This window comes from Dromiciops gliroides, chromosome 4 (genome assembly GCF_019393635.1).
Source record: "Dromiciops gliroides isolate mDroGli1 chromosome 4, mDroGli1.pri, whole genome shotgun sequence".
In the NCBI taxonomy this organism is placed as follows: domain Eukaryota; kingdom Metazoa; phylum Chordata; class Mammalia; order Microbiotheria; family Microbiotheriidae; genus Dromiciops; species Dromiciops gliroides.
The window spans coordinates 461,688,002-461,974,796 of record NC_057864.1 but is presented as its reverse complement, the minus strand read 5'-3'; the positions used below and the strand labels follow the sequence as shown (position 1 = coordinate 461,974,796).

Below are 286,795 nucleotides of genomic sequence, written 5' to 3'. Positions count from 1 at the left end.
ACTACACGACCTTAGCTGCCCCTGTTCATGTTTTTTGACCATTTATTCAAGATCAACTTCTAAGTATAAAGTGCTACTGCTCTCATGATTTTAACTGCTTCTAGTCATTTCTATTTTTCTGTAATCTTCTGCCCAGGCTATATAAATGGTCAAAGTATACGGATATCAGGTCCAAGCTTTTGGCTTACAATATCTTGCCATTACTTTAAATTAACTAGAATTAGTTCTAGCTAATGCTTACATTCCATACCAGTGTTATGTTTCCCATTCTTAGTGACACCAAAAACTTTTGTAGGAAACTTCAAGGTTACTTTGTTGCATCCTGTAAACATGTACTTTGTCACTGAGCTATCCAAGTCCTATTCCTTTCATAATCATGTCAGTTAGCATTTATTAAGTGCCTACTATGTGACAGGTACTGTGCTAAATTCTGTAAAAGTATTTGTCAGGGGCAACTAGGTGGAGCAGTGGATAGAGCACCAGCCCTGGAGTCAGGAGTACCTCAATTCAAATATGGCCTCAGACACTGGATTCAGGAGGACCTGAGTTCAAATTTGGCCTCAAACACTAGCTGTGTGACCCTAGCCAAGTCACTTAACCCTCATTGCCCTGCAAAAAAGAGAGAGAGAGAGAGAGAGAGAGAGAGAGAGAGAGAGAGAGAGAGAGAGAGAGAGAGAGAGAGAGAGAGAGGTCATTAAATTTTATTTTTAAAAAAGTCATTGTCTGAGGGGAAGCTAGGTGGCGCAGTGGATAGAGCACCAGCCCTGGAGTCAGGAGGACCTGAATTCAAATATGGCCTCAAACACTTGATACTTACTAGCTATGTGACCCCTGGACAAGTTACTTAACCCTCATTGCCCCTCAAAAACAAACAAACAAACAAAAAGTAATTGTCTCAAATATAGCATAAAATAATAAAAATATTAAAATCACTTGGACTCTATTATCCAGTCCAGCAGTTAATGTCACATTCTTAATTTTCACCATCACTTCTGTATGGGGAATAGATAGGTTAGAGTAATAAGTAACTGAAGGTTCACTGTTTTTTGGGTATGAGCTGGCCTCTATTCCCACCCCCATCTTGATTTCCCTATGAAGCTAGTAGTGCGGTAGATAAACTACTGGGCCTAGAGTCATGAAGTACCGAGTTCAAATTTGGTTTCAGTTACATACTGGCTAGGCAAGTTGTTTAATGGCTGTTTGCCTTAGTTTCCCCAACTAAAAAATGGAGATCACAATAGCACCTACCTCTCAGGGTTGTTTTGAGGATCAGATGTTTTAAAAAGTGTTTAGCAGGGGCAGCTAGGTGGTGCAGTGAATAGAGCACCAGCCCTAGAGTCAGGAGGACCTGAGTTCAAATCTGCCCTGAGACACTTGACACTTACTAGCTGTGTGACCTTAGGCAAGTCACTTAAACCCAATTGCCTCACCAAAAAAAGAAAGAAAGAAAGAAAGAAAGAAAGAAAGAAAGAAAGAAAGAAAGAAAGAAAGAAAGAAAGAAAGAAAGAATGACAGGTTGATGATAATGTGATTGGCACTTGCAGGGAAGCACCATGCCACCATCATCAGTGTGTATCTTCCCATTATGATGAACCCTGATGAGGTCAAACAAAAATTTTATGAAGACTTGAAGACCCTGATCATCGATGTACCAAAAGAAGACAAGATTATAATTGAAGGTGACTTTAATGCAAGAGTAGGCACAGACTACGAGACATGGCAAAACTGAGGTATTAGACTGACTACCAAATTGAAGGTCTACAGGGCCGTTGTGCTAACTTTATTGTTCTATGTTTGTGAAACCTGGACAGTCTACCAGCACTATGCAAGGAAACTGAATCACTTCCATTTGAATTGTCTTAGGAAGATTCTGAAGATCACCTGGCAAGATAAGGTACCAGGTACTGAGGTCCTTTCTCAAGTTGAACTGCCAAGCATTCAAAATCTACTACAGAGAGCACACTCCGATGGGCTGGCCACGTTGCTCAAGTGCCAATGTATGTTTGTCTAGAAGACCATACTCTGGACAAGTGCTCACGTGGAGGTCAGAAGTAATACAAGGACATTCTTTAGATCTCTCTAAAGAGACTTTTCTAAAGAACTTTGGAATTGATTGTGTGACATGGGAGACACTGGCAAAGGACTGTGCCACATGACATGCCCACATCAAGGCAACATATCTGCTGTGCTCTATGAGCAAAGCTGAGCTGCAGCAGCTCACAAGAAATGTGAGACATGCAAATTTAGAGACATCTCCCCAGGAAGACATCTCTATTCCATATGTTCACATGGATTACTCGTGCCCAACCTGTGCTAGAGCTTTGTGAGCACATATTGCTCTGATGAGCCATAGTTAAATACACCGTACCTTGACTCCAACATAATAATGTCATTTTGGCCCTCATCAAGAATGAAGGACAACAGGAACAGCCAGGTGGTGCAGTAGATAGAGCACTGGCCCTGTATTCAGGAGGACCTGAGTTCAAATCCAGCCTCAGACCCTTGACACTTACTAGCTGTGTGACCCTGTGCAAGTCACTTAATCCCAATTGCCTCACCAAAAAAAAAAAAAAAAAGAAAAAGAAAGAAAGAATGAAGTACAACAACCAGCCATCTGCTCACGAAACCTTCCAGTTTTTAAATTAACTCCTCCTCCTCCTCAGATGGTGGTTTAGAGATCTAGCAGGTACTATCATCAACTATTACTTTATCAAGAATTTTTGAATGATTAACTGGGTTTTGTGATTGCTTTGGTAATTTTTCCTAGTTTTATGCTGCTAAATATTAACTTGAATTTCTCTCTTACTCAGTTCTTTTTATAGAAGGACCATGTGTCATTAATTACACCGATTAACCCAAGATTTAAAAATAATATATATTTCTTACAATTTTATTGCATTTTCCCCAACTGTACCAATGTACTTTAAGTACAAGCAGTTATTTTAATTTTTACTTGGAAATAAATATTTTCATTCTATCATTTCTAATATGTGCAAACACATTGTGTGAATTGATAAATCTTGGTTCTTTTAGTTATTCTTAAATTGCAGTCCTCAACATGATTTTACAATGTTTTATACTCAGAATTTACGCTTAAGATCAAAAACCCTATTTTATGCTCATTAATTCACAGTACTTATTAAACATGTCAGACTCCATTTTTTTTTTTTGGCAGGGTAATGAGGGTTAAGTGACTCGCCCAGGGTCACACAGCTAGTAAGTGTCAAGTATCTGGGGTCAAATCTGAACTCAAGTCCTCCTGACTCCAGGGCCAGTGCTCTATCTACTGCACCACCTAGCTGCCGCCTTATATCTTTCTAACAGTAGATGGTCCATTACATTAACAGCAGTCAAATCTAATTAGTTAACAGCAGTCAAATCTAATTGGTCTTGGGATATGTGAGAATATTATTACCAGGGGCTCCCTGCTGAGAGAGCATGGGTTGACCTTTCCAAGGTTCAGTGTCCCAAAGTTATCTCACATCAACATGCAACCACTCTCAACAATCAGCTTGAAGCAGTGTGGAAGACTGTTCATTTTCGCAGTTGGTGGTTGGAACCTCTGGAGAAGTGGAGCTCTGATCACTCCTGGAGGGGTAGTTAGGTTTTCCTATTCTTTCAGAAACACTTGTTCTCTCTTTGTTAACCTCTAATATATTTTAATAAATGTTTAATACCTAAATTGTTAAACTGTTGTCCTAGTTAGCTTTCTCCACACTGGGGACAGGTGACCACACACATTTAGTTTTACATGACCTAGGTCATGCAAGTCATGGTCAAAAAGACAAGAGAAAGAATGTAAACCCCACCCAAGCTGATGGGAGAACAATAGTTTTTCCACCTAGGTGTGATCTAGTGCAAGAAAGTTATTCCAAATCTTCTCAGTAAAGTCCTTCTGAAAAAAACCTGAAGGACTTAGAAAGAAGGCAGGGAGGGAGTGCTTCCCAAAATGTTGATTATTAATCATTATTTCTCACATTACTAAAGCACATCACTCTCCTGCTTAAGATTTGGTGACTCAGGGGCAGCTAGATGGTGCAGTGGATAAAGCACTGGCCTTGGATTCAGGAGGACCTGAGTTCAAATCCAGCCTCAGACACTTGACACTTAACTAGCTGTGTGACTCTGGGCAAGTCACTTAACCCTCATTGTCCTGCAGAAAAAAAAAAACAACCATTAAAAAAAAAAGTTGGGGGATGGGGGACATGGTCAGATCCAGGCTTAAGGAGGATCACTAGCAATGGAATGTAGGAGAACTGGAGTGCAGAGAGCCCAGCCAGCAGACTATTTGACAGTCCAGGTGTGAGAAGGATGTATCAAAGGAGAGAAGGGGACATAGCACAGTGCCTGGTAGGAGCTTAATAAATGTTTATTGATTGAAATGTTTATTATTAATATATGAGAGGTGTTGTGGAGGTGAAAAAGACAGGAACTGAAACTGGTTAGTGAAGAATTAAGCATGAACCCAGGTTTTGACACGGTGGTACCTTGATAGTAACAGAGGAGTTAGGAAGAAGAGAGTTTAGGGAGGAAGAAAATGGATTCAGTTGTGGATGTGTTGCACTGAAGATGTCTACAAGATATCCTACTCAAGATGTCTCTGCAAATAATCTCTCTTCTCTGGGGCCAAGCTGGGATATTATGATTTCACTGGATTCAGTTAGATTGTTTTGCCTTATTGTTATTCTTTCCATTTATGTTATCACAGTTATCATGTACATTGTTTTCTTGGTTCTGCTGACTTCACTTTGTATCACTTCATGCAAATTTTCCCATGCTTCTCTACTGTAGCCTTCATAGTCATCATTTCTTATGGTACAATAATACTCTATTACATTCATGTAGTAACATTTTTTTAGCCATTCCCTAACTAAGGGCCTGCCTAATGGTATCTTGAAGAGTAGGTGCTTAATATTTGTTGAACTGCATTGAAGAGACGCACCCAGGGTTGTCTCCATATTCACTAGCAAAGGCAGGCCTAGAACCCCATTTCCAGCCTCCTGAGCCATGACTAATGTCAGGATGCCTCAATGAACTGCCTACCTCAGAGTGTTGTTGGGAGGAGAATACTTGGTAAGCTTTGAGCAGGTTATATAAATATAATTAATATGATAAGCCTGGACGACGGAAGCTCAGATTCTCCTGTGGTCATGTTATTATTCTACCTTGTTTACTGACATCTTTTAAGATCAGATAACCATAGAATGTTCATTGATTATAGGGACTTAGGTCATCCAGTCTGACCTCTTCATTTTAGGGCAGAGGGAGCCATGGCTCAGATAAGGGAAGCAAATTGTTCAAGTCACACATTACAGTCAGTGGTAGAGCCAGGAAGACCCTACCCCCCCACCCCCCCTTTCACTTAAGTACCTATTCTAGTACTTCAATGTTATACACACATGTATATATGCATGTATACACACATATACCTATATATACACATATATACATACATACATACATACATATATATATATATAAATCTCATTTGATTCTCACAACACTGCTAGTATCATCCCCATTTTAGAGAGGAAGAAACTAAGGCAAAGGGAGTCTGACATGCCCAGAGTAACATAGTTGTCTAATAGAAGATTTTTAACTCGGGCAGCTAGGTGGCACAGTGGATAGAGTGCCAGGCCTGAAGTCAGGAAGACTCATCTTCCTGAGTATAAATCTGGCTTCAGATACTTAATAGCTGAATGACTCTGGCTAAATCACTTCACCCTGCTTGCCTCTGGGTAAGTCACTTCACTCTGCTTGCCTCAGTTTCCTCATCTGTCAAATGGAGAAGGAAGCTGCAAACCACTCCAGTATCTTTGCCAAGAAAATCCCAAATGGGATCACAGAGCATCAGACACAACTGAACAACAACCTCCTGGCTTAGGGTCTACTAGTAGGCTCTGATAGATCTTACCCAGAATCCCCCCATTTCCTGTAGCTTTGACATCTCTATGCTTTTTAGATGCCTCGGTGGTTATAAGATCATAGTTCTAGAGCTTTGAAGGGATCTGAGAAGTTAGTTAATCGGACTCCTTCCTTTAATAGGTGAGGAAATTGAGGCCCAGAGAAGTTAAGTGATTTGCCATAGGTCCTAGAGGTAGTAATCACCAAGGCCAATATTTGAAACCAAGGCCTTAGATTCCAGTCAGTTTGTACTTTTCAAGGCAGAAGCCTGCTTCCTTAGTCTCTAATGCCTCTTTAAGTTCAAAATCCTATGGGGGGAGTTGAAAGTGCTGGGGTTAGGGAAACTTCCCCCACGCCCACCCCCCCAAAAAAGAAAAATAATGAGAAGAGAATATAAGACAGGCTAGAAGGAATCACTGGCAGCTTTATCCTTTAAAAAACAATCTGTAGTTTCATGTACAATTCTCACCTCCTGTTGTGCAAATGTTAACTTTATAGGGGATTTTTAAGTTCGGAGTTTAAAAACATTTTTTTAAAGGACCTGGGAGATCATAGATTCATAGATACTGCTTCCTTTTGCAAATAAGGAAACAGGCCCAGAGAGGGACAGTGACCTTAAGGTCACATAGGCAATAAGGGGGCTGAGTCAGAATTCGCATCTGGGTCCTGGGCTTCCTATGACTCTTTCCATTATTCTTCACCGCGGGCATGCAAACCCGCTTAACTTCCCTGGACCTCGGCTTATTATCTGCGAAATGGAAAAAATAATACGGTGGTTTAAAAAAAAACAAAACCCTCCTGCCGGCGGTGCAATGGAGGCAGGGGTCCAGAGGCCCCGCCCCCGGAGACATGCGCACAGCCGCGCCGGCCCGGGGCTTTAAGCGTAGGGGAGGGGACAGAGCGCAGCTGGACGCGCGGCTCACTTCTCGGACCGAGCATTTGAGCGTGCGCGCAAGAAGTCATCCGCGGTCGGGGAGCAGGAGCGCGGGCGCGCGAGCACCATGGACGCGCCGAGCCTCGGGAAGCCCGGGCGCGCGCGGCATCCGCAGAGGCCCCCAAAGGGCCGGCTGGAAGATGGGCCCTAGCCTGGCGGGGCTGGGGGCCGGTCGAGCTGGTCGTCTTCTTGGCCAACTTCTCGCTGGCGTTGCAGCGGGCCGCTCACCCACCAGTACCTGTGGCAACCGCCTGGGCGCAGAGGTGGGCTACAAACGGCACCAGTCGGGGAGGCGGCTGCAACCACACCTTGACCCCAAACAGCAGGTAGGGGCCTGAGTCCGCTGGGTTGGAAGTGGGGAGCCAGGAGGCTTGGGGGCGGGGCCTGGGAAGGAGTGGGGCGGGGCCCAGGCTGGGAGAATTACCGAAAGGGGCGGGAGCCTGAGCTGGAAAGTGACGGAGGGACCGAGCCCAGCAAAATAAGTGAGGCGGTGAAGAGGGGAGAGCTATTCGGTGAAGCTGGATCGAAGCCTGGACAGTGACTGAGGGGCAGGACCTGAGCGGAGAAGGTGACGAAGAGGCGGGTTCTGAGCTTAAGTAGTGAGCGGTGGAGAGGGGAGAGCTATCCAGGGGACGGAGCTGGGAAAGTGATGGAGGGGCGGGGTCTGAGCAGAGTAAAGTAAGGAGGAAAGCTGTGTAGGGGTGTAAGAATTGAAGTCAGGAGATCTACCAAGGGAATGGGATTGATCTAGCAGTCACTCAATTAATAAACATTTATTAAGGGCCTATTAAGTCATTGGGGATGAAAATAAGGCCAAAGACAGTCCCTGCCCTCGAGGAGCTCACAGTCTAATTGTAAAACAACATGCACATTGACTATGACCAACAAGCCTTGGAAAGGATACATAGGAAACAACAGAGGGAAGGGCACTAGAATTAAGAGGGGATGGAAAGCTTACTGTAGAAGACTGGGCTTTAGTTGGGGATTTGGGGGAAACCAGGAGGCCAAGATAAGGAGGGAGAGCACTCCAGGCATGGGAGGACCGCCAGAGAAAGTGCCCAGAGCCAAGAGATGGAGTGCCTTGTGCTAGCAACAGCATGGCCAGTGCCACTGGATGGAAGAGTAGGGGTACGGTGTAAGAAGAGCCAACGCCATCCCCATCTTATTAGTCTTCTTGCACCAGGGTAGGAGAGTATTTGATCAGAGGAGGGGGCCTAGGACTGAACTGTGGAGAATGGTTCAGAGTGGGCGGGGCCTGGAGAAATCATTGAAGAGGTGGGGCTAAAGTGAACTGTGGGCATGGTCTTATGAGGGGCAGGGCTTGGGCTAGGAGACTGAGCTTCCCTGAGTTTTCATTGAGGTGAGGAGCCTTGAACTGAGTTTTGTAGGGTGTCATTAGGGACTGAATCTGAGGGAAGGGAATGACTAAGTGGGTGTGGTTATAAGGAAGGGGTCAGGGCTTGGATCTGGAGAACCACTGAGCTTCCTGTTGCTGGATCGAAATGGAAAAAGAAGGACTCCTAAGGTCAAAGTCAGAACTAGAAGGTTCCTTAAGGTCATCTAGTCTAACCATCTCATTTTACAGTTAAAGAAACCGAGGCAGGGGGAGGGGAGGAGGAGAGGACAGCTAGGTGGCGCAGTGGATAAAGCACCAGCCCTGGATTCAGGAGGGCCTGAGTTCAAATCCAGCCTCAGAAAAAACTGAGGCAGAGAGACAGAGAGAGGTAAGGTGACTTACCTTCAGTAAGATAGTAAGTAAATGTCTCAGCCAGTCTTTGAACCCCTATCGTCTGATGCCCAACCCATAGTGCTTTCTATTGTAGTAAGCGGTTTCATTTGGACTCACAAGATCTGGATTCTAATCCTGCCTCTGACACTCACTAGTTCTATGACCATGGGCAAGTGACTTCATCTCTCTGGATCTATTTCCTCTTCATCATTTGTAAAATGAGGTTGATAGTACCAAGAGGCATCATTGGCCTGGTGGAAAGAAGGCCTGCTTTGAATCCCTGCCTGAGTGATCTTGAATAAGTTTCTTTTGGGGATTGTAGTTTCACAATCACAAAATTTGAGAGTTGGAAGGGACCCACCTCAGCAGTCTTCTAGTCCATTCCATATATAGAAAGAAATCTTCCCTATCATATACACAACAAATGGTGCTCTCATCTCTGCTATAATTAATAATAATGTTCTTTTAACCATTCTTTATGCCTAGAGGACTTAAGACCCTCCTCCGACTTGTTGGGGTCATTTTAAATTTAATTTAATTTAATTTTTTGTGTGGGGGGCAATGAGGGTCAAGTGACTTGCCCAAGGTCACACAGTAAGTGTCAAGTGTCTGAGGCTGGATTTGAATTCAGGTCCTGCATCCAGGGCCAGTGCTTTATCCACTGCGCCACCTAGCTGTCCCTGTTGGGATCATTTTTAAGCTGAGGCCCCTGGGACTGAGCACATTACTCCACATCTGGTGGGATCAGGGTGGGGTTCAGAGGGACAGTCACCTCCTTACTTCTGTAAGTTCTGCCAGTGAAAAATGGCATATTGGAGAAGCTGAGGGGTGGAGTCACAGTTCCTTCCTGGGTGACCCTTGACCTTGTGACTACCTGTGGCCCTTGTTTACCTCCTCTGTAAAATGACTGTGCTGGACTTAATAACCTCAAAAATGCCTTTCAGTTCTTAGGTCAGGAAACTTAGGATCTTAATGTAACCCAAGATCAAATTCCTTTTTTTTAGCTGCCACATCACACTGTCCACTCATATTTAGATTGTGGTCCACTATAACCCCCAGATTTCTTTTTCCTCAGACAAACTCCTGTTTATCTGTACTTCTATGGGACGTGGTCAGGAGTGGTGCCTGGGCTGAGGGAACTGATGAAGGGGAATGTCCATTAGAACAACCCTTGAGGGTCCTGGCCCTGGGGGATGGGTGGGAGTATCCACAGAGGGTCAGGGTTGGGACTTGTACTAATAGAGAATTATTGAGTCATATGGCCAGGGGTGGGCCCTAGGAAGAAAGAGGGCTAAGAGACAGAGCCATGGTGGGAGAAGCCTTGGAGTTGATGTTTGAAGGGAGTGTGTCATACAAATTAGGGAGATGGGGAACAGCTAAAAGGAATGTAGGGAAGAGATTGGGAAGGGAACATTCCTTGGGATCTACCTGCATGACCTCAGGTAAGTCCCTTTTCCTAGTCTGGCCTCACTTTCTTCTGTGAAAAGGGGGGAGTGGGCTGGGCGATGCATGAAGCCCCTTGCCACCCTCTAGCTGATCATTCCCTCCCTCCCTGTGCCCCAATGAGGGACACCTTGTCTGAGCTGGGCTCTGCAACCTTGGAATCCTGTGTGTGTGCGTGCGTGCATGCATGTGTGTGTGCATGTATTTGGGGGTGGGAGGGACGAGGTTACTGGACTGAGGGGGGCTGTGTCTATGCAGGAAGTGGAGACCCTGACCTCCCACTGGAATCTCTACATCGAGCTGAGCGGCTTCTTCGTGGGGCTCTTCTCGGCTACCCTCCTGGGCCCATGGAGCGACCGCGTCGGGCGGCGCCCGCTGCTGGTGCTGGCCTCCTTCGGCCTGGTCCTTCAGGTCATTGTGTCCATCCTCGTTGTATCCCTGGAGCTTCACGTTGGCTTCCTTGTGCTGGGCCGCCTGCTCTGCGCCTTCTTAGGGGACTACAACACCCTGCTGGGTACCGCCTTTGCCTCCGTGGCTGATGTCAGCACCCCTCGCTCCCGCACCCTGCGCATGGCTCTGCTGGAGGCCTGCCTGGGGATCTCCGGCATGTTGGCTAGTATCACAGGGGGGCACTGGATCAAGGCCCAGGGCTACATCAACCCTTTCTGGCTGGCTTTGGCCATGCTGATCACCACCACGCTCTACTCGGCCTTTGTGTTCCGAGAGTCGGTGCCCGCTCCGCAGACTGCCTCTCTGTTCACGCTCCGGCATTACCGCTTGGTATTCCAGCTTTTTGCAACCCCCGCCCCGGGGAAGTCCAGGAAGCATTTGGCTCTCTACCTGCTGGCCCTCTTCCTGGTGCTCACCATTCATTATGGAACCTGGGACATCGTCGTCCTCTACGAGCTGAGCTGGCCCCTGTGCTGGGGCTCTGATCTGATTGGCTACGGCTCGGCCGCCCAGCATCTTTCCTACATCGTTGGCCTGGTGCAGCTGTGGGCCTTCCAGCTGTGCCTAAGGGACAGCTGGGTGGCGGAGGTCAGCCTTGCCTTCAACATTGTGGGAATGGTGGTGTTTTCTTTGGCCAAAACCACGGCGTTGATGTTTACAGGTGAGCCTACTTGGGGGGGGGGGGGATCGTCACTACCAAGTCCCTGGGGCCTAGTGGGTCCTTTCAGAATCCTGCTGTAGGGGCCAAATTTTAATTGGGCAGCTCACTGTAATATTGGTGTTCAGAAAATAATGAGCAACCTCTAGGTCCGAAGTTTCCTACCTTCCAAGCTGCCTTTTTTAGTTATTTCTCCCAGACTAATAGGAAAGGAGATCAACAGCCTCTATTCCACAAACAAACCAGGTTTTATTAGTGGGAACACAATTTACAACACAGGTGAAGTTAATAATGCCAGGGACAATGAGGAAAGGAATAGGGGAAGAGAAAACAAATAAGCTCCCTGTCTCTAGCAAAGACTGACTCAAACCCCAAACTTGCTTGCTGTTCAGCTAGTTCAAAGAGCTGGCCTCGCTTCCACTCACCACCACCTGGGGTCTGTAGTTTTTCAATGAGAGTCAGCTGTGCAGTCTCTCTCTGGTTTGCTATGAAGCTCTCTCATGCCAGAATGAATCTCTCTTCCCTTCTCCTTCCCAGAAAACCCCCCTCCCAATCCGGAAACCGGGCAGTCCACACTCGGCCCCAAGCTAATTGGCTAGCAGCCCTGATTGAAAGAATTAACTGGGGGTGGCTAGGTGGCACAGTGGATAGAGCACTGGCCCTGGAGTCAGGAGTACCTGAGTTCAAATCCAGCCTCAGACACTTGACACTTATTACCTGTGTGACATTGGGCAAGTCACTTAACCCCAATTACCTCACTAAAAAAAAAAAAAAAGAATTAACTGGTGGCTGTTGAACTGCCAGCCTTCCCAACTTCCAGATGCTGAAGGTCACCTGACTACCCATACCAGGCTTCTAGTCCTGGTAATTTGGCCAGGCCCATGTAGGTGTCGTCACATGGTGATGACGTGAGCTGCAGCACCATGTCAACAGCCACAGCCAGTGGGTGGAGCACCATGCTGGCACAGAGGCAGAGGCGTCTGAGGCCAGCCAGGGCACACACTGGGGGCCTCTAATTTTAGCCAAAGATGGGGCCATAGAAACCTTAAATCACAATTAATTCTTTACACTGCCCTCAACCAAGAGGGCTAATGTACTTTTCTCTCTCTCTCTCTCTCTCTCTCTCTCTCTCTCTCTCTCTCTCTCTCTCTCTCTCTCTTATTTTTTTAGTGAGGCAATTGGGGTTAAGTGACTTGCCCAGGGTCACACAGCTAGTAAGTGTTAAGTGTCTGAGGTCAGATTTGAACTCAGGTCCTTCTGAATCCAGGGCCAGTGCTCTATCCACTGTGCCACCTAGCCGCCCCCAAGGACTAATGTCCTTTTATTGGATGGCATATGGCCCCTGTAGTAGAAACCTTGGATTGATGAGAAAGCCCCCAGGAATGAGGAGGAGGACATTTAGGCTAGGGAAGTTCTGAGTGAGGAAACTCCTACCAATGCAGGTAGAAGCACCTTAATTGGCAACTCACAGTCTTCAAGAGTCACCAAGAGCACAGAGAGGTGCATAGAGTGATCAGGGACACACAGCCAGAATGGATCAGAGGCAGGATCCGAACCTGGGTCTTCCTGGCATCCAGGCTACTTCACCTGCCTGTCAGTATTCTGCTTTACCTCTCACCTCAGTCCTCGTGTTGGATGTCTGGAAGCCAGGCTACCATTCTCTGATGCACCCTGGGCTGATGTGTTTGATGTTCATCTCCCCACAGGGTATGGGATCCTCTCGTTCTCCTTGGTAGTCACGCCAGTGATCCGAGCCAAGCTCTCTAAGCTGGTGGATGTCACAGACCAGGGTAAGTAGTCTGGAGTCATCCTGGATCCTGTTTATAGACCTCCTCTTGTCCTGTGAGCTCAGCAGGGGGCCTGTAGCTCTCCTCTTACAGCAATAGGAAATAATAACCCAGAGTTGTTGTTGTTATTGTTCAGTCATTTTGAGCGACCCCATTTGGGGTTTTCTTGGCAAAGACACTGTACTGGCTCACCATTTCCTTCTCCCAATCATTTAACAGGTGAGGAAACTGAGGCAGACAGTTAAGTGACTTGCCCAGGGTCACACAGGTCAGACACGTACTACCTGAGCTGCCCCAGTTTTCCCTCTTACTTTTTTTTAATTTAAAAAAAGTTATCAGCCATTCACAAAAGCAAGTAACCAAATAAACACAACAATAAGGAATACATTTTTACATACAGCCATAGAACATAATCCAGTGGAAGCAAACAAATCAATAGACATGAAACAAAAATACGTGTGTGTTTTGTGTCTCCAAGTCTTTTTTTGTATAGTTGTGTATGTCAGTGAATGTGTATGTGCGAGTGATGTATGTGGTTTAAATTTTGCTCACCTCTCTTTCCATCGCTTAGTCCTGGGTATCCCTAAAGTCTTTGCTTAAGCTTGATAGCTTCAAACTGAACTAAGACTTTTGGAACACCCTGGATAGAAGTTTCCATAGTCCCTTGTCTTCATATTTTCATATTTATCTTGTGTGTGTGTGTGTGTGTGTGTGCGCGCGTGCGTGCAAACTGCTACAGAAAGAATTCCTGCCTTGAGCCTCCACCTCCAATATTCTCAGGCGCTGTCATTCTCTGATTCTTCTTCCTCCCCACCCCAGGTGCTCTCTTCTCGTCCATTGCCTGTGTCAGTGGGATCTCCATGATGTCGGCCACAGGAATCTTCAACTCCCTCTATCCAGCCACCCTGAACTTCATGAAGGGCTTCCCCTTTCTCCTGGGAGCTTTTGTTCTTCTCATCCCAGCCGTCGTGATTGGGTAAGGCAGTTTTCCCAATAGTGTACCCATTTTATGGATTTAACTGGTGTGATGAGTGGTGTCATTTGGGTCTTATTGCCCTAACTCCGTCACCTTCAGCTGGAATGGGAAATCTGCTCAGCATTAATTCACCAAACCAGTGTCCCTCTGCCCTCTCTGAGGCCCCAGACAACTGGACTTTGAGTGAGGAAGACCCGAGTTCAAATCCCACCTCACACAGTTACCAGTTGTGTAACCCGAGGCAAGTCACTTTCCCTCTCTGGGCCTCAACTTCCTTAATTGTTTTTTTTTTTTTGTTGTTGTTGTTGTTTTTTTTTTGCGGGGCAATGGGGGTTAAGTGACTTGCCCAGGGTCACACAGCTAGTAAGTGTCAAGTGTCCGAGGCCAGATTTGAACTCAGGTACTCCTGAATCCAAGGCTGGTGCTTTACAACTTCCTTAATTGTAAAATGATCTGCCTCAGTGGCCTCAAAGGGCCCTTCCCACTCTGCATGTTTGATCCTGTGATCTAGCATTCCCTACTATTTGGGCACCTTTGTCCTTGAGAGAAGGGCACCCGTGCCTCTTCCCTGGCCAGCAAAGATTGGGCACCTCTGGAGGCCTCTTGTGTCCCTTGGGGGGCAATGTCCCCTCACAGGCCTGGAGCGAAGGCCGATGACTCCATACCTCATGGTGGTGTGGAGATGGCCCTGGGTTCTCAAAATCCTTATCAGGAGACCACAAGGTGTCGCACATCTTCTTGTGCTGAAAAGGCTTTGCAGTACAAACTCAGCCATGAACTATGTGTCTGTTGCCTGAGTGGCCAGAAGAACTAATCCTGTCCTTCTCATAAGTTGTAAGAGGGGTTGTGATCAGCTTTAGTGAAGGGGCTTCCCATACCAGTGAAATAATGGGTCCTTTAAGTAGGGAAGAACTAAACTTGTCTTAACTGATTCTTCATGTTTTGGTTGCTTCTCTCCCTCCCCTGCCTTATTTACTCCCCTTTGACAAGCCACAGAGATGGGATCTCAGGTGGAATTCCAGGAGTTCAGATCCCTGAAACTCTTGATTTTTGCTAACCTTCTTGATTTTGAGCAGACACCCCTCATTAACTGCCTTCTCTGCCTGGAAGCTGTTCCCCTTTGTCCACAGGGCTGGGCCTTAGGGCAGCCCTAGGGTTGTGTAACTTCTCCCAGAGGGTAATTCGGGTTGTCCAGATCAGGCCTGAACCACTTCATTCTGTCCTCACAGGCTGCTGGAAATCTCTGACCCACGACCTGAATACCAGCAAACACTTCACTGAAGCCCCCTGACCCACCCTCTGAGACCCAGCAGGAGAAGAGGTGGAGCTTCTGATCACTGCTTCAGCAAATGAGAGCAGAAGGCCAGAGGGTGCTTGGCAGCTGGAGAAGTGTGGACTTCTACCCCAGAGGGATTTACCCCAAGGCCTTTCTGTCCTCTGAATAGTCAGCTTAGTTGGTTAGGTACAGCCAGACTGACCCTGGGCAAAATCATGGGGAAAAATACCTCCTTTTTAGCAAAACTGGAAATATTAAGAAATAACATTTCTCTGACCTAAAAATCTTCTGCAAACTTGTCTCTTTAGGGGAGTGGGTAGAATGAAAACCTTTCTGAGGAAAATGATCAAGATCCAGGACTCTTGTTGTTGGGTCTGATTCTCCATGACCCCATTTGGGGTTTTCTTGGCAAAGCTACTGGAGTGGTTTGCCATTTCCTTCTCCAACTCATTTGACAGATGAAGAAACTGAGGCAAACGGGGCAAAGTGACTTGTCCAGGGTCACACAGCTAGTAAGTGTCTGAGGCTGTATTTGAACTCAGGTCTTCCTGACTCCAGAGCTGCTTCTCTGTCGCACTGGACATCTAGCTGCCTCAGGGTTATAACCAAACTTAACTCTGATCCATGATCATTGTCTTCCCTTATCCCATAAAGGATAAGACCCACCCTAGGGAAGTGCCTTGAATTCCATGGAAAGAATCTCATTCTGCTAAGATTCTCTTTGTGAGTTTCTGAGAAGACACCCATGGATTCCTTGAAGGGAGTTGGCCAAGGAGGCAATGAGACTTGGGTTTTGACTCGCTTATCCAACTATTCTGGAATTTTTACTCAAACTATATTTTTACGTATTGTGATTTTCTACTTCAAGATTCTTGTAAATGTTACCTGAAATCATTTTGGGACAGAGCCACCAGGGCAGAGCACAAAGGAGACTGCCAGTCTGTACATTTCTTTCCAAGCTAAAAATGCTCAGGTGTGAGATTCATGTTTGATTAAATAAAATGTTTCTAGCAGAGCTGATCCTGAAACACAAGAGTGTAATCATAGTATCGATATTTTTTCTTCGACAAGGAGCACTTCCTCCCTCTCCCCAACCTCTCCTATCAGACAATCAGAGAGAGACTGAGAGCTGGAAGGTCCATTATTAGAAGCTAACTGGTTTATCCCCCTCTATTTTATAGTGTTCTCTTCCTTCTATTCGAGGACCCCTTTTAATAATAATGTTATCTAATATTTATATAGTGACACGAAGATTTTTTGGAAGCTAGGCAAATTTATTTATTTATTTATTTTTAAGATTTTATTTTGTTATTTTTCAGTTACATATTATATATAAGGATAGTTTTCAACATTTGTTTTCACTGGATTTTTAGTTCCAAATTTTTCTTTTCTCCCCCCTTCCCTTCCCTCCCTCTTCCCCAAGACAGAAAGCAATCTGATATAGGTTGTATATGTACAACTACATCAAACATATTTCTACATTAGTCATCTTGTGAAAGAAGAATCAGAGCACAAAGGAAAAACCACAAACAAGAAGGAAAAAAAATACAACAGTCTAAAAGTAGAAACAGTATGATTCAATCTGCATTCATAATTCACAGTTCTTTTTTTCTGGATGTTGAGAACATTTTCTATCGAGTTCTTTGAAATGGTTTTGGATCATTGCACTGCTGAGAAGAGCCAAGTCCATCCCCATTATTCATCACACAATGTTGCTGTTACTGTGTACAATGTTCTCCTGGTTCTGCTCCTCTCAGTCAGTATCAGTTTATGTAAGTCCTTCCAGGTTTCTCTGAACTCTTCTTGCTTATCATTTTTTTACAGCACAATAGTATTCCATTACATTCATCTACCACAACTTGTTTAGCCATTCCCCTATTGATGGGCATTCCCTTGATTTCCAATTCTTTGCCACCACAAAGAGAACTGCTATAAATATTTTTGTACATATGGGTCCTTTTTCCCTTTTCTATGGTCTCTTTGGGATACATACCCAGCAGTGGTACCACTGGGTCAAAGGGTATGAACAGTCCCATAGCCCTTTGGACATAGTTCCAAATTGCTCTCCAGAATGGTTGAATCAGTTCACAGCTCCACCAACAATGCATTAACACTAAGATGTGAAAAGCACTTTACATGTCTCATTTATTTCTCACAAGCCTGTGTGTTATCTCTCCTCTCCCCCAGGTTCCCAATGCCTTTGGGTTACCATATGTCCCCAATTTGTTGTTCAGTCATTTTTCAGTTGTGTCCCACTCTCCATGACACCATTTGGGGTTCTCTTGGCAAAGATACTGGAGCCGTTTACCATTTCCTTCTCCAGCTTATTTTCTAAATGAAGAAACTGAGGCAAACAGGGGGTAGGTGACTTGGTCAGGGACACACAGCTAGTAAGTGTCTGAGACTGGATTTGAACTCAAGAAGATCAGTCTTCCTGGCTCCAGGCCTGGTACTCTATTCACTATGGCTCCCCCTAGTGTCCATGTCTCTAATAGCAGTTTCCTATCAGCCTTCCCAGTTCTCCAAGAAAACTATCTTAATCTTTACTACTTGTTCTTGCTTCCTCCCCTCTCCTCATCATATTTTCGTTTTAACAGTAGACAAGAGAGAACATTGGGCAGTGAGCTTCTGAATATTAATATCTAATTGAGGCCTAGAACAGGGAGATAGATTCCACAGTTTTTTGCTTCTGTCACATACACAGAAACCTGCTTTATTTTGCAAACATTGGTATGATGCCAGAAAACTTCTGACCAGGAATCATGGGACTCTCCAGTCTTATAATAGCCAGACTTGCACGTAAACCAAAAGGCAATGGTGAGACAAGTTGGGGGTGGGGGTGGGGAATGAGTAGACCACAACAGTTCACTAACTGATGAATCAATCAACACTATTTATTAGCAATGATTTGGGGGCAGGGACTTGCATAACAGCTATCATCCATGAAATGTGTGGCTGGGACAGAAGGTGGCAAGAGTGAGAGATGACAGGACAGGCCCAGAGACTATGGATAGCCCTAGTGCAAGGCCTCCAACTTGTTGGTAGATCCTCTGTGGAGGAGGACCGATGGAAGAACATGGGCAAGTCATGGAGGATCAATGTGGATGGGCTGCTATTTGCATCACCAGGGGGTGCATTCACATAGTTGAGATCAGAGGTCTGTGGAAAGCTGAGAGAGGTTGGGGGCCAGTGTGGTGTAGTGGAAAGACCCCTGGATTGAGGGGACAGGAGCCTCAGGTTCTAATCCCCAGCCCTGCCCCTTGGCTCTGTACCCCAGTGCTTGGCACATTGGGGCTTAATAGATGTTTTTTGTTCATGCAACACAGCGGGTCATTAGAGGGGATATTTGGGGTTAACCTGTGAGGGGGTGCTTTGAATTATACTCTTTAGAATAGCTAGAAGTGTCCTTTGATACTTTGATGGCTCTTTGATATTTTGCTAAACCTTTCTGGGATCCATGGCCCCAGAGCAGGCAAAGGAAAGGAATCTGAACCTGGAGAATCTTCAGAAGCTCCAGGGCTGGCTGCCTCCTTGGAATTCAGAAATTTCTCTTTATGTCACTAGTTCCCTTGACATCAGGCAGAGACCATGTCTAACCAGAGCCCCGTCTAGCCCATAATGTGCCCAGTCCCGGACCATGTACTCTGCGGGTATTCAGTCACTGTTTAATACTGAGGAGGATAACCGGTTGGACAGGGACCTGGGGAGGGCAGTGACTTTGGATGGAGAACGAAGCTGTCTGAATCGATACCTCATTCTTAGATGTGCCCTGTGGGTTCTCGGGGCTTTGCACGGGACCAGCCAATCGATTAATTACTGATTTATTACTATTTACTCGGTTTGAGATCTCTCCAGTGACCAGCACTGAGTGTACTATTGCCAACCCAAAGTGGGACCCCCACTGATGGGTGCCCAGGCACCAAGATAAAGGGCTCTTCAGAGATCAGAGGGTAGTAGCTGATGGAGAAAGTGTAAGCCCATGTGCTCAGGTTAAGGGGAGTGAAGCCGATCCTCCCTTTCCTACCCCGTCCCTTCCCTGTTTGTCTCTGGGACATCTTGGGGCTACTGTTGAGGCTCTTCTTCATCTGATCCCTATGTGAACAGCAGTCTCCTCTACGACACCCAAACCCTGTTCCAAGACTTGTCCAATGAAGGGAGGCCACCTTTTGGTACAGAAAGGACAGTCATTTCACTCTTGTATCCCTGGGCTATCACTCTCTGGGATTACTGAAGGGATCCAGGCCCTTGAATGATGGACCATGGAGGGGCATCTGTCTACTCAGAGTCACTTTAAAAAGAGACACCCAGCCTTCTACCCCTTCTTTTCTCCAAGGCTGCTGGCGGCCCCAGGTTAGTAGTGGGCTAAGTATGACTGGGAGGCATATAGGATCATAATTTTAGAGCTGAAAATGACCTCAGAGCTTGTCAGACTCCATTTTATAGATGAGAAAACTGAGCTCCAGAGAGTTGAAGTGACTTGTTCAGGGTCACACAACTGGTGTCAGAGGAAGGATTTGAACCCAAGTCTTCAGGTCCGACACCTTGTCTTCTACATTGTGCGTCCCCTCAATTTCTCAAGGGAGAGGCAAGAGCCTGAGTTACCTTGCTTTCTCTGACATATGATTTGTCCCTCTTAGAAAGGGACCTTCAGGGGCAGCTAGGTGGCGCAGTGGATAAAGCACCGGCCCTGGATTCAGGAGTACCTGAGTTCAAATCCAGCCTCAGACACTTGACACTTACTAGCTGTGTGTGACCCTGGGCAAGTCACTTAACCCCCATTGCCCCGCAAAAACCAAAAACCAAAAAAAAAAAAAAAAAAAAAAAAGAAAGGGACCTTCATGGATTGTGGAAGACCTATCCAAGAATGAACTTAAAAGAACCCGCTGATATAACATGGCTAAGAGCCAGGCAATATAACAACCCCATCCTCCAAATGCAAAGGGCTCCCATCTTCAGCAGGCATACCCATGACAACACGGAGGGAGGCAACAGGACTTCATGGCCTCCTGCTGGGTGGGAAGCATCCTCACAGATAGGAGGTTTCTGCTGCTATTTTTCTAACGATGGGTGTCCATGCAACACCCCTCCCCCCATTCTTTAGTCTCCACTTAATCAGTCTAGTCTCGATAAGGTCCAAGACATGGGCTCTCTTCCCCCTGCTCCGTGCCCCTTCTACTCCGGCCCTTCATTCCTGCAATCCCAGAGCTCTAACAATCTCAGAGAACATGTCATCATGAGCTAGGCAAAGGCAAGGGCCAAGGACCTCTGCTTTGGGGATAACTAGAGAAAGGACGGGCAAGCAGACACGGATCCTTCTGGGTGGGACCTCACTGGACTCTCCATTGTATCCCTTTAGTTCCCTCTTTTTTTTTTTTGAAAAGCAATGGGAGTTAAGTGACTTGCCCAGGGTCACACAACTAGTAAGTATTAAGTGTCTGAGGCTGGCTTTGAACTCGGGTCCTCCTGAATCCAGGGCCAGTGCTCTATCCACTGCGCCACCTAGCTGTCCCACCTTCAGTTCCCTCTTAATCTCCAAGGGATGCTGACTCATAGTCTGGAGCAGGCATTGCCATGATGATCCCGGGCCCTCACTAAGGTGATCTCAGCAGGGGCCTGACGCCCAAATCTCTGCAGATGCCCAAGGCTTGTGAAGAGCATGAAGAACAGCTCCTGAGCCCTGCCTCTCAGGCTCGGAGGCCTCCCCAAGCTGGTCCCTGTTCCAAAGGTGAGCAGAGCAAAGTTCCCCTTCCCCTGCCTACAGCAGCAGTGGCCCAGATCAGCAGCTTACCCCCCAGCAGGGGTTCAGGTCAGATGGGAAGGACCAGTTCACTGGCTGCACCCCTTGCCCATGGATCCAGAAAGGTCCAGCTTGTGGACTTGAGCCCCATCTCTTATTCTTTGCAGCCTCACTGACATATTGCCTCTCCAGCCACAGAAATTCACCTTGCCCTCAGTGGACTAGCTAACTTTACCCTGACCCTGATTTTCCAGGGAAAGAGCTTGGGGTGAGTGGGGGAAAAGAGGCTCAGGAAAGAGAGGGGAATCTGCACAGTGACCAAAGTGAATACTGCAGGGGCTACAGACAGGAACAACAGTGTTGTCTGGAGGAGATGAGAAGAACTTCTTTTTTTGAATAGTTTTTCATTAGTGGGAAGGGGCTACAAAGTGTGGGCATGCTTGCAACTCTGCAGGCTGCTTTCATTGGCATCTCTATGGGCAGAGGGAATCCTCCCCCAGGATTCCTTTTGAGGCCCCAAATTACTGGTGCAGCTTATGCAAGCAGGCCCAACAGACTAGAAAACAAGGATCGGAGAGTCCCTGAAGTTAGCTAGGTGGCACAGTAGATAGACTGCTGTCCTGAAGTGAGGAAGACTCATCTTCCTGAGTTCAAATTTGGGCTCAAACATTTACTGTGTTTGTGACAGTAAGCTGTGTCACCCTGGGCAAGTCACTTAACCCTGCTTGCCTCAGTTTCCTCTTCTGTAAAATGAGTTAGAGAAGGAAATGGCAAACCACTCTAGTATCTCTGCCAAGAAAACCCCAAATGGGGTCACAAAGAGTTGGACGTGACGAAAACAACTCAACAACAACAACAATCAACAACAGGATCACACCGGTCTCCAGTTGATCTTGACATAACTAAAACCCAAAATGTTGATCCTAATACTCTTGGGCCAGGCCAGAGGCTGACAATGCTCTTGACCAGACAAGGAATGTGACAGTGCTTTCAGGGAAGGGCTCGGCTTAAGTTTTTACCCATGGACTCCTACTTGTGTGAGCACATACCACCTCTTGTCACCGCCCTGTTAGGCCTATGTCACTAGAACTTTTATGGGGACCTATAGAACAGCCACCTCCAAACTCAAAATGCTGTCCATATCTTATTTCCTGCTTAAGTAAATCAGGTTTTCCCATTTTCTTCAGTTGTTTAAAAAAAAATTGAGGGTGGAGGAGAGGAGACTGAGGATCTCAATTGCCTAGTTGGCAAGTGGTTATTTGTAATTGGTAAAGCAAGGGTCATGGCGAACTGGGTAATATCTCTCAGGAGTCAGAACTGTTAAAATTGAGTATTAACACATGATAACCACCTGTCTCTTGCTGAGCCTGAGAAATCCTAGCCCACTCCACCAGAGACCTGTCTCATACATACTCAGTCCCTGCTTTAGGGCCCTGCTCTTGACCAAGAGTGAGTCACTGGCTCTTCCCAGCATCAGCTGGAGGTTCAAGGCTGCTGGGAAGATTTCCCTCCCTTTCCTGGTACAGATGGCCAGATCTGGGTGCAGAGAGATATGGCTTGAAGGGACAAAGTAAAAGGGGGTGGGGAAGGAGAGGAGGCTCAAAGTAGACTGTGTTAGCAGACAAAACATAGAGAAGCAACGTTGACTGGGGTCATGGCTGTCAAGAGTACAGATGTCCGAAGTTGGCAGACACAGATCAGGTCAGTGGAAAGAGCCCAGGATTTCGGGTCAGCCAGTCAACAGGCATTTATTAAGTGCTTACTGTGTTCTAGGCATTGTGCCAAGCCCTGAGGATACCAAAAAAAAAGGCAAAAACAAGTCCAGCCTTCCAGGTTCAGCTACTTGCTAACTGTGTGATCTTATACCCCTCTTTAGGGTTCAGTTTCCTTAGCTATAAAATGAAGAGAATTTGGGAATTTCTTTCACTTGACTATGCATATTTTTTTTGACTATGTATATTTGTTACAAGGATTTGGTGTTGGGTGGTTTTTTTTTCCCATGGGGGGGGCAGTATAGGATGAAAAAAAAGTGCTTGTTAATGAAAAATTAATTAATTAAATTCATTTAAAAAATAAATTTAAGGGGCTGGACTAGATCTTTCAGGATTCTTCTATCCCAATCATGCTATGACCCATTATGGGGAGGAGGCAGTGAGACATCTCCAAGCTTCTTGAAATAGGGGGTGTTTCGTTTTTTGTCTCTGTAGCCACAATAGTACCAGGCACACAGTAGGCACTAGATAAATGCTTGCTGATTGATTGGCTTAGAGCTGGCCCTTCTAGGCAAAGAGATCCTACTGAGCAGAGTAGCCCCTGTCTTTAGCTCCTCTGCCCCCTTGGAGGGCACTATCTTTTGCTGTGCCATCCTATCCAGTGCCCAACTGGGGCACTGGCAGCTCCTGAGCCTACTCTGCCCCTAGTGGTGCTGGGGTTTCCTTCTCAAACCCCCCTTCCTGAGAACTGGGAATTAAGGCCAAGTCAGGGAGTGGCCTCGTGGACCCCAGCCCGGTGCTCTGTAATTAGAAATTGGGCTACATCTCCCCGCACTATCCAGCAGAGAGTGTCCTGGGGCCCGGAAGGGAAGGAGGGGGAACATTAAGAGCACAGAGTGGTTATAAAGGAAGGCCACAGGGGAGCGAGGTGAGGTGCCCATCACAGTACCGGAAGAAGGGGAAGGGGAAGGGAGCATCAGAAGCAGTTTGGGCCTAAGTGGGTGAAGAGAAGTTATTGAGCCCCATTCAAGGGCCTTCTTTCAGGCTTTGCTTAAGCGTGGTTGATTCCCAGCTTTTCCACTTACGAGTTGAGTGAGTGGAGGGCAAGTCACCAAAGTTCTTGGAATTGCACTTTCTTCTTTTGAGAAAAGGTGCCCTACCTATCTTCTTTGGAAGGCAACCTTAAAGAGCCATGTAAATTAGTGCAAGCCGGGAGGCATAGCTGCCATTTCTCAGCCTCCCATTAGAGGGCACCAGAGCCCACCTGGTGAGATTCCCATGGGTACCCAGAGCTTGGTGCCCTTGAAGATGCCCTGAGTCAGGGTGGGGTGATGGCTTCAGTTAATGCCCCATGCTCCTAAGGGTGTCCTGAGCCGAGCTGAGCCTTTTGGGCCCCAAGAACAAAAGGCTCACCTGGGAGCCTCTAAAGTCCTTCCAGCCTTTTTCCTCAGGGTGTGATGGTCCATTACCAGCAGCTAATGGAGCCTGAGGGAGAGCCCACATGTCTCTCCCACCTCTTCACCGAGCTCTATTCCCTCATTTGTGAAAGGGAGAGGAATCCGACCTCATCTTCCCTATTGCCTTTCTTCTTGGCTTGTCCCCATCCTGAGGTCATTGCTATAGAGGGCACCATGGCGGGGGTGGGGTGGGGTGGGGGTGGGAAGAGTAGGCCGTCAGTCCCCCTCCCCAAGATGTGGCTCCATCACTGGGGCCTCCCGTGCTCACCTCAAGAGTCGAGGTGGGTCTGTCTTTGTCAGCTCTTTCAAATGGGGGAGGGGTCGGGAGAACCAGGGACTAGTGGAGAGCAGGGATAATGGGACAAGGCCAGGGGGAAGAGGGAATCTAGGTCTGGCTCAAGGGGGTGGCACACTCTAGGCTGTTGTCAGAGCCAGCAGAGGAATCCCGGGATGAGCGGCCCTGCAGGAAGCGGATGATTTTCTCAATGGTGGCCTCTTGGTATTCATGGGACCACCTGCAGACAGAGCAAAGTCCCGGGTCAGGGCTGTCCTCAGAGCTTCCCCCCGGGGCACCAAGCAACCCAGGCTGCAGAGACCAGTCGAGTTCAGAGGGGCCCGAGGTTCCCATCCCCTGGGTGTGGGGTGGAGCTCAGGCTACTTGGAGTTCTCTTGGCACATGATAGGCCTAATGAGTGGAGGTCAGTGACAAAGGTAGCTCTTCCCAAGATGCCCCCTTCCCCCATCCCTTTACTCACTTGATGCCATTGAACTTGAGTATGGCCTGCATATCTTCAGGCAGCGACTGAGGCTCGGGCCACACAAAACCGTCTATCACAGGCACTATGTTCTTCCCACAGTTCAGCGCAGTCACAATTTCCTGGAGGCCAGATGGGCATGTGGAGAGAGGAGGGAGTGTGAACCCCACTGGAGGTACCCATCCTCTGGTCCCCTCCCAGGAGAGAGAGACATCATGGAATCACAGGACATCAGGTTGAGAAGGCCCTTGTAGCCCAATGCCTCCTTTTACAGTAGGGGAAACTGAGGCTCAGAGAGGTTATCAGGGCTGAAGGAGACCCCAGGGGGCACCTAGTTCAACCTCATTTTACAGAGGGGGAAACTGAGGCCCGGAGAAATTATGTGAATGGTTCAAAGTCACAAAGGAAGTAAAGAGCAGAGCTAGAGTTCAAACCCAGGTTCTAGGCTTCCTTCCACGTTGCCTGTTCATCCTGGGTTCGAGGCAGAACCAATTCAACCAGTCACCTAGAATTTCCTAAGCACCTTTAATATGCCAGGCAAAGAGAAGGCAACAGAAAAAATTCCCCCAGAGCTTTGTCCAGAGATCTCTGCCTTAGGGAAGCCACTGTATTGACTTAGATCCAAATTTCTTCATCCATAAAATGGGCTGGACTCCTTGGCCTCTCAGGTCTCCTCAGCACTCCTCACCTTGGATCATGCATATCTAGGTGGTACAGGGGCTAGAGTGCTGGAATCAGGAAGACCTGCCCCTTGTTGGCTGGGTGACCCTGGGGCGAGTGACTTAATCTTTCTGTGCTTCAGTTTCCTCATCTGTACAATGGGGTGATGATAAAGCTCTGCAAAGTTTCTGTGAGGGTCCAATGAAATCACTTACGTAAAACGGTAGCAATTGACATCTGTGTATGTATTATAGGTCCCTGAACTGTTGCCCCCAAGGATGTAAACTCCCTAGTGGGCAGTGACTATTTTTTATCTTGGAGTCCCCACGGCTTAGCACGAGTTCCTTGCACATAGTGGGCACTTCATAAATGTTTGCTAAACAGAACTGAATTGAAAGACAGACACAGTTGCAGTTGTTTTTTACAGGCTGACGCAACCCAGGGCAGGGTGGTAATCTGGGGGTGTTTTTAAGTGCAGTTCATCTGTCCTCTTCTTGGATTGAGAGCATGCTCATTTGTGGTTTTAACTGAAGCACTTTTAAACATCAAAGCCCAATTAAAGACAAACCAGAACAGCCCCAAATGGCTCTAGCAGCATTGGGGGGAGGACTGCCTTTGGGGGAGCCAGATCTGCCCTAAGCACCATGGTTAACTGCTTTGTCACCAACCCAATAAGATTTTCTGTGTCTGCTAGATACCAAGGCCCTGTGGTAGATGCTGAAGAATGAAAGACAAAACCAAAAATGGCAGTAGGGTGGGGTGGGGAAGAGACTGAGAGAGACAGAGACAAGGAAAGGGACAGACAGAGAGACATAGAGGGGCAGAGAGACAGGGTAAGAGAGACACAGAGAGAGACAAAGACAAAGAGAGTAAGAGAGAGACACAGAGAGAGAGAGAGACAGAGGAACAGAGATAGAGACAGAGAGACAGACAGAGAAATACAGAGACAGAAATGGAGAGAGGGACAGAGAAACTTGAGAGAGATAGAGACAGAGATGGAAAGAGGGATAAAGAGATACCTAGACACCTAGAGATAAGGAGCCAGCAATGAAATCCACTGCTAATGTTCTCCTGGCATGAATAAATATTTATTAAGCACCTACTATGTGCCAGGTACTGTGTTAAGAGCCTGAAATACAAATACAAAAAAAAAAATGAATGAGTTGCCCAGAGTCACCCAAACAGTATGTGTTGAGACATGGCTAGGACGCCCCTCTTCCTGACTCCAAGACATTGTTCTCTATACACTAAGTCAATGCAGCCTCTTAACTTGCATCCCCTTGGAATAAATAATTGCTAAATCGCATTGAGTAACTGAGTTTGTAAGTATCACTCGAAATGCAGGGTAGCACAATAGATTGAGAACCAGCCTCCGAGTCAGGAAGACCCAGGTTCAAGTCTTATACTGGCTGTGGGACTCTGGGGAACTCCTTTAGGATCTCAGGTACCTCTTTAAGACTCAGGTTGCAGACCTGACCTACATTGGTAGAGGGGGTTTCCTCACTGGGAGATGACCATATCAATGAAATGCCAGGTTAACAATAAAAACCCTACAGTATCCTCTAGAGTATAATGTTCAGAACACAATGGGTACTCAAAGTGTTCGGGATAATTGGTCAATAAATTACCTCTTGCATTTGTATAGTGTTTAGACACTCATTACTTTTGTATTTTCTAAGATGGCTTAATTTCCATGAAAGGTAGAGAGGCAAGACAGGGAAAACACTGAGGTTGCCATTTTATGGTTGAGGAAACTCATGGAAATAAAGTGACTTGCCCAAGCTCAAAGAACTTCAGAGATGAATTAGGACATTGGGGGTTGTCTGATTTGATGGGTACCTGAACAGAAATTGGGAATCATCTCTATGTCATCACTTATAAGTGTTCATTCAACCTTGACCTGAAGACCTCCAGTGATGAGAGACTCATTACCTCCTAAGGAAGCCCATTGAATTTTTGAGCTTTTTTGATTGCTCACACAATGAACATCGTAGCCTAGAATCCAGGTTGCTAAACTCTCAGTCCAGAGCTCTCTGTCCATGCTGCTACGTCAAAGGAGGGAACAAGAATTTGTTAAATGCCTACTATGTGCCAGGCACTGTGCTAAACACTTTACAAACATCTCATTTGATGCTCACAATAACCTGGGAGGCAGGTTCTATTAGTATCCTTATTTTGCAGATAGGGAAACTGAGGCAGATGGTAGTCAAATGACTTGCCCAGGGTCACGCAGCTAGTAAATGTCTGAGGCTGGATTTGAACTCAGGACTACCTGACTATTCCACCAGAGTTTAGCACACACTGTGCCTGGCACATAGTAGACTTGTTGATTTGACTTGACCATTAGGACTTGAGATAAGAAAGCTCAACCTGGGTCCTTAGAAACATAAGACCTTGCTAATGATGAACAATTGTGTCCACAGGCTCATTAGGGACTGGGAGGGGGACGGTACTTACCTTATGCACCCAGTCCTTGCAGTCATGATCCTGCATACACTTGTCCAGTGCCCCAGACGACAGTACAAGCACAAAGTTCCGAGCTCCCATGACACTCTGGATTAGCTTGTCCTCAAACTTGCCAGCCTCCAGCTTTTCCACATCAATGAAGACACTGAAGCCGTGTAGCTGCAGGTGTACCTTCAGAAGACTGGGGAGAGGGGACCCTCATCTACACCTGCTCAACCCTCCCCACCGACAGGCTTGGGCTGAACCAAGTTGAATCCTTCTGGGGTCTTTAGGACAAGGTTCCTGCCACTCTGCCCCCAGCTCCTCACCTGGCAAGCTGGGAGCCTGAGTTCCGGCGGTAGCTGATAAACACATCAGGGTTCTCACAGCTGGACTTGCAGCCACTGCAAGGCAGGGGTGAATGCAGCATCTCTGACAGGGCATGAGGGGAAGGAAGGAGGGGCCGGGGAAGACAGACATTGAAGGCAGGCTCATTCCTCTCCCCTGCTTCCCCTCCAACCCACACTAACAGACTGCTTCTGCACTCTCCTGTCCCTCCTGTCATTTCCCTTCTGTGGAATTGCCAAAACACTGGGACAATGATGGGACAATGCTGCAAGGAAGTTGGCATGGGTGCTGAGCTTCTTCTCTCCCAAGCCATTGGAATAAAGATGACCTCTGTGCTAATATCCGTGTGTATGAGCACATACACACCTATATACAACTGGCTGGGGAAAACCAAGAGTGACACAGAGACAGAGGTGTGCTGGAGCTAGCTCAAACCAGATTGGGAGAGTGATTGTTAAATGCTCAGCGTGAGCATTTCTACCTAGGACGTTGGCAAGCACTACAAATCCTGGCTTGATTTGTTGTTTTGTTGATTGTCCAGGATTAGGAAAGTGATGGAGAAGATTATAAAGATGCAGATTAAATTTAAAAGGGTGTTTGTAAATTCATTCCCACCCCCACCCCCAGGAAGCCAGTTGTTATTTACCAGCACAGCCCTGCACAGAGAGCTAGGTGCATAATGTTGGCATGAGTGCCTGAGCTTTTTTCGCAGACCACTGGAAAAAGAATGACCTCAGTGCCAGCATCCCTATGCAGGAGTATAAGCGTGCGCGCGTGTGTGCGCGCCTGCGCACACACACACACACCTGTCTGGGAAAACCAAGAGTGACACAGAAAGCCATGATCATAGTGCTTCAGACCTGGCAGGGACCTTAGAGATCAACTCATCTAACCCCTTCATGTGAAGCTGGGGAAGCCTTATCCTAGAGAGGGGAAGTGACTTGCCCTAGGTCACTTAGCAAGTTAGAGACAGAACCAAGACTAGAACTCAGATTTCCTGGCTCACCAAATCAGGTTCTTTATACCAAAAAATCACATTGGACTCAACCAAGTCCAAAGAAACCTGGGCTGAAATCCCAACTCCAGGACTTAGGAGCTGTGTGGTGGCACCTCGGGGAGACCCCTCTGAACTGGTTCCCTCATCTGAAAAGCGGGGGGGGGGGGAGGGAATCATACCTGAAGTATTGAATTCACCCAATTATTGTGAGGATCAAATGAGGTTAAGTATGTACAAGGTTTTGCAAATTGACAAATGTCAGCTATTACCCTCTGTTATGACTGTTATCATTAGCTAGCCTTTACGCAGCACGTGTGTAACTTGTGTAGCTGCACAACAGCTCTGTGAGGTAAGTGCTAGTATCGTCCCCATTTCACAAATGAGGAAGCTAAGGCTCAGAAAGGACAAGTGATTTGTCCAGGGTCACACAGCTAAAAATCATCCGAGGCAAGATTTGTTCTCAGATCTGCCTGACTCATTCAGTACTCCACACATTGGAACACCTAGCAGTCATTCCTCCTGCCTTTGGGAAGGTGGGAGCTGTTAACAAATAAATGTTTGCTAAACAAATCAACGTGGTAGGAGGTTCAACTGTAAAAATAAACCCTGGGGGCAGCTAGGTGGCGCAGTGGATAAAGCAGTGGCCTTGGATTCAGGAGGTCCTGAGTTCAGATCCAGCCTCGGACACTTGACACTAGCTGTGTGACCCTGGGCAAGTCACTTAACCCTCATTGCCCTGCAAAAAATAAATAAAATAAAATAAAACAAAATAAACTCTGGCAGGGGGTGGGGGTGGGACGGGGAGAAAGAGGGGTGTCCACCCAGACCTAGGAGGTAGAGGATAAAGAAAGAACCTTGGAGCATAGAATGTTAAGACCAAAATACCTTAGAGTTCATGTAATCTCACCCTCTCGCTTGATAGATGGTAAAACTGAGAGCCAGAGAGGGAAAATGACTTGCCCAAAGTCATAAGGAAATCCAGTGGCTGAACTGGGACTAGTGCCTGTGCTTCCTCAGTCCTAGCCCTGTGCTCTGTCTGCCATAGGCTGCCTCTGTAGGTAATGAGCTCCCCATCACTAGAGGTATTCAAGCAGAGTCCAGATGACCATTTGCAGAGGGGTTACAGGTTAGACTAGCTGCCATCTGAGGTCCCTACCCACAGAGCAGAATAGGGACATCTCACCACGGGCAGCAGTGAGGATTCGAACCCGATGGAAACCGATGTGGATGCCACAGTCCTCCTGGAGCTGCTGCTCAGAGACCCGGTGCAGCAGTGTGCGGTCCACACCACAGCTCACCAGTCCATAGGTATACTGGCGGAATCGGGGGTCCAGGCTCCCCAGCCAGTCTGCAAGGTTGCTGCGATCACACGTTGCGTAGTTCGCGAAGGTCTTCAGTTCTGTGAGCTCCCGAGAGAACCTGCGGCTCCCAGGGGGAGGCACAGGGTCAAAGTTGGGTGGGGCAAGTGGACACTAGGGTCAGGAGTAGTATTAAAATAGACCAGGAATGGAGGTGGAGGGTTTTCGGGCAGGCTGTGTAATTAGCATGTACAGGAAGGGGCTCAGCACGGATGGAAAGGTCACACCTACCATGAGGCAGAGTGGGCATCAAAGGGGGCAGTTAGACAGGCAGGAGAGAAGTGGCGCCCACCCTGTACCCTCCACACCTCTTTCGGGTGATGGCAGATTCCATCCCTAGGTCATCTCGCAGTTCTTCCTCGGTCAGACGCAGCAGCAGATCACCATCTATTTGTTTCTCCTGGAGGAAGAGGGGCAAGAGGGAAGGGAGCAAAGTTGGAAGGTGTGTATACGTCAGTTGGGAGGGGGGAGAAACTCACAAGCTGTTCTCCTCCCTTGGGGCTGGCCTCTCCACTTCCCTAAGTAACCTCCTCTCTCAGCCCACCCCAGTCAACCTGAGGCACCAAAGCTGTGAGGGAGAATGCAAGCTTCCCAGGATGTGTGTTGAGGTGTTTGGGGAAGTCCCTTCAGAAGGTGAATGGAGTGGGGTGGAGATGACCTTTCAGAAGGGTAAAGTATCATAACTTTGATCCCAAAGCCACCCTCTGCCCACCCTCCAGATGCCTGAATTCCCACCATTAGAGTCACTACATTGGATTAAGGCATCATGTTTCCAGAAGGTCCCTCTTTACATGCACAGATGTTGCCTGAGAAGGGAAGCACATTGAACCCGTCAAGTCCTCCTACTATCCCTCCGTGAAGAATTAGGCCAGAAAGGACGAGAAATGGGATTTATGTGTTTTGAAGGGGTTAGAAAAAAGTCCCTGAGGCCAGTCTGATGGTCCCCAGAAGGCACTGCCTCATTGTGGGGCCCCAGGTGGGCTGGCAGAGGAGCCATATGAGGGTAGGAAGTATCTGGAGGATGTGAAGGGGCCCCGTGTATTTGTGAAGGTTGGGTGGAGGCAGGGAGGTCCTTACCCAGAAGCGCTCACAGTACTTGGAGAAGCCAATCTGCTGTAGCCAGGTCTGTACCTCAGCCTCCTTCCAACTGGGCACGCATGGCAGGATACGCCGGGGTACCTCCTCACCCACCAGGCGCAGTGCCCGCTTGGCCAATGCTGATGTGGTACCATTGGTGGAATAGGAAACCAGACGCTTCAGGCTCTGCGTGGCTCCAATCTCACTAAACACCTGGAGGATGGACACCAGAAGATGATACTGTCCAGGGAGGTGGTAGAGGAAGGCATAGCCCTGAAAGGACTGCCACTTTAGGTCCCTGGCACTGAAGCAGCCCAGTATGCCCTAAATTCTTTTTTTTTTTTTTTTGGCCATGCAATGAGGGTTAAGTGACTTTCCCAGGGTCACACTAGTAAGCTAGTAAGTGTGAAGTGTCTGAGGCAAGATTTGAACTCAGATCCTCCTGAATCCAGGACCAGTGCTTTATCCACTGCCACCTAGCTGCCCACCCTCTAGCCCTTGTTATCCCCTATTTATTCCCCAAATCTCTGTTAACCTTTTCCACAATCCCATCATTCCTCTCTTTCCTCATTATCCCCCATCACCTCCTTTGTCTCTCCTCCCTCCCCCCCCTTTTCACTTTCCATTCCACTATCATTCTTGGTCTCTATCCCCTATGATTCTCCTCTCCTCTCCATCCTTCATTATTCATCATCCCCTCCTCTATCCTCCCATTATTCCCCTCTTCATCCTCCATTGAATTATCATTTCTTTCCTCCATCCCCTATCATTCCTCTATTTCCTTCCCATTCCCTTTCATTTTTCTCCTTACCCATCCGCTATACACGACACAAGGTGAGCACTTAATAAATTCTATCCATCCATCCACCCGTCCGCCCGTCCATCCATCCACCCATCCATCTTCCCTCTCTCTGTGTTCCCAACATCCTTTCCTCATCCACTACAACCTGCTCCTGCCCCTCCTCCCTTTCTTTTTCTTTCCTCTCCTGGGATCCTGCTGTCTCCTCTAGTCTGATCCCTTCACCAGCAGCAGCAGCACCACCACCCCTACACACCTTACTCTTGCCCTGTAGACTCTTTATGGCCGCCTCGGCGCAGAGGTAGAAGGCCCCTATGCACTGCGCCTCCAGGCGCGAGGAGTCCAGCAGGGGCACTAGGCGCTGCAGGTCATCTGCCGCCCGCCCCTGGCGCGTGTCGCTGGCGTCCACCAGGCAGCGGGCGAAGCGCCCCGGGTCCAGGGAAGCCACGAGGGGCTCCACCAGGGCCAAGGTGCCGGAGCGCTCCACTTCGCGCTCGATCTCCTTGTTGGTGGCCAGCACGGCCACAGCCAGGCAAGCGTGAAGCCGGAGCAGCTCGTCCTCCTTAGAGAAGGCCAACGGGAAGAGCCACTCGGCTGCGCGCTTTTCCACCATGCGCCTCTGGGCAGCCTGGCCACCGTGCAGGGCGCAGTTGGCCAGCGCCAGGGCGCAGTGACGCAGCAGCGCCGAGTCTGTGCGGCGGCACCAGAAGAGCACTGCGTCCAGGCCACCCGCCGCGATCAACCGCTGGCACGTCTCCTCCGAGTGCTTGAACATGTGTTCCAAGATGCCGGCGGTGCTGCGCTCCAGCTCCAGTGGTTCCCGCTCCTTGGCCAGGTTCAGGATGACACCCAGCCCGATGCGGGCCACGCGGTCCCTGAAGGGAGATGGGGAGAAGGGCGGTTAGAGGAGGGTGGCGGGGCATAGGAAGCAGGCTGAGGACCCTCGGAGCCTCAGCCACTCACTCAAGGGATGAGACCTCGACTAGCCTACGGGGGACATGACTGGAGGCGGTATCGGAAGATTTGAGGAGGTTCCAATTTCCGTTCAGACATGTTAGCTGTGCTCCCTTATATTTTTTTTCTGGGCAATGAGGCTTAAGTGACTTGCCCAAGATCACACAACTAGTAAGTGACAAGTGTCTGAGACGGAATTTGAACTCAGGTCCTCCTGAATCCCGGGCCGGTGCTTTATCCACTGCGCCACCTAGCTGCCTCTAGCTGCGCTCCCTTAAACACGTTCTTCATCTGTAAAAGCAGAAACTTGATAACTAACTGCCTGGTTCAGAGATCTGAAGTTGGAAAGAACCTAAAGGCCATAGAGCCCGACTCTCTCATTTTACACATGAAGAAACTGAGGCCTAGAGAGGTGACAGGAATTGTCTAAGATCACAGATCGAAGGCGCAGAGCTTACTCTGCACTAAGGTCTCACTCCATCCATTCAGATGGTCAAAGCTGGGGGGTGGGGGGAAGATGGCAACACTATGCTGGAGGGACTGTGGGAAGTCAGGCACAGTTGATGCACCGTAATTAGAGCTGTAAAGTGGTCCAACCATTCAGCATAATTATGCAGGAAAAATAAGTAAGTAGTCTGCCTACACCCTTTGACCACTGATACCACTACTGGGCATGGAGCCCAAGGAAATCAAAGACAAAAAAGATGGTCTAATATAATTTTTTAAAATTCCTCTCAGCACTTTTTGTGGTACCAATAAACTGGAAATAAAGTGGGTACCCATAAATTGCGGAATGGCTAAATAAATCCCTATGGTACACGAATACTATTTTTCAAGAAGAAATGATGAATAAGAGTAATTCAGGGAAACACAGATTTGTATGGATTGATGTAGATGAAATAAGCAGAATGGAGAGAACTATAGATTTACAATACCTACAACAATATAAGTAAAAAGATCACTAAGTTAAATTGTGAGTAGTAGGGAAATCAATGACGATCCCAGAGAAAAGGTATGAAAACATATTTCAACCCACCTTCCTTATATTGATCGAACAGAATACTGTGTTAATCGGGCAGACAGTTTCGGGGGCTGGGGGGTGTCGGGGAACACATTTTTGCTTCATTGCTCAAAGCTAGGTGGTGAAATGGATAGAGCTCTGGGCCTGGAGTTAGATAGGAGTTCAAATCTGTTCTCAGACACTTACCAGCTGTGTGACCCTGGGCAAGTCACTTAACCCTGTTTGCCCCAGATCCTCATCTCTAAAAGGAGCTGGGGAAGGAAATGGCTAAAACCACTTCAGTAACTTTGCCAAGAAAACCCCAAATGGGATCACAAAGAGTCAGATATGACTGCACAACAATCTTTCCCTCTAAATTTGCTACTCTATCTAATTCTGTTCAAATATTTTTAAAGTATCTACTATGTGCCAGGCACTGGGTTAGGTGCTAAGAATACAAAGACAAAAAAAAATTGAATAGTCCCTGATCTCAAAGAGCTTATATTCTTCCAGGAGAGACAGCATGTGTACATATAAGTAGCCAGCCTAATACAGTGGAAAGAACTCTGGATTAGGGGTCAGAGGGGACTGGGTTCAGATTCTACTTTTTCTACTTGCTCCCCGTGTGGGTCTGGGTCAAGAGACAACCCCTCGGGGCAGCTAGGTGGCGCAGTAGATAGAGCACCGGCCCTGGAGTCAGGAGTACCTGAGTTCAAATCCGGCCTCAGACACTTGACACTTACTAGCTGTGTGACCCTGGGCAAGTCACTTAACCCCAATTGCCTCACCAAAAAAAAAAAAAAAGAGACAACCCCTCTGGGGTTCAGTTTTCTCCATTGTACAATAAGGGGATTGGATTAGATCATCTCAAAGGTCTCTTCTATGACTAAATCCATAATCTTATAGTCCTAAATTTAAGTAGGTACAAAATACATACAAGGTACCAACATAGATCAGTGATGCATGTGTCAGAAGCAGAATCTGAACTCAGGTCTTCTTAATTCCAAGGCTATCCCTTTATCCATTATCTCATATTCCCTGATCCCAGTAACAGATTTATTGTGTATTATTTTGAAATACTGAGATCTGAGTGTGTGTCATGTCCTCCCAAGAGACTGGAAGCTCTATGAGAATAGAGGTCATTTCTTAGCCAGACTCTGTATCTCACTTAGCACATTGCTCTGCACATAGTAGGTACTTAATACAAATTTTTTTGTTTTATTTTGTTTTTTTGTGAGGCAATTGGGGTTAAGTGACTTGCCCAGGGTCACACAGCTAGTAAGTGTCAAGTGTCTGAGGCCGGATTTGAACTCAGGTCCTCCTGACTCCAGGGCTGGTGCTTTATCCACTGCGCCATCTAGCTGCCCCCTTAATACAAAATTTTAAGACCTGGTTTAATTGTCATGAAGTAACCCACTTAAGAGTCAGAAAATTATAGATAAAAAGCTAGAAGGCCACTCACATTATTTAGCCCAATCCCCTCATTTTACAGATGATGAAACTGAGGCCCAGAGAGGTTAAATTATTTGCGGAGGGTCATCCAGGTAGTAAGTGGCAGAGTCAGGATTTGAACCCAGTTGTTTTGACTCTGAATCTAGCACTCTTCATGATACCACAGACTATGGAGTTTGGGATCTTGAAAATCAGTCCTGGAGGATGCTATATCCTGGTCTGGGACCCCTGGACCTGAGCAGCCTACAGCGTGGGTAGGGAGGGAGCAGGGAATACCATTGCCTGTGGAAGATTACTATAATATAAAGAGGGAGGTAGGACCAAGGAGTGGAAGATGAGGCAATATTGCATGACCTTGGACCCCAGATCTCCAGGCCAGCTAACCTGTGACCTCTTCATCCCAAGTTCTGAAGGCAAACCTGGGGGACAAAAACAGACAAGTCTCCAACCTGGGAAGACACTCCTCTGACTGCCCCCCTTATATGACTTTGCCTCGGGCTCTCCCTGGCCCCCCTCCCATCCTGTTCAGAATCTTCCATCCCCAGCACCAAGAGACAGGATGAGATCATATCTATATAGGGATTGGAGCTCTGAGAAGGAGCCAGGAGAGTGAGGGTACTTAAGAGGAGGGGAAGGAAGGAAAACCTTCCCCAGGGCACAGCTGGTGCTAGGGCTGGGACTCAAAGTATCCTCTGGGACCTGTTCCTGCCCACCTTGTCTTGGGATCCAGAGACAACCAGGTTCCCATGGTGATGTCAGGACACCCCCCCTTCCCATCCCCCTTACTCCTGAGCCCCAAGGTCTCAATACCAGGGCATTGATGGATGAGTGGGAAAGATGATAGGGCCATCTGGGGGAGGAGCTTGAGAAGGGAAGGCTGTTTTAAGGGGGGGAAGAGGTTGGGTTAATGTCATCTCTGTGTTATATATGGCTACCCATTTGATGAAAAGACTGGTGTCTTTTCCCAGGCAGCTAGCCTCTGACCCCACCCCCATCACCTTTTCTCTGCTCCCTTGCCTCTCTTCCTAGTCACCAGGGGGCCCCAGGCCTTTCTCCTTCCATTCAGAGGCCTGGATCTGACTCTAGAACCCCAACTCTGGCTGATGGAAATGACCACAAGAGCTGGAACTGGACCCAGCTGTTTATGAGGTTATGATACATAAAAATAGCAGGATGTGCGTTCCTGAAGGCATTTCTTCTCCCCCCTGCCTCCCTCCCACATACAAACACAGCTCCTCTGGGTACACAGGAATGAGAGAGTAAGGGATAATTCTGGCACATTTCTACAACTAAGGGAAGGTAAGAAGGAATTTGCCCCTGCTTTTCCTAGCATCTTTCACTATCATAGTACTATAGAATTCAGAGCTGGACCTAGGAAATTATGCTATGCTACTAAATTTAATGCAGGTCCCCCATTTTACAGAGAAAGTGAGACCTAGAGCCTTCTTAGGAACTGTGCCACCCTCAGTTCCTGTGCTGCTATGGAAGGGACAACAAAACTTTTAACTCTGGAATATTTTCCATAATGTTTTTCTAGTTCTGTAGCCCTGTCGATAATCTATGAGGATGTGTTTGCCATTTAGAATTTCTGCAATTGTAAATGCCACCTTTCTTTCTTGGATGCAAAGGAGTTGATAATACTTGCTGGAAAAGCTTTGCATGCATAGATAATTGGTAAACTGAGGCTGGATCCACCTTAGTGATAGAATCCTTGATTCATATGTAGAATCCAAGAGGTGAGGGATGGAGAACTGTTAACACCTTAAAGCAAAAGAGCTATTGCTCTCCCTTGAAATGAAAGCCAAACGCCTCCCTTTACAACCGGGGAAACTGAGGCTGAGACTTTCCAATGACTCTCTGGACTCTGTCCAATAGCTGTCAATCTCAGTTCCGATGTACCATTCCCCTTAGAAATTTCAAGCTCCTCCTCCCAGTCTCGGGTCACACCCCCCCCCTAGCCCCAGGGGTCTCTGGTCTCTGTGCCCCCTTACCTATTTTCAGCCACCAGGATCTGCTCCAGCAGCTGCGCCGCCAGCACTCGGGTGTCCAGCTCCGATGCCTGCAGCAGCTGTAGCAGGAGGTCGAGGCCACCCTCCAGGCGGATGGCCTCACACAGCCCCTTGGCCACCTCGCGTCCCACAGTGGGGAGGACCCACGCCTCCTCCACCAGCTGGAACACTTCGGACAGGCCAGCGCCCACCGCCTCAGGGTTGCCCGCCTGCTTGAGCCCCGACAGAGCCAGCTGCAGCTCGGGCAGCACCCGCTCCAAGGCTCCCTGCACCTCTACGTTGGCCCCCGGCGATACCTCCCGGGCTATCCCACCACCTACTGCCCACCAACTACCTCCGGTGCTCCTGGGAACCGGCACTGATAGCCGCTCCGGGCCCGACATGGTGAAGAAGCGGCAGAGTTTGTAGGCGGAGAAGAGCAGCGTCAAGACCATAGAGGCCAAGTGGTCAGCGCAACATCCCCGGGGGACGGGGCATGGGCTCGGATGGACAACAGAGGTCCCGGAGAGGTGCTCTTCCCGGAGCGGAGGATGGAGTCGGAAATGGAACGGGGTGGGGGGTGGGGGCGGGACTGATGGAAGAAGTTGGAGGGAGGGGGTATGAAAGAGGGATGGGGAGGGAGAGCAGGACAGAAGGAGGTGAGGGGCTGGTCGGGGACTAGGGGAGGAGATGGGGGGAGCGCGATGGGGGCAGCTGTTGTGGGTGGGAAGCTATGCTGGGAATGGAGCGGAAAGGGGGCGGGGAGAGGTTTGCAGAAGCAAAGGTGATGGAAGTGCCAGTGTTGGGATAAAGGGCTTTGGGAGCAGGGATGGAGGATGCGGAGATGGAGACCGGGCGGGGGAGGGGACAAGGAGAAGGAGGTGCCGAAGGAGGGGGCGCAGTGCTTCCAGGCTGCGGATGGAGCTGGTGGCTGCCTTTGATTGGGATGTTCGGTTGGGCTTGGCTCTGACCGCGATGCTCACTGGTCCAAGGCAGGGTTCGGACCGGGCCGAACAAAGGGACTTCGCCGAAAGGCTCAGAAGTGCTTACAAAGACCTTGCCTCAGCCACCAGGGACAGAGAGAGAAGGGATAGCCCGCCCAGCCCGGGCCTAGTTTAGCTCTGGCTCAGGCCCCGCCCCTGCTCTCCTCTGCATATTCCCCAAACGTAAGATCTAGGGGCGGAGCTGCTTCCTGCTGGCCTGCCCACTGGAAGTGATCCCCTTGGAAGTGGGGAGCATCCCTCCTCAGGGCATCCCAGGAATGACTGGTGTCTCTCTATGAACAACAAGTCTCTCCTAGTTTTTCATTAAAAAAAAATTATCCAGTTGAATTGACCAGTGAATACTATCAACGGTTTAAAGGTTCATTAAACCCCATGCTACAAAAATTTTGCTAAATTATTGGAGGAAAGAAGCACCCTATCAAACTCTTTTAAAAAAATAATCTCTTTAATTTTATTTTTTCTCAATTACATGCAAAAACAACTTTAAACATTCGTTTTCTATAAGTTTTGAGTTCCAAATTTCCCCCTCCTTTCCCTCTTCCCTCCTTGGGAAGGTAAGCACTTTGATACAGATTATATATGTGAAGTCGTGCAAAACATTTTCATATTAGCGATGCTGCAAAAGAGAACACATACCAAAAATAAAGAAACGAGGAAAGAAAAAAAGAAAGAGAAAAAGAAAAAGGAAAAAACAAGAAAAATAGTTTTTTAAAAGCATGCTTTGATCTGCCTTCAGACTCAGTTCTTTCTCTTTAGGTGGATGGCATTTTTCATCATAAATCCTTCAGAATTGTCTTGAATGTATGTATATTTGTTCATATGTGTGTATAATCTTCAAGAGCTAGTATTATTATAATGGCAAAATATTGTAAACATTCAGTAAATATAGGGGTAAAGCAAAGACATACCTTCTCTCTTCTATCATTTGACCAAATACTATAAATACTAGCTATAGCTTATGACAAGACAAAGTGATTAATAACTATAGACAAATTACAGAATGAAAAAATCAGAAATAATAAAAAACAGGAAGAAATTATAAAAAGAAATTATACTATTCAGAATAATTGCATGATGCACAAAACACCAGAGATTCAATCTACTTATTTTAACTTATTTAACCTATTTTAAAATTCAGAACTTAGCACCAAATAACATGAGCATTTCCATATTAGCTGACATTTATATTACATGCGTTAAAGTTAAATAACTTGCCCAGGGTCCCAAAAGCTAGTAAGATTCTGAGGTATCCAGGACGAGTAAGGTGTATTTAGATAATTGAATTCAATACTCATTGTTCAAGGTTAGGTGACAAGGATCAAATCTGATTGATACTGGTTAAAGACTATAAAAGTACCTTAATAGAACAGACTTGACAAGTAGGATTTAGGAACAAATAAACACCGTAAATCTGAATTTAATGCACCCAATAACACAAACTACTGGGAAAAAATTGTACTTCATCATGAACTGCTGGAAAAATTGGAAAGTAGTTGGGTAAAACATATTGGTTTAAACCAACATCTCACACCACAATCTGAAATAAGCTCCAAATGGATAAGCAACCTCAATGTAAAAGGGCACATAATATTGCCCAAAAAGAAGAAGAAGAAGAAGAAGAAGAAGAAGAAGAAGAAGAAGAAGAAGAAGAAGAAGAATTAGAGGAGAATGAAAGAACCTCTCAGAACTAAGGTTAGAGAGAGAGTTTATAATGAAACAAGGAACAGAGGAGATCAGGAAAGCCAAATGCAATAATTCTGTTAAATTCTTGTACTATTAGGGGCGACTAGGTGGCGCAGTGGATAAAAGCACCGGCCCTGGATTCAGGAGTACCTGAGTTCAAATCCGACCTCAGAGACTTGATACTTACTAGCTGTGTGACCCTGGGCAAGTCACTTAACCCCCATTGCCCCGCAAAAAAACCCCCAAAAAACAAAAACAAAAAAATTCTTGTACTATGATGTGTTAAGCCACTCTCCAACTTGATCCATGAACATTCACTGTTTCCATTCCCCCCTCCCATTAAAGCGACATGATTATTTTGTTATATTTGGGGATGTTCTTTCTGTCTTTGACCTCTTTGGGGGAGAGGGGAATACAGCAAGTAGTAGTAGGGTCACTGAGTCAAAGGTTATGAACACATGCACAGAAGAGAACAGAAGGAAATACAGAGAAGCAGGACAATTTTGAAAGTTACACATTGAATTTATTATATACTTCCAAAGAAAAGCGAGCTACAGAAAATATGTAATTTCACGTACAATTTGTTGTCTGGTCGCTAGATGGTGCAGTGGAATACAAGGCTGTTAGTAAGATGGAAACAAAGTGAATGTTCATGAATTGGCTTAGGTTATACATTGTGGCATGTGAATGTAACAGAATTATTGCCTTATAAGAAATGACAGGGGCAGCTAGTTGGCACAGTGGATAAAGCATTGGCCCTGGATTCAGGAGTACCTGAGTTCAAATCCGGCCTCAGACACTTGACACTTAACTAGTTGTGTGACCCTGGGCAAATCACTTACCCCTCATTGCCCCACAAAAAAAAAAAAAGCCTCAGCTTACCACTTTGGTGAAATTCAAATCTGCTCTCTCTAGTGGTCTCAGGGAGAGGAAAGCATTAGTCTGCTCCAAACTTTGTTGCCCCTCCCCTTTCAGGGTGGTTTAGTGGAAAGAATGATTTAGAATCAGAGGTTTGGGGTACTAACTCTGGTTTTGCTACCTACTAAATGTGTTACCTTTGGTGAATTACTTTCCTTCTCTTTATGTCAGGGTTTTGTTTTATTTTCTTTTCCTGCAAAATGCTCAATGAACTAAGGTCCCTTTCACCTCCAAATCCTATGATCCCATAGTCCCCAGGGTCAGGAGAGTACTAAGGGCATTAAATTTATCTCCCAATTCTCTCTATCCATTAGCTTCTTAAACATATTCTTAAAATATGGGGTCATGTAACTGAATGTGGGGATTTCGAAAAATTTGGCAATAGTAAAAGGTTATGCATATCTATTTTATATAGCTATATACCTGGGGTCATGTAAAAATTTATCTGGGCAAAAAGGGGTCAAAAGTGGAAAACATTTAAGAAACCCTACTCTATCCCATTCAAGACCCCATAAGGAAGGGCAGGAGGGAAGAGGAGGACAGAACTTTATAGATCGAAAGCCCTCTCCTACTCTCTTATCTCCATCTCTCTTCAGAGCATTCAATAAATGGCATGAAAAGGTTTTTTCCCTACCCCCTCAACCTCTCAGACCCCAGAGGTCTGTTAACCAGTAACCAACAGGAAAGGGGTAAAAGGTCAGGGTTGAAATTCAGATGTGCCCCTGATTTTTTCAGATCCCCTCCTCCCCATGGGTTTTTTCCTTCTTTACCACCCAATTCTAACCAGAGCGAGTAAGGGAGACTCAAAACAGTGTCCTTGAGAAAAAAAAGAGGAATGTTTGAAGAAACAGGAGGTTTCATTTGGAGAAGAGAAGGTTTGGGGAGGTCATGAGGGTTGCCTTCAAACATCAGAAGATGTAGAAGAGGGATTAGACTCATTTTGTGTCTTTCCAGAGAGTAAATCCTTGTAGCACCCATTGTGCCAAGGAATTATGTTTTTTTTTAAATATCAGGAAGGAGTTAACAGTCAGAGTTGTCCAGTAATGGAAGTGATGATCTCCCCTTATTGGAAGTATACAAGGAGAGAGTCTGGATTATTTATAGGGGAGTTCTCCATGGGATAGGACAAGGTAATAATGATTGTAGCTCACATTTCTACAGTTCTTTAAAGTTTGCAAAGAATTTTATATACACAAGGATATTTCAGCCTCACAACAATCCTCTGTGGTAGGTTCTTTCTTTCTCTCTTTCTTTGTGGGGCAAAGAGGATTAAGTGACTTGCCCAGGGTCACACAACTGGTAAATGTCAAGTGTATGAGGTCGGATTTGAATTCAGGTCCTCCTGAATCCAGGGCTGGTGCTTTATCCACTGAGCCACCTAACTGCCTCTGGGGTAGGTACTTATTTTTAACCACATTTTGCAACAAACTGAGTAAACTGACCTAGAAAAGTTAAGTGGCTCACCCAGTTTCAAACAATGGTTTGAGGCAGAATTTGAACCTGGGTGTTCCTGAATTCCTAGTCCAGTGCTCTATCTGCTAATGCAACACTGCCAATCAAGGTTCCCATCCAATTCTGAGTCTACGATTCCTGAATATTCCAAATATGATGATTTTGTGATAAAGTTTAAGGAACATGAGTTATTTTCTATTACTGGACTAATGAAGAGATTTCAGCTTTAACATGCCCTTAAAACAAATAATACACAGAATTCCATTTTCCTCTAAATTCCCCCATACCCACTCAGTGCTTGCAGAATTTCTACAGAGGGAGAATAGTAGTATTCCTTCCTAGCTAGGACATCTCTGGCAGATGGCTCTGACCTTCTGGTCATTGAACAGGCAGGGAGGGGAGAGCTTGGGCAAACAGAGTGAGGGCACCTCCTTCTTCCTTTCCTCCTCCCTTCCTTTCCTCCTCCCTTCCTTTCTCAATTTATCCCTCACTCGGAACTCACAGTAGTTCAGCACCTGTCTGAATTCCAATGTGGAGGGACATGTCCCCCATCTCCCTCCTGGTGGTTCTCCTCCTCTGTGCGGCTTCAGCTGATCAAGGTAACAAGTCCCAATGAGGGTTAGGGATGGACAGCAACCTCAGCATGGAAAGGGGAAGTGAATGGACACAACTGATCCCCTCTGCTCTCCTGTTCCCTCTCCCCACCCAATCCAGAGTCATGCCAAGGACGCTGTACAGAAGGGTTCAATTCCAAAAATAAATGTCAGTGTGATGAACTCTGCTCCTATTATCAAAGCTGCTGTGTGGATTATGTTGAAGTCTGCAAACCTCAAGGTATGGCCCCTGCGCCCCTGCCCTCTATACTTGGGCACAACCTACTTGCAGGACTGCTGAGAGTTAGATTTAGGAAGGGGTCTGGGCTCCCTGTTTAGAGTGCGAAGATCATTTCAAGCTATCTTGGCAAGTTATCAGCTGTGTGATCATGGGCAAGTCATTTGGCCTCCCTAAGTCTCAGCTTCTTCAGCATTAAAATGAGTCTAATCGGGGGCGGCTAGGTGGCGCAGTGGATAAAGCACCGGCCCTGGAGTCAGGAGGACCTGAGTTCAAATCCGACCTCAGACACTTGACACTTACTAGCTGTGTGACTCTGGGCAAGTCACTTAACCCCCATTGCCCTGAAGAAAAAAAAAAACAAAGAAAACAAAACAAAATGAGTCTAATCATATCTGTAATTCTTCACAAGATTGCGAGGAGACTTGGGATAATATGCTAAGTGCTTTGTAAATCCTACAATGGTATAAAAATAGCAATTGTTATCATTAGCATTATTGTCAGTAGTTGTAGTAGTGATGGCCGTCAATATAGTAGGAGTCAATAATTCAATCAATAAGCATTTATTAAGCACCTACTATATGCTAGGCACTATGCAATTCACTAAGGATGCAAAGAAAGGCAAAAAACTCTCCCTCCCCTTAAGGAGTTTCCATTCTAATGGGGGAGAATCGTTATATTCTCAGCTCAGACCAATGTCAATATCTCTTAAATAGCTTCCTTCTCTCCAATGACAATGTTAGAGGATCAAGACTTTTTTTTCCCCCTAGTGACCCGTGGAGATGTGTTTGCCCTACCTGAGGATGAGTACTCAGACGTTGATTATGATATCAATGACCCCAGCTCCCAGGACCCCGTCATTGATACCAGCACCTGGCTCCCCGAACCCATCTCCACCACCAGAACCACAGAAAGTACCCAGTTCATCACGACAGATTCCTCCCGCAACATGGAACAGGAAGCCACCCAGGAGTCTGTCTTTAATGTGCAGCTAGATCCAGAAACCATCCCTGGAGAAGAAGGGGGGGAAGAGGAAGAAGTGTGCAGTGGGAAGCCTTTTGATGCCTTCACTGACCTCAAAAATGGCTCCCTTTTTGCTTTCCGAGGTGCCAGGGGTGGGGTGGGGCAGAGGGTCAATGGAGTACTGAGCCAGAGGGGCTGGAGGGCATGGGGGAGGGAGGGAGGGAGGAGAGAGAGGTACTGGTATTGGGAAAGCCATCTACTCAGTGTCTGCTCTCCCTTTTCTCCATCTTGGGAATTCCAGGGAAGTATTTCTATGAGCTGGATGAAAAAAGTGTACTTCCTGGGTATCCCAAGCTGATACAGGATGTCTGGGGCATTGAGGGGCCCATTGATGCTGCCTTTACCCGGATCAACTGCCAGGGGAAGACCTATATCTTCAAGGTGGGAGTGAAAATAGAGTGCTCTGGTGAGAGAAGGCCCCTGGGGAAGGAATTGCTGGGGAGATATCTCAGGAGGGGAGTGGGGCTAAATATTCCTTTGGAGAAATGCTGAGCTGGGCTGGGTTGGAACACTGAGTCCTTTGACACCAACTCTGAGGCTGAGGACACTGTTGGAGCTCTAAGGGCAGCAGACAGGCAGCCTTTGGGGGTAAGGAGAGGCACCTTTCTTGGGGAGGCAGTGTGGCACAGAGAAAAGAGCATGAGGTTTGAAATGGGAGAAATTGGGTTTGAAGTCTGACTGCTACTCTGTATGATTCTGGGTGAGTCACTTCACATCGCTGGGCCTCAGTTTCCTCACCTGTAAAATGAAGAGATTGGACTAGATGACTTCAGCATCCCTTCCACCTAGGATCTATGATGCCAGCCTCCCTTCCCACAGGGCAGCTTGTACTGGCGCTTTGAGGATGGTATCCTGGAGCCGGGTTTCCCAAAGAACATCACGGATGGCTTCAGGAACATTCCAGACAACCTTGATGGTGCTGTGGCCCTCCCTGCCCATAGCTACAGTGGCCAAGAGCGTGCCTACTTCTTCAAAGGTTTGTGGTGTAGCGAGGGAGGAGGGGAAAGGAAAGGAGGGGGATCCAGGCTCCCCCCATACCCCCCAGCATAGTTATCCAGCATGGCCTCAGGAGTATACTGATTCCATTTCCTGGGCCCGATTCCCTTTATGTCTGGCCACTTATGCCAGGGATCCTTTGTAATTGTGCCAGAGCCTCTATCTGCATCACCACACCAGGACAGTGTTGAGAATTAGCACTGATTTTTCCTGTTCCATCCCCTACCCCAGTGGCCTTCATCAGAAGCAATAGGAACAGCAGAGAGGCAGTTTGGCAAGGGAGCCACACCCCAAGGTAGAAAGGCCTCTTTAGCTGCGTGACACTGTGCCAGCTTAGCCTTTATAAGTCTCAATTGGATCAAATGGGAAACTAGATGTAAACTGTTTGGCAAACTCTAGAAAAATCTCAGCAGTTGTTATCAGGGACCCTATAAATCATCTAGTCCAATCCCCCCATTTGCCATAGAAGAGAACTCAGGCTGGACTGGCTGAAGCAATGTGGAAAACTGGGTCTAGAATCTGTCTGAAGCTCCAGGCCTGTGCCCTTTCTACTCACTCTTAGGGTGGATCTGGAGTCAGGAACACAGAAATTTACCCAAGCCCATGTGTTCCAACTTCAATCCCTTTTCAGGTTGAGGGAAGGCAACATGAATGAATTAATTAAACCTTTACTACGTGCCAGGCAGCTAGGTAGCTTGGTGGATAGAACACTGGGTCTGGAGTCAGGAAGACCTGAATCCCAATCCAGCCTCAGACACTAGCTGGGTGACCCTGGGCAAGTCACTTAACTTTTGTTTGCCTTAATCTACTGGAGAAGGAAATGGGCGAACCATTCTGACATCTTTGTCAAGAAAACCCCATGGGCAACATTGGTCTCCCTAGCTGGGAGACAGGTTCCCAATTGAGAATATTGAGGCAGATGGGGTAAAGTAACTTGCCCAGGGTCACTAGAAAGTGTCTCAGGCTGAATTTGAACTCAGATCCTCCTAATTCTAGGCCCAGCACTCTGTTCCCTGTGCCCCCTAGTTAAATGAATGACTATTGATAGTTATCTATTTCTAACCCTTAGATTATAGGTGTAGAATTGGGAGAGACCTTAGCGATTCTGTAGGCCAATGCCCACACTGTATAAATGAAGGATTCACTGCCTAGGGAAGGGGAGTGACTTAGGCAAGGGTACCGGGCCAGATAATTATTTCCCTTCTATCCTTGCCTTTCCCATCCCTTAGGAAACCAGTACTGGGAGTATGAGTTCCAACAACAGCCCAGTCAGGAGGAGTGTGAGGGGAGCACAATGTCCACAGTGTTCGAACACTTTGCTGTCCTTCAGCAAGATAGCTGGCAGAGTATCTTTCAGCTCCTCTTCTGGGACAGTGAATCAGGTATTCTATGTCCTCTCTGTTTCTAGAGGAGACAGTCACAAAGCATCTATTAACCACTTACAGGGGAGAAGCACCTGCCTAAGCACTGGGGAAATAAGAGCAAGAGAAGACAATGCCTGGCCTGAAGGAGCTTACACTCCAGGGGGGGAACAGCTGGACCTCTGGTGTTTCCTCCCCCTCCTTCACCTGAGCCCTCAGCCCTGAGCATGCTCAACCCATCACTTCCTCTCCCCAACCCGATTTGGTGTGGCTTGTGGCCAGGATCCTGAGGGGCTCTAGGAGAACTTCGGAGGATAAGGAGGTCCCAGAGGAAGCCCACAGAGTTTATGACCTACCGATCTCTCTATTTGCTTAGCCCTAGACTTTGCTTCTGTTGACCCAAGACCCAACTTGGCTCAGCTCAGACCCCACACTTTGGACTTTGTCTGGCATGGCCCTGGAGGCACAGTCTAGAGAGGGAGGGGTTTGGTGCTAAACTGGGAAATAGTGTGGGGGCAGGGAGACTCAGAGGATTGGAAGAGGGAGATTCCCTTCCACCAGACCCCAAGGTTGGAGGACAAGGGAAGTGGTCTTCTGGAGGATGGGGCAAAAAGCAATAGAGTAGGGGTGGCTAGGTGGTGCAGTGGATAAAGCACCGGCCCTGGATTCAGGAGGACCTGAGTTCAAATCCCACCTCAGACACTTGACACTTACTAGCTGTGTGACCCTGGGCAAGTCACTTAACCCCCGTTACCCTGCAAAAAAAAAAAAAAAAAGGGAATAGAGTATCTGGTGTGGTGGAAGGGACAAGAGATAGAGGGTAAGGAAGGATGGGTTCTATACCTAACTCATGGTATGGTGGGAAAGAATATTGGATTTGAAGCTAGAAGAGCTGGGTTTGAATCTGATCTCTGCCACTTACTACCTGTGTGACTTTGGGGAAAACATTTGGCCCCTTTAGGCCTCAGTTTCCTCATCTATAAATTGAAGGGGTTGGGCTATAAGACCCTTCCTGTAATCCCGTGAGACCTTGGGGAAGTCACTGCCATTCTCTGGACCTCAGTCACTCCCTTAGTAAAATAAGAAGATTCTACTAGATGGTTCTGAGCTGCATTCCACCTTGGGCATCTGATAGTCAATGAGGGGAGATGGGTAGGAGAGCGGCAGGCTTGGAAATGGGGGGTCTGTGTAGAGTTCTGTGGGCTACCTTCCATGATGACCCATTCTTTGTTAGGCCCTCCAGAAAGGGCAAATGGCCCTTGGCTCATCCGCGAGCACTGGCACGGGGTGCCAGACAGCATAGACGCCGCTATGGCCGGTCGCATCTACTTCTCCTCCCCTTCTACCGGCTTTGATTGGGTTCGGAAGCACAAGGCCAAGGCCAAGGCCAAGGCCAAGCGCCGCCGCAACCAAAAACGCTATGAGTCCCGACGCAGTCGCCACTCTCCCCGTTCCCGGGACCTCTGGAGCTGGCTGTCCTCTGAAGAATATGGGGCGGACTATGACCTGAACCTCGACTTCGAATGGTTCCAACCGTCCCAGTGTGAGCCGGTCCAGAGCATCTATTTCTTCGTGGGAGGTTAGTTCCCCTCACTCCTCCCCCTTTCTATCCTCTTTCCCCACCTCCCCCTTCTCCCTCCCCGTCCCCTCCCCTACCTCTCCTCCCTTTCTCTCTTTCCCTTTCCCTCCCCTTCCACTTTCTCCCCTACCCATTCCCTCCCTTCCCTCACTCTTTCCCCCACCCTTTTCCCTTCCCCTTTCCCTTCCCCTCCCCTTCCTCCCCTCCTCTCTTTCCCACACCCCTTTCTCTCTTCCCCTTTCCTTTCTTTTTCCCTCCCTCCCCTCCTCTCTTTCCCCTATCCTTTTCCCTTCTTCTCCCTTCCCTCCCCTCCTCTCTTTCCCCCACCTTTTACCCTTCTCCTCCCCTTCCTCCCTTCCTCTCTTTCCCCCACCCCTTTCTCTCTTCCCCTTTCCTTTCCTCTTCCCTCCCTCCCCTCCTCTCTTTCTCTCCCTCCCTCAATCCCAGTAGGGGAGGGGGCAGTCTGCATCCTACTCCCAGTAGCCATCTCATTCCCACGGAGGCCTGCCCATGGTAGGGAGGGTGCGGGAGTTCTGGCAGATGCTGCAGCCTCTTCCGTCCCTCTCCCGCCAAACCTCACTCAAGGAAGACCGGAGAACCACCAGCCCTTACCAAAGGGTTGGGGGAGGGCTTGGGAGACCGAGCTGGGACCCGGGAGGGGTCTGGGCTGGAGAGAGGAGTCGGAGCCTCACTGCACAAATCCCCTATTCTCTCTTTCAGACAAATATTACCGGGTTAACCTTCGAAACAAGAGGGTGGACACCGTGACTCCTCCATATCCCCGTCCCATCGCCCCGTACTGGCTGGGCTGCCCCACTCAGAGGGCTTTTCAGAAATGAACTGAGCACCTCTGGGGGTCCCCTCAGGCCCAACTCAATCCAACAAGGACTTATTAAGGGTATACTGTGCTCAGGGCACCATGCTAGGCATACAAAGCCTATCATCGTGTGTGCTTTTAATAAAGTCCTTGTGGCCCACGTTGTTGTTGTTTGTCCTTTGTTCTCAAAGAGGACCATGACCTTGGGGTGATGACATGACTTGCAGGGGATTGGATTTAAGTGAAGGAAGGCTGTACAAGGTCACCAGCCTCACTCTCTGGAGCCATATGGGTCCAGTGACAAGATATATATCAAGACAACTGGAGGTGGCCCCAGATGTTTAAGCCAGTTGGGGTTAAGTGACTTGCCCAGGGTCATGCAGCTAGTAAGTGTCTGAGGTGAAATTTGAACTTAGGTCCTTCTGACTCCAGGGCCAACACTCTATCCACTGCATCATCTAGCTGTTCCTTGTGGCCCATGCATTAAAAAAAAATTGTTATTGATCATAGATTCTCTTAAGTAAAAATAATGCCTTAAGAAATAGACATGGAGTCTGGCATAGGGGATAGAGTGGACCCTGAAGATGGGAGAACTTGGGTTCTAGATGACACAACCTGGCTGTGTTACCCTGGGCAAGTCCCTCAACCTCCAATTCCCTCCTCACCTTCATAACTAAAGTGTAGAAAAGATGCTTATGCACATTGGTAGAGGGAGTTTCCTCACACAGGACTTCTCCATCCAAGGGTGTCAAACTCACCACTGCAAAACTCCCGAGTAAAGACCAAACCAGATTAAAATGTAATTGGGCAATGTTTTTAAAAAAATAGATAAAAATGCAATGCAACATTGAAAATGTTATTTTGTGGTTTTGCAAGTCAATATGTACCCTGCAGGGAGACCTTTCTGTTTCAGTTTGACATCACTGCATCATGTCATTGAAATCACAGGTAGGTCCAGGCCCTATGCTTAAGAAAGAGTGCTGTGTATGTTCAAACCTCTTCTTTTTGATCAAAAAACTTTACTAGCAGCTATCATGTGAAAGCTAATGTAATACTGCAAACTTTTATTACTATGAATAAATTACTATTATACTATTTTACTAACTTACTATTATTAATATATTTAATGATTAAATTACTATCATTATTTTTGTTAATATCTTGTTTTTATAACACTATTGTTTTTCTTTTCTTTTTGCGGGGCTATGGGGGGTTAAGTGACTTTCCCAGGGTCACACAACCGGTAAGTGTCAAGTGTCTGCAGCTGAATTTGAACTCAGGTGCTCCTGAATCCAGGGCCGGTGCTTTATCCACTGCAGCGCCACCTAGCTGCCCCCTACACTATTGTTTTTCAATAGGGCCTTTCCCCTACCTTCCGTAAAGACTTCCTAATCTAAACACATCATTTTATAAGGGAAGAAAGTGACATCCTCAGCTCCTCAGTTGTCTCCCCAAACGGGATTTATTACTCTTCCCCAGCATCACCTGCCCCACTCTAACTTTTGCTTATGTCTCTGCCCAAAAAACTCTCTTCATTTCATCTACTCCAGTAAAAACTAACAAACCCCCTCCCCCCTCATAAAACCCCCTTGACATTAAGTGATATTTACATAGTGATTTAAGGTTGGTGAAACACTTTGCACACAACTCTGGGAGATATGAGGTGATATTCTTGAGGGATGCCAGGATAGATGCCTATTGTGTGTGGGGATCTGAGGGAGGAGATCTACCTAGAGTTAACATTCTTCACCTATCACCCTTCCTTTTATATTTGTGGAAACTGAGGCTGAGAGTGATTAAGTGACAGCTAATAATGTACAGGAGGCAGAATTTGAATTCAGGTTCCTGATTCCAAGTCCAACTCTCTACCCACTATACCACCTAGTTTATTTCACTTGACCTAAAGTTCTTTTTTTTTTAAATTAATAAAGTATTTTATTTTTCCCCCCGTTACATGTAAAGATAGTTCTCAACTTTTGTTTATACAAGCTTTACAATTTCAGGTTTCTCTCCCTCCCTCCCCTCCCTGCCCCCTCCCCTAGGCAGCAGGTAATCTGATATAGGTTTTATATATATATACATATATATATAAAATATATATATGTATATATATACACATAATAACATTAATCCTATTTCTGCATTAGTCATGTTATAAGAGAAAAATCAGAGCAATGATGAAAAACCTCAAAATAGAAAAAAACAACAGCACCCAAACCAAAAGAAATAGTATGGTTTATTCAGCATCCATACTCCACAGTTCTTTTTTTTTTTTTTCTTGGATTTGGAGATCCTCTTCTATCACGAGTTCCCTGGAACTCTTCTGTACCATTGCTTTGGTGAGAAGAATATAGTCCATCACAGTAGATCAACACTCAATGTTGATGATACTATGTACAATGTTTTTCTGGTTCTGCTCATCTCAGTCATCATCAGCCCACGCAGGATCCTCCAGGTTTCTCTGAACTTCTCCTGCTCTTCGTTTCTTACAGCACAATAGTATTCCATTGTATTCATATACCACAACTTGTCCAGCCATTCCCCAATTGATGGGCATCTCCTCCACTTCCAATTCCTTGCCACCGCATAAAGAGCAGCTATAAATATTTTTGTACATGTGGGTCCCTTTCCCCTTTCCATGATTTCTTTGGGAAAAAGACCCAAAAGTGGTATTGCTGGGTCAAAGGGTATGGACAGCTTTATCACCCTTTGGGCATAATTCCAAATTGCTCTCCAGAATGGTTGGATCATTTCACAGCTCCACTAATGCATTGTTGGTGGAGCTGTGAACTGATCCGATCTAAAGTTCTATAAACTCCCTTCTGGCCAAGGGAAAGCTTCATGGAGGAGGTGACATTGGGTCATGAAGAATGACAAAGTTTTGCAGGTTTTAACATGGCTTAAAATGAGGGCTGATATGGAATTTGGATTGTGATCATGTGCCTCCACATCAAGGATTCATTGTGTTGTACTAACAGCAGCTGAGTGAACCCATTATTGTTTTTGTTTGTTTTTTTTTTCGGGGCAATGGGGGTTAAGTGACTTGCCCAGGGTCACACAGCTAGTAAGTGTCAAGGGCCTGAGGCCAGATTTGAACTCAGGTCCTCCTGAATCCAGGGCCGGTGCTCTATCCACTGCGCCACCTAGCTGCCTCTGGGTGAACCCATTAGATGGAGAGTATGGAGATGGTGTGCTATAGTGGAAAGAGCACTGGTTTTGTAGTTAAAGGGAGCTGAGTTCAAATCCTGATTCTGCTACTTACTAACTTTGTGATCTTAGGGCTTCTCTTTGGGTCCCAGCTTCCTTCTCTGTAAAATGAGATGGTTGGATTAGATGACCTCTAAGGTCTTTTCCAGCCACAAATCTATGTCTCTAAGGAGACCAATGAATAGCTATTGCTATAGTCGAGTCAACAAACACTCATTAAGCTCTTTCTGTGTACCATAGACTAGGGAAAAGTGGAAAATAGCATAGCAAAATGGAAATCAGAGTTTAATGGGTTCAAACCTCCACTCTGGCTTGTATTATTTGTGTGGCCATGAGAAAGTCACTTGAGAGCAAATGGATACGGGAGGTGAAGGAGAGGAAGGACTCAAAACTGCAAAGTTTTGAGCTGGGTGGCTGGGAGGATGGTATTATTATGGATGAAAACAGGGAAGTTTAGAATCAAGTGGATTTTGCCCGGGGGGGGGGGGGGGGATGAGTTCTGTTGTGGTTGTGCTGAATTTGGGATGAAGAGGGCACAGCCAGGTGGAGGTCATCGATAGTGCAGGCAATTAAGATTGTTTGGAGGCAGCTAGGTGGATAGAGCACTGGTCCTGGAGTCAGGAGTACCTGAGTTCAAAATCGGCCTCAGACACTTAACATGTACTAGCTGTGTGACCCTGGGCAAGTCACTTAACCCCAATTGCCTCACTGAAAAAAAAAAACCCAAAACAAACAAAAAATAAATATTGGTTGGATAGATGTAGATTTGGGAACCCTGGGAAGAGCAAGGAGAATCATTAACCATCATGTAGGGATAATAATCAAAGTTATGGGACTGCATGAGACCCAAGAGGATGAGTGGGTGGTGAGAGAAGAGAAGAGAGGAAAGAACAGAACCAACCCAGGGGGACTCCTGGGTCAAGGGGTCAGTAAGAAAAGGAGACATGGGAGAAGAGAAAGGAGGAGAATTTGGAGAAGTAGGAAGAGCATTAGGAGAGAGCAGTGTCATGGAAACCAAGGGAGGAGAGAGTATGTCGTAGGAGAGGGTGGGCAGCAGTGTAGAACGCTTCAAGATCAAGGAGGATGACACAGTGATCAAGTGGTCCCTGGGGACCAGAGAAAGGGCAGCTTCAGTAGAGTGGTGGGGATTGAAGGCAGATTATGGCTGATGGGGGTGTTGGGTTCCTTTATCAGTGAGTCAGTCAATAGGCATTTATGGGTAAAATGGGGATCAGCATAGCCCTTACCTCCCAGGGTTATTCTGAAGATCAAATGAGACCACACACACACACACACACACACACACACACACACACACACACACACACACACACGCATGCACATGCAGTCACACACTGCTTTGCAAGCTTCAGAGTGCTATTATGAGTGTTAACTATTAGGTGGTACGGTGGGCAGATAGATTGACTGTTGGGCTGGGAATCAGAAAGAAGAGTTTAGAGCCTGCTTCAGTGACTTCCTTAGCTATTGATCCTGGGGACCCCATCTGCAGAATGAGGACAAAAACAGTGCCTCCCTAAGAGGGTTGCTGTGAGGGTCTGATGGGACATCTGGGAAGGGCTTGCCAAACTTGAAATGCCACATAAATGCTAGCTATTATTATTGAAGAGAAGGGTTGGTGAGGCAATTCGGCAAAGATTCTTTAGCAGGTTGGTGGTGCAAGATAGAAGGAGAGGGAGTCCCCCTTCCCTCTAAGCTCCTTCATCACCCCTATCCCTCCCCCAGTCCCCTTCCTTTCCCCCCCTCTCCAGCCTTTGCATTCAGAACCCTGTGATCTCCCACCCACCTGAGATCTCTATGCCTCCTTCCCAGGAAGGGGCCAGATCTGCAGAGGGGATTCCAGGCATTGCCACCCTTCTCATTTCAGAGGCGGGGCAGGGTTAGGCTGAGCAGGATAAAAGCCAAAGCTGGGGGAGGAGGAGGTAGTTCAGTTGTCCAGGGCTGAGGGAGAGCAGAGGAGGAGGAACCTCTGAGAGCTCTGCTGGGCCAGGGAAAGATAGGACCCCGAAGGGAGCTCAAGGCAGACCCCAGTCATGGCCAGACTCCTCAACTCAATGCTTGACTCCCCAGTAGGGGAAACGATCGCTCGTCCGATGGATGCCTCAGAGGCAGGTGGGGCTGAAGGGGATCCAAGAGAAGAGGGAGGTTGGTGGAGCTTGGTGTGTGTGTGTGATAAGATGGGGGAGCCTCATGAAGAAGGGGGCAGAGATAAAAAGAGCTTTTGTGGATAAATGAAGGAGGGAGTCGGAGAAGACTGAACATAGAGTTGGGAGGGATGATGAGAAATTTGATGGTGAAGAATCTTGGAGACTTAGGAGAGGATGTAGAGGTTGTTGAGTTCAAGGAGAAAGAGGGGGGGATTGAGGGTTGAAGAGAAGAGGGGAGAGATCGACAGGTTGAATAGAGGGGATGAGTAGACGGGGGCTGCAAGGGGAAAGACAGATCTGAAGTTGCAGGGGAGGATGGTGGGGAGATTGTGGGGTTGGAAGGGAGGGTTGAGGTACTGAGAATGGGAGGGTAGGGAAGGGGGACATTGGGAGGGGCTCAAAGGGGAAAGATTAAGGGAAATTGGGTGTTGAAAGATGGAGAATGGGTGATTGGAGAGAGAGTTGGAGGGGAAATTGGGAGAACTTTAGGAGTGAGTTTTGAGATTAAAGGGAAAGTTGGAAGGGGGAAGGGAAATGGGGGAGAGGGAGGAGTACTAGAAGGGGATCAGTTTATAGGTGAATGTCTACAGCCGTCCTGGCCTTACCCTTATGCCATTTCCTCGCCAGGTCGTGCCCCGGTGCCAAGCACCCGACGGCGGAAGCGTACAACATTTAGCCGTGGGCAGCTGCTAGAGCTAGAGAGGGTGTTTGCAGCCCGGCCTTACCCAGACATTGGGACCAGAGAGCGCTTGGCACGGCTCACCCGGCTTCCTGAGGCCAAAATCCAGGTGAAACTGCCTGCCCTTCCCTTTCTACCTACCCCTCTCCAACCTCCTTCAAAGAGCTGGGAAACAGGACTCCTGGGTCAGGTCGGTGCTCCTTTGTGTCTGGGCCAGCCCACCCCCAGAGCCTGCTTTGTGAGGGGTTTTTCTTTCCTTCTGGGAATGGAGATAGAAGCTGGAATTAATTCTCCTTCTTGATTCCCAGGTTTGGTTTCAGAACCGTCGGGCCCGGAGAATTAAGGGCAGGAAGCCAGAAGGGCTGAGCTCCTGGACTGAGGATCCCCCGGGAACTCTCCCTCCGGCCAATAACCCTCTGCATTCCCAGGACCCTGAGAGCCGGGGACACTCCTCACCACATGACAGGGACCCCAGCTCGGGTCGGCTGACCTTCGGTCCGGCTCTTGGCCTGGCCCCAGGGCACAGTGGTGTGAGGGTCAAGGTATTGGGCCCTGGGGGGGCAGGCCCACCTGGGGGGGTGTCCAAGCCTCCAGGGCCACTCCCCCGATGGGAACGCGGTGCCACCCAGACCTCTCTGGGCAGCCTCTCTGACCTTATCTATAATGCAGCCACTGTCACTAACTTGGATGATGCCTAATGTGGAACCCGGGCATCTTTCCTCTTCTCTCGTGCTAGGATGAACTCTTTTTTCCTTGACCCTGTGGAAACCCTCCACATCATCGGTAGCCAGTTCCCTGCTCAGCCCCCTTCCCTATATAAGACTTAAGTGAGGGGGAAGTCTGGCTTAGGTTTCTTTCCTCCTTTCCCTATCACCCCCAAGACCCAGTAAGGAGAGCTGGGCTGAGTATACATGGGGGAAGTTCAGGGGCAGGGAATCAGCTAAAGATGCAGGCATAGATGGGTCTTAAGGATGGCACATTCTTTTGTGAACGGGCCAGGCCTCTCCCCAGGAGGCCAGCCTTCTCCATGCATTGTCCACCACCTGGGAGCACAGACCTCAGTGACACCATGCTCCATCACAATCACCCAGGGATCTAGTACAACCCCATACATCCAAGGAACCCTGCTATCACATACAACAGGCCCTGATGGAGACCACATACCTATGGCCCCCTGCGGCAGGACAACTGTGGGTGAGAGATTCCTTTGGGAAGGATTGGGTGATCGGGTGGTCATTGTGGATGACACATCCATTCCCGAGCTCCTCAACTCTCCAGCTGAGCCTTCTGCCCCCATTCACTGAAGGCAGATGTCCATTTCTCTCTCACCCCCTCCCCGACATCACTTAATTAAAATCCAAATGTAAGCAGAGAGAGCTGGGCAATTAGAATGCTCTTCCCATCTCTCCACTTTCTGGCTGGTGGTGACAACAGCTGGCCCAGGGATACTGTGGTCCAGTTCACAGAGGGTTAACCTCCCCCTCCTTCATCCCCAACCCTCTCCCCCTCACTGCACAAATTAATCTGGACCATGGCACCTCTGTGACCAGAGGGAGAAATATCATTTTTTTCTGCAGAGGGAATATTATTAAAGTAATAAAGAGAAATCCAGGGCCCTGAGCTTATCTGGATTTGAATTAGAAGTGCTCTGACCCAAGGCTCCCAGGCCCACCTGACACCAGCCAGAGGAGCCTGCACATGAAGGGGTATGGGAAGGGGAGGGTGGTGTGCATCAGACCATCCATCATCTGTAATACCAACTAATCTCCCAAATAAAACCAAACCCCTCTACCTTAATCTGGAGCTGTTTTGCAAATGAGTGGCTGGGGGGTGGTGTGGTGGTGGTGGTGGCTGCAGTGGAGATGGGGCAGAAAGGGAATTTATCTCCATTGCCTAATCCCTTAATAGGGCCAGGTTACAACACAGATCCCCTAGTATTGGAAGGGACTTAGGAGGATGTTTTATCAGAGGGGCCGGGGCTCTGGCTGATGGATACTGAAGAAAAGGAGGGATTTCATTTCCCATAATCACCTCCCCTATTCTCTGTGGGCCCCAGGGACACCCCACAGGGTGGACAGATACAAGCTGTCCCGGCTTCCCCAGTAGTTCCCTTCGGCTTAAACCAAAGGAAGTACATTCCTCTGATCTTCTTCCCTGGGAGATCTTGGATGGGGATGGTGAAACACGGGCCAACCGGTGACCAAGCTCTTCTGACTGATGTAGCCTTCCTAAGTCAGGAGAACAGATTGCTCTCCTCCCCTGGATTTCTCCCTCTTTTTCTTTCTTTTCTTTGTTTTTAAATAAAAAGAGATGTATTAGGAGAGAGGAATATATGGCCGGGGGGACAGATCACTAAGGAAAACCGTCCCACTGGAGTCAGAGAAGACCTGCTCTTGCATAGGTTTACAAAACAAAGGGGAGGGAATTTTACAAAGCACCCATCCGTATCTGGCAGACCTCGGTATTGCTTACCAGCATACCAGGGTCAGAAGCACTCTTCTATGAAAATAAGAACCTCCCACCCTCCTCAAAAGATGGCAGATGGTGGGGACAAAACCAGGGAATGGTTGTTCAGTTCAGAGGGGCTGCTGGGGATGGGATGGAGAGGGATCCATCCAGAAACGAAGGTGAGGTAACAGATGATATTATTGTCAGATACCCAAAGGACACGGTCACACAGAGCAGGAACAAAGGCTGGAGACCCACTCCCCTCAGAATACTCTGTGGCATGCTGTAGGACCCCAGGGCAGTACAGCTGCCCAGCAATAAACATTTCCCTGAGAACAGGAGGGTGATGAGCTAAATACCCAAACATTTGTGCAGCACAGTCTAGTCTTTTGAGTTTTTTATTTAAACTTTAACGGTGTAGCTTGTATAAATCCTATTGGGACATGACAAAACAAACTGCAAACAGCTTTTAAGGACAAAAATTTCTTGTTGGAGCTGAATTCTGTGGGCAGCAGGACAGTTTAAAGTCCTCCTATTGATGGGAGCCTCTGGGTAACAGGGTGTGAAATAAGAATTCGCTGAGAACTTTATGCATACTCCATATATACAGAAACAGCCTGTGTACACACCCAAATATACCTTTTCTCATATACTAAGCCACCACAGAGGCTACTTTGGACACAGAATCCACAAAACTGGAAGATGTTTTGACACGTGTGCTTAAAACTCACAATGCAATGCAAAAATCTTGCAATAAAACCTAGAGCATATGGGAAAATGGAGTTAGGAGGACAACGCTCAAAAGCTTCATCACTGACATTAAAAAAGTAGGAACCTAGTAAAAATGGTTTTATACACATTGAATAGTTAAGAAATACATAAGTACTACAATAAATAGCAGTGGGGTCTGCAGCCTCAGGCTGATGCTCCTATGGGACCCTATTCTCATGGGAGCCAGGTTGGCAGAGTCGTTTTTGCTGGGGAGAGGGTGGTTTCGGTGGATGGAGGGGAGGGCCTTGGGGAAGAGGTAGAGACAGACCAGCCCGTAGCTTGCACTGCACCATAAGAGAGAGGACACCTCACCTTGAAAAAGACCTGACATTTCCTTGTGGAAGTGAGTGTTGGAAGGGTGAGTCGTTGTGCTAATTTATTTATTTATTTATTTTTTTGGTGGGGGGGCAATGAAGGCTAACTGACTTGCCCAAGGTCACACACGGCTAGTAAGTGTCAAGTGTCTGAGGCCAGATTTAAAGGGTGAGTTATTGTGAAGAGGCAAGTTTTTCTTAGATGAAATGGCTCATATGCAAACACAAAATCTGTGTTCTGCTCTAATTATTCCCGAATATATCAATCACATTGGAACAAATTCACATTTTTCAAAATGGGCATTATAACAGAACTGACTGAATGTTCTTTTTGGCTAGAGAAGATTCATAGAAGCCATTTCCCCTGAATACAAGAAGAGCCAGAGAACATGGTGCTGTGAAGGCAGAACACTCAAAGACATGGAAGGGAGGGAAACATATATACAAACAAGCAAAGATGGATGAGAGGAAGGGCAAGAAGAAATCTCAGGGTCAATAAAAAGGTAGAAGATAAATCAGCACAAGGCCCTGGCAAAGGCTGGATCTGAAGGGGTTTTCCTGCCTTGGTATTCTCCGCTGTTCCATTTTCAGTCCAAATGGGTCCCACCTTGGAGTGAGCCATGACAGTTGCCCTGTGATGTTCTGATGCTGGGTTTGTATCAAAAGCTAAGACAGCATTCGATTTGGGGACTGGGGCAAGGATGAGGCAGCTCGGTGGCAGCCCTGGCCTGCTTCCTTGGCCCTTAATACAAGGCCACGTGTGGAGGAGCAAATGTTGTGCATGGTGAGTGACATGGATGGCTGAGGTCCTCAAATTGGGCTGGCAGGTGTGGCCTCTTGGGGTAAAGTTGGAAAAAAAGAAGACAGAGCAAAGTCTCCCCCGGCTCCCGAAAACACACTTCATATCAGTGGGGGCAGAGCCCTTGTTAAAGCTCTCCCAGTTCTCCTTCCATGGCCCGGACCATGATATAGAGCTCAGCCAGACCCACCACGGAGGCGACAATCACTGCAGCCAGCACCCTCTGCAAGAGAGAAACAGTGGCATGAAAGAGACCACCAGATGTGGGCCCTGGAAATTCTCCTCTCTTTCTCTCCCCCAATCCCACAGAGCATGGATCAGATCTTGGTGCCTTCCCATTTCTGAGCAGGAGACACAGGAATAGCAGAAGGCCATTTCTCTTGGGACTATTGCTCACCCTTAAAATATATGTGTATAGGTGTGTACACATGCATGTAGATATATGTGTGTACACACTCACATATATACACATACACGTATATGCATGAGAATATTTCTCTGTGTGTGTGTGTATGCATTATTCATTTGAAGACTGGCCATCACCCTTCTCCCATTTCCCATGTGTATACCAGCACCTCATATCCCCCCCTCTCCTCCCTGCCCCACACTGACCCTCAAGCCCAATGCCCCCTTACCGCTGCCATTTCTGAGAAGATGTACTGGCTTCCTAGGTAGGTGCAGGCAAAAGCTGCTGCCACAGTGACAATGAAATTGAAGATGGTGATGACCACTGCCTTCACTGACCTCACTGTGAGCCAAAGGGAGATGGAACAGAGAGCTCAGGGTCATATCCTTTTCTTCGATGCAGGAACCACGCACGCACGCACGCACAGCCCCCACCTCCACTAGCTCTCCCTTAGAAGGGATCTCAGACAACTCAGGGTGTTCTCAGAGTGATTGGGCTTCTCCTATGGGAGAAGGGCGTGATCGTGGTGGTGACTCTAGTTTCCTGCCCCATGCCTTCGAGGAGTATCTCACCTTGCCGTCCAAAGTCAGCTAGAGTGCCATTCTTCCTTGAAGCCTGGGAGGAAGAAAAGGAGGATGGGACGCCACAGTGCAGGGGCATCTCAGGGACTTTTCATCTGAGAGGACACCCCTCCCACTCTTGCTCATTGCTAGCTTGAACTTTCTGCCCCTGACACTTGGGGTTAGGTTACAGATCTCCCATTTATCATCAGGTCACTGAGTCAGAGCTTGTGGACACAGACGTGCTCAGGGCACAGGGGAGCCCATGTTACACAGCAGGGAGCTCTGCCCCAGATTTTGCCTTCAAAGGTTTAAGTGAATTGAATCCTGCCCTCCCTCCCCGCTCCTGGTTAATATCAGTTGACTTGGTCACTTGCTAGCTAAGAGGCCTGTGAGGCAGCTGAGTCAAGGAGAAAGAGGGAGGAGATCTGGGTTCTAATCCTAGCTCTGACATGAGCAGCGGAGTTACTAAATCTGGGCCTTAGCTTCTTCACCTGCAAAATGGGAGTAATAATACTTGTAACTGCCATGTCAGAGAACTGTGAAGAAAGTCCTTGGTAAACCTTTTACTAGAACGTAAGCTCCCTGGAGGCAGGTACTGTCTCCTTTTAAAAAAAGATCTGCTTCCCAGTGCCCAGCACACAATAAATATTATTCAACCTCAACCGAACCATGATTTTTCTGAGTTTGTCTTCCCATCTGTAAAATGGAGACACCATATTCTCTGCTTTATTTTACAGAATTGTTATGAGGAACAAAAAAAAATAACATATGAAAAGCTATTAAAAAAATTAATTAAAAAAAGTGAGGCATCGTTCATCCTTGAAATGAAGAGCCCTCTGGTGGCTAGAACAGATCTCCAGGGGCCAAAAGGAACGCAACTGCCCTGTGCTGCATCCCTTTTACAATGAATCCACTGGGAGCATCAATACACCCTCCATTTCCAAGGTTCCACTCAGTTTAACCTCTGTTCAGCTGGCCTTTGTCCAGTCTGAACCATCGACTTAATAGATGAATTTTAAAATCCATTTCTGTCTCTATCCTGAGTGAAGCTAAGGAACTCCTGTTTGGTGAAGGAAAGATTTAAAGCTGAAGGCAGATTTCAGAAAAACCTGGAAAGACTTAAGTGGACTGATGCTGAGTGACCTGAGCAGAACCAAGAGCACATCGCACACTGTGATAACAGCACTGTGTGATGATCAACTGTGACAGACTTGGCTCTTCTCAGCAGTGCAATGACCCAAGACAATGCCAAAGGACTCGTGATGGAAAATGCTCTCCACGTCCAGAGAAAGAACTATGAAGTCTGAATGCAGATTGAACCATACTGTTTCTACTTTTTTTTTGAGGTTTTTTCCTTTTGCTGTTTCTTTTTTCACAGCATGACTAATGCAGAAATGTTTAATGTGACTGTACATATACAAACTATATCAGATTGTTTTCTGTCTTGGGGAGGGGAAGACAAATTTGGGACTCGAAATCTTATAAAAACAAAAACAAGGGTTGAAAACTAAAAAAGAAAAAGATTGAATGCTGAAATGTTTTGTTTGTTTGTTTCAGAGCCATAACCAAACTCATCTTCAAATATGGTTTAACTGTATTTTTTGTTTTTCTTTCCCAACAGATTGGGAAATCTTTGAGTGAAGGGACTTCCACTCCCCCCAGAGAACCCAGGAGGCAGAAGCCACAGGCGCTTGGTCCCTCTCAGCCCGGGCCCCAGCCCTCACCTGGCCTGACACATTTCGGGTGATGCGCTTGTACTCCTCGTTGGCCAGCTGCACCTTGATGCGCTCCAGGCGGGCGACCAGCTCCGGATTCTGGGGCAGAAGGACCAAAGGGCGAGCATGAACCCTGAGCCCCCTCCGGCCTCCCAGGCCTCTCCCCGCCTCTCCTGCCCCTGGTGGGGATTAGGATAGTCCTCTGCCGAAGATATCCTAGGAGAGCCTCGAGGGCTCGGCCCCCTCCCCCGTCACCTCCACTACATACCCTGGGGGGTCTCACCACCTCGGGGAGATGGATCTCGCTGCCCTCCAGGAGCTCATGAAGAAAGAGAGGGGAGCCTGGGAAGGGAAGATTTGCAGGGGTTCACCAAGGAGGGGAGAGGGGACGGCAGCCCCTCATGCTGGTGTCAGACCCCCTCCCACCGCGCTCCTGGGGGGGGGTGGGTGAGTACTGGGGAGGGTCGGGAGTCCTCGGGGGTTCGAATAAGCGAGACGCTTGAACCTCATGTGAAAGAGGACGCTTGTACCTGGGAGAGGGGCAGGAGACTGAAAAGGTGGGGGCCGATTTGGGGTATGGAAGGAACTACCGAGGGGGCCGGGTCTCAGAGGTCTGGCCCAGACCATGCCATGGGCCCTGGGCCGCCTGAGACCCTGCCCCACAACCAGATTTTTCTTTCTTTCTTTCTTGCAGGGCAATGGGGGTTAAGTGACTTGCCCAGGGTCACACAGCTAGTAAGTGTCAAGGATCTGAGTCCGCATTTGAACTCAGGTCCTCCTGAATCCAGGGACAATGCTTTATCCACTGCGCCACCTAGCTGTCCCAAACAGGTTTTCTAATGCAGGAAATAAAGTACAGGTGACTCGCCCAGGCAGGGAGCAGCAGGGCGGGGGATTCAGACGGGGGCAGAATTCGAACTCGGGTCCTCCACATGCAGCTCGGCCAGTTTGCCTTCTCGGGGCGGGGGGCACGTGGTGATCCCCTCCACTCCACCCCCGCACAGCGCACTCGTACAGGGCCCGGCTCGGAGCGCTCACCCTGCTCCCTGAGGTGCTCGTGCAGCTCTCGGAGCAGGCGGAAGGGCACCAACGGCCTGAGGTCTTCGCCCTCGGCCCCGGAAGCCTTCTTCTTCTTCTTCAGGGCCGCCTCCAGCCGCGCCCGCAGCTCTCCGGGCAGGCGCGCCGCCTCCAGCTCCCCTCCGGGGCCCAGAGCCCTCCTCAACCGTTCCCCGGCGCGCACGGAGGACGCCATGTTGAGTCGGGCCTCAGGTGACCGGAGGCGGGGCTACCGAGAACTTCCGGGGGAGCCCTAGAGCGGCCGCAGCGCGCGGGGCCCTGTGGGTCGGGGGCGGGGCGCGGCGCGGCGGAGGCGGTGCGCAGGGACCCGCGTCGGCGTTCACGTCGGCATCCGTGTCTGTGACCGTGACCGAGTCCGCGCGTCCGCGGCGGCCCAGGCGCCCGACATGGCGGGCTGTGTGGCCCGGCGGGCCCTGGCCGTGGGCGGCCGCTGCTGCTGCTGGTGGTCCCGGCCGCTGGCGGGGGCCCGGGCGCTGCGGCTCCTCGCGACCTTTCCCCCGGCGACCCCGGCCGCAGCCACGGCGCGGAGACACCTCTCCTCCCGGTGAGGTGGGGGGCGGGAGGGGGCGGGACCTGGGCTCCGAAGGCCCCTCCCCTGAAAAGTTGTTTTTTTCGGGGTTTCTGTTTCGGGGCGGGTCTAACAGAAGCTCCCGGAGGACAGGGCTCGTGAGCTCTTTGGGTGCGGGAACCGGCTTGTTTTCGCCCGCCCGGCCTCAGGGGCCGGCTTGGCCTGTTGGCCATTCGGCGACGGACGAGTGGAGTGTAAGCTTTAGGAGGGCAGGCCCTGCTGGCTTTGGATTTGGCTGTACGGCGCCCAGGCCGGTGCCGGGACCCTGCGGTAATAGACGAGTGGAGTGTAAGCTTTAGGAGGGCAGGCCCTGCTGGCTTTGGATTTGGCTGTACGGCGCCCGCCCAGGCCGGTGCCGGGACCCTGCGGTAATAGACGAGTGCAGTGTAAGCTTTAGGAGGGCAGGCCCTGCTGGCTTTGGACTTCTATCCCCAGTGCCTGGACCATGAAGTAACGTTTAGGGTTACGCTCTGAGAGATGGGGACTACTTTGTTTCTGCTTTTAGGACCCGGTGCTTGGCCCTTAGATAAGCAGAACACAAGCCCCTTGAGGGTAGAAACTGTTTTTTAGGTCTGGATTCTAGACCCTGGAATCCCAGAAGGTTAGGTAGCCTCCCAGCCCGGCTCCTAGCACAGAGCCTGGTAGGAAGCCCCTTGAGAATGTGGGGACTTTTGTTTTTATAACTCAGCCTTGTAGAAAGAGCCAACTCGTGGTCTCTGAGAAGCTAACTGCTCTGCCCAAAGTCACCCAGCTAGTTAGTGTGTGTGTCATGGCATCCCCAGCACCTAACACGGTCAGACGACCAGCATTCATTAAGTACCCACTGGGCACCAGGCCCTGTGTTAAGTGCTAGGGTGACAGAAGAGCAAGAGATAACTCGCCCCCGTGGAGCCCCCAGTTTGATGGGGAGAGCTAGTGTGGGGGAGTTCGGAAGGCTTCCTGCAGAAGAAAGAAGGGAAAGTAGAGGTAGAGTTGAGGGGGCTGAGGATTGAGGTCAGCCTGCTCAGAGGCACCGAGATGACAGGTTTGAGAATGGCAAGCATGCTGGTTTAGGAATGGGGAGGAGGGAGTGAGGTGTGGGAAGTCTGGAGGTTTGGAAGGGGTGAGGTTAGGAGGGGCTTGATCTGGGGAGGAGTAGGGAGCCACGGCAGAGCCTTGCTCCTGAGTGGGCCCATGCTCAGGCCTGAGCTGTGTGGGGAGTTACAGCTAAGAGTGGTCAGTGTGGTCACTGAGGGAGAGAAGTGACGCTGGGCCCTTTGGATGGTGGGCGCTGGCCAGAGCCTGGGGGAGAGGAGGCGTTCTGTTAAGTTGGAGCTGCTTCCTGGATCAAGAGGCAGGAGCACCTCTGCTGCTGGAGCCCCGACATCTTGGTTTCTGTTTTACAGTCATTGTTCTTAGCACATAGTAGGCAGGTAAAAGCTAAGTTCCCTGGAGACAGGCCCAGGTTCATTTTTGGTGCCAAGCATGTAGTGGGTGCTGGGTAAATTCTTGTTGATTGGGGGGGGTGATGGGGGGCCCTAAGAGGCAGACGATTCAGTGTTTATTAAGGTCTGTGGTTGGCATGGCCCTTAGGGTGCCCATGTGCCAGGGTCTCAGAGGAAGCCTGCAGGGGGATTGGAGGATCACATTGGAGCTAGGAGGCAGCTCAGAGACCCCTGAGTCCAACTCCCCCATTTTACAGATGAGGAAACAGGCTCAGGGTGGTTGTGTCACACGGTGGGCACCTGAAGCAGTATTTAAAAGCAGGGCTTCCAGAGCCAGTGTGTCTGTAGCCTGTGCCCTTTTCTGGCCATAGTTTCTTGGCTTAATTCATAGGCCTGAACAGCATGGGTCTCCCATGCTTGGGTGTTGACTTCTCTGCGGTCTAAAGCATGGCCGGAGGCGACAGAAGGACTCCCAGGCTTCCTTGTGCCTCCTGTTGTGTGTGTGTGTGGGGGTGTCTGTGGAGATGGAGGGTGTCCTGCAGGGGAGGGTCGTGGCTGGGGTGGGACAGGAGAGCTCTAAGACCTTGTCTTCTGATGAAGGAGCCTGGGAGGCATCCCCAGAGCCCATGGGCTGGAAACTGAGAGGGTTAGATGGGCAGCAATGCCTAGAATTGGGCCTGGGCACCAGGGAGCTGTGCGTGGTCCTGATGTAGAGCCTTCATAGAGCCCTGCTGCATGACCGTCACTGGGCCCAGCCCTTTTCAGATCCTCACAATAACCCTGTGAGGTAGGTGCTGTTATTATCTCCGTCTAACAGTGGAGAAAACTGAGGTCCCACAGCCAGTAAGGGTCTGAGGTTGGATTGGAGCTCAGATCTTCTCCATGCCCCCTGCCATGTGGTCCTTGGTATCTTCAGGTCATCCCCACTTAGCTTGCTGTGTTCTCAAGCTCAGTATCTCAGTAATTTCTCCTGACGGACAGAGCTCCCCCAGCTGTTCACTTTGATGCTCTTCTGCTCTTCTCTTCAGAAATCGACCAGAGGGCAAAGTGCTGGAAACAGTTGGCGTATTTGAAGTGCCAAAGCAGAATGGGAAATACGAGACGGGCCAGGTGAGTACAGGGAGGGGCAAGGGCTGCTGGGGTCCCCATTCATAGTCATGATGCTTTGGCTGGTTTCCTAAGGGGTGAGTTTTCTGGAGGTGCCTAATGACTAGGCTAGTACTCGGGCCCAGGCCAGAGCAGTAGCTGCTCTTAGATTGGGGTGGGGCTTCTGGCTTCCGCTGCGCCGCACATGTACCAGTGTGCTAAGGTGGGATAAGATCAGCAGAGTGTGTGACAACGGTGATCATTCTTGTTTGAGTCCTTTAACATCTGACTCTTTGTGACCCCATTTGGGGTTTCTTGATAGAAACACTGGGGTGCTTTGCTATTCCCTTCTCCAGCTCATTTTCCAGATGAAGAAACAGGCAAACAGGAGGAAGTGACTTGCCCAGAGTGACACCACTAGTGAGTGTCTGAGGCTGGATGCAGACGCTGGTCTTCCTGCCTTCAGGCCTGGTGCACTCTCCTCTGGGCCCCAGCTGCCTGAATGATGATAATAGCAGCCAGCCCTTGTTTAGTGCTCTCAGGTGTCCAGAACACTTTGTTCTGTCCTCACAACAGCTCTCAGAGGCAGGGGCTGCCAGTATGCTCATTTTACAGATGAGGAAACAGACTGAGGGGGGAAGTGACTTGCCCAGGGCTCCTCCACTTAAGTGTATGGAGGGATGGCTTAGAGGACTGAGATGCAGGTGGAGGAAAGTCCCTTGAATATGTCCAGGAGGGGAGTGATCTCAGGGTTCTTTGCCACCCGGCTTTGAAGGGCACAGTCATCCCAGTCTGGGTGGTCATCTCTTCCTCCCTGTCGCCTCTGCTTGGTGCCTTTGAACTAAGTGACTCTTGCCTGTATACCGTCCTGAGGCTGAGGTGGTGGCCACACCTGTGTGTGCTCATGGCGCTCTTCTTCCCTTGCAGCTCTTTCTTCATAGTGTATTTGGGTACCGAGGGGTCGTCCTGTTTCCCTGGCAGGCCAGGTTATACGACCGGGATGTGGCTTCCACTGCCCCAGAAAAGTAAGCATCCCTGCCGTGTTTGTCTCATGAGTGGTGCCTGGGAGTGGTCTGGAGGGAGAAAAGCACCTAGCGATGAGTCCTGGGGGGATGGAAAGGGTGCCTGAGTGCTCTGGTGACATCACTGGGTGATGGGGACAAGAATGCTAAGTGGCAGAGAGACAGAAAGGAAGGCCTGAGCTGCACCAACAGATGTCCTCAGTGCCTAGTAGCCAGCTCCCGGGAGAGCATCGTCTGTGTCACTGGATTCAGCTTCTAGCCAAATGGTTCTGAGCCGTCGCTGGAGTGCCTTCAGAGGTGCTTGCCTTTGGGAGGGGAGCTCGTTTGGAGGCTACGGTTTCTGCTGGTTCCCCGGCTCTCCACCCCATCCCAACCCTATAGAAGTGGGTTCCAGAATCCTCAGGGGCTGTTGCTGTGCTGAAACCTCTCTCCCATACCCAGAACAGAGAACCCAGCTGGCCATGGCTCCAAGGAGGTGAAAGGCAAAACCCATACATACTACCAGGTGCTGATTGATGCCCGGGACTGCCCACACATAGTAAGTGCGGAAGGATATTGGGCCCTGGATTCCCTCAGCCAAGGGACAGACCAGTGCCCCCCGACTGAAACCTTTAGTGGAGACAGCAGGTATGCATGGTGGGAGCAGGATGGGAGAGCAGAGCCTTAGTCCTTCCCAGAACCAAGCCGGGGCATGAAGTCCCTCACCGTGTGGGCACGCAGAGAGCAGCCCCCTAACTTCTCTCTTGCCTCAGTCTCAGAGATCTCAGACAGAAGCTGTGACGTTCTTGGCCAACCATGATGATAGTCGAGCCCTTTATGCCATACCAGGTAGGGGATGGAAAGTCTGAGCTCCCCTCCCCCTTGGCCCCTGCAGGTTGGGAAGGGATCCTTGGGAAGGGCAAGATACTGGGGCATGCCTAGGAGTCTTCCAGAAATGCCTTCATGTAGCAGAATGCTGATACTAAGCTCAACTCAGTGGGAGGCACTGCCCAGGGAAGAGGAAACTGAATGGGCCAGCCCACTCATCAGCTCTCTAGGCCTGCTCCAGAGCATCAAAGGCCCCTCCCCATTGGGAGCCGAGTTTATATACTTGTGCTAATGAAAGGAAGAGTCCCAGGGAGTGATGGGCACGGACCTGATCCCCCTGGACACAGTCTGGGCAGCTATGCCCTTGGAGGAGCCCCTTCTGTGGGGCTCACTGGGCTCCCTGGCTTTCTTCCCTAGGATTGGACTACGTCAGCCATGAGGACATCCTCCCGTACACATCCACTGACCAGGTCCCCATCCAACATGAGCTGTTTGAAAGATTTCTCCTCTACGAGCAATCAAAAGGTACTGGCCCCTGGAGAGACCTGGGTGGGTGGGGCTTAGAGCTTGCGCTCAGTGCACCTCACTTGCTCCTCCTGCATCCTAGTGTCTGCCTGAGCAGGGGCATGTGTCTGCAGAGGTGGGGAGGACCCTCCGGTGAGGGAACGCTTGGGGGCTGGGACCTGAAAGCACAGGCCTCCTGGCAGCTGGTGGGTTCCCTCCTCTCCCAGTTCCACCCTTTGTGGCTCGAGAGACCCTTCGTGCGTGGCAGGAGAAGAATCACCCCTGGCTGGAGCTGTCCGACGTCCATCGGGAAACTACCGAGAACATCCGTGTCACTGTCATCCCCTTCTACATGGGCATGAGGGTATGTCCCCACCCTGCCTCCCTCTGCCAGGACTCATCTTCTGTGCTATTCCCGGGGCTGTGCCATGTTCTCCAGCACCTCCTGTGTGCTGACTTGGTACAGCTGGCCCAGAGCAGCCCTTCTGCACCTGGCTGAGCTCCTGCCGCCTCCTCTGGGCTACTTCTCTGTCCCTCCTTCCTTTGCATCTTGGTGATGGCCGCACAGTCAGCAGATGCTTAGGTAATGGGCGGCCTCTGGACGACGATGTATGTGAGGGTCTACCCTAGAGAGGAGCTGTCTGGCTCTTGGCCTCAGGTCCCATTCACCAGTGGCACCTCCGTGGTTCCCTTGGAGTTGCCTTTTGATCCCCCACCCCCTCCCCCAGCAGACATGGTCTCTGTTTGACCATCCTCATGGTCTTTGTGCTTCTCTCCTTAGGAGGCCCAGAATTCCCATGTCTACTGGGTAAGTAGTTTTTCTTCTTGTGAAGCCTTCAGGGCAGGGGAGGTGGTGACGATGCTCAGAAGAGGGATGGAGAGAGTCATGTTGGGCTCTAGGGCGTTGTTGTTGCCTGTGACTCTGGGGAGGGAGGGGAGAAACAGAAGGGGACGTGGGTGGGGTCTGAGGAGAGGTTCTAACAGGCCCAGCCGCTGCCTTCCCACCCCCCGGGTCCTAACCCTTTCCTTCTCCGGGCAGTGGCGCTATTGTATCCGTTTGGAAAACCTGGACAGTGACGTGGTACAGCTCCGGGAGCGTCACTGGAGGATATTCAGCTTGTCTGGCACGTTGGAGACAGTGCGAGGCCGAGGCGTGGTGGGCAGGGTAAGGTCGAGAACTGCCCTTCCTGGTGGCACTTCTTAACCCCTGCTACCTCTTACCTTTCTCTTTATAAGCTGGTTTGGGGTTAGCTTTGGATGACGGAACTTCTGGCAGACACCTTATTGATGTCCCAGCTTGAAGTCGGGGGTGGGGTTTGGGCACCAGGAATCTTGTGCATCCATTTAACAAGCCTTTACCAGTGGGGTCGTCTGAGCTGCTACCAGGGTGGGGGGCGGGAGGGAGGCACCAGCGTGTCCACTCCTCTGGTGGAAATGCTCTGGGTCTGGAGACTCTAATAGAGGCTTTGGGGCCCTGGTGGCTTGGATGGCCATAGACAGAGAAGAGTCAGTCGGTCTAAGTGTCAGCCCCTCCCCTGATTCTGCCCATTTCTCTTGAACCCCTAGGAGCCCGTCTTATCCAAAGAACAGCCTGCTTTCCAGTACAGCAGCCATGTGTCTTTGCAGGCCTCCAGCGGGCACATGTGGTGAGTGAACCCCTCCTGGCACGGATACCGTGCCGGGCAGTGCTCACCTCCCCGAGCTCAGCTCTGGGCCCCCCACTGATATGTTGCGAGTCCTGAGTGGGAGCGAAGAGCATTCCTGGGAGGAGGTTTCCAGCCTCTCCTGATCTGCTTGAGTCTTGGGCGCCAAGGGCTGGGGCAGGAGCTCTGATGCTCTCATTGGCTCCCCCTGCAGGCCTTGCCTTCTCATTGCAATCCAGCAGACACTTGAGGAAGTCAGAGTCTAGGGCAGGACCCCTTTGGAAGGGCTGGAGAAGCCCTCAGTGTTTTCAAATGCATAAAATGCACAGGATTCCAAAGGAAGATAATTCTATTGGAATATAGTTGTCAGTGTTTAAAAAAAAAAAAGTCATGAACCACAGGTTAAGAGCCTAGAACAAGACTGTTGGAAGACTCCCAGGTATGCTGAATGTGTAGGTGTAGGTTGGTTAAGCTGGGGAGGTGAGAGCTTTGGACTCCTTTTCCCCATACTTATTCCTTAGCCAGGAAAGTGGGATTCCTAATGAGCTCGAGAGGCTTAGGCCAAGGCTCCCCTTTAGCTAGATTCTTTCTTGTCTTCTAGGGGCACCTTCCGCTTTGAGAGGCCTGATGGATCTCATTTCGATGTCCGAATCCCCCCCTTCTCCCTGGAGAGCAATAAGGATGAGAAAACACCCCCTTCTGGCCTTCACTGGTAGGGCAGCTCAGGATCCATGCCCGGCTGTGGCCTGCCTGAAGAGTGACCCGCAGAGCACTGGGCTCTTCTTTCCCTTCTCATGGGCCACCGTGGGCTTGGCATCTTTTGTAATTTGTTCTATTTGGTTGTAGTTTTTTGGGTTGTGTGATTGTTTTCTCTGAAGACCCACATTGGGCTCCTCCAAAACCAGCCTTTCCTGCCCTGCCCGTACTGTGTCTTGGTAAACCTTTCCAAGCAGGAGCCCACCCTGTTTGGCTGCCACAGGAGACAGGAGGGATAGCCCCCCCCCCTGCCCATTCTAGGAGTTGCTTTGGAGTGTGAGGTTTGGTCAATAAATCAGTGCACGCCTGGCCATCCTCTCCATTTCTGCATCATGGCATCGGCTCGGCCCCTTCCAGCACCAAAGAAACCACCTTGCCGGCTTGGGGTGTGTGGTTAAAATGCTGTCAGACCTGGGCACACCCGACCTCAGTCGATGTGGAGTAAGGATGAAGCCAGGCTAGAGTTCTTTCCCACTGGTCTCCAGTCAAGGGACACAGAGAAGTCCACTGGGCCAGCTACTGGCTGAGGGCTTTTAGACACTGCCCCTCCGCTTTTCTTGGGCTTTTGAGGATACAGGCGACCCATGGTTTCTGGGACTAGGGTTGGTTAGCGATTTGGATTCCCGGACCAATGCGGAAAAGGAATCATAAAAGGGGATGCTGGGTTAACTCCAGTGATTAGGATCGACAGAACTGATCAAGAACCTTTTTTCTGCTTTGTCTTGCTTCCTGCAAGGTGCCTGAAGTCAAAGTAGGGCTGCCTGTAGCAACAGCAGGAGAGGCTTTCTACCCCCTTCCTTGGGCTATTATGACTAAGGGAACGACAGAGCCCCTTTTGGGAGTAAAAAATCAGGTTGCTGCTGACTGGGGGTGCCTGCTGCAGCACAACTGGACCAAATTAGGTCTTGGGGTCCAGGAGGGAAATGTAGCCATTTGGTGAATAGAAGAATTACCCCACACTGAGAACTGGCCAGTCCACCTCACACATAAATAAAGTCCCACTTGGTGTACAGTGTAAGAGGGTTTTATTAAAAATTAGTGTTTGCTTCCATTGCCTGTGCTAATCAGGGAGCAGAAATATTGCCATTTAAAAGGTTAGTGAGAAAAGGTGAGGCCCTCGTTGAGCCAAGGGCCTACCTGACCTTTGAGGCAGAGAAGGGAAAATAAACAGGCTTCCCTTGGAGCTGGAAGCAGCGGGATTGTACGATATGTTAAGTAGAACCTACCACCACGTGTTTGTTAGCTGTCTGCTGGTTTGCAGTTAACTGCCCAAATGGGGTCTGAGGTTTCAGGCACAGGGTCTTGGGATGGGGTGGCAAACATCAGTGCCACCTCTGAGCCACCACCAGGCTACACCAAAATCTCTTAACCCCTTGGGGTAAGTCAGGGAAAGGTAATCCAGTTCTGATTTAAAAACACAAACAGCAGCTTATAGGTAGGTCAGCCATCCAAAAGTGCTACACAAAACACAAACACCAGAGCCACTTGGGGTGAGGGGGGGCAGGGAGGGCCGTGGCAGCAAGGTTCTGCAGCCAGGCAGTGACTGATTGTCTCCAACCTGTGTTTTACAGTCGCTCTGGCTGCTGAAGTCAAAGTTCACACAGCTGAGAGAAGAACGAATTAAGGATTTTCTGGTGAACAATTGAAAAATATATCTCTGAATGTGGAGTTAGTGTCTTATAAAGGAAATTCTCTAACTACTTTGCCTATAGCTGTAGTGTTTCTGGTGAAAGCAGCAGTGGCCATCTCAACAGACCAAGTTTTTTGATAGTCTCAGCCAGGGCAACTGAAGATAATGCCCAGTAATATGCCTTTGGTTCTATGTGACAAAGGCTAGAGAAAAGGGTGACCTTCTGTAACTATGCCTCCCTTCCTGTGTGTGTGTGTGTGTGTGTGTGTGTGTGTGTGTGTGTGTGTGTGTGTGTGTCTAGAAACACCAGGGCAATCAGCAGGGAGTGGAGTCCAGAAGAAAGGCCCCAAACAGGGTCTTCCACTTTGAATGCTTAAGCAGTGACATCAACAACCTTAAAGACTGAACTATTTTAGCCTCTAGCAAAATCAGACCAGACTTGAAAAAAATCCCAAGTGTAGAGCTAGGCAGAGCTGGTCAATACCAGCAACTCCCTGGCTAAAGAGGTGAGCTCATGCTTGTTTTGCCCTGATGATGGGCAGTGCCATTCGGAGGATCTTGGCACTGCAGTCAAGATTTGAGAGTAAAGTAAATCAAGGAACAAGTGCCACCTTCCTCTTCCCACACTCCTAGGAGCTTCCACCACGTGAGAAGTGGGGTATGGCTAGGAAGGACTGATGAGAAAAATTAACTGATTCAAACCCCCATGACCTGGGAGGAGGAAGGCAGCACATTGTCCTGGCAAAGAATTCTGAAACGACTTCTGAAGGTCAAACTAAGCCAAATGGGGAGAGTGAGGCCTGTAGCCCAGAACAGAAGCCATCTGAATTCCCATGCCCTGGCAATGAAGATTCCATGAGCTAAATGCCCCAGCAGACAAGGGTGAAGGGATGGATGAACTGGGCCCTTCATGTGTCCTTGCTCCACTAAGGCCAAGCAGGACCACTGCTTCCTGAAGTCCCCGGTGCCCCCAATTCAGAAGCCTGTCCACTGAGATACTCTGGAGGCACCACCTGCACCACCACTTTGTGGTTCCTTACAGAACACAGAGTGTGGGTCAGGGCTCATCCCTATGAGGAAAGCGCAACTCAAAAAACCCCAGAAACCAGCCAGAGGGCAATTTCTGTCCCTGGGAGAGGTGAGGTGCTGGCAGCACCAAGCTTCTCTGGTCCAGCCTGAGAATTTGGCCTTTTCTCAGATTTCCCAGGTCCTGAGCAGTCTGACCTTGCTGGTCAACCACCTTGCTCATTTCATCCAAAATGGGACCTGGCTGGCCTCAAAAAGAAAGCATGGGGAGATTAACCTTGTTTCTCTCATGGCAGATGTCTCTCTTTACGGAATACAAAGTACTCTGAAGAAATGGCATCAATGACCCAAGAGATCCAAGGGGAGTCGGAGGATCCTCTCCCCCTTCCCTTCTTTGAAGGGGCTGCTCAGTCATGGAATTTAAAATCTCTTCTGATACAAAAAGCTCCTGCCCATCAGCTGTGATTGGACATTTCCTAGGGGACTTCCCAGGGCATCTCCACCCCTAGAACTGAATTCTCAGCCCCTACTAGGCCCCAGAAAGAGGCCCTGAAGCAGCGCCCCACCCTCAATCTTTTGCAAAGGGCAAGAAGACCCATGAAAGGGTACAAGGCAAAGAGTACAAGGAAGAGCCAAGGCCTGGAGCTTCAGGGTCTCCTTAAGAGCTTGGGGAGGGTGATCCCCAAGGCCACAAGGCTGTGACCTACAGAACAATGCCCTAGGGCTATTGAGGCAGGGGACCAGGCAGGCGGGGCACGAAGGGCTAAGTGCCAGGAAGCAGGATGAAGGTCCTGCCCCCTCCTACCCCTCAGCCTCTCTGGAGGGCTCTGTCCCACCCCGGAGGGTCGAGGTGGATGCTCACCCAACAAGTGAGGCTGGTTTGGGGGGGACCTGGGCTGTCAGGGTGCTACGCCCCCGAGGTGCCGTCAGTCTCGATGGGCGGACTGGTGGCTAAGCTGCCGATCGTCGTAGGTGCTGTAGCGTTTGACGTGGATGCGACGGACTCTGTCCCGGAGTTCAAAGGCCTCCTCATCCCCGACAGGGCAAGCCTGGCTGCGGCTGCGGCTTGTGGCCTCCAGCAAAGAGTCATCAGGGACTCGGGGTGTCTCATAGAGCAGGACATTGAGCGTCTCCTCATAGATGCGGGCCTCTGGGAACTCCACCTGGGGCCCAGGAAAACCCAGAGGGATTATCCAGGAGTTCCAAGGCTGCTGACCTGGTTACAGCCCCACAACTTCACAGTTCCTGTGGGCTCATCTGCCACAGAAGGGAGCCCCCAAACACCAAAGCCTCATTCTGAGCGGAATTAGGGCCCACCTTAGTACAAAAGTGGGAAGGGTACAGCCAGACTTACTGTATGGCGGAAGGCCAACTGGACATTGGGCCGGAGGGAAGGAGAGAGGGACTGGCTGACTTCACTTCCCAGCATGGCAGAAAGAGTTTGGTTTTGGGTGTTCTTCCGGCTAACTTGGGAAGGGAATTTTACTTTCCCGAGTCTCTGTTGCCTTCTCTGTTAAATGAGGGTGTTGGACAAAGCGATTTCTAAGGTCCTTTGTAGCTTTAGCCTACCTTCTCTCAATTTCCTTACTGGCTAAATAGGGTGAACCCTCTCTTACCTACGCATGGGTTTTCCCCTATCACTTTTTTTTTTTGGTGGGGCAATGAAGGTTAAGTGACTTGCCCAGGGTCACGTAGCTAGTCAAGTATCTGAGGCTAGATTTGAACTCAGGTCCTCCTGAATCCAAGGCCAGTGCTTTATCCACTGCACCACCTAGCTGCCCCCTACCCATGGGTTTTTGTGACAATAAATTGACATCCTGGATGAGAATGTGCCTGAGAATGGCCAAAGTCCAACCCTAGGTGAATTACCCTGTTCAGAGACCAACACCGTGACCTTGGCTGTGGGGGCACCATGCTCAAACCTCCTGGGCTGACCGTTCAGGAACACTCGGGGGGGTTCTTTTGAGAACAAGCTCTCATCCCTCTTCCTTCTCTTCTTGGACATGACCTATCCCAGACATCACTGGGCCCTGGTACCATGGCACTAAGGAAGCTTCTTGGTGACTACCCATGTCTATTCTATGTACTGGGCCCTCTGTGTGTCTGCCCAAGCTTTCTTGGCCCTTCAAATTTCTCAAGACACTTGTCCAGTTAAGATATAGGTGGTGGCTGCCCAGCCTGGAGCCCCAGGATTGGCACAAAGCATCCCCAGCCAAAGCCTCCTGGCCTACCTTCGTCTGCTTCTTCTCAGTGGCATAGACGATGGAGGTGCAGCACACCTCGGCCAGCTTCCGTCCTTGGCCATAGAAGGACCAACAGCAGATTTCATCTCCGATGACATCCTTAATGAAAAGCACTCGGCCATTGAAGCGTAGAGAGAGTTTGTCAAACAGCTCAATGTTCTTAAGCAAGTGGTCGTCAGAGTTGCTACAAAAGAAGACATTGGGAAGGCGTGGAGTGAGCCCAAGGTCTCTGGAGCAGAGAAGGGAATGGGGGCTTAAGCTGCAAACTGGGCTGGGCCCCTGACCTTTGTCCTGGGAGCCACAACTGTCAGTGACCACTCTAGATTTCCTTGTAGTCTGTGAAAAGCCAGGGAGCCCTCCCTCCATGCCAGAATGGTGCTGGGCCCTCAGCTGGTCAAAGGGATGGACAACAGAACCTGATTTTGGCACCGGCTCCTCAGGTGCCAGCACTCCTGGCCCCCCACATACCTGGTGTAGGAGTACTTGTTGTTGCTCCGGTTGTAGAGTAGCTTTACCACAGGCTGCAGGGGGAAGGCAGGGAAAATCGATGCTGGGGGTTGCCCCTCCCCTCCCCTCCCCACCCCTCCTGTCCCGTCCCCCATCGGCCCCCCCGGGTAGTGGCACTACCTTAGTGGAGGCTTCAATGAGTCGCTCCTCTTCCTTCGGGGATGTGATGATGGGGATGTTGCATACAGGCAGATAGGAGTCCTTCTTATCCTGTATGTGAGTGAGAGAAGGGTGGGCATCTGGGGCTGCCACACACTGCCCTGGGTGGGCTGCCAGCAGGGTAGCTCTTAAGCTTGGCATGGCCACTGCCCATCCCCTTCCATAACCTGAGGGGGCAGGCAGGACAGAGGGCAGCCCCCTACTTTACTGAGAATGAAAAGGATGCTTGGAGGGAGTAACAGCTAGTGTTAGAAAGTTTTAAGCTTTGTAATGGGCTTTACAGATGACTCATTTTATCTTCAGAATGACCTGCCGCCCTGTGAGGTAGGTGCACTTATCAACCCCCATTTTACAGAACTGAGGCAGACAGCAGTGAAGGGATTTGTTCTGGGTTTAAGGCCCAGCACCCTATCCACTGTGGAACCTAACTGCCTAATGACGTGATCAAGGCCCACTTTAGCTAGTGGCAAGGTTAGGCCCAGAGCCCAGGTGTCCTGCCTCCCCTTGTAGGGGTCATGCCACTGCCCTGCAGGCCCTGGTGCAGCCAGTGCTATACGCTGCCTCGGTAAGTGCCCCTCTGGGCACCAAGTGATAAGCTGATGGCCTACAGGAGTCAGCAATGAAGGTGGTCAAAAGCTGGCAGACCCCCCATGAAGCCAGCCTGGTAGGTGACCATGTAGTAGAATCCATGGTTTGCTTCCAGAGGCTCTCCTAGGATACTGACATAGAACCGGGTTTACTCTAAATTCTGTCTCTGCCCGATGCTTCAAGAACAAGGTCACGGAGGAGGGCGGAGCGCCACCACAGCTTGGGCCCTGGTGTCTGCCCCTCTGCCTACCTGCAGTGCCGCCTGACACATGTCCACCAGGCCCTGGATGAGGTAATATTTGGCTTCTGCCATGAGCTCCCTGACCTCCTGCCGATTTGGGGGGAGGGTGACGGTGTCATCTCGGAGGTAATTCAGAATGGTGCCAAAGTGCTTCCCGCATCGGTCTATGAGGATCCAGCCTGAGGATTCAGAGCAGAGCCAGGGGGAGGGTGGCGGATGATCTCTACCAAGGGTTGCATGACCGGGAGTGGGAAGTCACTCATTTCTTGGGCCATCACTTAGGCTATGAGGAAAGGATGGACCAAACCCCTCTGACATCATACTCCACTCTACTCGTCTACTAGAGGGAAATCCCCACATCTCTCGTGAAAAGTCTGCCTGGGACCCCCCAATCCTGGGGCTTCAGGCTGCCACCCACCCTCTCTTTTCTCAGCCATGGGTCCTTACCCTCCTTGTCAGTCAGCACCTCCATGCGCCCGCTGAACATGGCCTTGAGCATGGTGTCATGCCGGGTGAGCACTCGCACCGTGGTGTAGTATAGAGAGCCCCCAACATTGAGCTGGATGTATTTGTTGCCCAGCCCACCGCCCTTGAAGCCCCCTGGCTTGGGCTTAGACCCTGAGGCTGGGCACAGGCCAGCCAGGCAGGTGTCTCCGGACATCTCCCGCTGCAGGTAGATGACCACACGGCAGGAGGTGGGCCTGGGGCGTTCCACTGTGGTGGAGGAAGTCACAGGCAAGCAGCTGCTGGAGGCCAGAGCCTCATAATCTCAGAACTGAAGCAGAAGGGAAGAGAGGAAGACAGGAGTCAGGAGGAGTGTGAGTTCGGGGCCAGGAGGACTCCCGAGAGAGAATCTGGTCAGTCTCTGACGCCCTGTCCACGGCAAAGCAGCACGCTCTCCTAGTTTTCAATAGGAGTGAGTTTATTGTACCAAGGGAACCAGGCCAGCCTGGAAAGAGATGCACCCACAGCCTGGCAGCACTGTCCCTCTTTCCTTGAAGGACCCCATGACAACAGCAGAGCAGCTGCAGGGATAAAGGGTGGGGGACCAAACTAAAGACAGGAGCCAGCTGAGGACCCCTGAAGACTGGACAGAGGCTCACAACAAAAAAATGGTATGATGAGACATTACAGACAGCAGAGGACTCCTTCCAATTCCAGGTATATTCTATTCCCAAAGGTTCAGCAAAGTCCCAATACTTCAGCGAGGCCAACTGGGAATCTACCCAATACAAGATTTCTCCAGGACTCAGATGAAAGGCATTTAAACTGGATTTAAATAGAAAGGAAGGGGGAGCAGCTAGATGGCGCAGTGGATAAAGCACCAGCCCTGGATTCAGGAGGACCTGAGTTCAAATCTGGCCTCAGACACTTGACAGTTACTAGCTGTATGACCCTGGGCAAGTCACTTAACCCTCACTGCTCCAGGGGTAACAAAATTCAATTTCATTTCATTTTCTGGTCTGTTTTTTCCCTTCCTTCCTTCCTTCCCAACATTGAGAAAGCAAGAAAAACCAATCCCCTTGTAAAGAATTAATTGTTATTTGAGGCATAAAAACCTCAAATAACAATTAATTCTTTACACCCTGTTACAAACATGTGAGAAGGAACCAAGAGCCACCACTTGGGGTTTCAGTAAGGGATGGAAAGCAACGTGAATTGAGAAAAAATTGGAACAAGCTACAGTGAAGCCAATGGCAGCTTCAACTGCCAGACTGAAGGTCAGAGAGGGTAAGGTTGGATAAGTCAATATGAAAATCATCAGCATAAAAATAAGTGAGTCCATGAGGGCTGATAAGATCACCAAATGGAATAGTATAAAGGGAGCAGAGGGCCCAGGATGGAGCCCTGGGGGATGCTCAGGAGTGACCTGGAAGAGGACCCAGCAAAAAAGAGACTGAGAAGGAGCATTCAGAGAGGTAGATGGAGAACCAGGTGTGACGCATATCATGAAAACCCAATTTTCCAGAGAACTGCCACCCCTGGCCTCACGCTGGTGGTTTTTTGATTCTCTTTTCTCAGAGCAGAATTCATGCCAATCCTCGAAATTCTCAGTTTTCCTGTGTCTAGAGAAATGACCAGAAGCGAATGAGTCACTGGCTTGTCTTCCTGAGGCAGGGCAGGGGTGCTCAGCCCTTTCCTATTTCCTGAGTGGAAGAAGACGCTGGAAATATTACCCAGCTTTCCAGGGAAGCCACAAGATGAATCCCAAACTCTAGGGTTTCTAGCTGCTGGTGGATCCGTTCCGGGATGGGGGGAGAAATATATAAGGAGAGAGATGACCCTTCATGGATTAGAGACTATGTTTGATTTTCCTCCCACCTAATTTTAAAGGCAGTGGGATGGAGTTACTAGGGGACCGTCCTCAAAGTCAGGAAGGCCTGGGTTCGAGTTCTCCAAGACGGAGCCTGTCACTTAACTTCTTATGGACCTCAAGCTATTATTTTTTTCCAGCATTAGTCATGTTGTGAAAGAAGAATCAGAACAAAAGGGAAAAACTTCAAAAAATAAAACAACAACAACAACAACAAAAGTAGAAGAAGTATGGTTCAATCTGTATCCAGATTCCAGAGTTCTTTTTTTCTGGATGTGGAGAGAATTTTCCATCATGAGACCTTTGGAATTGTCTTGTCTTGTTGTATTGTTGAGAAGAGTTAAGTCTATCACAGTTGATCATCACACAATGTTGCTGTTACTGTGTACAATGTTCTCTTGGTTCTGCTCGCTTTAGTCCACTTAAGTCTTTCCAGGTTTTTCTGAAATCTACCTGCTAATCGTTTCTTATAGCACAATAGTATTCCATTACATTCATATATCATAACTTGTTCAGCCATTCCCCAGTTGCCACCACAAAGAGAGCTGCTATATTTTTGTACATGTGGGTCCTTTTTCCCTTTTTTATGATAATCTTTGGAATACAGGCCTAGTAGTGGTGTTACTGGGTCAAAGGGTATGCACAGTCCCATAGCTGTTTGGGTATAGTTCCAAATTGTTCTCCAGAATGGTTGGATCAGTTCACAACTCCACCAACAATGTATTCATGTTCCAATTTTTCCACAGCTTTCATGTTATATGAGCCAATCTGGTAGTACCTCAGAGTTGCATTTCTCTAATCAATAGTGATTTAGAGGGGGCAGCTAGATGGCGCAGTGGTAAAGCACCGGCCCTGAATTCAAGAGTACCTGAGTTCAAATCCGGCCTCAGACACTTGACACTTGCTAGCTGTGTGACCCTGGGCAAGTCACTTAACCCCCATTGCCCAGCAAAAAAAAAAAAAAACACCAAAAAAAACCCAAAAAAAAAATAGTGATTTAGAGCATCTTTTCATATGGCAATAAATAGCTTTGATTTCTTTATCTAAAAACTGCCTGTTCATATCCTTTGACCATTTTTCAACTGGGGAATGACTTGCATTCTTATAAATCTAATTTAGTTTCCTATATATTTTATTTTTTTAATCATAAAAGTATTTTGTTATTTTCTAGTTACATGTAGAGATAGTTTTTAACATTTGTTTTCATAAGATTTCTAGTTCCAACTTTTCTTCCTCCCTCCCCCCTCCCCAAGACAGCAAGTAATCTGATATAGGTTATATACGTATAATCACATTAAACATATTTCTGCATTAGTCATGCTGTGAAAGAAGAATCAGAATAAAATGGAAAAATCTCAAAAAGAAAAACAAAAAAAAGTAGAAATAGTATGGTTCAATCTGCATCTGGATTCCACAGTTCTTTTTTTTTTCTTCTGGATTTAGAGAGCATTTTCCTTCATGAGTCCTTTGGAACCATTTTGGACCATTGTATTGCTGAGAAGAATCAAGTCTAATGTTGTTGATACTGTGTACAATGTTCTCCTCGTTCTGCTCATCTCACTCAGCATCAGTTCATGCACGTCCTTCCAGGTTTCTCTGAAATCTGCCTGTTCATCATTTCTTACAGCACAATAGTATTCCATTACATTCATATACCACAACTTGTTCAGTCATTCCCCAACTGATGGGCATCCCCTCAATTTCCCATTCCTTTGCCACCACAAAAAAAGCAGCTCTAAATATCTTTCCACATGTGGGGTCTTTTCCCTCGGGCTATTTAAGACAATAAACTTCATTGATTGTTTGGAGTTCCCTACACCTGTGAAATCACAAGTTTGGTCCAAAAAACAATTAACGAGGTATACTCTAGATGTTCATCTATACCAGGCTTATCTCCCCACCTAGACTGTAAGCTCCCTTAGGGCAAGAATCATGCCCAATTTTTGGATTCCTCAGTGTCTGCACATTGTAGGTGTTCATTAAATACTGATTTTGGAGTGGAAACTGCTGCTAAAAGGATTCAGGCTGGATTGTCGAAGAATTCCAGACCTCTAGAAAAAGACCTAGGAGAAGATATGTGACTGCCATAATGGACCAGCTTTGGAGAGCCTGCATTTTATAATATAATTTTAGATATGGTACTGCTAGGCCACCTTCCTTCTCATTTTTAATTCCCTTGATATTCTTGACCTTTTGCTCTTCCATATGAATTTTGTTATTGTTTTTTCTAGCTCTACGAAATACTTTTTTGGTAGTTTGATTGGTATGGCACTGAATAAGTAAATTAATTTGGGTAGGACTGTCATTTTTATTATATTAACACAGCCTACCCACGAGCAATTTATATTTTTCCATTTGTTTAGATCTAATTTTATTTGTGTGAAAAGTGTTTTGTAATTGTGTTCATACAGTTCCCCGGTTTGCCTTGGCAGGTAGACTCCCAAATATTTTATATTGCCTACAGTTATTTTAAATGAAATTTCTATTTCTTGCTGCTGGACTTTGTTGGTCATATATAGAAATGCTGATGATTTATGTGGGTTTATTTTATATCCTGCAACCTTGCTAAAGTTGTTAATTGTTTCAAGTAGTTTTTTAGTTGATTCTTTAGGATTCTCTAAGTATACCATCTGTAAAGAGTGATAGTTTTGTTTCTTCCTTGCCTATTCTAATTCCTTCAATTTCTTTTTCTTCTCTTATTGCTAAGGCTAACATTTCTAGTACAATGTTGAATAATAGTGGTGATAATGGGCATCCTTGTTTCACCCCTGATCTTACTGGGAATGCCTCTAACTTAGTTCCATTGCATATAATGCTTGCTGATGATTTAAGATAGATACTGTTTATCATCTTTTTTTGGCTTTGTTTTGTTTTTTAGTGACGCAATTGGGGTTAAGTGACTTGCCCAGGGTCACACAGCCAGTAAGTGTTAAGTGTCTGAGGCTGGATTTGAACTCAGGTCCTCCTGACTCCAGGGCCAGTGCTCTATCCACTGCGCCACCTAGCTGCCCTACTGTTTATCATCTTAAGGAAAGCTCCATTTATTCCTATGCTCTCTAGTTTCCCCTTAAGTTGGTTTTTTTTTTTACTATCACATCAAAATCCACTTATACCCACACCTTCTGTCTGTGTGTACTCCTATCTGCCTTAACAAAGATATAGCTCTCAAGAGTTACAAGTATCTTCTTCCCATGTAGGGATGCAAACATTTTAACCTTATTGAATAACATTTCCGCCCCTTTTTACCTTTTCAGGTGTCTCTTGAGTCTTGTATTTGTAGATTGAATTTTTTGTTCAGTTCTGGGCTTTTCATTAGTAAAGTTTTAAAGTCTCCTATTTCATTGAATGTGCATCTTTTCCCCTGAAAGATTATCCTTAATTTTGCTGGGTAGTACATTTTTGGTTGTAACCCCAGTTCCTTTGCCTTCCAGAACATCATATTCCAAGCAGAGTGCCTAGATCTTAGTAAAGATCTGACAACGTCTTGTGCAGCTCTTGTGGACAAGCTAGCGGGATGTGGTCTGGTCATTGAATGCTGAGATCTAAAGAGGAGAGGCATTAAGGAATGCTGCCCTAGTTTAGTGCCCTAGGGAGCTGTGCTTGGTCCTGTGCCATTTACAATTTTTATGGGTGACAAAGATAAAGGTACTGACCACATTTCTGGATGGTGACAGAATCTAAAAAGATCTCTGAAGGGCAGAATGTTGGACCATATCTAATGTGAAATTTAATAGTGATAAAGGTAAAATCATTCATTTAGACCCAAACATCAACCAGGATAAGGGAGTGGCAGAGGGACCATATGTAGTCACCTAGGTCAGCTCCTCATTGGGTAGATGAGGAAGCAGCAGACAAGAGCAAGGAAGAAGTGACTTGCCCAGGGTCATACAGCTAGCAGCAGCTAAGTAGATGTGGCTAGAGAGTAGCTGCTGGGTAAAGATCTCAAGGGTTTAATGCTTTGCCATTAGCAGCACACGATATATAGCAATGGAAGAATATTAGAAGAAATTAATATGGTCTTTGGCTGCATGAACTGAGGTCTAGGGAGGTGAGAGTCCCGATGGATTTGCCTCTTCTGGAATGCTGTATTTGATCTGGGGTGCCTCAATTTAGGAAAAAAAGATCTTGGTTAAACTGTAGGAGACCCAGGACTGAAGGAACTGGAGAGACATTTAGCCAGGATGAAAGTTAGTGGGGGTGAGGGGAAAGGGGGAGAATGATAACTTTCTACAAGTATCAGAAGGGCTTTCCGGTAGGAAAGGGGTTAGCCTTGTTCTTTGTGACCCCTCAGGGCAGAAGCTGGAACAATGGTTGGAAATTGTAGAGAAACAGGTTTTACTTCCAAATGAGGAAAAACTTCTTAACTGGGAGAGAGCTGAATGGCCAGCCTCAGGAAATAGGGGGCTTGGCCCTAAGCAGAGATCTTCAAGAAAGGGAAGGAGGGGGCTCACTGGGTATGTTGGGAGGGTGTTATTTAAAGTAAGGTTTGGACTAGAAGTAGCCTCTGAGGCCCCTGCAGATTTTGCCATTCCAGGAGTCTGAGGAGTCCTTTTTGTAGGGGGAATAGTATTATCCTAGCTAGAAAAGTCATGACATCTAAGGCAAGAGGTATTTTCCTTCCTGTCTTTTCTTTCTTTTCTTGTTTTTTTTTAAAATTTATTTGTTGATTAATAATAACATTTTAATTTTCTATCCCATCTTCCTTCCCTGAGGCAGTAAACAATCAGATATAGGTTACACAGTGCAATTATGTGAAACATTACCATATTAATCATTTTGTATAAGAAAACACATAAAAGAAAACTTCCTGCCTTTTCAACCAGTTAAACCTTTAGGGGCTTTTTGAAGCTTCGTTCCCTTTCCTAGGAAGCCAAAAACCCTACAATTAAACGACAAAGCAAAGGAATTTTCCAACTTAAAGCCATCAGCACATCAGGAGCCAAGCGTGACCCCTCCCCTAACACCCCCTCCTGCCCCCCCAAAGTAAAAGCTTTTGAGCCAGGAGCCTTTCTTGGACTACGAGAAGTCATTCTATTTTACTCTGAACCAATGGGTTCTCGGAAACACCCTAAAAGGTAACGCCCTGAAATTGACGCCAGGGAAAAAGAAGTTTCCATTGATACCCTCAGTGCTCTTCCTTCCCTTGGGCCATTTCTTTGGGAGGTTTCACGTGGCTTGGTTGTGTGTTGGTGCCTCAGCCAATGAGGTGAGCAGAAACTTTGTTAAATAGAGAATCGACAGAGCAGAAGGAAATTGATGTGATCTGGGAAAAGGTGCAAAAAGAGGCCCCAGGAAGAAAGGATAGCCATGGGGGAAGGAAAGCAATCCTTCCCACAGGGAAACCGTACTGCTCAAGACCACCCCTCACCACAGCGCCCGCCTTGGATGCTGGAAGGAGGAAGAAGCCAACAGAAACCTGCATCAGAGATGCAGCTGGAGCCTCATGCAGGAGGCTCCCTCCCTGCCTCCATCCCGAAGCTTTAAAGGTGTTCACAACCTGAGCTTGACTGAACCTCAGAGGGGAGACGAACCAACACAGTCACTGGGGGCCCTTCCTTCAATTCAATAGTACTGGCACCAGGCACCGTGGATACGAAATCAAAAAGGAAACTGTTCTTGCCCTCAAAGAATTTCTGTTTCAGCTCCTTTCCATCTCTTCCTCTCCTCTCTTCTTTTCTCTTTAGCTCTATCCTCTCTCCCTCCCTCCTTTCCCCTCATTCCTCTTTTTCTTCATTTTTTCCCTTCTTTCTCGTGTCCTTTCTCTCTCCCTCCCCTTTCTCCCTTCTCCCTCCTTTCTGTCTCCCCCTCTCCCGTTTCTTTTCTCTTCCTCCCCCCTCCCTTCTTTCCACTTGTTCTCCTTTCTCTCTCATTTGCCCTTCTCTCTCTACCTATCCTTCCGTCCCTTCTCTTCTTCCTCCTCCTTACATTCCTTCTACCTCCATCCCTCCTCCTCCTCCTTTTTCCCCTTTTCCTCCTTCTCCCATCTCTCCTCCTCCGGGCCGAGTCTCGGAAGGCGGGGAGAGGGGCACCCTCACGGTCTCGGGCCCGGAGCGCTGGAGCCGCCGAGCCTCCCTGCCTTCCTCCCGAGCCGGAGCCTCCCTGCCTTCCTCCCGAGCCGGGGCCTCCCGCCCTCCCGGGGCGGACGTAGTCCTTTTCTTACCTTCCTCCCCGGAGCGTTTCCCTAGGGCTCTCTCCTGCCCGGCCCCAGCTCCGGCTCTCGCAGCACCAGCCAAGGAAAGCTCCCCAAATCTAACCCTGACCCCGACCCCAGCCCGGCCCGGCCCCGGCCCCTGACTCAGCTCGTGAGCTCATATCCTCCGCGGGCTCCACCCCGAGTCCACTCCCTCCCGGCCTGGGCTCCCACGCCTGCCGGGGAGGGTCCACGACTACAACCCCCAGCATGCAAAGCAAAGGAAGGCACGTGTCGGGGGGAGGGGTGTGTTTCCTCGTGTCCACCCCTCCTCCGCTCCCGTCGTAATCCCAGGAAAAGAAGGAAAGCGACTTCCGGCACCTTTCTCGGCGCAAAGGACTGTGGGAGATGTGGGCTGTCTGGGCTGTCTGACCATCGCGCCTCAGACTCAGCTTCCCAGCAGGCACTTCAAAGATAGGGGTCGAACCGCTTCCGGCGGCGAGTTCTCGACGCGGGAAGTGACGCGTACGGTAAACAGGTGCTGTAGCCGTGGCAGCGGCGGGAGCGGGCGGCTCCGGGTGGCAGAGTTAGCTACCGACCGGAGAGCGGAGCCGCCGTCTCCCGCGCCCGCCCCGCCCCGCCCCGCGGCGGGCCCCGGCCTCAGGTAGGTGGCAGCACGGCCCACGAAAGGAGGGGTCGCGGGGCTCCGGCGACGATTGGCCTCGCCTAAGAGGTGCGAGCTGGTGCCTCAGTTTCTCCAGGAGCCTCTTGGGGCACCCCCGGTGAGAGGGCCTGGAAGAAGTTAGGCCGCTTAAAAAAAAGCGGGTCCCGGAAAAAGAGCTCCCGAGGTTCACCCCGGTTCAACGTGTTTCCCATGGGCTGGCGGCTGACGCCGTCCGTCCGGCGCCTGCCCCTGCCTCCGGGAGCTTCTGTTCTGCGGGGGGCCTGGGGGAGGGGAGGGGGACAGCGCGCTGGCATCGAAGTGCGTACGGACACGTGTGGTCGAGCGGCGGTGGGAGTGGGTGGGCAGCGGCGGGTTTGGGCCGCAGCCCCCGGGGTTCCCTCCGTTTTGGCTCGTCCGCGGCCGCCCAGGCGACCCCCTCTCTCATCTCTTCCCGTCCCGTAGCCCGGATCCCTACGCGGTCCGACCACGGCTTGTTCGGCCAGTCCAGCTGGTGTTCACCCCTTTATTTTCCGATTCTTTGCCACTCCAGAAAAGAGTGTTGGAAGCCATTGTTGTCCTTCCGTAGAGCTTGTTCTGCCCAGGACCCTAATTTAGGTTGCTTGATTGAGGACCTTTGTTAATCCATCCTCCCTTCTCCCCTTTCCCTCTAAATGTATTTTTTCGGTCCGACTGCGCCTAAGCCATTCGTCCTTCCTCGGATAGCTTTAGATGAGAGTGAAGTATGAGTCCTCCCCTCATCCCCTCCTCCGTGTTTGCTTAGACTTCTCGTGTATTTCAGTTATGTCAGATAATTTCCCTAATTTTCCTCCCCTTTCCCCTCCTAGTGTATTCCTCTTCCCTATAATAGGCCTTCTGTCTAATGAGACTCCCTCTAGGACCCCTGATGATCATGGATAACGTTCAGAGAGGACACCTCTAAGGGTCATCTTTCCATATTAGAATGTGAACAGTTTACCATCGTTTAGTCCCTTAATGATTGTTCATTGGAGTTACCTTTTTATGTTTCTTGACTCCTGTGTTTGCCCTTTGGATTTCCTATGCAGCTCTTGTCATCAGGAATGCTTAGAAGTCCCTTTTATTAAAGGTCCATTTTTTTCTTTTCTTCCATGGGGTCACATTCAGTTTTCTTGGGTAACTTATTCTTAGTTGAAGATTTATACCCTCTGCCTTTTGGATATCTTATTCCAATTTCTCTTCTTTCTAGTTGTGGCTGTTAAATCAGATGTGGTCCAGACTATAGCCTCTGGGTTTTACAATTCTTCCTTTCTGGTTGCTTTGCATTTTTTTTGGGGGGGGGAGATATAGAAACTTTGGATTTTGGCTGTAACATTCCTGTGAGTTTTCATTTTAGGAAAGAATAGCCATTTTAGGATTGTTACTGAGGGGCAACTCTAGAGTTGTAGAACAGTTGCTGACTGCTTTGGTAATAGGGAGTTTACTTGGGTCAGTAGTTCTTTTGTTGTTGTTGTTTGGTTTTGTTTGGTTTGGTGAGGGAATTGGGGTTAAGTGACTTGCCCAGGGTCACACAGATGGTAAGGGTCGTGTCTAAGGCTGGATTCAAACTCAGGTCCTTCTGACTCCAGGGCCAGTGCTCTATCCTATTGCACCACCTAGCTGCTCCAGGTCAGTAGTTTTTTAAAAAGTTCCAGGATCACTGCTAGATGCTCAGGATGCAAAGAAAACAAGGAAACAAACCTTGCTCCTCCAGAAGTTTACATTCTAACCAGTGTAAGGAATTAATTGTGATTTGGGGTTTCCATGACCCCATTTTTGTTTCATTATGGTTAGAGTGAAAAGATGTAATATTGAAAAGCTTAAGAGAAGATGGGTGTGTACTTGAGATTATAGAACAAACAAAAGGAACTCTGATCAGATTTGTCCTGTATATTAGGTGGGACTGAATAACACAAAGTATCCAACAAAGTACCTAAGCCTAACCTAACCTAGGAGTTCCCCCAGTGGCCCTGGCCAAATTATAATGGGGACAGCCCAGCATGGCTAAGAACCTCCCTTCCTGTGGCAGAGGCAGGAAGGGGAAGAGAAGGAGAGAGAGAGAGAGAGAGAGAGAGAGAGAGGAGCTGGTTCTGGTGGACCTTTGGAGGGAACTGGGAGACACTGCACAGCTGATTTCTCCTTGGAACTACAAGTTCCAAGTGGTGGTGAGTTTGTGTCGTTTAAGCCAGGCTGGCTCTTTAGGCCAGCTGAGCTGAGAGCAAGTTTAGGGTTTGAGTCAGTTTTTGTATGAGCCAAGCTGTTCTGAGTAGCTGAGGAAGCAGAACTTATTTGAGGTACCTGGGGGCCTTTTTACCCTAGAGATTTAGATTCTAACCATCTGGGAAGTGGGTCATATTTTCCCCTTTCTCTATCCTCTTTCTCATTGTCCCTGGTTTTATTAACGTCACTTGTGTTGTAAATTTTGTTCCCATTAATAAAACCTGATTTGTCTGTGGAAAAGAGGATGTTAATCTCCTTTCTTATCAGTCTGAGAGAAATAACTAAAGAAAAGGCAGTTTGGAAGAGAGGAAACTCTGGACCTAGAGGTCTCCCATTATTTTCTGAACCCCAGTATTATGGTGAGCCACCCAATTAACTCTCCCCATACTGAATTTGGCCCATATACCAGCCTGGTGGTCTCACCTGCTGTAAGGCAGCATCCCCTTATTATGTGACAGTACAGCTGGTTACCACTTGCTATGACTTACATTCTAGCCATGTTTTTCTTTGGGGAATTACTGAGGGAGGAGGGAGCCCATGTTCACTAGTCATGCACTCAGTATGGGGTGGTGCCTTTGACAGGCAAGTGGACTTTATTCCTCCCTGCACTTTGTTCTTCTTGTGACACATTCCACTGCTGCCAGCCAGGGTGCCTCTCTCACACTGGAGCTTCTGTTTTCTGAGGAGAGGAGGAGGGTAGGGAGAATGGCTAGACCTGTTCAGGCCAGTGGGCTGCTGTGGACAAATTGCTGTGGAACACTTGGCGTTTTGGTGGTGTTGGGTTGGGGTGGAGGAGGACCTTTCTGAGGTTATGGAAGAGTAGATGAGGTCTGGGACTTGTGTATTTCCAGTCATGGCTAAAGATATCCTGGGAGATGCAGGCCTGCACTTCGATGAGCTGAATAAGCTGCGAGTGTTGGACCCCGAGGTGACACAGCAGACCATAGAACTCAAGGAGGAGTGCAAGGACTTTGTGGACAGTGAGTAGCTCATGGCCCTTTCTCCTTCGGCTGCTTCCCCAGCCCAGAAACCAAGGCCCATGCCCTCCTCCCTACCCATGCTCTTCCTCTTTAAAGCCTGGGCCTGCTCTGATTCAGGGGCTCTTCCTGCCTCTGATCCTGTTACTGAGAGGCACAGGAGTCTGGACCCATTCTGAACCTCCTTCTCCATATTAATGCCAAAGAGTGCAGGCACCTTGTTGGCATGGTCTGATTCGCCTCAGGCTCCTGGGTAGTTGGCATCACCATGATGACCACCCAGTCTTTTTTTTTTTTTTAAGCGAGGCAATTGGGGTTAAGTGACTTGCCCAGGGTCACACAGCTAGTAAGTGTTAAGTGTCTGAGGCCGGATTTGAACTCAGGTACTCCTGACTCCAGGGCCAGTGCTTTATCCACTGCGCCACCTAGCTGCCCCTACCCACCCAGTCTTTTTTGACAACATTCTTCTCAGTGTATGGGATGGAGCTGGGTTTTCATTTGGGCTTTCTTCCAGGCTAATCAGGAGATCAGAAATTAACTTTATTTGACCAAAGATAGATCTTTCTTTTCCACAAGCTTAGTTTCAATAGTATTTCCTCCAAATGCAAACAAAAAATGGTTATTAGTAGTTCATAGCATTATACTCTTTCAGTAACAGCCGGGTCTGGCCAAAAAACTGGATTTCCCTTAGATTTTTCTTAAGAGTTGACCTGTTAATCAGGACACCTATGTATGAGTCCTGTCTCTGCCCTCATGTGTCCTCTCAATATGACCTTGGCAAAGTCATATAACCTCCTTTGGACCTCAGATTCCCCCCCAAATAAGGCCATGTTTGCCTTTTCCTGCTCCTGTGAAAATTTAAAAGCTAAATGGAGGAATATATCAAAAGATGCATTGGGTTCTTTAGTGTAAAGGTTAACATAATTCTGTGTGGTTCTGTGGGAAGGAGCAGATTGGACTATTCAAGTCCAGTTGATCCTTGGGCCAGTTTTCTGTCCCTGATGGACTGAAATCCATGGTCACCACCCTGGAAGGTGGGGCTCAGCAGTGAGACTGTATCACAAGCCCAAGGGATTACTGAAAGGTTCTGTCCCTGGGCATTAACTATTCAGGCACCAGATTCACCAGCTTTTAAGGTACATGAAATGTTGCCTAGGCAAAATATGTCCTGAAGAGTTCTGAGTGACAGGAAATAAAACTTTTCGTATCTCTTTCCCTGAAAGAAATTGGCCAATTTCAGAAAATAGTAGGCGGCTTAATTGAACTTGTTGACCAACTTGCAAAAGAAGCTGAAAATGAGAAGATGAAGGTAAGATTGGAATGTCAGATGTGTGTCTTAATGAAGCCTTGGTTCCCTAACCTTCCCTGTCTTTTTCCTTCCCTCCTGGCCTTGTGTCTGTTTTAGAGAGTCATCATGAGGCAGGTGTAGTGCTTACACTTACAAAGCCAACATTTCTTTCCTCCATGATAGTTAAGCCAAAGGTAGACCAGCCCTTCCCCTCCCCTTCCCCCATCCTCTGAGTGGCTTTTCCATCATGTCGCCCTTTTGGTAGAATAGCTGTGACATGACCCGCTTTCTTTCTTCATCCCCTTTTCACAATCTACTTTGGGGAGGCTGAGTACAGCTGGAAATCGCTGCTGAATTTTCTTAGTCATTTGTCTCCACAGGCAATTGGAGCTCGAAATTTGCTTAAATCCATAGCAAAGCAAAGGGAGGCCCAACAACAGCAGCTCCAGGCTCTAATAGCAGAGAAGAAAATGCAGCTAGAAAGGTAAGACTTCTGAGGAGCTGACCTCTGCTCATTCTACAATAATCTCCAATTTTGCTATTAGGCTTTGTGCTACCCACTCTGATGCCCTCACCTCTTCCCTCCGTTGGAGTCTGAGGAACCAGATGCCTTAGAACTGGGCTATTAAAGATGTGTGCTTTGATGGAAAACATTACTTTCATCCTTTTTCTTGCTTATATTGAGAAACTTATCATTTCTGAGTCTTTCTCTCTTCCCTCCCCTTGCCAGTGAGTGATCTTATAACAAATAAAGAGAAAAAAATGCATCAGTAAAACCACCGTATCAGCTGACTGATGGCATACGCAGTGTTCTACATCCATAATCTCCCCACTCAACAAAGAAAGGAGCAGGTGTGCTCTCAGTCTTTCCTTTTGGTCCCTATGATTAGTGTTTGGTTCTAGCTTTGTTAGAGCATGAGGAGGGGGCAAAAGCTCAGAAGGAAAGACTAGTTTGGTACGATTACTGTTGTTACTGTAGGATTGAAAGTTGTCCTAGCACATCCTGGAAAGAAATGTGCATAGGTCAGGCAGATTGATTCTGATGTATTCCTTTCCCATCCTTTACTCAATTGCTTCTGTCTTCTGGTCCTCTTAACAGTTGCTTGTTTTAAAGTTACTGAACCTTCTCGCATCTTCAGAATGTGACCACCCTGCTTCCATAACATGTGCACGCAGTAGACAAATGGTTTGTTTATTGTCATTTCATCCCTCTTTAGGATTTGTAACAATTTTCTGTCTTTCAGGTATCGAGTTGAATATGAAGCTTTGTGTAAAGTAGAAGCAGAACAAAATGAATTTATTGACCAATTTATTTTTCAGAAATAAACTGATTTTTACAGTAAAAACCCTATTTTTAAAAAGACCAAAAAAACTGCCCACCCCCTCCCATTCCAATAAACTTGATGACCACATGCGCATATATGCAACTTGGGATTGTAACCAATACCATGTCTTCTTGAAAGGCAATAACCAAACTTTTTTTAGAATTCTGCCCAATTGTAGCCAGATGGCTGTAAACAGGACCTTGCCCATCTGTCCAGAAGCCAGGACAGCAGGGCTGACCATCTTGTGCTATGGATTCTTCTGTGTTGTCAGTCTCTGATCTATAGCTACATCTGTCAACACCAGTCCTTTTTGAAGCACCTACCACTTTGAAAGAAATAAGGCAATAAATTATTATTTCTAGATTTTTGTTATCTGCTTGTACTTTGAATACATATTTGCACTTCTCACTGGAAGATTTTTTTCCTCCCTCAGTAATCCACAGAAGACATGGTTGGCAGCCATCTTTATTTTGATTAGTTACACAAGTCAGTTTCCAACAATTAAAGCAAATACCAATTTGTGAGGAGCATTTTATAAGGAGTGACAGCACATCACAAATAAATGAAAAAGCCTTTATTAAATGCTTATTCAGGCCCTGGAATAAGCACTGGTGATACAAATACAAAAAAACAAAGGCTGCCCTCAAGGGGCTTACATTCTAACATAGGAAGACAACACACACAAGGTAGTGGTGGCCAGGGAAGAGTGTTTTGGTCTAGGAAGTCAGGGATAGTGAGCAGAATCTCAGAGTAATTGATTGTCATCTTTACAGGAATGGTAGTTGGTTTCCTTACTTATCTCAAAGGAGAGGTAGGGATTTGGGGGGGATCCATCCTGGGGCAGCATGACAAGATGACTGCCAGGGCTGGGACTCCAGGATGGGAGCTGGACAGATGTCCAGGACTCACGAAGAGTGGAACCCCATAGGGAGGGTCTTGAGGGTCAAGGGAGCCAATGTGCAGGCAAGCAGGGGCACCCAGGTCTCCAGCATTGCATGGAGAACAGCAAGCTTAGCTTTGGAGAACAAATTTTAGGGCAACTAGTAGCTATTCTTTACCTCCATGAGCAGGTAGACTTAAATTGTGATAGAAAAGATGATCATTTCATGGTGAGAGCCAAGACCCTGGACCACAGCTAGTTATGATTAACGGAAGAATGAACAAAATAACACTGCTTAGAAACCAGGGTTCAGGTTAAATGACCTCTAAAGAGATGGAAGCCCTAGGATTCTTGGAAATCAATAAGACCTAAGGGAAGCAACTAGTCAGAATATTTCTGATTGAAGGGCTTGAGAGGAATGGACATTGCTTAAAGAAATGTTTAAAACCTCTTCCATTTAAGATTAATTCCCTTTTAAAAAAGTAAACATAGAGAATCCTATTCCCAGTGGAGAAATGCCTCTGGAATGGGGGTCGTTTATGATCCTTCAAAACCAGCTCTAAAAGTACAAGCCTGAAACTGACAAGGATGTTGGAGAACTCAGGTTTATTAAGCCCGTGGGTCTACGAGGCCATTGAGAAAGGTCAGCTATTTTTACACTAGTTTGGTCTGATCTGGGTTGGGGAAAAACAACTTCATGAAGAACTGGAAAGTGGCCTGTGAAATGTGTTTCTTTGACCAGTCCCATTATACGGTTTGGAAAGCAGAGCACCAAACAGTTGGTCATTCAGATTCTAGGTGGCACCAACCTCTAGGATCTGACGGATGAATCTCTTGTTCCAGGGACTCTCTTAGGAATCCTGAGATAGCACTTAAGGCACGAGTTAGGTATTCAGTGCCATTTCCCTATAGCTTCCTCTGGCCATCTTCAGGGAACCAGTTATCCTTACTTCCCTTGGCAGATAAAACCTGCTGTCTTGTTCTTGGGGGCTGCTGCTGTGGATTGTGTCAAGGGGGGCCTGGAGAGACCAAGTCCAAACAAGGACCAGGGGCTCTCCCTCCCTTGCCAGCAGTTCTTTACCTTGTTTTCTTTTTCCTTTTCTCATCAGTGCTGTAGTGAGGACTCCAAAGCATAAAAAACAGGAGTATGAGTGGAATGAAGAAGTATGGGGCATAGATGGATAAGAGGCTGAGGCGTTCTTGGAATGTCCGAGGTCCCTGGGCAAAATGCTCAAACAGGATGTGGGCACTAATTGGAATTAACGTTGTCATTGTATGAACGGAGTAGATAATTGCAGGGATGCGGATCCACTTGCAGCTTCCTAAAAGAATTACAAGGGGAAACATCCATGTTTGTTTATAACACTTCCAAAAAAAAAAAAAATCCAACAACAGCAGTGTTAGCCTCCCTGGGAAGTCCTGGCAGTCTTGGCAAGAGCAGGAGCTTGGGTGCTAAAGAAAACCAAACTTAGTGGCACTGCTTCAAGTCTAAGACTCCTGATCCTAGGAAGAGGAGGAGAGATGGTGGGCAGGATGTGAACCTGAAAAGCTCAGGGCAATTAGAAGACAGCTCTGTTAACAGATCAGTTGCTAAATCATCACTCAGTGATGGAGCTTGTCAACAGACAGTACCAAGAAATGTCCCAGTATGAACAAGGCCTTTTTAAGGCTGCTCTAGCTCAGGAGCACATACTCTTAATGGCCAGGCCTGGTGCCATCATAAGGAAATGGGAACATTAATAATTTTGAAAACATCGACTCCAGGCCCTTTAAGGTTACAGCATATGATGCTATTGTTCGTAAGGCCTTCCCCATATGGAACAATGTCAAGGGGGGGGGAGGTGCAAAACTCTGGCCATGAGCTGAACCCAGTGTGAGCTATGCGTAAGGGGGCTGTATCTGCAGTGCCCAATGAGTGACAGCCACATATACTGGCTCTCTCACCTGGATCTTTTCTCTAGATCTCGGACTTGCCTTTTCAGGCCCCCTTTCAATGTTATGCTTGTTCTCTTGCTTCAGGCCTTTCAACTTCATGAGACCACCAAGTTTCTTCTGTTTCTCCTTCCCCAAATGACCCCCCCCCCAATTCCGCTTTTGTTCCTTGTCATTTAAAACCTAGTACTGCCTTGCCTCCTACACCTGTTTTCAGGAGCATTTTCTGGTCTTCCCCAGAGTCCCAGGTACCTCCCCATGGCCCCCAACAAGCAGTAAAATGAAGTTTTAGGATATAATCATAGACAGTTCTTTCTCACTGCTTACTGACCTTTGAAGAAGGCATATGCTGCAAACGGAAAGAAAGGTAGCTGGAACAGAAGCTCACAAAACAGAAATGACTTGAACCAACTTGGAGGGTTCAGCATCAGGGGGTCTTTAAATGCCTGGACATACCACCTCAGCATGTCTGTCACCTGAAAGAGCCAAGAGGTTAGCAGCCAGCCTGGGGGCACACAGATGCTTGCAGTCACCTGACAGGTAGACCTTTCATTAGAGCTCTCGTTGATCTGCTTCTCCAGGGGCAGGTGTTGGACTTTTGTGCCTTTTCCAGCACAGTCTGTGCAATCTATTTGGGGCAAACAACTCATTTCTGATAGGAGTTTTTTGGTTAAAATTACAGGAGGGAAAATATGACCCCATGAGACATGACTGAGGCCAATGCTCTCAAAACCCAAAATGAACTCTAGTTATTCCTCCCTACCTGCATAAAACAAGTCAATTGGAATTCTGGGCTGGGTGCAAGTCCCAATTGGGTTACATATAAGGGACGAAAGTCAGGAAAATGTGCTCTCAAGTGGATGCATTAAGACTCTTCCCGAGAATGGATGATATGTAAGAAGTGCCCACCCTGAAAGGTGACCTGTCCACGGGATGTTTAGATGAGGGTAACTCAAATCCAACCAGAGGTCAGAGTGTGGCCCACATCCTTAAGAGGCCCTGGGGCCTGTCCTGTAACCACCAGGCAAGTTTATGTAAAAAATAAATTGTGATTAAGTTGTTCATAACACGTCTGAGGCAGCTAGGTGGTGCAGTGGATAAAGCACCAGCTCTGCATTCAAGAAGACCTGAGTTCAAATAGGACCTCAGACACTCGACACTAGCTGTGTGACCCTGGGCAAGTCACTTAAACCCTCATTGCCCTGCTCCCACCCCCTCCAAAAAAAGTGTGGAGATCTTTGAGAAGCCTTAAAAAAGGAGAGCCAGCAATATGTGCCAGGGAACAAGTGTTCGGGTTGAAAGCCAGTATCCAGTCTGAATGGCAAACGTGACCCTGCTGTTGTTCAGTCATGCTCCTTCTCCAGCTCATAGATGAGGAAATGGAAGCAAACAGGGTGAAGTGACTTGTCCAGGGTCACCCAGCCAGTAAGTGCCTGAGGCAAGATTGGACCTCAGGAAGATGAGTCTTCCTGACTCCAGGCTTGGCAGTCTGTCTACTGTACCAAATAGCTGCCTACAAATTATGACCCTAGCGGAAGGCAAGCAGATACTTCAGGTTACTTTCCATGGCTTAGTAACAGCAACTAGCCTTCAACTCACCTTTTTACATATGCAAAGCCCAGCATATGGGTTATCTGATTCTTACAGCAACTGATGAGTTAGGTCTTATTATTATCCCCATTTTGCAGACGAAGAAAGTGGAGCTGACATTAGTTATGCTCACTAGAGAACTTTCTCTGTTGCTTACTTACTGTGAAAATACTTGTGTGCTATGCACACAGCAGGTACTGATAAATACCCTGACCTGTTCTGCAGAACAATGACCTTTCTTACTATTTAGAAATAATCTTAAAGGAAGTGTATGTTGGTTCCTCAGATGCTGATCATCTGCTGCAGCCACAGTTCCTGAGCTTGCAAATAACCAATGCCAAGAAAGAAAAGAACATTTAAGAGAACAATTTTGTTACATCCTTGTTCACTTTAATGTCCTTTCACACATACAATAACGCTCTCTTGTTTCCTGGCTATTGGAATGTTTGGGAAGTTTATAATAAAAAAAATAAGAAAATAAAACCAAAGGGGAGACTTCAGACCTGAAGGAACTTTCACAAGGACTGACTGCACCATCCTGAAGCTGGCCCTGAGCACATAGCTGGCCAGGCCCGCTGCTCCCTCCCCTCATTACAAGAAATCTACCACCTAACACTCTTCTTCCAGCATCTCAAGGTCCATCCCCTAAATCATGCTTGCCCTAGAAGGGCAGGGACATATTTTAGAAGAAAGCCAGCTCTCCTTTTGGCCACATGAAGAAATGAGAACTAGTTCTCTTCTAGATTTTACCAACTGGCTTCCCTGCCTGAGCAAAATCAGAAGGATTCATGTGGGGAAGGCGAAAGCAACAAACGTATCCTTTTGAAAAGGATCCCAAAGGCCTGAACTAGTGGAAAGTTCAAGAGCAGGCACTGGCTGCTTTTTTCAGGAGTTGGGCACACTGGGCCCCAGTTGGCTTCCTTTAGTTTGCTATGACGATCAGAAAGAAACAACCCAGTGTCAAATGACAAAGTTAGCACTCTAAATTACAAGAATATCTTCCCCATTAATTTTTGGAGGCATCTTTGCTGAAGAGCTGGCCTTGCAGTTGGGAAGAAGCTGACCTCTAGCGTGCACTGGCCAGGGGTAGGGAGTCTTGGGTAATAAGCTCTCTGTACTAAGACTATAATACATCACAATGCACACAATGTCCTCCCTTTACTGATGAAATCACCAGGTTAGTGCAAAAGAAGTTTTTTTTTTCATTGAAAGATAAAGAACAAGTTGGACAAGTATAGACCTACTTGGCAAGTAAGGAAATCAGCTCAAGAGGGACTGATTACCCAAAACCAAACATGCTGCAATCTTAAAATTATTAATTATGGAGGCTGAGGTTACAATTACAGTATAAATGATGTGGAATCTAATCTAATTTTTTTTTTCCAGGGCAATGAGGGGTCACATTGCTAGTAAATTAAATGTCAAGTGTCTGAGGTCAAATTTGAACTCAGGTCCCCCTGATTCCATCCACTTTGACACCTAACCCTGATCCAATCTAATTTTAATCTAATTTAAATTCAGAGTGCAGTTTCAACTTCCCCTCTCTGCAAATATCTGTTATGTTTGAAAATTAAGGTAAGCTGAGAGGCGATAGACCAAGCACAATCAATTTACTAGTTGGGCTAGCCATAACCAATAAATTGGGTGAATGGCCTTTCTCAATGACCAAAGGCCAGAACTGAGGGCTAAAAGAGTCTTTTAAACCAGGGTTTCTTAAACTTTTTCCACTTGCAACCCCTTTTCACCTGAGATTTTTATGTGACTCCCAGGTATATAGGTATATAAAAAGGGTATACATAACCTTTTACTACTGCCAACTTTTTTTGCGAGCTCCACAATCAGTTATGTGACCCTAATGGGGTCCCAGCCCAGTTTAAGCTTTGCTTTAAACCTAAGTGTATCTTCCTTCTGATTGGCCTAACAGTACATCATTTGGAAGTCCTGTGGCAAAGGTAAGACAATTCTGATTGGTAGACATTTTAATGGGGGAGGCGGGTTGAGTCCTAGTTGGGAGATGGGTGTAATGCTGAAGTGACAGATTAGTCTGCAGACTTGGGTGCAGTCTGCAAACAGCTTTGATTGATGCAACTTGAATTTGAGTCAAGTGGGTGTGGTTACACAGGTAGTCTATACAAGGGTAGAGATCCAATTCACAATAGAACAGTCCTGGGGTAGACAAAAAGGTCAAGACAAAAGCTTGACCTTTAGGCAAGTTTCTCATGGATGTGGATGAAGGGTGAAATTATTAAGATAAGGAGTTTAGACTTACGGATATTTTTAAAAAGAAAAACTTTATCAATCAATTGACAAGTATTAAGACCCCAACAGTGCTCTGCACACAAACAGATTTTATCCACATGTCACAGCCCTCATGATAAAAAATAAAAACCTTTCCACAACGGACAGAAATGGCAAGGCATCTTAAAATATCTTCGAAAGGTGGATTTGCTACCTCTTGCACAAAGAGGGAAGTCTCCTTCATTATGTGTCCAAATAACATTTTAATTATTCAGAGTTTAAGTTCTTTTTGGTGACTGTTGTATTCAGTTCACGGAAATCTTCCTCTATGTTTCTGGGTTGTTTTTTTTTTGGTGGGGCAATGAGGGTTAAGTGACTTGCCCAAGGTCACACAGCTAGTAAGTATCAAGTGTCTGAGGCCGGATTTGAACTCAGGTACTCCTGACTCCATCTAGCTGCCCCCTCTACGTTTCTGAATTCCTCATTTTTTCATGTCTTATTGCCCAATAATAAGGCACTCTGTTCACATACCATATTTTTTTCCAGGCATTCCCCTACTGATGGACTTCCACTTAATTCATATTTTCTTTTTTGCTACCAAAGACTGCTGCTATAGGTATTTTATATATTTAACAATTTTCTTGCATAATTCCAAACTGAAGTCCAGATGGTTGGAACACTTCCCATCTCTTATTAGTGTGCCAATTTCCCCCCAGCTTCTCCAACGCTGTTTTTGACTGGATTCTGGTGATGTCTGCGTGTTGTTTTCATTGGCATTAATGATGTGATTCAATCTTTTAATGATGATATGCTAAACATATTTGTGCAGGTGTTACTTTACCTCTAAGAAACCCTAACTGAAAATCCAGATTTACAGAAAAAAAATGAGAGGGAGTGATTTGCCTTCCAAAAGGATTTCACCATAGGGGTGTGCAAACTCAAACTCACCAAGTGCATCTGAAATGCTTCCATGTAAATGGCACTGCACAAAGCAAAGCTGATCATTTAGCATCTTAATTCTGAAGCATGTGAACAATTCATAGTTCCCGTCTCCCCTCTTCCCCCATATCGTGTTACCTTTGTAATAGCAAGTTGGTGGTGGCCTGACTCCTAACACACCTGTGCCTTAAAAGCGCTAATCATCTGCAATTCTGTTAGGCACTTTAAAGGTGGCTGAGCTGGCATCCCGCTGTCACTGAAAGTTACAGAGCTGTGGAATTCTCTTGGTGTAAATCAGTTCCTCACACCATGCTGGTTCTGATCTTAGACTAGGGTGAAGGGAAAGAACAAACCAAAAAACCCTCGTGCTAATTTAAGCCCCACAAATGGCTTGGGGATCTTGGGCAGATCAAGGCATGCAGAGAGAATGATTCTGGCCCCTCCCTGCCTCACTCACTAAGCTACTGTCAAAGACTTCCCGAAAGAGGCTTTATTTGCTGCTCTGGCGCTTTTCTTGCTAATTTGAGCACAGCTTCCCTATCTCCCTCACCCATACCTGAGTTACAACTCTCTTCACCCATCTGGGCCCAAAGTAGCACCAGATCACAGCAGTTCCCTGCTTTACAAACTCCGGGGGCTCGTCCCAGGAATTATTATTAGGTCAGCCCCTCTCTTTGTCATTTGGAGCTCTTCACTGCCTCCATCTTATCTGTCTTTCCCATGTTCTCCTGCACTGTTCCCCTCCCCAAACTGTGAGCCTGGTCAAACTAAGGTTCCTCCAGGGGTTCAGCAGCCACAGCTCTCCAACTCCCTGGACAAGTTGGCCCCAACACCTCTCCAGCCTTAGCCTCCACTGCTGCCTTTCATCCAATCCAGCCAGATATCCCATCAGACAGGCAGAGGGCGGCACCCCATGCCTATATAGCACTTGATGTCCTCCCCTCAGGCCTTTTGGAAATCCTGGTTCCCTTTAAAACTCAATCACAAAGTGTTTCCTGGTCCAGTTCAGGCTTGCTACTAGTGCCCCCCTCCCATAATCACCTTGTATTCATTTTGGAATATTACACGAATGTTTTTAAATATGCATGTTGTCTTCATTAGAATGTAAGATCCTTGAGGGCAGGGATGGTTTCGGTTTTGTCTGGGTCTCCGGAATTTAGCACAGGGCATTATGGAAAGCATTTAGGAGGGGGCTTGAATCTAAGACTTTAGGGCACAAAATGGAATGCTGGGGATGGAATCGGGAAGACTCCTCTTCCTGAGTTCAGATCTGGCCTCATACACCTACTTAGCTGGGTGACCCCTGGGCAAGTTACTTAACCCTTTTTGCCTCAGTTTCCTCATATGTCAAATGAACTGGAGAAGGAAATGGAAAACCACTCCAATATCTTTGCCAAGAAAAACCCAAACAGGGTCACCAAGAGTCGGAAACGACTGAAAAATGACTCAACAAACACAAGGGAAGAGAGGTTGGTGGGCTAAGAAGAACATGCTATTAAGAGAATTTGAGTTGAAAAGGTCCTTCTGACAAGGCAATGCAAGAGTTCTTTTTTTTTTTTTTGCTGCGGGGCAATGAGGGTTAAGTGACTTGCCCAGGGTCACACAGCTAGTAAGTGTCAAGTGTCTAAGGCCAGATTTGAACTCAGGTACTCCTGACTCCAGGGCCGGTGCTTTATCCACTGCACCACCTAGCTGCCCCTGCAAGAGTTCTTAGAAGGAATCTTGAAGGGTCTGTGAATAGGGGGTGGGAGAATGACATCTTTAACGTCATTAACCTCTAAATGAAATCGAGCATTTCCTCCAATTACTTTAAGACATTATTTTGAGAAGGGGTCACAGGCTTCCTCAGACTGGCAAGGCCACGGAAGGCCACCTTCGTTAGAGTATTAGCTTTGAAGTCAGAGTACTTGGGTTCAAATCCTGCCGCTGATTCTCCTACAGAGAGACTTCTGTCTCAGGTCCCATCCAGTTACTGGCGCTCCCCAGGGTTACCCTTTCGGAGAGGTTTAGAAGGTGGGTCCTATAATGCATGTCTTATGCCCATGCACCAGCCCAGCTTCCAAGAGCTGCTGAGCTCACCGATGGAGGGATCCTCTCCTAAGAAGAGGAAATCCTAAGTGGAAGGAAGTCAAGCTGAGGTTTGGTGGAGGGACGTGGCCTTAGAGGAGACCCATCCGGGTGTACAGGGGTTTTCAGGTCTTGGCCTAAGGCTGAAGCCAAATTGGGGGGGGGGTCAGTGACAAGAGCTGGGAGGGGGTGGGGGTGGGGCCTCCTTCCAAAGGCCCTTGGGGACCTCGCTTCGGTGCCAGATGAGCTTTCTTGGGCAGAAGAGGAATCCAGGAGCTTGACACCCTGGGGACAATTGGGGGGGGGGGGGGCTTTAATCTTTCACGTGACAGCCTGGGTCGGTGGACAAAGTCCAGCTGCCGCGGGGGGCCGAACGAAAGCCAGCGAGGGGAGGCTCAAAGAACCTAAGGGTTGGCCCCGATGAGCCTTGGGGGGTGAAGGCTCGAGGAGGGTGTTGGGGCAAAGCTGCCTTCTGGGGGGTCCTGGGGCAAAGGCTGGAGCCGGGAGACCCTGGGCTTTGGGGGCGCGTCCGGGGGAGCTCAGAGGAGTGACCCGTAATCCTACGGAGCGCTTTCCTCACAATCCCCTGGTGAGGTAGGAGGCACAAATATCGCCCTCGTCCTGATCTTACGGAGGAGGCGCCCGGCGCTCAGCAGGGCAGCGCCTTGCCTAGGGACACACAGCCCGCCAGCGTCAGCCTCCGCATTCAAACCCAGCGCGCAGAGGGCGCCGCGTGCGCCGGGCAGTTCAGGGCCCAGAGGACTGGGCGCAGGGCGCGGAGAGAAACAGCGCGCTGAGCGCGCATGCGCCGCCTCACCTCGGTCGGGTACAAGTTAGCCGTGAACAGCACCTGCATGTCGAAGAGCACCGTAATGGGGATGTGCATCACGAAGTAGAGGCCCAGCAGGTACTCCAGCGCTCGCGCCCCGCCCCGCGCGCCCATCGTGCCTCACACTCCAGCCGGGCCGCCAGAGGAGCAGCGAAGAAACCTGACTCGCCGGGCGACTGAACGGCGCAAGAATGCGCGAGCGCCGGGCGGACGCCGCCGGGACGCCTCGGCCCCGCCCCCACGCCCGTCTCCGCCCCGAGCGCCTCGCGCCAGTTCACGCAGGCCGCGCTGATTGGCTCACGGGGCCATCGCCCGGGGGCGTGGCAAGGGGAGGCCGAAGTGGATTGGCCGAGAGGCGCGGGCTCTCTGGGGCAGGGCAGAAGATGGTTGGATGGCGTGTGCGCGCGCATAGGGCGCTGCGGGCGATGGCTAGAGGCTGCCACGACTGCCTGGGCCCTGTGGGGTGGAGGCTGCCGCCTTTTGCGACCGGGAGGGAGGCCCCTCCCTTCCCTCCCTTTGTTTTGTTTGGCTCCCTGCACTCCCAGCATTGCCTCAGACCACCGGGTGGGACCCGAAGGGACCCCTCATTTACGGATGGGGAAACAGGCCCGAAGGCTCCTGGCGGCCTTTTCCGTGGGCTGCCCTCCAGGAGCTCGCGTTCGTGCGTCTTATCCCGTGACTGGCCATCTGGTGTCGAGGATTTGAATGGGGGGGGGGGTGTGAGGCCACTAGGCCTCCGCAAGGTCCGGGTGACTCCGGCACGTGACTCTTTGCTTCCCCCCTCAATGGTTTCCTACCTGGTCTTCCTGCCTCCATCTTTGGGCCCCCGCGTAGAGCTGAGGGTCTTGCCTATCCTTGCCTTGAGTGTTTCTTTGAGAAGACTAGGGGACATGGATCTTCGATGGATGAGGCTTTAGAGCGGGAAGGACCTTCAGAGTCCAGCGAGTCTAATAACTATTTTATAGGAGGAGAAACCGGGGCACGCAGAGATTCGGTGACATTCAGGGTCACGTGGCTAACAAGTCTTTGGTGGGATTCGAAACCAGCTCCTCCTTATTTTAGGTCCAGCTCTCTTCCCTCTACTGCCCACACTCGAAATGGATAGCCTGCCTGGCTTCTTCCGACCGAGTTCTTTCTTTCGTTCAAGGGTCAAGTGGGAGAAATCTTTGCACGCAGCCTGTACCCTTCTCTTGCAGGGGTATCATGGTGAATTTGTGTGTACAGAACTCCCCCCTTCACCTTGCAATCCCCTTGAGGTCAGGGTCTTTGCCCCTCTAGTGAGTTCAATCTTGAGTTGAATTTAGGAGGGGGCCCCTGGAACCTGTAACTTGAGCTACCCACCTCGAAGACTGGTGAGGAAAGCCCCAAAGTCCTATTTGTGTTTCATCTTGTTACTGTTGTTGAATTATGGTGTTGTTACTGAGTTGCAGGGAAGCAGGGTCTTTGAAAAAGGAGAAGTGGATTTGGGGGACAGCTAGGTGGTACAGTGGATAGAGCACTGGCTCTGGAGTCAGGAGGACCTGAGTTCAAATCCAGCCTCAGACACTTGACACTTAACTAGCTGTGTGACCTTGGGCAAGTCACTTAACCCCAATTGCCTCACAAAAAAAAAGAAAAGAATAGAAGTAGATTTGGGAGGTGGAGAGAACTTGGGTAGTCTGGCAGCAAAAATGGCCTTTCTTTTCTCCCTCCACACATGATCCACCTATATGTTGTCCTTTTGTGGCATATCAAGGCTGCCCTTGATTTTCATTTTATTCAAATTTTACTCTAAAAAATACTGGGAAGCACTGGCCCTGGATTCAGGAGGACCTGAGTTCAAAGCCAGCCTCAGACACTTGACACTTACTAGCTGTGTGACCCTGGGCAAGTCACTTAACCCCAATTACCTCACTAAGAAAAATACTGGAGGTTCTACAGCACTGTAATTTGGCACAGCCTCTGCCATCCGGTGCCCTATTGTCAATGTGGCTGTTAACAGGCTCCAAGTTGGTGAATTTCGACCATCTTTTCCCTCAAGGTATGACAGTAGCTGCTTCTTGGAAGTCACCCTCTTCTAGCCTTCTTCAACCCTCTTCATCCTTCACTTCCCCTAACTCCTTTCCCTAAGGGCTGATTGATATTCTTTTTTTTGGGGGGGGGGGGGGAAGAAGGGTTAAGTGACTTGCCCAGGGTCACACAGCTAGTAAGTGTCAAGTGTCTGAGGCCAGATTTGAACTCAGATCCTCCTGAATCCAGGGCCAGTGCTTTATTCACTGTGCCACCTAGCTGCCCCCTGATTGATATTCTTTCAACTGGGTCCAAAAACTTTTACTTTGCAATTAGAGATAAAGCTTAGAATGCAAATATTCCATGGAAGATGGAACACATTGACTTAAATTCACACATAAGATGTACACAGATGGAGTCGGCATGAACTTCACTGGTCATGGTCCAACCTGTAACTCAATCTTGAATGCTTTCAACATTCCTGATTAATGGTTCTTCTCTGATGGAAGACTCACTACCACTATTCATGGATTCCATTTTTGGGTAACTTAAAAACATTTTTTTTGCAGGGCAATGAGGGTTAAGTGACTTGCCCAGGGTCACACAGTTAGTAAGTGTCAAGTGTCTGAGACTGGATTTGAACTCAGGTCTTCCTGAATCCAGGGCTGGAGCTTTAACCACTGCGCCACCCAGCTGCCCCCTTGGGTAACTCTTAATTGTTAGGAAGGCACCTAGGTGTGCTGATAGGTCGCATAGTGGATAGAGTGCTGGACCTGGAGTCAGAAAGACTTCAGTTCAAATTTAGTCTCATACATTTACTAGCTGTGTACCTTTGGACAAGTCAAACTCTACTTCCTTCTGTAAAAAGGGATTGATAATAGCATCTATCTCCCATGAAATGAGTCAGTATTTATGGGACAGATAGGTTGTAGTGTATACTGGACTGGTCCTGGAGTCAGGAAGAAGACCAGAGTTCAAATTCAGTCTCAGAAACTAGCTGTGTGACCCTGGGCAAGTCATTTAACCTCTATTTACCTCATTTTCCTCCACTGTAAAATGGGGATAGTTCCTACTTCTTAGGGTTGGGGTAAAGATCAAATTAGATTATATTTGTAAAACACTTAATATGGTGTCTGGTATATAGTAGGCACTTAATAAATGCTTATTCCTTTCCCATATTAGTTTTTTCTTTTTTAAAAATTAAACTTGGGGGCAGAGCCAAGATGGCAGAGGAAAAGCCATGTCTCTCCATACTCCTGAAAAATCTGTCCACGTATGTCAAAAAAAAAAAAAAAGCCATCAGACAACTGGAGCAGCATAACCCACAAAAGAAGAGAGTGAGACTATTTTCCAGCCAAAGATGGCTTAAAGAGGCGCCTGGGATCTGGTTGAGAGAGGAGCTCAGGGTGTGGGGCAGATCTAGCCCCAGGCAGGCCGTGCCTCCAGAGCCTCTGACTCTTCAGCTTCAGCAGCTCACAGATCAGTGAGAAGGTCCAGCAGATGGCTGGGGGGAAACAGCTGAGGTCTCTGCTGGAGCTAAGGCGGAGCGCTCATATTCTGAACCAGTAAGCAGACTTGAATGGCAGTGGCCCATTAGGGGAGGGGCACAGGCATGCCAAGTTTCTGACCACAGAGAATCAGATTTCTGCTTCTGGGTTAAAAAGAAAGCAGGCTGTAGTTACTTATAGGCCAGGGGGGGCTGAGAATAAGCCTAATCATACCCCCTAGGACCCCCTGTAGCTTGGAACAGTATGTCCTGGGAAGCAGAACTACACATTAAGAAGGAGTTAAAAGCCAAGAAATAGGTTGGCAAGATGAGCAGACAGAGAAAACAGCATACCATTGAAAGCTGCTTTGGTGGCAAGGTAGATCAAAATACACCCTCAGAAGAAGATAATAAAGTCAAAGCTCCTACATTTAAAGCTTCCAAGAAAAATAGGAATTGGTCTCAGGCCATGGGAGTGCTCAAAAAGGACTTTGAAGATAAAGAGAGATAGAGGGAAAAGTTAGAGAGGTAGAGGAAAATATGGAAAGAGCAATGAGAGTGATGCAGGAGGGTCATGAAAAAAAGGTCAACAGCTTGAAAAGCCAAATTGGCCAAATGGAAAAGGAGGTACATAAACTCTCTGAAGAAAATCATTACTTAAAGAATTAGGATAGAGCAAATAGAAGCTAATGACTTTATGAGAAATCAAGACACAATAAAGCAAATCCAAATGAATAAAAAAAATAGAGGGCAATATGAAATATCTCCTTGGAAAAACAGCTGACCTGGAAAATAGATCCAGGAGAGACAATTTGAAAATCACTGGACTACCTGAAAACCATGATCAAGGAAAGAGCTTAGACATCAACTTCTAAGAAAACGTTAGGGAAAATTGCCCTGATATTCTAGAAGCAGAAGGTAAAATAGAAATGGAAAGAATCCACTGATCACCTCCAGAAAGAGATCCCAAGAGGAAAACTTCCAGGAATATTATAGTCAAATTCCAGAGCTCCCAGGTCAAGGAGAAAATATTGCAAACATCTAGGAAAAAGGAATTCAAATACTGTGGAGCTACAGCCAGGATAACACAAGATCTAGCAGTTTCTACATTAAAGGACCAAAGGGCATGGAATATGATATTCCAGAGGGCAAAGGAACTGGAATTACAACCAAAAATCATTTACCCAACAGTATAATCTTCCAGGGGGGAAAATGGGACTTCAATAAAAAAGAGGACTTTCATGCACTTGTGATAAAAAGACCTGAACTGAATAGAAAATTTGACTTTCAAATACAAGACCTTAGAGAAGCATAAAAAGGTAAACAGGAAAAAAGAAACCATGAGGGATATTAAAAGGTTAAACTGTTTACATTCCTATTTGAGAAAATAATATTTCCAACTCATAAGAATTTTCTCAATATTAGGGCAGCTGAAAGGAATATACTTAGAGGTCATAGATGTGAATTGAATATGAAGGGATGATATCTATAAAACATTTATTTTTTGTTTATCCTTGTTTTTTGTGGGGCAGGCAGGGCATGGTGGCTTATGTCTGGGGCTGGACTTGGCCTCAGGGCCTCCTGGGTCCAGGGCTGGTGCTTTGTCCACAGTGTCACCTAGCTGACCCATGATGACATCTTTTAAATAAAGTTAAGGGGTAAAAGGAATGCACTGGAAGAAAGGGAAAGGGAGAGGTGGAAGGTGGTAAAGTAGCTCACATAAAAGAAAAAAGAAAAAGCTTATGGAGTAGAGGGGAAGATAGAGAAGGAATGGGGGAGTGAGTGAGCCTTATTCTCATCAGAATTGGCTCATAGAGGGAATAACATACACACTTAGGTGGGTATAGTAATATATTTTGCCCTGAGGGAAAGTGGATAAGGTGGGGAGGGGTGAAGAAAGGGAGGGCAGATTGGGGGAGGGGGCAGTAAAAAGCAAAACATTTTTGGAGGGATAGGGTTAAAGAAGATAGAAAATAGAGTAAATATCAAGGGGGAGGGAATAGGAATCTTATTTGTTAGTTCCTCTTTATAAAGTTATTTTATCTGTTTTCTTTCACAACCTGACTAATATGGAGATGTTTTGCATGACTGTATAGGTATGGCTTGTATTGAGTTGCTTGATTTCTTGGGAATGGTTGAGGAAGGAGGGAGGAGGAGGATTTGGAACACAAAGCTTTGAAAAATCAATGTGAAAAAATTTGGTTTTTTGCATGTAACTTGGGGAGCATTCTAAATTTTAAAAAATGTAAACTTTACTTTTTTCCCCCCAATTAGTCAAAATCTGCCTTCTCTCCCTTCTACCCTCACCAACTGCAAAAAGGAAAAACAAAGTGTAACAAATATGTAAAGTCAAGCAAAATAGCAACACAACATTTCCATGTTGGCCATTTCTCAGTCAGTGATCTGAGTACATCAGCTCCCTGTCAGGAGGATGGCAGCATGTTTTACCAGGAGTCCTCTGGAATCCCATTATCCCATTTGATCCTCCCAACAGGCCTCAGAGGTAGATGCTGTTATGATCTACATTTTACAGATGAGCAAACAGGCAGAGGTTAAGTGACTTGCCCAGAGTGACACAGCTAGTATTTGAGGCTGTATTCGAACTTGGGTCTTCCTGACTCCAGGCTTGGAGCTCTGTCCACTGCACCCCTTAGCTGCTAGTAGATAATCTTAGATTTTCCTCTACTTTTTCACTCTTGTTTTCATTTCAGTATTTCCAATTGTGATCATAGACCACCTGAAGAGAAGCAGTAAATAGATCTGAGTTCTTAAGTCTTTCAAAGCTGTTTCTCTTTACAATGTTATGAAAATTTTCTCCAGGTTCTGCTCACTTCATTCTGTATTAGTTCGTTATTTGGTATGGGCTCATTTATACAAGTCTTCCTGTTTCTATCCGCCATTCCCCATCATATTGCCATTGCAAAAAGAAGGGCTGTGAATGTTTTTGTCTTTTTGTTTCTCCTTATATTGAATTTAAATCTGCCTCTGAGAATTTTCACTCATGGGTCCTTGTTCTGGAGTCAAATAGACTAGGTCTAGGCCTTCTTAATAAATCTTCAACTAAGAGACCAAAATCATGTTTCTCCAAGTCTCCTAAGGCTAAATATCCTTTGCCCCCCCCCAAATGTATTTCCTATAATAATGATGATGATGATGATAATAGATAGCACCTACTATATGTCAGGCACTTTTACAGATATCTTATTTGATCCTCACAACAACCCTGGAGACAAGGTAGGTGCTATCATCCCCATTTCACAGAGGAGGAAACTGAGGCAAACAGGTTAAGTGACTTGCTCAGGGTCACACAGCTAGTGTCTAAGGATGGATTTGAACTCTTGTCTTCCTGACTCTAGGGTCAGTGCACTGTGTCAGTTGGCTGGCCAGCAGTTCTTAAACATCCATGAAGATTTAGAGCTGAGACAATCTGTCAATTTCTGGGAACTCATAGCAGCTTTTGGCTGCCTCCTGCTTCTGAGCCTTGCCTCAAGTGGATAGGTGGTTCCCAAGTCTGGACTACCCTCCTGTCTTACATCGGCTTCTTAGGATCCCGAATTTCCTTCAGGAGGTAGTTCAGGTGCCAGGCCCAATGTACTGAGGATACATAGTCCCAAAGTGCTGAGGGCTGGAATTAGGCAATAAATATCATAATGTACACATATAAGTAAATAAAAATAACTTGGTGGGAGGGGTAAGTTACTGGAATCTAGTACTAAGTACTAAGGACATTCCAGTAACAACTGGAGAATTTAGGAAAGGTGTCTTCTGCTAGGAGGTGGTGCTTTGGAAATTCCAAGAGGAAGCAGCTATGAGGGAATGCATTCCCAGGCTGGGTCAGGAAGAGCAAAGTGGAAACAAGTCTGGAGATAGGTTGGAAATATAGGTTAAAGGACTTGCCAAAACCTACACTACGAATGACATGTCAAAGCCAGGATGGGATCATGGATTTAAGGCTGTAAGGGATCTGATAGCTCATTGAATCTGACCCCTTCATTTTACAGGAGGAAAAAGGGGCCCAGAGAAGCTCAGTCCCCTGAAGTAACTACAGTTACTATTGGTTGGAGACAAACACACACACACACACACACACACACACACACACACACACACACACACACGAGAAGGTAATATTTAAAAATGTTTCTTATGTGACAGGCATGGTATACATAACCTTTTCCTGCTGCCAAATTTTTCTCGACCCCCACATTCACCTGTATGACCCCATACGGGGTTGTGACCCACAGTTTAAGAAGCTAGGGTATAGATAATTGATAACTGTCTAGGTAAAGTCTTCAATGACTGTCATGCCTTTTGTGCTAGGCTTGAGAACTCCTTTCCAAACTTATCTATTTACTGCTTCTCTTCAGGTGGTCTGTGGTGTACTATTGTGACACAATTGTATCTTTTGGCCTTCATTCACCTTCATCCAAGTGCTTTCCATTATGTAACCTGCCTCTGGTTTTTAATTTCCTCATATCAAAACACACGTTCATAACAATGTTATTCCATGTCACTGCTCTAACATTTTCTTTTTCCCAAGCCTTCAGAGCCAGTCATAGGTCTCTTGATGCCCCCTTGAGTCTCATTTTCATGAAGGAGGTAGAGAGTCTCACAGTATTAGAGCTCAGGGTGCTTAAAGATAATTAGTACTTCTGCCCCTTCTACCCTTTTGCAGATGGTGAAACACCCTGAGAGGGGCCTTGATTTGCCCAAGGTTACATAGGAGTAAAAGGCAGATGTGAGAGGAGAAGTGAATCTCCTTCCATCTCCTGCAAGGTTTAGAAATGGTTAACCAAAGGAGAAATGTAAGTATATCACATTTCAAGATGTTTTGTTACAAGTGGAAAATATTAAATGACTGATAAGATTGGGAAAGGCACTGCTGGTATAGAGTCAGCAGGTGATTTCACACCCCCAAATTGGAACATTATTCAATTATTAACAAAAAGTAAGCTTCTGCCAGCCACTCAAATACAGCTGGTTAAGCTGTGGTGGTTTAGAAAAATGTCTAGTCAATAATACTTTCCCCTAATATTCACAAATTAATTTGGTTTTTCAGAGATGAAAGGTAATTCCCTTTTCTCAGTGTTGACTTTCTATGCATCTGTTCAACTTAATCTCATAGTTTTGATCACTTAAGCTTAGTGGTAACAAATTCGGGGTATTAAGCTGAGAGAAAAAACCCCCCCACCAAACAACCAGAAATGGTTGAGCCTAAAAGACATCAGCCTTTGGGCCAGCACACATTTAAGCAAAATTTAAAAATGGAAACAGGGGGCAGCTAGATGGCGGAGTGGATAGAGCACCGGCCCTGGAGTCAGGAGTACCTAAGTTCAAATCTGGCCTCAGACACTTAACATTTACTAGCTGTGTGACCCTGGGAAAGTCACTTAACCCCAATTGCCTCACTAAAAAAAAAAAAATGGAAACAAAAACACCACCACCCAGCACTGTTTATTGAGGTTACAGACCAGTCTTAAATTTAGTGCTTTGCACATAGTAGTCACTTAATATTTGGGAAGGGATGGAGGGAAGGAGTGGCTTCAACCATCTGCTCCTCCTCAACTTCCTATGCCAAGTCTAAGGCTAAGGCCAAGGCTAGAGGTCTGCACGGTGCAGGAGTCAGAAGACATGGGTTTGATTGCTGGTTCTGCCCTTTACTGTCTGTGACTTTCTGCTAGTTGACCTCCAAGGTCTGATTCTCCCACCAAAGCAAATATGGGAGTAATGAAAAATGCTCCCGTTGGAAAAGTTTTGTGACTTGAGGAAAATGATTAGTTTACTCATCTTTAGTTAGCTATTTGGGGAGACAGGATAGGGGACTTAAAGAGAAGAGCCCCACACTTTTCTACAATCATCAGGCAAGTTTGGTGTTCTTTGGGAAAGCGATATCACCATTATTACCACTCAGGGTCAGAACTACAGGGAGGAACCTATCACTCTCCCATCATCATTCTCTCCTCCCTGGGTTTTCACAGCACCACTATCATGGCCTTCTTTCTTACTAGTCTGACCACTTCTTAGTCCCCTTTGCAGGATCATCATTACGTTCTGTCCCCTAAGTGTGGGCACACCCCAAGGTTGTGTCTTGGGCCCTCTCCTCATCCCTCTAGACATTTTCTACAATAAATTCAATAGTCTTTCTCTCTGCAGACATCTACCATGTTTCTAATTGCCTATTGGACAGCTCCTCCTGGATGTCCACAGGCATCTTAACAGGACATGTCCAAGCCTATCTAACTCATGATCTTCCTAACTAAAATGGCTTCTCCTTTTCTGACCATTTGAAGTCACCTGAGTTGATAACTTACAAGTTCCCCTAGATCAGGGGTTCTTAACTTGGAGTTTATGAACTCTTATTCTTTGAAGAAAACATTTTAAATACTGTTTCAAATAATGGTTTCTTTTCTAATAGTATTTTATTTTATGCACTCCCAGTTCTTAGGAGGGGACCATAGATTTAGGTTAGTAACCTCTGCCTTAGACTTTTTACTCTCCCTGTCCTCCGGACCCCATATCTAATTAGTTGCCAAGGTTTGTGTTTTGTTTTGTTTTTATTCTACCTCCATAGCTTCTCACATCCATCCCTTTCTCTTGCCTCATCCTACAACCACCCTCATTCAGGCTGTCAGTCAGCACTAGTCGTCCCGAACCCAATGTCTCGGCTTCAGTCTGTTCTCTCACGGCTGCTACACTGAGAGACACCATGTTTCTGAAGACAGACAGCTGCGCAGCTCTGAAAGCTGAAACGAGCGTACATTTACATGTGGAGCTGGACATATTGAAGGTGGTGGCACTTTCAGAACCCCCCCCCCCACCCTGTTCTTGATATGTGAAAATACTCATTTTAGTCAGCACTCGTCACATTCGGAATAAATCTTTTTTAAAATTGTTGTGGCTAGAGAGCAGGCATCCCACTTCTGAGGAATCTTGTGTGACCCTGGGAACTTGGAGCAGATGCTGGGGTTTCCTCTTCAGGAATTCCCCACACCAATTAAATTATAGGTTTGGACCAACACTCCCTCCTTCCCCCCAGGTCTGACGCTCTCCCCGTGCTCAAAGATCCATGTGACCTCTTCTCTGTTGGGTATCTATGATTTTATCTGGCCTTAGCTTCTTTCCAGGATTCCTTCCACTTTGCAGTCAAACTGACCTCCTTGTTGTCCCTTGCACATGATATGGCATCTCTTACCTCCATGATTTCACCTGACTTTTCAGCCGGAGCTTTTCCCTCTTGCCATGACCCAACCGCCACCATAACTTACTTTGCACATATCCCATATGTATTGGTCAACACATATCTCCCAGTGGGATGGAAGCTTCTTGAAAGCAAGAAAGACTTTGTTTTTGCCTGTGAGCTCAGCATCTGGCATAGCTGCCCTGCACATGGCACAGGCAATGCTGACCCAAGGAACTCTTCTGGTCTTGAATGTTCCCCTCTGGAAGAAATAGAGGGATTGGAAGCTCAGCCAGTTATGTTCTTTGTGATTGCTTTGCCTTGCCAAACTGTAGCAAGTAGGAATGGCCATGCACAAGGATGGCTTGTCTTGGATGGGATAGTTGTGCTCACCCAGTCTGGGTCATCAAAAGCCTGACCGAATGAGCCCTGACTAGTTCATTCACCCTAAAAATGGGTGAATCCTAGTTCCTATTCCTATTTGATTGCTCTGACAAGCTTTGGTTTCTTGTTCTGTGATGGCCAGAGCCTGCTAGGATAAAGGAAAGAGGCAAGAAAAAGCCCAACTTAGGAACTCAAAATTCTTTTCCAGATTTGAAATCTTAGAGGTTATCTAAGCTAAGTTTTACAAAAGAGGAAGCTGAAGGCCAGAGAGGGGAAGTGACTGGTCAGGGTTACACAGTGAAACTAGAACTTGGGTTTCTTGGCTTGTCCGATGTTCATTCTGTTCAGTTAATATTTATTTAGCATTTCATCTATAGGACATCAGATGAGGTGCCACGGATATAGAGATGATTGCCATCTGTCCCAAAGAAGCTTACAATTTGCCTTCTCTTTCTATATTAGAACTCAGTTTCCCCAAAGTAACAGGATTTCTCCTTATAATGAACAAGCCAAGAAAACTTAACTCTTTTGTGTGAGTCAAATTTAGGTCTTTATTCCCCTCCCCCATCTTTAATACTTATTTAATGCCATTTTTTGTACCTTTCATACTATGTGACAGGGTTTTTTCAGGGAGATAAAGTTTCAAAGATATGATTGCTGTTCATCAGGGACCATTTAGCACAGTAGTTGGAGAGACAAAGTATAGACCCATGCAACAGCTGCCCCATGCTAGACAGCATGGTGGTCCCTGTCATTGGAGAGGGTCATGTCTTACTGAAATTGTGTGCCTTCCCTTGGCATTCGGCATTCGAAAGAGGGAGAGATGGGCTTAGGAAGATTGTATGGGGATGTGTTGTAGGTCTTCCAAGATTTAGAAATCAGATAGACATCACCAGGCTCCAAACTTTCAGGAACGGATCAAATATAAGAGCACAACACAGCAGGAAGATGACCAAAGGGGAGTGTGTGTGGTTGAGAATCTGCAGGGAGGTCTAGATAGTGTCCTGTGGAGGACAGTAGCCAGCTCTCTTACTTGACAGACTAGTGTGACAGTGAGAAAGAATTGACCTCTTATCAAGTCAATTCTCTAGAAAAAAAAACAGGTCTGTGGGAGTTTAGAGAGCCTAGAACTAACTCTCAGATGCAAACACATGCTCACAAGAATCCTACTCCGAAGAGACCCTTAGCAGTTCAAGAAGGGACTGTGGTGCTGAATGAAGAGACCTAGTGTGAAACCTCTGAGGACTTGGTTTAGGGGTTCAAATCCAGCTGCAATACTTACTGGTTACATATACTGATGGGCAAGTCACTTGAGTGTTTGCTCATTTAGAAAATGGATCACAACTTGTGTAGCAATATGGGGTCAATAAATACCACTGGTTTATGTCATACTAGAATGGAAAAAAGAATTCTTCATTAGACTAGCAAAGACTTCATTTCTTACCAGCTCCAAGTGATTGCTTCCCCCGATTCTCTTGGCTTCTTTCTCTAACCTGCAGGCTTTAATTGAAACAGTGATAAGGGACCAAAATCCCAAGTAAGATAATAAGCATGTTGGTTCAAGCAAGATTATGTCATGACACTGTCTTAACTTGGAGTCAGTGAGGATGAGTTTTAGGTCCCAAGTATCACATGCATTTTTCACAAATACTTCTTTTAAACTTCTAGATGAAACTAACTGCCAAAGCCTTTTTATGTGGTGGCAGCTCACAGTGACAAAGCTGCATTGTGTACAAAGGAGGGAGGTGTCTGACAAGTGTGGCCTGAGGGAAGTATTAGGGGTCATCTTTCTCTCTTATCTAAATCCAGAAGAAAAGAGGATGATTTTCCCTGACTGCCAATCTCAGTCTGGTATAAAGGGAAGAAGAGCACTGGGCTGGGGAGGACACCTGAGCTCCAGTCTGGGGGATGCCACTGTGCCCCTACCGAGCTATAGGACTCCCAGCAAGTCAGCTTATCTCAGTTTCCTCATCTGGAAAAGGAACGGATTAGACAAAGTGAGATGATGACCTTTGGGCTCAACACGGTGTAAGTCAGTAAGTCACGTACTTTCTAGTTAGCTTTACATGAAAAAGTTGTGTTATCCAAGAAAGAACGTCTCAAAATGCTTTTCAGTTAGACTGTAACCCTGACTGGAAGGGAAGGGAAGTAAATCAAACTGGGCCCCTGCTTTTTCACACGTCACATTTAATGTTTTCACCACCGTACTTCAAGTCTACATTGTACAAAGTGACCAGCAAGTGTGCCACATTAACTGACCGACCTCTGAGATTATACCTCTCAGACCAGTGTCTTCTTGGGCTCTTTTGATAACTAAGTACGTTCAGTTGGGTGGATTCTCAGGAGCCTCATAAAAAACAAAGATATCGCACCATCTCTGTTTAGTAGCTCAGTGTTTGTCTCTTTCACAGCAATTAATTACTTCATTGAAGTTAAAACTTCCAAACATAACTTACTAAGAGTTTCCAGATTCAGCTCAGATCACTCAGGATGAAAATACTCTGCTAAATACAGATAACTTACAATAACTTTAACAGTTAATTGTCCATAACACACACCAAGGTTTTTTTCTTTCCCCAGACCAATTTTAAGACGATCCATGAGTATTTCTTGTACAGGTGAAAAACAGTCTTCAACGTTCTTGTCTTGTTTTATTTTTTTTTTAAATATAAAAGTTGGGAGGGACATTCAAGTTTCAAGTCTCCACACTGAACTTAAAAAAAATAATCATCATCATCATGTGGAGGTAAACAAGCCAAGCTGTCCAGCTCCAGGAGGTAGAGGCCTTCAGTTGTGTTCATATATACATATGCACAGGAGAATTCAGTGTTCCAACAGAAAAGGAGTAGCCCCAAAGCCATAAGTTATTTACTACGGTGACATTTCAAGACTCCCACAGCTCTGCCTAAGGACACAAACACAATGAACATAATTCCCTAGGGGCCGTTGTGGGTTTTTTGGTGGCATTTAAAAAAAATTTTTAATGTTTTTGTCTTTTTAGGGTTTTTTTTTTTTAAACTGTCCAGTGCAGGAAAAGTCTCACAAAATTTCACAGACCTAAAATGTGCAAGCTAGTTTATCGCTATACAGCAATATTGGGGGGTACTTTTGAAATTAACCCAGAAATGGAATTATTTACATACATGAAAGATGCATGCTTGGGGGGTCTTTTATGTAAGAAAGAGCAGAAAAACTTCTAATAAAAATAGATTAAATATATATATATTTATATTATATATATATATATTTATATATATATATACTGGGTAAGGAAAACAGAAGTTTAGTCTTGCCTAGTCACAAACTCATTCTTCTCTACCCACAACATTTGATTTGAGAACAGCACACGTCACCATCACGGCTCTAAGGAGAAGCTATTTATAGGATTTTGATCATCAGGTGGCATGCCCCTCCCCCTCCCTAACCCTCCCTTCCCAAACTGGTGTGGCCACAGTCAGGTGCCAGTTGATGTGGCTTCATGATTGGTCGCAGTCAAGTTCACTGTATTTCTTACATTTTAGAAAACCCCAAATCTTCAGGAATGGCTCAAATAGAAAAATGTACGACTGTCCTTTTTGTGTGTACAATCTCACTTCAATTAGAAAAATAAAAATAAAAACAAAACCCAAAACAACACGGAACCAAAACAACTGTCCCAAATTTGGTTCGATTCTTGATTTGTTCTGAGGTGAGCCATCACAGCTGCACTAGAATTCATAAAACATGTGCAACTCTGGGTGAAAGATTTTTCTTCTAAAAGCACAACCACTTTACAAGATTAAAAGTCTAGTAACATTTCTAAATATTATTCATATCATACAAGTAGTGGTTGTTAATTTAAAACTTCATTAGTAAAATTACAGTACAAGCATGATTAACCTCCAGAATTGCAAAGCCCAGGCTCCAGTGGAAAGCGACATCTTCAGTAGTACAGTACGTCTCCTCCTCGGTCACTCCCAGACCAGAGGAGATGGCGGCATCTCCGATGGCTGGGCAACAGTGGAACTGAAGCAAAACAAAGTCAATGCGATTAGCCCTGCACATCTGGAAAGATTTCCTTCTACCCTCCCTCCCTCCTGATTCCCCCTTAAAAAAGACACAAAGCTTCACACACATTTCTGGTTTTCAATTTCTTTGTTTGTTCTTTTGATTAACCTTCAAGTTACACTGACCCCAAATATGCATTTCAAGAATCAGACTCATTGGAGGAAGAAGGGGGTGGGGTATCCTGATAAGGTTCAGAAAAGATCTTTTTAAAATCTGACCTTTGCAATTCACATCTCAGGCCTGGCAAAGTTCCCTGCTTTAAATGGTCTAACCAAAGGTTTAAGTGTGGGGAAGGTTTTTCCTTCCAAGGGCCAGATAAACAATAGAGACAATTTTATGTGTAACTTATGCGTTACTTGTTTCCTGCTTTGTAATGATATTTTATGTGTGTATTCAGACACAGAGCTCCTTAGAACCAGGGATGGATTCTCAGATTGTTTCTCTCATAATACCTCGTTCAAGTACCTGTAAGTAAAAATAACTTCGTTTTGGATTTTTTTTTTTTTTTGGTCCAAGAAGACAGACACAAAAAGATCAACTCTTCTATTTAAAAATGATGGACGGGGTGGCTAGGTGGCTCAGTGGATAAAGCACCAGCCCTGGATTCAGGAGTTCCTGAGTTCAAATCCGGCCTCAGACACTTGACACTTACTGGCTGTGTGACCCTGGGAAAGTCACTTAACCCCTATTGCCCCACCAAAAAAAATAAAATAAAATAAAAATGATGGACATGAAAATAAAAACTTACTCAATAAGAACAACAGATATATTTTGGGTCCAGTTAAAAGGACTGTGGGAAGACACAGGTTGGGGAGTAAAGTAAAAAGAAAGACAAGCAGAGAGAATGAAGAGAAGCAAATTTATCAAAGACCCCAAAACAGGAAGAGGAGACATAGAGAGCTTTTTAGAGGTAACCTTGGGCTTTGCACTTCAAAATATTATTTGAATGGGACAGCTATTTTAGCAGCCCGGTGGGAGGGAAAGTGTACTTTGAGCTACAGTTACTGAAGAGAAGTGTGGAGACACTGTGTGTCCCAAGTTGTAAAACTACAGTAAGACTTCTGGGACATTCGGTACGGAGCTGAGCAACATCCAGTTGAAGGTAATATCTGACCCATAGGCAAAAGGTCCCTTTGCAGCATTGAGCTTCCTAATTTTAGAGAACCAAACAGTGCAGTAATCTAAGAACCCATGCCAAACTGAAGTCATGCTTCAAAGTGGAAGTGAGAATTAAAACCTGAATTCTTTCCATAATTTGGTTTAAATGCAAAGGATCTTGACAGAAACTCTTTGGTTACTCATTCAACAAAAAATACAGCTCTAGCCATTTACTCAAATTAAATGAGAGAAGTATGCTCAAATAATTCTGCATCACAGAAGTATCTTTTATGCCAACTAAACACCTAGCTATCACTAGGAAAAAAGAAATGCGGCCCACATACCTAATGAAGCTCTTAAAAGCAGCAGACTGAGGGTTGATGCAGAGAGGCACTCGATTTCCTTTCTGCTGTTCCAAAATGAACTGATGAATAATTTCTGTGGAGCAAACAAACATCACATAATCTTTGCCAGTTCATAGAAGCTTGGGATTCCTGGCTGTAGCCAAGCCAGCCCCAAAAGGATGCTTCCTATAGCGTCCGTGAGAACATCTGCCAATCATCTAAGAGGGAACTGCCTCCCTGGGACCCATCTGATAGCAGCACAGTGACCGGAAACACCAGCACCGAGTGAGACCAGCTGTCTCTTAACTAGGGAGGAAACTGCAAGGAGATGCCTTGCAGCTTGACTCTTCTTCTGGCCCAGCGGGCACAGGGCTACAGGCCAAGGCTGCATTCCCTTCCAGATTTTGCCATCTCTGGCTGGATACCCAACTGTTCAAAGTATAACTTCACATTTTTCAATCCACGTGGTTTGGAAGGCAGTTAGATTGAGGGCTGCCCCTTTTAGCAAAAGTGAGGTCAAAATTCTGGTGGTTGAGTCCCCCTCCTCCCTCAAAAATTAGGGCATTTATGTGGAGGATTTATATTATAAACTTATACTCTCTTCATCTTGCCCCCACCATGCCATTAATCATTTTTATTGTCTGTGCTTTTCATACAGTAAGTTGTGTAGCTCAAGTGCTCAATAAGATTCATTCACTCAGTTCAATTGAACAGGCCGAGATTTTACTATGACCCTACCACAGGAAGTCATCCTTGAAAATGAGTGCCTGAACCTGGCTAATGTGGAGATGTTTTGCATGACTAGTCATGTATAACTTATATTGCTTGAGTTCTTGGCAGGGTGGGAGGAAGAGAAGTCGGACCACAAAGTTTAAAAAAATTTGTCAAAATTTGTTTTAACATGTAATTTGGAAAATAAAACTCTAAATATAAAAAATAAAATAAAATGAGCCAGAGAAGGAAATAAAAAAAGGAAATGAGTGCCTGCCTTAAGCATTTTTAGTCAATATGCCTCACCTTGGAGGTTCCGTTAATCCTTATATCTTTCATGTCAAAGATCACTTTGCTTGGGCAAGTGGCCTAAAACACTGTTACAGAACAGCATACTCAACTCACTCCTCTAATCTGAATCTGAGGTGTCAGGGACACTCACCTTTTACCTGTCGAACAGAACTGAGATTCTTCTCAAAAGTATCATCAAATTTGGGATTGGTGACTGGTTCAAAGTCACTGGTATAAACTCTTCCAGTGGAGGTGGAGAAACAACATTTACACATACAGGTGTGGTATCGCAGCCGCCCTTCATCCAGGTAGGGGTGGGCTAAGGCGTCCTTAGCAGATATTCTTTTGGACTGAAATCAAATTGGGAGAGGACTCATTGATAGGACATTTTTGCTATGCAGATAAATTAATCCCGCTTATCTTTTAATCATCTATCCCTGTGTAAAAACTAAAACCTGAAATGGACAAGTAGAGAGTGTGCCACTAGAGGGAGCCTCTGGCTTGGAATTCCTACAGGGTCAGCCCTCTACTACACTGAACTCAGTCTCAGGATGTGAAAAATCCCATCTCTCACCCATATAGATGCCAAAAAATTGTGATCTTTTTGACTGTTTAAAGCTGAATCTTCAAGGTATGAGATTTTTCACTGAAAATAACTATTCCCCAACCATACCAGAGTGGGGGTGGGGTGGGGGGACTTTTTGAGGACCCAGAGTTGGAGGGCTTTTAGTTAGGGGTGCAAAGACCTTTCTTGGCCATTTCATTAGATCCATCGCAATGGAGGCATTTTGTAGAAGCTGAAAAATTGACATCTCTGGCTTTATCCCATCTTGAGATTGGGAAAGCCAGAACTCTAGTTTCAAATGTGTATAAACCACTCCATAATATTAAATCTAACAACAATTCACGAAGGGAGGAGATGTATCTATTTTGTATAGTCCAGTGGACACAACGGGGGAGAGGTGCCTCATAGACAGTTTTTGAGTGTTTAAGGACCCAATTGGTATGGTATAGACCCAGTAAAAGACAAACTAGAATATTTAAAATAAAAGATGAATCTAGAAATGGCACTTAGGAAGCCAGTTTCCTACATCAAACAGCGATTTTATGCAACAGGATAGACAGATCTTTTCAAATTAGCTTTCTTAATTCTACTCCTAATTAAACTTTAGCTGTCAGACATCCTGTTACGCTTACTGAGAGGGACAAGAGAGGTAATATGGTACCTCATCTTTTTACCTTCAGTTCTTAGAACTGAACCTTTAAAAGCACCATTGTTAAAAATCAAATGTTTGTATGGTCAGAGGGAAAAATGCCCAATGGTTTGGAAACCAGATGCTTAAAAAAAGATAATCCACATTGCCATCTCTCCATCTTTTAAAAGATAATTTAAAAAATGTGAAAACCAAAACAAAACACCACCACTTACTGGATCAAAGACCAACATCCTGCAAAGGAGATGAACAGCTTCATGTGTTGCTTGGCTAGACAGTGTATATAGTACAGGAAGAGATGGCTGAGAAAGAGAAAAATGTCAAGTATGTAAGCAGGTCATTGTTTAAATATCTACTGAGTAAAATCAATTTCTGACAGGATAAACACCTAGTTCAAAAGACATTGAGTCTGAACTTGAAAAGGAACTGGCCTTTTCCCATTAAGTAAGATTTCAAAGCCAAACAATTGTTACTCACTTCAGAGAATGGATTTTAAATTTCAGTGATTACTCAGGGTGGGCCAGAACACAAAAGCCACCCCAAACCCAGGAGCAATGAAAACCAATTCTGTAAATGTTGCTCACAGTTCTATGCTCTTTTAAAAGCTGGTGCAAAGAAAACTAAGCATGCCTAGGGAAGGGAAAGAACTTTTAAAAATTAGACAATATATACAAAGTGAACATTTGAACAACATATTATGATATGATCCCAGAGTTTCTCAAAATGCTACCTAAAATCCCCCACACCTGTAGAACAAATTCCTGAGAGTTTATTCTTATCTTATTGGCTCTAAATTCCCTCACCTCTTTCCTGGATCATCTAGTCTTACAACTTCATCCACTCCAACCCTTCTGTGACATCTGACAAGTGTTCAAGGTATCTGGTTTCTGCTTAAATACTTCTTGTGATGAGGAGCTCACTCTACCCCACAAGGCAGCCCCACTACTGGAGAGCCCTGTTAGACTACCCTTCTTTTGAACAGAAAGCTACTTCCTGATGACTTCTACCAACTCCTCTGAGTTCTGCTTTCCTGAGACTAAGTCTATTCTGTCTTCTACCTGACAACCTTCCATATATCAGAAGGTCTTCTCTTCTTGGGGCTAAACACTCCTTGTTTCTTCATTTTTAAAATCACATTGTTTGGAGTTCTCTCATCATCCTGCCTTCCCGAACTGGGCATGCTCCACTTTGTCAATGTACCTACAGAAGAGAGGCCAGTGCTCAGCACCGAATGTAATCCTCCAGATGTGATGCGAAGATGGCAGAGACAAGTGGCCTGTCACACTCAATTCTGTTCATCTGGTCTAAGAGTGGATCATCTTTTTGGGCCGTTATAGCCCACAGTGAGGTTCCAGTGAAGTAAAACGCCTAAATCCTTTTCACAGCAATGTCAATCTTCCTGTGCAATTATCTTAGGCATCTCAGGGCAGAGGTTTTACTTTCTCCCTCCACAGATGACCTTCACCCCACAGTCCGGCCTGAGGCTAAACAAACCTGCACTTGGCAGCTCCTCTGCATCAGGCACCAGCCATTGTGGTCTCTGTAAGACCACAAAACCCATTCCTTCCAGCCTGTTTAGCATCATGCTCTGAGGATCAGCATTGTGGTTCCTTTGACCCAAGCCTTACCTTACTAATTCACTTTCATTGGCAGGGAGCGGGAGGGAGAGGACAGAGAGGGAAAGATAAAATTCTTTTGGCATCTTTTCTCCTAATGGCCTAGTAAAAAAGCATAACCTTGCAGTGGTAGTCTCCCCCTTCCCTTCAAGCCAGATAAGTTCTAAATTTTCTGCCAAATGTGATCTCACTTGATTTATGTGCTATTTAAAAAAAACAGAATAAGCCCCTCAGCTGTTTCTATTGGCTTTCAAAATTGGCTCTGGCCCACAGACGATTCAGACAAGTCCTGTGGACAAAGTGACAATTCAAAGGACAATGCAGTCAAAGCCCGTACTTAAAGAGAAACTAATGTTCAGATGAGTGACTCCTCTCGTCTTCTGGAAACTGAAAGCTGACTATGGCCCCTAGACCCCATCCTTCATAACCTGATCCTTTTCTACAGCCGTGAATACTCAACACCCACTATTCCTTCAGGGACTCCCCTTATAAACCTTTATAACTTTAAACATCACCTCATTTTATATTGCCATGGATGGTCCTAGTCTGTGAGATGCTCTGGGCCTGAGTGTCCAAGAGAGCAGAGAGCCACATGACTTAAAAGGGGGATAGGGAAAAAGTGAGCTCCATTACCCCTGTCCAACATTACCAGTGCCCCAAGGACTTCCCCATTAGCCTAATTCAAATAATCACAGACTCCAACCAAGAAGACATTTTGGGCTCAAGAGTAATGTTTGGGGAAAAAAAAAAGGGCAGCTTTACTTTAACAGTATATGAAGGGGCAGCTAGGTGGCGCAGTGGATAGAGCACTGGCCCTGGAGTCAGGAGTACCTGAGTTCAGATCCAACCTCAGACCCTTAACACTTACTAGCTGTGTGACCCTGGGCAAGTCACTTAACCCTAATTTCCTCACTAAAAACAAACAAAAAAAACAGTATATGAAGCCTGGTAATTTCAAGCATCCTTTTTTTTCCCCCCTTTAAAGGTCGGTATTATCATGCTGTTGGTCCTAAAGGATGCTGCGGTAGTCCTACTATAAAACTGATATTTATGAAACTTTTGTATTTCCCGGGCTGTGAGTTTGTGGATGAAAAAGCTATCTCGGGAATGATCTCTTTGTCCATTTCAGTGATGAGCTAGAAGGGCCATAAGGGCCCAAGATGTCATCAGTAGGGACACGCTTTTCACTGATGTAGACTCCAGACCTTCTATAACTTAGTGAACAGTCTTGGAGAGTTGCTGGTTCTAAAAAAAGAACCAAAACCCAGTGGCCAACCAATGACCACACTGGTGTCAGTCTTGGTTGTACTGGTGTGACTGCAGGGTGGGCCATACAGTCAGCTGCTGGGCCATACTCAAAGCTGCATCAATTCTGTGGGACCCGCCTGAGATCATGCTCCATTGGCATCACTGTCAGAAGCCCATGGCACACCTCAGTAAGACGTCAGAGTCAGATCTTCATGGAGGAAAAGGGGGCAACAAAAATGTCAAAACCCAAGTTTCACATTTTTCCAATTCATAAACCGGAGTCTTGACAAGAGACCTGTGATCATAATGGATTTCCAAGGTCAGTCTCACCGTGAAGGCTGCCTAACCTTGTGGCTTGGGATCTTGGCATGACACAAATATACCCAGTTTTAAAGAAAAGTCACATGTTACAGTTCTTGTCCAAGCCTTTAAAAGTTTTCACAAGCCCAGAAGTCTGGAGGTATGATTCTATTGTGGCCACAACCTTCTGTGATCACCACCATGTCACTGGCCTTTCTCTCCTTCACTGATCTTCAAAGGGGCTGGACAGTGAGTCGAGGGTCAGAAGGCCTTTAGCCTTCAGTGACTCCCTTGATATATTTGTTTATAAAAGTAGAGAAATGAAGTGAAAGAGCTACGAGCCTCTCTGAAATTATCAATGTGAGAAATGGATTTGCTTTTCAGTGAAATTTGTAAAAAAAAAAAAAATGTCTAATATTTCCCCCTCAATCACATGTAAAAACTGGAGTGAAATTCTGAGGTTTTGGTTTTGATGTAAGGAACAACTTTCCAAGTATTAGAGCAAAACAATAAAGTTATGGTGTGTCTTACACAGTCATGAGTTTCCTGTCATTGGAAGTGGGTTCAAGCTGAGCCCGCACCCCTGCCTTCAACAAGCTCATTTACTATAGCGAGGGCACAAGATACCAAGGTGCTTCATGTGCTACCTGGGGCCTATAGAGGTAGCAGCTTTGGCATTTGCTAGTTTTAATTTCCAGCAAACTAGCTGGTCTGAGCTTCACCTTAAGAATATTTGTGCTCCTTCTCTTAGGGCTGCTGTTAGGAAATGTTTCGGTAACTCTAGTGGCCCCAGAGATGAACTTATTTTTTCTTATTCATTCTGTTCTGATTTGTTGTAAGCTCCATCCTGGGGTTTTTCCTGAGCACACAAAAAGGTGTCTCTGATAAATGCACTCGAAATGAAGGGGGCTGGGTGGTCCTGATTTCTGAGAAGAGCTTATTGAGCTCTGCCCGGGTCAGACACATTTGGATCATTTCTCCTTTCCTGCTTCTAAATGTCGATTAAAAGAGACTTGCAGAAAAGAGGAGTGGATTCATTGATGCCATTTCCTCCTCAGAAAGACAGAGGTGAATAATTTAGTTCCTCGCTAGTTCCAGAGGAGGGGAGCTGCTCTGGAGTGTGTAACATTTCAAATTCCATCTTCTTCCTCTCTCTTCCACTTGCTGTTAGCCCTGAAATTAATCTGGACAATGTGCAGGGCAAAAGACGAAGGAAAGGACAATGGTGATTCTCACAGGATATGCCAGCATCAATCTCATTAAGAAAATCTAAAATCTGTGCGACCCTCAAATCTCCAGGTCGAAGACAAGTGTCTGACAATCCCACCCCCCCAACATCCACATGCCATTACTTTTACTCTCTTTAAAGGACTACCAGCCCATCTGTTTGATTCCCATGCAGATCTATAAGCTAGTCAGGAATGCAGGAGTGTGTGCAGGTGCTGAGATGAGTCACAAGGACAGGATGTTTCATTAGTGATTGTGATGAACTGTTAGTGAAATGTGAGAGGAATACACGAACGGCTCCAAAATGCTTGCTTCCGTCACCATAAGCCAACTCCAAGGTCCTGGCTGTCACATCAGAGCTGGCAAGAGGCTCATGGGCAGATATGATAAAGATCTCTCATCCAAAGTTCTCGAGCCTCACCCTCCTGGACCTCTCTGCAGCTGTGACCCTGCTAATGCCCTCTCCCTCCAATGCGCTCTCTCTTCCCCAGGTTTTCTTGATATTCTCTCTCAATATTTACTCTTCCTTGGTGAGTTCATTCTTTTTAAGCCTTTCAATGATTGCTTCTATGGACAACGACATAGGTAGCTATGTCTATACAGATATAGATGTATATGGAACAGCTACGTGGCACAGTGGGTAGAATGCTGGGCCTGGAGTCAGGAAGACCCGAGTTCAAATGTGACCTCAGATTCTTACTAGCTGTGTGATCCTGGGCAAGTCACTTAACCCTGTTTGCCTCACTTTCCTCATCTTTAAAAGTGAGCTGGAGAAGGAAATAGCAAACCACTCTAGTATCTTTGCCAAGAAAACTCCAGATAGGGTCATGGAGAGTCAGAGGCAGGAGGACCATGCTAAAGGCCCGTGGGGGTAGCACAGCAGTGGAGATGAGGAGAGAGAGAGAGAGTGAGCTGTAAGAGAGGCCACAGAGGGAGAACTGACAAGATGTTAAACTGACCTAGATGACCGGGGCAATGGCCCTCACCCACAAAGAGGGAAGCTGGGCAGAGGAGCAGGCTTTAGGGGAAGTAAGGGCATGGTGAACATGAATGGCGATGTCCAACATGCTAACTGTGGGACTAGAGAGCTTGGGGGAGAGACCTCGGCCAAGCACTCACTGGAATCATGGGAAAGGACAACATTGCCCAAGAGTATCTATTGAGAGAAGTTCAAAGACAAAGGCTAGGGACACAGTGACCCTCACAGAGAGCGGCAGAGAAGGAAACAGAAGGTGGTGGGTGACCCAGGCTGGCAAACGGGCCAGATACTACAGAGAGGTCTGAGGAAATGGTCATTGGAATCGGTGATTGAGCAATGGGGACCCTTCAGGCCCTCGTGACCGAAAGAACACTTTTATGTGGAGGGCTGAAACCTCAGTGCTCAGCTGAGGAGTCGACTGGGTTTTAGGACAGGGGAGCAGACTAATCTTTTTCTAAGTTTGAAAGTGAAGGGAAAGAAGAAATGTCGGCTAATTGCTCGAGAGAAGGGCAGGTCTGGGGGAAAGGTTTGTTTTGTTTCAGGATGGAAGAAGCCTGTGTCCATCACAGGGTGGAAAAGAGAGATTAGGTCAATGCTTCATCTGGAGGCTGGATGTCAGGGGCATTCAAACTCAGGACGGGATGGTGAGGAGAATTACTCAAACTAAATGGGTGGAAAACAAAATTTGTGGGTGGGAGCTGATGCTTGAAGCATGGGCATGAGATGGATCAAAACAGAATAAGCTGGGGCAGCTAGGTGGCACAGTGGATAAAGCACTGGCCCTGGATTCAGAAGGACCTGAGTTCAGATCCAGCCTTGAACACTTGACACTAGCTGTGTGACCCTGGGCAAGTCACTTAACTCTCATTGCCCCACCAAAAAAAAAAAAAAAAGAATAAGCTAATGGAAGCAACAGGTAGATTCTTTTACCCATGGAATTCTAAGCCGGAGGGCAGAAAAGAAACCCTGTTGGAAGGGAAGGGAAAGAGAACTAGGGGCATACCCTCTTAAGGTCTTTGTCAGGGTTGTGGCATAGAGGACTGGTCATGGAGCAGTCTCCTCTTCTGGCGGATGGGAACTAGAGGTGCTGGGGATGGCTAGTTCTTAAGTCTAGTTTTCTAGTGTACAATTCCTTTGGCCAACGAAGTACTCACATTTCTTTTGCTAGAGTATAGAGCTCAGGATGGATGGAGTTTCACATTCATCCATACACAAGTATATGGTAAGAACACAAAGGTAGTGGGTGAAAGGCCACACCATCAAACTAGATGAAGTAGAGCAAAGACTGAGGAAATATAGGGGGGAATCTCAAGGCTAGAGAATTCAAGCTGTACGTTGTAACTGACTAGTCTGATGAACTTGGGGATAGAGTAGGGTCTATTTTGGGGAGACTATTAGGTGGACTAGTGGTATGGGATTAACAGTTGTACTTAATCTCTCAACTTCAGGGATGCTCCTGGAGAACAGGGTTTTATCCATTTGGGCGTTCTAGGTTTTCTTGAGGGATGCCTATAGGTTGGCTTGGGCTACTTGGAGAATGAAGCTGTCTATGGACCACAGGCTTGTCTACAAGATGTACACTGCTGGAGAATACCTGGATGGAAACTACTGTTTGCAGTGGAGATGGGGGGGTGTTCTCAGTGGAGTACCAAGAGATGTTGCTGGACAAAGCTTGGCGGTGGGGAGGAGTGAAGGGCACTGATATGGGTGATGAGGAGAGGTATAATACTGGGGATTCTGTTCAAGAGCATGTTGTTGTTTTCCTTCTGACATGTCACAAAGATGAGTTTTGCCATGCTGCACACAGAGTCCAGCAGGGCCATCTATGGTGATCACAGCCCAGGGGAGTTAACAGGGACTATAAGAGGCCTTCTGGCTTCCTGGCTTGGTGCTCACCTTAGGCACACAGTTTATTGTATGTCTTAATGTACATACATCTGCTAAGTAGAAATACTTGGTCATCATGGGTAGGACCTTGGATGGGCCAGATTGGTCAAAGGGTGGCTTATCACTGCACAAACCCAGGACCTGGGTGGAAGTGGGTACTGTTGTCCCCAATGCACTTCCAACATGAGGAACTTGGCCCAGCAGGCCCACAGGAGGCTAATCAAGAGGCCTGCCTTCATTCAGAGGACCTGGATTTACGGCTAAAGGGGACCACGGAGATGATCTAGACTGTCTGGGCCCATGGAGAAGACTCTTGGTCAGTTTCACTGGGCCACAGTTAGAGAATCTGTCACCTTTGAAATCCCATCTTTATTTGGGGAAATGACCCCTACTCAAGAGGACAGAAAGGTACCCTGACGTGATGCTCTTCTCAGGCAAAGACACCAGGGCTAGAGTCACATCCTCTTCCGGCAGTGCCTGAAAGGTAGTCAAGGGGGCACATCCTGTATAGTGGGTTACCCTGGGACTTGTCTGATGAAGGAGGGAGAAAGCATCAGGGTCAGAGCAAGGGGTTCTGCTTAATGAGTCAGTACCAGCCGTGGTGAGGTAGGGTGGAGGGTGGTGACAACAAGGGCATCTGTGTGGAGGGCAAGGGCCGGGACAACACAAAGGTTGAAGAGATTTTTTTAATAAAGCAGGGAGAGGAGAGCTGATAGGAACCAAAGGAGCAAAAGGAGGTACACCCAGTGGGAAAGGCTGGGATCAGAAACAACAGCCAAGATTTCTCCAAATGAATTTGGTTATTATTTTATTAAGTTCTATAAAGTATTCCCTTGGGAATTTGAAAAGGGCAAATTAACTCTGGTTGTATTGTCATTTTTATTATATTGGCACAACCTAGCCATGGACACTGAATATTCTTCCAGCTATTTAAGTTGTTCTTTCTTTAAGAAGCACTTTGCGACTGGATCTACACAAGTCTTGTGTGTTCTGGTAGGCTGATACCTTAATATTTTATGCAGCCCAAATTTCTCAATAGCTGGAAGGAGAAGTGTCAAGAGAGGCTCTCAGTGAAGGAGGCTCAGAGTTTTCAGAGCAACCTTGCCTCAGGAGAAAATTAGTCATGGGCAGGAGAGGGGTCACCTGCCCTGACCTTAACGGGTCTCAGCTATCTGAGGTGGGGCCAGGCTTCTCTGAAGCATCATCTTTATCTACCTTGTCCTAGGAATCTTCTGAGAGTTGCATGAGGAGCTCTACCAGGGACCTCTCCTGAGTCCTTGTAGCCTTCATCACCAGTCTCAGGGTATTGGCCTCAGGGTCCTGACAGGGTCATACTCCAAGGAAGCCTGGGATTCAAAGGAGTAATTGGAGCAGTCAAGGCTGGGGGGAGGGGATGTAGTCAGCCCTAGAAGAAACTGGGCTTTCCCGATGACTTTGCTGCTGGCTGTAGAGTTCAACACAGCTTCTGGGAGGTTGGCAGACTGCTGACTGCGAATGCAAGTGAAGTAGGGAAGGTCTTAGAGTCCACACCAAGGTTACTGCGGTCCTGGTCAGACAGCAAGAGCAGGCTGACAGATGGATCAAGGCGGCTCAAGTAATGAGTGGGCAGCGGCAAGGGCCACTGAGAGGATTGTTTTGAAGGTGCCAGCAATGACCCAACCCCCTCCTCCTCCGCCTCAGAGGAACACAGCAGAGCATTAGTGATACATGGCTATACTGGACGTCACGGTGTGGTAAGCCATGGGAAAGGTCTGAAAGGATGTCTTTACAGAAAATGGGATTGACAAGCAGACCACGTATGTGTGCACAGGCGCACGCAGGTGCACGCGTGTACACACACGTGCGCACGTGTGTGCACGCACACACACACACACACATATACACACAGAGCTTTTGGTGTAAATAGAGCACCCCCAGCCAGATGCTCAAGCAGCTACTAATAAGCTGGATGGGGTGGCATGGTCTGACGGTGGGCTGTCACTCCTGCAAGCTTTGCTGTCATGGCTTTAGGAGTGAAGAGTGACTTTATATAATCAAGAGCTGAATGTTTTTACAGAAAAATTTGGGTCAATTTATACTCCATGTAAATGTAGCTGCAAATCCTCCCCAACTGGGTCTACCAAGATCCCAGGTACAGTGGCCTTCAGATAAGAGCCCATGGGCCATGCTGGGAGTGCAGAGTCCAAAGTCTAGGCCATGTGAGGCAGGGGTTTGAAGGCAGTGACCCTCCCTACTGCCCTAGCTCCAGTCAGTGAGGGGCTCACACAAGGGCACCTTCTCCTAACACGTTTCCCTTGATGCCCTCAGGTCACACGTCAGAGTCATTCTATCATCAGCTGGAAGGTAGCTTCTCAGAAAGAAGCCTGCCCATGCTACCTTTCTGCGGGGCAGGATTTAATGGCCAGACAATCTTGTGAGGGAGAAGCGATTTCCCTTCTGAGAACATCCCTGCCACGAGTGCTTGCTAAGTGAGCTCTGTCCGTTCACTAAACGGAATGCTTCTCAATCACTTCTCCCCGCATGCAGAACTCTTTCCTGGATTTGCCACCACATTCTACAAAGGTGAAGTTCTCAAACAGTTTTAATGGTTCTGAAGTAAACAAATAGCAAAGACAGGTGCAGCACAGATTATAACACAAAAGGCTAAACCTGTCTGGATGGGCTCTCGCAGGTTTTAAAGGATAACACAACTTTATTACCCTTCACCCTCTTAGGAATGAAAAGGTGTGAACTGTGAAATCCAGGGCTCTTAACAAAGCCACAGACAGTGACTATCATGTTGCCTTCTTGGGAAAAAATGGTAAAATGCAATCCAGATGCCATTTTCCATATATAGTTAAGCAGCTTTATGGGCACCAGAATCCACTGGCGTTTTACACAAGGTGCTGCTGAAGCAACCATTTAGAGTGTACCCTCATGGCTTGGTTACATATTCAAAGTTAAACCTTTCGATCTGTTACCAGCTTTGGTGTGATACGCTCATTTCTACAAAGATCAAACATAGGATATAGTTGCTGATCAGGGTTTTTACCAAGGATATTGAATGGTTTCCTATTTTCCCTAATCTAAGTAAAAACTATGTCTTGGAGAGTGAACACTGGGTCCACGTCTATATGAGGGAACAGCCTGGCAAAGAAAACATTTTGTCTATGTACTTAAATCTCATTGAAGGGGGAGACCTCAGCCTTTTGGCTTCGGTCATTCACAAGGAGCCACAGGGTGGTTGATGTGAATGCTCATCTACTCTAAGACCAACAACACAGAGAAGAATCAGCAGCCTGGGCATCCTTGCCTAATCCTCAGTCTCTGTCCAGCCCAATTTGGGGTTTCACAAGGGTTAGGCCTCAAGCTTCTGAAGTTTTGAAAAATTCTCTGGTATGTTGGTCCACAGATGAACTTGTGGAAGTGCTGATACATTAATAGGATGGAGAAAAAGACCCAGTTTGTGCCCCTCTGTAGGGGATTGGTTGGCAGCAAATTCCAAGGGCCTGTCTGGATTAATGCTGCTGTTGATGCCCACACTGGGTTGTTGTTCATCCTCTGTTTTTGTCTCTCTCTTTTTGTTTTTTTTTGGCGGGGTAATGAGGGTTAAGTGACTTGCCCAAGGTGTCAAACGTCTGAAGTTGGATTTGAACTCAGTTTGTCCTCCTGAATCCAGGGCCAGTGCTTTATCCACTTTGCCACCTAGCTGCCCTCATCACGGGTGATGTCTTGACTTGTGCCTGAATTGGAAAGGGCAAAACTGAAAAAAAAAGGGTCTGGAATTCTAGTTCTTTGTACTTGGACATACTTTTGCTTTCTACACTTGTGGCTCATCTTAGCTATCCTTTGCTGGCAACGCTAATAAAATGGGAGAAAACTTTATTACAAAGATAAATCATAGGATATCAGAGTTTAAGGGGACCTTAGGTGTTATTTAAAGTAAAAAAAAAACAAAAAAGATGTAAATGGAGGTTCAGCGAGGGGGAGTACTTTACCTGTAGTCACACAGCAAAGGAGTGATAAAATGACCCTGGACATTTGAGAGATATTTAAAAGACTAAGAGCTATAAGTGAAAAGGTTGGAAGAGTGTATCTTTAGAAATGAGTATAGAATGAAGAGACTTTTGTTTGAAGAGAGAGTTTCAACATAAAACAAAACCTAAAGTTATCAGGTAGCAATAGGTGGTCGAGGTCAGCCCAGGACAATATGAAGTTTTGTTGTGGCATGCACTGGGAGTTGATACTGTTGTGTTTGGCCAGACAAGAGTGAGAGGATGCTGTGGCTCTGCACCCACTTATGAATCCTGGTCCTGACGCTCCTGCTGCTGCCTTGGCAGGTAGTGTCCAGAGCAGCTGTTCTCCCCCTTGGCCCTTACCTGTTTATGAGGACCCCTGAGGATGTGTGCCTTGGCACCTTCGCAAGCTGTCCTCATTGCTTCCAGTGACGGTGTGCCCAGTAAGTCGGTGATCAAATCCAACTGTAGGCAGGCATGGAAAAGAGACAACAGTCATTATGTCAGGGAGACGGCCCGTGGTTCTTCAAGTCCCATAATAAATTCTGGGATCAGGGCTTCACACACAGCTTAGAGGACAGCTTTCAAATTCATGTTCCAAGTAAATGGAGACTAGACTATACTCTCCCTTTCTAGCAAAGGGCAGACAGCTCCACCTGTGGATACTCTCCCCACCTGTCTGTATGGCATTAATGCTGGGAGGTAAATAGATTTGCTAAAGAGACCTGACTTGGCCTCCCCTGTGCTGGACATAATAGCAGCTAGGATGTGGCTGGGCATGAGTGATACCAGTTTCAAATGCACCTAAAAATTGTCTTCTGCAACAAAGGGGAAGAGGGCTGGATCTGGAGGTGTGGAGCAGGCTTGGACTGGCCAGGTAAGGTACCCTTTATATTTGAGGTCAGAGTGGGACTCTCCATGTTTGGCTCAAGATAGATTTGTTTACATTCTAGTCAGGAGAACCCTCTCCCATGCTGGCAAAGAACTATACCCATCCTGGGGGATAGTATATATTTGGCCAACAGTTCAGATGGCCTGTCCCTGTACACAGCCATCTCTTTTCACATCTGTTTTGAACACTCCAGATGTCCTATGATAAACTAATTAGCCTGAAATCACCAACAGAAGCACAAGTTTGGGGTCCGCCTAGAGCCCAGGACAGAGCTGCTGCCCTTCACTTTGGGATTGTGGAGACACATTATAGAAATACTCTTTTCCAGGAACAAAGATGCTCACAAAGGGTTATTTTGTTTTGTTCCGTTTTTTGAAGAGGACTAGATGGCACTTTTAATCTGTAACAATCATCAAGCTACCATTGATCAGAAATAGCAGGCTCATAAGACAAATAATGAAATATTTAGAAAAGTCTGCCCCAAATGAGTTCGATCTGTGGATAAGAAAGTTCTTATATGAAGGTTTGCCGCATCTATTTCAACCTATTTTTTTGTTTTTGTTTTTGTTTTGTTTTGTTTTGGCAGGGTAAAGAGGGTTAGGTGACTTGCCCAGGGTCACACAGCTAGTAAGTGTCAAGTGTCTGAGGCCAGATTTGAACTCAGGTCCTCCTAAATCCAGGGCCAGTGCTTTATCCACTGTGCCACCTAGCTGCCCCTTGTTTTTTTGTTTTTGTTTTGTTTTGTTTTTTGGCAAGTCAATCTATTTTTTTTTTTTTAAGGATTAGGAAATGTTACAGGAAATCCCTGGCTTCTCTTCACCAGTTTATAAACCCCTTTCCTGGTAACACATATGGGGATTCCCCAAGTGGTCCTTCCAGAGCAGGAAAAACAAGAATCCTCTTCCTCTAGAAAATTAAGCTTTCAATACCAACACAAGTTGTGCTCTCCTTATTTTTAGTGGTAGCCCGAGGTCCTTGTTCGCTGAACATTTTAAGTGACTTCACCCCCTTTTTTCACTTAAAGGATTCCTACATTTAAGAGACCAATATTAGTTTCATAATGTAAGCTCCTTGTGTGCAAATATGAAGAGCACACGTATTAAAAAAAACCAACCCTGTTAAATTCTATTTTCTAAATTTGGACCATAAGGGACTTTATTAAAGCCATATGTATGTACAGACTATCTCAAAACTGGCTTCAATTACACGGCCATGTCACTAATTGGTGCAGCACAACAGCCTTCCTGTGGAACGAAGAGCTCTGCACACACATGGCAGAGCTCATACTTGGTATAACCCAGCTGAAGCTGAATGTGAATGGAGCAGTAGAAGAGTCACTTTCAGGACAGAAGCACCCAGCTGTGGACAACTTCCAGAGAACATTCCAATGGCGCCTGAATTTTACACTGTCTGTATCTCTATCTATGGAGAGAGAGACACACACTATTCATTGAGACAATGAATATATAGTTGAGAAAGATGTTAACCGCTGACCAGGACAAATACATTTGCTAACACGGTGACTATTCAAACCGTTCTGGACACAGTGGAGATGCTTCTGTTAAGTAAATGAGAACATGCATTGTTTGTAGAGATGCGTGCCTGTTTCAGAATCAGAGATTTGGAAATACTACCGAGGAACATCCTAGTTCAGTTAGCTATACTCACAAAGCTTTAATCAGAATGTTCTAAATGCTTCCTTGAATCTGCATTTTAATGAGTTTGGCTGTACTATGGAGCTCAAAGTGTTTAAATATCTTCTCTCACCAGCTAAATGTTATCAGCTTTTTCCAAATGCTCAAAATGCATCAACATTGAAGCTCATAGAAAAACTGAATTTTTGTAACTTTATGGAATACATTTTAAATGGATCAGCGGCACCACCAACCCCACAAGAACACACTATGCGGGGAAGATGTACTTATTTCTTGTCACTTTGAACAAATGTTACAGCAGAACATAATATGCACAATACAGCCAAAGACCTGACCCTAAAAGCAGTTAGAGCCCCTCTGATTTGTGGGTGACAGAATCCTCTCTCTCTCAATGATATCTGAAATTCAATTTGCCTAAAATCAATTACATGACATGGCATCAAAGGTCTAGGGTATAATTATACCTGTTGAATGGGACTCTGTGCCTGAAACAATATTCTTCTTCCCAGTAGTTCTGCAAAGATGCAGCCCACAGACCAGATGTCGATAGCATTGCTGTAATGACGGCTGCCCATCAGGATCTCGGGGGCCCGATAATACTGAGTGACAACTTCCTGAGTCATGTGACGGGATTCGTCCAATTCTTCCACTCTGGCCAATCCAAAGTCACAAATCTAAATAGAAAAGCGGTCTGTTTTTCAAATGTGATTTGGAAATGACCCGAGCTTTTAAATACAATGCTCGAAATAAACTGTTGGCACATATTATTTACATGTGTAAGGGGTTAAGATGAGAGCTTAATACTATAAGCACGTGATCATTACTGCACAAATAGATCTTATCTGGAGGAAGAACAACTTGTTTAGTTGTCTATGTTTCCTTCCCTTCCACTTAAAATGCTGTGTCCACAAGTTCTTTGGCTCTTTTACACTTTTCTTGATTGACAACTGAAGCAAAAGAACAACAAAGTAAGACCAGGGGCTCTCTCCACACCTTGCTCAGGCCTAGTGCAGGGTGGGTGTTTAATAAATATTTGTTGAATGAAGAAATGGTTGATTTTTCAATCTGCTCTGGATGTGGCACAAGGCATCTCCATTGAAAGGTTTTTAGAGTTTTTATAGATAAGACACAATAAGGAAAAAATGGTGATCATCTTGTAGAAGCTGTAGCTTCAGAGAGCTTGGTCCCAATTTTCAATGAACAATTCTCAGGCTCCTTTTAAAGTCATCTTAATATGAACAGGCAGTTTTCAGATGAAAAAATCAAAGCTATCTATGAAAAATGCTCTAAATCACTACTGATTAGAGAAACACAATTAAACAACTCTGAGGTACCACCTCACACATATCAGATTGGCTAATATGACAAAAAAGGAAAACAATAAATGTTGGAGAAGCGGCAACACTAATGCATTGTTGGTGGAGCTGTGAACTGATCCAATCATTCTGGAGAACAATTTGGAACTATGCCCAAAGGGCTATAAAACTGTGCATACCCTTTGACCCAGCAATACTACTATTAGGTCTTTATCCCAAAAAGATCATAAAAAAAGGAAAAGGACCCACATGTACAAAAATATTTATAGCTGCTCTTTTTGTGGTGGCAAAGAATTGGAAATTGAGGGGATGCCCATTAACTGGGGAATGGCCGAACAAGGTTTGGTATATGAATGTAATGGAACACTATTGTGCTGTAAGAAACAATGAGCAGGTGGATTTCAGAAAAACCTGGAAAGACTTAGCTGAATTGATGCTGAGTGAAATGAGCAGAACCAGAACATTGTACACACTATCAACGACATGATGTGATGATCAACTGTGACAGACTCTTAAGTCTTCTCAGCAATACAATGATCCAAGATAATTCCAAAGGACTCATGATGGAAAATGCTCTCCACATCCAGAAAAAAGAATGATGGAATCTGGATGCAGATTGAACCATACTGTTTCTACTTTTGTTTTTGAGGTTTTCCCCTTTTGTTCTGATTCTTCTTTCACAACATGACTAATGCAGAAATATGTTTAATGTGATTGTACATATATAACCTATATCTGATTGCTTGCTGTCTTGGGGAGGGAGGGTGAAAAATTTGGAACTAGAAATCTTATAAAAACAAATGTTGAAAACTATCTCTACATGTAACTAGAAAATAATAAAACACTTTTATGATAAAAAATTAGTCATCTTAAACATTCTTATTACTAATTTCTGTCCAGTCTTCTAGCTGAATTAATTCATCATTCCCAGTCACACCAAGAGAGCCACGTGTGCAGGGGGAAAGGAAAAGAGAGGAGAGGCTGTATGACTAACCAATCATGCAAAGGAAAAAAATAAACCTCAGGCAAAAAAAAAAAAAAAAAAAAAGAGAGTCGATTATTAAATCTTCAAGCCTCTTTGCTGTGAAAAGTGAGTCCATCTGCTATAAGTGCCTTCTCTTCATCTCAAAACACCCTGACGTCATTCCCCACTCTCTCCCTGTTTCTTCCAGTCTGTGATCAGGAGCCAGCCCTTCTTGCCAAGGCCAACCCTTCTGCCTATGTCATAGATCCCAGAGCCTCCCATCTCCTATCTTCTTCTTTTTTTGGGGGGGGGGGCAGGCTATTGGGGTTAAGTGTCTTGCCTAGGGTCACACAGCTAGTAAGTGTCAAGTGTCTGAGGCTGGATTTGAACTCAGGTCCTCCTGAATTCAGGGCCGGTGCTTTATCCGCTGCGCCACCTAGCTGCCCCTGCCTCCCATCTTCTACAGGAGATGTCTCCTGTTCCTGCTGACCAGCTTCTGGTCTGAGTTTTGTTACTGCTCTCTCCTCATTCTCCTATCTGTCTAACCACTCCCTACTGGCCTTTCTTTGCTAATTCATCCTTCATGTTACACCCTCTGACTGGGGATATTCTCCAAGGCTTTGATTTTCTCTCACTGTTCTCTCCCTGGGTGACTTCATTGGGTTCAATGCTCATCTCTGTAAATGACAATAGCCGCAGGCAGTCTCTTCCCTCAGCCAGTCCTGCAGACCTCTCAAACTTGTGTCCAAAAGAGAGCACTAACGTTTCTCCCAAACTTATCCTTGTCTGAGCTGATTTCTGACATGAGCCCCACCATTCCTCCAGTCTGCCAGGTTAATAGCCACTGTGTCACCCTCCCTCACCCACTTATCCAGCTTTATAAAAAGCTCATCTACATTTTCTTCTCTCCACTCACACAACCACCACCTTGGTCCAAACCTGTATTATTTTTCCGGTCTCTCTAGGTCACCTTTCTCCCTGATCTGATCAAACCTCCACGCAAAGCAACCAAAATGCGTCTTCTCTGGTGGATGTCTCACCATTACTGCCCTCTTCACTCTCATACACTGGCACAAGGACCAAATGGACACTTTTCTGTTTGGGCTTTAAGCTGGCGGCACAGCCTGGCCCCAACTTCTCCTTCCAGCTAGCACCTGAGGGTCCAGCTGGCCTGGCTCTGAACTCTGTTCCTCATACAAAGGCAAGCCTCCTCCCCTTTAACTCACAGATTCTCTTTTCCTTTAAGACTTAAGTATCACCTTCACCAACCCTTTCCTGATCCTCCCAACTGCTAGTAACCTCCTTTCCTAACTACTGCCTTATATTTATCTTGTACACACTTCTATATATTGTTTCTTCCTGCAGAATGTTAGCTCCTTAAGAGGAGAGATTTCTGTATTCTTTTATTTTGCATTTCTAATTCCTGGCACCATGTGGAAAATAGGAGACGCTTAATGCATGCATATTGATTGATTGCTTAGGAGGTAGAAGCCTTAACCTGGCCTTGATGTAAAATTTTTAGCAGGGACTCAAAAAAGGGCATCAAAACCCTCATTTCCTTTCTATTTTGTCTGTACCCACAGCTTTACAAAATAACCTTCAGCTCAAAAGCAGATCACCTGTTTGGTCAGCCAGTCTGGTCTGGATCCAATTTTAGCATCTTACCTGGAGGATGAGCTGTGCTCAATGATCAGATAACCAATGAGCGACTGAGGTTTTCAATAACCCATCTTCTGCATAATAGGAAATTAAAGTATACTCAACATAGGAAAGGATGCAATTTAAAAAGCGTTGGAATAATTACTATGGATACATCTGCGCATTCAATTGGTTCTCTAAATAGTCTGATCTATTTGGCCCTCTTTGAAAAGTCAGTGGGGATAGAGCAAGATTCCAGTGTGCCCTAACCTTGTGTCATTTATTCAGTAGTTTTTTCCCCTCTATTAACATTGCTAGAGGTAAAGTGTACTGGAACTAAACAGCTAGGACAACTGACTTCATGCATTTAAAGATATGAAGCAGGGCAACTTCTGTACAAAATCCTTCTTTGTTCAATCTTTCAACCAATAGCCAGGACATGAGATGGTTGTTAGGTTGGCTAGAGTGAAATCCCTCCTGGTAAAAGCTGTCAAACTTAGGGTTAGCTTTCTGAGGCAGGCTGCAGATGTCCTGTCCCCAGAGTCATTACAAAGAATCCAGAGATTCATCTAAGGTTAGGAAGAATACCATCAGGATGGAGATACATGTACTGAATGACTTCTGGGATACCCTTTTGGCTTTATATTTTTAAAAAACAGTACATTTGGCTAGAAGAAAAATACTTCATCACATGATGGCCAGAGGTTTTATTTTTTAGGCAGTCTGAAAACCTAGCATTCTTTCCAGCTTATATACATTAAGGAAAAGACTAGGACTGTACATTAGAGTACAAAGAAAACTGGATTTGCCCTACTGATTAGAGAAATGCAAATTAGAACTACTCAGAGGTACCACCTCACACCTATCAGATTGGCTAATATGGCAAAAAAGGAAAATGATTAATGTTGGAGAAGATGTGGAAAAACTGGAACACTGATACATAGTTGGTGGAGTTGTGAATTGATCCAATCATTCTGGAGAACAATTTGGAACTATGTCCAAAGGGCTATAAAACTGTGCATACCCTTTGATCCAGCAATACCACTACTAGGTCTGTATCCCAAAGAGATCATAAAAAAGGGAAAAGGACTCACAATACAAAAATATTTATAGCAGCTCTTTTTGTGGTAACCAAGAATTAGAAATTGATGGAATACCCATCAACTGGGAAACGGCTAAACAAGTTGTGGTATATGAATGTAATGGAATACTATTGTGCTGTAAGAAATGATGAACTGGCAGATTTCAGTAAAACCTGGGGGCAGCTAGGTGGCGCAGTGGATAGAGCACCGGCCCTGGAGTCAGGAGGACCTGAGTTCAAATCCGGCCTCAGACACTTAACACTTACTGGCTGTGTGACCCTGGGCAAGTCACTTAACCCCAATTGCCTCACAGAAAAAAAAGAAAAAAGAAAAACCTGGAAAGACTTACATGAACTGATGTTGAGTGAAATGAGCAGAAGCAGGAGAACACTGTTTATAATAACAGCAACATTGTGTGATGATCAACTACGAGTGACTTAGCTCTTCTCAGCAATACAATGATCCAAGACAATGCTAAAAGACTCATGAAGGAAAATGCTCTCCACATCCAGAGAAAGAACTATGGAGTCTAAATGCAGATCAAATCATACTATTCTTACTTGTTTTTAGTTTTGTTTTTTCTTTTTGTGGTTTTTCCCTTTTGTTCTGTTTCTTCCTTCACAATATGACTAATGTGGAAACAATGTATAACATGATTGCACATATATAACCTATATCAGACTGTTTGCCATTTTGGGGAGGGGGGAGGAGAGAGAGGGAAAAAATTTGAAACTCAAAATCTTATAAAAAATGAAAGTTGAATTGAGTGTTGACCTACTGTGATGGACTATATTCTTCTCACCAATGCAATGGCACAGAAGAGTTCCAGGGAACTCATGATGGAAGAGGATCTCCAAATCCAGGAAAAAAAAAAAAAGAACTGTGGAGTATAGATGCTGATTGAACCATACTATTTCTTTTGTTTTGGGTGCTGTTGGTTTTTTTTTCTATTTTGAGGTTTTGCATCACAGCTCTGATTCTTTCTCTTATAACAGGATTAATGCAGAAATAGGATTAATGTTATTATGTGTATATATATATATGTGTGTGTATAGATATATAGATATGTATATGTATATAGATATAACCTATATCAGATTACCTGCTGTCTAGGGGAGGGGGGAGGGAGGGGAGGGAGGGAGAAAAATCTGAAATTGTAAAGCATGTATAAACAAAAGTTGAGAACTATCTTTACATGTAACGGAAAAAATAAAATACCTTATATGTAAAAAAAAGAAAAAGAAAAAGAAGAAGAAGAAAAAATGAATGTTGAAAACCATCTTTACATGTAATTAGAAAAAAATAAAAATACTATTTTAAAAGAAGAAAACTGGATTTGGAGTTAGGGGGCCTGGGAGGGTGGGGTTATCCTCCAAAGCTTCAGTTTTCTCCCCTGTGAAATGGGAGGTTTGGATGATTTCTTATCTTAAGACTTAGGGAAGGGACATCAGAGATGGCCTCTTACAACCCTCATTGAAAAGGAGGAAACAAGTTATTTTTCCTGGGGCCGCAAAACTGACGAAAGAAGACTCAACCCAGACCTCTCAATTTGCTATCCCGTGCTGCTAAAGCTGAGGACTCGCAAAACATTTTAATAAATTTCTTGAGCGAGGGAGGAGAAGAGCAGGAGGCTTAAGTCTCTCCTGCTAAACCGACGATCCTAAGTGAAGGAGACAGAGTCAGGTTGACAGGAATCTTAATTTGCAAGTAGCCTGACCAACAGGCATTTCAAACGAGCCAGCCTATTGTTAGAAAAAAAGCATTAAAATCATAAAATGAAATTCATTCACACACTCGACTTGAATGCTTGATTTAACTGCCAACACGCTAAATAGCAATGACAGCAATGATTACTCTTAAAGTAGGAAACATTTAAAAAAAAACATTCTCTGCTCTAAATATATCAGTTGAACTATTCGAAGTATTTACTGTGTAGAATTAAGCAACATGATGTAAAAGCCACTTATGAAATACGTGAAAAATTTATTTGGTTCTCACGGTGAAGTTGTATAAAGCATAGTGGGGATGTGGATCTATTCCTACAGATGGAGGAGGAATCGTTTGGGGGCTAATGATCCAGTCCGTGGGTCATTCAGGCTGCAGTTTTTCCACCTGACTTTTGGAATCTCTGCTGCTAGTTTACACTTTCATGAGGAGGTGGGGGAAGAAGTTGAAGTTAACAATTTCAAGGAGATTTCAAGATTATCTCTAGATGAACATGACGTGCCCCATAGCTCTCATTAAGAGAGATAAGTTAGAGTTGGCTAATGGATGTTGTGGAAATCAATTTGACAGGTGACTGACCGAGGCCGTTTCTCTGCATGGCTGGTGTGGCAGCCACCCCTGCAATGGACTCTGAAGTCAGAAGGCTGGGGTTTACATCCCACCTCTGACACTTGCCACCTGTATGACCTTCTTGGACAAGTTGTCTAACCTCCCTGGGCTTCAGTTCCTCATGTATAAAATGAGAGGGATGGCCTTGATAGTAGCTGATATTTCTTCCCATGATTCCTCCTGCCTTGTATAACAAAACACAGACAGAAGGAATGAATTATCAGCCTTCGAATGATTAATCCCAATAACAAGAGTTTCTTTGGAGATGGGAAAGGAAATCACTTTATTTAAAGGGTCTTGCCTTTTCTTTATCCACCTTATTTCCATTTCAACACCGCCAATACACACACTACAAAGGAGAAAAAAAAAAATGGAAAAACATGCCATGTGTCAAAACAGTAAATGCTTATTCCTAATAGGCACATAAGATGCTTATTAGGGCTAGTATTTTTCTGTGAGATGGGACAGAAAAAACTGGAGTTTATTTAAAATAAAAGAATGACAAACACCTTAGCAATTTCCTCTTGAAAATACACTGGTCTTAAAAGGCTGGACACTCACAGTTGTTAAAATAAATTGAAGAGCCTACCTTAAGCACACAGTTGCTGTTCACAAGGAGATTCCCTGGCTTAATGTCACGATGTAAAATGCCGGCAGAATGAAGATATTTCAAACCTGAAACAACAAATCAAATGGCAGAGGCTTATTCTTGTTTCTAATATAATGAGAGATTCTGGAAAACTTTTCTTAGGTGTACAACAAATTAGAGATTCTGGGCTTTCTTTGCAAGTTTATAATGAGTAAGATGAAAAGTCTGATCCAGGTCTGTGGCCGGCCAGTTGGCTGCCCCCTCCCTCCACACACACTCTTTCTCTCTCTCTCTCTGTAGTTTTGATTACAGTTAAATGCAAAGTCACAAAAAAGTCATTATGGGCTTTCATTCTGCAGAGATGCCTTATAATTCATAAGATGATCTGAAGCTAAATCTGCAACAGTGATTCTGACACTAGGGTTGGCCTGATCACTCTCAATTCCCCACATGGCTTCTATGTGGTCCTTGGAGATGGGAAGTTCTCTGAAGTCTACTTTAACCATGAGAAGTCCAAGTGGGGCTTTTCTTCTCTTCGGGAAGACTCCAATCCAGGGACCTACCCAGGCTCTTCCCTCCACCAGTTGTTGAGAACTAAGGACCATTTTCTCATTCTCTGACCTGAATACCAGGAACTTCGACATTATTATGGAAAGGTCCCTCCAGAAACACCCTATGTATCTGAGGTCGTTTTTTTAAAAACTAAAAAAAGCAGCAAATCCCCTTCATCACAACAGTCACTTACGGTTATGAAATGGGACTGGAGAAGAACAAAAAATATGCTAAAAAAGCTTCCCAATGCTTAGGTAGAATTTATAGAGATTGATGGTTTAGGGGTTCCCAGTCTTTAAGGGGAAGCTTTTAAATCTTTCCTAAGGACAATATAAACTCTATTTGCTCTAAGAAAAAAAATCTTATATAAGGAAAAAAGGTTTCTGTTGCACTTCAGCTGAGTCACCCATCTTGTCTTATGACATCAAAACTCAGTTAAAGGAGAGGGCTAATGCCCAGGCACCAATTTAGTGAATAATACAGAAAGTCAGAACTGCCAAGAAGATTCTTCATGCTCATCCTGGTCAAGCCAGCATGGTCACTTCCTGCCAATGAGCCAAATCATTTAGGCAGCTGGTTCCATTAGCTCCTTATCTGCACAGTTAGGCCAGTGGACGTCTCAATAGACGCTGCTGCTACTGCTGCTGCTCTGTGGTGACTTGAGGCCACAGATCAGATAGACTCTTGTTTAGGTACCTGGTGCTAGGTACTCCTACTCCAAAGTTCATGGCCCTCCACCATCTGGTGGTCAAGGGATTCTTCCAGACTTGCCTCTTCCAAATCAACTTGTTCCAACTGTTAAGTGGAGTGGTTCCATCTTTGCCATCACTGTCACTAAAGCTTAAGCAAGAACTTCTTGGCAATCTGGGAGCCTTCAAGGGAATGTTAAGCTTGGTTATGTCAAAAGTGAACTGCCTGTTGGGGCAGGAAAGCCCTGGAAGGCCAGGGAAAAGATCAAAGGGAAAACCCAACTTTCACTCCCGATCACCATTTCTTGTCCTTTAGACATAAAATCTTACCTCGTAAAATCTGATAAAGAAAAACTTTGACATGATCTGAGCTGAGTGGTTGAGGAGAGACGATAATTTTATGTAGGTCACTCTGCATCAATTCTGTGACAACATATCTTTGGGTTAGAAGTTAAGGAGAGTTCAGAGAACGCCGCTCGTTACCCCCAGAAGTATTCCCTAGTGTTTAGAAAACCTTCCGCTTTCACAGCTGAAGCTTTACCAGAAGAAAACTTCTTGATGCACAGCATAAGAAGGGTCAGAATTCCAGCCTTCGAGAGATGGAAGACTGACATCATTAAATTACAGAATTTACCTTCAGGAGAAAGGTAGCCAAAGCAAACCACCACCATCTTTTCTGTCACCAGCCCTCTAAAATGCAAGCAGGCCCAAGTGACTGTCCTAAAAAGGACGCAAGAGTAGGACACAGGAGCATTCTCTGAAGTCACAGAAAGTCGGGGTGGCAGTCTCCTTCCAGCCCAACCAGGTAGTGGAGAAGAGAGAAACTGCAGCCTGATCTAAAGGGAAAGTGCTCTGGGCTTGGCACCTCTCTGGTCTTCTATTCTCTGACTTAAAAGACAGAGAGGACGGAGAGGATGGAGAGGATGATGCTCATTTATGTAAGCCCACACCTTTGATTGTCACCCAACCCTAGTATCTGAATGAGCCTTTTTCTTCAGTTCTTCAGGTGTTTATGTAATCTCCCCAAATAAGCTCCTAGAAGGCAGGGACAATAGCTTCTTGGCACCCGCCATGGTCACTTACACGGAAGTATTCAGTAACTATTAAATTGGCCTTAGGAAGGAGGAGGGGGGAAGAAGGGAGGCTCATATGGAAGCAGAAAAACTACTCTCAGGCTAGCAGTTCCCAACATTTGTGGAATCTGGAAAGAACCCACAGCATCCCCTTTGATTTTTCTGGCTGAGTTACAAAGGCTTTAGGACGTTAATTCAATAACAAGCATTTACTGGATCATAGATGTAGAGGCGGAACGAGCTTTAGAAATCATCTCATTCATTCCCCTTATTGTGTAGAGGAGGAGACTTAGGTGGGGGGGGGGAAGGGTGGTGACTTGCCCAAGGTCACTCAGGTAGTCGGTAGCAGAAGCAGGATTCAAACAAACCCAGGACTTCTAACTAAATCCAGGGCTCCTTAGAGAGAATGGAGAATTCCCCTTTTCTCTCCCTGGAAGAAAGGACAGAGCCATACCCAAGCAGTTGGGCTGTGTGGCAGAAGACCTTTGAACCCTGCCTCAGACACTTGCCAGCTGGGTGACCATGGGCATGCCCCTCAATCTTCTCAGCTGTAAAGTGTGGCCAGTAGCAGCATGTACTTCACAGAACAGTTGTGAGGATCAAATGAGGCAGGTTCTGTCCCGTGTTCTGCTCCCTATTTGTATCATCTGACTTTGAGGACTTTCTGAGCTGACTGATGGTCTCTAAAGAGTTTTAAGTGCCCCGTGATTCTGGGACAATATAAACTTTTGGGACTTACTGAAGTTAGCTGGGCATCCCAATGAATGTATGAAACAGGCTTCCCTATGCCTAAGGAACTGAGTTGGCAACAGAGGGAAGCAGCTTGGCCCCCAAGAGCCCTTGGGGTCTTCCCTTTCCTCTTCCACCATACACATAGCAACTTCAGCAGCTCTGTCCTCTCTTACTCCCTGAGTCTGGACAAGAGACAGGAAGAGAGGGAGCTGTCAGTCAGGCTATCAACAATCATTAGGTTTTCCTTTGCTCCTTCATGTCTTCTCTCAGCCCAACTTCCTAAGTACAGATAGTTCTCACTTCATGTAAATTTGAATTATGCAAAGAAGTCTGAAAGAAATCTGCATTCCAGAAAAACTCGGCTAACTTCACCATATAGTACTGGGCTCGCTCACTCTCACGCTTGTCAAGTGTTCTCTCTCTATCTCTGTGCTCCTGCCCCTTGGTTAAGCATTCTGCCTCCCGCCAAAAAAAAACCAAACCAAAACCCACCACCCTCCAAGTGAAAGCAGAAGAATGGAGGCTGCATCCGGGTCAGAGCGGACACCTGGAGAAGAGACCTTTGCCCCACTCTGTCCACCTGTCCATCCATGCTTGGGCCTTGTGTGCCCGTTCCCAGACTCTGCATGTCACTCATCCTCTCCCGTCTATGTCCAGCCTAATGGTGTCTATCCCTGCATGTCCTTCCTCTTGGTTCTGCTTAGGCCTCCCTTTGGCTGTCCCCTGCCCCAGCTTTGAATGCGCTCTCTTCTCTGTCTAGCAGCCCCATGAGTCCTTGAACTCTGTGCCAGCCCCCTCCTTCTGTGGGCATGTGGTGCCCCTTCAGTCTCCCTCCTTCCCCACGTCAGTGATTGTGCCAAAATCACTTTATACAGAGGTCTGCAGAAGAGTCCACTTACAAAAAGCAAGAACCATATGTAGTAGAAAGAACACTGGCCTTGGAGCCAAGAGGCCTGGGTTTGAGTCCTGGGCAAAGTCCCACAACAAGCATCTAAAGAATAAGGTGATCTAGAAGACCTGGTTGAAGTCCTAGGGTCTTTGACACTGACATAAACCAAAGGGGTCTGGAGCTCTTGTTTGCCAAGTGGTCAGTATGGTTGTCTAAAAACTAAGCAAGCACTGCTCCACCGAGGAAGAAAGCTAATGCTTGGATCCTTAATCCCAAGAGGACCTACTATGAAATCTTACCCTAAGAACCTGACAGTCCGTTCTCTAGAGAACGCTATTATGCAGAGTTCACTTGTAGAGAGAGTTAGGCTGGTTCCAGAAACACCAGGAGAGAGACTCCAGCACAGCCCCAACAAAGAAAACAGAACAAGGAGGAAAAAACCACCCTCCCAAGTGAGAGGTGTCAGTTTCCTTAGAAGAGCCCCATTCCACAGAGGGCGTCCCAGCGTGGCCCATTCTCTGCTTTTGGCGCAGGCATGTCTGCCCAGTCCACTAACAGGATGGAAGGGAGTTTTTCTGGATGTGGAAAAGCAGGTGATTGTCTGCAGCCCCACATATATATCATCAGAAAGGCCAGCTGGGCTGCAGCGCCAGAACCTTTCCTGCTGGTGGGGACAGCTGGTGCGGATGCAAGCAGGGGAGAGAAAACATCTTGGTTTTCAAAGGATCAGGTTGAACTGTGAGTGCTGGCACTTGGGGAGATCTTGTTTTGACTTAGAAATGGAACAAATTGATAAGAGAGCCAAACTCAAAGAATAAATATGAAACAGAATGTCTTGTGTTTGTGTGTGTTTTCCCCCTCCTATCTGTAACCATATTCTAAACAGAGGAAGGAAGAAAAACACTGGTGTGGGGGTGGGTGAGATGATCTCTTGTTCTGAAGACATTTTTTATGGCTACTTGGAAGCAGATGAGCAAGCCTTCGGTGGATTCAATCTGAAGACAGAACAGAAACACCTCCAGACTATGGCTTCCAGGCTGTGCGGGTTCTGCTCTGGGCATCACCCTTCTCTCCCTTGAACTCTGACTCTGGGGCACTGGGCACAGACATACAGATGGGCTGCTTTAGCTTGCTGGTGACAGGGCCCCACATCACTTCCCAGCCACTACCAGGCCAACAGCCCCCTGCAGGTCCCCTTTACCTGCTGTCTGACCCCACTGGAGTCATACGGCAGGCCCTCATCAAAGAAGACCCTGTGCTCTAGGAGCAAAGCAGAACCACTCAAAAGAAACGAGAACCATCTCCACCCCAAGTGTTCACATGAACTGTCTGCTCCCGCTGTGGTAAAGCCTCCTCCCCACCCCAGCCCTGCAATCATCCCGGCCTGATCAGCCACAGTAGGACACACTGTGCCTTGGCCCTGGCTCAGTGATGTCACTTTGGTTCTTCTAGAGCACAAAGGGCAACAACCAGCCCCATTAGACTGGAAGCTCCTTGAGGGCAGGCACTGGCTCGCTTGCATCCCCAGTCAGTGGCTGGCCCACAGTATGGTAATATGTCTGTCTGTCTGTGCAGTTTATCTATACACATCTGGACACTTTTACATAAGAGATCCCCAAATCTGCTCCTCTAAAAGAATAGCATCGCCAATGATCTCACACGGCAGGACCAATCATCCATACGGAGGCCACATGGATATGCACCATTCCAGATGAAATATAAGCCAGTACCATTCTTGTCTCTGCCCAGCACAAATAACCATGATGTCACTGACCTTCTCTGGCCCCTGACCTGGAAAAATCTGATCCCACCTTCCAAAAAGCTTCTCATCCATAAGGAATCATTTCAGACCACTGGGATTGAAAGCAGTCTACTCTCCAACTTAAGTTAAAAATGCTTTTTGCTTTCAAGCACCCTCGGTCCTTCTTCTCCCAAGGATGGCTTTTTAAAGATAATTAAAAACAGGAGATTGGGACTGTCAAATTGGAACCGACAAGATGGTTTTAGCTCATTTATTGATTATCTTACATTATCTTCCATAAGTAATTTAGCAGCAGCAACATTTGCCACTTTTATTTTGAGGCTATTTGGACCTACAATCAATCAATCAATCAATCAATCAATCAATCAATCAATCAATCAATCTCTCTCTCTCAGCAATGAGGGTTAAGTAACTTGCCCAGAGTCACACAGCTAGGTCAAGTGTTTGAGGCCAGCTCAGGTCCTCCTGAATCCAGGGCCAGTGCTATATCTACTGCTCTACCTAGTTCCCCCCAGGACCTATAATTTCATTGATGTAGGGATCTCCCAGAGAGAAGTATAGCCTTAGAGAGTTACCCAAGGTCACACAGCCAGTTATGTGTCAAAGGCAGGATGTGACCCCAAGTCTTTCTGACTGTGAAGTTGTTGTCTAACTTCTCCCCTCAATGTCTTTCAAAACGTTGGCTTACTATGTTTAATTCCCCCCAAATGTCTTTAGAAGAATGCATTCTTCCACATTCACTTTCTTTCTTTTTTTTGGTGAGGCAGTTGGGGTTAAGTGACTTGCCCCGGGTCACACAGCTAGTAAGTGTCAAGTGTCTGAGGCTGGATTTGAACTCAGGTCCTCCTGAATCCAGGGCCAGTGTTCTTATCTACTGCGCCACCTAGCTGCCCACATTGACTTTCAATTGCCCTATTGGCAAGCTGACCCCTGGAATTTAAGCTTCACTCTTCGTCACACGTGGGGACACTTTACTTTTCATTTTCCTCCTCATTCTACTTGCAATCTCTTTAAAGGAATAGGTACCTTTTGAAGCCATCTGAATAGTCAGTCAGTATAAGCAAGGCTGCCTTGTGAAGTTTTTAGAAAGTCAAAGAAAAAGATCTCTCGATATTTTTCTTTTAACAAAGCTGTCCCGGGCAAACTTCTACCATTTGATTTTGTTAAGCAAGGCCACAAATACCTAAGTTCTAGAATGAATAAGGCAATAGAAAACGCCTAGAAGTAACACGTTACCCTCGTAAGATTTTTGCTTTGCTCTACTAAAAATCCTCCTCAAGTCTCAATCCCTCAGCATAATGTCTCCCAGATGTCTCAACTAGTTGCCATGCCAACTAAAGCAGCTTAAATTAAATGAGGGGCTGAAAAGGGACCTGCATCACTCCAGGTCTGTTGCATGTTAACTAAAGCTCTCTTGACAGGGGCTCAGAGGTGCCATTAACTTGAACAGCAGCTATCTGATTATTGTCTCTGGGTAATTTAATGAGGGGCTCCCAAACAAGAGCCAAAGCAGGCCTCACTCCCTTTAAATGGGGCAGCCTCTACAACAGCTGGTGCTCCCACTGGGTCAAAGCCCCTGCCAATGCCTTTCAAGTTAGCACTGGGCAAAGATAAAATCCGGGACCAAAGTTGGGGCTTTCAGAGGAGCATTAACAGATTAAACATTTCTCCCTATTCAAGTCAGTCAATAAAAATATGATCATTAAAAACACACTGGCCATTGTGTGCCAGCCTCAGAGTTCTAACCAACTGAACTGAACAGAAGAGCCATAAAATAAATTGCTGCTGATTGCAGTAATTAGTTAAGTAGTTGCATAAAATATAGATTACAAAATGTGCTGATTTGCTACAGAACAACCATTGAGGCAAATGAACACTAATAAAAGGGGTCTCTGATGCCTTGGGTGCCCTAGCATAACAAGGCCTGTATGTTTTCTATCCAAAAAGCAGATTCAATTTTCAGGAACTTTTTTTTTTTTTTAATGATCTTGGGAAATGGGTCTGTTTGTTTTTTCATTAAGCATCACTAGTCATCTACAGAATCTGAGGGCCGAGAAGGTTGTCCAGTTCAGCTCCCGTCCCTTCAGATAGAAGGCAGGCATCCAGAATGCTGGTGGTAGCTGAGCTGGAAGCAGAATCAGGCTCACCTCTGGGTGCGTGCAGTTCCACAATGACCACCCAGGATCCTAAACGTGAGAGCCAGGCACTCTGAATTTAGGGCTCTCGATTTCCTTTTAACCAAATTATCAACACAGGAGAAATGTAGGTTTCTAGCTAGAATCTGAGGGGGAAGAGGAGTGTTAAATAAAGCCTAGGACAGCAAGGCTCAGGCAACCTACCAGCATCCGAAGCAATGTATGCTAGACACCATGCCCAGCTTCGGCAGTCTGGTGAAGTCTATGGACCCCTTCTCAGAAAAAATTTTTAAATGCATAAAATAAAATACATAGGATTGCAAAGGAAGCCAACAATATTGAAATAAAGATTTTTTTCCCATCCAAAATCACAGATCCCCTGAAATCCCTCTAGAGGCCCCTTCCCAGGTTAAGAACTCCCACCCCTAGATGAAACTTTTGATTTATTTTTCCCGCTTTGCTTCTTGCTCTCCACTCTTACTTCCTCCCCCCTTTTCCTTTCTATGTATTCCTTTGCCTCTGACTGCACACGTGGACACTGCTTATTTCCACTGGACAATGCTGGTCTACCATTTAGGAATCTCCAACACAAATGAATAAATCCCAATTTCTTTTCGTCTAAAACAATTTATTTATACTTTTGTTGACATCCCCTTCATTTCGGAATATGTCTCCTCCTTTTCTTGCACCCAGCGAGCCATTCCTTGTAACAAAATTAAAAAAAAAAATTTAAAGAAAGAAAACCAACTCAGTAGAACTGGCTGTCACATCAGCCAAACCTGATCACACATGCAGGATTTTGTACCCAGAGCCCCCCACCTCTACAAAGAAAGGAGGAAGGTGCATTTTCTCAGCTCTCTCCCAAAGCCAGGCTCTTGTCATAACCACAGGTGGACAGGCTTCTGGGCTCGTTCTTTGCCTTTATATTGCAGTCCTCGCTGTCTACACTGGTCTCCTTGTTTTGCTTACTTAATCTTTAGAGGATACACAATGAATAAGTAAGAAGCCAGAATCTAGGTCACCTGACCTTCTGTCATTTTAAGAGGCAATGAGGGCAGGGGCAGCTAGGTGGCACAGTGGATAGAGCACCAGCCCTGGATTCAGGAGGATCTGAGTTCAAATCCAGCCTCAGACAGGACACTTACTAGCTATGTGACCCTGGGCAAGTCACTTCACCCCAATTGCCTCACCTAAAAAAAAAAGTAATGAGGGTAAAGTGACTTGCCCAGGGTCACATAGCTAGTATCAAGTGTCTGAGGCTGGATTTGAACTCAGATCCTCCTGAATCCAGGGCTGGTGTTCTATCTACTGCACTACCTAGCTGCCCCAGGGCCTGTTTTCTAATCAATAAAATAGGAATAATTTTTCTTGGTCTTACCCTCCAGTGTTGCTCTAAAGATGTAATGAGATGATATACAAAACATTTCTTTGGAAAAGTATAAAGTATAACAGAAGGCCAAAATATTGGCACATGAGCTGCTGAGTAGAAGGAGCGTTTGGAAGGGCTGGAAGCTGGTGGGCACTGTGAAGTTCCAGAACTGTACATTTTCTCACTCAGTCACAATTTATTCCTTACACCCAGAGGAGGCCTGATGCAAAAGTAGGGTCTACTGGGATCTGACATGTGCTCTTGAGAAGCACAGGCCCACACCCTCTGACCTGAAGCTCACAGCCACTGAGACAATGCTCTGAAATGAATCGAGCGCTTGACCACCAATCATGGAACCGATGGGAAGAAGAGGTGTGACAAGGAGGCCACACAGAGCCACAGGCTTCAGAGGAAGATGCTCCCAAATGATTGCCAAGGCCACATGTCACATGTCACCCTGGTAAGCACTGAAGCAAGCACAGTGGCACCCTATTCTAGCACCATGTACCTGTGCTAAAGTAATGGGACTTGGCAGAGGCCCAGGAGCCCCCACCTGAAGTTTGATTTGGAATTGACTGAATTGGGTGAGACTGAAAGACTAAGTACCCTCTTGTGACAATTAAATCTGCCTGGCCGGCCCTGAGTAGGGTGTTGTTCTCAGAGGATATGGATTGCGACATCAACAGGAAACTGCTCTCAACCAATCAACTTGAAGAACCTCCCATTTTAGGGAGGAGGACAGGAAGTAGGAAGCAGAGGCTGGAGGACTGGAGCTGTTTTTTTGGTTCCAGACATCAGCTTGGTGGCAGGGCTTCACGGGGCCTGTTAGGAAAGCTAGGATTTCCATGCTATAAGGAATCTGTTCTCAATCTTTCCCTCTCTTCACCATCTTATATCTTTTAATAAACCCTTAAAAGCCTAAACTCTTGGTGAATTTATCAGTGATTTTAGCCAGTTTCCCCCCCAAACTGGGGGGGGGGGGGAGAGAGACCGATTAGAACCTACATTTAGATTTTTTTTTTTGATGAGGCAATTGGGGTTAAGTGACTTGCCCAGGGTCACACAGCTAGTAAGTGTCAAGTGTCTGAGGTCAGATTTGAACTCAGGTCCTCCTGAATCCAGGGCCGGTGCTCTATCCACTGTGCAACCTAGCTGCCCCCACATTTAGATTTTAAACGATACACACACCATGTCAGAGCTCACCAGTGGAGGACTAGAGTCAGGGGACATTAGAGCTGGGACAGGAGAGACCTTCATTTTACAGAGGAAGAAACTCAGAAGACTCAGACAGGTTGAAGGCCTTGATGAAGTTCACACAGAAATTTTAGTCTTGTCTTTGTTACTGCCAAATTACAACCTCGACCAGCCACTAGAATGGTTTCAGAATTAGATGAATTAGCTATTAGATGAAAACTAATAGCTCTGCTGGACACTGAGCTCCCATGGCTCTCTGGTAGCCTTTCAAGCTGCCCTGTTTTGTGCATGGACAGGTAGTGCGGATACAGAAATGATTATATGACTGGACTCCAGGAAGCAGCCAATAATGGGCTGATGCTGACCGGGAGCCCACCTGCCCTAAGGGGGTGGGGGGAGGGGCCAGACGAAGGTTATTGACAAGTTGGGGCACATAAAAAAAGGATGACCAAGGGAGTCTAGGGACTAGCCAGTGTGCCATCTGAAGTTCAATCTAAGGAACTAGAACTGTTAATTAAGCTGGGTAGGCCCTGCCAGCTGTCCCCAGCCCAGGGAAGGACTGTCATGTTCTGCTTGGGCCCAGAGGGCACGAGGAGAAGCTGTCAGGTGGAAGGTGCAAGGGGGCAGATCTCAGCTCCCAATACTCCGATCTAGTCAGCACTGGAATAGGCCACTTGGGCAGTGAGGAAGGGTTTTCAAGCATGCTAGATGACCACATTCCAGGGATATGGAAGAGTAATTCTTATTTGGATACAGAGAGAATTTCTTCGAGGCAGGTTCTGACTCAGAGAAATACAAAGTATTAAAAAAAATTGTAATGGCAAGAGACAATTTTCACTGTGTAGGTCTTAACATACAATAGTTCAGGGCTTCTCATACAAAGCCGTTGTAACTAGCAAGGTCATGTTAATATTTAATCAAAGGCACTCCATATAAACAGCAGTGTACACTTGAATGCTATAGAACATTTTCTTTCATATACTATTTCACTTGCTTTTCACAACATAGTATTATCGCCTTGATTTTACACATCAGGAAACTTGAGCTTTGGAGAGATGAACAGAAACCAAACTGATTACTGGAACCTAACTTCCAGTCAAGTGCCCTAATGAACATGTAACTGGAGGGATTCTTACAGAGCCATCACTGCTGATGGCAATCTTTCCAACCACACATGCTAAGACACTCTAAGAATTAAGATGTTCAGACTGTAAAAGAAAGAGGTCAGGACGGATTTTATGTTTTTCAAAAGCCAATTACAGAAAACTCAAGATAAATGTCTCAAATTAAAATAATCACCGTGCAGACTATTTTAAATGGTTTATTTCAACACTGCCTGAATTTTTACAACTACTCTGTGGGTCAAGGGAGTTTTTAAGATTTATATTTAAGATTCACACAGAGTGAATCATTTTATTCATACAACATTTATTAAGCATATTTGTACTTAGGATTGTGCTAAGCACAGGCAGGAGAAAGAAAGAAGATACTGTGTTGTTTAAAATCTAAATTGTGGATTCTAATCTGTCGTCCCCCCCCAGTCTTGGGGGGAAGCTGGCTAAAATCACTGATAAATTCAGCAAGAATTTAGGCTTCTAAAGATTTATTAAAATATATATTATAAGTTAGTGAAGAGAGAGAGGGAGATTGAGAACAGATTCCTCATAGCATGGAAATCCTAGTTTAGATCTAATTTGGTATAGCCATAGAGAAAGAAAGCAATGTCCTCTCTTAGCAGCCCATGTGAAATCTCTCACCACCACCAAGCCGGTGTCTGAATGACTAAGAGGGGCCTCCCCTGTTCTCCATCTGTTGCCATACTCGTTCCGCGGACGAAAAGAGCCCGATCTTCCATGGCTTCTTCCAGAAGCCATCTGTGAACCAGGAAGCAGGGCTGTCTATACACACAGCTCCAAGCTAATTGGCTGGTAGCTCTGATTGACAAGGGTGGTTCTATAGATGTAACTTCCAGACGCTAAAGTCACATGGTCTCTAAATCACATGCTTTCTCCTCATGGCGGAGCTTCCCTACAGTATCTCTACGGCAGGGGTACCTGCCGTTCCAATTCTCACAATACTCTGCTTCCCACCTCCCCTCCTTCCCCTGCCCCAAATACAAGACTGCAGCCCTCAGGGACCTTACATTCGAGGAGGGGGTCTAAGATGTCCACATGTGATAGCAGGTGTCTTAGAACAATTCCAGACCACCCATTCAATGAGGCAGGAACTGCACATAAAGGAAAAGATCACTGCGAGGTGGGGCTGAAGACATTTAAGGGAGAGAGTCACTGAAGGACTTTGAGAAGAACTTCAGGCTTAGATGGGCACAGAAGAGAGAGGTTATGCTGGGTAGAGGGAACACCAAGAAGAAAGGCCGAAATGTGGAGATCAGCTGTGGCTATGGAGCTTACAAAATGATGGAGAAGAACATTTAAGAGAAGTCTGGCAGTAAACACACTAAACTTGATTACATCAAGCTCACAGCGAAGGTAGCAGGAGGTAATGGCTCTGTTCATGCCTACAACTGCAAAACTTCAACAAAGATTTTTTTTTTGGTGGAATAATGAGGGTTAAGTGACTTGCCCAGGGTCACACAGCTACTAAGTGTCAAGTGTCTGAGGCCGGATTTGAACTCAGGTCCTCCTGAATTCAGGGCTGGTGCTTTATCCACTATGCCACCTAGCTGCCCCCAACAAAGATTTCTAAACAAATGATTAGAGGTCATCTCTCCAAAGGCCACAGGATGGGATGTTACCCTAAGTGTGTCTTCCTGTGTCTGTCCATTTGTCTCTTTTCTCCCTGGTCTTTAGTTTCCTTGCTCTTTCTAACTGCCCTTTCCCCAAAAGCCATAATATAATTATAATACCATTGTTTTAGTTTGGGATAGCTTGAGATCCAGGATCTCACCTTGAAAACTGGTAAGTGGCACACCACATTCTTCTTGAATAAGAATTAAAGTAGGGAGCATTTTACTTCTGGGGCTCTTGACTGATTTGGGGATGGGGAGCCCTCATGGGAATCGACCAAAAGACTCTGATGGAAAAAAGATTCTTTGCCTCTGTCCATAAAGACCTAAAAATACTGGCCAGGAGCCTAGGAAGAGATCAGGGATAGGATAAAAGACACCTAAGAGTTAGGTCTCCTCCTATCCCTCAGGGCTTATCAGGTACCATGCATAACCTATGCGCCTGAAGCTTTATGTTCACTGGGGGTGACCTTCCACCTCACTCCACAAAAACTGCCACACAGAGCCCTCTTTTCTTTTATGACACTTATATTTTCTTGCTCTGCTGTAAATTCAAGTAACAACCACACCAGCTTAGGACCCCAGAGCCAACTCTTGGGGCAAAGAACAAGTTCTTGAGGGGACAAATAAAAGGCAGGAAAGGAGTTGAGGGGCGGGCTTCTAAAGACAAAGGAAAAGACACACATGGATAAAAAAAAGCTTTGCTTAATGGACTATAAAGCAAAGGAGGAATACAGGTGACAAAGTTAGAAAACTGATATTCTAGAGCTTGGCAGTCAACCCTATGTTGGTAAGAAGTGTCTTGCCACAATTAAAAGAGTCAGTAAGACCAACATCAAACTGGTGAAGCTCCACTCTCATGCCTCATCAGACATGATAGCATGGTGGTGGCTACACTAGCCTGTGAGACAAGGGCAAGCAGGTTCTCACCAACTGCAAAGGCTTTTGGTGTGGATCTATCATCCAGAGGGTCATCACAAGAAGGTGGGAAATAGATAAAGTGTTCAGTGATCACTATGTACAGTGTCTAGTGTACTGACTGCTGGGATACAAACATAAGGAAGTGGGACAGCTCTGAAAGAATGTTTATGTGTGTGGGAGGGAAAGGAGCACATACCATGGTTTGGAAATGGTGCCTGGCAGGTGATTCAGATGGCTGGTTCTGGGCCACAAAAGGCAGAACTCGTCAGAGCCCAGGAGGGTGCTGGGGAGAGGGTGTCAACTGAATCCGTCCTGAATGAGTCCTCAGACTAATGAAATAAATCCATGATGGTAATAAAGTAAATATGGAGGACACCATTCAACCACTTCTAGGATGGTGCTGTTATTTCAGGAAATTTTTAGGGGAGCAGAAGAATCAACTTAACATCATTAAGCATGACTATACCTTCCATAGCTGAGTCTATGAGTGATGTTAAAGAATACAGCTCTGCAATTACCACAGAAAAATCTAACCTCCAATCACATGTACCCTAACTAAATCCTTTTTTGTTTTTAGGAAGCCATGATTACTGGTTGCAGGATCTGTAGGGATAATGCCAACAATACCTGTCCTATTAAATTATCATCACTGACACCAATAAATACTGACCGATCATTCGCTGGGCACATGACACAAACTAACCTAATGACTAGAGAGAGACAGGAAAGATGAACAAGTACAAGAAAAGAATCGAAAGAGCGACTGAGACAGATGTTTAAAGACCAAAAAACCAACCAAAAAAAAAGATAAAACAAATGAAAGTCTAAAGCAAGGAGATGGAAACAATGCTTAAGGAAAAGAAAACTTACCAAGGAAGATGATTCTAACGCTAAAGGAGCATAAGGATATGAGGAAAAAGACACTGTTTGATGAGGAGAGAGAAGTAGGGATGGTCTGATCTTTTCCAATGATGATTCTGAATTGATATTCAGGTGGTAATGGATAAACTATTTTCTTTCAAAGGTTCTAATGGAGCAAAATCTGTTCTAAACCAGAAGGACCATGGCATGGCGATCGCTGTGGAGGGAGAAGAGGATTGTATTTGTTTAATATCATCTTTAGTAACTCTTATTTGGTGACTCTAGGATGAGAATGTTTCCTACGATTTTGAAAATGCTTCTTTCAGGCTGACAATGATTGGGAGGGAACCCAAGGATATGCTTTTTGCTAATTAAACTGGGTTAGCTTCTTAATGGAGAAATGAAAGGTACTTATGCTATTCTCTGCAAAACCCTACACCTCACAGGGATGTGAGCAAAGTGCTATTTGAAGGGGAAGGCCCGACATAAATGTGAGCTAGTATTATTTTACGGAAGGCTGCTTTTTGGACAAAGTATCTGATCAGTTTCCCAGCCCCAGCTAAGGTGTGTGGATGGCAGACCAGTGTCCTACATCAACGCATCTCGCAGAACTCAATGTAGCAGGAACTACACACGAGTCAAAATAAAGTGTCACTTGAACTAATAAACCCCCCGTTTTTCTTCTTTGGAAAACTGCCCGTTCAAGATGATCCTCTGTATTTGACACTAATTGAAGAGTCCTTACTAATGCCAGGCATGGGAAAATGGTGCCGACACACAGTACGAGCTTAGAAATGCTTTCTCATTGAGAGGATGAGCGCTTGACTATCTTGTGCAGGACTGCCACATTCTCTGGGGTGCTGCTCTTAACTAAACTGACTTGTAGTGGGAGCCTTGCTCACGTGGAAGGGTGGCTGCCATCCTGCTGCTCCCGTGCCTCCTCCAGTGAAAACTGGTCATCTGATGGACTCCTCTGTGGGTTTCTAAACCCCTGCTTCCCCATGTTACACATGGCTGCCTCCTTGGGGAAAGCCAAGCTTTAAAAATAAAGAGCCATGATAGGCAGGAAAGATGAAATAATACAACTCTGTGCTTCCTTCAATTCCTTTGGCTGGGTTCTGCACATTTACCCAAGAGGGCTAAGCAGCACAGGAGATTGCTAAGAGGATGACAAAGCCTCACGGAAGCTCAAATTAGCTTGTGCTTCCTAATGTTTTACTATGACTCTCTCACGGTGAGGTGACTGGAGATCACCTCTTTCTATACAGATCAGGAGTTTGGGGTTTAAACATTTTTAAAAAAATATTTATTTTCTTTGTTTTTACATTGCCTAGATTTCCTTACAGGGTTATCATTATTTGTTTTTACATTACAAAAACATTAGATTTGTTTGTTTCCTTCCACTGGAACATAGGTGTGGTTTCCTAGTGAAAAGCTAACATGCATAAGTTGTTGCAAATGTTAACAGTTAAGGATTCTCCTTAAAGTAAGTAAAAAGAAAATGCAAAGATGAGCAGGTACTTCAAAGTGGACTTTGAAAGTACCACTAAAGGAGGCAGCTAGGTGGTGCAGTGGATAGAGCACTGGCCCTGGATTCAGGAGGACCTGAGTTCAAATCTGACCTCAGACACTGGACACTTACTAGCTGTTGTGACCCTGGGCAAGTCACTTAACCCTCATTGCCCGCAAAAAAAGAAAAAAGAAAAAGTCCCACTTCAGGTACCAAAGACAGCCAGTATTGTCTAAAAAAGACAAGGGGACTACTTCCTGAGGTCAGACCAGTGGAAGTGATAGGGTTGGTGAGTTTTATCCCCAGGGCTGTAAGTGCCAAGACCAGAAAACAGCAGGACCAGACCTGAGGGGAATTGGCTACTCTGACCAATCATTCAACTAGAAAGCATTTTCAAGGGCATCGCTATATACAGTTGCTGTTTAATTCAGTTGCATCCAACTTTCTGTAATTCCATTTGGGATTTTCTTGGCAAAGATCCTGCAGTGGTTTGCCATTTCCTTCTCCAGCTCATTTTACAGATAAGGAAACTGAGACAAACAGGGTTAAGTGTCTTGCCCAGGGTCACACAGCTAGCAAGTGGCTGAGGCTGGATTTGAACTCAAGAAGATGAGTCCTCCTGATTCCAGGCCTGGAGATCTATCCACTGCCTATACAGTTGCTATATCCATCAAACTAAGTGCCCATCATCTAGAAGATTACATTTTCAGTCAAATTTGACAATATCTTGAATGGGAATAGTAAAGAAAGTGTAGACATTCAAATGAGATGTGTATTTCTAAGAAGCAGTTACTTACTGGAATGTAGTGACAATAAAGGGGAGTCCTAAGACAAGACAGAAGTGGAAAAGGAAATCCCTACCCCTTGTTTTGTTGGCAGTGGAACTTCAACTATTGGAATGATGGTAATGATGAGATCTGACTTGAGCAGTACAACTGTATCTTGGCAGAGGACTGGGAAGTGAACGTGGGGTGTGCAGATGTTTGGGGTGAAGAGGGAAAAATGAGGTGAATGAAAGAGACTGCAGAGGCATGGTGGCCAACAGCCCTTTTCTCTCCCTGACAGCTCCCATGGGCCTTCCTCTTCAGAGTTACAGGATGCTCTATACATCTCCACAGTGCTTGAGTGGGCACTCTGGTGAGCTGTGAGTTTTGTGCCATGAAGTTACTGAAGGAACCAAAAAAATTCCAGAACTGGAGTAGGCTAAATTTTCTGCCAAGGGGAGTAGATGCAGTTCTGCATGTGTTAAGCCTAAAGTCAGAAGGTAATCTATTTATAAAAAGCTTTCCACAGTTAGCTTAAAAGTAACTGGTATAGGAAAAGAGAATTCATAATATGTCGTATGAAATTATTTTCCAGAAAAGAGAAACAGAAGATTCTGAGAACTCATTTCTCACCCCACCCTATTTTCTATAAACTCCATGCAAAAGAAATGTCAAACTTGTTACAATTACATCTCCTGAATTTGTAGACAACAGAAGCCAAAGATAAAGAAAGTTATACAAAGATATCATTCATATATCATGAAATATTTGTTGAATAGGTCATGTTGGATAAGGATTTCACAGACATTTTTAATATAAATTTTATTCGTGCTTTACAGATGGGACTGACACACAGAGGTTGAATTTGTGGTGTGAACTCAGTTGCCCAAATTTTGGAGTTCTTGGAATCCTGCTTCCCTATCTACTGAGCATCTCTTAAAGAGTCCACAGCACAATGTTAAATCATGTCTACAATTGCGTTAAGTGCTAATTCTGAAAATTTACCACTTCCTTCCTTTGTCTGAAAGGATAACATTCCACAACAATGCTCACACAAATTAAAACATTCCTTTCCTCACTTAAATGTCTCTTTTCCTAGAACAGGTCCACAGAGGAAGGAAGCCTTAACCTAGATCTTAAATGTATAACTGATCTGAAATAAAAAACGAGGGCATTTAAGTAGCACAGATAATGAAAATCCGGTTTAAAAAGACTACTGGTTTCAGTCAATCTTGTCCACTTTTTTTTTTTTAAAGAGTGATGGACCACAGTGAGAGTGCTTTCTTTTTGATAAAATAAAATGAGCCAGCCCTCAATCCCAAATTCTTCTCGATAACAAAAAGCAAACATGAAAGTGGCTCCACAACTAGAAGGCCTGTAGACACTTCAGTCAGAATGCTTCTCTACAGAAATTAGTGGAATAAAAGGTCAAGTTTTTGAATTTAATCTTTTTTTTTTTTAATTTTTTTGGTAAGGCAATTGGGTTGTGACTTGCCCAAGGTCACACAGCTAGTAACTGTCAAGTGTCTGAGCCTGGATTTGAACTCAGGTCCTCCTGACTCCTGGGCCAGTGCTCTATCCACTGCACCACCTAGCCACCCTGAAAAGGTCAAGTTTTTAAAATGTGTGAATAGAACAGAGGCAAATGTGAATCTCTTTATCTTTTTAAAGTAGTTAGTGTCTTGCACTTGATCACAAAGCTATAGGCAACGGAATTTTTTTTGTTAAAGCTAACTGGAAAAATAAATTGATCCTACCATTCAGAAAAAATGAGCTAGCAAAACATTGTGCCACATGTTTAGGGTGGCAGATGCAACCCTAATGGCTGAGTCTGGATGGGACAAGGCCATGCCTATGCAGTGAGAGCAGGAAGGGCACCCCACAGAAGCAAACTGAGCTCAAACTTCAACTGAGCAGTCTTGGAAAAGGCAAACTATGCATGCAAATGCTCAGGGAGTCTGCTAGGGAAATACATTTTCATTTTGCCCATCTGCAGGGGCCAGGGTGACTGCCAAGTTTAAAAAAAAAAAAAGATGGAGAGGAGTGGGGAGAAGGCTAGAAACTAAGAAACCCAAACCAATCGAATCAATGTTACTTTTGCTAGTGGCCAGGGGGTAGGGCTCCACTCTGCATCCCGTTGACTCGGAGTGGCCGGCTGGCTGGGGTGTCCATAGCAGCCCCATCCCTCCTGATTCTCTAGCCTACTTTTCCCTCCGTTCCACTGTGCTCTCTGGAATCCCTATTTCACAAACTATCCTTTATATTAGACTTGTGTCCTTTCCCCAGACATTTCTGTGCTTTTGTGTATTTGCACTGAATGATCTGTGCATGGGTTGCCCCCTCCCGTAGAAATTACTACACTCCTTCTGACAGGGCCTTTGTACTCCTAGCACTCATCAGAGTGCCATAAGGGAGGGGCTTAATCAAAAGTTCTTGACGCCATTCACTGACATTGTGGTTCCTTTGAATTCTGAAATGTGATCCTAGGGATTGGGAGGCCAGAGAAGGTGCAGCCCTCTACCACAGGCCCATTCTCACCTCCATCCCTTCCATGCAGATTTCCTCACTTCCTTTCTTGACTCACAGGACCATGGGCAGGCCAAGGGGCCATAGCCAATCATCCAACTTAAACTAATAAAAGCAGCTCACATTTATACGATGCCTGCTCTACATTAGCTTAATGAATTCTCACAAGCACAAACTATTACTGACCCTATTGCACAGACCTGAAAGAAATGAAGGAATCTGCCCAAATTTCCACAGTAGGAGATGAGTATACCGACACACACACTGAGGTCTTCAGTTGACAATGCAGGGCTTTTTTCCCTGCTACATTGCTGCTGTCTCCCAAGCACACTGAATCCTGGTTTAGCTCACAGTTAAGAGAAACTCACCACTTTATACAGACAGTCTGGTCTCAAATATCCTCCTGCCTGATAGAACTTGATAGTAATTTATGTGTCTCCAGTTTATTCTAAAACTCGGTATCTCACAATGTCAATAAAAGCCAAGACCAGACCGGTATCAACAGCACAAACAGCTGGGACAGTAGGATGACAGAAGGCATATCTTTCAATGAATCACAGGCATGTGTTCACTCAGCCCAATGCTGCCTGGAATTCATCACATTGTTTTGTTGAAGTCATTATTTTGGAGGTGCAGGAAACTGAAAATGCAAGTAAATACAATTGAGAAGAGGAGCAATGGAAAAGGAAGAGTCCTTTAGAAAAATAAGAAACAAAACAAAATAATCTTCCTTCTCTTCCCTCCAAAAATATAACTATGTCTAGGGTTCTCCTCCCACGTCCTGGGCACCCACTAACATCTGTTAAATGAACAAACAGATAGATCAAAACATTCACTGACACTATGCCAGAATGAAGACTCTATTCTGCACCGAGAAAAATCACTTGATATCACTGTCTGATGAACTATTTAGTTGTAAGAGTCATGGCAGAAGGGGGTATGGACTCACTAAAAGATATTAGGCATGATCTTAAAGGAAAACAGGCTACAGACAAGGAAGATAGGCCAAAATCCAATATGCTGATTATACTGTATAACCTCTACCAGATTGCTTGCTGACTTGGAGAGGGGGATGGGAAGGAAGGGAGGGAGGAAAATTTGGATCTCAAAATCTTATAAAAAGGAATGTTAAAAACTAAAACAAAAATCCAGCATGTTAACCAATTATTGCTATGCTATGGGGGACAGCAGAAGCACCATAGTATCGTGGATGGAGTGGGGCTCAGTTGCAAAGACCTAGGTTCAGATCCTAACTCTGATACCATCTGTGTAACCCTTGACAAATCACAAGCTCTGGATGCCATAAGCCTTAGGCTACACTCTAGACTGCAATCTGCATTGATGGAGGGAGTTCTCCCTTCGGACAAAATAACAGCTCTTCCAAGTACGGTACGTGAAGACACTCTACTATGTCACCACCACAATCTACTATTCCTATCTTGTGTCCCACTGCCTGCATATCTTAGCTCTGCCTATTTGTTTCCTGGACTGTACCCTTTCCCTCCTCTGCCCATCTTTATATACTTTAGTTCTACCCATCCTTTAGTAGCTCAGCTCGAAGAACATCTCAACCCACAAGTCTTCCCTGCTGCCCCCTCAGGGTGTAATGTCCATTTCTGCTTCAGATCTCACCTAGCACTCTGTTTAAACCTCTCTTTTGTACTTCTCATTGTTCTGTATTTAATTATTTAGCTGCATTTCATTAGACTGCAAACTCCATAACAAGCAGGGACCATAACATATTTAATTTATGGCTTTCCCTGAGTGTCCAGTTAGATGAGTCAAAAATCTACCTATCCCCACGTGCTAAGGAATGAATATCCACATGATACACAAACTCATGTTCTTTCAATTTATACTCAGATAACACTGAGAAACTCTATGCAAAAAAATATTCCCTGAAAAAAACGAATGCTTTTCAAAGGCACAGCTGAAACTTCCATCAGCACCCATGGTTCTGGTTACCTGATTTGGAAGGACAACAAAAGGGAAAGAAAAAGAGCTGGGTGTTCCAAAGGTCGTGCTCCATTGTACTTGTTCCTGCCCGAGGGAACAGGCCTGAGGCTCTCGGTACTTGTCACACGTGTAGTTATCTACAGTACTCGTGTGCTACATGTTTTCTCCTAGTTCTTCAGTGACTCCTGGGATCCTCGGGGGCTAAGGGAGGACGGGAGAATCAACTGCAAGACAAATATATCACTGGCCCTTAACTTTGAAGAGGCAATGATGGCAAGATAGGACCAGAAATGCTCTCCACTAAGAATATTTGTTTTAGTCCATAATGTCCAGAAATGAAGCCACTATCTACCAGGTAAGAGATACCAAGTGATAGAGTTGGCTTAAATAAATTGCTATGAGGTAGCCTCAGTGGCCTCAGAAAAACAAAAGCAAATTTCTGTTTAAACAATGCTTAAAATATTGTTCTTTGGGAGCCTTGGAAGGTTTCATAGTCTCCTGGTAATCATTCTTATCAGAGAAGGTTTGCTTCATTCACACTCTTTAGATTATTTCCCTCAAACATGTGGTTCATGTGTTTCAACATGATGACAACAACAAGCTTTGTCCAAAAAGTTCTGTATTTGTCCAAGATATTAAGACCCATTCTCAACCCCACAGGGACGTAATGATGAGCTCATTGCTGGGCCTACCTACGTATATACTATAATTAAATTTTTTTAAAAAATTCAAGCATTTATTATAATTTTGTATTTGTTATAATTTTATTATAAATCAATTTTTAGTAATTTTGAGATGAATAAGTTTTACAATAAAAAGTTTGCCAGTTAAACATTTAGCATCAGCTTTAAGGCCATTTATAACAATTAAAGTCACTAATCACATCCCAGATTGTTTCCTTGTAGGCTCAACACACATGAGATAAAACAAGGAAATTGCAACCCTCCAATGTGCTGTATTCTCAGCACATTCTTTGTGTTACTAAGAAAGACTGAATGAAGCTTTCCTACAGTACCACGAAAAATACTGTCCTGAGAAGTTGACGAATTAGACACAATCATGTGAAAACACAAAAGGAAGAAGATCAGTCTTCTTGGAATTCCCCACTTCTTCTATACATAAATTTTCCATAACTCTTGTACTGTGTGGGAAGATATACTAATGTGAAATTCAATAAAGACATTCTTTTCTTCAGTTTGCCTCAAGCAAAGCTAAATGTTTTCCTACCAAAAAGAAAGATTGAAACCAACCTGAGCCTCTTTTGGGCAGAGATGTAGCCTTGTCAATTACACATTCTGAGAAACAGACCTGTAAGGCAGCTATAGTCTCTTGAGAGGGGGAAAATGTGTTTGTGTGAAGGAGAGAGAACTGTACAGTAGCCTATCTATAACGGATAGGCTTGATTATCTTTATTATACAAAAATTCTCATAACTCCTCAGATTCCCTAAAATTATAATTAGCTTTGAATCAGTTTTTCAGATAGTGTCTGCCTACAACAAAACCAATAATCTTACTGGCAGCATCCTGAAAGGGAAAAGAAGGTATATGGCACTCTATTTACAGTGGGAAAAGTTGTATTATTTTTTTCCCTTACAACTAACAGTGAGAGTCTGAGAAGCATTTCTTGAGGGCTTGTACTGGTGCCTTTATTCACTGAATTTAAACCCCTTCTTTGGCTCATGCTACTATGCTCAAAACTCTGCAGTAATGCCTCATGTAACTCAAAGATTGTTGGCTTCTAAGTTCTCAAAACCAATTTCTACTGGTCTAGATCCAAATTATGGGAAAGGCAGAATTGAATGGTTGAAGCTAAAAATGTAACATACTCCAATGTTTATAATCAATGGCATGTCCAAAGGTGGTTTGTTGTTGTTGTTGTTTTTTTAAAATTAGATAACATATATATGGGCTATGCTGCCTGGCTATTACAGAAAGAGAGCTGGAGTCGGCAAACCTGGGGACAAATGGCAGGCTGTTATTTTGAAGTCATGCCAATTTTCAACATTCTTGTGAGCCAGGTAGTGAATATTCTCATTTCTAAGAGTGAGAAGTGAGGGCCATGATATTGGGCGGCCTTCCTTCCTTCCTCCCTCCCCGCCCCCTTTCCTTTTTGCCTCAGTTATGGCAGAATTGTTTTAAGAGACTTAAACTATGCCAAAGGATAAGCAGGTGTGCAGAGAAGTCTCTACTAAGATTACTAAGAGGATCAGCAGCAATAGAAAATATTTAGTAGCCGATAATAGTTACCATTTATACATTGGTTATGATTTACAAAGTGCTTTTTATCCATTGTCTCACCTGATCCTCACAATATATCTGTGAGGTAGGCATGGAAATATTATTATACCCATTTTGTAGATGAGGAAACTGCAGGTCAGCAAAATTAAGCAACTTGTCTAAGGTCACACTAGTCAGTGGCAGAGCTAGGACTGGAACCCAGACCTTCTTGATATCAAATCCAGTGCTTTTCCTACTGTAACACGACATCTCAGATTTCTAATACAATGAACTGCTCACTACCTCCTATAGTTTCTAATCCAGGGAGGTCTGGAGTCTCCTAAAAATGACTTTGAAAACTCCTATTTATTATTCACAAACTCTGGACAGTTTCCTTTACTGTTAAGAAGAACCAGGACCTGTCTGTACCTGTCCAAGCCCTATAAAGCACCAAACACCCCACTGCTTTCTTTCCCCACTGTTATACGTATGGCAAAGAGGCAAAGTCCTGGCTTTCCAAGCTACACTGGAAGGTTAACAGGAGAGACCTACTTCTACAAAGGCTGCAGGCTGCAGCATGTCAAAGATAAAAACAGGGCTTCAAAAAGCAGGGTTTTATCTGCTTTAAAATAGCCAGACCATGAGTGGAAATTTGAGATGAGCACAAAACAAGGTGAAGTATTAAAGTCAAACATCTGAGTGAAGAGTCACTCTGCTCCTGAACTGAAACCTCATGATCTACTCCTGAGAAGGATGGTGGGGGATGAGGAGACAAGGTAAAGGTGCTGGGGAACAAGAATGGGGATGCTCTGGAAGTCTGTGCCCACATACTCAGCCCTGCTACTGTCCATATCAATCAATCAGCGGCTCTGGGAACCCTGCCCAATGTGATCTAGAGGACCAGAGTCCTACGCACTACAGTACCCAAATTGCTGTCTGGTGTAAAATGCTGCATGATTGGCAATACAGAACAGCATGTTAACATGAATTAATCAAGTATCCAGACTTTTTAAGGCTCCTTACAGAGCTAACGTTCTTTGGGTCTAGTCAGGGAGAACAACTCAAGAATACATATGGTAAGTTCTGCTAAAATGTAGCATGTCTGTTTCCTGAAACTACCTTGCTACGCAAAATCATGTAATAAAACCCACAGGGCTTATGGGGAAAATGGGGTCAGGGGCACAATACTCAAACACTTCCTCAGTAACATAAAAAATGATAGGAACCTAATAAAGATGGTAGAACAGTTTTATACATGATGAACGATTACTCTCACAGGGCAGTGTCAGCAGCCCTGGAGTCTGCCATGGTTGAAGGGAAGGGAGGAGGAAGGAATGGACCAGCTGTCCCCAGTCCACAGCTCCTACAGAACCAGAAGATGGCACCAGACCTTGAAAAAGATCTTAAGGTTGTCTCTGGAAGTGGCCATGGGGGCTTGGGAGTTATTGTGAAGGGGTATGTATTATCCAACCTTCCCAACAACACACAAGGAACTGATGTTGTTGCAGGGGGGTGCGCGCGCATGTGTATGTTTGTTCATTTTCTGTTTCTTGCTGATTAAATCACACATAAGGAAATGTGAAAGTGCTTTCTGCTAAAAGAGTTCCCAATATATCAATGGTGGAATGAATTCACATTTTCCAAACAAGTGTTATAGCAGAGCTGACTGTACTTGGCATTTACTAAATACCCTCCCCTGACTCCAAAAAGGTTTTCTTTACCAGAAAGTATATAATACTGTAACATCTCTCAAAAGAGAGATTTTGTTATTGGACATTTTAGAGGCCAAGGAATACATTTCAGGAGGTGAATTTCCACCAAACTTAACTAGTTTGCTTGTGCTGTTCCAGCAGGGGGCACTCTTGTCTCTCTCAAGATGGTCCTCTGCCTAGTGATGGGCAGAAGTCCCAGATGACCAAGCCCTGGCAGGACCTAGTGACCTTCATGGAGACCAAACTGCAGGAGCAGGCCTTGGCTTAGCCTGGTCTCCAGGAACTGACCCTGGGCAGGATCACTGCCACTACCTCTTCCTGGAGGAATTTCTTCCAACCCTTTTGCTACTGGCTTTGTTCATAGAGGATGTGAATGAAGGTGTCCCAGAACAATAAGCTATGATGCTACATGAAAAAAAAACCAAAAAAGGAGGGACAGAGCAAACAATGCTGGGAGGTGGAAAGAAGCAAAGGAGAAACTTAACTATATGAAAGATCAGCTGTGGAAAACATGAATGCCGGGCACTTACGGGAGGACGATAGTACTAAAAGGGGATTTGTCATCCAGGACATACCCATCTTATGCACTTCAATGCCTCCAGAAATTTTAGACACTAGCCATAAACTAGCCATAAACAAGTATTGATAGAATAAATTTGCAGGCTCTGTCTTAGTAGATGGTCCCGCTAGTTAAGCTGCAAACGCCAGTAAAAACCACATTTTTCTTCTTTAATGGTAGTGCTTCATTCATGTAAGCTGCCATGTTTAAAGTGCACAAGCCACAAAATCCTGAAAAGGAGCTACTCCCCTGCAAAACACAGAAAGGTCTTGAGAAGGCTGGAACATTCCAGAGCGGGTGTGCCTGCTGCTTCTGTTCCATCCTCCTCCTTTGGGAATGTCCTCAATGTTCCTAGCTCTCCAGAACTCATCAAGGAAGTCCCAGAACTTATCTGACATGGTCATGATCTTCCACTTGTGAAGAAACACACTCTCCTGCTTATTACTCTAAGTACTCAGGACGTGAAAATATCTCACTGCCAGAGGTTTATTTCTCCTCTTAGACAGGGATAAAATATGAGTATGAAGGAATTTCACACTTGTGACATTACCAAATCCATTTTTTCAGTATATTCCTTGACATTCAATTTGGAATTCAAGTTAAATGCAAAACATCAACTGGCATCAAAAGGTAACTCATCTACGACTATCTGATGAAGTAAACTGAAGCAACACACCCATTTTCTTATACTTACACACTAGTCCCAGATGAATATGCCCAGATATTATTTGATTACAGGATATTCTTATGAAAAAGACCTGATATGCTCTTTAAGGTAGTAGTTACAGCAGTAACAAAGTAATATTGGATTATTTCTTTCAAGAAACTCACAGGACTCCCTAAGTATTTAACTCATCAATTTTCACCCCAGGGCCAAGTGTACTAGGAACAGGGGGCAACTGAATTTTACAAGAGATGTAGAGCAGGTAAATGACCTGCTCAATGTCACCTTGAAATCATTGGTGAAATGCAATCACAATTTGATTCTTCTAATTCCTTTTAATACGTATCTCTGCTCAACTTTGATCTCTTTTAGGGTTTAGAAGTTCTGTTTTGGGGAACCACCTTGGTCAGAATTTGAAAATTACCTGTTCTGGGAGGTACCTGTTCAATTACTTCCGTAAAGCTTACATTTACATGTGGTACCTTATCAAGAAGGTAGCCTAGGCTGGTGCTGGGAGACCCCAAATCAACCAAACAACATCCCCTTCTTTCATATTTCCCAGTTAGGATACATTTCTTCGAAATAGTCAATGTGTGGAGGTTGGAGTATGTCAAGGGCAGAGAGTACCTGAGGGAAAGAAAAAAAGAGTCAAAATTAGAGAACCAAGATGGGAAGACAATTCGTCCCATAACAAATCCAAGGAAGCACCTGTAGCCCTTTGATTACTTCCAAATTCAATTCCAGCCATGTGCTGGGCTTAACTGAGAGCTAAATCTATGAGCCAAGTCACTCACAATCCGAAGCACTTAACATGGCTTGGGAGTTGTTTTTCTAGAGCCCTTTGCCAAGTGGCCAGAGGACATAGCACTGGAGAACCCAGAAGTGCCAGCTGTGGCTCTTCCCCCCCAACATGCATATATTTAATGTTGTTGCAAGAGGCTATCTTGGTAGGTTGTAGCTTTGGCACTGTACTTAATGTCTCTGTAGGTTGCGAATGGCTACAATCAGAAGCACCCCAGATACAGTATGTGCCAACAGCCCCTGAGTCAGTCCAGCATAGCAACAATCAAATGGATCTCTTGCCTGCTTCCTTATCCCTCTACTTCCCCATCAGCCCCCATTATATCTCTCCTAAGTAATAAGCCCACTTTACTCATGGAAAAATCCTAAATGGGCTAAATGGCAGAACACAGTAGCAGGCAGGAGAAGGAATACCATCTCCGATGGATCTAGCAGCCTCAGGTTCCCGGTAGTGACCGGATCCTTTAAGGATTACTCCCTTTCAGAGAAGCATTTCCTTTCGCAAAGTTCAAATCAAGGTAACCTCTTCCTGTAAAGTGACAGCATCAATGTACAATTTAAAGGCCAATTAGGCAAAGTAGTTTCTGAATATTTAAAAAAAATTTTTATTAACAATCCCCATCTGCTTTTTCGGACCTAGAATGTTTATACTTGGGTACTGGAATATGCTGAAATGATATATTTCCCAGTAACGTCAAGGAATCCTTTTTTTTGATTTGAAAATTAAGTTCATTCTCTATTTTTTCTTTTTTAAAAAAGCTCTAATTACTCAATTCGATCAGTCCATGTAAATTTGCTCCAAAATAACATGATGGACCAATTTCTGAACATGAATATTCGACTCCTGGAGAAGGCAGTTGGAAATTAGTGCTTCGTTTGACGTCTCCCTCATTTAACATTCTGTCTCTGAACAACGCACATCCTGCTTCTGGGAGTGGAGGGAGAAGGCTGGAGTGACAGCGTCCATTAGACAAAGCCATTTTACACTTCAAATCTATCTGCTATAATTAGAGGTTATCCAGAGGAAAGTGACAACCATACATTTGAACCCTGATACACAAGAATGGAGCCTTCTTCTTTCTCCACACTCTCTAGTGAGGTTATTTGTAGAAAAGCCACAAGTAAAAAATGGGGCTAGACATCTGAACCACGGTACTCAGTGGTAAATGTGAAGCCATGAAGGAAATGACATTTCAGAACTCAGTAGGGAATCTTTCATGTTTGTGGTCGCATCCCCCTTCTCCTTCTCTTCTCCTTCCCGCCCCAAAATGAGCATGCTAAACCTTATCAGGAGAAAGGCTTACCAAGCATTTCTGGAAGGTGGCTCTAGTATTTAAGTCACATGGATATGAAACTCACCAAGATAAACCAGAAATTGCCAAATGATGAAAAGGAGCCAGAGTAAAAGGAAGCTTTTCAGGGCCCCAAGGCCCAGGTTTTCTGCCCGCATGTTTCCTTCCTAAATCTGCCATTTAGCCAACCAGTCTTTGCTTCAAGTTGGCTTTTGAAAGAGCTGTTTGGTTCTTTGTATCTTCAAAATATTTGCAAACATTGACAAATTATCTTCCTAACTATATGTTTTGAAGATCCAAGAAACCAAAGCAATTCTTTCTCTCTTTTCTTTTTTTTCTTTTTTGCCCAGGGTCACAAAGCTAGTGTCAAGTGTCTGAGGCTGCATTTGAATTCAGGTCCTCTTGAATCCAGGGCTGGTGCTTTATCCATTGTGGCACCTAGATGCCCCCTAAAGCAACTCTTTCAAGAGTTACCAGAAATCTCATTCTGAGAAGTTAGTTTTGAGAATTTTAACTTTCATGTTAGAAGATTCACTAAAAAACAGCTTACATGATCAGCAAATGACTTAGTCTTGATAAAGCATGAAAAAAATGAACAATTATTAGGTTCGGGTGGTTAGGTGGCACAGTGGATAGTGGGGGCCTGGACACTTCCTAGCTGTGTGAGCCTGGTCAAGTCACTTAATCCTGTTAGTTTCAGTTTCCTCATCTGTAAAATGAGCTGGAGAAGCAAATGGTGAACCACTCCAGTGTCTTTGCCATGAAAACTCCAAATGAGGTCATGAAGAGTCAGGCAGGACTGAAAACGACTGAACAACCAATGACAACAATTTTAAGGTCCTGAAACATTTTGAGGGAACTCTAGGCAAAAACTTCATGGAAGGCTCTATCTAGTACATTTAATTTTAGTAGATAACCAACCAAAGGTATTGCTTTTCTCTCTTACCCACTACTTGGAAGCTGTGCCTTCTATATATATAACAGGACATCACAAAGTATCACCAGCTTCCTAATCACAATAGGCAGGTCCAATTCCCCATGGATAATCTGCTTCCATAACAGCCTTGGCTGCTTCTTCTTTTTTTGGTGAGGCAATTGGGGTTAAGTGACTTGCCCAGGGTCACACAGCTAGTTAGTGTTAAGTGTCTGAGGCTGGATTTGAACTCAGGTACTGCTGACTCCAGGGCCTCTATCCACTGCACCCCCTAGCTGCCCCCCTAACCTTGGCTACTTCTTACCCTTGAACAGCAGAGCCCTTCTGGTACACAAATAAGCCCAAACCATCCAGTATAAGGAATTACATGGCCACCATCTCTGCACTGATCCTCCAGGGAGTCTGTAGGAAAATCTACCACCCCGGTGAAATTGAAGAGCTCCAACCTTCCAATCTGTTACCAGCCCAGACTACATGCATAGCTCATTGATAGTGTAGCCCATGAATTATGCCTAGACCACATATGCTCCAGTACTAATGGATTAATGATAGGCTGCAAAGGGCCATTAGTTTCTACAGGTATGGCAGAATGTTATACCTCCATCTCCACACTCTGATGGAGCCACAATCTCAAGGATGTAGATTCTCTCTCCATTAATGCCTATGGCCATTTTGGGGGCCCTGGCAGAGCCATAACTTTACTGATGATCATGAAAAGTCCCTGTCTGAATGGTGCTGCCCTATGCAGAGGACATTGGGAACTGGTCCTTTCCTGCCTCTATCTTTCCTTCTTTCCCTACTTAGACTGTTGAGCCCAGGACTAGGAGAGGTCTCACATCTCCATGGGAACCATTTGGCCAGGGGAGAGGGACAGTGTCAGAAAAGTGAGAGCAGTATTTTCTGCCTTTTCTGTCTATAGGTCTTGGTGTTGATCAGGTGCACACAAGACCTAAGGGACAAGCCATCTCTAGAGAGCTTTACACAATTTTCCTTTGACTGTAGACAAAGTATCATCTCTTTCTTTTCCCATGTTACCAGTTTATAATGATAATAAGTGGTCATCAGCAAAGATCACTGGGTATTAGTCAGTGTGGAGCCAATGGCCTCGGAGACAGCTTTGAAAAGAACATCCCCAACATCGAGGACATTGGTAGATTTTCTACGACATATAAGTGGTAACTAAAGAACAAAGCCCACTCTGCATAAAGCAGCTAAATAAATCATCTTTCTCGCTCCTTTTTTTTTGGTGGGGCAATGAGGGTTAAATGACTTGACCAGGGTCACACAGTTAGTAAGGGTCAAGTGTCTCCTAGCTGCCCAATAAATCTTCTTACACCACTACTTTTGTTCTCATTTTCCCTCTGCACAACAAACTCCTCAGTCCAGCATCAGAGACTTCCAAAATCCAATGTTATCCTACTCTTCCAACTTCATCTTCTAGCCCTCCCAACACAAACCCTCGATACCAGGGATCAACAAACTAGTTTTATTGTGTTTAAAAATGTACAAAAAGGGGGCAGAGCTAGGTGGCGCAGTGGATAAAGCACCGGCCCTGGATTCAGGAGGACCCGAGTTCAAATCTGGCCTCAGACACTTGACACTTACTAGCTGTGTGACCCTGGGCAAGTCACTTAACCCTCATTGTCCCACCAAAAACCAAATAAATAAATAATAAAATAAAATAAAAATGTACAAACATTTCTTAGCTCTAAGGCCCAGCTTTTGCCCCTCTAGCCATAGTCTGACTACCCCTGATCTATACTCTTTTCTCTGCCTATGCAAATTTTACCCCAATTCCTAATTACCCCAACTTCCATCTACTCAGCTTTCCTCTGGCCCACAGAGATCTTTCCCATCATCTGAACTTGTTCCAATAATACTAACTGCCTTTATCAATCATCCTAAATTTATTTTCTACTGTATTATATGGATAAATTTTTCCAGTGTATGTTTTCTTTCAAGCCAGACAACAAACTGCTTACCAGATGGGACCCATTTTGTACTTTTTTGGGGGTATTGCCCACAGAGATATGTACTTAAGAGGTGATCAAAACTTATCAAATATTTGTTGAATGACTGAGTTTTCTGGGTCTGAAAAAACTCCACTAACCTTTCCATCTTGGGCTGGTTCTAGCCTGTTCTGCTAGTTCTAGGATAGCTCTGGAAGACAGATACTTAAATGTAGAAGAAACTGGGGGCAAAATGCCATTTGTCATTTAAATCAGGGCTTCTAAAACCTTTTCTGCTCATGACCCCTTTTCACTTAAGAAATTTTTATGGGACCCCAGGTATATAGGTATATAAAATAGGTAGACATAACCTTTGACTATTGCCAAATTTTTCACAACTCTAACATTCAGTATGTGATCCCATATGGGGTCACGAGCCATGATTTAAAAAGCTTTGATTTAAACTGTCTCCACCTTTGGGCTGAGGTAATGGCAAAGTGGCTCTGTTTTGTCAGACACCAGTAGTTCCAAGCTTAGGAGGCTGTGTTTTCATTAGTAAGATTTTAAAGGGTCCAGTTAGTGTCAGAGTGGGAGGCAGGGAAAAAAGAAACAGTCTTTGTACCCTAATTAGTAACTCTATGGGAGTGAGTCACCAAGCTAAGACATGAGCCCAGAGAATTGATGGCTTATTCCACCATGCATCCTCTTTCTATACAAAGCACAGCAAACCACTGAGAATGTTAAAACAAGTGGTGTACTCCTGGCACCACCTCCATAACATTCCTTTGCCACAGAAACCTGAACTATTCTTTCCTTGTGCCTCTGACAATGCACTGAGGATGCCAAGGGTGCTCAGACAAGTAGAAGAACACAGAACCAAACCTTAGGAATGCCTGACTCTGGATTGTTAACAAATCTGAGCCCCTGGCCACAAAATAACAGCCCACTACTTTACAAGATAACTTGGGCGGGCGGGAGGGGGGGGGGCGGGTTTACAATAAGGCAGGAACATCAAACCCTTTGAAAAGGAAACTTCTTTGGGCTGACAAAAATAAGTGAATCCTACAGGAAGTTTAATAGCCCTCCTTGGGCAAAGACCTACAAACCTTCAGAACCGAGAACTCTGTATGAACAGAGATTTAGAACTGGGAAGGACCTCACCTTATCTAATCCTAGAGACAAGGAAATTGAGGTTTAGGAATTTAAATGACTTGCCCAATGTCTCTCTCTCTCTCTCTCTCTCTCTCTCTCTCTCTCTCTCTCACACACACACACACACACACACACACACACACACACACACACACACACACACACACACTAAGAATTGGAACCTAAATCCTCTCAGCCTCCCTAACCAGGGTGATCTTTTCACTACAACGTGAAGGAATATGAAAAAATCTACCTTGGCCAACAGACCAAAGCACTCCAGATGCCAACAAATAGGCCAGATCACAAGAAATCCTTTTTTTCCTTTTAAGAGCTTTCATGTTGACAAATAAAACAGCATATCTGAAACCAGCTTCATAGAACGAAACATTCAGTTTAAGAAGGAAGTGTTTCCAGTCCTAGAAAGTCAGTAACCGAGGAAGGGAAAAGCAACATGTCATCTCAGGTGAAAACTTAAACACACAGAAAAGAAAACTCATCTTTGGTTTGCTGAGAAAGACATCTTTCAAAGTGCAATGCATTCTATTTGCCCCAGGAAGAAAAAGTGAGTCTGGACCCTGAAACCCAATCATCAAAAATAGTGCAAATGAGTAGGATTACAACATCTGTAGTACACTATTTTCACCCAAGAAAGTACTCTACTTGACAATTCTAATTTTAATTCTGATTTAAAATATTGAAGAACAAAAATGATGCTTCAAAAAGGGGCCAATGATTACCAGCATTTATTTTGAATATTAATATTGCCCCATAGCTAATAATAACATCTGCTTTGCCTCAATCAATATTGACCTGTCAGTCAATACACTTCAGCATTCACTTAAATGTGCTTATTCATTTCAATCACAAAAAAGGTATAATTTACCCAGGAGTTCTACACTCCTTAATAAAAGCCTGGTTTGTAGTTTCTTTCTAATTTATTTTCCCCTCAAATGTGAGCACCACTTTATAGGCTTTTAAAATATGGGACAACTTAAGCTCTTGTAAATTAAAAATAGACAAACATAATCTGACAAGCAGAGACAGCACATTCTAAGAATTTATAAGTTAACCTGACACTGAACAGAATCAATGCTGCCTAATATGGAAGGTGGGCCTTATATAAATGAAAAGGTAATTCCCATTTAATCAGAAACAGAGGCTTAAATTTCAGACTTCCAAGCCAAATTCCAGAAAGGGATCCTCAACTTTTTGTGAGCCTCAGGTGTGTGTGCACGCATGCACAGCTTGCTTAGGAGCCTAATACACAAAAAAACCTCCAGGGGAAACATGAAGGTGTTTGGCTAAATTCAAACTTGGGAGACAATCCTGTCTCCTCAAAGGCACAGACCTCAGGCACTCATTACAGAGAAGTTGGGGAAGCGCCAGGTGGGGCTGGGAAGGTAGTAAGGCAAAGCAGCCCAAAGGCTGACTGGCTCCCTTGTCACTTTTCATCAGAATGGCGGCTCCCTCTATACAGGTCATCCTCCTGGCCTCACCTAGAGGTCTCTTCAGCGTCCGCAGCACCTGGGGCTGCAGCTCAGCTTCACTTGCAGTTGCATGCTGCGTTTTTAACTAGCCGCTGCCATCACTGCTATGAAGAGGTGGCTGGAGGAAGCAGCTCAGCACGAGTTCCCATTTCACTTACGTTATCATGCTTAAAAAAACACAACATCTTCAGTTCTCGGAAGACCCTTTTGCAAGAGACCAGATTCTGGAAGACGTTGGGCATCTTTTTGAGGGCGACTCTCTTTCCATCTCTTGGATCTGTTACTGACCTAGAGAAGCAAGAGAGGGGAGAGAAAGAAAAGGGTGGGGGTGTTGGGTCAGTTCCAAAGCTTGTTCATTTTAAAAACTTAATACTGCTTTCCCACTACTGCATTCGGGGCAGGGGTAAGGAAGACATGGGGCAGGGAAGCCCTCAAAGCATCCTTGTTCAATTCACTAGCCATCTTTTTTTTTTTGCTTGTTCCTTTAAAATAGTATCATTGCCATGAATTTCTATAAGTACCTACCTTTTACCTTTTCAAGAATTTACTTATCACAAGAGGATTCAGAGAATAGGGAACCATTATAATTATGAACTCTCAAGCATTCTTTTCCCAGTTCTCCAGAGGACACAACTGCAGGTTAAGTGAGCTGCACGGGGTTATCCTGTTAATGTCAGAACTTGGACCTGAACACTCCAAGTGCAAAGTTTTTTCCACTATGCCACATTCTAACAAGGAATGGGAAGATTGTGTTATTCTCATTTTAAAGCTGAGGGAAATCAAGTATAGTCACACAGTTTTATGCTTTCATTTAAAAGAATTCAAACCATTCTCAGATAGAAACATTACAGGTCACAACTGTATTGCATTTAAACATTTTTCATGCTTTACATAAACATCCATCTTTTTAAAAGCTGGAAAAAAATACAAGCATTTTCAACTTTGCTGCTTTACACCCACTAGGGGAAAAAAAATCACCCTTTGTTTTCAACAGCTCATAGTTTTAATTCTTTGCATACTTTCCAATTTGATACTTTTAAAATTCATTGCTACTTCAATTGTCATCTTTTCCTCAAACAGGCAAACTGGCCACAAAAATTCCACTAATATAGAACAAAAGCCAGTGGATTTTATTCCAGATTAACCTGTTTAATAAAATTAAAATGCAATGTGAAATGCAAAACACAGTATATTCCCTAGTCATCCCTCACAGGAAATTATAGTACCTGGAGTCTAGATGGAACATGGACAGTCAGGTTCCGAGTTCTTCTATGGGCCTGGCCCTCTCTTATCTTGTCAGGCTAGAGGACTGCTAGCCACCCATAATTCTAACATTCTGTAACTGGGATCAATGGCTCTTTGCAGAGATCTGTTACTTCTTATATTTGATCTACATAAATCACCATAAGGTTGGGGATTGATTTTATATAACCTGTCAAGGAAGGATTCTAATTCAATCTAATCAATGATGTGACCCCCCCCCTTTTTTTTAATGTAGCCTTGGTAACTTCCTTATAGACTTCTAAGTGACACTATGATATAAAAGAAGAAAAGGCACAAGGGAAGAGAAGAAAATGGAAAAGAGTCAATCAGAAAAAGGAAAGATGGCAGCTGCAGCAAAGGAGAAAAAAAAAACATCCTGAAAGACCATGAATCAGAATCTCAGGAGGACAGTGACCCTCGCATGGGGCCTGGAATGGTCAGGCGGATTCACCAAGAAGCATGACTTTAGCTGGACCTTGACACCCACCCAAACTGTAGGTTTCCCCAACATAATGCATATACGAAGAAGGGCACAGAAATCCTTAGACTGACCATCTCTAGGAAAGCCAAGCAGGCAAGAATTTGAATGATCCATTGGGAGAGGGGGGAGAGAACAGACTTGTCTGGATGAAGAGGAGATCATGGACATGTGTTTGGGTTATACAAACACAGTATTCTAGTAAAAAGGATGACTACTGAACATACCGAATAGGCAACGTACAATCAGGAAATATACACGTTTTAAAGAAATCAATATTCATTAGTATTAATGGAAAAGTGTGCCATGGAAGCATACAGCACATAAGTTACAATTTTGTTCATGTAGAAAGTGTTACCTGGGTAACCAACTAAAAGGAAGATTTCTGCAGTCAATTGAACCCCTCTCTTTACAAGCCAAGTTCTGCACACTTAATGTGTTCAGACCTGAATGCTACTAAGAAGCATCTATGCTCTTCTCACCCTAGTTCAAGCCCTTACCAGCTCTTTCTAGGACTATTGTGGGACAGCTAGGTGGCAATAAGCTTGGAGTCAGAAAGATGAATCTTTGTGAGTTCAAATCCAGCCTCAGACACTAACCTCGAGAAAGTCACTTAACCCTGTTTGTCTCAGTTTCCTCATGTGTAAAATGAGTTGGAGAATGAAAGAGCAAACCACTCCAGTATCTGTGCCCAAAACCCTAAACGGGGTCACAAAGAGTTGGACATGACCAAACAAGAAGAATATTAGTGCTTATGAGACATTTATGGATTCATGTGGTTGGTACAATGGCTAGTCTCCACCAACTTCAATGATATTTTCCTTAAATTCCAATAGATCATCACTACTGAGTGGATTGGGTGGTATGTGGCTCTTAAAATAATTTTTATTAACCAAGGGTAAAGAATATTAGGATTTTCAAGATAAGTCTGATTCTAGGCTGGAACTATTTAATAAATGTCTCCTGTCTTTAGTCTCTTTATTTTTTTTAATACAACACTCAGCATACTGTTAGTATTCTAATAATAACACATTATGTCACATATAATCAATCCCTAAGTGAGTGGGCAACAGAAAAATCTGCATGGTCAGGTGCAGCTTCCAAAGCCCTTACAGCCCTGTGGAGATTCAAAACCCAGCAAATGATGTCATATCTCAACAAAGAAGGAGATAAAGGCTAGCATTAGAAAAGACTTCTCAGAATATTGTTCTGGGATGAATTAAACTTCAATGGGGAAAACCCCATTTTGTCCTACAACCCAGAGCTGAGGAATTCAAGATTCCAAGTCAAATGACAGAGGTTGTTCCATCATTAATCTTGGTAGGCCAGAATCTAACGGATGTGACCTAACTACACTGCAGCTCTGTCATGCCATCCGAAACACAGAAATCCTCATACCTCCAGCAACTGTATGCAGAATAGCTATTTTCAGGGAAAAAATGTGGGACAGATAAAGTTGGATGCCAGCAGTGAACATGAAACTAACCAAGCCAGGGGAACCACCAAATATCCTATTCAGGGTCCTGGTTCCTGTGCAAGCACCTTTTAAATCCCTGGCTAAAGTCCTAGGGTCAAACCCTCAAAAGGCAGACCAGGTGGCTCTTACTGGTCAGTCAGAAAAGTAGGTGGAAAGCTATGGAAGAGGGAGTAAATGGTGACCTGAAAACTTTTGATTCCTCACTGAAAACTCTTAGAAACACTTGGAGCTTCTGAATAAGAAGGATCCCTTCAGGAAAGTTTGGGTAATTTAAATTCACCTTTGGAAATAGCCTTCCATGAATTCTCCATCTGATTGCTAACATTCCTCCTACAACTCAAACTTAGCATGTTAAAAACCAAATTCATCCGTCCCCAAACTCTCTATTGATTTTCCTTTCTCTGTCATGGCACCACCATTTTCTCTGTTCCTGAGATTTGGAGCCATGGTACCTTCTTTAACTCTTTCTCCTTGATCGCTCTGGCCTCCCACTGCACTCACAAAAACAATCATCATTCAATCAATCCACAAACATTTATTAAGTGCCCCTTGTATACCAAGTCCTATTAATGCCCACTACCATCACCTTAGTTCAGTCATTTTTGCTAGGGCTGTGCCTCTGTTGAGTTGCACCAATTTTTTCTAGATCTAGCCTGTTGGTATATAGTTGTTTGCATGCTATCTTCCACATTAGGCTATACGCCTTATGCCTTTCTTTGCATCTCCAGCAGGGAGCACAGTAGTTGGTACACAGTAGGCATTTAATAAATGCTTGCTGACTGCCTGGCTAACTGTCTTTGCAACTCTCTCAGCCTTTAATCTTCTTCCTACAATTCATCCTGCATACCACTGTCAAGTCAACGCTACTTTCCTCAAGACGCACAAAATTTAACAATCATTCATTAACTGGCTGCTCAGTACAAGGCAGTGTGCTGGAAAATTGGCATAAAAAATAAAAAACTGAAACTGTCCCTGCTCTTAAGGAGCTTGCATACTCCAGATCAAAGACATTCAATGACTCCCTATTGCCCAAAGATTTCAAGGTCCTCTGGCTTTAACCTGTTTTTAAACCTATGTGTTCATTTCTTTTTCTATACAAACCTTTCATTCTGGCTAGGCTGGTCTGCTTTCTTGTGGATCCCCTTTCCCGAAATGATCCCTTCTCCTCATCTTCATAGATCCAGAGCCTAGTCATTCTTAAAGGTTCTAGGGAGACTTCCCTGACCACCTTTCCAGTTCTCTCTTTCTCCAGCCCTAGAGCACTGAGCAGCTTTGTCACCCCTCTGCTTGGCTCTGCTCTACGTTCCTGTTTATGTGCAGGTGTCTTCCCAACTAGAATGTAAGGGCAGTGAAGGCAGGCACTGAGCTTCTCTTCCAACCCAATCCCTCAACCCAAGTGCTCAGCCCAGGGCATTTCTGCTTGCGTGCAGCCCCCACAACTGTCTATGGACAGGCTGATTCACCAAAGTGCCTTCTCAAAGCTCTACATAGGCTCAGGACTTCGTCTCCACTTCTGAACCTCTCACCATGGGCCTTTCTACAGTTACTCTCCAACAGAGCTGCCCTAAGACAAAGTCAGTTCTGAAAATTCTTCAGACATTTTCAAGGTTAGTGTCGTGGCTTGTTAATGGTTTAAGGTAAAATTCACAAAGCAGCGTTTTATTTTATTATTCATGCAAAAGCCAGTCATGCCTGTAGCTGGTAACAATATAACTCTAATGAATGGGAATGGCAGTGCAGTAATTTCACGCCATGTTGGGTTTGTTCTCTCTTAACTCGGGGTAGCAGCTGCTTTGGTTCAGCACAAACAGTACCAGAGAACAGAGATAAGTGCGGAAGCCTGCTACACAGGAATGCTTTTATTTTCTTTGTTTCTGAAAGGCTTGCTGCGCTGGGCTCTTCTGCTCCTGCAACACCCTGGGTATCCCAACTGTATTAGCTAAGGAGTCTCCAGCTGTAAAGAGAATGAACAGTCCCGAAAGCAGCTTCCGTTATGTCACAAAACTGACTTTCCTTCAGGACACCTAACAAATTCTTCACGGGCCCCTCTGCCACGATCCCTTCCTCTAAACATTCTACACCCCAAACATAGCATCAAAGACTCCATTTTGCCTGATTACCTTTTGAGGTATTCAGGAAGCTGAAAAGCAACAGGTATCAACTCAAGTTCCATATTTGCATTTTATTTCCTGCCTAGGGATACCACTGTTAAAACTGTTAAAATTTTAATGGGATATTTAAATATATATTTTAAATATCTAAAAAATTTTAAAGCATAATGAGGAGTTCATTGTAAAAGTAAAACTTTCCCCAATTTTTTTTTTTAAAGGAGTGACCACTGATGAAGATGGGCAAGCAGGGTATGTTAATATATTCATGTACTACCTGGATAGTTCTGCCAATGAATTAAGAAGTTGTACAAATACAGATTCTCTATAAAAAGAAAGTTTGGGAAGGGGAGGGGAATAGAGTCAGAATCCAAGGCAAGTCACTTGACTTCCTTGCACCTCAATTCCCTCATTAATAAAATAGGGGTTAGATTGGACACCTCTGAGGTCCCTTTCAACTCCAAGTATGTGAGTTCGTTATACTGAGGATGATATAAATGATTAGGGAACCTTTCCAAAAAGCAAAACTGACTAACTATATAAAACACAGGCTATGGACAAGAAGTGAAATAAAGGTTTAAAAAATGAACAGAAACACATGGACTTGAGAGACAGACGCTTAAGGGATCCCCAAGTGGAAGGTGTTTTAAAGCATACTGATCATTTGTTACATTTCATTCAAGCTAGTGAATGCCTGAGTAGACTACTAACCCACTAGAAATTTTAAGAGGCTGGGGTAAGCTTATGGTTATGGGATTAGTAGATAAAATGTCCCTTTTCATCTATGTCAAGGGCTTCAGGAGGAACTAAGTTCTGTCTGTCCTCTGCATTTATGGCCCAAGGCTGATCAACATTTTTTTTTTTTTTAAAGCAAGAAGAATCCCCAAGCTGTTCTCCAGAGAAGAGCAATGCTAGACATATGGCGCCAGTCAAAAGAGATGGAAACACCCCAAATAGGCGGATTTCGAATACTGTCTGGTCCTGTGACTGCACACTGAAAGTTGCCATAACCTTGTCTGAGTTACTGACAGCCAGAAGTGAGAATAATCACCACTCCTCTGCCCCTAAACACTCAGTATCACGCTGGTTGTCTCTGTCGTAAAGAATCCTTAGCCCCGTTCTTCAAGCCAGCCCTTCACAACCTGGCCCACCATCCCCCTTGCAGTCTTACTTCAGGACTGAGGTTCAGCTGCTTTTCCAGCTCAGTGGCCTGTTTCCCATCTGGGATGTCCTAGGTCCTCCCTCTGCCTTGGAGCACCCGAAATGCACTTTCTCATCTCTAGCTACCTTCAAAGCCCAGTTCAGGTGCTATCCAGGCATGAGGGGACCTTTCCCCTCAGACCCCAGGGGGTCTCTCAGATTTACTTCGTAGGTTACATTCTCTCTTGTCTTTGTATTCTTAGCTCCCACAATACTATCTTGCACACAGGAGGCACTCGACAAATACCTATCGAAACTGAATCACTGAATTGTAAGCAGAAAGAACCATGTTTGCTCCTCCACAAATCCTGTAATTTCATAAAAAGACTGCTGAAAAGGAGTAAAAAAAAAGTACAGGACCATAGTTTTGGGGCTAGAAGAGACTTTGGTGATTATCTCCTTCAGTGTTCTCATCTACAGATGAAGAAACTGAAGCCCAGGGAGGTGAAGTGATCTGCCCAGTCAACTGGGTGCAAAGTTCTGGAAGAGCCAATCCAGATCCTAGGAGGACACCAAAGCCAGCACTCTTTCTTTCCACTGCTCTGTGCTAGTTTTCAAGTCAATAGGTTAAAATTAGTGTTTCCCATAATGAACTTTCTGTCAGTCAACACAAATGCACTATTTTCAAATCACTGAGATTGAATAAGTCACATTTTAATTCTTCTATTCAAATAACCAAGTGTAATAAACAATTCTTTTTGTTATCAAATAATTCATACAGAAATTACAGCATTAATTCTACCAATAACGTATATATTTCAGGAATGAAATGTCTCAACAACTATGTTCAAAATATTTAGACTGTCTACACACTTTCAAATTTAAGATGGGATTTTTGTTCATATGCAGGCAAATAAATCTCCTTGGGGAAAAAAATAGAAAAATATAGCACTCAGGTTCTTTTTTTTTTTTTTTTGCTTAGTTGTTTATGGAGAATATACTTTGTGCAGGGTTTGAGTACTAGGTAGTGTCTGCTGTGTCCAAAACACCCGTTATCAATAAAAAAGATTCTTTTAAAAAATGAGATTGTTGGGGCAGCTAGGTGGCACAGTGGATAAAGCACTAGCCTTGGATTCAGGAGAACCTGAGTTCAAATCCACCCTCAGACACTTGACACTTACTAGCTGTGTGACCCTGGGTAAGTCACTTAACCCTCACTACCCTGAAACAAACAAAAAAAAAATGGGATTGTTCTTGTTAGAAGATAAAAGTGCAGCTAATTCCCCTCCCTCTCCCCCAGTGCTTGTTATAATTCCAGCAATGAGTTAGAAGTATGGCATCTAAGTATAGCCAGTTTGCATTTTGGCACATTTTCTCCAAGCATTTAGTGAATTAAAAATATAATCTGGTTCCTAACATGGCATTTAAGCAGGTGCTGGCTGCCGATACTCTAAAGCAAATGACAACACATCAAGAGTCACATGCAGTTGGTCATACATGAGAACAAACCCTCTAGTCCTATTGATCTTCAATACATATGGGCAAGCACAAAGCAAAAAGGCTTCTCATCTTTCAGACTCAGATCATTTTTTCAGCCATTTGGATTTTTCCAAGAAAAGTTTCCCCAAATTCACGTTTGGTTGTTGTCTTTCCAAGAGAAATGGGGGAGAAGATCTGCCTCTTCCCACAAACTCAGTGCTGCTGCAGTGGGCTGCTAGGGCCCGCACAAGCCCCACACAACAGTGAAATCCCAAGTGTGAAAGAAAAGGCTCCTTTGCCCTCTGGTCCCCACTGACCTCCAGCTGTAAATGCTACTGACCTGCTGGATGGGAGGTGGGGGTAGGGGAATTGAAGCTGAACTCAGGCAGCCTCCAATTGTGTGTTCAAGCAAATATAAATATTCCCTAAACTAAAGCAAACACAGCTCTGTGCGATGACCATTAGCACAGCAGGGAGGCACCGATATGGAAAATGTATCGAAGCAAAATCCCACCAGATGTGACAGCACTGTACAGTTCTCATGTTCTAAGGTTACTGAGAGGAAGAGAGGCGGGCTATGAGGGAGAGAGGAGTCATTCAACACCAGCCTGCGGCATTTCTTTTACTCAAATACTCCTCTCTCTCTATGGCTGGGCAAGAATTGGTTTTAAGGGTCGTGACACTATGGTTGAAAAGGTGGCAGGGGAAGGGAGCATAGGCTGGGGAATGGTGTTAAAATGATTTCTTTCTTTTCTACCTTTTCACATCACTGAAGTAGCCCCACCCTCATTGAAGATGGCAGGGAAATAGACAGATCTTCCCTCTCGGTCACTGCCAAATCTCTTCCAGAAAGAGGAGTCTGACCTGAGGAGTTTCAATGGGAATTGTCTCGTTTTAGGGTGGTGGTAAGACAGCCTTGCCTGCATCGCCCAGGAAGTTTTCATGGCCCAGTAGCCACTGTTCTCTTCTGGATACAGACCTATGAATATTACATGGGGAGAGAGACTGGTTACCATCTAAGAAAGGTTTCAGGGCTAAGAACCACAAAGGAAATATTCACGCCTGCATATCCTTTTAGCATTTTAACAGCTCAATCTGGGTAAGCAGAGGTCACAGAGGGTCCAAAGCTAAAAGTGTGTCACACACTGCTGGCTTCCTGGTAAAATGTGCCCTTGCTAATATGATGAAGAGTGAAGAATAAGGATTCCAAATACATTCTCTACAGGTAGCAGCATTTCCAGCCCCCAGCAGGCTTACTAGCCTGAATTAGCTTTGCAGTCGTTAAGTTCCGTCTTACCTGATCTAGAAATAAGAAGGTCAGGAGAAGAAAGATAAGGATCAGAGGAAATAAGATTTCATTTTTGTACTGCCTTGGGACTACTGTATTCCTGAAGATTTCTGTGGCTAAGATAATATTTTCATCATAATCTGACACAAAATGCTAGTTTCGACAAGCATCATTGCAGTTAGTGATCTATTTGTTTAGTTATAGTTCAGCTGCTCAATTGTTTTCCTTACATATGAATATACCATGAAATTGATATAATGTAAGCTCTTCCAAATGGAATGGCTAATTTTGTATTTCATACTTATATAAAATACAACTGATGTTCCCTTTGTGTGGTGGATATTAATTCAAGTGGGAAGTGTTTACTATGGGTTTTTTATATTTTTTGAAGTCTGCAGACTTTACTTGCTTAAAAAAAACCCCAATTAATCTTTTCTATCAGTACACATCAAGATGCCATGGAACAGGGGCATGATGGAATGAAGCAAGGGCTGGTCTTGTCATCAGGAAGACCTAGGTTCAAATCTTCCCTATATATGAGCTGTGTGACCCTGGGCATGTAATTTAACTGTGCTGAACCTCAGTTTCCTTGCTCATAAAAGAGAGATAACACCCATATATATCTCTTATCTATTTGCCTCACATGCTTGTAATGAAGATCAAAAGAGAGCATTTGTGTCAAGTGCCCTGCATGCCCTAAAGGGCTGGTTAAGTGTCACCTCATTGTTACTATGTTGAGGAGGAGGAGGAGGAGGGGAAGAAAAGGTCCTCAACACTTGGGCTGGAGTCCTGCCCTCCCCATTAATTACTCAATCTGGCCTTCTCACTTTTCTAACACGGATTTAGGTAATTTCAGCTAAAAATGTGGGTCCGTGTTCGCAATTTCGAAGGCAAACTTTTAAAGCTTAATCCACTCTAAAGTGTAAGCCTCTCCAGCAGCAGTAGGTCTAATGCAGTGTATTTGCTTCAGCTCAAACCCAGTGACCACGATAGGGAAGCCACCTGTTATCCCACAGCTAGAGTTTCAGGTGTGTATTACAGGCATTTTAAATGGTTCTCAAACCTGTGCCTTGCCTCCCATTCCCTTAAGATGTGAAGGTGTCTGGGGGAAGGGGAAAAAAAAAGATGTCCTATCTTGGAAATTCCAGAACCCAAAGAGTTCTGCTCTCCACTTTTAGCGGGGCCCATGAGGCAGAGCACTCATACCACAAACACAGAAAATGCTGCCAAAAGGCAGCCAAAGAGGCTCCTGACGGAGAGGTGGATGGATGGATGGATGGATGGATGGATGGATGGATGGATGGATGGATGGACGGACGGATGGACGGATGGATGGATGGATGAATGGCCTATCAATATAGGAGGAACTGAGGAGGTCTCAATAGTTTCCCAGTGCCTGCCAGCAGTAAGAAGCGGCTTTATAAGGAAAAATAAGGTGAGGTTAAAGAACTTTGGCAATGTCAATTTGTTCTTGACAAATAAAGTTTTTCTTCTTCCACTTTTCATAAAGATTCAGCTTTAGGGAAAGAGAGAACATACAGTTTTCCTCGGGATGCAGGTCTCATATTTTAGGCTGAATTAAGCAGTAAAAGTTTTCTTTTAATGGGGGAAATGTAGGCCTACATAACAGTTTTAGAAGGATAAAGTGACTAGGGGAAGGAGGGACTCCAGTTCTGAATTCTGCTTATCTTTTCCTCCTCCTTGTATTAAAAACAATAAAAGCAATAACTTGCATTTATATAGTGTTTTAAGATGTGCAAAGCATTTTAAAGGCATGATCTCCTTTGAACAAAGGCTTCACATAAAGCAATCTCACGACAACTTTGGATAAATGGAACTTAAGTGTTTCTGTCCCCCAAATCCCACCCTCCACTAATTTTCAAGTTATTGCCATGTGGGTCTGAATCTACAAATCATTCCCCGTGAGCCACTGGTGTTCCTTGCTGTCATTTTTGCCTCTAAAAGCAGCACAAAACTAAAAAGTCATAAGGACGAGAATGTTAAAATGTCAAACCCACTTGCCAAATGACAACAAGAAATTCCTGCCTGAAAACCCCATTCATGGGATTCCATAAAGAGGGCTAAAACTCAGACCTGACTTCCTGAATCTCCCTTGATATGAGCAACATGACAGTTCCCATAGAGTAATATGTTACCAGGTCATAAATCCCCAAGAGAAACAAACCAGGGAATAAAGGAATTTTCTCAGTGAAAGAATGGCTTTTTAAAAGGCCACTTCCACGCTCCTGTCCTCAAAAAAGCAAGTTTCAATCTCCTGCTTTGCTGATGCTGCACCCTGGGTGAATCTAATAGTAAAGTGACCAGCAGGTAGGGGCCCACCCATCCATCACCGCGCACAGAGTCAATAGAGGTGCTCTTTCAACCCATAAAGGAAGCCTGCCGGTGTTAGGCTCACAATGTAGCAACTCGTTGGTGGCAGAGAGAAAAGAGACAAAGGCTTGTTTCAAAGGAAATTATCCAACAAGTGGTAAAGGGAAAAGGCAGAAGTTTGATAGGTAAAGTCAGAGCAGTCAGAATAAATTCTTAGTCTGTTGCTTTCAGAAACCATTTCATTGGAACTTTACCTCAGTAATTAATTGGCTCCTAATGTCTGAATGCTCAGCTTGCCAGACCTAAACTGCTCTGAAGCAACTTGAAGTGCAAGAGGATTTTTTTCCAGCACCATTAATAGGAAAAAGCAGCCAAGGTCGGTCCACTGAGGATGTCCTTACATGTTTGCCTACTTTCAAAACTGCCTGTAGATATACCTTAGTTGGGAAATTCCATTATTCCTCCAACTCTCATCTCTATGATCACTAATATTTTGCTTCTAAGCACATTTCTAAATTTTCTCTTAACTACAAAGAAAACTTCCTTAGCACCAAATTATCAGTTAAAATATCTAGGGAACATCTAAAATCATTCCCCTTAAATATTTAATCTACACGACCACCACCACTTCCCTGCAAAAGCCATGTTAAACAGGAGCAATTAATCCCCTCAGCCCCCCTCCCCCATACTGTAAATTCCCTAGAGTTCAAAGGAAAAAAGATGGTATGGGGAGGGAGTAATCGTTGAAGGTCCATAAAGATTTTCATCCGTGTAATTCACAGTGAAGAGATCCAGTGCCCTTCCTTACAAAATACAGATCCTCATCAACTGTCTGGCTTAATGATGTTGTGCTAGACTTTCAAACAGATGTTTTGCAAAGATCTGCCTGAAGCCAACCTCGGCCACTCACACTGGCAATATTTGGAGCCACTATATAAATACAGATGGAGAGATGCAATAATAATTATAGCTTTCTTTTTCTCTCTTATCCCATCTCAGCATTTCCCCACCCCTAGCTCAAGCCCCCTCAAGCCAGACAGGAGGGGCTGGGGGAAGGGCAGGGATGGCTGCCAAAAAGGTCTATAGGGATTAGGGAGATGCTGCCCATGCTTCTGATGGTGGGAAGAGACATAAAGGCCACCTGCTGTAGACCTGCAGAGTGCAGAGAGAGGGAATGAGACAGAAAACATTTGATGCACAGACTTGTACTCTGTTTCACAATAACTATACAACCTGCTTTTCCCTACCTTCTCCTTAGTAGGAGATATTACCAAAATCCATTGACTAGAGAGGAAAAAAAAAGTCAGAGACTATAAGAGCTTAAAGGTCATCTGATTCACCCCCTCCCTTCAGAGGAAGAAACTGTGGTCCAATTAAGACAATGCTGAATTTCCCCTTCATGCCAAAGTTAGCAATATTCTAAAAGTTGTTCAAGGTAATTACTGTCAGCAGATGACTAGGCTGGCCACAAAAGAAAAGCAAATTCAATCATCTGATGAGCTTTTCCATCCCAGCTTGATAGGGCTCTTACTACCACCAACCTGCAAAATGTCCTTTACTTTGTTGGTACAACTCAGAGCGATCCTCATTAGCCTGGCAAGTTGAGAAACGAATTTTAGTGATACCTTAATTTAAGACACATGCCCCAAACTAATGAAAAACCAATCACTTCTCTCCAACTGGCAAGCTCTTGAATTCTGTATTCTAATTTCGAAGTTTCTTCAACTCTTGGGTATATTTGGACATTTATTTCTAATAGCTTAACACTTTAAAAACAGTCCTAAAAGAAGTTAAAACTGTAGTAAAATGAGAGTTTATCATGATCCCCCCTCCCCTTCTCAGGACTTTTTCTAGACATGTGGTTAATGAAGTCATCTTTAGTCAGAGTAGCAAATCTTCAGGGGCAGGGAAGGAATTACTACTACATGTTAATTATGTGGTAAGACTGTTCTAGTACTATTGCTTTCAGAGACAAAACATTTTTAAAAATTTACCAGCCATTCTTAGGCACACGAGAAGACATATTCTCCCTTTAACCACATAGTTGTCTATCTGCCTCTCCCCTCCCCCTGAATTTCTCACTTAGCAGAAATACTTGGATACTTTAAAAAAACAAAAAAAACCCAAAAACACCAGACAAAATGGGCAGAAGTCATTATTACTCTGGTGCCTCCTATATTATTTGGGATTCAGACGAATACAATCCAATAAGAGGATCAGCGTGGTGTAGAGCAGAGGTGTCAAACTCAAACAGAAACAGGGGCCACTAAACCACACACAAGGACCCTTGGAGGCTGCATACTGATTTCGAAAACCACAGAGTAGCTACGTTTGGTTGGACTTTTATTTTGTTAATATTCCCAATTACATTTTTTAACTGGCTTGGGCTACACTCAGTCGTGTTGTAGGCCACACGGGCTACGTGTCTGACACCTCTGATGTAGTAAATGGAAGACTGGAATCTTAGTTCAAAGCCTGCCTTGCACGCTTCCTAGTGGAGTGATCTTGGGCACAAATTATTTATCCTCTAGATACTTCAGTTCTCCCATCTACAACACCAGGGGGTTGGACTCATGGCTTCTAAGGTCCCCATGGCAAAGGACACATGTCCCACCAGGCCCTGCATCTCCCCTAGCCCAGCCCATCTGTCTGTTTGATCCACACTGCATCAGGCACCTCCCACCTACCTGGGCTATTCTTTACAAATTAGAAAAGGAAAAGATGCTACCAAACACCAGAGATAGCAATGACGAGCACTTAGGATATAAGGCACTGAGGGCAGGTTCGAGGTGGAGTGTGAGATAAGACATGCACACTGAAATCAATACAAAGTAGAGGCTGCAAGTACTTAGAGAGCACAAAATGTCACCAGAGTTTAGAGAACAGAATGAACAATCTGGCTGTGGGGATTAGGGGAGAGGAGGCATTTGTGCACAACTCTGGATACTAAAAGGAAAACAATTCTGTCAGCTCCCCAGCACTTGAGAATATATTTCCTGCCCATTTCTTTCTATGTTTACCCACAAAGTATCTAGTGGTTGTCTGTACAATAATAGAGGATAAATCCAAAATGGAGATATTCTTGTTGGTTATTTCCTTTTAAGATAACCAACCGATCCAGCCACTGACTTGGTGTTTCTTGATGCCTATTTGAGTTCCAATGCCGAGTTTACCAAATCGGAGACACTGTCTTCAAAGGGTTGCAGTTCCCACTCTACCACTTGCTAATTGTATGATCCTGTACAAGTCATTTGACTTCTCTCCTTACACTCTTCCACCCAAAAGCAGTGGAAAAGGTGTTGGGCTGAGTCAAGAGAACTTTGGTTTGAATCCCAGCTCCAGAAATCAGACCACTTAGTAGCTGTGTATGGCCTCGGGCAAATCACTCCACCTCTCTAGGTCTCAGTTTCTTTGTCAGTAAAAAGGGAGGGTTGACTAGTTGGCCTCTGGCATCCCTTCCAGATCCAGGTTTATGATCCCAGGACTAGATTATATGGGAAGAGAATGCCTTGCTTTACACCTCTGAACCACCAAGGATACACGTGTACTGTATGCAGTAGGATTTTAATAAGTGTTTGTTCAATTATTCTGTTACATTCTATAAATCTAAAATGGGAGTGACACTTTGCCTACTTGCAGGCAGGAAGCCAGACCAGATGATCTTTTGTAATCCCTTCTAGTTCTAAAAGTCTTTCAAAATGTTACTGATGCTTCCACTCCCCCCCCATCTTTATGTCACCCTGTTCCCCATGAACTCTCCCTGTGATAAGGAAAAATAATGAAAAAATCAGATCCACTAAGTGCTTCTGATAATGTGTATGATACTTCTCTGCTGTGAGATGAGAAGGATAGGTTAAATTATGTGTTGATCTTTAGGATTTTCATTGGTTTTTCAGCTATCAGAGTCCAAATTCCTTTCAGAGATTTTTTTTTCATTTACATTATTTGGTTAAGTTGGACAGTGTTCTTTGGGTTCTGTCTGATTCATGCTGCCTCAGTTGGTACAACTCTTCCCACGTTTCTCTGAACTCTTCATAATTCTCACTTCTTACTATACAATGACATATGAAATATAATATGAATGCAAATATAATATTAAAAGTTTTGTCGGTCATTGCCCCATCGATGGGCACCCCATTGTTTCTATTCCCTTTCTATCACAAAAAAGTGCTTTTATAAATATTTTGGTATATACTCACTGCAGCTTTTTTTTCCTTTCTGCTAAGCTCTATGATTTTAAGACAAATTAGTGAATTCCTCCAAAGGTTATCATAGAAGGATCGTTAATGTAGGGAATAATTTTTTTAATGACTACATTGAAATTCTTCCCCAAATAAGCCCAGAAACAGTAGGTGGCCCAGTACATAAAAGTGCTGGATTTGGAGTTAGGAAAACTTGAGTTCAATCCTGCCTCAGACACTTAATAGCTATGTGACTCTAGGCAAGTCACTTAAGCCTCAGTTTCCTCTTCCAGAAAATGAGGAATGGGGTTGAGCTCAACAGTCTCTAAGTTCCCTTCTAAATCCTCTGAAAGGAGAAAGGAAATTTAACAAGAAAACTATTCATTCTATAGACACAATACGGCAATAAGGACATCAACAGCTTTTTTTTTTTTGGCCTTTTCTAGTTGCTGTGAGGTAAAGTCAAACACATCATCCAGATAAAAACTTCAAAATGGAAGAATCCAATATTAAAACATAATCAATCACTTATAGGCACTTTGCAAACCTTAAAGAATACTTAGCTGATGAGCCAGGATTAGAATAAATAATCCTTCTCAAATCCAGATTCATCTATACTGAGACATCACAACTATTTAAGTCCTTTATAAGCCAGTTCAAAGAACAGAAACCCAAATGCTACTGCTGATGACACAGTACTGAGATTGACAAACAACCCCGCTTTCAGCTGCTAGTCCTGGGCCTTGCCAACTCTAACCAAGATATTCTCTCTCAGCTGAGAATCAACCACACCCTGTCCCAAATAGAAGACTATGGAATGCAATATTTAACTGCAGAGGTCAGGAGGAACAAGGTTTAATATTTGTCATTTAACACCAAGTTTGTAAAACATCAATGAAGCTCATTTAATAAACCTAGCCAAGAATTACTTTGTTCTTTGTAGAGAAAATGAGTGCACTGGAAACCAAGGGCAAGGAAGCATTAGTAACAAAGAATCATTAGAATCAGCCATTACCAACATGACTCCGTCATGGCTCTTCTTTACTCTGACCGACCTTTCTCAAGTCTCCCTTGTAGGCTCATCACCCATGTTCCCCCATCCCTGTTTGAGGGGGTATGTCAGGACTCAGTCCTGGCTCATCTCTCCCTATGCTCTCTTAGTGATTTCATCTTAACAGAGAAGATGCCTAAATCTTCTCTTCTCTCCCGTATCTCTCTTTGGAGCTCCAATCTTAATGATCTCCTGGATCTCCTATGGATATCATGGATATTCCATATCTGCATATCCCATAAACATCTCAAACTCACATCCAAAACAGAATTTGGGAACCTTCCTCCTAAGTTCGCCTTCTCGTTATTTCTGTCAAGGACACTAATATTCTCCCAGTCAACCAGTCCTTCTAGATTCTCCACTCTCACTCACCATCAAACCAATCAGTTGTCAAGTCTTGTCAGATCTACCTCCATACCGCTACTCCTGTCTATCCTCACTCCCTTCATTTTTACATCACAGCCATTAAAGCTTGAGGACTTTATCAACTCTCATCTGGACTTTCCTGACTAATAATGCTTTGTAATCTACTAAGACCACCCTAACAACTGAAGCAGCTGATTTCTCTTCCCTGACAATTTTCTTCACGTCAAGACCATGTCGCAGAGTGCGGATTTGTGTCCATATAGGTGAACGGAAGTAAACAAGGGGACACTTTCACTATGTACATTAGCATCCATCGGGACCTGGAGTACAATCATCAGGCAGCTCATATAACATCTAAGTTCACAGACTGAAAGGGATGGAGTTCTTTCTCTTTTCTTCTCTACCTATCATGCCATTGTTTGTATGTACGGCATGAAACCTGCATGGAATTTTTTTTTCTTTTTGGTGAGGCAATTGGGGTTAAGTGACTTGCCCAGGGTCACACAGCTAGTTAAATGTCAAGTGTCTGAGGCTGGATTTGAACTCAGGTCCTCCTGACTCCAGGGCCAGTGCTCTCTCTATCCACTGCACCACCTAGCTTCCCCTGTATGGACATTTTACAAGTTTTTTGTCCCCCGCCCCAACTCATTTTTAGTCAATTTTATGCTCTTAATGACAACATTCTTAACATCAATGCATGAAAGATAATTGTAAGAAAAAAAAAGGTCAATTACAATTTGGATTAGTATGTATTATCTTTAGGGGGAAAAGATTTGTAGTAATGCTACAAGGTCAGAGACAGAAATTCACAATATAATTTATGTACATACTAGGCATGCAACAATAGCAATCAAAATATTCCCTAAAAATCAGGAAAAAACAATTGCCTTCAAGCATGGCATTTTCAAAAATTTTCCTTCAAGTATCTTCATAGTTTATTACTGATATTTCTTTCTAGCATCAGGAGAGTTTGAGAAAGAGGTGCTAAAAGTCCTTAGTAAAGCTGTAAATAATAGGAAATTTAAAAAAGATATCTCATATTCTTGTTTACACAGATATACTGATATTTGTTAACCTTAGTGAAAGGCTAATGCTGCCCCGAGTCTGATCAACACACTTCATGGATGGATTACCTTTAACTTACAATGCTACCACAGTAGGATCAAATGCACACAGACAGTGCCATCACAGGCAGAATGATGTCTCTTTGTTCCCTCATATCCCTTTCTTATACCATCCATATTGACTGACAGCGAAAAACTGGGACAGACTGAAGGCCAACAGCATACCAAGCAACTGGGAGAATTCGATTCCAACAGCCACTCTAGCTATGACTCCCATAACACTGAGCCACCAGATAATAACTACCTCTTGGACTGGCTTTGGTGGCAGTAAGATTCTGGGGGCTACAACTGCTGATAGTAACACAGTAACAGGGAAGGATCCCATGTTCCAGAAACATGGGCTAGTCCTTAAGTTAATATAGTGGTCCTGAACATGACAGCAACACATACTCGGTTGCACATCATCTTTCACTGCTGCCACTGTATCTCTGCATGGCTTCAGTGCATGTCCTAAGGAAGATGTTCATGACCTCTTAGTGAAACACAAATCCTGAGATGCTAGCCACTAGCTCAGCTAGGACACCAGAGACAAGAAAATGGCTTCGAGCTTCTATGTCCATGGGCTTCCACAGCATGGGCCAAGAACCAATGTCCCAAAGCCCACAGTGGTGGTACCTGTCCCAATGAGTACACAGGGACATTTCTCTGCAAGAAATGTCTGTGCCTAAAGAAAGCTCGTCCTGGACTTCAACTGCCAGAAAGATTTCTCTGGTAATCCAGAAGATGAAGCAGATAAGGAGGAGGGTTCTGAAACAGTTTATCATGGTGTGGGTTCTACTGTAGAGCTTAGAAAGGCAGGAGAAGGGGAGGTGGGAAGGGAAGGGTGTAAGCAAGTGAGCCTATGCATTTACTAAATCATTTAATAAAATGCTTGTTGGACTAAATTAAATATTAATGTTTTGATATCTGAGAAGATAATTTACAATTATACCATCAGAGTCTAAACATCAATAATGATTTTTTACCATATAGTGTGTGTTGGTCCTCCCAACCCAAACTGAGCTTTATGTCTCTAACACAGCATCCCTTAATAACTCTATAACCATGACCTGAAATGGAAGATAAGGAAAATTTGGGATAAGGGATTAGAGAAACAAAAAGCCTGAAACAGATACCACACGCTCAGACAAAAATGAAAAAGGAGGTGAAAAAGGCTGCCTCCCATTACCGTTTCTGTAGCAGAGTCCTTGCTAATCAGGCCCAATCAGTTTTTACCCATGTGATTTAATGACAGTGTGCTGCTAAAGTGTGCACCTTGCATTTTCTGCCAAGCACTTTGAAGGGAATGAATCTTTACCTACCAATACTGAAGGATTTCTTAATTTGTTTCCCTGTCACCAGTGTCTCTTTCTTTAGGTAAATTTTAATTAGGGCTTTATGTTTTTCAACTGAGTTAAATGAAGGTAGATTATTCCCTTCAACACTACTGAAGTAGTGTTCCTGAAGCCACCTGGGGTTCTCACTGGCTCACATCAATGACAAGTTTGCTATTTAATACCCAAATTATAAGAATCCAACCCTGAAGTTTCTTATAAGATACCTCAATTCATATGAAAATATCTGACATCCCCTCAACCCCCACCCCACAAAATTAACTCCTTTGGTCTAGATTATATAATAAAGGAAAAACACACCAGGTCATTTATTCATTTGCAAAGAACTTGAGTCTACACCTGCTGTGTGGTAATAATAACTACATACAGTTTTCTTCAAGCTTCACTTTCTAGCACTAATCCTGGTTAACTAGTCCCAAAGCAAAACACGTACATTTTCCTAGTGTGTGAAATTAGAATTTTGTACTCACAGGAAGGACTTTCTGGGAACCATCTGGTTATGCTCTTCAAAAACTGATCACAGCTTTTAGTAAGTAGATATGAAGTGGGAAGCAGCTAGGTGGTGCAGTGGATAGAGCACCAGTTCAAATCTGGCCTCAGGCACTTGTCACTTACTAGCTGTGCGACCCTGGACAAGTCACTTAACCCCAATTGTCTCACCAAAAAGGAAAAAAAAAAGTAGATATGAAGTCCAGGATACTGCGTAGATATTAGGCAAGAAGCTCATCCTCTAGCTTTCTGAAATGCACTCCATTACATGGCTAATCACTGCAATGACCCAGAGCACTGCTATTTCCTGGGGCAGTCTTCAGACACTTCTTAGGGAAGATGGATGGATTAGGTAACCTCTCCTTGCTGGCCTTATGAGGGGATGAGCTACTCAACAATGATACAACATAACTAAGGGAGAAGGATCATAGGATCATGTATTGAGAACTGGAAAGTACCCAGGAAGTGAGATAAAGAAACCAAGGCACTGGAGATTACTACACTGTGCCCCTTCTTCCAAGACTGAACTTGGGTAAAGATAACTTTTCCATTTAAACACAATTTTTAATGGAAAAATTCCACTATGCTTAGAATGTGTTAGACCACCATCTGGTTGAATTCTTGATCCAATTTAAAAATTCACCTTAAGGCAGGGTTTTCCCAACTGTTGGGCAGGAAAGTAATTGTCCAAATTATGGCTATTTACTAGTACAATTTCCACAAAAATATACCTACTTTTTTTTTTTTCCAATGAAAAAGTTCTAATTGAAGCCAACGAAGTCAAGTGAATTTGCTCCAAATGGTGGGCAGTGGCAGAAGGGGGTAAGACCAAATGGTTGCCTCTAGAAACACCAGGTTTCCAATTCCTACCCCTCGCTTGGGGGGAGGAGGAGGGAAGAATGAGCATCCCACCTTAAAGTTTCAAGCATTTGGGGAGAGGTTAGGATGATGTAGTAGAAAAGAGCACTGGTTTGGAGTTAGAAGTTCTGGGTTCCAATCCTGCCTGCCACTTTGGGTGAATTTGGGCATGTCATTCCACCTTCCCTGGGTCTCAAAGGAGAGAGTTAGATTGGATGACCTCAAAGGTCCTTTGCACCTCCAAATCTATGATCCTGCACAACAAGGCAGTGCAGCTACTGTCAATTTGCTACTTTTTCCTGTATGTTTGTTATAAAAAATCATTAAAAAATGTTTAATTTTATTGGACTAAAATAGAAGCTAAAATTACTTTATAAATTGCTTCATATAAAGTATAAAAACTATATTAAGTTTGGCAACAATTGCCTTGATGGCTGATGCAGATTTTCCTCTGTAAATTCAAATATACTTACAAACTGCCACCAGTGTGAGGATTATTTGGAATTTCATTTCAAGGCACCTACTGGAAACAGACACATCCATTCTAGTTCCTTTTAGAAACTCTAAGTGAATAGGACACTCTGCGTATTGGCCAGGAAAGATGATTTTCTGGTGCCTTGTTAATATAGGTTCTGAAGATCAGAGAAATCTTTATAAAATAATTTTAACTTCCTTTACAAGGCCGTGGATAATAAGCTAAAAGCTCTGAGGTCAGAGGTTTGAAAATCACACTAGAAATGGTGGTTTACATGACAAGTTGGGGACAGAATGAAAGCGAAATATACTGCTAAATAGCATTATCACAATTAATGAAAATTTAGAAGCAGAATAATCCCAAAGGTTCTGGGGTAGAGCAAATCAGAGCCAATGCCTCAAATCCCTTCTCTCTGTATGTATGGGAGGGGGAGGACTAGATTACTACAGTTAAGAGGAAGGGAAATAAGCGAAGGAGTAGGGAAAGCCTAGCATTAAGACAATAAGTAAATAAAATTGCTATCAGTATGCAATCTCCCCAGTCTTCCTTTAGCTCATCTCTAAATTCCTTCCAGGAAGATAGTAGTCCCCTTCCTTAAATTCAACAAACAGTTATCAAACACCCATACAAGACATTTATTACATAATTTCACTTTTCTTCCCAATTGCTGTCCTTGCTGTTTGTTTTAATCTTATTTCATCTTTACGAAAAATGCTAATTCTACCCCCCTCCCCGACTATATTCACACAAAATCACACTGCAGTGAGTAATCTACTTCAACCTATGCCAGAAAAAAAAATTCCTGTTCCAACAGTTGGTGAGTGGTCATCCAGGTTTGGCTTGAAAACTTCCAGTAAAGGAGTATCTGCTACTTCCCGAAGGCTGCCCATGCCACTTCTGTGTAGCTCCAATCGTTAGTAAGATCTTCATGATAATAAGTCTACCCGAGCCACTTTCTAACTTTTAGACGATGTTCCTGGACCTCTCTTCCACACAGCCTTCTTCTCCTTCCCTCCCCAGGCTACAATCAAACAAGTGGTATTAATTAAACACCCATGTGCCAAGTGCTGTGCTAGTCTCTTCTCCAGAATAAAGGCTCCCAGTTTTGTCAATAGAACTCAAGGCTCTTCATTATATTCCCCTAGATGCTGTCAAGCTTATTATCAACGTCTTTCCTAAACTGTGGCAACGACCACGGACCCCATTACTCCAGACACAGCCTTGCCAACACGGTGCACAGGGGGGCTTTGGCCTTCCAAGCCCTTGGCAGTCATACCTCTCCTTGCAGGCCCCCAAAACCACTTTGGCATTTTCTTTGCTTCCATAAAACTCTTTTAGTTTACACACAACAAAGCCCAAGGATCTCACCGCCCGCCCCCCCCCCCCCACTGGTTATATCACCATATCAACCACCATCTGGTAGTTGATTTCATGAGCCCAAGGGTAAGATTTCACATTTATCCTTTCTAAATTTCATCTTCATTCATTCATTCAAACATCTATCAAGAACCTATTAGGTGCTGGACACTAGGGATACCTTCCTCGACTCTGCCCAATACTCTAGATTGTCAAGCTCTTTGGGCTCCTGAGTGCCACCCAGTGCTTAGCTTTCCTTCCCAGCTTTGTGTAATCTGATAAGCACACCCACTCAGTCTTTATCAAAGTCAGTGGTAAAAGTGTTAAGCCCCAAAGGGCCAAGCCCAATTCCCCAGGGCGGGGCACTTTAATAACAGCTCTAATGTTGTAAAGCTTCTACATGTTACTACAACCCAATGAAGTACTCGGGTCCCCTCCGTTGTACAGATGAGAAAAACGAGGCTGAGTGAGGCTAAGTGACTTGTCCTGGGGTCACACAAGGTAGTTCCCTTCCAAGTTGACATCAAACCATTTAGGGTTACTTTTGCACAGGCCATTTGATCACTTTCAAGTGTAGTTTTGCTATGATCTGCTCCATATCTTTCAGTCTTCCAAAAGGACAGCGTGAGATCCTTTATTAAATGCTTAGTTAAAATCCAGGTCAGCTCTATCTATAGCATTTTTGACCTGCCCATCTCGTACCTCTGTCAAAAAAGGAAATGCAGTTTCATCTGGCGTGGCCTATTCTGGATGAAGTCACGCTGACCCTTTGGAGCCCGGGCTTCCTTTTCTAGATGCTTTCTAACAACACGGTCTAGAAGCTTCCCAGGAATTGATATCGATGTTCGCCAACCTATGCCAGACTATTTTCTTCCCCTTTTTGAAAACCGGGGCATTTGCTCTTCTCCATCTATTTCATGTTTTCCACAATCCCTCAGCTCGCTGGGAGCACAATAATGACATCTGACGATTCTTTCAGTACTGCAGGAGGTAGTTCATCTGGATCAAGTGACCTGAACTCATCAAGAACAACTGGGCATTCTTTTGCTATCTATACTGGACATTGATTTCCTATTAACCATTTTTTGTTCTGAGTTTCAGCCCAAAAGTCATTCTCCTTGGCCAAGAAAACAGAAGGAAAATAAAACAAAAAGTTTTGCCTTTTATCATCAGCTTCTATTGTCTCATACACCTAAGCAGCTGTACCAACCTTCCCCTCCCCCAAATAGCTTTAAAAACGCAAAACCCTTGTTTTTAAAACAAAACAAAACAAAACAAGCCTTTGGTTCTCATTCTGAGTTTTAGTACTCCTGGCACTCAAAAAAAATTGTACCACACTTTCCTAGATATCTTCTATTACCTGTTGCTTCTGTCACTTTCATCTTCTAAATACAACTTTTAAGAATTTGTTAGGTGAGGGCAGCTAGATGGCGCAGTGGATAGAGCACTGGCCCTGGAGTCAGGAGTACCTGAGTTCAAATCCGGCCTCAGACACTTAACACTTACTAGCTGTGTGACCCTGGGCAAGTCACTTAACCCCAATTGACTCACTAAAAAAAAAAAAAAGAATTTGTTAGGTAAGTCCTCAGCACATCCCACATGCATCTCTTCAGAAACTCCCATTTTCTCCTCTCACTAGAATTATTTCCTTTGATGGCTTCACTTTTTTCCCCTCATTTTTCCTGAGCTGATGACCTTTATCGAATTTTAGCCTGTGAGAAATTACCTATTTCTTTCCTCTGAACTCTTTGAAATTGTCTCTCAGGTGAATGTCAGACTATACCTGTTTTTCTCTCCTCCATCTAAATTCTAAGAGATAGTGGTCACTTCCCCAGCTAGGTTCCTGTCATTTCTATTTCAGCAACAAATTTTTCTGCTGTGGTCAGAATCAAATTCAGAATAGCAAGTTCCAACAAATATCAAGATAACTGAAGATAACTAAATCCATTCCTGTTCTGTCACATCTCTAAAGTCAACTTGTGATATGTATCCCAAACTCCTCTTTCTTTTTTTTCTGCCCAGGAGATTTGTAATACAGTTGAATGACAAAACTGTTTCTGTTTCTGCCTCCACTGATCCTTACAAATGTCTTTTTTCCATCATGCTTCCTCTCTCTGATTCCTGGATTGGGCATTTGCCCACAGAAAATTGAGATGATGAGTTTTACTACTAGCTCCTTGGGGGGGGGGGGCTCGGGGTCTACTATGACAATTTGTCTTAAATTCTAATTCTATTTTTCTTTCTATATCATAGTTATTCTCTATGGTATCAATCTCAGAAGATAAACTTCAACAGTTTTTTCTCCACTTCCCATCTCCTTTTTGGGTTAAAGATCTGATCATATTTTCAAATGTATTCTTACCAGCCTTTGTTAGGGGCACTCCATTCCTGATCAGAAACGCTTCATTTCTATTTTTTTAAGCTGTGTCCCAGAAATTTGAATCTCATTCTTAGACACTAGCTTCTTAGCCAGCTGCTTATCTCCCAAATAAATGTTTCTTATCTGCATCCCTTGCCATCAAATGCAACAATGATGAAAACTCCATTTGTAACCCCTTTGGGTTCCAGATGCCTCTTGCCCAAGATGTCAATTTTTAGCAGTGTTTTCTGGCTTTTTTTGGCAACATCACTTATAACCACGAGAATCACCGGAAGGGGGGGAACAATCATCTGTTTTGACAAGTCTCTGAGAGGGAAGATGTAGATATTTTTATTGTTGTTTATTAGGACAATCAACCAATCAAAAAGCATTAACCTATTACTATGTACCAGGAACTGTGCTAAATTCTAGGGATACAGTCTAGTTTTGGGGTTTGTATTCCCCACTCAGCCCATGGCTTATGTGCCTGCTACATACTCAGTACTTAATAAACACATTTGTATTGATTCTTTCCACTTTTTCTTTCTGATGCATACATAACAGAATGCTGATCTGAACCTATGATTTCACTAGTGTAGGGAACTCCTGAAAAGAAAACCCCCTCTTACCCGAGTGCAGAAAGAATTGTTCTGCAACTTTCTCATAGTGGCCTGATAGGTTAAAAGCAGCAAAGTCTGAATATGTCAAGGGCAAAACTTGAACCCGGGTCCTCCTGCCTCCAAAGTCAACTCCTCAGCCAACACATCTCTCACTGCCTCCTTGAGAAGGCTGTGCCATGCTTCACAACACATGTGCCTCCTCCATCTGTGTTAAAAATCTGCTTAAGGTCCACCAATTATTGATACTTCGAAGGAGAAAAAATGGTTTACACAAGAAAGGAACAACCTGTTCTTCTACTCAGGTTCCTTAGAGGGAAGCCTGCAACGATATTACTTTCAAAATGTTTTCCAAGAAATCAGAAGAAACTGCAGTTATCCATCGATATTTGTGGGGGTTAGAACCCCCCCCCCACTAATGCAACAAACCTCGAATAACTTTAGGCCCCATCCTAAAGCTTTGTTTTAATAATTCTGATCAGATTTAACACAAAACAAGTAAAACATGACACTGCATCCATAAAAAGTTGCAGTTTCTACAAGAAAGAGATTGGTATCTTGCATACCATGCAGTCTTTGCAGTAGCTGGTATAGCTGCAGCAACTGCTTCAATGGATTTCCTTCTCCTAAGAAAAGCACAGAATACAACCATCACTGTGAGAGAAAATCATGTGACAGAGTCTGGATGGCTTGACTGAAAGACAACTTTTTAAAAATCTAGTAAGTCATAAATGCTGTAGACTATAAATCTGTTTTATTATTTACTACCAAACATATACATAAATAAATCTGTTGTAAACAGTAAAATTTTGATAAGTGTTTCAGTGCACTAAAGAACTACAGACTATGCCCACTCTTTGGGAACGTTCTCTTTACATAGGCCCGTCGTCTGCAATTTACCACAGTATGTGCCAAATCTCCAAAAACTGCCATTTAATTATCGATGGCCCATCCATGAACAATCAATCAAAACTGCCAACAAAAAACCTGTGAATGTGGAGGGTCTGGACAATCATTGTCCAGCCATGTCAAATCAAGTCAACGTTGGCTTCTATCAAACCAGTCTTTCAGAAATCCTGATTTCAGTTAACAGAACTGAGATCATCATGTTCACTTGATGAGGCTAAATCAGCTGTTCCCAAAGCCTGTGAATCCATATTTTTTTTCCAGTGAAGAAGGACGTTACAGCCACTACATTACATTTAGCCACCCTCTTCATAATTTGGCACGGGAGATGAGAGGGAAAGAAGAGTGGTGGGAGTCTATAACAGCTGACCCCAACATCCTCCAAGTGATATGAGAGCTGAGTAAGACAGAGGCCTCCATACCTTCACCAAATCGATGGCTACCCAAGGCCTTTTCAGTTCAACAGAGCAGCAATAACTAAGATTTCCCCTACCCTAATGAGGACTCTGGCATTTAACTGAACTTCCCAGAATACCTTTCCCTTTTCACACATATATTTCTTTCCTTAGCATGCTCCAAGAGACATGTTAAGGAGAACTTATAGGGGACCTCCCACAAGAGTCTCTACATCAATCAAGTGTAGATAGTTGAGGTATGGGCTTGATTTCAGTTTCATTAAGTCAGCATGCATTTCAGGGGCAGTACTATATTTGGAGTGCCAATAAGGTGTGTTTCTAGCACCCAGTCACAAGAAATTTCAGAGAAATCAAAGCCTTTAGATTCATTAGGAGATTAGGAGACAACTAACTCTCAGTGTAGAAGTGCTGCACCTGGAGTCAGAAGATACGGGTTCAAATGATGACTCTGCCACTTGTATAAATGTGGACAAGCCACGGACAGTTCCTGTACTTGATTGCTTATCTGCAAAATGGGAATAATACCTGAATGGCTTCCTTATATGGCAGCACTGTTCAGGATCAAATGGCAAAGCAGTTATGAAGAGTGCTGGAAACTGCAAGATGCTGCATAACCATCACCTTGTGAGCCTAAAAACCGGAAATTCACAACACAGTGAGAAGCATGCTTTTTAGCAAGCGAGGAAAATGCAGGTTATGAAGGAAATACTCTGACATCAGGGGTTCTCTCAAGGAGCTGGCTGTACTTAATCTTAAGAGGGCTTGAAACTGAGGACAATTTAAATGGGTTTGGACACTGGCACCTCCACTTACTCCGTGTGACCTGGGGCAAGTCTCTTGATGGAGGTTGGTCTAAATGACCTCTAAGGTATCTGTCAGCTCTAAGCTATGATATTATGACAAAGAAGGGAGAAAACTGCCTACTTAGGGCCACCAAACTAGTAGTTAAGTGACACAGAAATTCACCGAGGACAAAATTTAAGAAAAACGTCAGCAATCAAACCTGTAGTCTCAGATAACTACCAAGATGTATCAACCAGATTGAACTGGAGATCCTAACACAAGGAGACAAATTGGAACTCTTCAATTCTCATCTCAAGTCCCAGTGAAATCCATGACAGAAATATGGCTCTGGAAAGATATATATCACTCAAAAGGGGAAAAAAAGGCAGAAAAAAGAATGGTATAAAAAATGAAGAAGATACTTAAAAAGAAAATTCATTCATTGAAAAATTCTAGGAGCCACAGTTGGGGGGTAAATAAGGTAAACATTTGGGTGAAGATCACTGGAGAAAAAACCATAAGAGTTGACTAACCCTCACCTACACATAAAGGGAAAATAGAAAATTTAAGGAAACAGATTGTAAAGAGGCCTAATAGAAGAATAACGGGGATCATCTTGAATCTGCTCTTGGAGCTCTTTCTCATCCAAAAGCAGAACAACCAATTTCTTGTTGCCTTAATCTTTCAAAAGACAGAAGAACCTAAATGAGACACTTCTGTTCTGGATAAGGTTTTTACCAACAAGGAAAAACTGGTTTCCGGGGAAGGAATGATGGAAACCTTGAAGGGAAGTGACAAATGATTCTTAGAATTTGTGATAGTGAAGTAGAGGAAAACTGAGTATAGTCTGACATGTACCATAGACTTATTTTTTTTCTGGTTAATTTATTTTATTTTAAAAATAATAATAATAAACATTTTTATTTATAGTTTTGAGTTCCCAATTTTATTCCTCTTTCCCTCCTTCCCTTCCCCCTCTCCCTGAGGTGGTAAGCAATCAGATATGGGTTCATTACCATATTAGTCATTCTGTACAAGAAAACTTGAATGAAAGAAAATGAAAAATAACATGCTACAGTCTGTGTTCAATCAATATAAATTCTTTCTTCGGAGGTGGATAGTATGTTTCATCATTTGTCTTTTGGGATTGTCTTGGATCACTGTCTTGTTGAGAAGAGTTAAGTCATTCACAGTTCTTCATCAAACAATATAGCACACTGTATACAACATTCTTTTGGTTCTGCTCACTTCACTATAGATCAGTTCATCTAATTCTTTCCAGGCCTTTCTGAAATCATTCTGCTTGTCATTTCTTATAGCACAATAATATTCTATCACCATCACATAGCACAGCTTGTTTAGCCATTCTCCAATTGATGGGCTTTCCTTTGATTTCCAATTCTTAGTTGCCACAAAAAGAAGTGCTATAAATATTCTTGTACAAATGGCTCTTTTTCTCTTTTGGGGGATCATAAACTTTTATTGATATCTTTTATTTTTACATCATGGTTATTTCCAGATATTATCTACTCCTAATCTCCATCCAGCAATCCTTTTCTTGTAACAAAGAAAAACAGTTAAGAGCAACTGAGACCAAAACTGACAGCAAAGGCAACATTTTATAATAGTCTCCAAACTCTCAAATTATAATGATTATGTTAATAGTTAACATTTATATAGCACTCACTATAAGCCAAGCACTGTGATAATTATTTCCAAATATTATCTTATTTGATCCTCATTACAACCCTAAGTGGTAGGTGCTATTTTGATCTCCATTTTACAGACTAGGAAACTGAGGCAGAGAGAAACTAAGTGACATGACCACTGTCACACAGCTAGTAAGCGCCTGAGGCCAGATGTGAACTCCAGGCTTCCTGACTCCAGGTCCAGCACTAAAAGTTAGAGACAAACTAATGCAATACTAGAAAAAGGCTAATGTCCCAATTTCAAAATAAGAGTAGGAGAATGAAGTCTGCAAATGAGAGACCAGTAAGGTTGACCTCAATTCCTGGCAAAATTCTATTACATATTCTTTTTTTTTCTTCCTTTTTTAGTGAGGCAATTGGGGTTAAGTGACTTGGCCAAGGTCACACAGCTAGTAAGTGTTAAGTGTCTGAAGCCGGATTGGAACTCAGGTACTCCTGATTCCAGGGCCGGTGCTCTATCCACTGCACCACCTAGCTGCCCCTTATTATGTATTCTTAAAGAGAAGGTTAGTGACTAACTTTGAGGGAATCCTAAAGACAGTTTACCTAGATTTTATCAAAGCATTAGTCGAAGTCTCTCATGCTATTATTGTGGGAGAATGTAATAGAAAGGGAAACCCAAAGGATCATCATGGATAGTTCATTGTTAAACTTGAAAGGGGGTCTCTAATAGCATGCCTTAGGGATGTGTGCTTGCCCCAATGCTTTTTAGCATCTTTACCAATGATCTTTATAAAGCAAGAGATGGATAGCTGCAGGTCAGGAACCAAAAGTGGAATGGCCTGCCCAGGAGGCAGTCCAGAGATCGGATGAGCATGTGTGTGCCATGTAGCAAAGGGGATGCTTGTTCAGGGATGGCTGGGGCCAGGTGACCTCTAAAGCTCCTTCCAACTTAGCTTCTGTGAAATTATACGGGCAGGTAGATTCCTCTAGAAAAGAAAAGCAATTGAAGGGGAAAGGTGCTATTCCCACTTCAGCATCACTTCTAGTCCTACTAGAAGTTCAACAGTTAAAAAGAAAAGGAAGCAGTTCTAAGTGGTGAACCTTCTTTAAAGATGCCAGCTCCCCGAAATGATTTCTGTGAATGTCTGATCATATCGAGGGTGAATACTCAAATTGCCTTAAATCCAAAGTCTTCTCTGGAATACAATTAGAAACATATTAACTTCCTCCTCCCATTAAAAAAATACAGCCATAGGCATTAAACCAGCTTTAATCTATCCAAAGACAAAGTGGCTATACTCTGTAAAGCTTCATTTAACACTAGAAACAGCAGAAAAGGCTGCTTGGGAAAGGCTGGTGCTTTGGAGCGGCACTTAAAGAAACACACAGTTATTGGCTGTAATGAGCTTGAGCACCTCCTTGTCCAGCAGGGGCTTCAGAAACCCAACATTTCAAAGGATGATAAAATGAAATCCTGGAGACCAAAGAAGGGAACCACCAAAAGATAAGTTTCAGAAACCAGCCTGACATGAAGACTTGATTGTGGTAGATGTTAAAAGGATGCTGTTGAATAAGACGGTCACGAAAGGGGTATTACCCAGCATGCCCCAGTTGTGCTTGGATGAAACTCCATGAAATTGCAATGTGTCATCTGGGACCCTTCACAGCACATCTGTGAGACCGAGAAAAGTTTCCCAGTGCACCAAGGAAGGGTCCCGCCAACTTGCTCCTTTTATTTTTATACAATCCAACAAGACCAAATGTTATTATGACTGATTACTTTTGAGAAAAATATTTAGGAATAACACTCAAAACTATGGCAAAAACTTTCTATACTTTTTCTATTAGGTAGGCAGAGTAAAAGTTTTTTTTTCCCTATGTGTAACAGAATTATATATAACTGCAGGTTATGTTCTTAAAAACAGAAAACTAAAGATTGTGTCAAACAAGCAAAAGAAGTTGCATCCTTGGGTCTGTAAAGCAATAGAAATTAAAGCAATTTATGTTTCTATTGAAGTATAAAATAGTTTTCAAATAACTGTCTCCTGAAAACTAGATGTTTTCAGTAATTTATAAGGCAATATTCCTCCATGGGAACAATCTTTAATCTCCAACCTCCTTCAATCACACCTCACATCTTTGAACCTGAGCCTTATTCATTTCCAGGTTTCTTCACATTTTTGGTCATGGAGCCCTTTGGCAGGATGGTAAAGCCTGTGGACATCTTCTCAGAATACTTTTAAAAAATGCATAAAATAAAATGTGTAGAGACGGGGGCCAGCAAATGATAGAAGCCAGCAATATCCAGGCCCCTTTAGTAGATGTGTTATAAGATTATTCGTGAAAAGGATAGTTAATAAAAGATATGAAAATAAAGTCATAAGTTTTTTCTCATCCAAATTATGGACCCCTGAAATTTTTCAATATACCCCAGGTTAAAAACCCCTAAGATTGACCTAAGATTGAGCTGTCAGAATAGAAAGTAAATAGTATGGTACTGAATTTTTCTAAAAAACAAAATGAATTTTTCCATAAACAAACAAACAAAACTTTCAAAAGTCTAACATAATTAACCTGGAGATAATTAAAATAATGCTTAACTGGTGATGTTAAACCTGTAATTATTCCTCTAAATTAGACAACCCAATTTAGTTTAAACTAACAAACATAAAATGTTAAGATGACTACTAAAAAAAGCTGTTTTAAATGATTCAGAATAAATGTCTATGGGAATACTTAATTTGCATTAAAATTAGACTTCTCAGAATTCATGCTATGCATGCCAGTGAAACCTTAATTTCATTTTAAATCCAAATAAATTATTCTTTCTACTGGTCAGTTCAGATTTTAATACAAAAATGGCAAATGAGAAATATAACCCACAGAGCATTCAAATCAAAACCAAACTTTTGCCATCCAAATCATATTGATTTTAACAGGAACCATACCCACACCTTCCTAAAATAAGGCCATGAATATTCTGTTACCAGAATGTTGTTATTCTGTGATTCTTCCTTCAGTTAGCCCAACAGTGATGATACATATGTGTGTGCATATATATAAATATGTATACATATGTCAATCTTTTACTTAATCCAACTTTACAATCCTGTGTGACTATTAATTAGAAATTATTGGGGCAGCTAGGTGGCGCAGTGGATAGAGCACTGGCCCTGGAATCAGGAGAACCTGAGTTCAGATCCAGCCTCAGACACTTAACACTTACTAGCTGTGTGACCCTGGGCAAGTCACTTGACCCCAATTGCCTCACTAAAAAAAAAAAAAAAAAAGACATTATTACCCTTACCTTAACAAGAAATATTCACTCAATGAAACAGAATCCTTTATAACAGACTTTTAAATATTCCTACAGGTTTTCCACTGCAATTTTTTTCACCTAGCTTTGATTTAGTAACACAACCATAACATTAACATTCATTTAAGCATAATATTACAATGAGGAAACAAAACTATTACTCTTTGCAGATGATTGATGGTATACTTAGAGAACCTCAAAGAATCAACTAAAAAAACTAGCTGAATCAACAATTTCAGCAGTTGCAGGATATAAGATAAAGTCACATAAATCATCACCCGCAATCAGCAGAAAGAGATAGAAAGAAAAATTCCATTTAAAATAACTGCAGGTGATATAGGATACTTAGGAGTCTACCTGCCAAGATAAACCCAGGGATTATATGAATACAATTACAAAACACTTCACACAAATAGACAGATCTAACAACTGGAGAAATATTAGTGGCTCATGAGTAGGCTGAGCCAATATAATAAAAATGGCAATTCTGCCTAAGTTAATTTACTTATCGAGTGCCATAACAATAGAGCTAGAACAAATACCAACAAAATTCATCTGGAAGAACACAAGGTCAAGAATGTCAAGGGAATCAATGAGAAAAAAATGTTAAGGAAGAGAGCCCAGCAGTTCCAGATTTCAAACTATATTACAAAACAGTAATCATCAAAACACTCTGGTACTGGCTAAGAAACAGACTTGGTGGATCACTGGAATAAATTAGGCATGCAATACACTGTAGTAAATGATGATAGTAAGCTAGTATTTGATAAACCCAAAGATCCAAGCTCTTGGAATAAGCACCCAACATCTGACAAAAACTTCTGGGAAAACTGGAAAGTAGTTTGGCAAAAACTAGGCATAGACCAACATATCACACTGTATACCAAGAATAACATAAAATGGATAAATCATTTAGACATTGCATGATATAAGTAAATTAGGGGAGCAAAGGAAAATGTACCTGTCAGATGTATGGATAAGGGAAGAGACAGAAAGGATCATGAGAAATAAAACTGATACTTTTGATTACATGAAATTTAAAAGTTTTTGCACAAACAAAACTAAAATGACCAAAATTAGAAGGAAAACAGAAAGCTGGGAAAAATGTTTGCAGCAAGTTTTTCTGCTAAAGACCTCATTTCTCAAATATATAGGGAACTAATTCAAATTTGTAAAAATAAGAGCAATTTCCCAGGTAATAAATGGCCAAAGGATATGAACAGGCAGTTTTCAGAAGAAACCAAAGCTATCAAGAGTCATATTTACAACAACAACAATAGCACCACCACCACCACCAACAACAAAAAGATAAAAAAAGGGGGGGGGCAGCTAGGGGTAAAGCACGGGCCCTGGATTCAGGAGGACCTGAATTCAAATCTGGCCTCAGACACTTGACGCTTACTAGCTGTGTGACCCTGGGCAAGTCACTTAACCCCAATTGCTTCACCAAAAAAAGAAAAAGATTAAGAGTCATATTTTAAAATTGCTCTAGGGGCAGCTAGGTGGCCTCACCAAAAAAAAAATGCTCTAAATCACTAATGATTAGAGAAATGCAAATTAAAACAACTCTGAGATACCACCTCATATCTATCAGACTGGCTAATATGACAGAAAAGGAAATGACAAATGCTAGCGGAGATGTGGAAAAACTGGGATACTAATGCACTGCTGGTGGTGGTATGAACTAGTTTATTCTGGAGAACAATTTGGAATTATGCCCAAAGAGCTATAAAACTCTATACCCTTTGACCCAGCAATACCACTACTAGGTCTGTATCTCAAAGAGATAAAAGGAAAAGGAACAGAACCCATATGTATCAAAATATTTGTAGCAGCTCTTTTTTGGTGGCAAAGAACTGAAATTTGAGGGGATGGCTATCAAGTGGGGAATGGCTGAACAAGTTGTGGTATATGTTTGTGATGTTCTATTGTGCTATAAGAAATGACAAAGGGAATGGTTTCAGAAAACCTGGGAAGACTTAGATGAATGCATGAAAAGTGAAGTGAGCAGAACCAGAGGAATATTTGTATACAGTAACAGCAGTATTGTAAGGATGATCAGCTGTGAATGACTTAGCTACTCCACTCAAGACAATGACCCAAGACAATCCCCAAGGATCCACGATGAAAAATGTCATCCACCTCCAGAGAGAGACCTGATGAACTCTGAATGCAGACTGAAGCAAACTTCTTTTTTTTTTTACTTTCTTCACTTTTATTGTCTTATTGTGTTTGTATTTTCTTTTGCAACATGGCTCCTATGGAAATGTTTGACATGACTTCATATGTATAACTGATATAAAATTGTATGCTTTGTCAAGGAGCGGGGAAGGAGAGAAGATGGAAGGAGAAAATTTAAAACTCAAAATTTTAAAAAATGATTGTTAAAAATTTTTACATGTAACTGGGAAAAATTTAACAAAATAATTAAAAAGAAAAAAAAAATAAGTCCCATACTAGAGTCCTATTGTCAATAGGAAGTGTGCTTTGAAATGTTTTTTCCTTTCATACTGGTGACAGTCCGGTACTGGCCCCATATTAATGATACAGCTAGATGACTGCTAAAAGTGCAATCTAGAGCCAAGGAACAGAGTAAAAAGGTGAATTAGTTTATGATGGAACCAATGTGGTAACAAGTCACACAGTCAAGCTGCCTCCTCTTTGTTCAGACACATGTCTCCAGGAGCCCTTTTAGGGACTGGGCTGAACTTGAGACAATTTTGACCAACTTCATACTTGATTCAACCATGACTGTCCCTATTCTCCAATGCATTAACAGCCTCTAACTCCTCCCAACTCCAGGTCCTACTGTGATAAGTTATGTCAAGAATGCTTCACTTAGTCAGCAATAGGCACTGGAGATCAATGGCAAAAACAAAACAATTAATTAATTAATTTAATTAAACAGCCTTCACCTGTAAGGCATTTGCATCCCATTGAAGGGAAAACTTGTACATAGACTAATTTTTTTTGGTTTTTGGTTTTTTTTTTGTTGTTGTTTTTTGGGGGGGCGGGGCAATGAGGATTAAGTGACTTGCCCAGGGTCACACAGCTAGTAAGTGTCAAGTGTCTGAGGCTGGATTTGAACTCAGGTACTCCTGAATCCAGGGCCTGTGCTCTATCCACTGCGCCACCTAGCTGCCCCTGTACATAGACTATTAAATGGATTGGAGAAGGAAGGGAAAGTGGGAACAAGGAGATCAATTAGAAGGCTCCTACAGGGGCAGCTAAGTGGTGCAGTGGATAAAGCACTGGTCCTGGATTCAGGAGGACCTGAGTTCAAATCCAGCCTCAGACACTTGACACTTACTAGCTGTGTGACCCTGGGCAAGTCACTTAACCCTCACTGCCCTCCCCTCCCCCCCAAAAAGGCGGCTACTACAATAGTCTTCTTCTTGTGTTTTTCTCCGATTCTTCATGACACCATTTGAATATTTTTGGTAAAGATACTGGGAGTGGTTGGCCATTGCTTTCTCCAATTCATTTTACAGATGAGGAAACTGAGAAAAACAGGGTTAAGTGACTTGCCCAGGGTCACACAGCTAGTAAGTGTCTGAGGCCAGATTTGAACTCAGAAAGGAAGATATCTTCCTGACTGCGGCCTGGCACTCTACCCATTGTACCACTATCTGCTCTACAATAGTCCTAGAAAGAGCTGATAGGGGCTTGAAATAGAAAAGGATAAATGCAATCAAGCAAGCACTTTGGTAAGAGGCTATTATGTGTTCAGCACTGGGGCATACAAAGACAAAAGTAAGAGTGCCTGCACTCTATTATATTCGAATGGAGGAAATAATAGAAACATATATGCAAGTAACAGCAAAAATACAAAATAAATGCAAGACAGGATTTATTGTAGAGACAGAATCTACAGGACTTGGCAACAAATTGGATTTCTACCTTTCCTGTATTTCAGTTGTTCCCAGAACATGGATGGTCCTGTGACCTCTGCTCACGGTGCCACCTTCTCCTGGAATACCTGGATTATCTAATCAATTGTACGTGCTGACTGCATGTACATGTATATGCACGTATGTGAGTGTGTGCATGTATATGGGTGCGTGTGTGTGCACACATACACATCTATCTCCTACTCCCTACCCTTCTCAGAGTGCAGTTCAAATCCACGTCCCTGAAAACTTCCATGTTTGTTTTGACTGGAGCACATTCTCTTCCTTTGTTGGTAATTTTCTTACAGGATTCATCACCAATAACTTCGCATTACAGTGATGTCTTATCTCCCTTTCTAACTTCAAGGTTTTTGTGGGCAGGAACTATTGACTTAATGGATGAACTATAACATCAGAATTGGGTAATTTAAACCAAAATGAGTGAAAACAGGGCTGAAATTGTGGAGTAAAACATTTCAGAACCAGTTCATATTAATTTAGAAGGAAATTTATACTCCCCAAATGTAATATATTAAGTGCTTTGGTAGAAAAGAACTGAACCAGCACAAAACAAGACTTTAACCACCTTTTCTTCTGTCACTGCCCCCAGGTTATTGCAAGTTTTTCATCTCTATGGTAACAAACACCTGGTTTACCATGTTAATTTTTAAGTGGTCTACTAATTAAGAATGTGACACTTTGGGCCATCTTCTGAAATCACAGCACCCTCTAGTAGTATGGATACACACACATCCATATATCCATATATGTGCTAACTCCAAATAATGCTGACTTGATCGATCATGTCACTAACACTTTCTAAGTTTTAAGATCATTAGGCAGCTGTACACAACCAGAAGGTGGACCAAATGGTCAAGAACAATCTCAGGCAGCACTGGGGTCCACAAGTTGTTAACACCCCTGAATGGTAGTCTGGGGACACTTCTGAAAGCCAAGCCCAAACAGGTGATGCCCTACAATTTCACCCAAGGTTCTGTTCTGGGAAAGGTATGCCTATGGGAATAACTGACACATATACTTTTCAAAGCACTATATCTGTATTATCTCTTTTGAAATACTTCACTCATGAATAGTAATTGCTAATAAGTCCCTTGTGTTTTTCTTAAGATCAGTACTACTGCTTCTTTCCTAAACTCTCTATTACTTTATGAAATATCTTGCCCATTTAAGCTAAAATTGTCCATTAATGCCCTTAATGAAAGAGAATGCCCCGAATTACCCAAAAAGGCTTTTTGACTTCTAACTCTGCACTAAATTTGTTGATGTAAGTTTAATCTATCAGGTTAAGAGGCTAAATCTTAGAAAAGATTGTTGGGGTTAACAAAATTCTTGCATATTAAGATCTGGGTAATGACTAACACTAGTTCAAATGGTTGTCAAGCAGTTAACTTTCTCACTCTGAGGAGACCTTTCATTCATACTGGCAACCTCAAGGGAAAACTTATTTCCTTCTCACACTAGTGCTTTTACTTGAAAACATTCAACAACTGTAGTGCCTGCATCCTGCTAACTCTTAAAATAAGATACAGCCGACAAAGAGGATAATTCCGGCTTCAATACAAAATTACAAACTTTATCACAGGTTGGCATTTTAGGTGAGGTTTGGAAAATGTGATTTTCATCCAATTCAGCTAAAAAAAATCCATTGTGACTTTTCAAAAATCCTAATGTCTGCAGACAAACTTGCCAAAATCCAGAAACATAATTTCAACATTTACAGAATGCTCAAAAGCAATGTTTGTCTGTGGATAACAGGCTGAGAATCCTAAGTGAACCATATAAAAACTAACCAGAGAGTTACCACAACCACAAGAAAGCAGCAGTGATTTCAAGGAACTGTAGTCCCAGGGGCACACTGCAGTATTATGAATCTTAGTACAACATGTGCCTTCCAAATACATCCAGAATTAGGGCACTTGGGCTCAGGCAAAGAATGGGGTTAACACCTCCTCTCTTCCCAAACTACCATGCTTTTTTTTTTTCCAGAATAAACCTAGCAAACTTAAAAAAAAAAAAAGGGAATAAAACCAGTAGTGTTTTTCCCTTTTGCAAGTTTAAAACTAATTTAATTCATGATTGATATTTGAGACAACCTCTTTTTGAAAAAAATGTCTGATTATTTCCTGCTTAGCTATATTTGAGTGAGTTTTATTATAAGAAAAGCCACAGAATAACTCCAAGAAAAGAAGCACACCAAGCTTGTGGATGATGACTCAAATGAAATCAGGTAAAGCTTTATCGGATAACAACACACTTTGCCTGTAATGCATTGAAATGGATCTGGATCACTGAAAACCATCTGCAGTGTCCATAACATCTTACAGACCATATGAAAAGCACTAAGACGATGAAGGTTTATTCAGTGTGGCTAACCCTATCAAAAACTTCTTCACCATACCATTTGCTTGTACTACTTTCAAATGTTCTCACACTACAGAAACACAAGAGAAACTTACTATCTTTTGGAAGGTCAGCAGGGGATTAAACATGAGCATATTTGTGTCTGTATTTTTAAAAAACCCAATGTCTTATAAAACCAGAGCAATCCTCAACAAGAGCCTGTATTTGAAATCTATACAGTAAGTCTGTTGTGCTGTATAATTTTTAGACAGTCCCATTCAAATTTCTATTTTGTATCACCCCAATACAGATAAAAAAAACACCACCACCATACACCTGTAAAAAGGTAGCAGCATTTAAAATTCAAGCCTTGCTTTAACAAAGGTAAGGAAAATGTAACTTTTTTTTAAAAGGCTGGTTCACACGATTCTGAAACAAAATGGAGACAACTTCAAATATCCCAAAAGAAGGTGATTTAAAATATAGATTCTTAAACAGGGGTCTGAGAACAGGTTTGTTTTTTTAAAAAAACTGGTAACTGTATTTCGATATAATTGGTTTCTTTTGTAATATTATGTATTTGATGCTCTTAAAAATACTCTTCTGAGAAGAGGTCCATCATAGTCCTCACAAGACTGCCAGAACCGGGTCCACAACACACAAAAAGGCTAAGAACCCTTGACTTAAGACAAGACACTATTTTCCATATGGTACACACAGGGAGAAATCTAACAGTAAGAACTATGTGGAAAGAGTCACCTCTAATATCAGGAAACAAGAATGTCCTTTCCCCTTTAACAAATCTAATTGTTTCTAAGCCACTGTGACCATTACTCCAAACAGAAAACCAATCCTATAATACCTAGTACATATATGTGTCCAAGCAAGACACTTTTAAGGAAGACTCACAACAGAAATGCAAGGGAAAAGACACCTGGTATGAAACGACCAATACGATCCATTCAAGTGGCTGAAGATTTCCCTTAATTACTTACAGTTTCTAGAATAAAGGAACATGTCGAGCTGTGCACCTGCATATCTTAGTCATTACAAACATATTATTTCCTTGACTGTGTACATTTCAAAGCTTTTACCACCCCAAGTACCACTGTTCAATCCAGAAATGACAGCTTTGGGTGACGACAAGCCTTTTTTTGTCCTCTAACTTTGGAGGTGGGCTTCAAACTTTGCCCTTTAACTTCAGTTTACAATCCAGACTGATTCTTCAGTATGAAGAGTTACAGAAGCACAGATCGAGAAAACTATCTGTTCACTCCACAATTACTCTTACCCCCCTCCCCAAACCCCTACTTGCTGACAGAAGGAGACTGATCAAGCTAGGGAAGTAGAAGCCCAAAGCAGAACTGCTTTACAGTTATAATTAGGCATCTGGGACCTGTAAAGCTGTGTTTTGCCAGGTACATATTTTCTTGCAATCCAGGTGACTAAAATGAATTTCATATTCTCATTTTTTCAATTGTGAAAGATGGTATAAAAAAACTAGGGTAAATAGAAAATAATTTTCTTAAGTCTTCCTGTTCAGAAGAAGCTGGTTTATTATGTTACAGATGCATAATTTCTATTCAAGGGGTTACCTGAAAAAGGGGATGACTTTGGGGACGCGGGGGGGGGGGGGAGAGCCCAAAAAACTACACTGGATGGGATCTGACAAGCTTTTTAATTATTACAAATATAAAAGCAACCAATGCTCCTGACAGGTGACCAGCTTTGGGAATAAAATTTGTTTGGAGGTATAGACACTGAATGAACAAGTTTGTGACGGGTAACTTAGAAATGAATCTGAAAAACCTGACTACCAGCTACCTACTCTTTCCCCACAAAGACGAAGTAAGCACATTGTCTATCTGAAGGGTTAATGACCGTGCTCTTCATGTAGTAGTACTTCAAAGGTAAGCTTTATTCACATCTTGTTCAGCTGCCAAACACAGCCCTCTCCAGAGCTCCTTTTTCCAAAGGCGGATGTCCTAAAAAGCCTTTTAATGTTTCTTTCTAATCACCCCCTCAAGCATATGCAACATTATCACTTATTCTTTAAAAATCAGAGCTAAAAGGCACACTGATTACTTACGGGAAGGAATCTGTCTCCTTGAACAAAACCACGATCAAGAATAACTAACAAGCAACCAGTTCTGACAATTTGGGTGTTTCTGGTATGTTTTTAAACATAAAGTTTCAAAGTCCTCAGAGTAAGACTCTATGGGCCAACCAGTTCCCACACATACTGCAAATAAATCAAAGGCAAAGCTCCCTAATCCTCCCCACGAAACTGCCAGCTAACTGAAAAGAGGCACTGTCACTATCTTCTTCCTCGCAGGAGCACTGGCCCCTCAGTGTGCCATGAGTACCAGGCTCGGACACAGGCTTAATCCTTTTACTTGTTCAAGATTCCAGGTAACAGGCTCCCCACAACCTTCCCTCACCAAGATCATCCTTAAATTTCCATGATCTCCTATTCAGGTCTTAACCTCCATTATTTACAAACTGAGATGATTCTTTTATGACCCACCTGAGACAGGGAATTGCCATGATCTGGAAAGAGATCGGCTGGGGAAAGGGTGGTATGGACCTGTGCTTTCCCCACATGTAAGACTCACCAGTGAGAAAACTCCTTCCGCCCCCTCCTCCATGCCACCCGAAATTGTCCAAGACAGATCTCCAGCTTTGGCTATTCTCTTACATAAAGAAGATGAGAGATCTCTCCTAGGCAGGACATGCAACCTCGTCAACAAATATTTATTAAGGGGCTGCACTGGGCTAGAAGTGGGCGTTCTAAGGCTCTCAGGAAGCTTCTACCTTCATGCAATTCCTCCTCAATGTCCATCTGCTGAAATCCTCCCTTAGTTCCGGGCCCAGCTGGGACACCACGGCCTCTTCCAAGAGGGCTCCCCATATTCTCTGGCTAGATGACTCCTTTCTCTTAGGTTCTCATAGTCCTCTCTTTGGATCTGTCTTCTGCACCTACTTCCAGTCTCATTTATATTATACTTATTTGTATATAAATTTTCCAGCTTCCCTACTAGACTCAAAGTTTTTTGCTGGCAAAGGCTATGCCTGGTTTCATTTCTTCATACATCCACCAATGAACATCTGCTCATAGAAAGTACTTAATATATGTTTATTGAACTGAACAAAAGACAAATCCTGTCCTGAAAGAATTTTAAATTTGTTTGGAGAGAAAAGGGCCAATGTCACTTTTCACAAAAGTTAAAGAATAAAAGCTAGCTTAAGGTAGCAAAGATAAGTCCTATGGGGCTATGTGACTGCCCAAGGTGCTCTATCTATAGAACCTGCTGCAGGGAAGGGGTGGGGAAGAAGAAAGAGCTCCCATTAGAGTGGTCTTATCACAGAGGAGGTGCGATCTGACCTAGAGGCTGAAAGGTGAAGAAAATTCTGGATAAAGGGGAGGTCGACTTAGGTGACCAGAATATCAATTAAAACGTGCTGGGAGAAACAAGCAAGCCGTTGCTAGAGTAGGTCACAGGCTTCAGGAACGGCAGCAATATTGCTGAAAATGGACTGCTTGGGGAGAGCCCAGGAGCAAGCTAGGGCATCTGGACCATATTCCATTAACTATAGTGAGCCCCATAAGATAAAAGAGATGAACTTTGGGAAGATGAATCTGGCAGAAATATGCAGAATGGACTAGAAAAGAGGGCAAAGAGAAAAGTCAGGAGAATCCAGGGAGAAGCCATAATGTGATAAAGCCAGGGGAGGATACAAGAACATCAGGATGAGGAGCAGCTAGGTGGCACAGTGGATAGAGCACCGGCCCTGGAGTCAGGAGGACCTGAGTTCAAATCTGGCCTCAGACACTTAACACTTACTAGCTGTGTGACCCTGGGCAAGTCATTTAACCCCAATTGCCTCACCAAAAAAAAGAAAAAACCAAAAACCAATGGCGGGATGAGAAAACTGACTGTATGGTGAGTGAGGATGGAGTGAGAGGTGCAGTCCCAAGGTGTTCCAAAACACCCAATGCCAACAAATTCAGACACATTTATCCTACTGGTGCCATAAAGCTGGTATGAGATCAAATGGAGTTTTGGCTACATTCTGGAGGGGGAGTCTGGGTCCAACTTCTATCAAGAGTAGGTAGGCAGGGGGCAGCTAGGTGGTGCAGTGGATAAAGCCCCAGCCCTGGATTCAGGAGGACCTGAGTTCAAATCCTGTCTTAGACACTCGACACTTACTAGCTGTGTGACCCTGGGCAAGTCACTTAACCCTCACTGCCCTGCAAAAAAAAAAAAGAAAAGAAAAGAAAGAAAGAAGGAAGAAAAGGAAAGAGTAGGTAGGCAGACTTTGCAGGGTTTGTTGTTGTTGTTTCTATTCTTAAAAAAAATATATGTTTAGGGGGCAGCTAGGTGGCGCAGTGGATAGAGCACCGGCCCTGGAGTCAGGAGTACCTGAGTTCAAATCTGACCTCAGACACTTAACACTTACTAGCTGTGTGACCCTGGGCAAGTCACTTAACCCCAATTGCCTCACCAAAAACAAAAAACAAAACAAAAAAAAATATGGTTAGACAGAATATACAACCCAAGTTTAGAACCACAGATAGGAAAACTCTGATAAGAGTAATGTGTTTTTCATGTAAATGACAAAGAAAAGAGATTTTACATTTGCCTAGCTAAGATTAACATAAGTATTAGCTCAAAAAAAAAAAAGACCATATTAAAATCAGTTATTTTTCCTTCAGTACACTGAAAGAGCCATGCTTATTTTAGGAACTATCTTCTAATGACTATCTTTTAGGTTCCCATTATTGGATATGCTATAATCTACATGCACATTAAATTGGCTTCCCCCAAAATAATCAAGCATGTTGCTAGGGGGGAAAAGGATAATACATGCTTCCTGGGCTAAATCAACAGACTGTTTTGTAATTACAGCTCATGGGATGAGTAGAGAGGTGTTAATAAGCCCCACTAGATGATGCTTTCTTTGCTTATTCACATTACCTTTAATGTTTAAAAAGAAATATTTTAAGGTAAGACATCTTTATAATCAACTTTATATCAGAAGTTCCAGAAATAAGACATTTGGGAAAGAGCCTGACAATTTCATAAATATAGATTCCCCCCTCCTCCATATGCTAATCTTCTTACCTACATGCCCAAGGGGAAAGAACCCAGGAGAGTAACATATAACACAGAATTCCCAGAAAATGCAATGTTAATATTATAAAATGCATTTGGGTGGCAGGATTTAGAAGTCAATAATACCATTATCTCTAGTCTTTCTAAGTTCCAAGGCAGGTTGAGATTATCAGTCTCCAAAATGGTTTATTTACAATACTCCTTAGAATTCTTCAGCAATCAGTAGCCCATATTACCAAACATGACAGCATTTTCACATCGCAGGATTCTGAATATTTTAAGAAGGAACAGGAGAAATTCAGTTAAATTTTAAAAATCTAGTTACATTGAAAAGAGCTTCTTCTATCTTACTCATATAATGTCTAATCTAACTGCATACTCTACATCAGCTTGCTCCATTGGCCTAATTCTCCCATTTCTGGGCTAACCATTTTTGTGCCAGATGCTAATCAAAGGCAAAAATGGTCACTATTTAAGTGTTCCTAGGCAGTCCCCCTCCAGGAATGACTTTTGTTGAAGAGGCTGAAGAATGACTGGGGAGAAGAAAGAGGAGAATGTGTATGTACACCTTGTCATTTCCACAGGAAACGAATGAGCAAAGCAGAAGGAAGGTAAGAAAGGAAATAGGGACAGGCAGCAGGGAAACTTGGCTCAGGCTCCTAGAAGCTGTTCTTTATGGTCATGGAGATAAGATATAAAATACCTCCCTCCCCCAAAAAACCAACCCCACCACCTGAAGGAACAATGGAAAAAAGAAGAGATGGCATGACACACACATTTCAGGTACATTAAATTGTATTTATACCTTTGGTTACTCTATCCCCTTGTATCTCTTCTACACCTGCTAATTTAGAGGAGGGGGAAGAGGGAAGGAATGGCAGCATATGCTCTGGGTGAGATTGGTGTTAAATTACTACTTTGGGGCACAGAACTAGGCTAATAGGGCAGGTGTGAGAACAAATTGCAAGTGGCAGTGACAGGTATTTCCCTCCGCATTTCATTCCTTCCACTAGTTTAAAACCTAGGTTCTCTCAATTTTACTCTTATAATTAACTCTGGATTTTCAAAAAACAGATGTGCTAAACATGAGGTTACCTTTCCAACTTCTGGAACTCTAAGGCAAGAAATGCCAAGAGGGGAAAAAACAACTTCTCCTTTGTTAGAAAACAATAGAGCTCTCCTTCCATTGCTTAAATTTTCATAATAGTAAGTAACTTGTATGGAGTCAGGACAGCCAAGGCATCTTTTCATTCACAAACTATGTTTCATTCTTTTCAAAATAAAGGACTTTAAAGAATGAATCACTGGAAAGGAAAGCCCCCAGACTACTGTAACCCAAATGGCTAACCTCACGTTAACAGCAAAGATCAAATAATCTTTTCCCAAAACGCCTCATTAAAGAAGCAAATCTGAAAAAAGGGAAATTAAAGAGGAAGTGTTCCCCTTTACATCTTTGCATATAGCATGGTTTCCTTTATGAAAAGTAGAGGGGGAAAAAAGGCCTTATGAAATATTTTTTTTGAGTCAGGGCAATCTCACTCATATAACAAACTATATATAATAATGATAAACCTGTTTGTAGACACAACAGTTATGTCAAAAGCCCAAACAGATATCAGTCAGTCAATAAACAGTTGCTGTTGAAATTAAAACAAGTGCAGAGGGAGGGCAGCTAGGTGGCACAGTGGATAAAGCACCGGCCCTGGATTCAGGAGGACCTGAGTTCAAATCCGCCCTCAGACACTTGACACTTACTAGCTGTGTGACCCTGGGCAAGTCACTTAACCCTCATTGCCTCACCAAAAAACAACAACAACAAAACCAAAAACCAAGTGCAGAGGGAGACCTACCACATAAATTGCACACATACATCAAAAGAAGCCACAGTACAAGTCTCTTAGCCCCTCCACTAACATGGAGAGAGGAAGGGGGAAAACGTTCTTCTTGCCTAATAGTGATTCAGACTGTCTCCTGTTCACAAATACTGCCTGTCCAGTTCTAGGTTTCTTGTAAAAGCATTAGTTGCTCTTTTCACATAATCTTTCTGAGAGAGCATTTCTACTGGAATAATATCAAATACACTTTTAGTCAGCAGTCCAAATGAGTATGGTGCTGACTGACTGCTGTTGGATACTTTTAAAAATCACTCTGCATCTCAGTTCATGTAAGTCAGTAAAATAAACTTTAAATGGGAGATAATACAGTTAGGGCTTAAATAGCTGATCTAAAAATCAATAGTCCCAGGTTTGCTCAAGTTCACGTAGCCTAAGAGGAAGAGTATCTCCCCTTGTTTAGAGTGAAACCTACAAGAGTGGTGTACAGGCAGGTGTGGGTAGGCAGACCAATGGCATTATGAGAAAAATGAAGGGAGACATTCTGTCCCAACTCCACTTTAATAACAATAAGTCAGTCAGCAGAGACCAGGCTAGCCGTTTGGTCATCCAGCCTGTGAATGAAGAGTTCCAATGAAGGAAACCACCACCACCCAAGGAAGAGCACCCTACTTCTGGACAACTCTAATCTGGGAGAAAGTGTGGAACAGTGGAAAAAACACTGGAGTGTACCTCTGGAATCAGAGCCCCTGGGTTCCAATCCTGTCTCTGAGGCTTACTAGCTGTGTGACCTTGGGCAAGTCACTTAGTTTCCTTTGGTCTCAGTTTCCTCATCTGTAAAATCAGGATAATATATTATCTACCTCCCAAGGTTTTTGAGAAGATCAAATGAGATAATATTTGTAAAGTGATTAGCAGTGTCTGGCACACAGCAGTCACTTTATTAAATGTTTGTTCCCTTCAACTTCCCTTTTTTCCTGGAAGTGATGCCTTTCTTAGTGTAGCTTAGGATCTAATTAGCTTTCTGGTTGCCACATCACACTGCTAATTCATATTGAGCTTGAAATCCAGTAAATCTACAGATCTGTATTATATTAATACATTATGTATTTCTATACATTTACATGTTTTTATGTGTATGTTTGTATATGCATGTCTATAGTGTGCATATATATATATATATATATTTATATATACACACACATGAATACTTTTAAAGGCACACTTATTATTTGTCGTCCTTATCTGCCTTTCTGGATGGGTAAGACAAGTATTAATTGTACCTTTAAAAGTATAAAAATATGGGGGCAGCTAGGTGGCACAGTGGATAAAGCAGGAGGACCTGAATTCAAATCCGGCCTCAGACACTTGACACTTACTAGCTGGGTGACTCTGGGCAAGTCACTTAATTCTCTTTGCCCCACAAAAACAAAAACAAAAAACAAAACAAAAAAGTATTAAAATGTAATACAATGGTATATAAATAAATAATGCATTGATACATACATACACACACACACACATACATGCACACACAAAAAACATATGGACAGAGTCCAAATTGAAAGCCACAGTTTGAGTGCATCAATGCCTTTTGGAATGTGTCTTACAAAAGCAAGCAGGAATCACTTCTTTTCCTAGATAGAGGGCAGACAAAACAGAAAGTACTCTTAGGCGCCACAGTCACTTCCTCCCAGGCCAGAACGTTAGTGCATTTGTTTTTTTTAAATCAGAGTAGAGTAAGAAAGGTAACTACACCACAATGCTTTTGGAAAACAAATACCAGACTAAGGAATTTAATTAATAAATGGGTGTATCAAGAAAAATAGCATAATTCAAGCAAAAGCTAGTCAAAGATGCTATGAGGGGGAGATTTATGCATCAGCTGGGAACTGGACAAGATGCTAAGGGCCTTTCCAACTAAGATTCTACAATTCTATGATTCTAAATCATTTTCAATTTATTTATGCTGATTTTCCCCTTTGGATACTTACTTAAAAGTCCCAATTTTATGACTCAGATATTTTACTATGTATTTTTACTGCTGATCCATGATAGTTATCTTGGCAGGAAATCATCTCATTTGACAGTCTGACAAAACAACAGCAACAACAACAAAAAAGGACACTAATTTTTTTAAAAGAAAAAAATGACTTGATTACTGTCTTCAAGTATTGGAGGGATTTTAATAAGAGAGAAGCTGTTCAGCTGTCCTCCATACCCACAGAAAACCGAAATGGGCTTAAACCTGGCCATTCTGGTTGGACAAAAAGAGTCTTTCTTGATCATCAAGGTAATGAAATACTAGAAATGATGCTGAGGAAAGCTTAGGTGGTCTATCCCTGGAGATCACACAGAAGCTGCACGGATTTAGGGAGAACAGGGCTGGAGACAGAGAGAAAGGTTTGAGTCCAAGCTTTATCTACCACCGGTATGACCTGGAGCAAGTCACTTTATTTCTCTGGGATTTAGCTCCTCTATTTTTAATCTTGGGGAATTGGACTAAGTGACCACTAAGGGACTTCCAGCCCTAAATCTATGATGCTAGAAAACAATGCATGTTCTGTTGTGGGTACTTTATACAAGGGAGCTCAAACGTTATTGGAACTATTTGTTATTTGCATGAGTTGAGGTCCTATATTCCCAACCACTCAGAGTTAAAATCAATTTAAGAATCTCAGAGGGGAAAAAAAAATCTCTGATAAGAGTTCAGTTATCAAATGTCTCTGATAAGGGTTTAGTATCCAAGATATATAGACAACAGAAAATATAAGACCAAAGGCCACTCTCTAATAAACAAACAGTCAAGGGATATGAACTAATAATTCTCAAAAGAATTGCAAATGGAGCAGCTAGGTGGCGCAATGGATAGAGCACCGGCCCTGGAGTCAGGAGGACCTGAGTTCAAATCTGCCCTCAAACACTGATACTTACTAGCCGTGTGACCCTGGGCAAGTCACTTAACCCCAACTGCCTCACCAAAAAATAAAAAAAAGAATTGCAAACTATTAACAACCATCTAAAATGCTCCAAATTACTAATAAAAGAAATGTAAATCAAAGATGACAAAAGATGAAAACAGCCAATGTTGGATGGGCTGGGAAAAGACAAACACACTTATTACACCACTGGAGCTGTGAATGAGGATAGCTAATCTGGAAAGCAATTTGGAATTGTGGAAATAAAGTGCCCCCAAATGTCCATATCCTTTGACCCAAAGATTCCAAGCACTTTTTGTAGCAGCAAAGAACTGAAAATAAAGGAAATGCCGACCAGTTAGGGAATGGTTAAACAAATTATGGTGTGTGAATGTAACAAGATAGCATTGGGTTGTATGAAATGCCGTACGTGATGACTACAGAGAAGCACAGGCAGGCTTTCTGTAAGGGCTGTGGGGCCCAGAGTAGGCAAGGATCAGAACTTGGAGGGGCAGCATCCTGAGCTGGCAAGGCTGTCCCACTGATCCTGAACCACAGCGGGCATTCCAGTCACCAAGAATTATCTATGCAAACCTGACAACAACATCTACAATGCTGATTTTACCCAATTCAGAATCTGGAAGAAGGGACAATGCTCTTTAAGAATGCTGCCTGCCCTGGTTCCAACATGATAAGGAGAGGTAAAGTGGATGCCAGAGAAGGCACTCTGGTGGTTATCATGTCACACCAGCACCTCTGCTTCCAAATGGTTTGGGCTACAGTGGCTTTCATTACAGGAGAAAAGGGAGTGGAGAAAATCCCAGGGGATTGAATGGCATTAGTTTGTTGAAAAGTTTGGACTGATTTCTGCTTCTGCATTCCCAATAGAAGGAATACATGAGAACATACGTATGAATTTCCTCAGTCCCCCAAGTTTGCCATCTACCTCATGGTGAAACTTCCTTAGGCAATCAGCTCAGACAGTTTCTACTTTGTGGACAACAAAGTTGTTTTTCTTTTTAACGTATTAATTGGTTATGCAGAATTTTTTTCTCCTTCCTTTTTCTTTAAAAAATAGAACTCTTGGGGCAATTAAGTGGTGCAGTGGATAGAGCACCAGCCCTGGAGTCAGGAGGACCTGAGTTCAAATCCAGCCTCAGACATTTAACACTTACTGGCTGTGTGACCCTGGGCAAGTCACCTAACCCCAATTGCCTCACCAAAAAACAAAAACAAAAAAAACCCAAAAATCAAAAACCAAAAGAAAACTCTTCTTTATAAGGAATGGTCATCTGGGAAGGGGAGGAGGAAAGATAAGGGGAAACCGAGATGATATAAAGACAAAAGATAGAAATAAAAACTTCCTCTTCTTAAAGAATCTCTTGCTATCTCCTGAGCTAACTACCGGTGTATCCAAACTAAGGTTCAGATTCACTAGCATGGCCGTTCTTGTGGATGAAGGCAGGAGGTGGCCATGTGCTCTAGCAGCAAGCCCTTCCTGCTCTCTGACTCAATGATCACAGGATGAACTCTAGTTACAGCACTGCTCTGCTACCAATGAGGAAGCAATAAAATGGCCACTATAGCAGGCCTGCAGAGTACCGTAGGCTAACCTTGGATCCCAAGAGAGTTTAATCAGAGATGCTCAAAGGTCCTCGTCATAAGGAGGTTCCAAAGGAAGGTCACTTGGACACTGACAGCAAGACCATAACAGGATTCTTGTGCTAGAACTTAACATATAAACCTAAGTTTGGTCCCAACCAGACTGAGTCACTCACACCATAACCCAGGTAAATAGAAAATGTTTACTAGAATATTACCTATGGGATCCTCTTAGACTCGTCTAAATGTTTTCCTTTCTGCGTTCCTCTTCAAACCCCTAAAAACCTCAAATGAAGCTAGTGAAGGATCAGATATGGAGCAGTTAGAGTTGCTTACTTCCAGTTGATTCCACAAGAATTCATTCCATAAGAAGACAGAAACAACTCTCTCCTGGATCAGGTAAAAACTCATGAATTTTCATTGGAAAATTTTAATATTTAAGAATTCTCACTCAGAGCACAAGCAAATTCAGACTGTGATTGCCTCCTGTTTCCTCTATTAGGCATACCCAAACACAGCCCCACCCCTACCTCTACAAGAAGGAGTGGACACCCATCTCCAAAGGAAGAATTGATATTGACTGAACACAGACTGAAGCATGCTATTTTTCACTTTATTGCTTTCAGTTTTTTTCCTTTTATTTGTGTTTTCTTGTACAAAATGACTAATATGGTAAATGTTTTAAATAATTGCACAAGTATAACCTATATCTGATTACTTACTGCCTCAGAGAGGGGGCAGGGGAGGGAGGGAAGGAGGAATAGAATTTAGAATACAAAACTTTAAATAAAAAAAAATGTTTATTATCCAAATACATAAGTTAATTTTAAAAAATGAAGTAGTGGACACTGATTTTGCCTTGCCACAATTTATTTTTTATTTATTCTTTTTTCTAGCCACAATTCAGAGGGAGCAACTCAGGACTAATTGAAAGGTAATTAGAAAATCCAGGGGCAGCTAGGTGGCACAGTGGATAAAGCACCGGCCCTGGATTCAGGAGGACCTGAGTTCAAATCCAGCCTCAGACACTTGACACTTACTAGCTGTGTGACCCTGGGCAAGTCACTTAGCCCCCATTACCCCACCAAAAAAAAAAAAAAAAAAAGAAAAGAAAATCCAGCTAGAGTTCTCTACCACATTCCCTTCCCCACCAATCCCATGGCAGGGACCCAGTTCGGTAACCCCCATGGTCCCACAACACAAAGGGTAATCTTGCAGCTCATCCCTGGAGATGGCTGAGGTGCCTGTGTACCAGTGGAAAGAGGAGTCAAACACCGAGTGAAGGGGAACTATACTGAAGAAAACCTGAATTCAAATCTAGGACACAAATGAAACCTACAGAGAGGATCCTGAAAACTGGAGTGAAACCACAAAATGAAATAAAAGAACAACAAAAAATATTCTAATGCCACGAAAGGTGAGCTAATATTGCCTGCCAGAATTTACAATATCATCCATTCCCCACAGATCTCTGAACAGCTACAAGAAATTTCGTAGTGGTTCAAAAGGGAACTCGAATTCAGAAAACAAATTCAGAATGAATTTAGATTAGAAATTTTCAATTCAAAATTTAAAATCAATTAGAATAGTCAGAATTGAACATACAATGGAGAACCTTATCAATGAAGTAAAAACTGGGAGACAGATTCAGAATATAAAAAATACTGAAGAAGATGAAAATTAGGCAGGAAAGAGACAAAAGTCAACACACTTAAAAGAACACAAATTCTACACAAACCTAAGTGATGGACCTTAGAGACTAGATGCACAAAGAGAGCATGAGGTTTTGAAATCCCCCACGAGAAAACATTAGGGAGGGAGGGAGGGAGAGGGGGGGGAGAGAGAAGGAGGGAGGGAGGGAGGGAGGGAGAGAATATGAATATCATAATGCAGGAAAACAATAGAAGAAAACTGTCCGAGACTTCGGAAAACATAACTAGACAACAAAGCATCAATGGAGATCCCTGATCACTGCGGGGGGGGGGGGGGGGGGGGGGAGGAATACAAAACCCCAGTTAAATGAAGGAAAGCCAAATAGATTAACTTAGGACCCTTCCGTGTTCATGAGAAATTTCTCAAGATTTCATCATTTCTCTGTTCCCTAAGGGTAGGGCAAATGTAAATAAAGAATTCGGCATCAACTTGTCAGTGGAGAACTTTCTTTAAAATGAGTTGAATCGGGGCAGCCAGGTGGCGCAGTGGTTAGAGCACCAGCCCTGGATTCAGGAGGACCTGAGTTCAAATCCGGCCTCTGACACTTGACACTTACTAGCTGTGTGACCCTGGGCAAGTCACTTAACCCCAATTGCCCCGCAAAAAAAAAAAAAAATGAGTTGAATCAAGCATGGCCCAGAAATGTGACATGAGAAGGCACCTCCCATTCTGTCCCTGCTTCTTTAAAGAGGTGGGATCTCGGGGGCCGCTAGGGGGCGCAGTGGATAAAGCACCGGCCCTGGATTCAGGACTTCCTGAGTTCCAATCTGGCCTCAGACACTTGACACTTACTAGCTGTGTGACCCTGGGCAAGTCACTTAACCCCCATTGCCCCACAAAAAACAAACAAAACCAAAACCAAAAAAAAACCCCAATGATGAATCAAGAGGTGGGATCTCTAGGTGTGGAATACTATATATAATGTTAAACTGCAGGGTGGAGTGTGGGGGTAGCGCTCTGTTATGAAGGACAGCTCTCTGGGAGAGAAAGAGGGGTGCTATACTTTGAGAAATTTAAGTGATAAATACAAAAGATATCAATTTTCAAGTTTTTTTAAACCAGTTGAGCTCACTACTATTACTTTCTTTTTTCTTTTTTTTTTGGGGGGAGGTGGCATTAAGCATTTATTAAAGCATATTAAACATTAGTAAAGAGCACGTGGCTCAGAAAGGAGTGAGAACTCAGCATGGCCGCTTCCTGTGAATTCCAAGGGGAAAAGAGTGAGTCAGAGCAGAAGCTTCCTGCGGCACGGAGGAGAGGCGGGCCCTTCCACACTGCTCAAAGCTAATTGGCTAACATCATTCAAATCTATTGGTTTACTGGACTTGAGGGTGGTCCAGAGCACTACTGTTACTTTCAGACCATTTTTCTGGCAGCATTTTGCTAAGAATTAATCTTCTAATAACACAGACTTTAGTTGAGAGCAGTTGCTTAGTACTGTACCTATAGAAGGGTGGTGGTAGTTATTAATTTAAATGAAAAACTCCAACTCTTTAGCTCTAAGAGCTACAGTCTCATGAGAGCTCAAGTGAACAGGAGAAGAAACGGTTTTTATTCTGCAATTTCAAATGGCAAAATCTACACTATAACTGCTACTAAGGGAGATGTCACTATCATGGATACCAGAGGAGAATGGATGCAGATAGATAACTAATCACCTGCTCCAGCCTCTGACACATACTAGCCATGTGCCTGAGGGCAAGTCACCTAACCTCCCAGTTACCCAGGCAAATGTGCAAGAATACAGAGCAGATGATTCTAAGCCATGACTTGTCTTATCTGCACTGATGGAAGGGGGTTCCTACACTGATGAATGAACAGATCCAAACATTCTCCTCTCCCGAACATAAAGGTCCATTAGAGAGAGGCACAAGCAGAGTGCTTTTCCAGTGCTGGCTTCCCCTTACCAATGAAATTATGGGTCCAAAGCCACAATAAAAATAAGTATATGATATTTATTTGGGCTAATTATGTAACATTTCTATGGTGCTTATCTGAAAAATTAGGTAGACCATTAAAAAACTCATACACATGATAACAATTTTAGTGTGATTTTACATGGAAGGTTAGATTAGTCAGGAAAAAGAGGACGGTTTTCTATCAGTTAACAATAATAGCTAGCATTTAGTGTTTTAGAGTTTGAAAAGTGCTTTACAAATATTTCATGTGAATATTCTTATCTCCATTTTACAGATGAGGAAACTGAGGCAAAGATCATAGCAACTGGTCTTCCTGATTCCAGGCCCAGCGCTCTACTACCTAGCTGCCTCAATCATTTAGATTTCTTAGTGTCTCAGAAAGGTGGCATGCACTGAAGAAAGTTTAGTTTCCTGCATGACTCAGCCTACATTTTTTTCAAGGACATTCTGTAAACTACATGATCTGTGAGTCTACTCCAAAGACAAAGTCTGCAAAAATTTTTAATTAAGGCTGTTATATTAAACTCAAGACCACTATGGGTCTATAAAATACTACTACGGAAGTGCTTCCAAATTCTAAAAATTGGCTGAATGTTGTAGTAACACCCCAAGAAAACAGGGTATAAGAAAAAAAATCACCCACTGAAGGAATTCAATCCTCATTGCATCTTGGAGGTAGTCTTACACTCCTGAACACCACTATACCAGCAGAAGTTAGGAACGTAGGCCTAGTCATAAACTAGGTCTAATTTGATAAACCTAGCTAAAGTCAACAAGGCTCATCAACAAATGACTGGCTAACAAATGATGAAATCTTGGGATAACTCAGAAGACTATACACTTAAGATTCGCTGTAATTTGCCGTGGTGTATGAAATATCCACATCAATGAAGTCATGGATTTTTTAAAGAAATAAGAAGTAACACCCAAAATAAATGCTACCATGATCAAATAACTTAGATCAAAGCAGAAATTGCTAACTATAACCAATTAACTAGACAAAATTCACATGCTATTGACAACTTTTTGAAAAACATGCTATTCAAAAAAGTATCTAGCTATTAGAATAAATTCCCAACCTGACCAATAAATTTTCAAATACTGGTCTTATTAACAGCAAAAATAAAAGCACCTATTCTAAGTCATCACTGTGCTGAATCAACTTGGAACAAGTCTAAAACCATACCTTCAAACCATGGGAAAATAAAAATCTGTATTCTACTCTGTCAGTACTAGTAGAGTGCGGGAAAATGAGAGTGCTATGCAAGAAGGAACTGACAAGTACTTAGATTTCCATGTGTAACCAAGTCACTGTCCATTTTGCCAACAGGTCTATGAGGCCAAACTACACTTGAAATAAGGCTATAAGTGGTCTATTTTCATTAGAGTATTTTTTAAAAACAGGTCCTCTAATGGGGCAGCTAGGTGGCACAGTGGATAGAGCACCAGCCCTGGATTCAGGAGGACCCAAGTTCAAATCCAGCCTCAGACACTGAACACTTACTAGCTGTGTAACCCTGGGCAAGTCACTTAACTCCAATTGCCTCACACACCAAAAAAAAGGTCCTCTAAGAAGGCCAATTTGCTTTGAAAAGAATGAAAAGACAGGTATGAGTAGTACCCACTGACACTTGTCGCACATCCAACGGTTCAGATCATGGGAATTTCCAAGAGCTGCAGCACAATATGGCAGCCCCTTTGGTCCTGCCTTCTTGCATGCCTTGTTGGCCAAAGTATTTTACATCTAGCTTCTTACTTAGTTACTAATAATGACTGCATTGTGCAGACCAAGACTGGCCACCTCTAGATTTACAGTCTGTCAAAAAGCCGTTGGTATTTGAACAGCAGCTGCCTCATTCGGGGGTCTCCAGTATAAAACCCAGGGATGACAGGTTGGACTCAGTAAAAGCCTGTTTTTTGTCCTTCCTACATTCATAGCTCAAGGGCTCAGCAGCTACAGATAAAGAATCCACTTTTAAAGACTTCTTGTATTGTGGTTGGCTTAGAGGCAGCAGATGGCCCAGTGGACGGAGGGCAGTACTTGAAGTCAAGGAGACCAGAGTTCAAATCTAGCCTCAGACATGGACTAGCTCTGTGATCTTTATTTAACCTGTTTGCTTCAGGTTCTTCATCGATAAAATGGGTATCATAACAGCACCTATCTCCCAGGGATTTTGTGAGGATCAAATGAGATAACTGTACTGTGCTTAGCACATTGCCTGCCACATGGTAAGGACTATATAAATGTTAGCTATTAAACATTATTATTATAATATCTCATATTGTCTGTAGCTCAAGGAGAAAACCTAGTGCTGTCCATTGCATATAAGCAGGAGTTATAAAGACACACCCCAAACGGCCAGTTCAAAGAAATGGCTAATACTTTTGACTTTCAAATCCACCTCTTTAGAGAATCCTGTGCTATCCATAGTAGTGATTATTACCCTTTGGGAAACAATGGCTCGTTTTTACTGAAATTGAGCTTAGCAATGGAATTATTTGGAATTGAAAAATACAGACTACTGAACTGGGTTATGCAAATCACAGCATCATGAGCAGATATGAGTGCATATTGGCTTAAAAAAACTGGCATCAGCTACAGAAAATCCTCAAGTCTGTCCTGTGTGACAAAGTGGGGAAACCAGATCCAAGCTTTACTGCAAAGACTCAGTTGCCTTTTCAAAGGACACTTTTCTAAAGAAATTTGTGCCCAGTTCCTAACTTGAGATAAGGATCACAAAAAGTAAAGTGGGAGAATGGAATATTTCCATACTGCCTGAAGCCTAGTTTTGACTGGTACACATTCAATGACACATTTGATTCACACTGAATTTTTTACAAAGTATTTTTAAAAGAATAAATAGCAACCCAAGAGTCACATGCTTAAAGACTTACAGTTCCTTCACCAGCTAAAGAATCTGCAGACTTTTGTTACACGGCACAATGAGCTGGTACATTATTAGCCTTTCAATTCTTAATGTGCAAATTTGAATCCAGATTAGAAGCAAATCCAAACCCAGTTCAATAGAAATAGCCTCATCTAAGTGGATCCACAACACAAAACTAGATAGGTCTGGACTACCACCAAAAGGGTCTCACACCAGGTCTGAACTACAGGTTGTGGTTCACAATTTGTAAATTCTGGTCAACACAATGACATGAACCTAGTACAACTCGCTTTTTCTATTTTCTTTTTATTTTCTGAGCAGGGTTTATTTTTTAAAAAATAAATATAACTTGAAAATGCTTTCTCTATTTCCCACAGATATTAGGTTAAACAAGCATTATTGACCAGCAAGACTGTGAGACAGGGCTAGTTAGTGAGGAAAGAACTCTGCCTTCAAAGTGAGGCCTCTCAGTTCTAATTCTGGCTTTGTCACTGAGCAACCTTAGGAGCAAGTCACATCACTCTCTTCCCCAGGCTTCGGTTTCCTCAACCAAAAAAAGAGAGAATGAATGGGTTTATATTACCTCTAAGATCCCAGATGCTCTCAATCTAAAGTTCTGGAGTGTTAGAATTATTTGCTGAAAGGAGGGGATGGGATAGGGGTGGGGAGTTCCTAGACCTAAGAGAATAACATTACTTAAAAAAAAAAAAAAAGCCAAGAAATTCCCTTAAGTTCTTTCTTTTTTTTTTTTTGGTGGAGCAATGAGGGTTAAGTGACTTGCCCAGGGTCACACAGCTAGTGTCAAGTGTCTGAGGCTGAATTTAAACTCAGGTCCTCCTGAATCCAGGGCCAGTGCTTTATCTACTGCTCCACCTAGGTGCCCCTCCCCTTAAGTTCTAAGAGAAATTCTTTGCTTTCTACAAGTTGTTCTAGACAAACCTCTTAAGTGGGATTCTCAAAGTAAGACTAATCAGGAAAAGAAACCACCCTTATACAGTCACACAATCAGCAAGTCAGTCAACAAGCATTTATTAAGCACCTACTATGTGCCAGGCACAATGCTAAGTGATGATAATACAAAAAAAGTCAAAGACAATCCCCTGCTCCCAAAGAGCTTACAGTCTAATGGCAGAGACATCACTATGTATGACAAGCTATAAGCAGGATAAATTCTGTAGAAGGTAGGAAACCAAGAGGTAGAGATGAGAGTGTTCCAGGCATGGGAACAGCCAGTGAAAATGCTTAGTGGGGAGATGTGAGTGTCTTATTCAAGAAAGAGCAAGAAGGTATAGGCCATCATTTGAGTACGGTGTTAAGACAACAGAAAGGGCTAGAGGGGGTCATGTTATGGCCTCTGAAAGCCAGAGAGGATTTTATATGTGATCCTGGAAATGATGGGGAGTTTACTGAATAGGGAAGGTGACATGGTCAGTCCTGACTTTTAAGGAGATCAGTTTGACAGCTGAGTAGAAGATGGACTGGAGGAGGGAGGGACTGGGGGACAACCCCCCCACCCCATCCCCTGCCCCAAGTAGGTCCTTGCCATAGCCTAAGGTTAAGTGATAGGGGCCTGTATGAGGGCAGTGGCGAAAGAGACAGGACTTGGGCAACAGAGTGGCTATAGCTCGGTAGAGTCACAGATGATGGCGGGAGCCTGTGTGACTGGCAGGATGGTGGTGTCCACAAGAGTAATAGGACTAATTCAGAAAAAGGAAGAGCCTGGGAAGAAAAGGTGATGAGATGTTTTGCACATGTTGAGTTCAGGACATCTATGTGACATGCAGTTCAAGATGTTCAGCAGTCCAGCAAGATGCCAATTACATTTCTGGAAAGAGTTTCACAGTCAGGATTATCCAAAAATTAATAAATCTCCTCCATTCCAATTTATGTCTGAGACTGCTACTTGTCATTTCTTGTATTCCTTTGTTCTCACGCACATTCTTCTCCTCTCTGAAAGCTTTTCACAGCCACATTTCTTAAAATAAGAGGGGAAAAATACAAGAATTGGGAAAGACCGATAGAAATTTAAATTTATTGCCCTCAGAATTACATTTCTGAATTATTACTGTCAGGTTCTAGGCATCATACCTTTACTCAGCATGCAGTTCAGTAGCTAACATGAATACATGTTTAAACCTGGTGTGCTTCAGGAAGAAGCTGTCAATGGGAGTCATATGTCCGTGTAACCCTTCTAGAAACAAACCACCACGAACCCCATTTATTTTAGCCATGTTTTAGACTGTAACTAAAATAAAAGTAGACTCGGTTTAAGAAGATTTAAACAGCAGCATTTATTATGACCAAAGACTTAGAAATCAGAAGAGGCCTCAGGGGTCATCTAGTTCAACTCCTTCATTTTGCAAACAAGTAAGTGAGGTGAAGAGACTTGCCCAAGGTCACACAGTTAATTAGTGGCAATTCCAGGACTGGAACCCAGGCCTTCAAATTCCACCAATATTAACTGGTCATCTTGACTAACCGAACGATGACAAAGATGGCCAAGACATAGTTTGAGACACTAACACAGTGCCTGGGCTATAGTTAGCTTTTTTAAAATGCCTTCTCCACCAATCTTATATTCACAACAGGGGATTCAAACCCACCCTGTGTGCCTGTGGCTCATTCTGAATGGGAGTGATACATGTCAACTTTTGCAAATCAGGTGTATTACTGAGCATAGTCCAAATTTTTTATTTATGTCACTAAATTCTCAACCCTAAGAATATCCATACAGGCTCCAATCAGGTAGTTGGGGGAGGAGGAGGTTATAGGTAGAAAAGAATGGAAAAAGAAGCCTGTGTCTTGAGGTGCATTAACTTCTAAGTGCAAGGAGACAATAACCCAAATTTGTACCCTTTGGGTACTTAGGGATATATAAGATAACAAAGAGAAATAGTCACCAGGTTTATTCCCAATCACTGCCATCCGTGCAAATCTGCAGCTCTGCATGGTCACGATACATTAAGAAATTAACAGGGAAGAAAAACAACCTGTTTAAACTGGTGGGGTCATTTTATTCATATACAGAAGCAAGAAGAGAGCTTGGCGATGTAGGTCAAAGACTGACAAAAAGTGATTTTAACTTTACTTGTAGGATACAAGTTTCCTCCCCTCACCAATCCTTCCTCTAGCTGAGACCAAGGGTTTTTTAGGTCAAGCCAGGCAAAAACAAAACAAAAAAACAACCAAAAAACTCCCCCAAAACAACAAGTTCCCTTGTAAGGAGTTTGCTGATGACCCCGTGGAGTCATCTACTTCTTGGGTTGAAAGGAAAACAGGGAACTTTAGACAACAAAACCCACAACAATGACAAAGGGAAGGAAAAATCAATTGGGGACATCTGATCTAATTGGAAAGGGAGGCAAACACTGAGAACCAGCTTCCAATTTTGCTCTCTGCTACTTCACACAATCGGGGCCCTCAAAAATAAAGGAAATATCCTGTATCAGTCAGGTTAGATGATTTCTGGATTAAAAAAAAAATTTAACTTGCACAGCAGAGACATCTGATCAAGTTCCCCCATCTCTGCCATAAATTAATGTCTAAGTCAAAATCTTCTACACACAAACCTCTAAACTGAAAAAGTCAATATTCACTAAAAAAATATGAAAGAATTAAAAGAATGTGTTTCAGATAAACCAAAGTTGGCCTTACCTATGAGGTAAACTCAGTGGTTAAGCACCTACATAACGATTTGCCAAACTTAAAGTAAACATTAAATATGTTACGGCCCATTTTCAGAGAAGTACCCATATGTAAATAGGCAGAAGAACCCTGCCCAAGTTCAGACAAAATCTCCTCTCTGCACTTGGGTGGGGCACCTAAAAGAAAAAAAAAATTCAGAATCAGTTTACTAAAGTAAGCACTCTATCCAAAATCTTCTCCTCTGATTTCACTATGAAGAAAACAGACAAAAAATTACCAATTTTTAAATAAAAGTTTAAAAATATTTCTGAAAATACATAAAGTAAGCAAGTAATTTCACCTTGATACTAACAAGGTAAACCAATCCATTTGTGCTTCTCCACAAATGAACTGTAGCTTATACAGTATTTGTGTTTATTCTCTCCTAATTAAGAAACCTTTTATAAGAGAAATTAAATCTCTTGAATGAGTCACATTTAAAACTAGAACCCAAATTTTAGGAATATATAGAAAATATCTGAAAAGGAAATATTCTAACTCTTGAAAACCCCTAATTTCAGAATTAGGAAAATCCAAATTCTGAATCATTCCTCTGAATCATATTACAAGGTACACAGAGGCTACAATTTCAAAAAAGATAAAGGAGTTACTTTATTAAACTATGCCTGCACCAAGACATACAAGGATCACGACCAAGACAAAAGAGATTCATTGATTTCTTTTGCTTCCTTCCACTTTCCCAAGGAAATGATACTTTCCACATCCACAGCAAGTTTCAGCAACAAGACAAAAGCTGGGGATTTTCAGGGGGGTACTCTGTGAACGTGCCAAACATAGCAGAGTGGGATTTAACACACTGGTGACTTTTTCACAAAAATCTTCTCATCACCTCACTGTGGACTATTCCTTCCTTGATGGCCTCTCTTCCCTTAACATCCACTAGAACCTTGTTTTTCTCCTCTTTTTATCTTTTCTTCCTTCTGCTTCCTGAGCCCTCTGCTTGGCCCTCTCCTCTGCTCCTCTCTGGGAGTTCATTCATTCATGTCTTTAAACTCATCATTATACTGAATGATGACTAACACCAGTCTTGACTTAACAAATTGAGCTCCATCTCCAAATTTTCAACTACCTACTAAACATTTCTTCTTGGCAGTCAGTCCCACAATTACCTGAAATGCTACATATCTGAAACCATTGAACATCTTGCAAAAGACTCTCCTCCTGACTTCCCTATCTCAGTTAATAAAACCAATATTCTTCCAGTAATTTGAACTTGAAACCACTGGTTCCTTACCTTTACTGTCCAGTCATTCGCCAGTGATGTTTATTTTTCAAAATGTTTCCAGTATACATGCCTTCTTCCCACCGATACTACTCTGATGTATCTCTTCATGTCTGGATTACTGCAATTTCCACCTAGCAGTTTCTACGCATGCTGCTCCTTCCTTCTCCCCACCATTTGGGACGCTTCTAGCAGACTGAATCCTCCTAAAACTATGCTCCTCTCACAAATGCTCACAAATCAAGGATGGCTTATTACTGCTCACTCAATCCCTACCTCTTCTCCCCAGCTTTCTAGGACCTTGAGAAGCTGACTCCCAATCTTATTTAATAATTACTTTCACCATGAACCCTCTCTGCCAGTCAAACTTTGTGTGTCCACACCACTGCTTTTGCTGTTTCTTCCCAGGTGGGCTGTCTCCTATCTATTAAAATCCTGGCTTTCCCTTCTCCATGAAACTCACTCTGAACCCAATTCTGGCACCTGACATGATGCACTGTATTGCTACTTAAAGGTCTGGCCTGTTAATCTTGTCTCTGACTAAAACGCAACCTACCAGAAAAGCAGGGAGCAACTTCTTCTGCCACCTTGAGAATTTGGAATAATGCTTGGCCCCATAGTGGGTCCCTTTGCTGAATGATAGTTCTTGAAATATGTCAAAACAGAACTATGTTCTCACACTTTAACAGGTCAGATTTGATAGAATCAATCTTTCTGGTTAAACAAATACATTCAAATACATATGTGAAACTGAGCCTAAAGGGCAATGATCGATGTCAAGATATCGCTGTACTCCTCACACATTACAACCCCTAACTGTTAAATGTCAATGGCAAACTACTTCCTCAGAATCTCTTTTGGAATGCCCAAATACCAGCCTTTAAAGGTCTCCTGATTGAATACCTCAGCTAGAGTCACTGGGCCTGGTCCATCATGATTTGTCTCATGTCCACTGACAGACAGCATTGCAACTTTTGCCTGGAGCACCCTCTGAGTTTCCCCAAAGCTAGAACAGGATCAAACTGACAAGCTATTTTGGTTAGGCAATCATTGCTCATCTGAATTAGATGTCCGAGACAACAAAGAACTCACTGGAGTATAATAGATGTGCGAGGAATTATAATAAGTAAATCCCGATCACAATCCTATAATGTGAAAAGGGCCTCCACCCAATGCCTCTTTCTGTTCAAAGGCTGGATGACAAATGGAAAAGTTTCTGTCCAGACAATAAGTCACCATATTTCCCTCACCACAACAAAAGCAAGACATTAAGGAAACATGTTGTATAGACATATACAGCCTCCACAGGGACGTCTCAGGCTGGTAAATAGCATTCCCATTCTATTCCCCATCCCAAACAAATAGAAATCCTGATGCTGCCACTAGTAAAGGAAAACCCTAACATCCCATTAGGGTGCTGGCCCTTACACTGAGATGGGAACGCATCCAGAGGTGGGTTTTTTAAGGAAAAAATAACATTTGATTTGAGCTTTGTTAAAAGTTTTTTCATAATTTTGTTGAACAAAAAAGGCTTTTCTTTTTTTCAGTGCAGTACTTTTTCCCTGCAGGGTGGAGTAGATTTAAGCTCTTTTCTTTTGAATTCAACAACTGGGCCCATCTCACTCCACGAAGCAGGACCAACTCTTAAGTGACTCCCAGCACTCCAGACCCCACAGCTTCCATCAGGAAGACATTCATAAGACACATCATCCCCTCCACCTGCTTTCTTTTCTGAGGAACATTCTTTGCTTTCTCTGTTTCACTTGATTTATTTAAAAAAAAAAAAGGCTTTTTCATGGTAAGAGGTGGATGGATGAGTGGTTAGAGTTGGTCTTGGAGCCAGGAAGATCTGAGTTCAAATTCAGCTCCCCAGGCAAGTCCCTTAACCTCCCAGCGCTTCATGAACTGGAGTATAGGCAACTCTAAGACTAGACATTGCAGAGAACATCTGGCCTGCTCTGGTAGAGGGGATTTCCTAACCTGGGAGCAAACTTGTAGGTATAGTCCCTCTCCCTACAGTGAAAATGAACAACACAGACTCACACATTCCCAATCCAATCTCATACAGTGGCTAGAAAAGCTACCATTTTTCCCATAGCTCAGGTTCTGTTTCTTCTAATTGATGTTTTTCACATTGATGACCCACAATGAGACGGTAACTCTTAATCTTTGCCAAGAGTGGAGAAACTATTTCATACTGCAGATTCTTCACCTGAAAAAATATATGTAACAAAAATGACTTTGGTACCACCTTCTCTGATGCCAATCCTTCCCATGATTCTTTTAAAGCATATGCCAAAGGTATTCCACAATCTACCAAATTAAGGGTTGTAATTCAGAAGGAGGGTAAAAAGAACAGGGGAATGTCTGCACCTGTTTTCCCAGGGAGATGTGTGGATTAAACAATCACCTCCCTACATATGAGATCATTAAATAATAGATTACTCATCTGGCTAAGAGTCACATTTCCACTCTTTACCAAATTCTTCATTTCACACTTCTGCATCCAAACAAAATGAAAAATGGATTTTCATCAGTATTAAGCTTTATAGAAAGAGAAGTTCTTTCTTCATTTCTGTTGCTTTGAAATGGATATATTAACTTACCAGTACATGAACACCCAATCTTCCCAAATGATGCAGTGTGGGGCAGCAGAAAGCCAGGATTTGAAGCCATGAGATGCTGACCCCAGGCTGCTTAGTTGCCCCCACGGCTCCACCTTTCCGGGCCTCAGTTTCCTCATGGTGACAGATTGTGCAATGAGGGAGTGGGACTAGATCACCTCTAAGTTTATGACATATAATTCTAAATGTTAGCATTGATAACACCTGCTAAGTCCATTTATTTTTAAAAATAATAAAGTGGAGGGAAGGGGACATACAACACTTTCCTCTTTCATACAAGCAAAGCATGATGGACTGTAATGAATCATGGAGTCAGAGGACCTCGTTTCCAGTCCTACTTACATTTATTACCTGTGTGACCTCTGGTAAATTATTTAACCTCTCTGGTCTTCAGTTGTCTTGTCTGTAAAACACAGGGGTGGGAACTGAAGAGGCTCTCCACCCTAGATTTCTTCAAGTTCTATATCCTCAGATGCAGCTAAAATCCAGTCATCCTGGTCCTTATTTCATGTTCCACAAAGCAATGCCCTCCTCACGTCATCCAAGAAAATCAAAAAGAATCCCCCTAGCATATTTAAATCTAAGCTCCAAAACACATGGAGTCCCTACTTTTATTAATGCTAAATATGACAACAACACAGAAAGCCATTTCTCTGCTCACTAATAAACACAAGTCTGACTTGGCAATTCCAAGTATTTAAAGGGTTTTGACAAGTTTTGCTTGCTAAAGGTATCAGAACCATAAACTGCAAGTTCCAACTTTACTTTGGGTTAATTCTAGTGAATTTCAGGGTCCCTGTTCTCACTTAGACAGCTCAAATCAAAATGAAATATGAATAGGCTGCCTCCCCCAGACTCATTTTCATTTAAGCATTAGCAGGTGTCAGTCTGCTCCAGTCTCTGGTTAGCTGCTGAGCTGTCCCTGGCTGTAACAGGACTCAAAGCTCTCATTTTCTCTTCCAAAAAAAAAAAAGTTTTCTCAGCTTCCACTAATCCTCTAAAGTACGAATTTCATTTAGTTCCTGAGTCTTTTTTCTGAGGCTGTCTAATATTCAAAGAAAAAATGCAAATATTTTCTTCTGCAGCACATATAAATTAGAGTCAAAATTACTGATTTACGTCAAGTTCACTAAGTCAATGACTGAAGTTTTGTTTGCTATGAAAATATATGGATGGGGAATGGGGGTGGAGAAATAAAGTCCAGTCAAGGAAGGCTGCATCATATACATCTGATGATACACACTCCCACCATGCACTGAATGCACCGTGGCTATACACACTCCACAGCCATATGACCAAATAAACTGGAAACCCTTAGCTGCAAATAAACAATAGAGGGCAGCTGTTAATGAAACCTTAATTGAACTGCCAAGTCAGCATCTCTCCCAGCAAGCTGATAGGAGACTCACTACCTTTATAAAACTGTCCCACACTGCTAAGTTATTCCACTAGTTAAACTTAGCAGCAAGATAAATTAAGTCAGGTACACTAAATTATTCAGTGATAAATCCAAATGGTAAAGCGAAGCATCACATCTACAAATATCTCTCCCAGTCTACAAGGAAGAATAATGAAATATCCTTCCAAATTACATACAGCTTTTTGGGTCATCAATTAGTGCCACCCAGTACAGTGCTGTAAGACAGAAATGGTTTCCTACTGATATGTTGTCAGAACGGCAATACTTGCAACCACATGACTACATAAACTACATAAAGATATGTATCTAAGTGCATCTAGAATTCCACATTCACAACTGTTAAACCCAAATTTTTCCTTCTCAAGTGGCTTATTTTATTAACTGGTGTCTGTCTTTTGCCTTTGTCATTCATAATCAAATATATTCCAGCCTCCCACTCTATTAAGCCTGCTTTTGTAACAAAGTTTAAAAAAAAATTTCAAAAAAATCCCATCAAGTCTGACAGTATATGCAGGATGCTATACCCATAGTCTCCCACCTTAACACCATGGGGAGATAAGCACATTTTCTCAACTCCTCTTGGAGATCAAGCCTCATCCTTACAATTAGACAGCTTTGTGTTTCATTTTATTGTTCTAAGTCTTTGTGTATACTGTTCTGGTTCTGCTCAGTTCACTCTACATCAGTTCATATAAGTCTTCCTGTCATATTAAAAATCTGCATTATTTCCAACAGAATAAAATATCCCTTTGGTAAATATCTTTATATTCCGGTTCAACAGTTTTGGAAAACAGTTCAGTTCCAGTTTGAATTGGTTCATTAGCTATGCTTATAAAACATACTTTAGTTCAGTTAGCTGTTCAGTTTTTTTGTTTTTGTTTTTAAAGACTAGCAAAGTCTGGTTCATGTTTCAGAAAACGAGCACAGTTCCTTCTGGCTGTTGGTTCAGTTTGGTTCAAAGAGCATTTTAATAATCTTATTTAGGTCACACAGGAGTTAAATACTAAAGCTGATCAAAAAGAATTCAGACAGCAAATCTTTAATATGCAACTTATAAAAATAGAAAATGCATTTGCATACTAAAAAAACACAAACACCTGGAATGCTCCCTTTCTTTCCACACCAAGATCTTGTGTTTCACCTGCAACATCTGATCAAAACACATAAAACAGCACACACAAGAACTTGTTTGGTTGAAGAAAAGACAGGAACCTGACTAGCAGAGATCAATTAAACAACGAGCAAAACTGTGTGTTAAAAGAAAACCAACTAGAGTTTAGCACTGAGCTAGCTACTTCAGAGAGGGAAACAAAAACCTAAGATGTGGTCCTTTATCTATTATCTTACAATCTAGTTGGGGGGCGGGAGGGGGGGGGGATCAAAACTAACACAGAAGAAACAGAACAAACAATAAAAGACAGCTCACACAATACTTTTGTCCTAAATCATGTAGTATAGAGAAATACCCCACAAATTTGGTGAAAGATTTCAAAAAGAATTCAAGCCTATTTTTTCCTCACATTATGTGGAACTTTCTAATTTCATATTATCATTATTTTACATTTCCTTACTAAAATGTTTCAATAAAAGTTTGGCTCTACAAATGCCAAAGTCTGCCATCTCTTTCCTCTTCCTCTCAGAATTCTCAGATGGATCTGAGATCTTCCTGATGAGGGCATTCCCTCCAAAAATTAAGCCCCAGAATCAGCTGCATCACCAGAAGGTCACACCTGTCACTGTAAGGGAATGCCTGTCCATGTCCTTCCACAATCCCATCACAAGGGCTTGCCCCAGGTCATGAGGGTCTGCCTTCACTTTATCTGGAGGCTAGTAAAGGGCTATCCAACCATCTAGCCATCCGTCCATCTATCCATCTATAATCCTTTGCTTTGGTCTTTTTTGCTCGCACATTTCTTCCCTTCCATTTATAATCCTTTGCACGGTCTTTTTTGCTCACACATTTCTTCCCCTCCTTATTTTTCCCATACCTACTCTACAACGTTGGCATTTTCTTGAAGTAATATCACTTTTGACATCTGTTTGGGTTATATGTAAAGCATAATGAATAATGCTGTGATCCATCTCTTTCTATCTTTGTTATCTACCACGCAGGAAAGGTAGCAGCCCCAACTAGGGAAACCCCAATACGCTGTCATTCTTTTTATTTAACGGGCAGACTTCCGAGTGTTCCCAACCTTTTGGTGCAGAGGCTACTTTTCACTTTCTTGAAGCCTTGAATCCTTGGGGATGAGGAGCTGAAAATGAAATGGCAAAGCAGAGCAGGACATTCCCCCAGCTGCTGCCTTTCTCCCTAGCAGTCCCAGAAAACCTGAGAGCCCCCATCTCGGAGTTATTCAGATGGAGCTTCAGGATGGACAGGAGAGTCTGATCTCTGGGATAGGACCCCCCCTGGTTTTAAAGAGATGAATCAGATCTTGCTTGAAAGCACAGAGGAAAAAATCTGAACTAATAAGCCATGATTGCCAGAGACAATGCAGAAAAACACATTTATGCTAATCACAGGATCATCATGAGAAAGAATGAAGGAAGCCTTTGGAGAGGGGTTGGGTTGGGATAGATGGGTGGAGGCAATCCATTCAAGTGGCAGAAAAAACGCAATATTAACAGGAATCGTTTCTGCATGTATAAGAACACTGATTCTTGTAAAGGACAGCCTAACCCCTGAAATGTTTTCCCGTCTACTCCATTATTGTTGTTAGAAATAGAGTTCTACATTGTTAAATATTGATGCTTTTATCGCAAGACTGTGTCTTAACCTTCCAAAGAAGACAAAACAAACTAAAATGTTGCTTTCCAAAAGTCTCTCTGCTCTTGTGAAACATTCAGTAAGTAGAGGAATTTCGTCTGTTTTAAAAGAATACTTAATCTCTTCACTATTCAAACTGCCAAGGGTTGAGAGTAACTTAACTGACCCCTGAATGACACTCAAACCTTACAACGAATGTGAACCACTACTTATCTATATTCTACCAATGAAACTTTTAACATCCTAAGTGAGAAACTATGTGATGCTTCATCACTAAAAGACCATTAATGCTCTAACAGGTTTCCAAACATGGCCTGACTACAGTAGCCTCATGGGTCTAAAATAAGCCAGTCAAGAAAATATGCTTAAGCGGGCCGAACTTTTCCTCTTCTGAGGAATCTAAAGCTGTTGAAAATGATCCAGTTGGAGACAGCCATGAACTCTACCGGCAAAAGCCCTCGATGGGTCATGAAAGAGGGGCTTTGATAGGGATGAATGGGAGTGGGAAGTTATTATGTAAAAAAGCAGGCTAAGTGAGGATAAGATGCTAGCATGAGGTACATGCTCAGCTTGGGATGGCTGTGGTACTTGCAAAGCCTGGGCAAACGATGGGAAATTCTGACCCCAGCAGATGTGATCTTCCAAGGTCTTCGAGGAGAGACATACTCAATCCATTCTTGCATTTTCTATCCATTTGGTTGCTTCCTAAGACACTAAGCCAAGCCTCCAACGCCGCCCTTGAGCAAGACTGCCACCCCATTGGTTCCTAGGCCTAGGCCTACCTCGAGGGCTGCACACTGAGCAGTGTGGCCAGACTCAGTGGCCACGGGCAGTGTACATGCCGAAGACCATGTGTACCTTCTCGCTGGTTGTGCCCAACGACGACAGCTGAAAGAAAAATGAGTCGCGCGTTTCTTTTCATACTCACCAGACGACGCCAAAGGCTCCGTATCCAATAGGTCTGTCCGGCTCAATGTCCAGTTGCTGCTGTGGATGGTGTGAGTGCTGATGATGGTGCGCTTTAACTGCAGCTGCTGCTGCAGCCTGTACCTGAGCTGGGGCCGTGGCAGCTGGTCCAGGGGCCTGACCTGGTGCCGGTGATGGGAAATATGGCTGTTGTTGCCCGGGGTTTAGCATGGCGGCAGCCGCCGCGGCCGCAGCAGCCGCGGCAGCCGCTGAAGAGGTATGCTGCTGCACAGGGTGGACAGCGGCAGCTGAGCCGGGATGAAGATGGTGTTGAGGGTGGTGGTGGTGAAGGTGTGGAGGAGGAAGGTGTGGAAGGTGGTGGTGATGGTGATGGTGGTGACCTGCCGCTGCCGCCGCAGATGTGCCACCATTGTAAGCCGCCATCATTTTTGCGTTGGCTGCCGTGCCACAAAGAGACATTAAAAAATGCCCTTTGATTTGAAAACAAATTGGGTCAAGCTGTCATTTGGCCATTTAAAAATGAAGAACACCACTCCACCTTAAAAAACATAGAGCTTAACTGGCTTTATGTCTTCATCAATCAATCCAAACAATTTAGAGGATCTTGGTGTTTTCTTTTCCTTTGTGGGTGTGTTGCAAAAAAATAGAAACAAAAGCAAAACAAAAAGAAAAAGAAAAAGGGGCCCCTTCCCCCCAGGATTCCTGCCACAATTGAGTACTAAAACTCCATTATTAACATTTTGGGGGAGCCCACTAACTTTGAATGTAAGAATAGAAGCCAAATCTCCTGCCCCCCCAGAACCACTCACACAAAAAGACCCAGGTAACACACCACCCTTGGAAACCTGTAAGTAAGGTGGCTTCACCTACCCCTTCCATTCCCACATCCTTTTCTGAACACCTTTCCAACTCCTCAAAAATAAAATCTTCACTCCACCTTCTCTCCCCCCCCACCACACACACAAAATGATTTTTTAAGATGGGGGGGGAAATCAGAGAACGAAGCCCCCCCCCCCTGGACCCCTCGGGCCTTCTTCCTACATCTCCCCTTCCTCTTCAGTTAGGTGGACTGGGAGGGGAAGGGAGGGGAAGGGAGGGGAGGATGGGGATGGGGGCGGGGGGGGGGGGTGGCTAAACTTTCCCTGGGCAGGATGAGCCAGGGAATGTGGGAAGGTGGCAAGGAAGGGGGAGGGAGAGAGAGAGAGAGTGAGGGGGAGAGGAGGAGACAGGGAAGGAGACAAGGAGAGAAAAAGAAGGGGGAAAGTGAAGAGAAGGAGAAGGAGGAGGAAGATGAGGAGGAGGAAGAACAGGAGAAGGGGGAGGAGGAGGAGGAGGGAATGGAAGGTGGGGGGGTGGGAAGGAGGGGAGATGGGCAGCGCTCGCTGCTCGCTCGATCCGGCGCCCAGGCAGAGGGAACCGCCCCGGGGGCTGAGGCTCGGGCTGAGCCCGGCGCCGGCGCCGGGGCCGGGGCCCAGCGATGGAGCCGCGGGAGGCGGGCGGGCGGGGTGCGCTCGGGCTAGGCTCGGGCTACCTCCTGCCCCCGCCGCCGAGCAGGGCTGGGGGGAGAGCGGGTGGGTCCCCCGCGCGACGGCCCCGCCGGGCTCACGACTGCTCCGTCTCCCCCCTGCCCCCACCCGGCTCCCGGCCGCCGCCTTCTCTGTTTCTTCAGCCGCCGCCGCCTCCTTCCTTCAGCCGCTGCTGCAGCCGCTGCCGCTACCGCCGCCGCCGCCGCCGGACTCACCTCCCTGCACAGCCGGATAGAGCGGAGCCAGCGGCGGACACGCGCAACCAGCCGCCGAGGCCCCGCCCCCGCCTCGCACTGACCGGCCGCCTCAGCCAATCCGAACCCGCCTCCCCGCTCCCGCCTCCAATCGCAGGTGCCGAGCCCCAGACGGGCGGGTAGCTCGGCCAGTGGAGACAAGGTGGGGAGCTCCTTGGGAAATCCCGCCTTCAAGCCTCGATAGGCAGGCCTATAGTCCAATCAAGAGGTAGAGTTCGTTCTGAAGGACGGGCCCTAAAGCGAATCGGAAACCAAAGATCCCCGGTGACATTCTCTTTAGCCCCGCTTTTTTTCCTCCTTTTTTCTTTTCTTCTTCTTTTTTTGGGGGGCAGGAGCAGGAAGCTGCGTGCTAACCTCGGCTACAAGATCTGAAAGAGAGGGGTGGAATGAAAGGACCAATCATAGGCTGAAGACAAAGAATAGAACCACCAATCCTGACTAGGGGACGGAGCGAGGGCGGGATGCTACTAAGATGGACACCTGGAATTATCAAATGGAAGTGAGAATTGATGTCGGTACCTCCCCCAGATCCCATATAGGGTAGGGCTATGGAGACCTCGCTGTCATTTGTGCGAAGGTCTCTTCAAGGGGCGGGGCCAATAGAATGGGGCGGGGGCTGTGGGAAGGGGTGGAGCCTACATTCAGGGGGAGGAGTCCAAACCAAGAATTAGCCTCAGCGATGGTTATCTAGAAGAGTAGGAGGGTCAAGCTTTTACCTTCTCTTTGACAAACAACCCTGACCTTAGACTGCTTCAAGAGGAGGAGAAAGGGGAGGAAAATTGAGGTCACCTAGTATTTCAGTCACTGAGCCAGCCCTGGCATCCGGACACTGCCCACGTGCTGCACCATCCCAGCCAATTCTGATGCAGAGATTTCTTCTCCGGCATTCAAAGCTTCCCTTACTATGGAAGATGATGAAGTTGATTTCTGAATGTTCACTACTGCAAATTGAGATCGATGCATTGCACCCCCCCCCTTAAAAAAAAATCCAACCAAGCTTAGTGGAAAGATACAAAGATTAATTGTCCATGCATGTTCTTCCAGTAGAATATAAGTTCTTTTAGGGCAGAAGCAGCTTCATTTTTTTTTTAAATCACTGTATCCTCAGCACTTAGCATAATGTCTGGTGCTTAACAAAAACTTAATGACTTGAAATGAACTGAATTGAGGGGCCATAAGACATGCACACAAACCACAATACAAAACAAAATGTTATTCGTTGATTCCCCGAGAGCCTCAAACAAACGAGCATTTGGACAGTGCTCTGAATGGAGGTTTCTGCCCTCCCATCTTTCATCCAGGAGGGGTTACAAACATTGGGATCAATCCATGAGTCGCCTCCATGACTCCCCAAAAGCATCAGCTGAGAAGCCTTTCTCCTCAGGATTTTTTTTTAGGCACTGGGGATGATAAACTGGAAGTGGGATGTGAGTCAGCAAGATAGCAGTTGCTGTTTTAAAAAAGCAAACAGGACACTGGAATGCATGAACGGGAATATGATGTACAGGAAGTGTGGGAGGTGCTAAGCATGGGCTGGGTCCTGTTCAAGTTGAAGGCAAGATGGGGTGGGACTGGAAAAAGTCCAGTGTGGGACAATTGGAATGATGAAGGAGTCGGGGAAGGACTGAAGGAATTGGGATTACTTAGATCAGACTTATCTAGGTTTAAAAGTTTACAATAGGCTTTTTCAGATGCAGTGTTATCTCATTCGATATTCACTGTAACACAAAGATTATCACCCATTTTACAGATGCAAAATCAATCTAGGCTTGGAGGAGTGAACTGATTTGCCTATAGTCACACAGATAGTTAAGTGTTTGAAGCAGGATTCCTTCCCAGGTGCTCCAGATTCTTTCTACTATACCACACTGCCTCTTTGAAGGGAAAAGATGGACAAGAGAAATTAAATACCAAGACTTCCTCTGCTTCGAGAAGGAGAGCCAAGGCTTTCTAGAATTACTTTATCTATTTCCAGCAGTATCTCTTACTTCTCCCCAAATACACACCCCATCCCAGCCAGAAAGGCTCCTCATAGTTCCCCAAAGACGTGAGGCTCCCTTCACTTCTGTGTCTTTGCTTGGGTTCTTACTTAGAATGCCCTCTTATCTTTTATTTGCCTATAAATGGCCAACCCAGAATGCAAGACCTAGGTCAAATCCTTTATGGAGTCCTTGCTAACCATTCCAGCCCATAAGGAGAGCCCCTTTGAAAAGCTAAAGTCCTTTTTTTCTGCCTCTGGTCGGATCATATTTCTTTTTGGTTTAGATCCCTGATACCATGGGAGAAGGTAGGGGAGGGACTCTCAATATGGGACATCCCCTCTACAAAAACAGATGGCAGGGGCAGCTAGGTAGCTCAGTGGATAAAACACCAGCCCTGGATTCGGGAGGACCTGAGTTCAAATCCGACCTCAGATACTAGACACTTACTAGCTGTGTGACCCTGGGCAAGTCACTTAACCCTCATTGCCCGCCCCCCCCAAAAAAAGTAGGTAGTTCCTATCTCAAAGAAGTTAAAAAAAAAAAAAAAAGATGGAAACCAGTCTGCAACTTCATCTTTAGGAGTTGCCCAGGGGGCACTAAACAGTTAGAACAAGCTTAGATGGTACAATGGATAGAGCACTGGAGCCCTGAGTTCAAATGTGGCCTCAAATACTTACTAGTTGTATGACCCCAGGCAAGTCACTTCACCCTCTTTGCCTCGGTTTCCTCCTCTGTAAAGTGAGAAAGAAATGGCAAACCACTCTAGTATCTTTGCTAAGAAAGGCAAACAAGGCCTCTTATCGCTACTTATCTTTTTCTCCTAACTTTCTATTCCTGCATTGCCATAGCCATTCTCTTTGGTTGTAGTTTCACTATCTCCTATTCCTCCCTCTCCTTTGCTACCATGTACAGTTAGCACTTTTAATTATTCCTTTGTAAAGTCTTTATGCTCTCCTTTCCCCTCACTCATCCTAGTTCAGACCCTCATTACCTCTCCCTAGGGACTATTTCAGTAATCTGTTAACTGTTTTTCCTGCTTCTACACTGTCTGGATTCATTTGACCAGGTGCACCATTGCCAAATAAATCATCCCCAAACACTGCTTTGTCATGACTCTTCTCCAGTTCAGGAACCTGCAGTAGCTCCCTACTGCCTACAGGTAAAGCCCAACCTCCTTATCCTGGCATGCAAAGAAAGCCCTCTCTGATTTAGTCCCAACCTACCTCTCCCAGTGTCACCTATATCTCAAAATCACAGCACTATCTCAGAAGTGAAAGGGACATCAGCAACCTTCTAGTCTACCCAGTGTCTGAACATGAATCTCTTCTCTAGAATATTACTGGCAAGTGGTCATTCAGCCTTTGCCCGGAAGCCTCTAGTGAGAGGATTTTCAGCTCTTCAGATGCCACATTCCATATTTCCTAATTATTCGGAAGGTTTTCCTGCCATCCAGCCAGAATCTGCCTCCTTGAAACTTGGGATCACAGAATCACAGATGCCAAATGTTGTCAATTTTCATGGAATCATGGAATCAACCTCTTATACCTTGTTTCTTCCTTGGAAGCCCACCAGAATAAGTTCAGCCTCTTTCTCATATGAACCCTTCCCCATAGCCAGATTTCCTTACTAAACCTTAAATACTTAGTGCCAGTTGTCACCTTTAAGCCTTGCTCACAATTTCCCTAATTTGAATGTTTCTTTCTCTCTAAACACGTGAATTATTTTTCTGCATTTTCTGTTGTTTGGTGAATTGGATTTAAGTGAGAGAGGGCTGTGCAAAGTCACCAGCCTCACTCTCTCCTCCAGAGCCATTTGGGTCCAGTGGCAAGAGGTATATCAGTATGACTGGAGATGACTCCAGATGTTTAAGGCAATTGGGGTTAAGTGACTTGCCCAGTATCACACAGCTGGTAAGCGTGTGAGGTGACATTTGAACTCAGGTCCTCCCAACTTCAGGGCTGTTGCTCTATCTACTGTGCCACCTAGTTGCCTTTTGTATTTTCTAAGGTTCAACTCAAACCCCAAATACTCTGAAACTTCCCCTGAGATGATGATAATCTTACTTTATCATGTGTAAAAGACTGCTAGATTTAACATAATTCTCTGTGTATTATTCACAATTTTATTAGTTATCCTTATTTTTAAGTTAAAATGTAAGCTTCTTGAAGGCAAGGAATCTATTTGCTTTTTTTTTTTTTTTTTGGTGAGGCAATTGGGGTTAAGTGACTTACCCAGGATCACACAGCTAGTAAGTGTGTAAAGTGTCTGAGGCCAGATTTGAACTCAGGTCCTCCTGAATCCAGGGCTGGTACTCTATCTACTGCGCCACCTAGCTCCCCCGAATCTATTTGCTTTTTCTTTTATATCACCAATGCTTACCTGATTACCTGGCATATAAGGTGTTCAATAGATGTTTTGCTGATTGATTGATTTTCTGTGCATATATGTCTTGTCTCTTCAGGTAGATGAGGTTGATGATTCTGCACAGCTCTACCTCACTTAAATCCAATTCACTTGCAAATCAAGACATCACCCTCTTGTTGTCATTGTTCCTCTTCAGGATTGAAGGATGAACAACAAAAACAAATTCTACAAGGGTAGGCACTACGTTGTATATTTCATTAATAGCTACTATTATGCCTTGTAAAGACATATGAATTGTTTTCAGGCTGGTTTATTTCTACTCTTTTTAGTATTTAAGATCTGCTTATTGATGGGAGGACTTCAGCTATCTGGACATCTGCTGGAACTCTTTGTCTGAAAAGCAGAGCAGCTGATGAATCTGTGACTTGCTTGCTGATAGAGCAATGAGGGGAACTGTTATTCTGTCCGGATCCTAATCAGCATTATTAGAATCACCTCCTAAATGATTTCCTGACTTCTGATCTCTCCTCCCTCCAATCTATCTTCCAAAAAAATCTTCCTCCTGAACAGATCTGACCATGTCACCCTCTCTGCTCAAGGATCATCAGTGACTCCTTCTTCCTTCTAGGATAGTGCGCAAATTCCTCATTTGGATGTTTCACAGAATTTTATAATCGGGAGGGATTTTGATGGCCATCTGGAACAACTGAAAAAGAATCCCCTTCACAATATACCCAAATAAGCAGTCATCCGGTCCTGGCTTGAAAAACTCCAGGAAAAAGGCATCCCTTCCTCATTCTACTTTTGAATAGCTTTAATTATTAGATTTCCAAGCTGGGGTGACACTGGCATAAGTCCTAAATCTGCCTCTTAACGTCTTCCACCCAGCGCCTTTGGGGTCAGTCAGAATGAGATCAACCCCTCTTCCAAATGGCAGATCTTCAAGTGCTAATACAGTCATAATATTCCTTTCTTCCATCCTGGCCCCACAGACCCCTTTCCTTCAGGCTTACCACTCCCACTTCATTCAACTGATCTTGGCCATCCTGGGTACTCTCTTCTGGATACTCTCCAGTTGGTCGATGCCCTCCCTAAGCTGTGGCATCCAGAACTGAACACACAACTCTGAGAGTGATCTGAGGAGAGCAGGAAACAGAGGGATTGTCATCACCTCCTTATTCTTAATGTAGCCCCAGATTCCATTAGCATGTGAAGCCTTTCACAGTCTGGCTCCACCTGACCTTTCCAGACCTATTTCAACTTGTTCCCCTTCCACACTATTTTCCTGCCAAACCAGCTCATTTGCTGTTCCCTTAAACTTGGCATCGGGACAGCTAGGTGGCACAGTGGACAGAGCACCAGGCAGGAGTCGGAAGACCTGAGTTCAAATCTGTTTTTGGACACTAGCTGCATGATCCTGGGTAATTCACTTAACCCAGTTTGCCTTGGTTTCCTTATTTGTCAAATGAGCTGGAGAAGGAAATGGCAAACCACTTCGGTATCTCTGTCAAGATAACCTCAAATGAGGCTGTGAAGAGTTGTACACGACTGAATGACAAGTAAACAACCAAAACCTTGACATCCCATCTCCTACTTCCCTCCCATCCCACAGACATCCCACAGGTATAGAGTCCACTCTCTCCTCACCTCTTCCTCTTCATTTCCTTCAAGGCTCAATTCAGCTATGACTTAACTAAGCAACCTGCTCCTATCATTCTACTGCAAGACCTGTAGTGACAGAGAGTTCAGTAACGCCTCAGGTAGCTCATTCTATATTTGCACAGCTCTAATTTTTTTTAGGTCTTCCCCACCACCACCACCACCTCCGCCACTGCTCCTACCTTACGTAGAATCATTGGATCCTAGAAATGGAGGGGACCTCAGGGATCATCCAATCCAATATCTAACCAGAACCTGAATCCCATTTACAACATCCCCAGCAACTGCCAATTCACTCTTATGCTTACAGACCCAAAGTGACAGAAAACTTATTACTACCCGAGAGAAATCATTGTACCATCAGGCTTCTCTTATGTTGAGCTGAAATATATCCCCCTCCAATTTCCATGCTCTGGGATCAAGCCAAAAACCATCCAGAAATCCTTCAACTATTTAAAGACACAGCTATCATGGTCTCTCTTGTCCCCCATCCTCCAGGCTAAATTACAGCTTCAGTTCTTTCAATAGGTCCTCATATGACATTGCTTTAGGTGCCCTTACCCATTTGGTCACTGTTCCAACTTGTCAATGTCCCTCCTAAAAAAAAACAACAAACCCAAACCTATGATTTGAGACTGGCTAAATCAACTGTGCTATATTCATGGAATGGAGAACTATGGAATCACACACACACACAAAACCCCCTAAAACTGAAGAAATAAGGAAAGGCATAGGAATGAAGGAAAGTCCAAGGGCTTTTTGTTTTTTAGCTTTTAAAGCTATACCATAGCTGCTTTGGGGGTTTTACTAAGCACCAAAAGAATTGGGCTTAAAATGTCTGCAAGCAGAGACTTAAGGAAGACACAAGGAATACTTTATTAGTTATCAGGGTAATTAGACCCTTCACTGAACTTCCTCTTTGTTTGGATCCTAGTTTCTACCTCCCTTTTAAGGAGCAGAAAGGAATGTAATCAGCATGAGTTGAAGCCCTATTAAAAGGATGCTATTTGAGGCAGCATGTTTAGAAAGGAAAAGAATCCAAGAAAGAGTCCTGGATTTGCAGTTAGAGGATCCAAGTTCAAATCTTGATTGTGGTGCCACTTGCTACCCAAGTTACCTTGGATAGGTCTCTTCTTCCCTGTGAGTCTGCTTCCTTATAAGGAAAATGTGGGGGTTAGACTGGATCACCTCCAAGGTTCCTTCCATGTTTAAAACTACACTCCTCTGAGGCATACTCTCATCCTATAGCCCAACTCTGTCTTTGGTTTATCCAGTCTTTCTAAGTTCACAGGCAGAGCTCCCAAAGGACTGTGTGTGTGTGTGTGTGTGTGTGTGTGTGTGTGTGTGTGTGTGTGTGTGTGCGCGCGCGTGTGAAGAGAGAAGGATTCAAACACATGTTACTCATCTCTTGACAAAGAGGTGATAAACTCAGGTTGCAGATTGAGAAATATATATTTTGTACATTGCCAGTGGGGCAATTTGTTTTGCTTGATCATGCATATCTGTTATAAGGGTTTTATTTTTCTTTCCTTTTCAGTGGAGAGAAAGGGGAACTATGGATTTTTGTTCTTTTTTTGGTCTTTTTTTTTTTTGCGGGGCAATGAAGGTTAAGTGACTTGCCCAGGGTCACACAGCTAGCAAGTGTCAAGTATCTGAGGTCAAATTTGAACTCAGTTCCTCCCAAATCCAGGGCTGGTGTTTTATCCACTGATTTTTGTTCACTTTTAAAAATTAAATGAAATGGGTGTTTTTCTTTAAAAGGAAGTGGGGAGGTATATTGAGAATCCTCCAGGATGCCAGCTGATTCATCTCCATTCATTGTGCCATGGTCTTAAGGATCAGCCAACTGATGGCAGGTTGAGGAAGAAGCTCTAACTTGGGTGTATCTGTAGTGAAGGTTGGCAATCATGAGTCAGAACAACCTCTAGCAGGGCCAGAGGCAAAGCACATGAGTCTAATGGAGTGAACTAGGTCCGAGTGCCAAGTAACAACCGGAGCCACCAGTGGATACAAAAACAAGAACCTTGGGCTCTAAGCCCACAAGACAAAAAATGAGGCAGGTGGCAAGAAGGGGTCAGACAAGACCACAAGGAGCATTTATTGAAAGCTCCAGTTAATTGGGACATGTACAGGCTTTTAAACTAACAAGGCTAACCCTGCCTCCCAGACCTCCAGATTGGAACCACAAGAGGACTGCTCTTGTGTAAAAACTCTAGATCTAGAGCAGGAAGGGAGGTCAGGGGCCATCTGGTCCAAACTCTTTATTTTACAGAGGAGAAAACTGAGGCCCAGGGAGGTTTAATGACTTTCCCAAGGTCACCTAATGAGTAAGGGTCAGAAGTAGGATTTGAACCCAGGTCCTCAGACTCTAGAAAAATTGCTATTTTGCACCATCACCCACCTCCTCCATTGTTAACCATTTGATTTTCCTGGCAATAAAAGCAAGAGACTTTTCATCAAATATGGGGGAAAGTTACTCAGGTCTTCAAATACTCAAAACCATCTTTGACTTCACCTGTCTGGGGGTTTCCTTCAGTGATGTATACAGCAGCCCATCTATGCCTGGCCAGTCTGAGGGACTTTTGTTCACATTCTCCAGAAATTTACATGGAGGTAGGGGAGGCAGGGGTGTCTACGAAAGGTGCTGGAGGTGGCGGGGGTGGGGGGGTCAAGGGGAAGGACTTCCTAGCTTTCTTTGGACATCTTGGAAGTATCATTGGAACTCTCTCCATGGATCACCTCTTGACCAGTCCATGTGGCCCGGCCAGCTCTTCATTCTACATTGCCTTGCCAATATTCTTTACTTCAGTTCTCCAAAGTTCCTTGTTTGTTGTCTGAAGTAGCCTTTTTCAATGCTCCTTAATGCTAATGTCTTCCCTCTGTTGATTCTTTGTAATGTCATCTGCAGCTTGTTTGTACACAGCTATTTGCAGAGATTGTCTTTTTCCTTTCTTTGTATCTCTACTGCTTAGCACAGTGCCTGGTACTTACTAGAAGCTTAATAAATATTTGTTGACTGACTGACTGTTCATACCATGTATCTCTCCATTGCGTTCTGTACATACTTATTTTCCATTTTGGGGGGGGCTGTGGGGGAGGAAATCAATTTGTTCCATGTCTCAAAGCTATGAGGAAATGCTAGTAGAATATTGATATTAAAAAAGGACTCCCCCCCCATACCCAGGATAAGTTTAAAGTCATTACCTGAAGGCAAGCTAGCCTGCCATCCTCCTCCTGTTTAATTCTGGGCCCAGCTTATTGTTCATTCAGATGTATATACTTATAGACAAGCTCTATAGGTTGCCCATTTGTCTGCATCTCATAATATGGTCAATAGACATTCTTCATCCATTCGATTTGTCTTGTATAGATGGTCAACCCAAACTCCCTTGAGCAGTTATGGATCTCTTTTTAAAGACCCCACAATATTTTAAGGCCCTGATGCAACCAGCAAAAATTCACCTGTGATTTGTTACTTCATTTTAACAATTTTAATGGGTACAGGTTCATTCTCAAATATTATTAAAAATAGAAAATTACTTTGTTGTACAAATAAAATAAGATCTCTCTTTTTAAAAAGTTTTATTTACAAGGGCAGCGAGGTGGCAGAGTGCATAAAGCACCAGCTCTGGATTCAGGAGGACCTGAGTTCAAATCTAGCCTCAGATACTTGATACTTACTAGCTGTGTGACCCTGGGCAAGTCACTTAATCCTCATTGCCCCGCCCCACCCCCAAGTTTTATTTATGCCTCTTGTTTTTCTACCACAGTCATTTATGGATATAAATTCCTCCTTAGCCCTCCTCCTTCTCAGCAAGCCTTCCCCTTATAAAAACAAGAAACAACAAACACCTGGTAAACAAAACCAACAGACTGAGAGAGACTGACCATGTCTGCAACATTCTACATCCATAACCCCCTATCTCTCCATTGAGAGGAGAGAGGTACATCTCCCTAAAGTCTTGTTAAATGCCTTATTGGAGGTCTTTTAGAAGAGACTGGGGGAATGTAATAGAATTCTTATTAAGACATCATTTGGACTAGATGACCTCTAAGATTTCTTGTCACTCTAAGAATCTGTTATTTTGTCATTTTCTAATATCTGCCCTGTTCTGAATTGAATTATGAACCATAATGTTTACTTCAAGATTTCACATTTGCTACCCACATCCTACTTTGTTCCAGGAGGTATTCCTAGATTGATGGGTAAATGGAAACATGTAATAGTTTTCCTGACCCCTCCCATTTGGAACTTGGAACTCCAATGTCACCATTCTTTCCCTTCCCGGACTTGTTCCACTGTCCCTTCCAGCGATAGCTTGTCATTGTACTAGTCCTTCCTAGCATCCCTGAAAGAGAAGGGTGTGGCTCAGAATAGACTCATAAGGACACTGATCTTGAGGAACAGATTCCCTGCCAAATCCCTCTAGGTGTTTCTCTGAGCTCAGTGGCTCATGTTGCTGAAACAATGATGACCAGACACATGAGACCTCCATGGGTGAGGATTACAACACACATGCAAACAGGTTGGAGAATTTGGGTGAATCATTCCCCTCTGTTTCCTCCTTAGGAAAATGAAAGGGTTAGACTAAATTGTCTCAAAGGTCTCTTCTAGCACCAAACTCTATGAACCAGATATGTTATAGAGTCACACACTCACTGAATTTGAGAGGTTCAAGACATCTCAACAGCCCCTTGGTCCACCCCAAACACCAAATGAATCCCTGTTATAATGTATCCAATGATTGGTTATTCAGCCTTAGATTTATGGTCAGGACCCTATTTCTTCCTTTATAAAATAAACGATGGTAGCAGCCAGGTGGTGCAGTGGATAAAGCACCAGCCCTGGATTCAGGAGGAGGAGTTGAGTTCAAGTTCAGACCCAGACACTTGACACTTACTAGTTAGTTGTGTAACCCCGGGCAACTCACTTAACCCTCATTGCCCTGCAAAACAAAACAACAACAACAACAACAACAACAACAAAAAGAGGTGGATTGGATACTATGGAATTATTTTATTTCCTTAATAGAATCTTATTTTCCCCAATTATATGTAGAGATGGTTTTCAACATTCATTTTTGTAAGATTTTTGAGTTCCAAATTTTTCTGCCTCCTTCCCTTCCCTTCCCCCTATCCAAGAGAGCAAGCAATCTGATATAGATTATACAGTACAATCATGTTGAACCTATTTCCATATTAGTTATGTTTTGGAAGAAGAATCAGAACAAAAGGGGAAAACCACAAGAAAAAAAAAACCCAAAGTGCAAATAGTATGCCTCAATTTGCATTCAGACACCATAGTTCTTTCTCTGAATGTGGAGAGTGTTTTCCATCATGAGTTCTTTGGAATTGTCTTGGATGATTGTATTGCTGAGAAGAGCTAAGTCTATTATAGTTGATCATCGCACAATGTTGCTGTTACTGTATGGACTTTAATCCTAAAATACCTTCTAACATCTTCTAATGACCCTATGATGAAAGTGTCTATCAAAGTGCTTGAATTTCATCCATGGTCCCTTTGACAACAGGGGCCCAAACTCAGCAAATGCTTCCACTTTCTGAAATCTGTACCCAAGGCACAACAAACTAGATAAACATACAAACAACAACACTGCCCTGGTGGTGCTGTTCCTTTCCTGAAACCCATGGAAAAGGAAGCCACCATGTCCAGGACAAGCCCATGCTGTGGTGGGATGGCTAGAATTGTTAGGAAGTTTTTCCTAGCATTGAGCCCAAATCGATCTCTTTTCAGTTTTTACCCATTTATCCTGGTTCTGTCCCCTGTGGTCTAATCCCATATGATAGCTCAAATGTTTGAATCCTACCCCCCCCAATCCTTTCTTCACCAGCCAAACATCTCTGTTCCCTCCAACTGAACCTCATATGCCATGCCTTTGTCTTCTATTTGTTTCACAGAGGGAAGAGATTGTGTCTGAGTAATTATCTTCACATAGAAGGATGTCAATTAAGAATTTTTGTAGTGAGTCAGTCAACAAGTATTTAGTAATCATAGCTTATAGTTATATAGCATTTTACCATAATAATAATAATAATACTCCCAAGACTTCAAAAGGTTTCTAATTTCATCAGTGTGGGTACTAAGCAAGATTTCAGCCCCCCCACCCCCATCCCTAGTAATAATTTTCATGAGTTTCTGAGGCTTAGAAATATTCATTACTTGGTGGGCAAAGCTTTTAGTGATGGAAGTCTCCAGAACTAGCTAGACTGGTCTTTTGACAGATATATAGCCCATCCCTGGGCCTGTAGATGAATGAATGAATGAATGGAAAGATATTTGTTAAGTGCCAACTTTGTGCCAGTTACCATGCCAGGCCCTGGGAATACAAATACAAAAGTTAAATAGTCCCTGCCCTCTGAGAGCTTATATTCTAATAGGGAAAAACAAAAGAATTAGAGAAGTGGCAGGTAGCTTCAAAGGAAGGGAATGTTATTGTGGAGAGTGCTCTCTCCAAGGCTAATGGCAGTATTGATTTGATTTGATTTGATTACTATTTCCAAAGCGAGAGATGGAAAGTGGGAGGGGGTCAGTAGATGCCAGTGGTAAGGCAAATGTCAAGATGCATGCTGAGGCCCTGGTTTCTCAGTATGTCCTCTAGCTAGCTGACTGTTTGAAGTAATCGCATCAGTGGGAAGTTTGCAAATTGTGCAGCCTTAGGAGTATAAATGCACTGAGAACCTTAAATCTGGGTTAGCCATCATGCAGCTGACCCATCCTGTGAGTTGGGAGGGGTGCTTCCAGGGTGATAACACTTTGGTTAATGGTGAACATTAGTCAGTTAATGCTGATCATTTCCCTCATTCATTCATTCATTTTCTTATTTATTTATCCATTTATTAATTAATTAGTTTGTTTATGTCCATAGATGTACATGCATGTATGCACACATGTGTGTGCATGTGTACACGTGTATATATCTTATATATATTTGAGAAATAATGGAATATCTATTATATATTACAAATATGAAACACAGATACACACATTTATATATTCCATAAACATAAGTAGCTACAGTGTGTGAAGCACTGTGCCAGCCCCTGCCCTCAGGGAGGGGAAGACAGCACACAAAAGGAAGCTGAAAGGAGGAGGGGAGGCACCTTGGGGAGTGACAATGGTTGGGGGCCTGTTGATAGTGGAGTTGAATCCAAAGAGAGCAGCTAGTTGGAAGTGAAGAGTTGCTTGTCCCATAGCCTCTTTTAAATGGAGGCTTTGGGGGAGTTCTTTGCTCTGCCCCCCAGTTAGAGGGGCAGAGGGTACTAAGGGAACTGATGAAATGTGAGTCTCAAGGCTGATGCAATCTCAAGCCTGGAAAAGAGAGAGATAGAGAGAGAGGGAGCGAGGGAGGGAGGGAGGGAGGGGGAGAGGGAGAGGGAGGGAGGGAGAGAGAGAGAAAGAGAGAGAGAGAGAGAGAGAGAGAGAGAGAGAGAGAGAGAGAGAGAGAGAGAGAGAGAAGAGAGAGAGAGAGAGAAGAGAGAATTCTAAGCACTGTGAACAAAGATTTTGTTGTTGATGATGATGAATTTGTCCTGGGCAGGGCTGACAAGTGCTCTAAGTCAGGTTATCCAGAAGTAGATAAATCTTTTTTCCTCTCTTTGGAACTCTTTCAGGAACACAAGGGAAGATTGCTTATTTGAAACAACAAAAACCACCACATATTTCTGGCTATAATTTTAGAATGTCTTCTGGAAGATGTTACAAGATCTTGGTATGTAGTTAGAAATGATGTTAAAGCTACCTACCCACCAGCAGCCCATCAGCTCCTCTTTGGTAAGAGCAGTGTCTCATGACATTGGACTGGGAGGATAATGTGACATCTGACTCTTGTGTGCCTGAAAAGACTGATGTGTATGGAAGGCTAACACAGATGCAACTTTTCACAAGAGAATGTATGCTTCCAAAGGGCAGGTACTGTTTCATTTTTGTTTTGTACTTGGAACAACAGGAGATACAGTGCACGGTTTTTGATTGATTGATTAATTCACTCTCCATTCAACAGCCAATGTTACCCTGACTCTTTGGTGTTCTCTGTGCCTCAAGCATCAGAGGTAAGAGAAGCAGGAACATCAGACTCCTACAGCCTAACTGTTCTGTTCCAAAGAACAGATCTAATCTTTCTAATCTATCTTTCTTCTTTCCTGGCTCTCTCTCTTCTCTTATGGATAGCAAGCTCTTCCAGCAGAAATTCAATGGTCCTGCCTGCAAAGCCAGTCCAGAAGGTCTGCTTCTGTCTGCTATCTGCTGCCTGGATGTGACCTCAGAGTAGGTGAGATAAAGGCAAAGTTTTCAGGGCTGTCATTCCCAGCTTCTGCCCTTTCTCTCTCTTAATTTCCTTACCATGGTAAAAGATACTGTACCAGAGTTCCTCAAAACTGTACTGATTACATTCTGTGCACACAGGCAACATGGCCAATATTAGCCAGTGAATGTGTAACATTCTTGGGATAGTCAAGTAATGTTCACCAAAACAAAAAATTGCCCCTTAACCAGATATTGATGATTTAATTCACCACGTCACTCAGTAAAAATAGAAACAGGAAATCAAAGGTGCATTCACCCCATAATGGAGAGTTTTAATTTACGTTTATCAACATTTCTTAAGAGTTTGTTAAGTGTCATGCACTGTGCTAAGCATTGGAGATACAAAGAAAGGCAAAAGTTCTCTGGTTAATGTTGGATGTTAGTTAGTTAATGTTGGGCATTAGTTGGTTAATGTTGGGTATTTTCCCATTTATCCATATTTGCTATAACATATCTATTTTGCAAACATGAGACATTAACTAACATACACAGCAGGAAAAAGCACAATTGAAATAATGATTCGTTCATTACCTTGCCAACTGAGTTGTGCAAGGTATTTGTAAGTTTAGGTGGCATATCCTGCCTTTGCTACAGATTTCAGTAAGTAAAAGCATCTACCAAGCCTGGGTCCCTGTAATAAAGGACACAATGTGTGAAATTCTGGGAATTTAAAGGATGTTTTAATCCTAAGGTTGTACTATTTTGGTGATGGAAGGGGTCTTAGAGTTGAAGTCCATAGCATCTACTCCATCTCTTACTTTATAGAAGAGGCAACTCAGATAAAGGAAGTGACTTGCCCAGGGTCACACAGCTAGTCTTGGAGACTTTAAGATTTGAATGAAAGTAGAGGATCTCAGGTTAAGATAAACAACTGAATAGATTTGATAATAGGTATCAATGATCTGAGTTTGCACCAATGAAAAAAAAGAAGAAGACAGCTTCCCAGTACAACTCCTCTGAGGCTCAAACATGCAGACTTGGCAAGAAGTAAACAGACATAGACTGTTTGGTTCACCAGTGAGCAACTGTGGAAGCATTATTCCCAACAGCCTTTGTCACATCTCTGATGTCAAGAGCCAGCAAGGCTCCAGGGGATAGCAGGCTTGATTCAATTCAATTCACATTAATTTAGCACTTTCTATATGCACTCTACCAGGCACAGGGGAAGTACACAGTTTAGATCGATCCACAAACATTTATTAAGCACCCACTGTTTTAGATGTTGATGAGACACAATCCTTGACTTCATGGAGTTACATTCTATTATAGGAAGAGGACCAGCAACTGTCTTGGCAGAGAACTGAGGACTCTCCCATCTCCTTCCTTAGCCCACCAATAGGCCTGTGAGACCAGCAGGTGCAGACCCTTCAGGGAACTTTTCCCTTACTCTCCCCAACCCCTATTTCCCAGCTCCCATCAGATGCTGACAACCCCCTACCCCTACCATCCCTACCTCTTCTGGAGGTAATCCAGAGCCCTGCTCCATTCCAACCATTGAGTCCTTATCCCCTTCTCAGTAGTTCTAGGTCTGTCACCATCTGCCCTGTCATTGCTCTCCAAGGTCCATGAGTGCTTACCATCTTCCCTGCTGCTTCATTCATCTGCTAGACCCTAAGTGCCAACCTGACCATTTCATCAACCATAAAGACAAGTGTTCTTTTATGAATCATCAAGATATCAAGATTGTCCTAAAGGGAGTTCTTGAAAATAAGTCCCAGGATTTAGCAGAGGGCTAGGCACATGGTAAGGGCTTAATAAATGTTTTCCTATTTCATTCTGTAGGATACATAGATATAATAGCAAAATATTTGATAATATCAAATACATGTATGCATTAGGCTTTACTTTTGACCACTCTGTGATAAGAAAACTGGAAAATATGATAAGATTAGAGATTTGGAATTTGAAGTGAACTTTCAGGTCATATAATCCAACACTTTCGTTTTATAAGTGAGGAAACTAATGAGAGTAAGTGACCCATTCAGAGGTCACACAGATAGGAAGCGGTAGGGCTGAGATCCAAAACCAGGATGTTTAACTCCAAATCCATTACTCTTTCTATTGTTCTATGCCTTCTTTATATGACTGGCTAAAGTCCATTTCATCCCCAAATTTAATGATTTAGTTATGAGTGCATTATAAATGTGCAAGAAAAAATGTCTGAGGTGGTAATGATCCATTCTAGATTAGGGTGAGAGAAGCTAGACAGGCCATGAATCTGGAATTGGATTCTCAGAAGCTTCCACTCTTGTTTGAAGCAGTTGAGCTTGGGCTATAGGCACCAGCATCATAGTGTTGAATATCTTACCCTTCCCTATCCTTCCAAAGTTCCTTACACTTCCCACAGGATTGAGAACCACATAGATAGCCCTGAGACACCATATGGGATTCTCTAGGTAGGAAATTCACATGGGTCCCTGGACCCATGTGAGGAGCTTTGTCAGTGTCTAGAATTGCTACCACACCACAATTTTTTTTTATTCTTTGCAAAGAACCACAACAGAATTTTTGCATGCATCTTTGGGTGACTTCCTTTGGGTCAGAGCTTTCAATGATGGTGCAAGGGAGAGGCACCATTTATTTCTGGCAGAACAGGACCCCTGGGTTGGTGGCATGGCAGAGCCCCTTAGTAAGGTTGCAATGGGTCTTCACTACCAATGAGAACAGACACCTAGCAAAGTTATTCTGATGACTCTCATCTAAGTCTCTCTCTCACGTGGTTTCCACTCTCTTTTAAGTCCTCCTCACCTCTCATCTGAACAGTTGCAATAGCCTCCTAGTCTCTTTCATTGACTCACCCTACTCCAATCCATGATCCACATGGATGACCTAAAGGACAGGTCTGTTCATGATACTCTCTGGTTCAATAAATTCCAGTTAAGTCACTTTTCCAGAATAGTTTCAAATTGTTTTCTCTAACTGTTAGAACTCTGCCCCTCCCCCTCCCACCCACCCCCGCCCCCACCCCCAGCTCCACCAACAGTGTATTAGATGCTAGGTCAACCATTCTTAAGCACTTATTATACACTAGGCATTTTGTTAAGTGCTGGGATATAAACACAAGAAGCCAAATAATCTCTACTATTAAGTTCACTGTACACATTAGGGAGCTGGAAGGGAGCTTGGGGGTGGGAGGGGACTTACATAAAGCAGAAAGGTGTGGAGTTAGTCAGGGCAAGGCATGAAAGATGGATTTTCAGCAAGAAAAGGGGAAAGGTCATCTATGGGGGGGAAGCCATGTTTAAAGTTGGGTTGGCTTGGGAAGGGAAGGTGAAGATGCTAGCTGAACTGAAGGCAGCATGGGGAGTTAAATGGCCAGGAAATCAGTGTGCCTGTCTCTCTGATGCCTCTACAACATTTACTATTTCCATCTTTTGTCATCTTTCCAATTTCCTGGGCGTGAGGTGAAACCTCAGGGTTGCTTTAATTTGTATTTCTCTTATTTCCCCTGTCTTTTCTATCAAGGAAGGACACCTGGGGGAAATGACAGCACCTTCTCAATAGAATTGGAAATAAAATCCTAATTAATACATTTGGGAATTGTTCTTCCCTGCTGTGAACATTAGCTATGTAGCATGTTCCAGTCTTTGGCCATGACATATAGACAATCAACAATTGTTTATCTAGGGTACTCAGGGTTTATCTACAGTACTCAAGGTTTCCTCCCACACAGCATTTCACCTTGGCCTTGACTGATAATAGCTAAGATGGTAGGAGTCTGGGATTGCCAAGATGCCAAGGAGGGTAACTGTGTGTATATGTCTGTGTGTGTGTGTGTGCATGTAAACTAGTTGTATCTCTGACCATACTCAAAAACCAATTGAGTTCTTTCTGTATCATCTGTTATTTTGCACTATCTGTGCCTCTTTTCCGCTCCATTAGCATGGATAATCTAAAGCTACCTCCATGATAGCTCTTTGGGGAAAGAAAACAAACAATTCAAAAGTAACACAGCCTTGCATGTATATGGCATTTAAGATTTTCTTCACGATCTGGGCCTGTGATTCCATTGATACAAGAAACTCCTGACATAGAAATTTCTTCCACTGAGGCAAATCAGCCACTTGTCCTGAATGTTCAATCTTAGAGACTTGACCTAGATCCTTAGGGGTTAAGTGACTTTCTCAGAGTTAAATAGCTGGTATGTTTGAGGCAGGTTTTCCTAACACCAGAGTGACCCTCTATTCAAAACACACAGCCTCTCTTGTGCTTTACCCGGTGCTCTTCTTACAGCAAACCTTTGAAATAGTACAAGATCATTTTATTGATGAAGAAAATGAGCTCAGAGAAGTGATTTGCCCAATATGGTCACTTAACTGAGAAATTTTGGAGTCAGCATACACAACCAGGTTCAAGGCCAGTTTTTTTAAAAATGCCATGTTACTTTTAAAAAAATGATTTATTGTTATAGGATAATAAACAGAGCTCTAAGCAAACCTGGGAAATCTCAGAAAGAAGGAGTATAGTGCTGGGGGGAGGGGTGTTAATGTGGACCTGACTAAATGAGCTAGGATGGGGCCACAACTTCCAAAATTATAGAAGGGGGAGCTGCAATTTTCCTCAATGGAGAAAGAAAACACACTGGAAAAATCACAGACCTTTGAGAAAGCCTAGGCTTAGAGAAATATCAGTGTTAGCAAGAGGATTACAATGACATAGGATGCCAGCCTTCATTCTCCTCCTGCCTTTCTGGACTTGAGCACCGTGTTCCCCTCCTCCTGCCCCTTTTCAGTTTCCTTTTGTGTGTTGTCTCCCTCCACAAATATAAGGTCCTCAAGGGCAGGGGGTGTCTTCCTTTTTGTCTGTATCCTCAATGTTTAGCCCCATAGCAGCCCTAACTTACTGCCTGTACTGTGGTGAAACTTATTAAACTTCTGTTGTTCTGGTGCTCTGTTGCCTTGCCTCTGAGGCCTCATTCAATTCAGAGAATCATTGCATCTTCTAGGTGTCAGTGTCTTGGATCTAGTCAGTGGCTTTCCTGGCAGAAAACAAAACCACTCCCTCATTGTTTCTCCATGGAGGCAGCTGCTACTTCTCTTTTATTGACACCCAGATGACTTAAGGGCACCTACCTATCCTTGGTTCCAGTCCCGATTTCTTAAGGCACCGTGATGTTCTATTCAATGGGACCCTTCCCCAGTATAAACAGCTTAAAAGGTTTAAATTTGAAAGTGAAAAAAAGAAAACTGCAAACCCAACCCTACACAAAAAACAAAAACCTCCAGGGGTGGGGGGGTGGGGGATGGTCTGGAGCAATCCTGAGGATACATCCTATAGAAAATTTTGCATGCACTTTGCATTTATTTGGATAGCTGGGCTGGGCCTGAAGTCAGATTCGTCTTGAGTTCAAATATGGCCTCAGACCCCTAACAGCTGGGTGACCCTAGGCAAGTTGCTTAACCCTATTTGCCTCAGCTTTCCCATCTGTAAAATGAACTAGAGAAGAAAATGGGAAACTGCTTCAGCATATTTGCCAAGAAAACCCCAAATGGGGGTCACGAAGAGTGGGACTCAAGTGAAATGACTCAATAACAAAATGTCTCTGCTGAGTAGAATGTAAGTTCCTTGAGGTCAGGGGTTGCTTTGTTTTTGGTCTTTGTAGCCCTAATGTATATATTTTTTTTGTTTTGCTTTGTTTATTTACAATTTTGTTTTTCCCCAATGGCAGGTCAAAACAATTTTTTTCCTTTTTTTTTTTTGTGTGTGAGGCAATTGGGGTTAAGTGACTTGCCCAGGGTCACACAGCTAGTAAAGTGTCAAGTGTCTGAGGCTGGATTTGAACTCAGGTCCTCCTGACTCCAGGGCTGGTGCTCTATCCACTGCGCCACCTAGCTGCCCTTCAAAACAATTTTAAACATCCATTTTTTAACCTTTGTGTTCCAAATTCTCTGCTATGGCATCTAGTGTCTGGTGAAGCCTATGGACCCCTTCTCAGAAGACTATTTTTAAAAGCATAAATGAATGAATGAATGAATAGCCCTTACAAAGGAAACCAGTTATGTCAAAAGATAGTTATTTAGATTTTTTTCTTTACATTTCACAGATCTCAGGTTAAGAAACTGTCTTACTGATGCAGAAATGTGATTAATGTGATTGTACATATATATCCTATTTCAGATTGTTTTATGTCTTGGGGAGGGTGGAAGGAAGGGAGGGTGGGAGAAAAATTTGGAACTAAACATCTTATGAAACAAATGTTGAAAACTATTTTTACATGTAACTGGAAAATAATAAAATATTTTTATGATTAAATTTAAAAAAGAAAGAAGGAAAAAAAAGAAACTCTGTCCTGGGGGATATAAAAGAGAAACACAAAATTTATGTACAAAATCAGTTTCTTACATCAGTGAAATTAGGGGCTTGGCTCTTGGATACAAGGCAGGTCCTTGGCAAAATTGTGTAAGAGGTGAAGCTTGTCTGGGGCTATTCTGGTCATTTCCCCTTCTCTGTGGTGGTTGCCCATTTCCCTTTCACCTCTCTAACTTACCAAGCCACCCAGAGCCAGAGCCTCTCTTCATCTTCCTTTCTTTTTTCTTTTTTTTTCTTTTTGTGGGGCAATGAGGGTTAAGTGACTTGCCTAGGGTCACACAGCTAGTGTCAAGTGTCTGAGACCGGATTTGAACTCAGGTCCTCTTGAATCCAGGGCCGATTCTCTATCCACTGCACCACCTAGGTGCCCCCTTCATCTTCCTTTAAAACAAGTTTTCAGGAAAGCAGGAGCCTGGCACCAATGGAAGGCTCTCTGATTTTGGAGTCAGAGAATGAGGCATCAAACCTTGTCTCTGCTAGTTACCCTGTGACTTTGGGCAAGTCCCTTAACCCTCTTGGAGCTCAGTTTCTTCCCAGAAAGGAAGGGTTAGGATTAGATAAGCATCTAGGTCCTCCCTGGCTCTTAGTTCTGTGATTCTGATAAACTTATTCCTGCTGTGGCTGTAAATGATTGATAAGGCTCAAGTTGTGGTCCCTTTCTCGAGGTTATGCATTTTAATCTTGGCATTTCATGCAAGAGCAAGGTGTGTGGGCCAATATTCTTTCAGAGAAGAAGGACCTTTTCCTCCCCACCCCCTCCCTTCCCTAGGAGGGGAGGAAGCGGGAGGACAGAAGGCTCAGGGAGCACCCAAGGATTCTGATTTTCATGTGGACCAGGTTTGATTCCCAGATCTTGACCACAAAAGCTCATCCTTATCTCTCTGTTCCATGACCCCAACCTGGAATTAACCCAGGATCTCTAAAATAAAATTTAGGTTTAGTTCCTATCCATCTTTCCCCAGATGTAGGCACCAAGGTCTCCACTTAAGCTTCTATATGGGCAAGCTCCTATCTGGTACTCTATATGGGCATCAGGTATGGGCCAGCCTTCATTTGGCCTACCAAAGAAAATGAAAAAGATGTAAAAAACTGATAGGCATCCATGAATCGATATAAAAAGGGAAAGTACGCGAATGGCCCATTAAACTGCCCTGGAAGGTAAGGCATGTTGGGATGTTACCAAAGACATATATTTCCCTTTCATCTTGGACTTTTGTCGTCTGAACCACTCAACAAAAATAGCTGAGCCAGAAAGGTCTAATCCTCTTTCACTTCACCCCCTCCCATGGCAAGCCTTTAGACATTTAGCTGTAGAGCTAGCCACCACTGGTGATTCTCTTCATTCTCCAAGGAGCACACCGCTGAGAAAATCTCCCTCTGTGAGGCTATTGCCTCCCTCTTGAAATCAGGTGGTTGAAGAATTCATCCAATAGATCAGTACCCCTCCACTCCTCCCATCGCCCCTGTTACAGTTGAAGGAGGTAGTGATGCTTAGCCTGGAGAAGAGAAGATGGAGGAGGAGGAGGACAGACAGCTGTCTTGGAGCATTTGAATGGCTGTCACTCGGAAGAGGGGTTACATTGTTCTGTTTCGCCCTGGAGGGGAGAACTAGGAATGATGGATTGAAGTTGGTACAGAGGCAAGTTTTGGCGGGATGTCAGCACAAACTTCCTAACAGTGGGAGCTGTCCAAAAAGTGAAATGGGCTGCCTCCAGAGGTGGTGAGCTTGCCTTTGCTTAAAACAGGACCTGGATAAACCCTCATTGCAGAGAGACGTTCTTACCCAGCTATGAGCTGAACAAGGGAACCTCTGAGGTTCTTTGGCTCTGTAGGGTCATCCATTTCTGTATCCTGTCCTTATAGAAAGCAGCTACACAGTATTTATAGGAATGGCTTGGATCTCTTAGTGGGAGGTAATGGGGGTGTAATGACTTTGGATACCTATGGCTAAAAGGTGCTGAACAAATGCAGCCTTTTATCAGATGATACTTAGTTAAGGGAACTAGGGTGATAGAGCAGAGAGTAAGTGGGGGAGTGGTGTGTGTGTGTGTGTGTGTGTGTGTGTGTGTGTGTGTGTAGCACAATGTGAAGACATAGTCAGTCATCTTCTTTCTATATAGTCTAGCTAGATCACATTGCCCAACACTCCCAGTCATAAATTTAAGAGCTGAAAGAAGCTTTTGTTGTTGTTGAGTCCTTTCCATTCTGTCTGACTCTTCTTAACCCCATTTGGGGTTTTCTTGGCAAAGATATTGGATCTCCAGATCACTTTACAGATGAGGAAACTGAGGCAAACAGGGTTACATGGCTTTCCCAAGGTTACACAGTTTTAGTAGGCATCTGAGCCGGAATTCAAACTCAGGTTTTTCTAATGTCGGATTTCACACTTCATCCACTGTACCACCCACCCTGCGGAAATGTCAGCTCACTTATGATGTCTCTTTAGAAGAACTCAGGCAGGTTGGCAGGGAACATTAAATGGGCACTTTGTGTGGAACTCCATCTTGGGCTCCCTGAGAGGTAGCAGGGATATTGCAGTAACTAGTTAGGAGATTCAAGTCCCTGCCTTGGGCATCTTACAGTCTATTAGAGACAATACAGTAACACACAAAAAAGACCACAAGAGCATCTCCAGAGCAACTTGTCACTTTTGTTTTTGTTCAGTCCTTTTAGTCCTTTCACTCTTCATGACCCCATTTGGGGTTTTCTTGGCAAAGATGCTGGAGTGGTTTGCCATTTTCTTCTCCAGAGCAACTTGTCACTAAATGCAAATTACCACCCCTCTTCATTTCTCCTTCAATGCCCCACTCATGGTCATCTAGTTAATCTCCTTACTTTACAAAGGAGGAAACTGAGGTACAGAAAGGGTATGGGTTAGGTTCCAAAGCACATGAGAAATACCCATCCCCTTCATGAATCCATCCCAGCACAATTCCCCTGTCCCAATCTCTCTCTGCTCTGAACTCCAGAAACTGTTAAGTGCTCCTACCACCCTCCCTGACATTAAATCACTGAACCATAGATTTAGATACAGAAGGAACCTCAGAAGCCATTTAGTCACCTACCTCTTTGTCTGTCTCTCTGTGTCTGTCTCTGACTTCTGTGTCTCTTTCTTTCTGTTTCTCGGTCCCTCTGTCCATCTACCAGTCTGTCTATCTGTCTGTCTGTCTGCTTCCCTACTCTTGTTACAGCTGAGGAAACTGAAACCTGGAGACAGTTTAGTACAATGCCCTGACTCCACTTTAGAAAGAAGAAAACTGAGACCAAAACAAAGGAAGCTAGTGAAGAGGCTGCAAACATTGGCTCTTAAAATGGAGAACCCCCCCCCATTTTCTGTTATGTCATATGTGATCCTTGTGAGATAACTGCTATGATTACTTCCACTTTACACATGAGAAAACTGAGGCTCAGGGAGAAATGAAATGACTTGCTTAAGATCATACAGATAGTAAATGATAAAAGCAGGATTTGAGCTCAGATCCTCTGACTTCAAAGATAGGGCTTACCCTGTGATACCACACTTCTTGTGCTGCCTTGCCTTGGGACATCCCTGCTACTATTGTATTGATGTTTAACATCTCATCTCTGGTAAGACGTGAGAAGGTATCTCAATATTATTTCAGTAACAGAAATTTCTTTTTAGTTATGGAGTAATGAAAAGAGAATCGGATTTGGAGTGACCCTGTTTGACCCTTGGCAATAGCAGAATGGGGGCTTGAACTGAGAGCATTGTTGAAAACTCCAGCCCTGGAGGGCTTAAGGTCCCTCCTGGGAACCGTAGGGGGAGATGTACCTAGTCAATCCTCTAGGAACTTGGCTTATAAATGCGAATGGGAGTTGGGATGAGGACCTCCAGAGTCTTTTATAGGAGTCACATAAGGAATTTGGAGAAACATGGGAAAATTTGTATGAACTGACACAGGGTTGGGATATGCCATTAAATTAATGTTTAGATTAATTTGGTCTTTTTTTTCTTTCTTTTTTTTGGTGAGGCAGTTGGGGTTAAGTGACTTGCCCAGGGTCACACAGATAGTAAGTATCAAGGGTCTGAGGCCAAATTTGAACTCAGGTCTTCCTGAATCCAGGGCTGGTGCTCTATCTACTGGGCCACCTAGCTGCCCCTAATTTGGTCTTAATTTATAAAGACATGGATTACTATTATCAGTATGCAAGGCCCCCTCCCCCAGGAACATAAAAGTTGTCTAGAAACTCTGTCCTTTGAATTCTCACCAAAACCAACAAGCTCTTTAATTCTGCATGATGTTCAGTTAGTGTTAGGGGACCTTTCCTCAGACTCTAAGGTTATGATGGGTTTTGTTTGAACATTCACCAATACTCCAACTCCTCTGTCAAAGCTATTAAATTGTATGACAGTAATTATAGTAATTCCTCCACTAAAACCTTATTCTAGTGCCACATACAGTTACAGATCATTAAAGCTTGAAGGAACCTCAGAGAGAGTTCAGAACAATCCCCTGACCCCATTTTAGAGAGAAGAAAACTGAGACTCATAGGAAGTAAGTGGACAGGCTATAATTGTACGCTCTTGAAATGGAGCCAAGTGATGCTTTCTGACCTTTGAGTTTGTCCAATGACAGAGTATGTCTGCTCCAAACTGTCCCTACTGAGCTGTGGAGGGATTGTGACCTGCAGCAGTGGTAGATTAAACCCCTCATAGGCCTTTTGAAGTGTTCAAGTAATGACAGCCATTATGCTTTTTATAGCTCAGATTAATCATAGGATCAAGGTAGCGTGGAGCCCATTGAGTTTAAGCAGCACCTTACCAAGAGTCCCCTCTCCAATACCCTCAGGTGGTCTGTGGGAGATGGTCTCTAATCCTCTCACCATTCAGATCACCCTCTGCTGGATACCCTCTATTTCATTATCACCCCTCCTAAAATGCAGTGTCCAGAACTGAACCCTGTCCTTCTGCCTTTCCAGCTTCATTATACATAACTCCTTTTTTCCATGGGCCAGCATAGCCAACTTGGTCTTCTTGCTGCTTCTCACACACAACACCTCATGTTCATTCTCTCTCTCTCTCTCTCTCTCTCTGTCTCCCTCCCTTCCTCTGTGTGTCTCTGTTTCTCTATATCTCTGTCTCCTCTCTGTGTGTCTGTCTATCTCTGTCTCTGTCTCTCTGTGTCTGTGTCTGTCAGTCTCTGCCTTTGTACTGGTTTATCTATCCCTTAAGCTTGGAATGCTCTCTCCTCATCACTGCCTCACATCATCCCTTCTTTCAAGGCTCAGCTCAAGCATCATCTTCTATATAAAACCTTTACTCATTTCCCCAGTTGCTAGTGCCCTCCCTAAACCACCATTGCATTTATTCTATATGTACATATATATTTTTGCGTCCCCTCTCCCAACAGAATGTAAACTAAGGGCAGAAGCCAATTAATTTTGGTCTTTCTATCTTCCTTGCCTAGCTCTTTGCATGGAACACAGTTGGCATTTAATAAATAAATGTCAATATTTGTTTCCTTTGTAATCTTGTGTATTTTATCTTATGCATTGAACAAATGCTTGTTGATCGATTGATTAACCGATTCAGATGTGACCTGACCAGGAAGGAGTGTAGAAGGACAATTGTCTCCCTCATTCTGATGCAGTCTTGCATTCATTTTGGCTGCTGACACAGTGCAGGCTTATGTTGAGTCTGAAGTTCCCTAAAACTCCCAGATCATTTTCCTGCTGAATCTAGTTTTAATTTATTACAATAGCTCTGGACTTCTTCACCAAGTACATTATGATAAGTTATTATTAGGACAAAATCTCCTGGTGATATAAATAGCTAGAATTCTGAATTGACTCCAAAACATGAAACTGTCCTAGTTCCATCAAACACCCAACCATAATAATAATCATAATGTATATAAATATGCACCAGGTCTTTGAGCCTCTTCAAGAAACATAGATGGGATATTAATTCCACTCCATTCAACTAAAATCACATCAACAAATACTTATTAAGTAACTACTGGAAACAAGGACCTATTCTGTTCTAGATAAAGTTAGTCTGGAAATAACTGCTCCAGAGGGGAATGTATGCAGGGCACACTTTGAAATTTACTTTGCTTTATTAGCATTTTCTCCTTCACTTTCTTTGGTCTAGTCAATCAACAAAGAGTAAAATGAAGCCCTGATTGGTAGTGTTCCGATTTCCCAGGAGTACATGCTCACCCTGAAAATTTAACAATTGGCTCTTGCAAATGGGATGAGCTGCCTCCAGCACCTACCAGCTGGTTCTGAGGATACAAAGACCAGAGTGACATGATCTGACCTATTAAGGAGCTTACATTCTACTGGAGGCCAGAGGGTAGGGGCAAGAATAAGATATCATTCATTCAATCAATCAATCAACAAGCATTCATTAAGTGCTTACTCAATGCTGAGCATTGTTCTGGGTGCTAGGGATTAAAAGATTAAAAAAAAAATGAAACAGTCCTTGTTCTCAAGGAGTTTATATTCTTTGAAGTAGGCACCAGTAAGCTGTGGCTGGAAGGCAAAGCCACATTTGGGAGGGTGATGCTTGAACTGAGACTTGAATGAAGTTAGGGATTCTAAGAGGCAGAGATGAGGAGGGTACAGCTCATGCAAAGGTAAGGGGATGGGAGATGGAATGTTGTATGTTTGGAACAGTAAGAAGGTCTATTTCTTTATTAAGTACCTTTTGTGGTTATTATTCAGTCTTGCCACCTCTTCATGAAGGTATTGGAGTGGTTTGCCATTCTATTCTCTAGATCATTTTACAGATGGGGAAACTGTGGCAAACAGGGCTAAGTGGCTTGCCTGGGGTCATACAGCTAGTATCTGAGGCTGGGTTTGAACTCTCAAAGATGAGTCTTTCTGATGCAGGCTCAGCACCCTATCCACTGCGCCACCTAGCTGCCTGTTTTATTAACCATCTACTATGGACCGGTCATTGTGCTCTACCAACAATGGAACAATCCTTGCTCAGTCTACATTCTAATGGAGGCAACAAGAAGTGCACATAGAAATACATACAGCATACGTTAATTATAAATTAATAATTAATAAACATGTAAAGGTGGGGTCTAAACCCCTCTAGCCCACTTTTAGCCTTAGCTAGGAGTTAACACCTCTCCATCAGTCACTGCATCATAGGCTTCAGACTAAGTGTGAAAGATGATGAAGAGAAATTAAACCAGACCAGAAATCTATTCCAAATGGTTGAGGGATTTAGTCACACCTTCTGAGCACCAGTTACTTGAAATAGGGGAGTTCCAGAAAACAGAGAGATCGTGTCTGGTGGTTCTAGCTAAAATGCCCAAGAAGAAATGGAAGGGGGGGGGAGGCCTCAACTTCAGCCTTGGGTCACCTCCCCCTTCTTCTCCTTCTCTTTGTTGGAAGAGGACCTTATGATCTTTGAAGGATCTGGAGGTTAATTGCCCCCCCTCCCCAATCTTCTCATCCATGAGCCAGTCATATTGGGATCTGTTGATAATAGTACTGGACTCCTCAAAGACATGCAGCAAAGAAATTAAAGCATGCCTGCAGGAAACTTCTTCAGCACCCCATGAATGGGAGAAGGACTTCTATAGCTAGGTGCTGTAAGTTACCCCTTGGCCACATTGGAACCACTTTTCAGTGTGTTACAGACTTTGGGGAGAATGTTTTGCACCAACTACTCATACTATGTCATTTTAGTAAACACTCTTCTCTAAAAGCTACTTAAGGTGGACTGATTAAATTGATTATCAACTGGTAAGCTTGGAGGAAAGCACAATGGTGGTAGCTCAAACTAATAGCATGAAAGAATGATGTCCAACACTTCAGGAGTACCCCTAGACCTTGAGCCTGAATAAGACCTTGCTGCAGCACCTAAGATTCTGTGAGAGTGGGATTTGAGATAAGGATGCTCCAGAGCTTATGTGGGCTATACATAGACACACACACACACTCATACACACTCACACAAGACATATTATGACAGTTTAAAAGCAAGGACACTAGCAATTGGGAGGGATCAGAAAAAGCTTCATGCAGGAGCTAATACCTGAGCTGCATGTTAAAGGAAAGGAGGGACCCTATGAGGCTAAAAGAGTGTATTCCAGACATGGGGGTTGGTCAGTGCAAAGGTTTGGGGATGGGAAATAGTGTTGGGAGGGAGAAACAGAGAAAAGTCCAGTTTGGTTGGATCACAGAGTGCAAGAGGGAGAATAATATTCAATTAAAAGACAAAAAGGAAGGTTTGGGCCAGGTTTTAAAAACTAAAGAGAGGGCTTTATATTTTATCCTAGTTAACTGAGTTAGAAATTAAGTGAGTTAATTTTTCATTTTGAGTGGGACAAAGTAAGTCACACAGGTTGAACAGTCATAAATGGATTCTAATATTATTCTATTATCTTTTCCCCAAAACCCACTCATCTTCTAAACTTCCCCATTACTGTCGAGGGCACCATCATCCTTCCAACACTCATGCTTTCATTACCTTGCTGTCCCCTTTAAGTTCCAACTTTCCTTCATCCCACATCTGCCTATCCAATCAATTGCCAAATGAGAAGGCATTCTATTTCCACATTTCTCACATTCGTCCATCCTCCTCTCTGCTCAGGCAGCACCTACCTAGTTCAGGCCCTCATTACCTTTCACCTGGCCTATTGCAATAGCTTTCTAAATTGTCCTCCTGTCTCAAGTGTCTCCTTGCTCCAATCTATTTCCAATTAGCTGCCAAAGAGTTTTCCCCAAAATTCAAGTCTTACCACATCTCTCCCCTGCTTTATCATCTCCAGTGGCTCCCTATTGACTTGAAGATTGAACATTATTTCATCTTTATCTCATTCTTCTAAGTTTTTTGTGTATTATAATGTACATACTTATCACTAGAGTAGGAGTAATATATATATATATATATATACATGATTTATAAGTTAGCAAAGATACTCATATTGGGGGAGCATGATCTTTTTTTTATGGATGAGGATAGGTGATGAAAAAAATTTGAAGGCAGCTGTTTTCTACTCCACATAGAAGCCTTCTAGCTAAATCATGAAGGTGGGGAGGAGATGGCTCTTTGCTGAGGTTTCCTGCACACCTCAGTGTGAGGGGAGAATCTGAATCATTCTTGCTGGAAAGACTATTAAAAGCAGCCAGCGTGACTGAGTGATGGGAGAGCAGTTTGAATGCTGTTTTGTTCCCATGAAGCTTCAGGCCTAGAGATCATTAGGGGAAAGGCAGTTGAGCCAGGAAAGAGAAGCATCTAAATGGTCTTCTCATTTTCCCAAAACAAAAGGCAAAGCCATCAACCTCTTAGGAAATAGCTGGTATTCTTCCGGACAACATTACCCATTTCTGGTAGGCCTTCCCCAATTCCCCAAAAGAATTGGTTTAGTCTCACTATTTCAAAGACCTGGGATTTCATTGTTGTGGTAACTTCCTTTACTGACAACAAGCATTAGGTGATCTGTGGTGATTTTGACCCATGCCTGTATGTCAACGAGTCTTCTGCCTATGCCCTACTAGTACCGATGGGAAACTCCATCTTCATTCACATCAACTCTGATGCCCCTGTGAAAGCCATTTGGGTTCCCTGCCTAGCAAGCCCTGGAAAGATGAGGTGGGAGGATGGGATGGGAAGATGAGGTGGGACAGCTTTCAGGCCCACAGTAGACTTAAAAGCACAGAATTAAGGTGTAAATAACTGAATGTTACTTTAATATGTTATTCACCAAAAGGATATTTGCTTTTTAAAAGTTGAGCTCATTGTCCTAAAGGAATGAATTTTTAAACTTTTTTTTTCCAGGCAATGAGGATTAAGTGACTTGCCCAGGGTCATACAGCTAATAAGTGTCAAGTCTTTGGTGCTAGATTTGAACTAAGATCCTCCTGAATCCAGGGCCGGTGCTTTATCCACTGTGTCACCTAGCTGCCCTCATGAACTTCTCTATTTCTATTGATGGTACCATGATCCTTCTATCCTTCCAGTGACTCAGGCTGTAACCTCTGTGCCATCCTCAAATCCTCACTGCCTCTTGCATACACCATTACCACTTATAGCTAGGTTCAGATAAATGCAAATGTGAAGTGATCCCATGAAGCCGGTGGTCGAATGTATTTTAATTTGCACAATTTCAAGTTATAATTTTGTAAAATATGATCATTGGCTCCAGTCCAATGGAAATACGCAGTGTGAATCTGAATAATGTGTCCCCTGAACAGGATTCATAATTCACACTAATTAGGACCTGAGTAAAATCTCCAAATCTTGTCATTTCTGTCTATAGAACATCTCTCACCTCCATGTTCTATCCACTCCCATAACTGCTATGCCAGTTCAGGTCCTCGTCACCTCTCCATGGATTATTGCAGAGATTTCCCAGTTGGTCTCCTTGCCTAAATGTCTTCTTTTTCCAATCCATCCATCACGTAGCTACCAAATGAATTTCTCTAAAGGGTAATGACCATGTCGCTCCCGTATTCAGTAAACTCCAGTTTTTTCATTACCTCCAGGATCAAACACAAACTCCCCTGTTTTGCATTTAAAGACTTTCATAACCTGGCCCCAACTTACCTTTCCATTATTATTGCACAATACTCCCCTCCATATGCACACCATTTTCTAGCTAAACTACAGTTCTTGATGGGCTTCATTTGTACCACTCCATTGCCTACCTCCAAGACCGCACAGACTGTTGTTCAATGCCTGGAATTCACTCTTTGTACATGTTGATCTCCCAGAATCCTGTTGGTTTTTTTCCATGTTCAACTCAAGTACCACCTTTTACATGAGGTCTTTCCTGACAGCCCCTGACCTTTGCGGTGGTGCTCCATGCACTGCACCCCCCCATCCCCTTATATTTATTTTGTACATATTTTCAATGATCAAATGAGATAATGTATACAGTGCTTTACAAACCTTATAACACTATATAAATGCTAGAAACATTTTTACTTACACCTATATATCTGCACATTCTCTCCCCTAGCTAGACAGTAAGCTCCCTAGGGTAGGGACTGTTGTCATTTTCGTCTTGTCTTTGTATTCCCAGTCCCAAGCACAATGCCTGGCACCCAATAGGTTTGAAGTGCTTGTTGATTGATTGGTGTGAATATCTCACTGATAGTTATTTTAGATTCTCCTCTTCATCACCCTCACAGATACTCTGTTTGTTCTCATTAGGCTGAGAGCTAATGAGAGGGACAGCCTTGGTTGGCTTTCCCAGAATGAGTGCTCAGTGGAATGTCCTTGCCGCATTCCCTCTGACCTCCTCATGTTTTCTTTCACCTCTCTGAGAACCAGGAGGCAAAAACAGTTAAATGGGAATGTAATTACCCTCTCATGTATATATGAAATAATAGAAATATAAAAGATATATTTTAATAATATATTTAATCTATAATTTAATAATAAAAATATAAAATAGATTTATATAATTATGTAAAATAATGAATGTATTATACAAGTCATATTATAGGTGTGATCCTTTCAAGATTACTTTCCCTTTAATCATCATTTGACCTGCCAGTGAAGTCTTTTTTCTTTCTTTTTGGTGGGGCAATGAGGTTTAGGTGACTTGCCCAGGGTCGCATAGCTCGTAAGTATCTGAGGTCAGATCTGAACTCAGGTCCTCCTGAATTCAGGGCCAGTGCTTTATCTACTGCACCACTTAGCTGCCCCTGCCAGTGAACTCTTTACCACTTTGTGTTTTCTTCTATTTGAGTAGAAGTCCTGGTTCTCACTTCTTTACTGATCAGGGTCTGAGCCAATTATGGTGAAAAAGGAAATTTATATTCAATTGTTTCCACAGCAACTATCTCAGGTCCAATAGCTCTCTAATAGAGTAGGTTTGCTTTAATGCTAATATGAATACTAATAATATCGAGCATTTATATAGCACTTTATCACTTGTAAAGCCCTTTGCATATATTTTCTCACTTTATCCCTTTAAAAATCACTCTCACCTTACCCCTTTCCAGTTACCACTGTTTAAAGATACAGTACTATATTTTATGGGCACCTTAAGGAATTTTCAGTGGTGATTTTGACTATAAGTTATTTGTACTTTATGCTCTACCTTTATAGCTCAATTTCCCCTTACCATGTCCTCCCCCCCCAAAAAATTTCCCCTAAGATATGATTCCATTGTATATTCTAGTTTGACAGGGTTACTAACTCAGGAGATCAGTTTACATAGGTTTGTTTGTTTGTTTTTTTAGTGAGGCAATTGGGGTTAAGTGACTTGCCCAGGGTCACACAGCTAATAAGTGTTAAGTGTCTGAGGCTGGATTTGAACTCAGGTACTCCTGACTCAGGGCTGGTGCTCTATGCACTGCGCCACCTAGCTGCCCCAGTTTACATAGTTTTTAGCAAAGTTATCAATAAAGTATCTTATACTGCCCTTATGGAAAGGATAGAGAAATGTGGGTTGAAGGATAATGCAAATTAGTTAGATTTGAAACTGGCTAAATTGAGTCAAAGAACAGCTGTTCATGGATCAAAACCAGCCTTATCTCCCACTGGGTGGCCCAGAGACCTGGAATTGACCCTGTGTTATTTTGCATTTTTATCAATGACTTGATCAAAAAGCATAAATGGTTTATTATCATATTTCTAGGTGACATCAAGCTCAGAGGGATAGCTAACCCGGTGTATGACAGAGTTAGGATTCCAATAGGCTAGATCATTGGGCTGAATCTAACAAGGTGAAATTCAATAGGGATAAATGTAAAGTCTTCCACTTGGCTTCAAAAATTCAACTTCATAGGTACAAGATGTGAGAGACAAGTGTGGGGGGAAAAAGGTTTTGTTTTTCTTTCTTAATGTATCACAAACTTGATAGGAGTCAGCCGTATAGTGTGGCGAGCAAAAATGCTAATGCCATCTTGGGCTTCATTGGAAGCACGGTTTCCAGGAATAAGAGGCAATAGTTCCTCTGTACTCTGTCCCGGTCATATTGTCATATGAGGATCAGCTGAAGGAACTGGGTATGTTTGACCTGTAGAAGAGAGAACTCAGGGCATACACGATAGCTGTGTCCAAGCATCTGAAGGACTATTAAGAGGGGTTAAACTTGTTCTGTTTGGTCCCAGAGGGTAGAACCAGAATTAATGTATGAAAATTGCAAAGAAGAAATTTTAAATTTGATGTAGAGGAAGACATACTAGTAATTAGAGCTATCTCTAAGAAGTGTAATGGGTTACCTTGGGAGGGGGGATGGCTGGTTCCTCCTCACTGGAAGAAAAGTAGAAACAGGATGACCATTTGTCATTTATGTTATAATGGGGATTCCTTTTGGGTGCAGGTTAGATGAAATAAAAGGTCATTATTCTATAATTTTGGTTCTTTAAATTTTATAATTTCATTTATAAGTTTAACTTCCATAATGAGAGCAGAAGAACTTACAAACTACCTTGGTCAACAAACACTTGATTTATTTCAGTAGTGGAGAAATAATGGCAACCAATGATAAAGCTGGTTTAGAATGTAAACTCATTTGTAAAATCTTATAGAGAAGCATGGTGGAAGACTTTGAATAATATGGCTTCATAAAACAAGAAGCAGCAGATGGAAAATCAAGTTTAAAGAAATTTTGGCAAGAGATTCATCTGAGAAAAATCATCCTTAGGGCATTTAAGTATAAAAGTTGAAGAAGGACATCAAACAAGATAAAAGATGGAAAAGATCTGTAATGATTTTTTACAACAAAATATTTTCATCATTAAGGACACCGGAAGTCACCACTCTATGTGTCTGACATCATAGTCCTAGACATGCTTCTTGAAAGAGTATAAATGTCACTGAAAGAAAATAGATGGGAAAAGCAGCTGTACTAGACCAAGTATCCACAGAGGAGGTCATTGCTGGAGGCAACACAATTTTGAGAGCATTGAAAGATCCATTCTCAAGGTATATGAATATGTGGAAAAGTATCAGACTTTATTACTGACCAAGAAAACATTAATAATTACTGACTCATATGCTTACTTTCCTATCTATATAAAGATTTCATGAGATGCCTCAAGAGCATCCTTGATAAGGGAAATACAAGAAAGGAAAATATAAGTTTTTGCAAGTCACATTCTATAGTGAACCACACCTCAGCAATCCCAAACTGATGGGAAAAATGTAGATAATATAAGATCCCACTGTACTTATTGTTTATCAACTATGCAAAAACATTTGATTTGCTGGTAGAAATGCCTCCCTGAGGGCATTCCTTCAATAAGACTCCTTTCATATATATGTCAAAATTACCAAGATTCCCTAAAGTTATCAGAACAGAAGTAACCTTGTTCAATGATCATTAACAGTAAGTAAGTCATGAAACTGGATAAAAGAGGTTTGTCATTGTCATTGGAGAGATTCAATGCAGTGTCCAAATTGAGAAGGCATGGTAAGCACTCCCTAGATGTCTTACTTGTAGATGACATTGTGCTAATTGCATCAAATCTCAGAATACTGAGAAGCCCCTTAAAAGATATACCTATCTATACTTGAAAAAGCAAGTGGATGAAAAATGACTACTGTCCAGTCCATATGGCTAGATAATCTATAGAGCCCATCACCATATATCTTGGAGAGAAATTGTAAATGGACAAGGAGTGAACAGTGGAATATGAATATCTTGAATTACCTGTTATGAGTCATGGAATACTATGCTTTCTGAAGATTGGAGTTGAGGATCATTCAATGGGCAGCAGAGAGACACATTGGATTTTTGAGCTAGAAAGTTTCTTCAGGCTCACCCAGTCTCATCCTCTGAATGTACAGAAGACCTAACTGATGAGGAAAATGAGGTTTAGTGAGATCGTGACCTGATTGAAGTTATAGATGTACCAAGTAGCAGAGTTTAGATTTAATCTCAGGGCCTCTGACTTCAAGTACATTGTACCACACTGCCTTCAGTTCAGAGCCTGCTGCTCTCTGCCTATCTTCCTTGCCAGCTCTCAGCCTCCCACCCTGGGGCCCTGCTTGCCCCATGTGGAATTTGTCCATAACCAAGACCCAGACCTATCAGGCTGCCTGCTGCTCTCTAGCTATCTTCATGCCATGCGTCCCCCTACTCTACCCTCTTTCCACCTGTAGCTCTTGGAACAATTATGACGTCAATGCTACCATTTCTGGAAAAGACAATTAATCAATTGTACTATGACCTCACTCAACAACCCTGTGATTTTCCTGGCTATCACTCCCTTAAACATATTGTTTTCCCTAATTAGAATATAAGCTCCTTGAGGTCAGGAACTGCCTTGCTTTTTTTATTTGGATCTCCATGGCTTAGGACAATGCCTGGCACACAATTAGCACTGAATAAAAATTGATTGATTAACTAATTAAATAAATTTGCTTGTCTCTCCATCTAAGGAAGAGATAAAAAGAAACATTAGCTCTGGCATGAATTTGGCACTGCCTCTGACCTCCCCGGCCTTCATTGTAAGCCTCATATCTATCTCTTCAACACATCCTCATGGGCTGAGACAGCAAATAAAGCCATTGTTTTGGTCTCATTCTTATAAACACTGATTGATGAACCTTAAAGAGAAGCTAGCAAACAGCAGGAAAAAGACATTGTTATTGTTCCCAGTGACCCCTGTGTTATCTTGCCTGTTCAAGTAATCCTCCCTTCATTTGAAAGACAGTTGCCTTTTTTCTTGCTTTAATTGCTTGAAAATGAAACATTTTGGAGAGCAAGTCTTTTCAAATATGTGTTCCTAGGCTGAAAAATGTCAGTATTTTAATCACAGAATGTCAGAGAAGGAGACCTCATCTCAATCAATGGTTCTTAACCTTTCTAAAGTCATGGATAGCTTTGGTGGTCTTGTGAAGCTTTTGTGGTCTTGTGGACCCCTCCTCAGAATGATATTGTTAATACATAACATGGAAATCATACAATTAAATAGGAAATCAATTCTATGGAAATAGAGTTATCAAGAGATTGGGAAAAAGCAAGTTTATTGACCCCTTTATATTTTTGAGAATAAAACTGAGACCCAGGCAATACATGGAAATTTCCTGAGGTCAAATAGTAGTGGCAGAGTGGGACTAGAACCTTTCTTCTTCTTCTTCTTCTTCTTCTTCTTCTTCTTCTTCTTCTTCTTCTTCTTCTTCTTCTTCTTCTTCTTCTTTAGTGAGGTGATTGGGGTTAAGTGACTTGCCCAGGGTCACACAGCTAGTACGTGTTAAATGTCTGAGGCTGGATTTGAACTCAGGTACTCCTGACTCCAGGGCCGGTGCTCTATCCACTGCACCACCTAGCTGCCCCCACCTTTCTTCTTTTACTTTAAAATTTTTTATCAATGCCTTTAAAATTTTTAATTTCAGTAATTTCTTGATATGTATACTCCTCCCATTCTTCTCCTAAGCACTGAATCCAGTTCTTGCAAAAGAGAAAACCAGTTAAACAAAAACAACTTGATATAGTAACTGCATCTGAAAG

At 44.1% G+C, this 286,795-nt stretch overlaps 10 protein-coding genes across 13 annotated transcripts; 5 read left to right on the top strand and 5 right to left on the bottom strand.

The window, feature by feature from the left end:
* Positions 1-6,800: 6,800 nt before the first annotated feature.
* SLC46A1 (solute carrier family 46 member 1) lies at positions 6,801-16,190 on the top strand. The gene is given in 10 exon segments (XM_043999450.1): positions 6,801-6,941; positions 6,944-7,057; positions 7,059-7,082; positions 7,084-7,110; positions 7,112-7,145; positions 7,148-7,164; positions 10,269-11,121; positions 12,825-12,908; positions 13,725-13,881; positions 15,111-16,190. Coding segments are annotated over 10 exon segments (1,398 nt in total). The 5' UTR covers positions 6,801-6,905; the 3' UTR covers positions 15,163-16,190.
* Positions 16,191-22,866: 6,676 nt separating this feature from the next.
* Positions 22,867-39,017, bottom strand: SARM1 (sterile alpha and TIR motif containing 1). Its single transcript, XM_043999334.1, has 9 exons — positions 37,900-39,017; positions 32,759-33,377; positions 31,704-31,916; positions 30,935-31,026; positions 30,452-30,687; positions 28,253-28,355; positions 27,936-28,125; positions 24,819-24,940; positions 22,867-24,578 (listed from the first exon to the last, which is right to left on the bottom strand). The coding sequence occupies exons 1-9, from the start codon at positions 38,349-38,351 to the stop codon at positions 24,449-24,451; spliced, it is 2,157 nt and encodes a 718-aa protein (XP_043855269.1). The 5' UTR covers positions 38,352-39,017; the 3' UTR covers positions 22,867-24,448.
* A 4,376-nt stretch (positions 39,018-43,393) lies between these two features.
* Positions 43,394-49,720, top strand: VTN (vitronectin). The gene is made up of 8 exons (XM_043962863.1): positions 43,394-43,552; positions 43,668-43,787; positions 44,555-44,890; positions 45,049-45,188; positions 45,627-45,783; positions 47,033-47,185; positions 48,399-48,743; positions 49,464-49,720. Exons 1-8 carry the CDS (start codon positions 43,483-43,485, stop codon positions 49,580-49,582), a joined length of 1,440 nt encoding a protein of 479 aa, XP_043818798.1. The 5' UTR covers positions 43,394-43,482; the 3' UTR covers positions 49,583-49,720.
* A 5,022-nt stretch (positions 49,721-54,742) lies between these two features.
* On the top strand, positions 54,743-57,374 carry SEBOX (SEBOX homeobox). Of its 2 annotated transcripts, none has more exons than XM_043962916.1 (3): positions 54,743-54,897; positions 55,560-55,720; positions 55,920-57,374. In XM_043962916.1, the coding sequence occupies exons 1-3, from the start codon at positions 54,819-54,821 to the stop codon at positions 56,307-56,309; spliced, it is 630 nt and encodes a 209-aa protein (XP_043818851.1). In that variant the 5' UTR covers positions 54,743-54,818; the 3' UTR covers positions 56,310-57,374. The 2 variants fall into 2 exon arrangements, with proteins under 2 accessions (XP_043818851.1, XP_043818850.1); XM_043962915.1 differs by having other exon boundaries at positions 54,743-54,930.
* A 1,077-nt stretch (positions 57,375-58,451) lies between these two features.
* TMEM199 (transmembrane protein 199) lies at positions 58,452-63,925 on the bottom strand. The gene is made up of 6 exons (XM_043964468.1): positions 63,666-63,925; positions 62,896-62,969; positions 62,637-62,726; positions 60,922-60,964; positions 60,579-60,691; positions 58,452-60,166 (listed from the first exon to the last, which is right to left on the bottom strand). Exons 1-6 carry the CDS (start codon positions 63,877-63,879, stop codon positions 60,071-60,073), a joined length of 630 nt encoding a protein of 209 aa, XP_043820403.1. The 5' UTR covers positions 63,880-63,925; the 3' UTR covers positions 58,452-60,070.
* Positions 63,926-63,996: 71 nt separating this feature from the next.
* POLDIP2 (DNA polymerase delta interacting protein 2) lies at positions 63,997-71,836 on the top strand. Its single transcript, XM_043964466.1, has 11 exons — positions 63,997-64,248; positions 66,725-66,806; positions 67,710-67,807; positions 68,246-68,342; positions 68,557-68,632; positions 69,029-69,136; positions 69,343-69,479; positions 69,897-69,923; positions 70,155-70,280; positions 70,682-70,761; positions 71,360-71,836. Exons 1-11 carry the CDS (start codon positions 64,091-64,093, stop codon positions 71,472-71,474), a joined length of 1,104 nt encoding a protein of 367 aa, XP_043820401.1. The 5' UTR covers positions 63,997-64,090; the 3' UTR covers positions 71,475-71,836.
* Positions 71,837-72,522: 686 nt separating this feature from the next.
* Positions 72,523-86,526, bottom strand: TNFAIP1 (TNF alpha induced protein 1). The gene is made up of 7 exons (XM_043964467.1): positions 86,383-86,526; positions 78,356-78,683; positions 77,918-78,087; positions 77,041-77,130; positions 76,882-76,934; positions 76,402-76,597; positions 72,523-75,333 (listed from the first exon to the last, which is right to left on the bottom strand). Exons 2-7 carry the CDS (start codon positions 78,567-78,569, stop codon positions 75,097-75,099), a joined length of 960 nt encoding a protein of 319 aa, XP_043820402.1. The 5' UTR covers positions 78,570-78,683; positions 86,383-86,526; the 3' UTR covers positions 72,523-75,096.
* Positions 86,527-86,868: 342 nt separating this feature from the next.
* On the top strand, positions 86,869-93,204 carry IFT20 (intraflagellar transport 20). Of its 3 annotated transcripts, none has more exons than XM_044003170.1 (5): positions 86,869-87,016; positions 90,103-90,231; positions 91,452-91,537; positions 91,897-92,000; positions 92,761-93,204. In XM_044003170.1, exons 2-5 carry the CDS (start codon positions 90,105-90,107, stop codon positions 92,840-92,842), a joined length of 399 nt encoding a protein of 132 aa, XP_043859105.1. In that variant the 5' UTR covers positions 86,869-87,016; positions 90,103-90,104; the 3' UTR covers positions 92,843-93,204. The 3 variants fall into 3 exon arrangements, with proteins under 3 accessions (XP_043859105.1, XP_043859106.1, XP_043859107.1); XM_044003171.1 differs by lacking the exon at positions 86,869-87,016 and adding an exon at positions 89,081-89,196; XM_044003172.1 differs by lacking the exon at positions 86,869-87,016 and adding an exon at positions 89,880-89,947.
* Positions 93,205-94,310: 1,106 nt separating this feature from the next.
* On the bottom strand, positions 94,311-103,547 carry TMEM97 (transmembrane protein 97). The gene is made up of 3 exons (XM_044003169.1): positions 103,305-103,547; positions 95,985-96,129; positions 94,311-95,043 (listed from the first exon to the last, which is right to left on the bottom strand). The coding sequence occupies exons 1-3, from the start codon at positions 103,428-103,430 to the stop codon at positions 94,799-94,801; spliced, it is 516 nt and encodes a 171-aa protein (XP_043859104.1). The 5' UTR covers positions 103,431-103,547; the 3' UTR covers positions 94,311-94,798.
* Positions 103,548-116,528: 12,981 nt separating this feature from the next.
* Positions 116,529-249,073, bottom strand: NLK (nemo like kinase). The gene is made up of 11 exons (XM_044004975.1): positions 247,980-249,073; positions 178,385-178,514; positions 171,183-171,238; positions 145,351-145,457; positions 143,780-143,865; positions 136,321-136,530; positions 133,673-133,774; positions 122,273-122,359; positions 120,995-121,193; positions 119,842-119,935; positions 116,529-118,357 (listed from the first exon to the last, which is right to left on the bottom strand). Exons 1-11 carry the CDS (start codon positions 248,435-248,437, stop codon positions 118,303-118,305), a joined length of 1,584 nt encoding a protein of 527 aa, XP_043860910.1. The 5' UTR covers positions 248,438-249,073; the 3' UTR covers positions 116,529-118,302.
* Positions 249,074-286,795: the final 37,722 nt, after the last annotated feature.

Coding starts and splice junctions, on each gene's coding strand:
- SARM1 (XM_043999334.1), bottom strand. CDS start 38,351: ATGGTCTTGACGCTGCTCTTCTCCGCCTACAAACTCTGCCGCTTCTTC. Junction 33,378..37,899: donor ATCCTGGTGGCTGAAAATAG/GTAAGGGGGCAC, acceptor ATCTCCCTTCAG/GGACCGCGTGGCCCGCATCG. Junction 31,027..31,703: donor AGTACTGTGAGCGCTTCTGG/GTAAGGACCTCC, acceptor CTCTTCCTCCAG/GAGAAACAAATAGATGGTGA.
- VTN (XM_043962863.1), top strand. CDS start 43,483: ATGTGGAGGGACATGTCCCCCATCTCCCTCCTGGTGGTTCTCCTCCTC. Junction 44,891..45,048: donor CTCCCTTTTTGCTTTCCGAG/GTGCCAGGGGTG, acceptor TGGGAATTCCAG/GGAAGTATTTCTATGAGCTG. Junction 45,784..47,032: donor GCGTGCCTACTTCTTCAAAG/GTTTGTGGTGTA, acceptor CCCATCCCTTAG/GAAACCAGTACTGGGAGTAT.
- SEBOX (XM_043962915.1), top strand. CDS start 54,819: ATGGCCAGACTCCTCAACTCAATGCTTGACTCCCCAGTAGGGGAAACG. Junction 54,931..55,559: donor GGATCCAAGAGAAGAGGGAG/GTTGGTGGAGCT, acceptor TTTCCTCGCCAG/GTCGTGCCCCGGTGCCAAGC. Junction 55,721..55,919: donor TTCCTGAGGCCAAAATCCAG/GTGAAACTGCCT, acceptor CTTGATTCCCAG/GTTTGGTTTCAGAACCGTCG.
- TMEM199 (XM_043964468.1), bottom strand. CDS start 63,879: ATGGCGTCCTCCGTGCGCGCCGGGGAACGGTTGAGGAGGGCTCTGGGC. Junction 60,965..62,636: donor CCCGAAATGTGTCAGGCCAG/GTGAGGGCTGGG, acceptor TCTTCCTCCCAG/GCTTCAAGGAAGAATGGCAC. Junction 60,167..60,578: donor TCTTCTCAGAAATGGCAGCG/GTAAGGGGGCAT, acceptor TCTCTCTTGCAG/AGGGTGCTGGCTGCAGTGAT.
- POLDIP2 (XM_043964466.1), top strand. CDS start 64,091: ATGGCGGGCTGTGTGGCCCGGCGGGCCCTGGCCGTGGGCGGCCGCTGC. Junction 64,249..66,724: donor CGGAGACACCTCTCCTCCCG/GTGAGGTGGGGG, acceptor TCTTCTCTTCAG/AAATCGACCAGAGGGCAAAG. Junction 68,343..68,556: donor CCCGGGACTGCCCACACATA/GTAAGTGCGGAA, acceptor CTCTTGCCTCAG/TCTCAGAGATCTCAGACAGA.
- TNFAIP1 (XM_043964467.1), bottom strand. CDS start 78,569: ATGTCCGGAGACACCTGCCTGGCTGGCCTGTGCCCAGCCTCAGGGTCT. Junction 78,088..78,355: donor GGTGCTGACTGACAAGGAGG/GTAAGGACCCAT, acceptor CTGAATCCTCAG/GCTGGATCCTCATAGACCGA. Junction 76,598..76,881: donor AACAAGTACTCCTACACCAG/GTATGTGGGGGG, acceptor CTTCTTTTGTAG/CAACTCTGACGACCACTTGC.
- IFT20 (XM_044003170.1), top strand. CDS start 90,105: ATGGCTAAAGATATCCTGGGAGATGCAGGCCTGCACTTCGATGAGCTG. Junction 91,538..91,896: donor CTGAAAATGAGAAGATGAAG/GTAAGATTGGAA, acceptor TTGTCTCCACAG/GCAATTGGAGCTCGAAATTT. Junction 92,001..92,760: donor AAGAAAATGCAGCTAGAAAG/GTAAGACTTCTG, acceptor TCTGTCTTTCAG/GTATCGAGTTGAATATGAAG.
- TMEM97 (XM_044003169.1), bottom strand. CDS start 103,430: ATGGGCGCGCGGGGCGGGGCGCGAGCGCTGGAGTACCTGCTGGGCCTC. Junction 96,130..103,304: donor CTAACTTGTACCCGACCGAG/GTGAGGCGGCGC, acceptor TGGCTCTTTCAG/GTGACAGACATGCTGAGGTG. Junction 95,044..95,984: donor AGCATATGCCTTCTTCAAAG/GTCAGTAAGCAG, acceptor TAATTCTTTTAG/GAAGCTGCAAGTGGATCCGC.
- NLK (XM_044004975.1), bottom strand. CDS start 248,437: ATGTCTCTTTGTGGCACGGCAGCCAACGCAAAAATGATGGCGGCTTAC. Junction 121,194..122,272: donor GGATGTTGGTCTTTGATCCA/GTAAGTGGTGGT, acceptor ATTTGATTTCAG/TCCAAAAGAATATCTGCTAA. Junction 118,358..119,841: donor GCTTTTAAGAGCTTCATTAG/GTATGTGGGCCG, acceptor GTTTTGCTTCAG/TTCCACTGTTGCCCAGCCAT.